The sequence below is a fragment of the Brassica napus genome, chromosome A5 (assembly GCF_020379485.1).
Source record: "Brassica napus cultivar Da-Ae chromosome A5, Da-Ae, whole genome shotgun sequence".
Lineage (NCBI taxonomy): Eukaryota > Viridiplantae > Streptophyta > Magnoliopsida > Brassicales > Brassicaceae > Brassica > Brassica napus.
This window is the reverse complement of record NC_063438.1, coordinates 1,830,037-2,093,579: the sequence shown is the minus strand read 5'-3', so window position 1 is coordinate 2,093,579 and position 263,543 is coordinate 1,830,037. Positions and strand designations below refer to the sequence as shown.

General features: G+C 36.2%; 53 protein-coding genes, 1 long non-coding RNA gene, 5 other non-coding genes and 2 pseudogenes across 101 annotated transcripts in view; 21 read left to right on the top strand and 40 right to left on the bottom strand.

Annotated features, from left to right (window-relative positions):
• Nucleotides 1-3,675, top strand: part of LOC106421095 (3beta-hydroxysteroid-dehydrogenase/decarboxylase) — a 5,070-nt gene extending 1,395 nt beyond the window's left edge. The window contains exons 6-12 of the mRNA XM_022719036.2: nucleotides 71-150; nucleotides 1,151-1,343; nucleotides 1,432-1,534; nucleotides 1,867-2,041; nucleotides 2,174-2,333; nucleotides 2,421-2,487; nucleotides 2,568-3,675. Of these exons, the coding sequence (XP_022574757.1) occupies nucleotides 71-150; nucleotides 1,151-1,343; nucleotides 1,432-1,534; nucleotides 1,867-2,041; nucleotides 2,174-2,333; nucleotides 2,421-2,487; nucleotides 2,568-2,728 (939 nt within the window). The 3' untranslated portion in view covers nucleotides 2,729-3,675. The remainder of the gene's footprint in view (nucleotides 1-70; nucleotides 151-1,150; nucleotides 1,344-1,431; nucleotides 1,535-1,866; nucleotides 2,042-2,173; nucleotides 2,334-2,420; nucleotides 2,488-2,567) is intronic.
• On the top strand, nucleotides 3,062-8,625 carry LOC106421165 (flowering time control protein FPA). Of its 3 annotated transcripts, XM_048780408.1 has the most exons (8): nucleotides 3,268-3,501; nucleotides 4,007-4,083; nucleotides 4,945-5,187; nucleotides 5,271-5,330; nucleotides 5,424-5,751; nucleotides 5,830-6,229; nucleotides 6,296-7,533; nucleotides 8,362-8,625. In XM_048780408.1, exons 3-7 carry the CDS (start codon nucleotides 5,119-5,121, stop codon nucleotides 7,497-7,499), a joined length of 2,061 nt encoding a protein of 686 aa, XP_048636365.1. In that variant the 5' UTR covers nucleotides 3,268-3,501; nucleotides 4,007-4,083; nucleotides 4,945-5,118; the 3' UTR covers nucleotides 7,500-7,533; nucleotides 8,362-8,625. The 3 variants fall into 3 exon arrangements, with proteins under 3 accessions (XP_048636364.1, XP_013717461.1, XP_048636365.1); XM_048780407.1 differs by lacking the exon at nucleotides 4,007-4,083 and having other exon boundaries at nucleotides 3,062-3,501; nucleotides 6,296-7,528; XM_013862007.3 differs by lacking the exon at nucleotides 4,007-4,083 and having other exon boundaries at nucleotides 3,062-3,501.
• A 72-nt stretch (nucleotides 8,626-8,697) lies between these two features.
• On the bottom strand, nucleotides 8,698-12,859 carry LOC106421164 (putative pentatricopeptide repeat-containing protein At5g09950). Its single transcript, XM_013862005.3, has 6 exons — nucleotides 12,563-12,859; nucleotides 12,418-12,476; nucleotides 9,392-12,318; nucleotides 9,233-9,316; nucleotides 9,075-9,157; nucleotides 8,698-8,915 (listed from the first exon to the last, which is right to left on the bottom strand). The coding sequence occupies exons 1-3, from the start codon at nucleotides 12,735-12,737 to the stop codon at nucleotides 9,409-9,411; spliced, it is 3,144 nt and encodes a 1,047-aa protein (XP_013717459.1). The 5' UTR covers nucleotides 12,738-12,859; the 3' UTR covers nucleotides 8,698-8,915; nucleotides 9,075-9,157; nucleotides 9,233-9,316; nucleotides 9,392-9,408.
• A 190-nt stretch (nucleotides 12,860-13,049) lies between these two features.
• LOC106421215 (electron transfer flavoprotein-ubiquinone oxidoreductase, mitochondrial) lies at nucleotides 13,050-16,685 on the bottom strand. Its single transcript, XM_013862067.3, has 18 exons — nucleotides 16,174-16,685; nucleotides 16,022-16,098; nucleotides 15,818-15,924; nucleotides 15,659-15,740; nucleotides 15,473-15,581; nucleotides 15,353-15,399; nucleotides 15,193-15,267; nucleotides 14,994-15,110; nucleotides 14,859-14,927; nucleotides 14,689-14,781; nucleotides 14,491-14,593; nucleotides 14,276-14,400; nucleotides 14,142-14,191; nucleotides 13,985-14,051; nucleotides 13,821-13,900; nucleotides 13,606-13,734; nucleotides 13,442-13,508; nucleotides 13,050-13,331 (listed from the first exon to the last, which is right to left on the bottom strand). The coding sequence occupies exons 1-18, from the start codon at nucleotides 16,631-16,633 to the stop codon at nucleotides 13,248-13,250; spliced, it is 1,941 nt and encodes a 646-aa protein (XP_013717521.1). The 5' UTR covers nucleotides 16,634-16,685; the 3' UTR covers nucleotides 13,050-13,247.
• Nucleotides 16,686-21,382: 4,697 nt separating this feature from the next.
• On the top strand, nucleotides 21,383-23,461 carry LOC106421211 (biotin synthase, mitochondrial). Its single transcript, XM_013862063.3, has 6 exons — nucleotides 21,383-21,692; nucleotides 21,939-22,118; nucleotides 22,299-22,405; nucleotides 22,553-22,758; nucleotides 22,872-23,011; nucleotides 23,082-23,461. The coding sequence occupies exons 1-6, from the start codon at nucleotides 21,495-21,497 to the stop codon at nucleotides 23,376-23,378; spliced, it is 1,128 nt and encodes a 375-aa protein (XP_013717517.1). The 5' UTR covers nucleotides 21,383-21,494; the 3' UTR covers nucleotides 23,379-23,461.
• A 383-nt stretch (nucleotides 23,462-23,844) lies between these two features.
• LOC106421090 lies at nucleotides 23,845-24,815 on the bottom strand. The gene is made up of 2 exons (XM_013861937.3): nucleotides 24,234-24,815; nucleotides 23,845-24,148 (listed from the first exon to the last, which is right to left on the bottom strand). The coding sequence occupies exons 1-2, from the start codon at nucleotides 24,697-24,699 to the stop codon at nucleotides 24,069-24,071; spliced, it is 546 nt and encodes a 181-aa protein (XP_013717391.1). The 5' UTR covers nucleotides 24,700-24,815; the 3' UTR covers nucleotides 23,845-24,068.
• Nucleotides 24,816-29,453: 4,638 nt separating this feature from the next.
• Nucleotides 29,454-31,834, bottom strand: LOC106421089 (inositol transporter 1-like). Its single transcript, XM_013861936.3, has 5 exons — nucleotides 31,514-31,834; nucleotides 31,279-31,349; nucleotides 30,857-31,192; nucleotides 30,446-30,739; nucleotides 29,454-30,369 (listed from the first exon to the last, which is right to left on the bottom strand). The coding sequence occupies exons 1-5, from the start codon at nucleotides 31,659-31,661 to the stop codon at nucleotides 29,707-29,709; spliced, it is 1,512 nt and encodes a 503-aa protein (XP_013717390.1). The 5' UTR covers nucleotides 31,662-31,834; the 3' UTR covers nucleotides 29,454-29,706.
• Nucleotides 31,835-35,505: 3,671 nt separating this feature from the next.
• LOC106421098 lies at nucleotides 35,506-36,679 on the bottom strand (annotated as a pseudogene).
• Nucleotides 36,609-39,276, bottom strand: LOC106421088. Its single transcript, XM_013861935.2, has one exon. It carries the CDS (start codon nucleotides 39,222-39,224, stop codon nucleotides 37,536-37,538), a length of 1,689 nt encoding a protein of 562 aa, XP_013717389.2. The 5' UTR covers nucleotides 39,225-39,276; the 3' UTR covers nucleotides 36,609-37,535.
• Nucleotides 39,277-39,880: 604 nt separating this feature from the next.
• On the bottom strand, nucleotides 39,881-42,063 carry LOC125574882. Its single transcript, XM_048780406.1, has one exon. It carries the CDS (start codon nucleotides 41,693-41,695, stop codon nucleotides 40,091-40,093), a length of 1,605 nt encoding a protein of 534 aa, XP_048636363.1. The 5' UTR covers nucleotides 41,696-42,063; the 3' UTR covers nucleotides 39,881-40,090.
• Nucleotides 42,064-42,557: 494 nt separating this feature from the next.
• On the bottom strand, nucleotides 42,558-45,280 carry LOC106421101 (PTI1-like tyrosine-protein kinase 3). The gene is made up of 5 exons (XM_013861946.3): nucleotides 44,835-45,280; nucleotides 44,364-44,553; nucleotides 43,220-44,007; nucleotides 43,056-43,142; nucleotides 42,558-42,972 (listed from the first exon to the last, which is right to left on the bottom strand). The coding sequence occupies exons 1-5, from the start codon at nucleotides 45,114-45,116 to the stop codon at nucleotides 42,832-42,834; spliced, it is 1,488 nt and encodes a 495-aa protein (XP_013717400.3). The 5' UTR covers nucleotides 45,117-45,280; the 3' UTR covers nucleotides 42,558-42,831.
• A 354-nt stretch (nucleotides 45,281-45,634) lies between these two features.
• On the bottom strand, nucleotides 45,635-47,756 carry LOC106421121 (ribonuclease MRP protein subunit POP4). 2 transcript variants are annotated; one of them, XM_013861965.3, is made up of 8 exons: nucleotides 47,563-47,756; nucleotides 47,010-47,254; nucleotides 46,861-46,940; nucleotides 46,504-46,778; nucleotides 46,362-46,430; nucleotides 46,189-46,247; nucleotides 45,982-46,083; nucleotides 45,635-45,894 (listed from the first exon to the last, which is right to left on the bottom strand). In XM_013861965.3, the coding sequence occupies exons 2-8, from the start codon at nucleotides 47,221-47,223 to the stop codon at nucleotides 45,791-45,793; spliced, it is 903 nt and encodes a 300-aa protein (XP_013717419.1). In that variant the 5' UTR covers nucleotides 47,224-47,254; nucleotides 47,563-47,756; the 3' UTR covers nucleotides 45,635-45,790. The 2 variants fall into 2 exon arrangements, with proteins under 2 accessions (XP_013717419.1, XP_013717420.1); XM_013861966.3 differs by having other exon boundaries at nucleotides 47,010-47,251; nucleotides 47,563-47,721.
• Nucleotides 47,757-47,846: 90 nt separating this feature from the next.
• On the bottom strand, nucleotides 47,847-64,976 carry LOC106421119 (clathrin interactor EPSIN 2). Its single transcript, XM_013861963.3, has 14 exons — nucleotides 64,752-64,976; nucleotides 64,236-64,352; nucleotides 64,075-64,126; nucleotides 63,752-63,831; nucleotides 63,590-63,668; nucleotides 63,400-63,483; nucleotides 63,171-63,316; nucleotides 62,583-62,897; nucleotides 62,378-62,419; nucleotides 62,168-62,266; nucleotides 61,851-62,095; nucleotides 61,445-61,659; nucleotides 48,834-49,731; nucleotides 47,847-48,745 (listed from the first exon to the last, which is right to left on the bottom strand). The coding sequence occupies exons 2-14, from the start codon at nucleotides 64,268-64,270 to the stop codon at nucleotides 48,240-48,242; spliced, it is 2,796 nt and encodes a 931-aa protein (XP_013717417.2). The 5' UTR covers nucleotides 64,271-64,352; nucleotides 64,752-64,976; the 3' UTR covers nucleotides 47,847-48,239.
• Nucleotides 64,977-66,123: 1,147 nt separating this feature from the next.
• Nucleotides 66,124-70,316, bottom strand: LOC106421142 (extensin-2). The gene is made up of 3 exons (XM_013861985.3): nucleotides 68,893-70,316; nucleotides 66,566-68,537; nucleotides 66,124-66,478 (listed from the first exon to the last, which is right to left on the bottom strand). Exons 1-2 carry the CDS (start codon nucleotides 70,172-70,174, stop codon nucleotides 67,477-67,479), a joined length of 2,343 nt encoding a protein of 780 aa, XP_013717439.2. The 5' UTR covers nucleotides 70,175-70,316; the 3' UTR covers nucleotides 66,124-66,478; nucleotides 66,566-67,476.
• Nucleotides 70,317-71,306: 990 nt separating this feature from the next.
• LOC125609238 lies at nucleotides 71,307-72,970 on the top strand. Of its 2 annotated transcripts, none has more exons than XR_007339643.1 (5): nucleotides 71,307-71,697; nucleotides 71,851-71,931; nucleotides 72,022-72,150; nucleotides 72,249-72,374; nucleotides 72,540-72,970. It is a non-coding gene; the product is annotated as an uncharacterized LOC125609238 (long non-coding RNA). The 2 variants fall into 2 exon arrangements; XR_007339644.1 differs by having other exon boundaries at nucleotides 71,330-71,697; nucleotides 72,537-72,970.
• A 13,876-nt stretch (nucleotides 72,971-86,846) lies between these two features.
• LOC106421039 (transcription factor bHLH129-like) lies at nucleotides 86,847-90,897 on the top strand. 2 transcript variants are annotated; one of them, XM_013861894.3, is made up of 6 exons: nucleotides 86,847-87,391; nucleotides 89,034-89,335; nucleotides 89,824-89,955; nucleotides 90,076-90,141; nucleotides 90,234-90,302; nucleotides 90,682-90,897. In XM_013861894.3, the coding sequence occupies exons 1-6, from the start codon at nucleotides 87,094-87,096 to the stop codon at nucleotides 90,733-90,735; spliced, it is 921 nt and encodes a 306-aa protein (XP_013717348.1). In that variant the 5' UTR covers nucleotides 86,847-87,093; the 3' UTR covers nucleotides 90,736-90,897. The 2 variants fall into 2 exon arrangements, with proteins under 2 accessions (XP_013717348.1, XP_048636361.1); XM_048780404.1 differs by lacking the exon at nucleotides 90,076-90,141 and having other exon boundaries at nucleotides 86,856-87,391.
• Nucleotides 90,898-91,789: 892 nt separating this feature from the next.
• LOC106421203 (ras-related protein RABA5c) lies at nucleotides 91,790-93,101 on the top strand. Its single transcript, XM_013862052.3, has 2 exons — nucleotides 91,790-92,304; nucleotides 92,583-93,101. The coding sequence occupies exons 1-2, from the start codon at nucleotides 91,974-91,976 to the stop codon at nucleotides 92,891-92,893; spliced, it is 642 nt and encodes a 213-aa protein (XP_013717506.1). The 5' UTR covers nucleotides 91,790-91,973; the 3' UTR covers nucleotides 92,894-93,101.
• Nucleotides 93,102-95,191: 2,090 nt separating this feature from the next.
• Nucleotides 95,192-96,915, bottom strand: LOC106421020 (pirin-like protein 2). The gene is made up of 7 exons (XM_013861867.3): nucleotides 96,649-96,915; nucleotides 96,507-96,556; nucleotides 96,366-96,404; nucleotides 96,230-96,258; nucleotides 96,071-96,133; nucleotides 95,877-95,977; nucleotides 95,192-95,788 (listed from the first exon to the last, which is right to left on the bottom strand). Exons 1-7 carry the CDS (start codon nucleotides 96,822-96,824, stop codon nucleotides 95,290-95,292), a joined length of 957 nt encoding a protein of 318 aa, XP_013717321.1. The 5' UTR covers nucleotides 96,825-96,915; the 3' UTR covers nucleotides 95,192-95,289.
• A 3,497-nt stretch (nucleotides 96,916-100,412) lies between these two features.
• LOC106421038 (protein CMSS1) lies at nucleotides 100,413-102,920 on the bottom strand. Its single transcript, XM_013861892.3, has 5 exons — nucleotides 102,580-102,920; nucleotides 102,315-102,510; nucleotides 102,151-102,223; nucleotides 100,896-101,059; nucleotides 100,413-100,797 (listed from the first exon to the last, which is right to left on the bottom strand). The coding sequence occupies exons 1-5, from the start codon at nucleotides 102,863-102,865 to the stop codon at nucleotides 100,659-100,661; spliced, it is 858 nt and encodes a 285-aa protein (XP_013717346.1). The 5' UTR covers nucleotides 102,866-102,920; the 3' UTR covers nucleotides 100,413-100,658.
• On the bottom strand, nucleotides 101,385-101,470 carry LOC125609697. Its single transcript, XR_007339848.1, has one exon. It is a non-coding gene; the product is annotated as a small nucleolar RNA Z122 (small nucleolar RNA).
• On the bottom strand, nucleotides 101,544-101,628 carry LOC125609696. The gene has a single exon (XR_007339847.1). It is a non-coding gene; the product is annotated as a small nucleolar RNA Z122 (small nucleolar RNA).
• Nucleotides 101,716-101,802, bottom strand: LOC125609694. Its single transcript, XR_007339845.1, has one exon. It is a non-coding gene; the product is annotated as a small nucleolar RNA Z122 (small nucleolar RNA).
• On the bottom strand, nucleotides 101,878-101,963 carry LOC125609695. The gene has a single exon (XR_007339846.1). It is a non-coding gene; the product is annotated as a small nucleolar RNA Z122 (small nucleolar RNA).
• A 4,835-nt stretch (nucleotides 102,921-107,755) lies between the features above and the next one.
• On the bottom strand, nucleotides 107,756-108,847 carry LOC106421092 (3-isopropylmalate dehydratase small subunit 2). Its single transcript, XM_013861938.3, has one exon. It carries the CDS (start codon nucleotides 108,782-108,784, stop codon nucleotides 108,008-108,010), a length of 777 nt encoding a protein of 258 aa, XP_013717392.1. The 5' UTR covers nucleotides 108,785-108,847; the 3' UTR covers nucleotides 107,756-108,007.
• Nucleotides 108,848-109,934: 1,087 nt separating this feature from the next.
• On the bottom strand, nucleotides 109,935-113,138 carry LOC106421017 (3-isopropylmalate dehydratase small subunit 1-like). 3 transcript variants are annotated; one of them, XR_002664416.2, is made up of 4 exons: nucleotides 112,318-113,138; nucleotides 111,954-111,991; nucleotides 111,308-111,408; nucleotides 109,935-111,204 (listed from the first exon to the last, which is right to left on the bottom strand). XR_002664416.2 is itself a non-coding variant. In XM_013861865.3 (2 exons), exon 1 carries the CDS (start codon nucleotides 113,079-113,081, stop codon nucleotides 112,335-112,337), a length of 747 nt encoding a protein of 248 aa, XP_013717319.1. In that variant the 5' UTR covers nucleotides 113,082-113,138; the 3' UTR covers nucleotides 111,682-111,991; nucleotides 112,318-112,334. The 3 variants fall into 3 exon arrangements, 1 of the variants encoding a protein (XP_013717319.1); XR_001284113.3 differs by having other exon boundaries at nucleotides 109,935-111,408; XM_013861865.3 differs by lacking the exons at nucleotides 109,935-111,204; nucleotides 111,308-111,408 and having other exon boundaries at nucleotides 111,682-111,991.
• A 1,906-nt stretch (nucleotides 113,139-115,044) lies between these two features.
• Nucleotides 115,045-117,907, bottom strand: LOC106421094 (prolyl 4-hydroxylase 1). Of its 2 annotated transcripts, XM_013861940.3 has the most exons (12): nucleotides 117,648-117,906; nucleotides 117,394-117,441; nucleotides 117,101-117,157; nucleotides 116,890-116,942; nucleotides 116,693-116,758; nucleotides 116,336-116,410; nucleotides 116,178-116,252; nucleotides 116,031-116,101; nucleotides 115,895-115,946; nucleotides 115,589-115,678; nucleotides 115,396-115,488; nucleotides 115,045-115,318 (listed from the first exon to the last, which is right to left on the bottom strand). In XM_013861940.3, exons 1-12 carry the CDS (start codon nucleotides 117,715-117,717, stop codon nucleotides 115,211-115,213), a joined length of 858 nt encoding a protein of 285 aa, XP_013717394.1. In that variant the 5' UTR covers nucleotides 117,718-117,906; the 3' UTR covers nucleotides 115,045-115,210. The 2 variants fall into 2 exon arrangements, with proteins under 2 accessions (XP_013717394.1, XP_022574756.1); XM_022719035.2 differs by lacking the exons at nucleotides 115,045-115,318; nucleotides 115,396-115,488; nucleotides 115,589-115,678 and having other exon boundaries at nucleotides 115,891-115,951; nucleotides 117,648-117,907.
• A 499-nt stretch (nucleotides 117,908-118,406) lies between these two features.
• Nucleotides 118,407-121,462, top strand: LOC106421187 (signal peptide peptidase-like 3). Its single transcript, XM_013862034.3, has 14 exons — nucleotides 118,407-118,665; nucleotides 118,742-118,903; nucleotides 119,003-119,114; nucleotides 119,190-119,309; nucleotides 119,394-119,548; nucleotides 119,636-119,815; nucleotides 119,898-119,932; nucleotides 120,032-120,188; nucleotides 120,303-120,356; nucleotides 120,433-120,525; nucleotides 120,615-120,757; nucleotides 120,831-120,901; nucleotides 120,980-121,063; nucleotides 121,158-121,462. Exons 1-14 carry the CDS (start codon nucleotides 118,516-118,518, stop codon nucleotides 121,265-121,267), a joined length of 1,626 nt encoding a protein of 541 aa, XP_013717488.1. The 5' UTR covers nucleotides 118,407-118,515; the 3' UTR covers nucleotides 121,268-121,462.
• Nucleotides 121,463-122,662: 1,200 nt separating this feature from the next.
• Nucleotides 122,663-123,717, bottom strand: LOC106421025 (transcription factor IBH1). The gene has a single exon (XM_013861871.3). It carries the CDS (start codon nucleotides 123,484-123,486, stop codon nucleotides 123,013-123,015), a length of 474 nt encoding a protein of 157 aa, XP_013717325.1. The 5' UTR covers nucleotides 123,487-123,717; the 3' UTR covers nucleotides 122,663-123,012.
• Nucleotides 123,718-131,899: 8,182 nt separating this feature from the next.
• Nucleotides 131,900-134,298, bottom strand: LOC106421113 (probable pectinesterase/pectinesterase inhibitor 16). Its single transcript, XM_013861956.3, has 2 exons — nucleotides 133,228-134,298; nucleotides 131,900-132,757 (listed from the first exon to the last, which is right to left on the bottom strand). The coding sequence occupies exons 1-2, from the start codon at nucleotides 134,126-134,128 to the stop codon at nucleotides 132,081-132,083; spliced, it is 1,578 nt and encodes a 525-aa protein (XP_013717410.1). The 5' UTR covers nucleotides 134,129-134,298; the 3' UTR covers nucleotides 131,900-132,080.
• A 1,980-nt stretch (nucleotides 134,299-136,278) lies between these two features.
• On the top strand, nucleotides 136,279-140,222 carry LOC106421033 (protein NPG1). 15 transcript variants are annotated; one of them, XM_013861884.2, is made up of 7 exons: nucleotides 136,279-136,401; nucleotides 136,500-136,595; nucleotides 137,089-137,333; nucleotides 137,412-137,670; nucleotides 137,870-139,080; nucleotides 139,523-139,670; nucleotides 139,754-140,222. In XM_013861884.2, exons 3-7 carry the CDS (start codon nucleotides 137,154-137,156, stop codon nucleotides 140,080-140,082), a joined length of 2,127 nt encoding a protein of 708 aa, XP_013717338.2. In that variant the 5' UTR covers nucleotides 136,279-136,401; nucleotides 136,500-136,595; nucleotides 137,089-137,153; the 3' UTR covers nucleotides 140,083-140,222. The 15 variants fall into 15 exon arrangements, with proteins under 15 accessions (XP_013717338.2, XP_048636358.1, XP_048636355.1 ...); XM_048780401.1 differs by having other exon boundaries at nucleotides 136,282-136,396; nucleotides 136,467-136,591; nucleotides 137,097-137,333; XM_048780398.1 differs by having other exon boundaries at nucleotides 136,284-136,401; nucleotides 137,097-137,333.
• Nucleotides 140,223-140,553: 331 nt separating this feature from the next.
• On the bottom strand, nucleotides 140,554-143,667 carry LOC106421166 (polyamine oxidase 2). Of its 2 annotated transcripts, none has more exons than XM_013862008.3 (7): nucleotides 143,230-143,667; nucleotides 142,747-142,862; nucleotides 142,562-142,650; nucleotides 142,383-142,496; nucleotides 142,210-142,297; nucleotides 141,832-142,118; nucleotides 140,554-141,499 (listed from the first exon to the last, which is right to left on the bottom strand). In XM_013862008.3, the coding sequence occupies exons 1-7, from the start codon at nucleotides 143,267-143,269 to the stop codon at nucleotides 140,761-140,763; spliced, it is 1,473 nt and encodes a 490-aa protein (XP_013717462.1). In that variant the 5' UTR covers nucleotides 143,270-143,667; the 3' UTR covers nucleotides 140,554-140,760. The 2 variants fall into 2 exon arrangements, with proteins under 2 accessions (XP_013717462.1, XP_022574752.1); XM_022719031.2 differs by having other exon boundaries at nucleotides 142,747-142,847.
• Nucleotides 143,668-150,482: 6,815 nt separating this feature from the next.
• LOC106375055 (transcription factor JUNGBRUNNEN 1) lies at nucleotides 150,483-153,699 on the top strand. The gene is made up of 3 exons (XM_013814957.3): nucleotides 150,483-150,729; nucleotides 151,329-151,603; nucleotides 153,213-153,699. Exons 1-3 carry the CDS (start codon nucleotides 150,543-150,545, stop codon nucleotides 153,588-153,590), a joined length of 840 nt encoding a protein of 279 aa, XP_013670411.1. The 5' UTR covers nucleotides 150,483-150,542; the 3' UTR covers nucleotides 153,591-153,699.
• Nucleotides 153,700-153,935: 236 nt separating this feature from the next.
• On the bottom strand, nucleotides 153,936-155,311 carry LOC106375054 (GDSL esterase/lipase At2g42990). The gene is made up of 2 exons (XM_013814956.3): nucleotides 154,796-155,311; nucleotides 153,936-154,705 (listed from the first exon to the last, which is right to left on the bottom strand). Exons 1-2 carry the CDS (start codon nucleotides 155,162-155,164, stop codon nucleotides 154,022-154,024), a joined length of 1,053 nt encoding a protein of 350 aa, XP_013670410.2. The 5' UTR covers nucleotides 155,165-155,311; the 3' UTR covers nucleotides 153,936-154,021.
• Nucleotides 155,312-156,953: 1,642 nt separating this feature from the next.
• Nucleotides 156,954-160,497, top strand: LOC106377422 (aspartic proteinase nepenthesin-2-like). Its single transcript, XM_013817659.3, has one exon. It carries the CDS (start codon nucleotides 158,091-158,093, stop codon nucleotides 159,657-159,659), a length of 1,569 nt encoding a protein of 522 aa, XP_013673113.2. The 5' UTR covers nucleotides 156,954-158,090; the 3' UTR covers nucleotides 159,660-160,497.
• On the bottom strand, nucleotides 159,919-159,991 carry TRNAR-ACG. Its single transcript has one exon. It is a non-coding gene; the product is annotated as a tRNA-Arg (tRNA).
• Nucleotides 160,498-161,045: 548 nt separating the features above from the next.
• LOC106377419 (probable receptor-like protein kinase At2g42960) lies at nucleotides 161,046-164,374 on the top strand. The gene is made up of 8 exons (XM_013817654.3): nucleotides 161,046-161,621; nucleotides 161,965-162,654; nucleotides 162,730-162,834; nucleotides 162,927-163,049; nucleotides 163,130-163,300; nucleotides 163,403-163,532; nucleotides 163,606-163,815; nucleotides 163,898-164,374. Exons 2-8 carry the CDS (start codon nucleotides 162,011-162,013, stop codon nucleotides 164,000-164,002), a joined length of 1,488 nt encoding a protein of 495 aa, XP_013673108.1. The 5' UTR covers nucleotides 161,046-161,621; nucleotides 161,965-162,010; the 3' UTR covers nucleotides 164,003-164,374.
• A 380-nt stretch (nucleotides 164,375-164,754) lies between these two features.
• On the bottom strand, nucleotides 164,755-167,611 carry LOC106377416 (pentatricopeptide repeat-containing protein At2g42920, chloroplastic). Of its 2 annotated transcripts, XR_007339642.1 has the most exons (3): nucleotides 165,925-167,611; nucleotides 165,764-165,832; nucleotides 165,492-165,680 (listed from the first exon to the last, which is right to left on the bottom strand). XR_007339642.1 is itself a non-coding variant. In XM_013817649.3 (2 exons), the coding sequence occupies exon 1, from the start codon at nucleotides 167,584-167,586 to the stop codon at nucleotides 165,925-165,927; it is 1,662 nt and encodes a 553-aa protein (XP_013673103.1). In that variant the 5' UTR covers nucleotides 167,587-167,611; the 3' UTR covers nucleotides 164,755-165,832. The 2 variants fall into 2 exon arrangements, 1 of the variants encoding a protein (XP_013673103.1); XM_013817649.3 differs by having other exon boundaries at nucleotides 164,755-165,832.
• LOC106377420 (AT-hook motif nuclear-localized protein 16) lies at nucleotides 164,927-165,882 on the top strand. The gene has a single exon (XM_013817657.3). It carries the CDS (start codon nucleotides 164,927-164,929, stop codon nucleotides 165,707-165,709), a length of 783 nt encoding a protein of 260 aa, XP_013673111.1. The 3' UTR covers nucleotides 165,710-165,882.
• Nucleotides 167,612-167,877: 266 nt separating the features above from the next.
• LOC106375053 (ribose-phosphate pyrophosphokinase 4-like) lies at nucleotides 167,878-169,543 on the bottom strand. The gene is made up of 5 exons (XM_013814955.3): nucleotides 169,248-169,543; nucleotides 168,521-168,836; nucleotides 168,351-168,446; nucleotides 168,199-168,267; nucleotides 167,878-168,119 (listed from the first exon to the last, which is right to left on the bottom strand). The coding sequence occupies exons 1-5, from the start codon at nucleotides 169,436-169,438 to the stop codon at nucleotides 167,985-167,987; spliced, it is 807 nt and encodes a 268-aa protein (XP_013670409.1). The 5' UTR covers nucleotides 169,439-169,543; the 3' UTR covers nucleotides 167,878-167,984.
• Nucleotides 169,544-170,456: 913 nt separating this feature from the next.
• LOC106377415 lies at nucleotides 170,457-171,394 on the bottom strand. Its single transcript, XM_013817647.3, has 2 exons — nucleotides 170,871-171,394; nucleotides 170,457-170,792 (listed from the first exon to the last, which is right to left on the bottom strand). Exons 1-2 carry the CDS (start codon nucleotides 171,392-171,394, stop codon nucleotides 170,603-170,605), a joined length of 714 nt encoding a protein of 237 aa, XP_013673101.1. The 3' UTR covers nucleotides 170,457-170,602.
• A 131-nt stretch (nucleotides 171,395-171,525) lies between these two features.
• On the bottom strand, nucleotides 171,526-176,119 carry LOC106377414 (protein MEI2-like 2). Of its 2 annotated transcripts, none has more exons than XM_013817644.3 (13): nucleotides 175,837-176,119; nucleotides 175,280-175,336; nucleotides 175,095-175,205; nucleotides 174,597-174,997; nucleotides 174,364-174,522; nucleotides 174,154-174,270; nucleotides 173,923-174,074; nucleotides 173,731-173,810; nucleotides 172,883-173,648; nucleotides 172,496-172,580; nucleotides 172,341-172,409; nucleotides 172,073-172,258; nucleotides 171,526-171,839 (listed from the first exon to the last, which is right to left on the bottom strand). In XM_013817644.3, the coding sequence occupies exons 1-13, from the start codon at nucleotides 175,853-175,855 to the stop codon at nucleotides 171,729-171,731; spliced, it is 2,313 nt and encodes a 770-aa protein (XP_013673098.1). In that variant the 5' UTR covers nucleotides 175,856-176,119; the 3' UTR covers nucleotides 171,526-171,728. The 2 variants fall into 2 exon arrangements, with proteins under 2 accessions (XP_013673098.1, XP_013673099.1); XM_013817645.3 differs by having other exon boundaries at nucleotides 172,883-173,645; nucleotides 175,837-176,118.
• Nucleotides 176,120-178,865: 2,746 nt separating this feature from the next.
• Nucleotides 178,866-183,458, top strand: LOC106377413 (mitogen-activated protein kinase 20-like). 2 transcript variants are annotated; one of them, XM_048780395.1, is made up of 11 exons: nucleotides 178,866-179,284; nucleotides 180,229-180,637; nucleotides 180,728-180,855; nucleotides 180,929-180,988; nucleotides 181,070-181,219; nucleotides 181,296-181,451; nucleotides 181,521-181,732; nucleotides 181,828-181,929; nucleotides 182,322-182,467; nucleotides 182,547-183,025; nucleotides 183,128-183,458. In XM_048780395.1, the coding sequence occupies exons 1-10, from the start codon at nucleotides 179,255-179,257 to the stop codon at nucleotides 183,005-183,007; spliced, it is 1,854 nt and encodes a 617-aa protein (XP_048636352.1). In that variant the 5' UTR covers nucleotides 178,866-179,254; the 3' UTR covers nucleotides 183,008-183,025; nucleotides 183,128-183,458. The 2 variants fall into 2 exon arrangements, with proteins under 2 accessions (XP_048636352.1, XP_048636351.1); XM_048780394.1 differs by having other exon boundaries at nucleotides 182,547-183,038.
• Nucleotides 183,459-183,504: 46 nt separating this feature from the next.
• On the top strand, nucleotides 183,505-184,732 carry LOC106374085 (annotated as a pseudogene).
• A 9-nt stretch (nucleotides 184,733-184,741) lies between these two features.
• Nucleotides 184,742-187,381, bottom strand: LOC106377412 (plant cysteine oxidase 4). The gene is made up of 6 exons (XM_013817642.3): nucleotides 187,252-187,381; nucleotides 186,615-186,884; nucleotides 186,243-186,379; nucleotides 185,536-185,695; nucleotides 185,248-185,451; nucleotides 184,742-185,121 (listed from the first exon to the last, which is right to left on the bottom strand). The coding sequence occupies exons 2-6, from the start codon at nucleotides 186,715-186,717 to the stop codon at nucleotides 185,003-185,005; spliced, it is 723 nt and encodes a 240-aa protein (XP_013673096.1). The 5' UTR covers nucleotides 186,718-186,884; nucleotides 187,252-187,381; the 3' UTR covers nucleotides 184,742-185,002.
• A 38-nt stretch (nucleotides 187,382-187,419) lies between these two features.
• LOC106377411 (multiprotein-bridging factor 1a) lies at nucleotides 187,420-188,538 on the top strand. Its single transcript, XM_013817641.3, has 4 exons — nucleotides 187,420-187,678; nucleotides 187,888-187,971; nucleotides 188,050-188,132; nucleotides 188,225-188,538. Exons 1-4 carry the CDS (start codon nucleotides 187,537-187,539, stop codon nucleotides 188,342-188,344), a joined length of 429 nt encoding a protein of 142 aa, XP_013673095.1. The 5' UTR covers nucleotides 187,420-187,536; the 3' UTR covers nucleotides 188,345-188,538.
• A 78-nt stretch (nucleotides 188,539-188,616) lies between these two features.
• On the bottom strand, nucleotides 188,617-190,907 carry LOC106374084 (phospholipase A1-IIdelta-like). Its single transcript, XM_013814183.1, has 3 exons — nucleotides 190,881-190,907; nucleotides 188,944-189,318; nucleotides 188,617-188,847 (listed from the first exon to the last, which is right to left on the bottom strand). Exons 1-3 carry the CDS (start codon nucleotides 190,905-190,907, stop codon nucleotides 188,617-188,619), a joined length of 633 nt encoding a protein of 210 aa, XP_013669637.1.
• A 925-nt stretch (nucleotides 190,908-191,832) lies between these two features.
• Nucleotides 191,833-195,627, top strand: LOC106377408 (sec1 family domain-containing protein MIP3). The gene is made up of 7 exons (XM_048780392.1): nucleotides 191,833-192,090; nucleotides 192,220-192,363; nucleotides 192,656-192,805; nucleotides 193,011-193,454; nucleotides 193,521-195,029; nucleotides 195,132-195,200; nucleotides 195,291-195,627. Exons 1-7 carry the CDS (start codon nucleotides 192,043-192,045, stop codon nucleotides 195,417-195,419), a joined length of 2,493 nt encoding a protein of 830 aa, XP_048636349.1. The 5' UTR covers nucleotides 191,833-192,042; the 3' UTR covers nucleotides 195,420-195,627.
• Nucleotides 195,628-196,511: 884 nt separating this feature from the next.
• Nucleotides 196,512-199,156, top strand: LOC106377407 (50S ribosomal protein L1). Its single transcript, XM_013817638.3, has 10 exons — nucleotides 196,512-197,063; nucleotides 197,563-197,640; nucleotides 197,727-197,768; nucleotides 197,859-197,961; nucleotides 198,060-198,124; nucleotides 198,217-198,261; nucleotides 198,358-198,465; nucleotides 198,546-198,633; nucleotides 198,710-198,756; nucleotides 198,840-199,156. Exons 1-10 carry the CDS (start codon nucleotides 196,551-196,553, stop codon nucleotides 198,915-198,917), a joined length of 1,167 nt encoding a protein of 388 aa, XP_013673092.1. The 5' UTR covers nucleotides 196,512-196,550; the 3' UTR covers nucleotides 198,918-199,156.
• A 966-nt stretch (nucleotides 199,157-200,122) lies between these two features.
• On the top strand, nucleotides 200,123-202,020 carry LOC106450606 (chaperone protein dnaJ C76, chloroplastic-like). Its single transcript, XM_013892292.3, has 9 exons — nucleotides 200,123-200,434; nucleotides 200,523-200,651; nucleotides 200,720-200,849; nucleotides 200,928-201,048; nucleotides 201,127-201,208; nucleotides 201,300-201,353; nucleotides 201,437-201,475; nucleotides 201,548-201,647; nucleotides 201,729-202,020. Exons 1-9 carry the CDS (start codon nucleotides 200,198-200,200, stop codon nucleotides 201,863-201,865), a joined length of 1,029 nt encoding a protein of 342 aa, XP_013747746.1. The 5' UTR covers nucleotides 200,123-200,197; the 3' UTR covers nucleotides 201,866-202,020.
• Nucleotides 202,021-202,050: 30 nt separating this feature from the next.
• On the bottom strand, nucleotides 202,051-205,194 carry LOC106377405 (citrate synthase 3, peroxisomal-like). The gene is made up of 11 exons (XM_013817636.3): nucleotides 204,895-205,194; nucleotides 204,612-204,792; nucleotides 204,377-204,462; nucleotides 203,797-203,901; nucleotides 203,509-203,681; nucleotides 203,299-203,418; nucleotides 203,154-203,229; nucleotides 203,013-203,086; nucleotides 202,715-202,933; nucleotides 202,522-202,645; nucleotides 202,051-202,441 (listed from the first exon to the last, which is right to left on the bottom strand). Exons 1-11 carry the CDS (start codon nucleotides 205,135-205,137, stop codon nucleotides 202,310-202,312), a joined length of 1,533 nt encoding a protein of 510 aa, XP_013673090.1. The 5' UTR covers nucleotides 205,138-205,194; the 3' UTR covers nucleotides 202,051-202,309.
• Nucleotides 205,195-211,592: 6,398 nt separating this feature from the next.
• LOC106377404 (receptor like protein 29) lies at nucleotides 211,593-213,450 on the bottom strand. The gene has a single exon (XM_013817635.3). It carries the CDS (start codon nucleotides 213,108-213,110, stop codon nucleotides 211,746-211,748), a length of 1,365 nt encoding a protein of 454 aa, XP_013673089.2. The 5' UTR covers nucleotides 213,111-213,450; the 3' UTR covers nucleotides 211,593-211,745.
• Nucleotides 213,451-216,201: 2,751 nt separating this feature from the next.
• Nucleotides 216,202-220,162, bottom strand: LOC106377403 (serine/threonine-protein phosphatase 5). 3 transcript variants are annotated; one of them, XM_013817632.3, is made up of 13 exons: nucleotides 219,936-220,162; nucleotides 219,296-219,427; nucleotides 219,014-219,183; nucleotides 218,864-218,935; nucleotides 218,424-218,574; nucleotides 218,132-218,240; nucleotides 217,922-218,039; nucleotides 217,595-217,742; nucleotides 217,267-217,515; nucleotides 217,066-217,191; nucleotides 216,886-216,986; nucleotides 216,728-216,802; nucleotides 216,202-216,640 (listed from the first exon to the last, which is right to left on the bottom strand). In XM_013817632.3, exons 2-13 carry the CDS (start codon nucleotides 219,369-219,371, stop codon nucleotides 216,581-216,583), a joined length of 1,455 nt encoding a protein of 484 aa, XP_013673086.1. In that variant the 5' UTR covers nucleotides 219,372-219,427; nucleotides 219,936-220,162; the 3' UTR covers nucleotides 216,202-216,580. The 3 variants fall into 3 exon arrangements, with proteins under 3 accessions (XP_013673086.1, XP_013673088.1, XP_013673087.1); XM_013817634.3 differs by having other exon boundaries at nucleotides 219,296-219,480; nucleotides 219,936-220,105; XM_013817633.3 differs by lacking the exon at nucleotides 219,936-220,162 and adding an exon at nucleotides 219,671-219,919.
• Nucleotides 220,163-221,130: 968 nt separating this feature from the next.
• On the bottom strand, nucleotides 221,131-222,410 carry LOC106375052 (HVA22-like protein f). Its single transcript, XM_013814954.3, has 5 exons — nucleotides 222,083-222,410; nucleotides 221,977-222,003; nucleotides 221,781-221,903; nucleotides 221,403-221,655; nucleotides 221,131-221,311 (listed from the first exon to the last, which is right to left on the bottom strand). The coding sequence occupies exons 1-5, from the start codon at nucleotides 222,127-222,129 to the stop codon at nucleotides 221,285-221,287; spliced, it is 477 nt and encodes a 158-aa protein (XP_013670408.1). The 5' UTR covers nucleotides 222,130-222,410; the 3' UTR covers nucleotides 221,131-221,284.
• Nucleotides 222,411-224,009: 1,599 nt separating this feature from the next.
• LOC125574771 (agamous-like MADS-box protein AGL5) lies at nucleotides 224,010-228,112 on the top strand. 12 transcript variants are annotated; one of them, XM_048780390.1, is made up of 7 exons: nucleotides 224,018-224,149; nucleotides 224,724-224,961; nucleotides 226,868-226,949; nucleotides 227,029-227,190; nucleotides 227,275-227,316; nucleotides 227,410-227,451; nucleotides 227,742-228,112. In XM_048780390.1, exons 2-7 carry the CDS (start codon nucleotides 224,735-224,737, stop codon nucleotides 227,919-227,921), a joined length of 735 nt encoding a protein of 244 aa, XP_048636347.1. In that variant the 5' UTR covers nucleotides 224,018-224,149; nucleotides 224,724-224,734; the 3' UTR covers nucleotides 227,922-228,112. The 12 variants fall into 12 exon arrangements, with proteins under 12 accessions (XP_022574675.2, XP_048636347.1, XP_022574673.2 ...); XM_013817626.3 differs by lacking the exon at nucleotides 224,018-224,149 and adding an exon at nucleotides 224,192-224,475; XM_013817627.3 differs by lacking the exon at nucleotides 224,018-224,149 and adding an exon at nucleotides 224,338-224,475 and having other exon boundaries at nucleotides 224,718-224,961.
• Nucleotides 228,113-230,335: 2,223 nt separating this feature from the next.
• On the bottom strand, nucleotides 230,336-232,093 carry LOC106377401 (protodermal factor 1). The gene is made up of 3 exons (XM_013817625.3): nucleotides 231,821-232,093; nucleotides 230,963-231,704; nucleotides 230,336-230,888 (listed from the first exon to the last, which is right to left on the bottom strand). Exons 1-3 carry the CDS (start codon nucleotides 231,966-231,968, stop codon nucleotides 230,546-230,548), a joined length of 1,233 nt encoding a protein of 410 aa, XP_013673079.2. The 5' UTR covers nucleotides 231,969-232,093; the 3' UTR covers nucleotides 230,336-230,545.
• A 4,612-nt stretch (nucleotides 232,094-236,705) lies between these two features.
• LOC106395387 (taxadiene 5-alpha hydroxylase-like) lies at nucleotides 236,706-238,372 on the top strand. Its single transcript, XM_013835859.3, has 3 exons — nucleotides 236,706-237,714; nucleotides 237,785-237,972; nucleotides 238,058-238,372. Exons 1-3 carry the CDS (start codon nucleotides 236,736-236,738, stop codon nucleotides 238,355-238,357), a joined length of 1,467 nt encoding a protein of 488 aa, XP_013691313.2. The 5' UTR covers nucleotides 236,706-236,735; the 3' UTR covers nucleotides 238,358-238,372.
• Nucleotides 238,373-238,674: 302 nt separating this feature from the next.
• Nucleotides 238,675-239,941, top strand: LOC106450612. Its single transcript, XM_013892306.3, has 3 exons — nucleotides 238,675-239,454; nucleotides 239,566-239,668; nucleotides 239,754-239,941. The coding sequence occupies exons 1-2, from the start codon at nucleotides 238,894-238,896 to the stop codon at nucleotides 239,659-239,661; spliced, it is 657 nt and encodes a 218-aa protein (XP_013747760.2). The 5' UTR covers nucleotides 238,675-238,893; the 3' UTR covers nucleotides 239,662-239,668; nucleotides 239,754-239,941.
• A 32-nt stretch (nucleotides 239,942-239,973) lies between these two features.
• LOC106377398 (peroxisomal and mitochondrial division factor 1-like) lies at nucleotides 239,974-241,132 on the bottom strand. The gene has a single exon (XM_013817623.3). The coding sequence runs from the start codon at nucleotides 241,084-241,086 to the stop codon at nucleotides 240,166-240,168; it is 921 nt and encodes a 306-aa protein (XP_013673077.2). The 5' UTR covers nucleotides 241,087-241,132; the 3' UTR covers nucleotides 239,974-240,165.
• A 1,721-nt stretch (nucleotides 241,133-242,853) lies between these two features.
• On the bottom strand, nucleotides 242,854-243,519 carry LOC106454482 (transcription factor PAR1-like). The gene has a single exon (XM_013896599.3). It carries the CDS (start codon nucleotides 243,381-243,383, stop codon nucleotides 243,033-243,035), a length of 351 nt encoding a protein of 116 aa, XP_013752053.1. The 5' UTR covers nucleotides 243,384-243,519; the 3' UTR covers nucleotides 242,854-243,032.
• A 5,068-nt stretch (nucleotides 243,520-248,587) lies between these two features.
• On the bottom strand, nucleotides 248,588-251,116 carry LOC106454483 (protein LIGHT-DEPENDENT SHORT HYPOCOTYLS 10-like). Of its 4 annotated transcripts, none has more exons than XM_022719027.2 (2): nucleotides 250,409-251,116; nucleotides 248,588-248,887 (listed from the first exon to the last, which is right to left on the bottom strand). In XM_022719027.2, the coding sequence occupies exon 1, from the start codon at nucleotides 250,972-250,974 to the stop codon at nucleotides 250,438-250,440; it is 537 nt and encodes a 178-aa protein (XP_022574748.1). In that variant the 5' UTR covers nucleotides 250,975-251,116; the 3' UTR covers nucleotides 248,588-248,887; nucleotides 250,409-250,437. The 4 variants fall into 4 exon arrangements, with proteins under 4 accessions (XP_022574748.1, XP_013752055.1, XP_013752057.1 ...); XM_013896601.3 differs by having other exon boundaries at nucleotides 250,422-251,116; XM_013896603.3 differs by having other exon boundaries at nucleotides 248,588-248,877; nucleotides 250,422-251,116.
• A 2,808-nt stretch (nucleotides 251,117-253,924) lies between these two features.
• LOC125609581 (glutathione S-transferase T3-like) lies at nucleotides 253,925-254,845 on the bottom strand. The gene has a single exon (XM_048781099.1). It carries the CDS (start codon nucleotides 254,843-254,845, stop codon nucleotides 253,925-253,927), a length of 921 nt encoding a protein of 306 aa, XP_048637056.1.
• Between the last annotated feature and the right edge of the window lie 8,698 nt (nucleotides 254,846-263,543).

Genomic DNA, 263,543 nt, shown 5'->3' with positions numbered 1-263,543 from the left:
AGTTGCCAAACCTTTTCTGAAAGCGCACAACTGTTATATATGATGAAGTTTTCTTGTTGATTATTTGCAGGAATTCTTTATCACTAACCTCAAGCCTGTCAAGTTCTGGGACTTTGTAAGCCACATCGTTGAAGGTTTGGGATACCCGAGGTAAATGAACATTTAAATAGTTGCTGATAAAAGAAAACCTGTTTAGAATTCCTTCTTTATGCTGTTTCCTGATTGTCCTGTGTCTGCTTCATGGCGAATAAAGATCTGTCAGAATTCTGAACCCACCGTTAACTTTTCCTCCTTAAAAGCATCTGCATTCTTATCATCTTTCTGTTGATAAATATCATGAACTACCTTATCTGGTGGGACTGCTTCTAGTGCTGGGAATATGAATCATTATCCGCGGGCCCCGCCCCATTTGACCCGCTGCGGGGCGGGTGCGGGTCGAGTAATTTGAAAATTTTGGTTCGCGGGTGCGGGTGCGGGTTGAGTGATTTTTATGCGGGGCGGGTGCGGGTCAGCCAAAATTCAGTGCGGGTATCCGCCAACCCGCAAAAACTTAAAAAAAAAAGATTTTTTTTGAAAATATTATTTTTAAATAGAAAATTTTTAAAAAATAATTTAATTTTAATTATAAATAGATTAATATTTATTATTTTTAATAAAAAATATTTAAAATATTAAATTTTATTGTTATTTTTAATAAAAAATATTTAAAATATTAAATTTTATTGTTATTTTAATAAAAAATATTTAAATTAATAATTTTTAATATTATTAATATTATCCGCGGGTCTAGCGGATCACCCGCGGGTTTTAGCGGGGCGGGTGCGGATTTCATATTTTCTTCTTGCGGGTTAAGCGGGTCAAATTTTTTAAGTAAAAAAAATCAGTTTACCCGCGGGTTGGCGGGTCAGCGGGGCGGGTTTGACCCGCAACCCAGCTCTAACTGCTTCGAGTAGGGCCGTATTTATTGTCATTTTTTCTAGCAGATATTTCAATGGTGTTTCCATGTGTTGTATTTACTATATTGTACATTGTCCTATATGTTTTAATTCTCTTATTTCCTTGGGTATTTTATCATTTTGAAAAACTTCAGATCCTTAAAGCCATGTTTCTGGTTTACGTAATTTGATGCTTTTCTTGTCTTTTATTGCAGACCATCCACTAAACTTCCTGTTCCACTGGTTTCGTTTGTCTTGTCACTTCTTAAATGGACACAAGAAAAGGAGGGCACTGGAGGTTATTATGACACAGCTCATCAGTTTGCTCTCTTAGCTTCCTCAACGAGAACTTTTAACTGCAATGCTGCTAAGAAGCATCTTGGTTACACACCTGTTGTGACACTTGAAGTGAGTTCAGTTTAGATAATATTTCGCTTCATCATATTCAGCTGCTTGGTAGTACCCTTGGTCACAATAGCTCTTGTTGAATTCGTAGGATGGCATTGCATCAACGGTTCAGTGGTTCTCTCGCGATCTTGAGAAATCTGATGATACGGCCATTCAATCTAAAGCAGATCAGCTTCTTGGTTGTGGAAAAGGTTAGAACCATCTCCCCAGTAACAGTTATAATGATTGATTGATATGTTCTTGGGTAAGTATCTCGCTACATTGCTTTAAGCCTGTTTCTTATTTAGCTACGGATATGATGCATATTTAATGCAAATAAGGCTTAACCTGGAAACAATCTGTCTCTACTCTTACTTAGATTCCTTGCTTCTAGAAATCTAAAACATGCTGATGCATCTGCTTGGTCCTTTTACATTCGCTTCTAGACCATATGATGTAATGCATAATTAAACTCTATGCACATCCTGTCTATGCAAGTATTAATCTCTTTAAATTGACCATTTTTTATTTTATGTATATGCAGTTGCAGACATCTTACTGTGGAGAAATGAGAAGAATACATTTGTTTCTTTTGTTGTCCTCAACTTGTTATATTACTGGTTCTTCTCTTCTGGAAGCACATTTACTTCATCTGCAGCCCAACTTCTGTTTGTACTTGCTGTTGCTCTCTATGGACTCTCTTTTGTGCCGTCAAAGATGTAAGTTCTGGTTCCAAATAGTGTCTTTCCCTTAACCACTCTAGAAAACAGTGAACGTGTTTTGTGATACTAGAATCATCCAACTCTGATGCATCCATTCTTATGAAATCAATTATTGTACTTTTTCGACAGCTTTGGGTTTCTTCAAGTCAAGAAAATACCTCCGTGGAGATTTGAGATCTCGGAGTCTGCAGTGAGAGATCTTAGCAGGGATATCGTAGTTGCATGGAACCACGGAGTTCGCAGTTTAAATTCATTAAGCAGAGGAGGAGACTGGATCAAGTTCTTCAAGGTACAATTTTACATACTACTCACTTCTCTAATGCTCACAAAACATGATAAAAACTCACTTCTCTCGTTTACTCGAATAAAAAAACAGATTGCAGGATCACTATATCTCATCAAACTGCTCGTATCCCGTTCCTTGGCAACATTTCTCTTCACAGGTACACAAAACTTTTGGTTTCTCTACATATCTTCCTTATCCATTACTGTTTTCCTGACCATAACATTGAATAATTTACAGCGATGTCATTCTCCTTCACTGCCTTCTTCGTCTATGAGCAATACGAGGTTGAGCTCTATCACATAGCCCGGATCTTCATCGAATGCTTAACAGTTGTTAAAGAAATGGCGCTGAAGAATCTGCCTCTACCTGATGCTTCATCTAAACCAATGTTCATGTGAAAGCTTCCAAGTCAAGGCGACAATCTCAGAGACTAACATCAGTTACTAAATGTCTATATACTTGCAAAGATGCTATTAAAAAGTTCTTATTTTCAGACTGTAATTTGGTGACAGACGATTGAACAATAATTTTTACGAATTTGCCATGATTAATTTACGAATTTGCCAAAATTACTATAAAACGCACCGTTTCGACCTACTTCGCAGAATCCAAAAAGAAAATAGTTATATACTTATTTTTTTAATTTGTTTATTTTATCCTTTAAAGAGCCGCCGCAAGGATTGGATCGCTCTTTATCTCTCTATCTTCAATCTCGACCTAGGGTTCTCTCTCTCGTCTTCTCTTTAGGTACAATTTGAAGACGAATCCATCTCTCTCTCTCTGATTGTTCTCTAGCTCAACGAACTATCGATTCATCGCTCAATTCCATCTCCTGGATATTCGAATCCCGAGCCTTAGCATCTCCGATTCAACCAAACCACACCTCTGTACGATGGCGGCAGCGATGAAGCCCTTCAGAGGACGCGAATCCGACGATTCCGGCTTCACATCGAACAATCTATGGGTGGGCAGCATCACGATGGATACGACGGAGTCAGATCTGACGGAATTATTCGGAAGGTTCGGCGACATCGACAGAATCACGGCCTATTCGTCCCGCGGATTCGCGTTTATATACTACCGACACGTGGAGGAAGCGGTGGCGGCGAAGGAGGCGCTACAGGGGACGAATCTGAACGGGGGACTGTTGAAGATCCAATACGCGCGACCGGTTTGTTCTAATCTCCTTGATTCGTTAGGATTATCAAATAATATTCGTTTGTTTGTTGACTTTGATTGTCTCGTATCGATGATTACACTGTTTTCGCGAATTCAAACTACTCTAGGTTTGTTTATTAACTTTGATTGTTTCTTATCAATGATTACAAAACTGTGCCCCGATTCATCCTATAGGTTTAGATAAGTTGATTGAGTCCTCGTACAAATCAAAATCACAAACCAAAATCTAGATCTATGTATTTTTTTTTTCTTGGGCTGATTTGCAATTTGACGTCGAAACGTAAAAGGAGAAGCGCAGGTCTCTGAATAATTTGCAACGATCTAATCAAACTCGTGCCAAGTAAACTTACACGATAACTAGTACTGAGTGAGCTGCAAAAGAATGCATCAACACACAAGTTTTAATTCGTTAGAGAGTTTTGCAGTAAAAGGTTGATTCAATAGTAGTCGTTGTTGATTCGGCCGCCGACAGTAGTCTGATTTCATGTTCGCTGCAGATGGGCGGCGACGTTAGCTTAATCTCACAAGACTTGAGTACGAATGAATTGCGTACCGTACCCGAAATTTCGCAAAGGTAAAAATTGGGAAGGTAAAGAAAATCAGAAATTGGAGTTTCAAGTGAAAACAAACTGGGTGAAGAAATTTGTATTAAGGCGCTGATATATTAGTACTCCAGATGTTTAAATTTTTACTGAACCGCTGACAATTTCGTATCAGCCGTTGGAGAGCTTTGGCTTTGTTTTGCAAGTCGATTTGCGTCGTGGTTACTCATCTTTCGTCAATCAGTCAGAAGTCATTGATGAAATACTTACAAACAGTAGAAGTGGCGTCTCCTGTAATGTCCATATCACCCTGGTTACCTCCTGCGTGTCTTGCCGTACATACAATCTCGTCGTTCCCAGCTCAGTTACTTTGCGAGTTGCTTTGTATATTCGGTCCCAGCCACTCTGCGGTGATCAAGACAAAGATTCCTTTTCCATACAGTGTTTAAGGTCTCCTCGGCTTTGAGCTTTTGACCGATGCCCACGGGATTTGTATAATTGTGACTCAGCCAAGTCTATATGGGTTTAGCATATTCAATCTGCAGTGATCAAGACAAAGATTCCTTCCCCTACAGTTTTAACGTCTCTTGGGACTCAGCCAAGTGTGCCATGATAAAGACAAGTATGCGTAGTCGACAGTGTTTATGTCTCCTGCAGACAGAACGTGTGTTTAGTCAGGAGAAACACTGATTAATAGATGACGAGTATTTGTTATCCTACCTTGCGTCTTTAGGATAGCAATTGATATGAATTGGTGACGTGTTCTTGAAATTATTGTTTGATGTGTGTTTAAGTTCCATGATTGTTTGATGCTTTGATATATTCGAAATTCTATGCTTGGTAATATATTATCGTATCGCCTTCTTATCGAAACCTTCTGTGTTGTCTTGCAGGCAAAGCCTTGTAAGAGTCTTTGGGTGGGAGGAATCAGCTCGAGTGTCTCAAAGGATGACCTGGAGGAAGAGTTCAGTAAATTTGGAAAAATCGAGGATCTTAGGTTCCTCAGGGAACGCAAGACAGCTTTCATTGATTACTACGACATTGACGCTGCCTTGCAGGCAAGGAACATGAACGGCCAGCGAATGGGTGGTAGCTACCTCCGCGTTGATTTTCTCCGCTCACAAGCCCCAAGAAAAGTAACCGTTCTTGTAACACTTTTTTACTTATGAAAACGCTCTACCAACAGTTCATATTCTGACTTTGTATTTTTTATCTTTAGGAACAATGGGCTGGCTCTTACGATAACAGGAATGGCAATGTGATGAATCACAAACCTCAGGTTCGTTTTAAAATGTTCAAAAAAATACAGTTTGTTTCTTGTTTCTGCTTATATGTGTATGATGTTAATTAGCTTTTGACGTTTTGTTAATAGTATCCTCACTCACATGAGGATCCCAGAGGAGACGACCAGCCAAGTAAAGTTCTGTGGATTGGATACCCTCCTTCTGTTCAGATAGATGAGCAAATGCTACACAACGCAATGATACTCTTCGGTGAGATCGAGAGGAAGAAAAGTTACCCGTCTAGGCATTTCTCACTTGTGGAGTTTAGGAGCGTGGACGAAGCTCGCCAAGCCAAGGAAGGGCTGCAGGGGAGGTTATTCAAAGATCCTAGAATCACAATCATGTACTCGAACGATGAGATACCTCCTGAGCAAGATGATAATAGTTTTTATTCTGGTGTGAAACGTTCAAGGCCAGGTATGTTCATTGTATTTTCTCCTCCCTATTCCACTGAAGCACTTTAGAGGTAGTAATGACGTTCTTGTAATGTTTCAGAATACAATGACGTTATTGGCATGGAGCCAAACTGGAGGAGGCCATCTCCTAATGGAACTGGGATACTTCCATCACCAGCAGGACATGGAATCCTCCCGTCTCCTGGACAAGGCATGAGGAACCACCCTATGAGGTCCAACCCCGGTTCTTGGGAAGGATATGATCCTACTCTGATGGACAGAGAAAACAAACGAACCAGAAGAGATGGATCGGAGGACGGTTTTACTCCAATGGGTGTAGTAGATGAGAGGTCGTTTGGGCGTGGCTCAGTTGCTGCTAGGCCGCCTATCCGTGGCTACGGTGATTCTGATTACATTTGGAGAGGAATGATTGCAAAGGGTGGGACTCCCGTCTGTTGTGCTCGTTGTGTACCTATTGGAAAAGGGATCGAGACTAAGCTGTAAGTATATGTTTTCTATTAGATATGTATGGGTGGTGCTGATGCATTTTTAATTGTTTTTTACAGCCCTGAGGTGGTGAATTGTTCAGCAAGAACTGGCTTGGACATGCTCGCCAAGCACTACACTGAAGCCATTGGATTTGAGATTGTTTACTTCTTACCAGACAGTGAAGAAGATTTTGCGTCTTACACTGAGTTTCTCCGCTACCTCGGTTCAAAAGATCGAGCGGGGGTTGCCAAATTAGACGACGGAACTACTTTGTTCTTGGTGCCTCCATCTGATTTCTTAACTGACGTACTCAAAGTGACCGGTCCTGAGCGGCTGTACGGCGTTGTTCTCAAGCTGCCCCCACCAGCCGCTCCTGTTGCAGCATCGTACAGACAAGAGTCTCAGTCGAATCCTCTGTCTTATATGGATCAGTCCCGGGATTCACCTGCCAATACCGGTCACAGCTTTTATCCTCCGAGGGGTGCTGCTGCACCAGAACAGTCGAGACCATCGGTTAGCGAGCCTCTCAGGTTACCTAACAATGCTGCGTCTCAAGCTGGGGTTAGTTTAACCCCGGAGCTTTTAGCTACTCTGGCGTCTTTTCTCCCTGCAACTTCTTCTCAATCTGCTGCTCCTGAGAGTCACCAAACTATGTCAGTTGCTTCCACTGTGCCTCACTACAATGGAGAAGCACCGTCTTCTCAAGCTTGGAATAGAGATCCGCAAAATTATGGAAATCAGTACAATCCAGCTGGACAACTACCTCCTCCTCCGCCTCCGCGTTACGCTCCGGCTTCAAACAACTCCAATCCCAACTACTCCAGTGGAATGGTCCATAGCAACATGCAGTACCAAGGCCAATCTGTTAACATGCCCCAGATGACTCATAATAACTACGCCATGTACAATCAGGGTTCCTCAAATCATCCTGTTTCTCAGCCTATGACGCAGCAGTACCAGCCAGAAGGTTCAGTACCAAGCCAAAACTATGGTCCGGTTCCAAGTTATCAGCAAGGTAACTATCATGGTGTAGCAACGAATCAGGCGCATAACTTAAATCATTCCCAATATCAAGCTGCCATGCAACCACCACCAGCCGACATGTCGAACTTAGAGCCACAAAGCCAACCTATGCTCTCTGGGGCTGGACAGGGTACAACAGATGGGGAGAAGGACGAAAGGTACCAGAAGACACTGCAGTTCGCAGCAAGCCTTCTCCAACAGATTAAACAGAATCAGCAGCAACCGCCTTCAGGTTCTCCGGCTGGACAGCGGCCTTGAAACTAAGCTCCACCTCGCTATCATAATCTGTAAGGTAATTATCTCAATCATCTATGCGTTACTTGATTATTGAGTTGAATGTGCATTATGCTTTACCAAAATATACTAGTCTGATCCTTGCTTGCTGGCATATGATGATACCTGTGCTTGCTCTCTGTCGTTTTTCTTGTAAGCTATTTGCATTTCTGATGAGTTTTTTAAACTAAAAAGTGGCGTTTTAGTCTGCATTTTTATTTATTTAGGGAATATGAAATTTTGTGAACAATAGCATAGGGCTGCTTTGTTGAATATACACGTCCTCTATTTGTTGGTATTCTTCCTGCATTTATTTTGTTAGTAGTATACCCACAACATCTAATCTAGTAGTGTACTTAAGAAATGTAGATCTTGCTTTTTCTTTAATTCCCTTTTGTTGTCTCGGAGCTGACAGCGTATTAACGGTTGCTTAGTAGCATTTCAGTTTGTAAATTCTGGCTTCGTAAATGCCATATGTACATACTTTGTGATTAGGATTTTTAATTGCTTGTATAGAATATAACAACCGTTGATTCAGCTTACAAAACTCTCCTCTAATGACAAGATAAATAATTTTATAGAAAGTTGTTCATCTTGCGTTGTTGCAACTTCTCTGTTGAGCCACATGAAAATGATCTGATCGCAATACTACAATTCGACTTAAAATGCTCTTCGAAAAAAGCGCAGATAAACAGTTTGACGGTACATATAATACAAGTACATTCCTAAGCTCGTAAAAAAACGGATTCACTTGTGATTTGTCTGCTTTATGAGTTGGAGAAAAGTGGAGGAAAGAAGCTTAAGAGAAGCCGTGTCGCTAACTCATACTTGTTGTGAAACTGTGTAGGTGGTGATTTGAAAAGCCCCCGTTGAGCATGCTACAACATACCCGAGCAAGAGAGAGTTTTTTTTGTAAGATGCTCAAGTGTCCAAGCCAGATTAGGTCCTGCTACCGCAACCAATCGCTCCTAGCTCGTCTTTGTTTTTTTCTTCATTGGTTTGTGATATTTGGAAGAAAAGGCTGTGTAAAATTAATGTGATTTTGGATCTTTTATATACTTTTTTCCGAATTAGTTTTCTGTTGTTTCAATAAAACAAATCTTCCGCATGATCTCCTTTTGTTTTGTTTGTTAAATCACTTGATAGTGTTACTACTACTTCCTGTCTAACCTTTAACGCCAAATGAAATTAACATATAACACCTTTATAACAAACGAACACACTATTGCTTACATACAGTTATATGATAAAAAAAAAGGTGAAAAATATGGTTTTGTTGACTACCATAAGTGAATCTTGGGGACTACATGAAGGAAGACGCAAAGCTTCCACCACTCTTATACTCTGCTGTGGATAGTCACATGCCTTCAAAATAGCTTACTTTCCTCATTTTCGACATACCTTATTTAATCGATTCACAAAGGAGTGTGAGTAATCATACTATCATGTTCAAGGAAAGTTAAATCTATAGAAAAATGCATGTGAAAATAGATGAAGCGAAGCTGCTACTCGTAATGCACGTGTTGGTGAGTAAAGTGACTGTGGTACGCGGAATATTACCTTTCCTGGAATGTTGGGATCCCACAAGCGCAAATGAGATGGTTGATCATGGATCATCATATGAGCTCCTTCCCACATCTTGCCTAACAAAATTTTAAGGCTATTATGAATATTCAACTCTTAACAGAACCGAAACGCACATATTTTATGTAACTCACTTATTTGATGCATCTCAACTTCGCTTTCCAGAAGCAGAAAGAACAATGGTTTAGTGAATAAGCGCTGAATCCAAGTAAAATCACCTGAAGATAAACAGAACACACATGAAACAAAACATTGGAAAGAATCTTTGATTTGAGGTTGAATGGTCTTCTTACCTTTGAGACTCACGCAATCACCAGAAATCTTTGCATGAACATTCACCGTCTTGAAAATGATGAAACCTGTTTGAATCTCTTAGGATTATCTGTCTCCCTTCGATCTTTGATATATACTTGAAAGCAGAGTGACAATCACCACACACTCTCAGATTCTTCATTATCCTGATGGGCAGCGTAGAGTTCCTCTGTGTCATGAGAACAAAAGCTACAGCGAGCTTCTCGCTATGATAACTCAGAATCTCTTCCTTGTTCTCTTGCTCTAGATCATACAAAGCGAATCCCGTCTGCGGCACGTAACCTGCATCCCTCATCTTCCTATTAAGCTCCTTGAGCTTCTCGTAGATCATATCAGCGTCTGGATGTGACTTATCCCCAGCTGCAAACATATGAACTCCATCTTTCATGGTCACCCAACTGTAACCAGCTTCCTTCTTCACTTCCGCATCTTTCATCTTCTTCCTCGCTTCTACTAAATCTTCCCATCTTCCTCCAGCAGCATACATGTTACCAAGCAGCACATAGTTTACAGCGTTCTCTGGCTCTAACTGAAACAGCATTTCTGCTGCTTTCCTCCCTAGCTCTGCTTTACGACCATTGGCTCTGCAACAAGCGCCCAGCACAGTTCTCCATATGAGAACATTAGGCTTCATCGGCATCTTATCGATGAACTCTTCCAACTTATCTAGCTCACCCGCACGGCCTAGCAAGTCAGCCATACACGAGAAGTGCTCAATCCTAGGAGCTAAGCCATAACAATCACTCATAGATTCGAAATGTTTAAACCCTTCTTTAACCAAACCGGCATGGCTACAAGCCGACAACACTCCCACGAAGGTAACATGATCAGGCGGTGTTTGTCCATCGAGCTTCATATCCTCAAAAAGCTTCAAAGCTTCTTCTCCTTCCCCATGTCGTGCGTAGCCAGAGATCATCGAGTTCCAAGAATATGAATTCTTCACAGGCATCGCGTTAAAGAACCTCAAAGCGTAATCTAGTCTACCACATTTTGAGTACATGTCGACGAGCGCACTCCCAACCACCACGTCAGATTCCAAACAAGCTCTCACCGAGCAGGCGTGCACTTCCATCCCACGCTCCAGCGTCGCAACCGAAGCAAACGCGCTGAGAACAGTCGCGTACATGAAGTTATCCAATCTCTGACCTCTCTGCAGCATAAAACAAACCAAGTCCAAGGCCTTGGGGAGGAGATCATTATGTATATAACCAGAGATCATCGAGTTCCAAGTCACATCATCTCTTCTCTCTGACATTCTAGAAAATAGCTTCTCGCACTCCTCCATCTCCTCGCACTTTCCATAGCAAGCTATCAGCGCGTTCTCAATGGTTGCTTCATCTGTGATACTGTACTTTAAAGCTAGCGCGTGTATCTGCTTGCCGAGCTCACCGAATGAGAGGGATGAGACAGCTGAGAGAACGCTTGAAAAGGTTATTCTGTTGAGTTTCTGTCCAGCTCGCAGCGCGTTCATGAAACATGACACTGCTTCGGGTACTGACCCTTCTGAGCTAGCTAAAGCGCCTATCATGGCATTCCAAGAGACCTGATCACGCTCTGGCATGAAGGAGAATATTCTACGACATTCTTTGACATAGCCTGTCTCTGCGTAGAGTGTGATAAGCGCATTTGAAACCGAAACATTGAAATCAAGCCCCAATCTGAGGCTTTCTCCATGAATCTGTTGTCCTGCTCTACCCCACTTCAAGCTAGCGCATGAGCTCAGTGAACTAATCAGTGCGAAACTTCCAGGCGAGATTCCATGTCGTCTCATGCTTTGGTAGCGCTCCAAAGCTTCTTGAAAACAGCCGTTTTGGTCAAGACCAGTGATCATGGAGTTCCAGGAGACAGAATCTTTCTCCATCATGAAACGGAACACACGTCTGGCATCATCTATTGACCCGCACTTAGCGTACATATTAACAAGTCCGTTTCCTATCCCGACCATGGAATCAACTAAGCCGGTTGTTATCACATGTCCATGAACCTCTCTGCCTTTTCTCAGACCTACTTCCTCAGCTAGATAATACTCAGGAAACGAGCTTAGGAGATTCACATATGACTCAGGATTCACATCAATCATGTTTTTCATATCCATAAAGAGCTTACTTGCTTCCTCTCCACGTTTCTGCCGCACAAGACCAACCATTAGACCGTTCAACGTCACCGCGTTTCTCGTTTCCATCTGATTAAAAACTTCCTTAGCGTAACTCAGTTCACCAGACTTTGCAAACGCACTCACCAATCCACTTCCAACGAATAGATCAGAAAGGAAACCAATTTTTTGGACAGCGCACATGATCTGTTTGAGCAAACTAACATCAGTGAGAGAACAAGCAGCAGTTACAAGAGTACCGAAAGTATACTCCGTTGGTCTAGAATCATCGCACTGCATGGTGGAGAACATCTTAAACGCAGATCTCAAATCCCCAGCCCCTGAATACACAGATATGACCGAGTTCCACGAAACAGAGTTTTTAACTCTTATGTCATCGAAAGCACGAAGAGCAGAACCAAGAGACCCTATGCATTTCCAGTACATTGATATGAGGACATTCGAAACTACTGCATTGAATGCGTAGGAGAGTTTGAACATTAGGCCGTGAAGCTGTCTCCCGAAAAGCTTCCCCACAGAATCTTCTAACTCCTGACAAGCTTTAAGCGCGCTAGCGAAAGCGTAGGGATTCGAGAAAACTCCTTCTCTAATCATGTTTCTTAAGAGCAATAAGGCTTCTTTATGTTGTCCGTTACGGTTATACCCTGAAACAACGCATGCCCATGTGACAGAGTTCCTCTGAGGCATTTCGTCGAACAGGTTACGCGCAGAGACTGAATCACCCTTCTCGAAATAAGCATTGATGTGACTGTTGCACAAGTAGACATCGTTATCTCCTCTATCTCCAACGCAGCTCTAAACAAACAAAAAGGAAGCAAATTTAACAAACAGGGCTTTAGGACAGTGAAGAGTAAGACTTAAGCTTTAGAAACGACAATGAGACAGAACACAAACCTGTTCTCGTCTCCAATGTGGGAGAATCTTATCAAGTGCCACGGGTATGATGTGTGATCCTACAAATGCGAAATTTGAGAGTTAAATTGCGAAGATAGAAACAGAGAGCAAGTAACTGAAAGATTAGTACTTTTGAGAAACAGACCTACTTCAGCTTCTTTCTCGACAACATCGTACTCTGTCGGCTCTCTTGCTGCTTCGTTGCTGACATATCTACTCCTGTTTACAGCTAAAGTCTTCGAATTTGCAGTTAAAGCTCGCGACTTTCGCAACAACTCGGTGGAATTAGGATACCCAGATCGAGGAACGAGCCTATGCATGATCTCACTGATTAAACTAAGAGACTCGCCCTGAAGAGCAAGCGAGTGCTCTGCTCCGGTGTGCCGAGAAAAAAAAAAGAAAATTAAATCGAAAAAGGTCTGTTAAGTCTTACACCAAGTTAACATGAGCTTAACCCACATGGGGTTTAATTTTATTTACTAACCTTTTTTGTCACTTAATTTTTTTACCATGGTAAGTGGGTGCAAGCAACACATTGCTTAACAAGCCTTAGGACAACATGAGGTAACAGAGGCGTGCATATGTTGAGGTTGATAAACAAATTAAGTAATGACATTTGGTTGAGTGGAGAGTTGATGCATGAATGTGATTTCTTTTTTCTTCACTTATTCTGATGAATTCTCATCAATGTCAAATGAAAGTTTACAACAAGCCAAGCAATGATGCTTTTACATACATTTTCTATCTTTAAAAAGCTACAAACATTATATGGTTTTGCTCGAGTCTTATTTATTTATGGGACGTGGTAAAGTGAGTGTTGATGAGGATTACTACATGATGGAATAAGCAGGGCCTCCACCACCTTCAGGCACTGTCCACTCTATGTTTTGCTTCGGATCTTTAATGTCACACGCCTGTTAGATAGAAACGCCAAAACAACGGTCTTAAGCTTTTCTCCGAATTCAATTGAGTGACATTAAATAAACATACTTAAACACACAATGAAGATAAAGTGATGCCATACCTTGCAGTGCAAACAGTTTTGAGCGTTGATCTGCAGTTTCGGCTTACCCTCTTCATCTTCAACATACCTTTATTAATTATTTTAATCAATACGCAAACGGCTATTAGTATCTTTGTTCAGGGATGTTAAATTGTATATGAAGAGGGAGAAAGAGAAGTTATTACTCGTATACACGGGCCGGGCAGTAACGTGACTCTGGTGCAGCATACTCTGGTAAGTTCACCTTTTCTGGAATCTTTGGATCCCTCAATCGCAAATGAGATGGCTGGTCATGATCATGATTGGTGTTACTCCTGTTTTACATCATCATTTCAAGAAGCAACCACTACTCAATACCATAGGAGGAATACATTTCACATTATAAAGATCTTGCACAAACCTGTATAAAGACGTTGGCACGTCAAAGGACAAAACACCATCTGGCTTTGGATACTCAATTGGCTTCCATTTCCGAGCAAGCTGCAATAAAGATAATATCCCCACTTCAGTTCTGTGTTTTTTTTGTCTGACTAAACAAGTCATTAAGTGCTTGTGTACACTTACATCAGTTGCTTCGTGGTCTGCTTTCCCGTGCTTCAACGTGAAAGGGACCTTTCCTCTCAGTACATAGCTGCAGTAATGAAACATAAACAGTTCACTCATAACAAAAGAGGAAATGATCTTATAGAACACCGGGAAAAAAAAAAAAAGAGAATCTTACTGTTCCATAGCACTTACGGCCAAGCCAGGGATTAGCCCATACTCAAATGCCTGAAATTATTTGAGATATTAACATCTTATCTACCAGGAAATTTCAATTAGATAGAAAACCATAAGAGCAATGATGTTACGAACAGGTCGGTAGTTTCGAGCTGAGTAGAGCTCCTTCCACACCCATGAACTTCTCAGGTTGTCCCAGTATGTGCTCATGTTTGAACCTTCATGAAGTGCACCAAATGCAGCCTCTGCTGCTAACATTCCTGTATAATATTTGATGAAATTTAAAATGAAAATTTTAATATGGGACAATATAAAAAAAACAGTAGTTCTTTTCAAAGATGTAGTGTAACCTGATTTCATTGCGGTATGTGTCCCTTTAATCTTGGGTACATTGAGAAAACCAGCTGAACATCCAATGATTGCTCCTCCAGGAAAAACTGGATAGGGAATGGACTGAAATTTTACTAGCATCAATATGTCATAACATGCCAGAACAAAATTATATCAACGTGCAGGTTATATCTTAAGGGAAAAGATTTTAAACTCACCTGAAAACCACCTTCATTTAAAGTGCGAGCTCCATACTGAAGCACAGTACCACCTTCCAAGATGCGTTTTATGGCTGGATGGTGTTTGAGTTTCTATTGGGAGAATAAAAAATGATTAATCCTTCATCAAACTTCTTAATTCGTTTTATTGTTGTGAGAAATTGACATACCTGAAACTCCTCATATGGATTCAAGAAAGGGTTTTTGTAATTCAAGGCAACAACCAAGCCAAGCGCAACCTGTTTGGTTCGACTGATTAAGACACCCGTAGAAGGAAAGCAGACAATATTTTCTCAATGTGTTACCTGTCTATTGTTCATGTGGTACAAGAAAGAACCTCCGTATGTCTTAGGATCCAAGGGCCAGCCCAAAGTGTGAACAACTTCTCCGGGGTTATGTTTGCTTTCATCTATCTCCCAAACCTGTTGAGCTCAAAGTATCAGCAAATTTAAAGGGGTCCTATGACCAATTGTTAAAACTAGAACAAAGGATAAAAGTGGTAACCTCTTTAATTCCCAAAGCGTATGTCTGATGTTGTGCATTAACCTCCTCTCTTAATTTATACTTTTTGATTATTTTCTGCACAAAGTTGAAGTAAGAAACTTAGTTAGCATCATGCACGCCGAATTAGAGTGTAGATTGTAACCAAAACGCTTCTTCTGACCTCGGACAATGATCCTCTGCATCCCTCAGCAAATAGAGTAACTCTCCCTGTGTATAGAAAAAATCACATATCTTATTAGCACAAGACACTTCCTATTAGTGATGAGAGAGAGAGAGAGACCTTTTATGTCTACGCCTGGCTGAAAAGTCTCCTTCTTAGAACCATCTTTGGATATTCCCATATCCTTGGTTGCAATCCCAACAACCTTATCACTTGCATCGTACAACACCTGAGTAAAAAAAAACCGTTCACTACGAAGAACATCAAAAGGTTTGAAGAATAGAGAGAGCCACGAGAGATTATTACCTCACTAGCTGAAAAGCCAGGATATATCTCTATTCCAAGCTCCTCAGCTTTGCCTCCTAACCAACGCACCAGTTGGCTCAAACTGTACATACAAGCACGACAATGAAACTTTAACCATGGACCTTACCAGTTATAACGATGTTCAGTCTAACACCTTACCTAATAACGTAGTTGCCCTTGTTATCAAAAGGAGAAGGAAGTGAGATCGCACGGTTCTTCGTCAGAAACCAGAACTTATCGGAAGAAGCAGCGACCTCAATTGGCGCCTAGTTACAGAACACACCAAGAAACAACAAAAAACATCGCCTTTAATGTTATTTTCCAAATAAAGATTTGTTTTTTTTTATGCCTAAAGCAACAAACCTGTTCTTGTCTCCAATGTGGGAGAAGTTCATCTAACGCCAAAGGCTCAAAAACATTTCCAGATATGACGTGTCCTCCTATAAGCATCATCACAAGCGAAATTCAAGAATCTAAGAGATACATAAAGAGAGAGAGAGAAGGAGGAAACTAACCAACTTCAGCTCCTTTCTCAACGACGCATACAGACAGATCAGCGTTCTTCTCCTGACAGAGCTGTTTCAATCGTATAGCAGCAGATAGACCAGCCGGTCCAGCTCCGATGATCAGAACATCGTACTCTATACTCTCTCTCCCCGCTTCACTGCTGATACATCTTACACCTAAAGCTCTCGACTTTGAGCTGAAAGCTTGCGACTTTCGAAACGAATCGGCCGAATAAGGATGCCCAGATCGAGAAATGAATCGATTAGAAGGGTGCGAGGTCCTTGGAGGAGGAGGAGACTCAGAGGCGGTGGTTGATGAAAGGAAACGAGGGAGAATCAAAGGCAGTTGATTCTTAGAGTTTCTCAATGGATTGGTGGAAGAAGATAGCTTTAGAAGGAATCTATGCATGATGGTGAAGCTAAGAGAAGAGGACGATGATGATCTAAACAAAGCCTTCATTTTTTTCATTCATATAAAAGCTCTCTCTGTGTTTAAAAAAACAAAAAAAGAAAAAAACTCTCTCTACACGACATGACTCGGCAGTGATGTGGCAACTTCATTCATAATCTCTCCTATCTATTAATCTCTGTTATCTAATTAAGTATACTACTCTTTCTCTTTTGTATTAATTGTCACTTTAACATTTTTTTTCTTATTAAAAAAAATTATTTTAGATTCCAATGCAACTTTCAGTTTAAAATTAATTACAAATGCATTGATTTTATAAATAATTTCATTTATCTTAAATACTATTGGTTGAATAAGTTTAATTAATAAGAATTTTAATGCATTTCAATCATTTTCTTAATCTGTATGAAAAATGTTAAAATAACATTTTTATGGAACGGATGGAATATTTGACTACTAAGTTATATTTTTTTTTTCCTATCAAAGAGATTGAACTGGCTCAGCATGTTGTTACATATCTGATTAATGTAATACTAAACCAAACTACATATCTGATTAATGTAATACAACGCAAACTACAGCTTCTTTATACACGACCACAATTTAAAACCGATCCATCTATTGTCTTCCAAAAAATATATTTACTTATACTATGTTGGGAAATGACAATAATATACAGAAATCAGAAATCATAAACCCACGAATTCAGTTCCTTCTGAGAACCAAACAGACAACCCAACGGACGCAAGCTATGAATCCCATGAACATGAGGAGGGCAGTGCCAACCGAAGAAAGAACTGTCAAAAATATAACCAACATGACACAAAACTTATGATATGTCCACAACAAATGACAAACTAGTATAATAGATGCTTACCAGTTGTAACAATGATGTGGTTTGATAGAAGTAACTGCAAGAATAGGACATCGACTATAGCTTAAAATGATATTGAATTTATAAAAACATGAAAAAATAAAATTCAAATATTAAAGCGTTATTATAAAAAGATTACATGAGCAATCATAGCTATAGAAGGTATGGGACTAATGGCCGTAAGTGTGTGTGCATTGAAGTGACTTCGTCGATGATACGGCAAAGCAAGATGCTAACAAGAAAGTACATGCCGAACAATATCATGTTGCTCCAAAGGCGACTGAAACGAGAAAAAAAAACATGAAATTAGAGAGATTTTTGTAAAGAGAGATAAATATTATGATAATCATAAGAATGATCTAGCATAAACATAAGTACGACATGTCAAGTTGTGTCTTGTGAAAACAAAGAAGATCAAATATATTCATTGGTGGTGGAAAAGTATATCAAAGACGTATGATGAATGAATGCGATGAAACCCAATTTTTTCTTAAAATACCTAGCATGTGTTATCCAATCTTATGTCACGTGTTAGCTATATAACGAGTTTTATATTATATCATTGTTTCTAATCTGATGGGCGGTAATAAGAATCAGACAACAAAAAAATATTTGTTTGTATTTAGAAAAACTGCACATATTATGTCTTTTATAGCAATAAAGATAATAATATTGTCTACTATAAATAGTTTCTAATGTGTAAGCTTTTAGTTGTGACAAAACAATGACATCTTCTGCTTTTTTTTAGTTGACAATTCGGAGATTTCATATTCGTTTTTCAATGTATCAAAGTAGATTAGTAAGAAGACAAGTTTTTCATATTTGTTGATTGATTATCTCTCACAATCTTTGATTCTTTATATGTTAATATATATTGTTTTTTGTTAAGATTATAAGGAAATTTTTTACTGGTTTGACAAAATATATTTTCCATTTCACCATCTTTTCAACTTTGTCTAAGGTAATTGCATACTTGTTCATTCTTATGACTATCATAGCTTATCTATATTTAAAAGCTCTATAAGTCTATAACTCTTTATTCCTTCTTGTATGAAAAGATAAACTAGTCAGAAATCGAGTTTTTTAGTAACTTTTGATTGACACTTTTATCATAAATTTTGATTCATTGTATAGTGATTTATAATGTCCTTTTGTTTGGTTAGGATTACATGAATTTTGTTTACTGATTTGATATCATATCTTCTCTATTTCACCATTAACATTGTCTAAGGTAATTGTGTTATCTTTCATTTTTATGGTTATCAATCTTCAGCATTATTTTAAAAGCTTTATAAATTCATATTCTCCTACTTGTAAAAAATATATTTATATTTAGAGCAACAAGATGATATTCTTGTATTGGTTTGATTGGATCATTTCTCCATTTAGCGATCTTGGTGTATAATTTATCTAAAATATTTATTGAGTCTTAAACTCTTAATCAAGTCAAAGAGTTGTTCTTACAATGCTAAACAATAACAACGGTAGGTTATACACCATAATATCCAAAGGTAGATATAAGCATTATACATAGTGTTATTGTTAATTATATGTTAATTTATATCGTATTTTGATTGCATTGTTCTTTTTGTATCATTGCATTGACTTAAGTTTTTATTGCAATTTTTATTAGTTATTAAATTGTAAACTTCAAAAGATTAATTATATTTTTTAAAATACTATTGATTGAGAATTATGTAAAATTGGAAAATATAAAAATAATTATATGATCAGAATTTATTATATATATTTTAATATGTGTAAAAAGTAAAAACACACAAACATGCATCTTTAGTAACAGATGGAGTAACAAGTATAGTACAAACCTACTATCTTTTAACGATTGTGCTAGTAGTTAGTATAAACTATTTTGTAGCATTTGAAACTATAATCATCTGGTTAAACCACCAGCAACCAAACAATATATGGGCCTTTATTTGGCCCATTAAAGAATTCGAAGTCCATATTTTATGAGCTAGGGTTTTTGCAGCTGCCCACTCTCATATATATAAAGACCATTCTCTCTCTTTTATCTCCCACTTCAGTTATGTTTTCTTGTTTGGTTTTGCTTTCTCAGATCAGTTAGTTTGTCTAATGTTTTATCCGTATGGTGTGAAAGAAAGAGGGCTCCATTTTTAAACGAGTCAACAGCAGGCGTCGCTTTAATGGCGACCTGACTGCCGCTTGGAGCCTAAATCAAATTGCCAGAGGAAGACCCATGAAAACTAATATCACAATGTTTTCATGATTCAATACTCTTGGATACAATTATAATACAATCTTATTGAGTTTTGGTTGGTTGGGTATTAATTATATTACAATCTTGTTAGAGTTTTTTTGTTTGTTGGGAATATTAATTGTTTGGATTGGCATTAAGTCAGACACGGGTGCTTGCTTGGTTTTAATAAGCAAACAGCAGAGCAACCCTTTGCATGGTGCCTATATTATGTAAGCTTCTCATCACGATTGGAGGCAGTCTTGATCTGATGTCTTCTCATGACTTCCTCCAAATTTAAAGTAGCTACATATCGCCTCTTGTAGACATTTTGGTTTGTTTTAAATCTGTATTTAATCTGATACTTATTGAAAGGTGTTATATAGTTCACCCTTTTAAATTTAGCATCGTGGCATGGCTATTATTTGATTCCCCTGTTCGTTAATGTCTGAGACTTGGCCGTGTCATGAGTTACCTTATATTCCAGTTCACCTGAGAATTATATTATAGTCAATAATAATCTTTGGACCATCGATTAAAGAATGATTCGCCTTTAGAACCACCGCAATAAGAATACACGCTTGTTTTCAGAAACAGCATATATATATGTGTGATTTCAATCACAGCTTTACAGAACAGACTGAGAGACTTAAAAAAAAAGCAAATTATCACAACCAACATGCTAAAGAAAGATGATAAATATGAATCATTTCCAAGATAAAATTAATTGGCTGTAAATAATGGATTCAATCTAAACTCCCAAAGCGCGAGTTAATAAAATTTTACGTTATGATTGATTGTTGTAGATGGTAGATTCGACCATCTCTAATGATCCGAAAGACAGATGGCCCAGCCCATATGAAGCGGAGCGACAACTCGGAGCGAAGCTTCGAACAGTCGAATTCCGAAGGAATGGTTCAGTGTAATGATATGGGCTTCTTGGCCCAGCGAGTTAAAAGTCTATTACTACGATGCAAACTAGGTTATGGGAAAGCGTGAGGTCAACTATAAAAGGGAGAGGAAAGGTAACGAAGAGAAGGATCCGAAATTACTGATACACATTGAGACAGCTAAATTAGGGTTTTCACCTTTGGTTGCTTTGTCTTGTTGTATTCTCTCCGGAAAAGCCCTCGAGGCTCCGGCACCTTTTCATTTACGCATTTTTTTTTCTTTGTAACCTACGAAACACTCTCCTGACCATTAATAAGACGTCTTTGCTTAAACCCACCTTAAAACTGAACGTTCTCTCGTTCCGTACCGTTTCCCGATCAAACAATTGTTAAACTAAAAAAGTGTTAAAAGTCCAATCGTGTAAACACAGCTCTTACCTCACTAAATCGCCAGACAGATGGATCATCTTCCAAATCAAATAAACAAAAGTTTGAAACAGCAATAAGAGAGAGTTAAGTGTTATAAAACAGAGTAGAGTTCGAGGCGAACTAGTTATATAGTCTCAATGTAATCAAGCTCCGAAAACTCAAAATAGCAAATCAGAATATCATAAAATTGGAGTGGCTAAAGCTGAGGAGATACAGTAAACGTCATCGTTTAAGTGAATTACTATTTTCGGCCCAGCAGAATATCTACATGAGGCGAGAGGAGATACAGTAAACGTCGTCGTTTAAGTGATGGAGATACAGTAAACGTCGTCGTTTAGGTACTATATTCGGCCCAATAGAATATCTAAACGAGGCCCAATATAACCCACTCGCGGCGGAAATTCCAACGGTGGTTAGTTTGTTGTTAGGTGGCTCTCTCTCTCACTCATGGATGACTGACTCTCAACTCCTCCAAGATTAACTCAGAACACAGCAAACCGAGGGTAAAAGAAAATGATGCTTGCTCGATTCGTATTTCGATCTCAACTGAGACCTTCTGTCTCAGCCAGACAATCTGCTTCTTACTCCTCTGCTTCCGCAGCCTCGGCTGAAGCCGAAAGAACGATCCGTGAAGGTCCGAGAAATGACTGGAGCAAAGATGAAATCAAAGCCGTCTATGACTCTCCTGTTCTTGACCTCCTCTTCCACGGAGTAAAGTTCCCTCCTTTCTCTCTCACTCTCTCACTCTTTGTTCTTCTAGCTCCTCTGATTCAGACATGTGTAGTATAAAGCTTCTGTCTTTATGTCGGAAAGTATTGGTTTTTTTTTTTGTTTTAGTTTGTCCGACAGATCTTGTCCGAGAGTTTTAGTGTCGGCATGTTGCAAAAATTGGTGTTCATTGTTTTTTTTTTTCTGTCTTTTACTAATTGGTAATGATATTGTGTTTTGGGTTTTCAGGCTCAGGTTCATAGGCATGTTCATAAGTTTAGGGAAGTGCAGCAATGTACTCTCCTCTCCATAAAGACTGGAGGGTGCAGTGAGGACTGTTCTTATTGTCCTCAGTCCTCCAGATATGACACTGGAGTCAAGGCCCAAAGACTCATGTCCAAGGACGCTGTCATTGTTGCTGCTAAGAAGGTTTCGCTCTTTCCTTGTTGACTTCTTTTACTCAATGCATGTTTGTTTCTGTAGCACAACATGAGGAATGTTCAAGTGAACAAGGAGCTTCTTAATATAGGATCATTGGATTGTGCTAATGAAGAATTTTTAGAATGTAATGAGCTAATTATGATTTGAATTTAATCAATGTGTTGTTAGGCAAAAGAAGCTGGAAGCACACGGTTTTGCATGGGTGCTGCGTGGCGAGATACAATAGGACGCAAAACCAATTTCAATCAGATACTTGAGTACATCAAAGAGATAAGGTAACCTATTTTGTTACATTGCTGGCAATATTTTGAGAACTTTTAATCCTTTTTTAAGTTGGAACTTCGTTTTGATGTTGAATATGGTCTCTTGTGCTGTAACATCTTTGTGATTATATATTTTGGGGGCTCTCACTTTTACAACAGAGGAATGGGGATGGAGGTTTGCTGCACATTGGGCATGATTGAGAAGCAGCAAGCGTTAGAGCTTAAGAAGGCTGGCCTCACTGCTTATAACCACAATCTTGATACTTCGAGAGAGTACTACCCCAACGTCATCACTACTAGAAGTTACGATGAACGCCTTGAAACTCTTGAGCATGTGCGTGATGCTGGAATCAACGTCTGTTCAGGTAACTTTGACTTTGATTTGTAACAATGAAACTTCTAAGTTTTTCTTTATTCTTTTGAAAGATCCAATTAGTAAAAACATGTTTTCAAGTGTTTTCTTTCTACTGATAAACAGGAGGAATAATTGGGCTTGGGGAGGCAGAAGAGGACAGAGTAGGATTATTACACACATTGGCAACACTTCCTTCTCACCCTGAGAGTGTTCCCATCAACGCTCTTCTTGCAGTGAAAGGCACTCCTCTTGAAGACCAGAAGGTAATCATAAAAGACATAACTACTTAAGTGGTAAAAAGACTTTGAAAAAACATTTTGTGTTTTTCTGCAGCCGGTTGAGATATGGGAGATGATCAGGATGATTGGAACAGCAAGAATCGTGATGCCAAAAGCAATGGTGAGGCTATCTGCTGGTAGAGTCCGGTTCTCGATGCCCGAGCAAGCCCTGTGTTTTCTCGCTGGTGCAAACTCTATCTTCACTGGAGAGAAGCTTTTGACAACGCCAAACAATGATTTTGACGCGGACCAGCTCATGTTCAAGACGCTGGGACTCACTCCTAAACCCCCAAGCTTCTCTGAAGATGATTCTGAATCAGAAAACTGCGAGAAAGTTGCTTCTTCTCATTAAAGTTTGGGATACTCTTTGAAAGTAGAGCTATCTTTTTTCACTATGTAGCATTATTGGATGATTTGTTGATACCACTTTTTTTTTTATTGTCATGTTATATTGAATTGAACTGGTCTCTTGGTTTCTGTCACACGTTGCCATAGTTTCGTAGTTGTTACTTGTTTTGATATTCATTTCCCTAACCACTAAAGAAACTAGCCTTAAAACTTCATTGTGCTAGTCCCCGAAGGTAGTCTCTCACTTTCTCTCTATGGACTAAGATAAGAAACTAACTCATGGGTTGAATGCAACTTATAGAGATTAGGTGAGTAATATGTAGGATGTGAACATATAACTGCAGATAGAAACTTGGGATGCAACTTTTTCCAAACTCTTAGGGACAGTTAGGTTTGTAATAACTACTCCAGGCTCATGGATGAAAATATGGAGGGACCATAATCTTCTAAACAAAGTGTTTTTTGTCCAATATGAAATTATTATTTATTATTTATTTTGCCCTTATAGAAATGTATTACAAGAAATTTCCTAGCAAAATCTTCATTGACCACTAAGCATTTTTTTATACATCCCTGAGCATAGCTTATACAACAATGGGTGTTTCAAGCAGGTCAATCTCAAAAAAGCTGAAACAGAACAGCTTATAGAGAGATATCACTCCTGCATCAATCATGTTGTTTCATCTTCATCTTCTCAAGTGCATAATCTCACGGTGCATGCCACAGCTTGTGCCCAGAACTTCAACCTTGCTTTGACATCATCAGGACTGTCCCCTGTTTTTTTTTCCACACATAACATATAATCAGAAAATCTGAAAAACAAACTGAAATGCAACAAAAGATTAAAACGAGCGCTTACCAGGGCTAGAGATCTTCCAGCTAGCTATCTGACTAAGGGGAGATTCAATCTTCTCAGGGGAAGAAGAAGAAGTATGGTGATGATGATGATGATCTTGATCCATGAACTTGTGACTCATAGAGTAACAAAGCTCTAGAGCAGGCAAAGTGTTACAAAGCTCAGGAATCTCCTCGTAGTTAAAACCAAAGCCTAAGTCTACACAACCCTTTAGCTCCTCTAGATCATCGTCCGTTAAACTCTTGGTCCTCTTCAAGTCATCTACAACGTAACCTTCAAGCAACACATTGCTCTTCTTCTTCTCTGACTTCTTGGTCTCTTTCATCGTCTCTCCAACAAAGCCATTGTCTGTCTCTTCGTCGGATTCACTGTAGGAGGAGTATGAGCTGGAGCTGGTGAAGATGTCGGAGTCTGAGTCAACGTCTGCCTCATATGAGGAACGGCTAGAAAGAAAAGCTGAGTCGCACATTGTGAATCTCTATGTGTTTTTTTATGGAGAGAAAGAAGGTGAAGAGGTGCTTATAAAGCTACCAACGGGCGGCAACTATGTCTTGTCTCTTTCTTAATCATGTGGTTACTAATCCATGTATGTTATAATGTATGGTATGTATATTATTATATGATGATCATTACCATCAACTCGAAACTGGTCCCCACCATGTGCGCCAAGGATCTTCGATGAACGGATCGTCGTCAGATAGCACATTTGGCCAATTATTCCAACAGTTTTTCTCTTAGAGCATCTCCAATGTATTACCCCATTTTTTACTCCAAAATGGTGTAACACTAAAATGGAGTAAGGTTTTACTCCAATGTATTACTCCATTTTCTACTACAAAAATAATATTTCTTAAATAATTTCATTTTTATTTTATTAATAATTGCAAATAAAATCTTATACTTATAAAAATTTACCAATTAACCCCAATTATTTTATGTTTACGATAATAATTAAAATATAAATTATTTGAATTAAATATTTATTATTAAAAAGTACAAGAAATCATTAAAAAAGACAACATATATATAGGTTCAACAATGAGCATTAGAATATTTTTCCCACAAATGATCAACTAATGCATTTCGTAATGAAAAATGAGCTTCTTTATTTTTGATATTCCTAAATCGAGCAAAAAAATTTTGAAATCGGACATTTTCATCTTCTGCAATTTCAATATCTGGAGGTGGAGCTTCTCTTTCAAGTTCAATTGGTGCATCAAGTTCACGCTCATTTTCATCTTCTGCAATTTCATGTTATTGTATCATTTTAAATATTATTTAAGTAAAAAATAGAAATATTAAAGATTCAAAGGATCATTTTATAAATAAAAAAAGTTCAACTCCAAAATGGAGTAATGGGTAAGATTACTCCATAAATGAAGTAACCCTAGCCATTACTCCATTTTTAACTCCAAAATGGAGTGGGGTTGGAGAAGATTTTACTCCATAATGATGTTTGGAGTTGAAAATGGAGTAGGGTTGGAGATGCCCTTAACCGTGTAATAAAGTATTCTATATTTGATTTGGTTGATTAAATCAATATTGATGTTTTGATTATATCTTCAACGAATCACAAATATATCTATTTATATAACATTTTAATTGTTGACCAAAAATATTTGAGAATCCTAAAATAATATTATACGTAATATTTTATGGCATTGTATATATATGCCATGACTGATCGTAAACATAATATTTTATAGAATGTATATAACTGAACGAACACACCTTTGTATATGAGATATTTTTCTCATTTTCAGATTATATAAGCTCATATCACCTTTTATAATTAATTTATATAACGAAACGAATCTCACGCTATAATTATCACAAATAAAATAGCTAATAGATAATGTCGAATGCCGTGAGCCTCTTGAGTCTTGAGCCTAGTCACAAAGAATCAAAGCCACAATATTTTTTCATTATAAATATGAAATTTATGTGGATAGTATTTACGCAATAACGAAATGATTTATATATAGGTTATGGGTCCATGGAAAATAAAGATAAAAAGAAAGAGTATCGAATGCATTTACCGGGTCCATATATATAGAGTCAAACTGCAAAATCATGTGGTGGGTAGTTATTGACTTATTATTGGACTAGTATTACTGTCCCGTGCTAAGGACGGGTATACTTTTTAGTGGCTTTTGAATTATTTAAAAAATAAAATTGTAATGTTTTAAATCAAAATTGAATTTATTTTAATTTTTTTTTTGCTGAAGCTAGGTAACACCTAGAAATATCGTATTTGCTATATTCAGTTTTATTTGTATTTGTTTTGTAAATAGTTCTTCTTTAAAATAAATTTATTGGAATTAATATTGAAAAATATAAAACTAACATGCATACAAAATAGTCAATATAATAGACTTATTTTTCAAGCAAAATTTTTGTAAGAATATGCTATGTCACATTAAAAAAAAGGATTTGTTAAATAGTCAAACTATAACAAACAAATTTGTAAATACCTAAATTGGATCATCATAGTTATTGATATTTTTTTTCCCTCGGTTAGACTCGCATCGCATCATTAGCCATGATATTTGATTTCAAAGTTACAAAAACAAAATAGAAATTCTTAAAGTGTTTTGTTAAAAAAAAAAAAAAAATTCTTAAAGTGTAACATAAGAGAGAGAGAGAGCCAGAGAATAACTAAAGATAGAAGATACCACTTGTTTACGGTTTTGCTTGTGTTTTATGTTTGCTGGGTTCTTTCGCTTGACTTTTTCTTCTTTCCTTTTCATTTTTCTGTTTATATCGGATGAAATAAATGTATGTAGTTTCACAAAGATAAGACATATAAAAGAGTTGAGATGATTATGGTTACCTTCGTTGCTGATAGAGCTTTAACTTTCAGTTAGGAGTAATCATAACTTGTATGGAATTATTTTGATCAGTGGGAGAACTGATTATCAACCGGAGAAGAAACAATGAAGAAGGAAGTAAAATTAAATAAGATAGAAAGGTAAAACAGAAAAACAGTTATAGAACGTGATCTTTATTTTGTAAGTGGGTGAGATAATTTAGGGATTTAGTTTTTTTTTTCAATTTTTCACGTGAAATTCCAAAATCATTATTAATCAATCTTATTTGTTTTGTAAATTTTTGTTTTGCCACATGTCTAATTATCATTTGTTAGGCGACTTGCGATTTAGTATATAAAGGATATAAACATGTAGAATCAAAAATAAGAAAATGATGTGTATATTATATTACATGTGTTAGTCACAGTATTTGTATATGCATACAATTTCATCTAACCTCTCGCGGCCGCAACAAGAAGTCATTGCTCCAAAATCGTTAGGTTGCTTCAGTTACTTTACTAAATTACATTTTGTACTCAACAACTATAAAACATATAAATATGTAGAAAACTGTGTAGGTAAAGACTAATCTATTAGATAGTCGAACTATTGCAAGTCTAAGGATTAACAATCCAACTTCGGCCTGCCAAAAGTCGTTGGCCTCGAGATGCGCCATGTCATTTTTGCATTTCAATACGACTAAACAATTTTTAATACAGGTAACTTTAGGTTCCACAACAACATTATGTTTTTATATCTTATTTTGTGGATATTGGCAAGCAAATAAAAAGTGTGATTCTTTGATAGTTTAATCGACAAATGTTAGTAAGAAGAAGCAAATCGCATATGGATACAAGATTCATAGACTTGATTAGTTATTCAACTCATAAGCTCCTAATATACATGGAAAAAATAATTTAAATGGTTAAAGAATATTGATAGGATTTCTCGAAACCGATCAATACAAAGTTAAAAACCAATAAAAATCATAGAGAAGAAAAATTAGGAAAGCCAAGACGAGAATGATTCTCGAAATTTCTAGTGAAAAATAAAATAAGAAATAAAGTGACTGTGGTCCAACTTTTGATGAGCTAATTGGCTTCATTGACAAATTTTTACATGACTTTGATATATGCTGCGCCGGCGTCAATGAAAACAAACGTGTCAGGTTGATATATCTGTCATGATGTTATCATGGTAATGGTGGGTGACATGGCATGGTATAGATGACATAACTCATTATGAATGTGGGTTATATTAATCACAACATTTCAAATCCGAACACCATGGATTGCAAGACGATACATAAGATCTAACGTCCAAACTAAGAGCACATAATAAAAGCATAAATGCTATTATTGCACATAATAAACGACGTTGATTTGAATTGGTAGAAAACTTTAATTCATCTAAACTGTAATTCAGATTAGTATTGTATAACTAAGTCTTGTTCCCTGATATTAAGCATCAAGCAAGCTTGCTACCATCAAATAATAACTAACAAGTAAGCTTGTTTGGATCAACAATCCATCAAATAATAACCATCAAGTTTTCTTGTTTGGATCAACAAACATTCAAATAAGTTTCCTTGCACCAAATCAAATAAGGTTTGTTCTTTTATTTTCTTATATTTTACTGTTTTTGTTGATGGAAACAACTAAACAAACGCATGTGTAAGGGTAAGGATTATAAATGTGGAAATGGAAGAGAAAGTGAATCTCACAGACATGTGAACTAGAGACATAAGGCAGGGAAGGTATCCGTGGACATTTACGATAAGAAATGAAAGGGCCAAGACTTTTAAAAGGGCCCCATTAAAGATAAAATACAAGAAAAGAACCAACTCACGTGTCCCCATTTTTCTTTTTCAGCTCAACTAATCTCTGGTCTGGTCTTCACGACCTTCATGTTCTCCCATCATTATCATTTGTCCATTTACCACATACACACTATTCTTCACATTTTCTAAGTTCACGGGGACGATACTATACTTCAAAATGTATAAAGAAATGATGAAGTTAATTAGCTTTTTTGAGAAAGTCTATTTATATCATATAAACATGGACAGCAAAAGTATAATGGAACTCATTACAGACTAGATAACCATATCTATATCATATATCAATATCAGATAAGTACAAAAAGAAACAAAAGTTTGAAGACTGATTATTAAAGTAATAAAGTTATTGAAATGCCAAATCACAAACCTACATTGTATAGTAACACATAAGACAACACAAAGGATACAATCCAATCATACATTATGGTGGCCCTAGTTTTATTGCCATGTCCAAATACATTAAATGTTTCTGTTTCATCTCCCTTATGCTTTCCTCAAATACAATTAATGTTGTGAAAATAGATAGAACACAGTTCCTATGACAAGTCTTATGTTTGTGATTCAACATTCATGTATTCAATGCCCTTGTCGACTTTTCTATGCTTAGACCTTAGACACATGCATCATACAGCGAGTTGTAGACAAGAAATCTCTAGAACATAAGACATAGACAAGACTGGATCCAAAGTGGACCCTAAACCGTATTTAATAACAAATACATTATAGCAATTCCAACATTACATACATCTCACTGAGCTAAACCGGAACTACTCTTGGTTTACTCTGGAGACTGTGATTCATACCACAATGTATGAGCATAAACCACTCAAGACCGAGACCCCTGCTCGAGTAACCCCTCCATGTTGTCGCCATCTCTGCTACTACCCCAAGCCCTCTCTTTCCAAATCTGCTCCACTTCCAAAAACGTTAGCCCCTGAGTCTCAGGGACAAACACAATCACAAAGACAACCGCCAAACCCGCGATTCCCGCCAAAATCAAGAAAGTAACTCCAGTACCAGCAGCTTCTGCGATTGACAAGAATGTTTGTGCCACAATCAAGTTGCTGATCCAGTTAACCGTTGCAGACATGCCTCCGCATATGCCTCGGTACTGTTGTGGGTATATCTCCGAGTTCACCGTCCACGGAACCGGTCCCATTCCCGGTGCAAAGAAGGCAATATACAGAGCCAAGCCAAGCACAGCGAGCCAACCGTAGAACCCTCCATCAGATGTTACATCAGATTGTTTCAAGAACGAGACTGAGAGGATAATGAGAGATACAATGACACCGCATAAACTCGAGAGAGCAAGCTTCTTCCGTCCACAATGGTCGATGAAGTAGATCCCCACGACTGTTCCAGCAGCGTTCATGCCAGCAACGATGAGAGAGAGTAACAGAGCGAGCTGGTTTGAATGGAAACCAGCCATCTGCACTATCGTAGGACTATAGTACATAACAGTATTGATCCCAGTGAATTGCTGAAACGCCTGCAGACATTTAATAAAGTCCCCTTTTAGATTTCTCAGACAAAGACAGCTAAACTTAACGTGACATTCACGTTACCTGAAGTCCTGCTCCTGCGAAGAATGCGAGTCTCATTTCTTTGGATTTAAAGACGTCCAAGTAGCTAATAGTGTCTTTCTGTAGCTTCTCTTCCTCCTCAGCTGCGGAAAGATGATTAATCTCGTCCTCTAAACGAGAGATGTCATACATTTTTGAAAGCAATTGGATAGCTTCCTCTTTACGGTTCTTCATGTAAAGCCATCGAGGAGATTCTGGCATGAACAGCATTAGACCGAACTGAACAACAGCAGGAACACCTGACACCCCAAGCATCCATCTCCATGTTCCTGGAACCTGCCAACAAATAATCATAATCATACCTAAAAGTTATTTTATTCGTTTCTTGTTAGACACGTAATATCAACCCTAACCCTAATTTCTGAGATCTATCAGTACGTCTAAGTTACTAACCTGTGTAAAAGCAGAGTTAACGAGATATGAAAGAAACTGTCCACCGGTGATCATCAACACATTGGTGCTGACAAGCCCACCTCTCACTTCAGATGGAGATGCTTCTGCTATATAAACGGGTGCAGTCACAGAAGCAACACCAACTCCTAAACCAACCAAGAGACGACCGGCGATTAAGACATAAGGATCAGGAGCAGCAGCCATAACGATAGCTCCAGCAGCAAAGACAACATCAGCGAACAAAGTCGCCTTTTTACGACCGTAGTAGTCATTGATCCAACCTCCTGAGGCAGCACCGATCATGGCACCAACTAAAGCCATGCTTACAATAGTTTCCTATACAACAAAAAAAATCTTCACATTCATTCACTGAAAGTTATCAAGAAATAAATCAATAAACATGTGTATATATATACAAGTACCTGTAAGAAACTGCTCTGTTTAACAATTTGGAAATCATCTTTAATGTACAAAAGGGCACCAGATATAACACCTTTCAAAAGGAGCAAAGAGACACAACTAAGTTCAATGAGATAGTCCTAAACATAAAACTATACCAATCCAATGAGACATAGAGGATTCCAGTTTCCATTCAAAGTAGAAAACCTATGGTTCAGAAAAGAACTCAAATCTAACAAGTAAAACAGAGAGAGAGACCTGTGTCATAGCCGAAGAGAAGGCCACCGATGCCGGCAGTGAGAGTCAAACCGAGAATGTAAGGATTACCAAAATAAGACATCCTTCTCTCTGGGTACATATCCAAGTACCCTGAGCTCCCTGGTGCTGAATGGATCGTCAATGCCATCTTCCAAATTATACTCTCTCTTTTTTGCTACCGGTGTGCTCACAGTCTACGAAGAGCACAACAACGCTTTTCAAAATGAAATTGTTTAATCGACAAAGCTCACGAAGAAGAAATAGACAGAATTATGATCTGGAGTTTACACGGCTATGACTACAAGACAATAAGTCAATAATAATGCTTACTGTTGTTTTTTTTGGTTTTAGCAACGTGGCGAGCTACTCTGGATCAGATTGTTTTATTAGACTATACGATTAACCCAGTTTTTTTAACTGAAAATTTTAACTCTGGTTAAGAACCGTTTACGTTTTTTTACTAAAAAATGTTAAAAAACAAAAAAAATTTAATTGTGAGTTAAGATCTCCGACTAAGAAACCAAAGTTAATCATGTTTTAACAAATGTAATAATTTATCCACACAATTTTCTTGTTTAATACAGTGTAGGTACACGTGTTATAAGCTTAAGTGATAACTGATAGCTAGTGGCTCTTGTTTAGTGTGTCTCCACGCTCTTCTCGAACCATCTATAGCTACAAAGACACATTTTACATATGAAACGGTGTTAACCGCGATTACTAGATTTACTTAGGGTAACTATCGATTACTTACTGCTGCATATAGATGATTACATATCAATTGGATGCATTGTTGAAATAGTGGATAATGTTTTTTTAACATTATTATCATAATATCTCATCTTAAAACAATAATAACAGTAATCTTACAAAATTTAATTGATAAATAGTAGTATAATTTAGCACGTCCATTTATATCCAAGGATTTATTGGTCCAGTGTATAAGGTTTTAAGCCACTGCATAGGTTAGTTATACGTTGATGTTTAGCCTGTATGGAGCTAGAGATACATATCATGGATACAGATCAAAAATGATGGAGCAGAGTATTTTTACATGAAACTAGAACTTAAAGTTGTAGCCTGGCCAATGCGGAAAAGGTGGTTCACGCGGTTTCTAAGAAAGGGAATCTTGTCTTCTATGACAATCAGAAAAGGCTGTTTATGTATTACCCATGGACAAATGAGATTCATTGTCTCTCCCTCGACACATGTGCTATATCTACATAAGTGGAGAATTTGGTCTCACTTCCTTTGAAACCGAGCCATATGTATCCTCTTGTAAGTGTTGAAACAAGGATGTCTAAATGTCACTTGTTTTCCAAGGAATCGAGTTCTTCTTGGATATACGAAGCTTTGTGACGTAATGAATATAAGATCCTAGAGATTGTGTTTACGTCTCTAGTAGTAGCTGGTTATATTTGCCCACCTCTCTAGGAATCACTTGTTCCCATTCTCTTTTGACTAAAAGGTAAATCAATATAAATGGATTTATTTCCCTCTTCCCTTCTATGCAAAGCACATATGATGTTTCAAATTTTCTACTTGTTTACGGATATTCATTAGGAGCAGTGCTTTATGTTATACCACTATCAAAACTATGGTTTAGCATAAGGGGATGTTCACTTTATTTCTGCATACAAGTTTCATTATCTTGCTCAAAAGTTATTTCCATAATCTTCTGGATGCTATTTATAAATGGTTAATGATGGATTCATCTTATGGATGTGATGACATTCTAAGGTCAATGTTTTGAACTTTACAAGTCCATTTGGTCAATTTTCTCGGTTTCCCTTTTTTTTTTACATGTCAAAACAATTATACACATGAGCATACATGTCTCAGTTTCGTTGTTTTTTTTTTTATTTTGTATACAGATTATATGTGTTGATGTCGCATTTGACTTTTCAATAAAAGATGTATACGTTCACAAGTCCATGCAATATTAATCTTTTTGACCATTGCCACCAAAGCAAAAAAACAACTTTTCTCCTTGTAATTCCATGCAGCTCTACCAATATATGATTAAAATAAACAATATCAAAACTATGATTCTTTATTACAACAAACTAATACACAAACGAGAGTTACCTAAAACAAATTTACCAATCATCCGGAGAAGAGTTAGAGCCTACACATTCAAATCATTAATGCTTAATTGGATAAGATCAATTAACCGTAATCTTAAATTGATCAACTAAATATTGTCAATGCAACATAAAATAAAAATAAACAATTGATGTTATTGCTCTATGGCAACATTCTAGAAATTCAATTTAATATAGACAATTAACAATTTTAATGCACATGTAATGTACTACTGTAATGAAAAGTTTAGGTATTCATTTGTATGTATGTGTATGTAGATTTTATCTGGATTTTCATGGATAATATGGAAGTATTAGTAAGAAAAGCATAGATATATAACACTAATGACAATTCATTCAATAGCGAATTCATTTTCGCTTTAACACTATAGTTTAATTTATTTATCCAATTCATCATAGATTGATCTAAATGAGAAGGACCAAATAAATGGTCCAATTTCAAATTAATCTCAGAACATTAATCCATGAAAACACATATACAAGTGTGAAATAATCATAAACTAATATATGAATTTTGATTAGTCATTTCTAAAAATAATTTGGGTCGTGCTTATCTGGTTTGTTTGCGCAGGAATCATGGATAACAATGGTAATTTGGGGGAAGTAGAGATTCATGTGATAGCGGCGGAACCTGAACAGCCCGTAGTGAGTGATGATTGTTTTTTATTGCATTTAATTGTTTGTATGCAGTAAACCAATAACAAGAATTTTAATTTGTAGGTGCTCACACCTCTGCAGAGGATTGGGAAGTTTGTTTTAGGTAACTCATATATTAGTTTGGTGTTATTGAATCATAATCTGATATTGATTTTTTTTAATTAGGCGTGGGGAGAGCGGCATGGAATCATAAGGAGAAGATTGCTGCTCTTGCCTTGCTGGCAGCGTCCAAAAGGGTTGATATCACATGGATGACCCTGAGGAAAAAATATTTCACCACGATCTTTTGAAAAACACATGTCAAATGAAGCACAATCAAAATATGATATTTCATCGAAGGGATCTTATCAATCCATTGTTCTTGTGAGTTAAAATATGATATAGTTAAACTATTACTTTAATAGTTTTTTGATTTTTCAGGATTTAACTTGGATTTTCAAAGTTTTTTTAAAAAAGTTTTTCAGCTTTAAATCTATACCAAATTCGAACCATTTCAGTTTAGTTTTTTTGGTATTTATAAATAAATAGAAATTCGATTCGAACTAAACATTACATGTACCGTTCGGATCAAAAAAAATTTGTTTCTAAATAGGTCATTGAGTCCAACTTCAAATAATTTATTTTCAACTATTCTTAATTATTTTTCTTTTCTTTTCTTAATATAATTTAAGCATTCATAAAAAAATTAAATTTTTTCATTGAAAAGTATAAATCTTTATTAAAACTATATAATTTTTTATTAAAATATTAACCACATAATAATATTAATTTATCAGAGTTATACCAACTTAATTTATTAAAGAAATAAAGTTTAATTTTTTAAACATAAATAATTATTTAAAATGAAACACGATAAAGAAAGATAAAAAGTTTAACTCTTTTATAAAATAAAACACAAATATATGAAATATGATATTTACTAAATATTTGTCAATTGAAAAAAAAAAAAAATAAACCCGCGCTTTGAAAGCGGGTTAAAATCTAGTTTAACTTTTAAAACTAAATACATTAATTATTTTTCAAAACATCATACATTTGTATACAAGACAAAAAGAACATCATACATATCCGGAGGGAGTAGCATCCAAAGTGAACATTCCCTTATGCTAAAAACCATAGTTCTGATAGTAGTATAACATAAGGCACTGCTCCTACAGAATATCGGTAAACAAGTAAAAAATTTGAAACATCGTATATGCTTGGTATATGCTTGCAAAGAACGGAAGAGAGAATATAAATTCACTTATATTGATTTAATTGCTACTCAAAAGAGAAGAGAAACAACCTAGCAAAATAAATATCAAATTAATAATAATAGTTGGACACAAACAAGTGAATCCTACTTTCGAGGTGAGCATATATAACCAGCTACTACTAAAGACGTGAACAAAATCTCTAGGATCCTAAATTCATTACGTTGCAATGCTTTGAATATCCAAGAACTCGACTCCTTGGAAAACAAGCGGCATCTGGACATCCTTGTTTCCACACTTACATGAGGATATGGATGACTCGGTTTCAAAGGAAGTGATACCAAATTCTCCATGTATGGAGATATAACACAAGTGTCCACGGAGAGACACCGAGTCTCATTTGTCCTTGGATAATACTTAAACAGTTTGTTCTGATTGTCATAGAAGACAAGATTCCCTTGCTTAGAAATTGCCACTGGCGTGAACCACCTTCTCCGCTTTGGCCAGGAAACAACATCAAGTTTTAAGTGTATGGAAAAAGTCTTGCTCCATCGTTTTTGATATGTATCCGTGCTCCATATCTCTATCCTCCATATAGGCAAAACATTTGTTTTGACAAACGCTAGACGTTCCTCAAGGTTCACTAACCGCGATTCCTTCGTAGCTCGTGTAGGCGGAACTGAGAATTTGTTGAACTCTTGTTTATGAAGATCCAGTGCAAGTATTTTATAATGTTTTTCAACGTAAACATCAACGTGTAACCAGTAGATGGATCCATTCACACAGACAGATTTGCTTCCGGGATTAACTACATGAGGAGGTGGACTCAGTTTACTCCATACACCAGTTTGAACATCAAGAACACCACATTCCAACACAGGTTCCTCTTGCCCAATTTCCCGAAAAGAAAAACACAACACAGTGAAGATATACGATCTCTTCGTCTCCTTCGAACCGTGACTCGGTGAGGAGACGCGGACGGTCGCCGCAGTCGCAATTGTAAGCAGCGAGGATCCTCCGATTCTTTTGAAGACGCATACGTTTCTCCGAGAACCTCCTCGACTCGAGGAGTGATCTACAATGTTTTGATACGGTTCTGAATCTGAGTATCGATTTCAATGGTAGTCTAATGAATATCTCTTTAGCTCGGGAAGTATGCACATGGAATTAGGGCTCTCTTCTTCTTCTTTCCCCATTCTTTCTTGTGTGCTGACAATTTTTTCTTTTTTTTTGTACCGACAGAACTCAAAAACTCTGTTTCAGTTTATGTCCGAGATTACGTCATCTAAAAAGCTGGGTTATGTTTGGGTGTTTTCAAGCCCATCATGATCCAGTGGAGCGTATTTTGTTTTATCATTAATGCACTTTTGTATGTTAAAGTTTTAACCGAAAAAAAACACTTGAAATAATTTATTCTATGAATTGATCTGAATTATCGGATTAAATCATTCTCAAAACCAAACCGAACAAACATACTTCGAAACAAATATTTTTAACTGGGTGAGACTTTTCTTAAACGACCAAACCGGATGGCCATGCCTGGTCTTGTTGAGGGCAATGGGATTTGGTAGAGACAAAGTTACGGGGTTGTATAAAGTGGTGAGGATGTGTTTTTATCCTGTGGAAGAAGAAGAGGACGACGAATGTGAGCTTCTTGACATCGCAACTGGTGAATGGCGAACACTAAGTTAAGAAAGAACTAAATTATAATTTTCTTTACTATAACATTAACTAAACTGACAAAAAATTTAATCTATATAAGGCAAATAATTCATAGCATAACTGAGTAAATATAAATAGATGTTGCAATTTGTACCAAAATTTTTTTTGGTGATTATTCTACTTGTAATTTCTATGATTTTAGTCAGTGTGATTCCTACTATTCAGATATTCACGACCAATAAACATGGGATTTTATTTAGGATAAGACTTAAAGGGAGAACAAATGAAGTTATCAAGGCATGTATTTAACAAAAATCAGTGTTGTAAAGATATCCCTTTCTTCGTTGTTAATGCCAATTAATATTTGTATTAATAAAAATATTAGACACAACGTTTATACATGGATTACGAACCAAATTTGGTTTTGAAATTTATAGTAAGTGTCAAGTTACTCAGCCTTTGAGTAAGACCATCCCTTGTGTTCTGTACCCTGTTGTTTCCTCTCCTTGTCACGTCCAGAGACGCCTCACGTAAGTTTTGAATCCCTCGACCAAGTTTTGCAATCGAAGACGCTGAAGGAAGAGTCAGAGCTGCACATTCAATCCCGTCTCCAAAGAGGTGCAATCCCGCATAAATTACAAGACTGGCTCCAAAGACCACCCTTGGTAAGGTACCGATAGGTTTCACTAGTCTTTTCCGCATCATCATCGTATAGAATGAAGCTCTCATGGCAGAGAAGCTAGTACGTCGAGCAGAAGATAAACCAAACATTGTTAATGCGCTGATATGTCTGGCGGATAAAGATGGTTTCCCCCAAGACAATGGTTGCGCTCCGGAACTAGCAAACCACGGGGCCATTAGGCTCATTACTGTTGAGGGGTACGCCACTTTGGTAAATGCAAATGGCATTGCCTTGTGAGTCAAGAAAGGGTTCACCGGGGTTCTAATAGTTGAAATCTTGAAGACAGGAGAAGCAAGAATGGCCTTGGATAGTGTTAAAGCACCCGAACCTGCACCTGAATCATTACTATCAAAACCCGTATGCTCAGTGGACATATCTTTGACTTGTTGAGGAACACGAGTCCTCCAGTGCCTCCTAAGACCTGCGAGGTTACCTGCATCTACTACCGCTACTATCTTCTTAAACTTTTTAGCCTGACTACGAAGCTCAACTGCCATAAGTGCATAAGATTTGTCCGTAAAGGAGAGCTTTGAGAACTGAACTTCGGTTCCTAGGTTCTCGATAGGTATCCGACCGGCATCGTTCGAAGCAACTCTAAGACTTTCAACTGCAGACCGGAATAGGTAAGCTTCCGTAAGAGCCTTTGTATCAATGGATTCCCCTTTATCTACATCAGAAAATATCTTTTTGGCACTCTGTAGAGCCTTTCTAATAGCTGGGAGGTCATCAAATAATGTGTTATGAATCTCAACAAGTAAGTAATAAGTGGAACGAGCAAATTTTGGAACCTTAACACGGCTTTTTCTTTTATCGATATGCGAAGAAGATAAGAGTCTATGCATCAGTGCTTGTTGATCAACATTGATCAAAGCAGAGCCATGGTAAGCTTGTGTTGTGAGAGATTTAGTTAGACCTTCCATGACAAAAGGAGAATCAAGTACCACAAACGTTGAACCAACCTCCCCAGCCACCTTCTCGACAGCCAACAGATGCTTATTAAAACCTGTCCCAAAAATCTCCTCCATAACCAAGTTCCCCGCAATACGTTGGTACTTTGCTTTGGTAAGACTTTCGTCTAAAACACAACGTGTAAGAACTTTAAAAACCGACGTTGGGATCGAACCGGTAGAGCCGTCTACTAACACAATCTCCTCCTCAGCTTCTCCAAAAGCTGAAGGGTTCACCTGAGTCACAACAGCGTCAGGACGGAGTTCACGTATGAGACACTCGGCGTCAGTAGCAGATCTCTGAGATAAGTTGTGGACAGAGAGTAAGTAGATGGTGGAATCATGCTCAGGGACTTTGATTGCAAACACAAAGTTCTTTGTACTCTCAGGCACGTCAAGTCTCTGAACAAGCGTCTTTGATTCCTTCAGGTCACTGCTGGATATTGTAAAAGGAAGTGCCACCATTATCGAGTTCGTACGAATATGGCAATAGATTTCGCAGACTATGTAAATATTATCCACAAAGAATTTCAAAACTCTAGTAAAAATTAATACTTCGTAATGATTTCTTGCGTAAATGGATTACGCTATATATATAGATCTTACGAGTTACCATATTTTTGCAAAACGAAAATAAGGAAATACCAAACATTTTCCTTTTTAAAAGAAAAAAAGAATCTGTATTGTAGTTTTTTGGCTTTAACAGTTTTGCTTTTATAAAAAAAAATATTTATTTTTGTTTAAGCTCAAAATCATTGAATTGTAAGAATATGATATACTCAGATTATTGGATACAAAAAAAGACATACTGTAATTGAAAAGATACCCCTTCTCATTGTTAATGCTAATTGATTTTGTTTTAATGGAAAAACTAGATTCTCAGAAAGCTCGAGTTTGTTTGTTTTTCATTTATTGATCGAAAACTTATTTACAAAGTACTATTATTTTTTGTTTCGAACCATAACAATTGAGTTTTTAAGTTTTTATCATTTGTTTCTTTTTCTCTTCAAAATATGGTTTTGTTCGAAATATGGTAATTGTTCTATAATAATGTCTGAGTTTTAAGATTTGTTTTTATATCCGACCTGTAGACCCGACACATTGTATATAATCCAGTTGAGATTTAATGAAAAAATTGTTAATTAAAAATCTGATATAACCCGGTAAAAACTCAAAAACTCACTATTAACATGCGATTTGATACTATTGATCCGATAAAACATAAAATATCTGATAATATTTTTTAAAAAAAATTGATACAACGTTTATGAGAAAAGTGCAATTTTCATTAAGTGTACAATTTGTGAATGATCATCTTTTAGTAGTATTGATTAGATACGACGTTTACAAATATAACGAACCAGATTTGGTTTGAAATTTAAATAATTAAGCGTCAAGTTCCTCACCCTCTGACTAAGACCCTGCATTGCGTTATGTACCCCGTTGTTTCCTCTCCTAGTCACTTCCAGAGACGCCTCACGCAAGTTCTGAACCCCTCGACCAAGTTTTGCGATCGAAGGAGCTGAAGGAAGAGTCACAGCTGCACATTCAATCCTCTCTTCACAGTAGATCAACCCGGAAAAACTTGCAAGACCGGCTCCAAACACAACCATCGGTAAGGCACCCATAGGTTTCGCTAGCCTCCTCCTATTCCGCATCATCATCGCGTAGAATGCAGCTCTCATGGACTCTAAGCTAGTTCCTTCAGCTGAAGTTAAAATATACTGTGTCACTCCTCTGATTCTCTCGGCGGATAACGCTGAGGGATACACCATTTTGGTAAATGCCGATGCCTTGCGTGTCAAGAAACGGTTCAAGAACCTGGAGGACTTGGATAGTGTTAAAGCTCCACCAACAGCCACCACCGGTTTTATCTTTGGATCACAGTCCTGCACCGTATGCTCGATCGACATAGCTAGAACTTCTTGAGGAACACGAGTCCTCCAGTGCCTCCTAAGGCCTGCGAGGTTACCCGCGTCTATGACCGCTACTATGTTCTTGAACTTCTTGGCCTGACTACGAAGATCATCTGCCATAAGGGCATAAGCTTTGTCATCAGAAGATAGCTTCGAAAACTGAACTTCGCCCCCTAGGTTCCTGATGTTGTTTAGCCGACCACCTTTGTTCAAAGCAATTCTAAGACCTTCAACCGCAAGCCTGAAGAGGTAAACTTCAGAGAGAGCCTCTGCATCAACGGCTTCGCCGTTATTCACATCAGACAACATCTTTGTGGCAGTGTCTAGAGCTTTCCTCATAGCTGGGAGATCGTTAAAGATGTTATGAAGCTCAACGAGTAAGTTATAAACGGAGAGAGCAAACGGTGGAACCTCAGATTCAATCTCATTACTGAGGTGAGTAATATGTGAAGATAAGAGTCGCTGCATCAGTGACCGTTGATCATTGCTTATCTGAAACCTTGTGGAGCCTAAAGGAGATTTAGTCAGACCATCCATAAGAAAAGGAGATTCAAGTACCATAAACGTCGAACCAACCTCCTCAGCAACCCTTTTAGCCGCCGTTAGATGTGCGCTAAAGCTTGTCCCAAAGATCTCCTTCATTACCAAGTTCCTTGCAACGCTTTGGTACTTTTCTTTGTTAAGACTTTCGTCTGAGAGACAACGTGCAAGAACTTTAAAAGCTGACGTTGGGATTGAGCCCTCCTCCTCATGATCATCTCCAAAAGCTGAAGGGCTCACCTGAGCCACAACAGCGTCAGGACGGAGTTCACGTATAAGACACTCGGCGTCGGTAGCAGATCTTTGAGATAGGTTCTGAACTGAGAGTAAGTAGATGGTGGAATCATGCTCAGGGACTTTGATTGCAAACACAAAGGCTTTGGTACTCTCAGGCACGTCAAGTCTCTGAACAAGCTCCTTTGATTCTCTCAGGTCACTACCAACCGTTGAAAAGGGCAATAGATTTCGCAGACTATCCATTGCAACAACCCTTTTGTCTTCTTCTTCTCTCGAACCTAGAGGTTGAGTAAAGAAACAGCACTTAGATGAAGTAACCAAAGAGTTTAAAGAAAAAAAATGGAAGAGACCAAAGAGTTTAGAAAAAAAGAAATGGAAGAGACCAAAGAGTTCTTGCCCAAACGGCTATTATACTATTTTAAGCTATGTTACATGGAAACGGAAGCGGGTACGTGGAAGCGGAAACGTAAAGAAGCGCAGAAGCGAGATTTTTTAAAATATTAGGAAGCGGGTACGTGTTGGAAGCGTATATCCATATAGCAAATAAATCATAAGGAGCATAACTTGAAGAAGAACAACAAAACAAAAGGTTGAACTTGGAGAAGAAGCATAACTTGAAGAAGACGCAAAACTATAAAGCAAATAAATCAACATAAGTTCATGGTCCAACATAAGTTTGACCAGAATAAAAAAAAAATCGTTTATGGGTTAACATCACATAAATAGTACATAACAATGTGCATTTTTTTAATGATTCACACAACTATCTTATGTTTTATGGCATCGGTAATACTATATGGAATAATATACTTCTCAATTGGTGATAATAGAATATGTGTTTCCAAAAAAAAATATATACTTCCCAATTAATTATAAGCTTTCGTAACCCGCATGACATGTCATCCTGACTAAAGCTTCATAACTTCATTGCCACTCATTCTCAAACCTTATTGGTTTGTCACAGTCACCACCAAGTGTCAGTGTAAGAAAGTACATAAATAAAAAAAATTCTTTTTCTTTATTAATTTTCTAAACAACCAGCTCTCAATGTCTTATATTTGCTTTGACACCAATTTTTCAATTTCTAGTGACAAAATAAAACAAATGTGGACAAATATGTGTCATAATCAAAACTTTAACAGGATGTTTGTTAATCAAACGACAGAGGTTACTGAAACATATTTACTCTTTAGTATAGTGTCTTGGATGATTCTTTTAAATGAACATAAAAGCTATGTATAATTATGATTTTGTATAAAGTCACTGAATCAGAAGTCTTAAGTCCATCTCCATCAACTTTTCTCACTATCTCCTCCTTCACATTCCGTCGGTAAACCCTGGGGCCATGAATGAATCAACTTGCATCAACCAAGAAAAACTCAAGTTTGAGCGGTTCGAGCAGCAGCAGAAGCTGTCCCTGAAGAAGACCTCAAGAGTGGTTGAAGAGCTTTTACTACAATGCTCATGTTTGGCCTAAACTCTGATTCGTATTGCACACACAAAGCTGCAACCGCCGCAAGCTGTTGTTTACCATCAAAACACACATACACATGTTAGCTTCAAGTAGTGTGTTCACTGTACTTATATAAAATGAATTAGTAACCTTTGCAACTGCTTTAGGAGGATACTCTCCTTTGAGTTTTGGATCAACACATTGCTTCACTTTGTCTTCACTCAGCCTTGGAGTTGCCTGAATATAATATTATAATTCACATTAAAAGTTGTATATAGCCAAGAATGGATTTAAGTAATTTAAAGTTAACTTACCCAAGTGACAAGACTTTGCTGACCACGTGGCATTGTATGATCAACCGGTTTTCTCCCGGTTAGTAGCTCCAATAGCACAACTCCAAAACTGTAAACATCACTCTTCTGTGTCAACTGCCCTGTCATTGCGTACTCTGGTGCGTGATAGCCAAACGTCCCCAAGACTCTAGTGGAATGAAGACGAGCAGCCATATCAGGAGCTTGGTTTGAAAGATTGAAATCAGCAACCTTGGCTTTGAAGTCTTCGAAAAGAAGCACGTTGCTTGAACGAATGTCTCTGTGTATAACAGGAGGCTGAACTTTCTCGTGTAAGTACTCTAACCCTTTAGCTGCATCAACCGCAACTCTGACTCGTTGCATCCACTCGAGTGTTGGACCTGGTTGTGCTCCTTGTACTCCCTTTCTTCCGTGTAAGACGTCGTGTAAGGATCCCATTGTGGCAAACTCATAGGCAAGGACACGAAGGTTTCCTTCAACACAGTAACCAAGAAGCTGAACAAAGTTGTCGTTCTTTAACCTCGAAACCTTTGAGACTTGAGTCAAGAACTCGACGTTTGTCTCTGGTTCAGATGAGTTGTCGAGCTTCTTCACAGCCACGGCCTTGCCATCATTGAAGTTTGCGTAGTACACTCTTCCATAGGATCCTTCTCCTATCAAAGCCTTTGATCCAAAGTTCTCAGTCTTTTCTTTGAGCTCAGACAATGACATTACAGGGACTTCAATGGTAGTAGGCTCCTTCAAGACGGAAGGAGGCTTCATAGGAGCTGGTGGTTTCTTATTGTTACGTCCTACACAAGCAAATAATATTAATAGGAGAGGGATTCCGTGGGAAGCAAGTAAGAACATCAAACAGAGGAAAGAATAAACAAAAGATACTTTAACTTGTGACACAAGAAATGATTAAAGGATGGCTAAGAATATCTAAATGAATAGGTTTCATCAATCACAAAAGTAGTTGAAGAAAAAGCTATTTAACAATATTAATAGGAGAGTGAGTTCTTAGACAGCAAGCAATAAGAATAACATGGACAAAAGCTACTTAACTTGTGCAACAAGCAAGGATTAAAGGAGGGCCAATAATACATAGTTTGAATAGGTTTCATCAATGATAATTGTAGTTGAAGAAAGAGAGATGATGATATACCGTAGTCTTGGTAGCGTGTAGGAGGGGTTTTGGATCGGTTATGTTCAGATGAAGGGTGGTTAGATTCTTGTACATGACATGAACAACAGAACCACCTTCGCATCTTACCTTTCTTTCCTATATCAAGATCGTCTACAGATCTTGGTTTATCTAACCGAACAAAACGGCTGGTCGGTGAACGATCATTGGCCTGCAAGTTACATCAAAAAACCACTCAATGTGATGCTATGAAATGTTAAAAAAGGAAAAGAAAACAAAGGACTCTGCCATCAAATCAAACAACATTTCAACGACAATAAAGATTCAAATTAGCTTTGTTTTATGTTTCTTGATCAACATTATGCAAACAACAAAACAAAAGCTGGTTTTATAATTGTTTTGAACAACATTGACCTAAACGTTAACATCTTTACATGATCACCCAAGAGATGGACATTTTTGGATGAATAAAAGCTGGTTTTGGCTATTTACCTTTTGGCCACGACGATGAAAATCACGATCCATGACGCAAAAAATGCAAATAGAAACACGAGCAGTAAACCAGAAAGGAAGAATTAAAATGAAAGGCAAGAGATGGAGAAATATAGGAACCCCAAAATAACTAAAGAAACAAAGAAAGAAGAAGAGAGAACACACAAAAGATAAGAAGGAATAGAGAAAGAGGGAAAGAAAGAAAAAAAAAACAGCTAAGAAAACGTCAAAAGGAAGCGACAGAGAGAGGCACATACACATGTTCAAGAATAGAACCAACATCCCAAATATGGGAGAATATTATATTATTGTAATAAAAGTAATAAGAAACTTTGAAGCAAAGTCTCTATGTCTTTTATTTATTCTTTTGATTTGAGCAGAGACGTAAATCTGTTAAGACATTCCTACAAAAAGATTTATTGTAAGAACAACAACATGAACACACAACAAGGGTCGTGCCAAGGCAAGCACTTGGTTAAATTCTTGGGAGTGATAGGGCGTGGAAGGTTTTTGAAGCTGTGGAGGATGGTGAGGTTATCGGGAAGAAGAGATGTTGATGGTTTTGAATAGTGGTGAGCATGTAGCAGAAAGACAAGAATGAGACTTCTTAGGACAGCGCTTTGGTAAGTGTTGGTGTGATGGATTCATGCTTTTTGGTCTAGACTTCTGTAGTTAAGTTTCAAGATTAGAGAAGACATTTCTTGTGGAGTTAAGTTATCATTTTTTAAGTTATGAAGTCAAAGACTCCCTCTCGGTTCTGAAATGGAATCTTCAATTGTGCTTTTGTCTTCCATTATCAGTCACCAAGATCGATTTCTCTGTTTTATAAATTCCTACTAATAAACATTAGCATATCAACATGAAACAGTATAATATATAGTAGCTAATGTTAGGTACATCAGGAAAGCTTTCAAGTAAAAATCTTGCTGAGACTAGGATGCTTCGTTTCAGCATCATCAACGTTGAAGAACGTTGTCTCTTGAAGTAAACTTGTCTCCATGTAATGTGATTTTCCAGCAGTCGAGTTGTATGATGAAGACAGAAGGCTTCTTTGGTACAACTGAATCCACATTGATTACAAATTACTAAGCTAAAGAGATTATGACAATTTTTCGCAAATAATGTGGTGAAAAGCTAATCAAGTTACCTCTAAGTTTATCATCTCTTGTGATTATTCCAAATGTTTGAGATGTCTCACGGATCATTATCCCTTGTACACCAGTGAATGATGCAATCTTGCATTCAGGAACTGTACCAAGTAAAACAGATTGCTCTAATTAGAAGAAACAACTAACAAACGTTATAGAGAAGTTGATTTCTGAAAGTGGGAGCTAAAAGAACATATGATTATTACCAAACATGAAGGCACCATGAAGATCTGCTGATAGAAGACTTGAGGTTAACTGAGCCTTCCTGCATAAAAAAACAAAGATAGATTGTCTAAGAATGGTCACAAACCTACATTACACCTAAAGGCTAAAGCACAATGCCTAAACGAATATGTAGGTAATCAGATAAGAAGCTTACCCGGTCACCTTGATGAGTTTCATCATGTAACTTTCCCACATACCATGCATTGGCTTATACAAATCAAACCTGCACTCCAAAACACAATCGTATCCGAGTCAGTTCAATCTCTCTATGGAAGCAATAAAATTATAGGACTCACTTTTGGAGATGTTGAGGTAAATTCAAAGCGCCAGATTTCTTGAGTCGCTTCATAGACATACGCGTTTTAGAACGTTTTGAGTTCATCAGCGATGCTTTTTTAGAACCGGAGGAGGATGAAGAGGAACGTGACTGTACGAAATTATCAAGGAGGATGTAGTTGTTCTCCTCCACCTTCTTCTCGTTTTTACCTTGCAAGTACTTTTGAGCAGAGTCACCGCTTCGGAGGAGAGTATGCAAGACCTTGTCAGCTATATTTTTCTTTCCACTAGACAACTAAAATCACAAAAACACAGAACTGAGCAACAACCATATCTCAAAACTCATACAGAAGAAGACAGTGGTTTGATCTCTCTACCTTAACATTGGTTGCCAGCAACTTCTCATCAACGGGATGAGAGAGTTTTGTATACGCAGCAAAACCATCATCCTGGGGATCTACAAAGCCAAACTTTCAATCAATATCACAGTCCATTATAAAGTGAATCGATCAATAAAAAAGCAAACCTTTTGTGATTGGTTTCTTAGTAGGAGGAGTAGGAAGTGAATGAGGTTTATGTGGTTCTTTAGAAGAGACATCAGAAGCTCTCTTGTCTTTCTCATTCTTTTGTTGTTGTTGTTGCTGCTGCTGTTGACGAAGCTGGTCTTTTTGAAGCCGTTGCTGGATGGCATCCATTGAACGTTTTCTCGGATCATGAACAACCGTCTCTGTAGCCGCCATTGCAAGCCAGATGAAAACACTAACCTAGCTTCTGTCAATAAACAAGAAAAGAAATTAGATTAATAATTATTATTCACTTTTCAAACTCTAAAGACAAGAACAGCATACGGAAAGCACAAATCTTTCTACAAAGTTCATCGCTTTGAGCTTGTGATGTTAAGAAAGCTCAGTTTTTTTGTGTGTGTGTGTATGTAATTACTAATCTAGAAAGCTCAATTAACTATCAACATTAGAAAGAGAAGAAGCTTAATGCAGAATCTGATCCAACACAAGTTCAGGTCTTAACAAAAGACTAGCAAACTAATGACGAACAAAAAAAAACACGAAACTGAAATTAACCTTAGTGATGGACGGAGAAAGTGAGACCGTCAATTCACGGCGAGCTAGTAACGTGAGTTTAAATCGGTCGGAAGAAAAGAGAGAGAAACGAAAACAAAGTTTTGTTTTGTTTTGTTTTTTATGATGTCGGCCGATGAACAAGAGATCTCTCTATTGAAGAAGGAAAGGAGATGATCACGTGAACCCTAATAAACTCACGTGACATGCTTTAACTGTCTTTTTGGTTGTGGTTTAAAAGATAAATTCGGATAAAAGCGTAAACCGAAATCTAATTGGAAAAAGAATACTGTCAATAAACATGTAATAATGAAAAAAACAGAGAAAATATTTTATTTGTCCCGTGCATGGATTACAAATATTCAATACGTGAAAAGCAAAAAAAAAATGTAATAAGAATTTTATATGCAAATAACAAAAAGGGCAGACCCGAGGGAGGTTTGCCACTATCTCACCGGTACAAGTTTCACAACAAAGCCCTCTCAAATTACGTTCATACTAAGAAAAAAAAGGAGAAAGAGAATGATGAGTGAAGAAGATCAAGGCAAAAGAACATTGTAGAACAATCCGAGTAACCTGGAGTACTTCCGTGAACCGGCTGGCCAATCCAACTAATATCTCATGTAAGGTTCTTGATTTTAAAAGTGGAGTCTAGTGTGGTTATGTTTGGCTTTTTGGTCTTACCGGTACCCACCACCATATTGTTGTTGTTGAGGATTGTAACCGCCTTGACCCATCATCGGATTATAGTTGTTGTTGTTGTTGCCTGGCATGATCTGACCAGGGACCATCCCTTGGTTTTGTGGTTGCATCTGATAGCCTTGGCCATATCCTCCTCCCATGTTCATCCCTGGTCCCATTCCCATACCCATGGGTTGGTTTTGGTTCATGTTCATGCCTGGTCCCATTCCCATACCCATAGGTTGGTTTTGGTTCATACCTCCATATCCACCAACACCCATCCCCACGCCGCCCATTGGCATGCCAGCGCCTACCATTGGATTTGGTGGAGGTCTCATAGAATTTGCACCAGCACGCCCTAAGCCAGTGCCGGATCCCATTGCTTTACCCATGTTGATAGTCGATGTTGTTGCTGCTGGTGCGTTTGTCGGTTTCTCTAGCCGTTTCTCCCTCCTGTTGATAGCCTCAAAGTCAACTCCTATGTCTGCCAATGGATTTGTTTTAGCTGCACATAAAAGGAAAAAGAAGATGTTAGAAAGTTTGCGTTTGCTCAAAAACTGGAGGAATTTCGTTGTGGCGGAGATCTATCTTACGTCCAGATATGTTGAAGTTAACAAGCCCCCTGCTCAACGTGTCTGCCCAGATTGATGATTTTGGCTCAAACTTTTTCTGAGGCTGAGGAACAACCTCAATCGCTCCTGTTAAAGGTGTGAGATCCGGTTGAGATGAAGATGACGACAAGGAGTTTGTTCGCGCAGGTTGTGAAAACATGTCTCCCATGAAATTGTTGTTCCCTTGCATAGTAACAGGTCCGGATTGAGTTCTTTGCGGACCATGGGAAGGCGGCATTCCATGACCTTGGTGTGCCACGAACTGACCAGCTGGTCCACTGGGGTTAGAGTAAGGAGTCTGGGAGCTCGATGAAGTTACTGCTCCAGGATTGTAATTAGCTGAGCCAGGCTGGTGCATGAAGCCTCCACTGTGATACGGCGTGGCTCCAGTCATATTTTGTGAATGAGGAGGAACCATGTTATATGGTTGTACAGCTTGTCCAAATGGAGTTTGTCCAGGCATGTTTGGAGCTGTCGTTACAGGCTGAGGGTGATATCCCTCGTACATGTTGTTTCCACTGGGAGGAAACTGAGATGTTGGTGCTGGGGCACCCGATTGTTGTGGGAGTGAAGCTGGAGGACCAGATGGTGGGAGAATGCCGGCAAGAATATCAATATCACTTGTAAACTGCTCTTGAGGAAAACTTGGTGAGTTTGATGGAGGTTGCACATTCTGAGCAGCAGTTTCAGGATTGGCAACAGCAGAAAATGAATCCTCAAAGCCAAAGTTATGAGCAGCAGTATCCGTATGTGAGGCCTCCGAGGTGAAGGCTGGTGGTGTTGGCTGGAAAGGAGCTCCAAAGCTTTGCTGCGGGTTTGAGTCGGTGTCCGTAGAAGTGAAGGCTTTGAAAGGAGACTCACCAAATGGGTCATCGAAGGGCTGTACATGGGAGAAGATTTTAGTCAACAATGTTAAAAAGAAAAAAGAGGTGTTTGATCGGAAAACGGTAATAAAAGGATGTGGGTTTAACGAAGACGTTTTATTATGGTCGGAGGAGACGTTCAATCGGTTACAAGAGATGTAAAGAGAATGCGACAGAAGAGAAGCCGGCAACTCGAAGAGCTACCGGAAAAGTACAAATAACGGCAAGATGAAGCAAAGGTGAAAACCCTAATCTAGCCGCCAAGTGTTAGTCAGATGATTTCGGATCCCCTTCTCGTTTCTCTTCCTTCCCCTTATATAGTCCTCTGATGTGTCGTTCTTGACCTAGCTTAAGTCGTCTTCGTGGGCCTTCCTTATTGGGCCGAGAGGCCCGCATCCATCCGAGCGGTCGCTGAGCCGGATGCCTCTTGGTCGGCGTCGCTCGACTCGAGATACTGTAGAGACAAGCCGAGTAACCAACCGAATTAAGCCGATTATTCGAGCCATCGCTTTCCTTGGTCTGGGCCAGGCCTTCTATTCTTTGGGCCTTGCGGGATGATTAAATCCATCCTCTACAGTAAGTCCCCCCAGTCCATCGGTGAGCGGAGAGTCGACAAGCTCATGATGGATTCTGGAACTCGAAGGTTCGAAAGAATAGTAGTCCTGTCGGGAGTTTGAAACGATGGGTTGACGAGTCGCGGGAAGGCTGCGGTAGTGCCTTCTCTCGGGGTCGTTGAGTCTCAGGCTCCCAGATTTTGATCGGCAAATCCCGGCTAATTCACCGGTTTAATCGATCTTAGGATAACCGTTTGGTTAATTAAGATAAGAAGCCGGAAAGTCGCGGGAGTCGATGGGGTTTTTTGGGGGAAATTCGAGGCCCGTTTAGGCCCATTTAGGTTTAATAATGACACCTCGAACCTTTCCTCTTTTTCCCTTCACGAGTGTCTCGGGGAGTTGAAACGCCGCGAGGGTCCGCTGGGTATTTAGGGGGAATTTCGAGGCCCATTTAGGCCCGAATAGACCTAATGATGATGCCTCGAACTCCTCCCTCTCTTCTCCTTATAAATACGTGGATCCCCTTTCATTTCTTCAAGTTTCCTCCGCGATCAAAGGTACTTTCTCTCTCCTTCCTTTATCTCTCTAAGTGTTGTAACCTTCATTCGACGCGATCTCCACTATGTCATCGGTTCCGAGATTATCGAGGCGACAAAAAGGGAAATCGGTCGCGGCGACATCGACGCCGGCAAGGAATCCCGACGGAGGTCGTCTCGGGGATCTGGAATCTGCCCACCATGCGGCGATGATGGACACCGCCAATTTATCTCGTTCCCAAAGGCTTCTGGTCGCAGATGCTACGAGGCTTGCGAGGGAAGGGAATGAGAACGTCGCTGTTAGCGACGCGACGGATTGCGCGAGAGACGGGCAGAGCGGGGCGACGCCTGTCGACTCGGTTACTTTGAGAGCTCGCCCTATGGAGGGCGATCCTCCTGAGAATGACGATCCCGAAGCTGAGTTAGTCCCAACGACCTTCTATCCTGACGGGATTTTCGAGGAGCTTCCGAGGCTTCTACCCAACTTGCTTCGCCCTGCCTTCGTGGCTGGTCAAGACTGGGAGGGTGTAGAAGAGACTAAATCTACCCCGAGGAGCGTGAAGAAGGTTCTTCGATCCAAGGGCGCTACGGGCGTAACTTTCCTTATCCCCACGAAAGAGCAGAGACCTTGGTCTCCTCCGATCGGATATCAGACGGTATACGAGTCTTACTTCCAGGAGGACACTCGCTGTTGGTTCCCGATCCCGCGACTGATCACTGCGTACGCTAGGCGGCGAGACATCGCGATTAGCCAACTGTTGAACGGCTCGTTGCGACTGGCCGTCACCTTATCGATTTTAGCGGAGCAGATCGATATGCCGATGAGCGTCAGATCTTTCGAGGAGATGACCTCGATAACCGATATGAAGGACGGAACCTACTCGGTGAAAATGCGACCAAACTGTAATGTATGCGCCGGTCATCCGAACAAGACGCAGAATTGGCAGCGCTCTTACTTCTTTCTTAAATCCGACGTCTCGGCTTTCGAGGAGCCTCCTCAGGAGGACTATCGGGTTCTTTGGAATCGATCCTGTGGTAGAGTACCTTGTCGCGAACTACGTCTGACTTTGTTGTTCCTAATGAGATTCTCCTTTTCTTTTGTTCGCAGTTGGCCATCCTACGTCTCCCGTCTATCCCGAAGATTTCTTGAAGAGCGTTCAAGCCGTCGCTTTGCTTAGAATCTACCGTTGGTCTGAGATCACCGTCGAGAAGACCTACGAGCTTAAAGATCGGATTGCTCGAAGTGCGTTCTCTCGCCGTTTCTTGTATATATATTTTTTTTGGCCGTATGGCTTGCTTGTCGCGTGCTAACCTCTCTGCCTTGTGTTTTCAGGAGGGTGGAGGTCAGATCTTCCAACAGTTCTTCCTATTCGCGCGAAGAGGCTGGAAATTTTTCCGAGAGATATCCAGAAACAAGTCAACGAGGCAAAGAGAATGGGAACTCTTCCAGACTTGAGCGCGATGCTTGCCGTTCAACTAGGACTGACTAGCGGGGGCGGGCCCTCGACGGCTGTCCCTCGCGCTAGCGAGGTTCCTCCTTCCGGTGCTGCGAGTGCGAAGAAAAGTAGGAAGAGGAAGAGGGGTGTCTCGGGAGCCGAGGAGAACGCCGAGGAGGCGAGCGGCGTCCCCCCTTCCGGTGATCTTCAGAAGAAGAAGAAGAAGAGGAAGAAGACCAAGAGGTCTGTTGAGGCTCAATCGGAGGGCCCCGAGGAGCCGACTGGTACTGAGGAGGAAGACGAAGAAACTCGGCCTGAAGAGGAGGTTTCTGAGGCCGAAGTCTCGAGAGAGCGAGATGATGCGAGGGAAGCAGATGGATCTGAGGCTTCCCTTAACGCCGCCATCCCGGATGGTTCCGACGAAGATAGTGGTGAGTCGCCGCTTTTGGTGAGAAGGCACAACGACGAGATCGACGATGACGTGCGATCTCCTGTTCTGACGCTTCCTAGCGAGGAGACTCCGGCTATCACTGGGGCGGGGGCCGTTCAGACCGGCACGTCTCCTCGCGGCTCTGCTATCTTAAGGAGGGCTCCCGGGATTAACTTTCCGGATAAGGTCTCTTTCCACTACGAAGGGCCGGCCCCTCTGGCGTACGTTCCCGAGAAGTGCGGGGAGCTTCTTCGTCAGCTTAGAGGGAGGGCAAAATCCCTTCCTGCCGTGAGGGACCTCATCTTCGGGGATGAATACGAGGAGGCTGCGAGGGCAAAGCTGCTGGTAAACACTTCGACCTCTTCCCCTTCTTGTTGCATTACTTGTTGTCTCTTTCTCTTTCTCTTATGATTTTCATCTTCTTGTTCGTCTAGGGAGACGGCGCGATGAACGTCGTGATTGATAAGTACGACACTGCCCTGAAAGGAGTCTCGACTGAACTTGAGCTGGCCAAGAAGGAACACGCGGAGAAGGAGGAAGCTTCTGCTCGTCAGCTGAGTACATCAAAGGCTAACGTCGAGAGGCTCAACGGGATGGTCACTCGTGCGATGGCTCGAAGGGACGAACTCAAGGCCGACTTGGTGGCATCTCGCGGGATTATCCATGAACTCGAGCAGAAGAACGCTGAGCTCGAGGGCGAGAAAGCTTCGCTCGCTGCATCTCATGAAAGAGAGATGAAGCGCCTTAGAGATTCCAGGATCTTGGAAGTGACAAAGGAACGAGGAAGGGTTGAGGCCGAGATGTCTGCAAAGGCTAACCGTCGCTTCGCCAGGATTCGCTCCCGAGAGGAACGTCGAAGCCTTTACGACAAGGCTCGGTTGCTTCATAGCCAAGCTTTTGGGACCAGAAAATGCCTCGAAGCCTTGAAGAGGGCTGGGAGCGACATCCTGCAAGCCACGATCGATCTTTTCGCGGAGCAAGAGAAAAAATACGAGCAGGAGGCCGAGGAGCTCAAGGTTGGTGAGATACCCGAGGTGGATCTCACGCTTTCTCCTCTTATATTGGATTCCCAGTTTGTGGATGCTCGTATTTTGGCGAGTCTTGATCCCTACGGGTCCAATGCCGGTCTGATCGACCCAGAGACCGCAGCAAATCTTGTTACTCCGCCCTCTGATCCAATCGACGGGCGCCGCGACGAGCCGACGCCTTTTGTAGAGGGTTCTTCGGCTGCGTTTGAGGGGGAGACGCCTAATCGGGGGACCAATGCTGCTGAAGACGGTGGTCCTGTCCTCGTGCTCTCGGATACTTCGGCTGAAGGGTCTCGTCGAGGTAATGAGGAGGTTGCTCGCGAGTCGAGTGTCAGGGCTTCGGAGCTTTCTGCCCTCAACGATCGTGAGAGCGACCGAGAGGATTAGCGTCTCTTGTATGTTGTTTTCTTTTGAGTCTTATATGACTCATTGTTGTAGTTTTTTTTTGAACCTTTGCCCTCGAGGCTTTTGTTTTGCTGTTTTCTCGCTATCTCGAACTCTTTTGGTGATTTGGACTGATTTACTTTAGATTTGTCTATCAAAATCGTGACTTCTCAAGATTTGAAGTGACTCTGCTTGTTCGGTGTAAATGTTGTTCGAGATGTCGAATCATTATAATTTTAAACTTGTTATGACTTTGTCTCGATTGACCTCTTTGAGTCGCGACCGTTTGCCATTTTGAGTTTAAATTGTTAATTAAGAGTTTTCGACTTTGACGGTTCCGAGTCGATCCCAATGTAATTTTCAAGCGTTTGGTTGGCCAGACCTTACTTAGTTAATTATAGGATGAATCGGAGTCATTGTCTCGGCCGTGTTGGTTTAGGTCGCAACGCGGTCGATCCCGTGAATACATGTCTGATCAGGACGTATTCAATCGTGGGATGCGAGTGCCGATACGTTTGTTCGAGGAGCCGGGGCGTGCTCGAGTAGGCATCGCTTAAGTGATCGTCTGCTTCGGAGATCGATTCCTCGGGGAGGGTTTTTATATTTTTTTTTTATTTCGGCTGGACCCTTTTTCTTTGGGCTGCCTACGTATCCCTTTGCGGGAATCAAGCCATTCGTAGTTCTTAGATTGCGAGTGAAAGTGGCCTTTGTGGCGCATTCACTCGATTTTTTTTTTTTTTTTTTTTTTTTTTTTTTTTTTGGGTAAAAGCGGCCTTTATGGCGCTTTTACTCGATTAGTAGATTGCGAGTGAAAGTGGCCTTTGTGGCGCATTCACTCGGGTTTGTGTTTCCAGGCTAAGGGTGGAAAAGGCGGAGATGTTTGGAGTTCCAGGCTCTCGGTACTGCTTCGCCTGTCGAAGTCTCGAGGCGGTATACTCCTGGCTTGATGACTTCGACTATCTTGTATGGTCCCTCCCAGTTGGCTCCGAGCTTGCCGGCCTTCCACTCCTTAGTGTTTTCGAAGACCTTTCTTAAGACGAGGTTGCCCATTTCGAGAGGGCGCGACTTGACCTTTTTGTTGTAATAGCTCTCGATTTGATGCTGGTAATTCTGGATGCGGAGTAGCGCTTGGTCGCGCTTTTCCTCGATATCGTCGAGTGCATCTAGGAGCATGTCGCGGTTGATTTCAGCGTTCTGTGGCATTCGCGACCGGCGTAGGCTCGTCACGTTCACTTCTGCGGGAGCCATCGCCTCGATGCCGTAGGCCATTGAGAAGGGCGTAGTTTTCGTCGCTCCGCGAGGAGTGGTTCTATGGGACCACAGGACACCATCTAGTTCGTCTGCCCAGCATCCTTTCTTTAAGTCGAGTCGTTTCTTCAGACCGTCGATGATGGTCTTGTTCGTCGATTCGGCTTGACCATTACTTTGCGGGTTTCTCGGCGTCGACATGTTGAGTCGTATGCGCCATCTGTCGCAGAAGCCCTTGAAGTGATGCGAGATGAATTGCGAACCATTGTCCGTGATTATCTCGTATGGGAGCCCGTGTCGGCAGATTATGTTCTTCCAGACGAAGTGTTGTACCTCCTTGTCGGTTATGCTGGCATAGGCTTCGGCTTCAACCCATTTGGTGAAGTAGTCAGTGAGGACCAGGATGAACTTCTTTTGTCGAGATGCCGGCATTGGACCAATGATGTCCATTCCCCATCTCATAAATGGATATGGAGCAGTCAAGGTGTGGAGAAACTCCGTTGGGCTGTGTATGGTTTTGGCGTGGCGCTGGCACTTATCGCACTTGCGCGCGTATGTCTCGCAATCGGCATTCATGGTTGGCCAGTAGAATCCGAGGTTTTTAACTTTTAGTGCGAGAGCTCGCCCGCCCGAGTGGTTGCCTGCTGCTCCTTCGTGTGTCTCGGCCATGACGAGTCTCGTCTCGTCGCCGGCGATACATTTGAGTAGTACCTTTGATGCAGTCCATCGGTGTAGTTCTCCGTCTAGGACGACGTAGTGCGTGCTGCGTCTTTTCAGTCGCCGGGCATCCCATTTTTCGACGGGCAGTAAACCCTCCGCGAGGTAATCGATGAGTTCCTTGCGCCAATCTGTTGAGTGATCATCTGGCGAGGGGGATTCTACTTCGTCAATGTCCATCGCGTCGTTGATCGCTGCTATAATCGCGGCCTGTTCTGCCTTCGTATCGATGCTCGGTTTCTCGATTTTATGGATCGGGATTGTCCTTTTGACCTGGTCGTGTAACTTGCTTCCCAGAGCGGCGAGGGCGTCGGCACAAACATTTTCTCCGCGAGGAACCTTCGTGAGTTCGAAGAACTCGAAGTCTCGCGTGAGGTCTTGGACGAGTTTGAGGTAGGCGTCCATCCTGTCGTTGCGGACGTCGTAATCACCGAGGTACTGGCTTACGACGAGTTGAGAATCGCAGTAAGCGCTGATTCGCTTTGCTTTCACCGCCTTGGCGAGACGGAGCCCCGCGATGAGGGATTCGTACTCAGCTTCGTTGTTTGATGCCGCGAAGCCGAAGCTGAACGACTGCCGGATTAGTTCTCCTGTTGGTGATTGCAATTGCACTCCTGCTCCTGATCCTTTACTCGTGGATGACCCGTCGACGTGGAGGATCCAGTTTACGTTTGGTAGGATGAGGTCTTGTTCCAGTTCTGGCGTCAATTCGATCAAGAAGTCGGCAAGGACTTGTGACTTTGCTGCTGTTCGATTTTTGTAAACGATATCATGTTCGCTTAGCTCCATCGCCCATTTGGTCAACCGTCCCGATTGGTTGGTATTCTGCAGAACCGTTCTGAGTGGTTGGTTGGACAGTACTTCGATCGTGTGCGACTGGAAGTAGGGTCGCAATTTTCTTGCCGAGGTGACGACGGCCAGGGCCATTTTTTCTAGTGTTGGATATCTCGTCTCGGGCTCCGTCATTCTTTTACTTGTGTAAAAGATTGGTTTTTGTTCTCCCCTGTCTTCTCGAATTAATACGCTGCTGACGGCGGAGGATGTAACGGCGATGTAGAGAGACAGTGTGTCGCCGGCTTCTGGCTTTGATAGAACGGGTGGGGTCGTGAGATAATGCTTGAGTTGATTGAACGCCTCCTCGCATTTTTCATCCCAGAGGAACCTTTTGTTTCCCCTTAGTAGCTCGTAGAAGGGAAGACACTTGTCGGTCGATCGCGAGATGAACCTGTTGAGAGCTGCGATGCGTCCCGTTAGTCGCTGCACTTCGCGGCTGTTTTTCGGGCTTGGAAGGTCGAGAATCGCTGAGATCTGCTTGGGGTTGGCTTCTATTCCTCGCTGAGTAACGATGTAGCCGAGGAATTCTCCGGAAGTGACACCGAAGGTACATTTGGCCGGGTTGAGCTTCATCCCATAGTCGTTCAAGATCTTGAAGCAGTCGCGCAAGTTATTGAGGTGGTCGTCGGCCTTGAGTGATTTGACTAGCATATCGTCGATATACACTTCCATGGTATTGCCAAGTTGGTCAGCGAACATTCGATTAACGAGTCGCTGGTAGGTCGCACCGGCGTTCTTTAGCCCGAAGGGCATCACCTTGTAGCAATAGGTCCCTCTGTCGGTGATGAATGCCGTCTTCTCGCGATCGTCGGGATGCATCAGGATCTGGTTGTAGCCTGAGAAAGCGTCCATGAAGGTTAAGAGTTCGTTGCCAGCGGTTGACTCGACGAGACGATCGATGTGAGGGAGTGGGTAACTATCCTTTGGGCACGCCTTGTTGAGGTCCGTGAAATCGACGCATATGCGCCATTTGCCGTTCTTCTTCTTGACGACGACCGGGTTGGCTAACCACTCGGGGTATCGGACTTCTGTAATAAAACCCGCGTCGAGGAGCCTGTCGACTTCGTCGTTCACTGCTTTAGATCTTTCCGGACCGAGTTTGCGTCGCTTCTGTCGGATGGGTTTGAACGTGGGGTCGACGTGCAGTTCATGGGATGTAACTGCGGGGTCGATCCCCTTCATGTCGGAGGTCTTCCAGGCGAACGTTGAAGCGTTGTCTTTGATGAAAGAGATGATCTTTGAACATAAGTCGTCGGACAGGTATACGCCCACTCGGATGATTTTTGTTGGGTCGGATTCATCAATTGCGACTTCTCGAACTTCCTCTTTCTGGGGGTATATCTTGTGGAGTGGTTTGCTGACGGAGTTGACGAGGGAAGCCTGTTGCTGCATCTTTACAGTTGCAATCAGCAGTTCTCTCGCGGCTTGTTGATCTCCCCGTATCGTCTGTGTTTTTCCGTCTTTGCCGGGAAACTTGACGCATTGATGGTACGTCGAGGGAACGGCTTTCATGGAATGCAACCATGGTGTTCCGAGGATGGCATTGTATGGTGCTTTGGCTCGGATGACGGAGAACTTGACGGTACGGGTTATACCACCTGCGTATACTGGGAGACGAATTGTTCCGATCATTTGCTCCGAGGCTCCGTTGAAGCCGGTGAGTGTGCGAGAGGAAGGCTTCATATCTCTTAAATCGACTCCCATTTTATCGAGTGTGTCGCGGAAGATGAGATCGACTGAGCTGCCTGTATCGATAAGTACTTTCGCGACTAGGCACTCTCCGATGTCGAGATCGACGAGGAGGGGGTCGTTGTGCGGCATGTGGATACCCTTGGTATCTAGTGCCGAAAAAGTGATCTGGTGATCATTTTCGACTGGAAGTGGCCACTTCTTGGAAGTGGTGGCTTGTCGCTTATAGTCTTTGACGGCTCGAACTGAATCGCCGCAAGGAGGCGATCCTCCCATTATGACGCTAATGTTTGGCGTGCGGGTAGCTCGCAATGATTCGAGTTGCTTCCTTAAATCGTCGGTTGTGTTCTCGAACTGAGGAGCTTCCGCGGGCTTTTTCTTTTTTGACTCGAGACGTCGTCGCAGATCGGACTTCTTCGAACGGTTTAGTTGGATTCGCAGGTCATCGGCCTTTGAATTGAGCTGGTCGCGAAGGTCGCCGTCTTCACCTATTCTCCTGGCGCTAAATTTTGAGATGGTTGTGCGGAGGTCGGCGCTTCCCACGTGTTCGTTTGTAGCGCTCTTTCGCTTCAATAGTGCGCGCAGGTCTTTATCTGTTGTCGGGGAAGTGAGAGATTGCTCGACTTTGCTGTTCAGTTTGTCGCGTAAATCTGATTGCATTGTCGAGGAGTCGTCGTCAGAAGAGTCACAAGGGCGAGAGAGTATGACTTCCACTCGTCGCCGGCGACGCGGATGTTCGTCTTCTGATGAGTCGTTGGCGGGGCCGACGTTGTTGACAGTAGTGCGCTCAGGGCTCGCTCTTTCCTCGCTAGGGGCCGTGTTCTGCTGAGACTTCTGTGCCTTCTTCTCCTTGTTCTTACTCCAACTTTTGGTGTTTTTCGGTGTCGTTGGAGAGGTGGGCATTTGAATTGTCCCGTTGGTAATTCCGTCGAAAAATTGCCCGATGAGGACTTTGCACTCTTTCGTATCATGGGAATCCCTTTTGTGGTAGAGGCACCATTTCTTTGGCTCCTCAGAGTTTGAACTCGCTGGTTCGGACGACTTTGTTTGCTTCGAGGCGGAGTCTCGATCCCAGTGGTTCCAGGCTTTCTCTCGCGTGACGGCTGCTGTCTTTGGCGATTCCTCGTCGTCGACCGAGCTAACGTAGCCTCGCTTCTGAGTGGTGTTTCCACCGGAGGAGTGCTGGCGGGGCTCAGGGCGGGTGTCGTTTGTTCGGGCGGGTCGCTGTTTCGCTGCTGCTTCTTTTGCAAACTTTGCTCTTGTGTCTTCTTCCATGCGGATGAAGTTGTTTGAGCGAGCGATGGCGTCAGACACAGATTTCGTCGGGTATCGGTAGAGATCCTGACGGAATGTGGAGTCAACGTGCAAGGTATTCATCAGAGACTCGACAGCGATAGGATCAGGAATATCAACTTTCGAGACGATAGCCTTGAACTTTTCCATGAAGTCGCGGAGGCTTTGGCCGCTGGTATGAGTGAGGTTCCACAGGTCGGACACGGTCGTTTCTTGGTTGGTGAACATGATATAATTCTTCAGGAAGGCCGTCGAGAGGTCGTGGAAACAATCGACGGAGTTTTCTCTGAGGCCTGTGAACCAAGTAAGGGCCGGTCCCTCTAGGGTTTCGACAAAGAGTTGGCAAAAGCCGGCGTCTTTGTCTTCGTCGGTCAGATTTGCGCGTCGCATCGCTATGTTGAAGGACGTAACATGAGTAGAAGGGTCGGAGAGACCCTTGAAGGTTGGAAGACGAAGTTTCTCCATCTTCTGGAGCCGTACGCCGGTGACCCTTTGCGTGAAGGGTGTGCGAAGAGATTCCGCGAGTACGTGCTCGATTTGGGGCGCCGAGGTCGTCACCTGGTGGATCTTTGAGTTGATGTCGAGGACCGACTGTTTCAACGCGGCTAGCTCGCTTGCGGTGTCTGCGTTGATGTCGTTACCGGCGCTCTGGTTGCTGTTACCGACGCTCTGGTAATTGTTATCCCGCGCAGGTGCTATGTTGGTGGTTCGTTCAGTGGCGAACAGGTGTCGACGGTACTGCGCCGTTGAAGCTTCGGCGTTTGCAGCGATAGGGGCGAGTATTTTTGCTATCGCTGTGATTTGGTCGACCGCCGCCTTCTGCGCCGCTTCTTGCAGGGCGAGGCGTGCCAGGATGGTTTCCATGGACGCAGGAGGGGGTAGCGGAGTTACTGGTGTAGGCGTAGGTGTTACCTCGGGAGCCGGCATCACCTCGAGGGCTTCGCGCTCCTCGCCAGACGAAGAACTGTCGTTGCTGACAACCATAGTACTAACGTTACTTTGCTAAAAATGCCCCACGGTGGGCGCCAACTGTTTGATCGGAAAACGGTAATAAAAGGATGTGGGTTTAACGAAGACGTTTTATTATGGTCGGAGGAGACGTTCAATCGGTTACAAGAGATGTAAAGAGAATGCGACAGAAGAGAAGCCGGCAACTCGAAGAGCTACCGGAAAAGTACAAATAACGGCAAGATGAAGCAAAGGTGAAAACCCTAATCTAGCCGCCAAGTGTTAGTCAGATGATTTCGGATCCCCTTCTCGTTTCTCTTCCTTCCCCTTATATAGTCCTCTGATGTGTCGTTCTTGACCTAGCTTAAGTCGTCTTCGTGGGCCTTCCTTATTGGGCCGAGAGGCCCGCATCCATCCGAGCGGTCGCTGAGCCGGATGCCTCTTGGTCGGCGTCGCTCGACTCGAGATACTGTAGAGACAAGCCGAGTAACCAACCGAATTAAGCCGATTATTCGAGCCATCGCTTTCCTTGGTCTGGGCCAGGCCTTCTATTCTTTGGGCCTTGCGGGATGATTAAATCCATCCTCTACAAGAGGCATCTCCGAGTACAACTGCTTAAGCTTGTGTCAATACCTGAGATGTAGAAAACGATGGAGCATTTGATTGTTCGTGGGTTTCAACAGATGCAGAATCAGCAGGTACAATGGCCAATGCATTTGATGAAAATACGTCTGCAAGGGAGTCAAGTAAGTCCATCTCGACACTGTTTGAGGTGGGAGGAGCAGATGTAGAAGCCACTGTCGGAGGAGCTGAAACACCGTCTGCAGATGCATATTCTGGAGGGGCAGCTGGAAAAGAAAAGAAACACAGCGTTCACCCTTAGAACAAGTAGAGTGGCTAATGTACATAACAAACCAAACTAACAATAAAAAATTAATCTCTATCGAGCAGAGGAGTTTAAAAGGCAAAGAAGCTAAGGAAATTCAAAAGATCTAACAAACTAGAAATTGAAGAACCGCAAACGTCGAGAACTCTGTACCTGTAAACCCACCGCGTGGATCAAATTCATCAAAAGCCTCAAATTTCTGCGGAGAAGATTCAGTAACAAAACCAGCAGAGTTATTGTCTGTGTTGCTTCCAGCAGGAGGAGAAGCAGCCCCTGGGGCAGCAACTTGTGGGGGCGGAGGAGAAGCAGCAGCTTGTGGGGCAGGAGGAGAAGCAGCTTGTGGTGCAAGAGGAGAAGCAGCTCCAGGAGCAGCAACTTGTGGGGTTTCTCCACCATCCCTGGAATAAGAAGATTCATCAGAACAAATAAAACCAAGGTAGCTCTGAATCTACATGGCAGAGAACTGGCACCTTTCACTATATACAGGGCTCCGTGATTCACTGACAGCTTCTTCATAACTAGGTGGAGCACCAATATTTTGCTCTGAAAACTTTCTCTGGAGCGACCCTCTATCATATATAGAATCCCGAAGGAATGTGATATGAGTTGACATAAATACAGAGAACTTAATACAATAAGAAAAAGGCTCAAACTTCAGCATAAAATACATCAGAAATTACCTCCCATCCTGAGAATTGTCATCAGCTCGAGCATTACTACCCCTACACGATAAAGAAGAATGTCTTATGTATATATGGAACTAGATTAAAAAGATGCTGGAAACATGCTTTTTGACATCAAGGACTGCTAAGTTACTAAATTGTGTTGATTGAATCTCAAAATAATTCCCTACGTCTAAAGGCAAGCTTAAACTTATCAACATACCGTGATGAAGAATGGCCATCATCCTCAAACGTCCGTTCCCTATCTGAACTCCTACCCCGTGATCCCTGTGGGAAGTTATCAACACTTCTGCTCCTTCCCCTGTAATCATCTTCCCTATTACCATCTCTCCCATACCGGTCTTCAGAGTCTCTGGAATGGCGATCTCCATCACGACTGTTTCTATCATCATCCCTGTAACCATATTCTCTTTCTCTCCCATAACTACTTCGCTCGTCATCCCGGGATCCGTAATCATATCTGTCCCCATATCCTCCTGAAGGCTTATACATCCCACCTGGCGCTGAGCTCCGATACCTGTTGTAAAAATAATGTCAGGTTGATAAGTTCGGCTCATAAAACATATTTTATTGAACCCAAAGACATATAATTTTCAATCTCTATGAACTAAAAACATTCAAAGTGAGAAATTAATAAGACTTTTAAATTCCATAAATTGATAGACTACTAGGAGACATAATAACAGTTGTAAGGCCACCAGCAACCAGAAAATAAACAAGTGCCCCGCAAGACCAACACAGAGAGGAAGCTCCAGCAATTCGAAAAAGATAAAAAATACAAGATACTTACTTATCTCTGTTAGCAGCAGCCTTCTCTCTGACCTCAGCGATTCTTTCTTTGTCATTAACCAACGCCACCAGGCTCTGTGATTTCTTCCTAACATTGCTTCCTTGGTCTCTACCACCGGAATCAATATACTGAAAATTGGACAGTGTCTACCAAATGGAAAATGGATGTCAGATAGTCAACTACTGAGATATAGCACAAAAAGATTTCAATGCTGAATACTGAGATATACCGAGATTTGATATGCACGCTCTCTAATCTCTTCTATAACACGTTCTGAACCATGGCCTACCATGTATTCCAAAACTGTCAAAGCCTGAAGTGGATAGAAGAGGTAAACCAACAGCAAATCGCTTCATTCACCGCTACAACAATATAAACAAGAAACTAGACAACAAGGGCAAGGCAATTATATTCTTTACCTTATAGACGTGCCGCCAGTTCTTTCCAGTGTCGCTAAGACGTTTCCATATGACCCCCATTATCAGTTGGTATTCATGGCTGCAAGAGAATCAACATTTCTGTCAACACTGTAATATCATAACTACAGCAAAATAGAACACATGGAAGGTGGTTTAAGTTACTAATTTCTTGAAGCTTGCGCAAGATCAGCAAGAAGAGATCCATGAGGACCCCATGGCTCATTGCTAGTAGCATCTAGAACCTGAAGAGGAAAAAGGATAGGTTAGAAACTATGTTATACATCTCGCTTTAAATTTTATATACTCGCTAGATGAAGAATGCTACAGAGATAAGCTTATCTATTTACAGTTTTTAACTTGTAGGAAAAATAAAGAAAGAAACTGATCTACACAACCAAAAAGATCAGAAAACAGCACCTAAAATCGCAGTTACAGAAGAATTTCAATTAAGACAAAAACAGAGAAGAAGCGAGTATCCTTTATACCTTCTGTTCTATTCCAGGGACTTTAAGAACTTTCTTGTTGACCTCTCTCTTGCTAAAAAAAAAGAAACAGAACATAGATTAATGAAAAAAAAAAGAACAAACCACACCAAGGATTGGCCTTGGGAAGATCAATTCAAAATTCCAGGCATTAGTATTCTTACAGGTCTCTGACAGTTTGCCCGAAGACTTTCTTCATCTTCGTATACGTGCTCCAGGAACAAACAATAATGCGTTAAACACCCTCTACCAAGTTTGTTGAAAAACTTGAATGATCAAACCTTTGTTTCAAACAAGACGTAGCAAAAATGTAAAACAAAAGTTCAATTCACAATGAATATACAAAAAAGGATGTTGATAAGAAGATGAATCCAATAAATAACACCACAGCCGTAAGAGATAACTACGAATCAATGAGCAAAAATGATCGATTGCTTAGATTCAAACCTAAACATTAATCAAAGGAAGCGAAAAAAAACGCCACCTGGCAATCAAATGATTAGAACAACTATTCAAAATCGATAATCCGGGATACTACATAGCCTCAATTCAAATCAGAATCGATCAGTTTACACGAAGATTGACATTCGGAAATGCACAGCTTCCACAGATCTTTCGCAAATTCAAAAAAGGGAAAACACAGATCTAACGAAATCGAAAAACAGCTGGATCGTACGTACGTTCGTAGAGAAATGTAATCGTGGACAAGGATCGGATCGCGGATCTGCGAGGCACGGAGAAGACGAAGACGAAGAAGAATCAACGCGTTGTGGCCTCTCTATCTCTATCGCTTTCTGAAGGTGGAGAGATGGTATCTTCTCTTCCTCCTCCTTCCTGCGTTTTTTAGCTTTTTTTTTTTTTAGCACTTTTGATTCTCTCTGAATTTTCGGCAGGGAGGAAAATTCAATATAAATAAATTAGAAGAAAAAAAAAAGTAAATACTGATTTGGAAAAGTAAAATAATAATAAGACAACACGGAGAATATCAAGGGCTATAATCACATTCACAGCTGTTTCTTCTTCATTTTCGTTGTTGTTTAATTTGAGATTAACACAATTATTACTTTTGTCTGTGCACGTTTTTTTAAGTGAAATTTCATGTATTAAAATAAAGTTTTTCTTTCTTTCTCGAAACTTCATTACATTTCGTTAGCTAATACATGTTTTGAATAATCAAAGGTTATGCTTATTTTTTTTTTGTAAGAAACAGTGATGACATTTTGTCTAGGATCAAGCTATTTAATAAGTTAAACCATGTCCATAATTTCATTACTGTTGATATCAAGAGCAAAATTAATATAACTGTGTTTAAAATATTTGAGATATGTTATTGGATTTAAAATCTGAATTTGAAAAATAGGATATCCAAAATTTCTAAATTTGAATAACTAGATTTTAAATATTATAGTATCTAATGCGAATTTATATATGCTTATATATATTAAAATATCACAAAATATAAATTTTATTATTTTAGGTAATTTCCTCATTTTCTTTATTTTTAACTATTTTGAGAAAGTTTGGACTGGATCCAAATTTTGATATATTTTTAAAAAATTATAATTATAGGATATAATATTGGATTAGTATGTAAATAAAAACATGTTCCCACACCAAAAAATGACGGTGACAAAAAAAACACGAACGCAAATACGTTTACTCAATGGGCCTCAAATAAGCTATTGCTATCCCAAAGCCCAAATTACAACCACTAATATTTGATATCAACTCATTTCAAAATTTTGTATTTAGTTTTATTGAAATGAACTTTTGAAATTTTCATCAGACTTAAATTGTTAATCCGGTGTTTGTTTCTCAATTATCAATATAGACAAAAACAGGTCGAAATTAGTTGAACGAAAGTGATTCTCTTACTAACTATATAACAAAATTAATTAATGAGCCAATAAGATTGCAAAGATGTTACTTCCACTTTCCAGCGTTTGAAGCAACGATAACTTTCTGCCCAGCTCAGAAGAATGTCTTTTAACTTTTGTCTTCCGAACTATGTTTCAAAAATAGAAAAATATCATTAAATCAAGCAAGCTTAAGAAAGAAGAAACTGAGCATTTTTTATTTGCTAACCACTCTCTCATTACATTAATGAAAAACATATATGTATAGAAAATGTATGCACAACAAATAAATTACGAAACCCGACTTAACAACAAAAACGGAACAAATAAGTGTATGATACGATCTAAAGGGGTCTTGGAAACAATTTGACTTGATGAAGACACGAAGATGATGCACAAGTGGAAGATGAGCGAAATTGAAGAAGAGGAAGTGATGTGGATCATTGTTAGAGATGTCTTGTTCCTGGTTTCCATGCAACGATCCTTATTTGGTTCACTTCTTCTCATCTTTGACTTTGACCCTTCCTTTATTTGATTTTTTAAAAGAAAACCTGTGAAGAAGAAACTGAGATTTTAGAATAAAGTCATATTGAAACGGATATGGAGCATACTTAGAATATTGGAGCCTTGGGACTTACTTGAATAATGGGGAAACTTGGTTGAATTTGACGAGCCTAGTAATGGGTAGGAGGTGGGGGAGAAGCGTAGATGTAGACGGGAGGTGGGGGAGATTTTACTGGTGGTGGTGGAGAGTTGTAGTAGTATGGTGGTGGTGGAGATTTCACTGGAGGAGGTGGTGAATGGTAGTAATATGGTGGTGGTGGGGATTTCACTGGAGGGGGAGGTGAATGGTAGTAATATGGTGGTGGTGGAGATTTGACTGGAGGGGGAGGTGAATGGTAGTAATATGGTGGTGGTGGAGATTTCACCGGAGGAGGAGGTGAGTGGTAATAATATGGTGGTGGTGGAGATTTCACCGGAGGAGGTGGTGAGTGGTAATAATATGGAGGTGGAGGAGATTTGACGGGTGGGGGTGGTGAGTGGTAATAATATGGTGGTGGTGGGGATTTCACCGGAGGAGGAGGTGAGTGGTAGTAATAAGGAGGTGGAGGTGACTTCACTGGAGGAGGTGGAGAGTGGTAATAGTACGGTGGCGGAGGAGATTTTACTGGTGGAGGAGGTGAGTGATAGTAGTATGGTGGAGGAGGAGATTTCACCGGAGGAGGTGGTGAATGGTAATAGTACGGTGGTGGTAGAGATTTCACCGGAGGAGGTGGGGAGTGGTAATAGTATGGTGGTGGCGGAGATTTTACCGGTGGGGGTGGAGAATGGTAGTAGTACGGTGGTGGTGGGGATTTCACTGGTGGAGGTGGGGAGTGATAGTAATATGGTGGTGGGGGTGATTTTACCGGAGGGGGTGGTGAGTGGTAGTAGTATGGAGGTGGGGGGGATTTCACGGGAGGAGGTGGAGAGTGGTAATAATATGGTGGTGGTGGTGATTTTACTGGAGGAGGTGGGGAGTGATAATAGTAAGGTGGCGGAGGAGACTTCACTGGAGGAGGTGGGGAGTGATAGTAGTATGGGGGGGAGGAGATTTTACTGGAGGTGGTGGTGAATGGTAATAGTATGGTGGTGGAGGAGACTTCACCAGAGGAGGTGGTGAATGATAGTAGTATGGTGGTGGTGGAGATTTAACCGGTGGTGGTGGTGAGTGGTAGTAATAAGGAGGTGGAGGGGATTTTACTGGTGGTGGTGGAGAATGGTAGTAGTATGGTGTAGGAGTGTGAGTTGGAGGTGGTGGTGACTTGTAGACGTAGGTCGGAGTGGGTGGAGGTGGTGACTTATAGACATATGTAGGGGTTGGTGGAGGTGGTGACTTGTAGACATAAGTCGGAGTAGGAGGTGGTGGAGACTTGTAAATGTATGTCGGAGTCGGAGGTGGTGGTGACTTGTAAACATAAGTCGGGGTTGGTGGCGGTGGAGATTTATAGACATAGGTTGGCGTAGGTGGAGGAGGCGACTTGTAGACGTAAGTTGGAGTCGGCGGTGGTGGTGATTTGTATACGTAAGTTGGAGTTGGTGGTGGAGGAGACTTGTATACGTATGTTGGGGTAGGAGGAGGAGGCGATTTGTAGACATATGTTGGGGTTGGAGGAGGCGGCGACTTGTAGACGTAAGTCGGAGTTGGTGGTGGTGGAGATTTGTAGACATAGGTTGGAGCCGGTGGTGGTGGTGACTTGTAGTAGTAAACCGGAGATGGTGGTGGTGGCGATTTGTAGTAGTAAGGAGGATGGTAAGGAGCTGGTTTGTGGCATTCTCCGTAAGGTTTCTTAGGTGCATAAGCAAAGGACTTGGCATAGAGCACAACCTCGTACTTTGTCTTTGATTTCACATGAAGCTTTGCACCTTTGTTACCCATATGGTAGCTTGTAGGAATGTTACACGGTGAGCCTTTAGGCGGCGCGTGAAGCTTGGCCGTGCAAACTTCGCCACCGTATTTACGGTAGTTGTATCCCTTAACGGTGATTGCATATTTACCGTTGATTTTGGTCTTTCCGTATGCCTTCACTATCTTGTCACCGGCCTTACAAGTCACTTCTACAACAGCACCTATATGACAAAAAAAAATCAAATTATTTAAATTTTAAATATCAGTTTATGTCCTTTTAGTTGGGTATCTACTAAATTGATTTTGCTTGTTCGATCTCATTGGATTGTATAAGTCAATAACAGATTCTTGTCTTTTTCTTGACTTTATCGTTTGCGTTTCTCCACTAATAAATAATATAGACTACATGCAATGCAAGTATGCAACTACCACTTTACAATACATATATGCTAGTTTTTTAAATCCTTTAAGCCTGTAATCATCCTATAATCATCAAGATAACAATTCTGTCTAAATAATTAATAAACCTGTTAAGATTAAGACATTAATTATTGAACACGTGGAAAACTTAAGTACCTTTGAGATGCTTCTTATCGTGGGACTTTTTGGGGTAAGTCCAGTCATAACATCTGTAACAATACACTTTACCTACAACTTTGAAGACAAGTGGATGTGGGTGTGGGTGTGGGTGAGGATGAGGGTACGACACAGGAGGTGGTGGTGATGAGTAGTAGTATGGTGGCGAGTACGACTTTGGTGGTGGTGGAGGAGATGAGTAGTGGTATGGTGGAGGGTAAGATTTTGGTGGTGGTGGGGATGAGTAATAGTAAGGTGGAGGTGGTGATTTCACTGGAGGAGGAGGAGAGTGATAATAATATGGTGGAGGTGGTGATTTTACCGGAGGAGGAGGAGAATGGTAATAATATGGTGGAGGTGGTGACTTTACCGGTGGTGGTGGAGAATGGTAATAATATGGTGGTGGTGGGGATTTGACCGGTGGTGGTGGAGAGTGATAGTAGTATGGTGGTGGTGGAGATTTAACCGGAGGAGGAGGAGAGTGGTAGTAATACGGTGGTGGTGGAGACTTCACCGGAGGAGGGGGAGAGTGGTAGTAGTATGGTGGTGGAGGAGACTTGACCGGAGGAGGTGGAGAGTGATAGTAGTACGGTGGTGGAGGAGACTTGACCGGAGGAGGCGGAGAGTGATAGTAGTACGGTGGTGGTGGAGACTTGACCGGAGGAGGTGGAGAGTGGTAGTAGTATGGTGGCGGTGGAGACTTGACCGGAGGAGGTGGAGAGTGGTAGTAGTATGGAGGTGGTGGAGATTTAACCGGTGGTGGTGGAGAATGGTAGTAATATGGTGGTGGTGGAGATTTAACCGGTGGTGGTGGAGAATGATAATAGTAAGGAGGAGGAGGCGATTTCACCGGTGGTGGTGGTGAGTGATAGTAGTACGGTGGTGGTGGAGACTTAATCGGAGGTGGAGGAGAGTGATATACATAAGGAGGGGGAGGAGATTTCACGGGTGGTGGTGGAGAGTGGTAATAATAAGGTGGTGGAGGAGACTTCACTGGAGGAGGAGGAGAGTGGTATACATAAGGAGGGGGAGGGGATTTCACCGGCGGCGGCGGTGAATGATAGTAATACGGTGGTGGAGGAGACTTAACCGGAGGGGGAGGAGATTTGTATTCATAAGGAGGTGGAGGAGATTTAACCGGAGGCGGTGGAGATTTATATTCATAGGGTGGTGGAGGAGAACTATAATAGTAAGGTTCGGTAGCTATTGCCGAGCCAACGAGTAATGCCAACATGGCAACTACCCATTGACCTCTGGCCTGACTCCATGCCGGAGTCGCCATTGTTTCACCGGATAAATTTCACCGGATGCTAAGGCTTTGTTCTCCAAATTATTAATGAAAGAAAATGTTGGAGAACTGTTTAACGTTTGAAGAATATGAAGAAGAAGAAGTGATTGATTGTGTTTCTGCATGGAGAAGATTGTTTTATAGTGAAAAATTAGTCATTAGGTGGGCTTTGTTAGGGGACCGATTCAATATCTTACGTCTCTTTTCTCCATATAGTTTTGTTATTTTAATTTCGCTATTAGCTGGCAATTATTGGTTTTGTTAGATGTATAATTTTTTTTAAATGATCAGGAAATTTCCACTGTCTTTATAACTAATCTCCAACCTCTTGATTGAAATAAGCCAAACTAATTCTAATAGATAATAGTAAATATTGGTAAGACATTCTTTAAATAAATGCTACTATTGGATGCGTGTTAAGCTATGTTAATCACAATGACATCTACACCAATATTCGATATTATATTTCATTTTCTATCGACATTTTGGACAATGTTAAAATTAAGTAAATTTTACAGAATGAAAAGAAAACTATAAAGTACGTAAAATATGATTACACGACAAACAGATTGAACTTGTTGGTCCGCGGAATTTATGGGAAGAGGACCACAAGTTTTCTGATCATGAGCATATTACAGTATGGTGCTAGAGCGTTCCTAACTTTTTCAAAGTCATACAAATGGAAGTTACAGAAAATACTGTTACGTGTTACACTTACACATATACAGAAAAAAAAACTTACTGCCACACCATGTATAGAAAAGGATGGTTATAAGCAAGTAAAGTCAAATGTCCTAAAATGGCTGACACAAGAATCCTTCAACATCAATAGGAAGACAACTGTTTTTGAAGATGAAACAGAGTTATGATACCAAGTTCAGTTAAACTAAACTACAATAGATAACAAACTAACAACAAAGACTTTGATTTGTGATATAAAAGAAATGTGATGCGAGGTCGCGTGTTGTGACTCGGTTCGTCGACTCGCTTCACAAATCACACTTCTCGATCGTGCTATCCTACTATATAAAAGAGACTAAATTGGAGTTCTCTAAACACTGCCATATGGTCACAAATATTCCTAGCCAATTAAATTGCCATATCATCAAGGACTCGTCTTGAAAAAAAAAATTAAGTTAGCTGCCCAGCCCATTTAAACCATTACATAGCCCAATATGTTAATATGATAAGAGACGGTTCAGGTTATATCCCTTTATCGATCCCGTGTCTCTGAAAATCACTCATCCTCCCTAACCCTAAGCGCCGTCTCAGACCCTTTGTCGATTCTCTTCCTCTCCCCCACCTTCCTAAACGCTCCCAGTTAATCTCCTTTATCAAGCGTACAAAGAATCTTCGTAACTGTCTTCAGATGCTGCTGTTGCGCAATGCCTTCGACGCTCTTCGCCTCGGTCGATCGTCGCAGTTCGTTATCGCTCGGCTTCTCCGTTTTTGGGACTCGGAAAGTATGAAGAACATGGTGAATTCATAGAATCACTCTACTTATCCTTGATGAGAAGGTATTGTAACACGAAGCATCTTATTTTATTTTTTATCTTAATTTTGTTTTCGAATAGCCCCAATGATTTAAATCGTCTAACTGTATCTGTTTGCCATGCTGCATAAAGTAAGATATGTAGCTTGAAATTTGAGGGAATGTTTTAGTATTACAGGACCTCCTATAGTCTCAAAGAGACTGATGTGGCTGTATTGGAATCTTGACCCATAAGGTGATGATTACTCTTTACGCACAGGTTTGTTTCAATTTTTGGGTTGGTTACGCATATTTGCCTTTGTGTAAGGTTGCGAATTTCTTCTAAATATTATTTTCTTATTGTTAACAGATGGTGATACCATGCATAGTTTGATCAAACTCCGTTTAGGTTTTCTTTAGGGAAACAAATGAAGGTAAAAAGCCAAGAGCAGAAACTAGCTGTGCCGGAACCAGCATTGATCAAGGACCTTGATTCAAGGTGTGTTAACACGAAACTCATAAAACTGAATTGGAATCAAGTAGAATTTATTTTGTACATATTAATTCACTTAGGTGCTGTAAATGGTTTTATTGTAGGAAGAGAGAATATCCTTTTTGAGCAATGGCTCGATTGATCAAGGAGAAACAGTGTTTTTCTAAAGCAATGGGTACTGAAAACCTCCCCTTAAGTTGCATTAAAGAAGCCATCATCATTGATGAAAGGTGTTGTGTTTTGCTTTAAAAGAGTCACATTTCTGTTCGAACAACATATCCAAGATTTAGTTGTACGCAAGTGTTGGTTATTTTTCTCTTTTAAAAAAACTCTAGGTTATAGTCTCTCTTTAAGCGCATTCTCTAAAGCATTTTTGATTTGTTGACTGTCAGCAGGAAAGAGCCTGCTATATTGATGACGATTGTGATCACAGAGAAAGACACAAAGAAATTTGAGCTTGGATTCAGCAGGTGGTGGTAGCCAACAAGATGATACAATCGTTGAGAGATGTAACCCATTGAGAGGAGAGATATAAGAAGCTCATGATTTGGTTTAAAAGATGAGATATAAGAAGCTCGTGATTTGGTTTAACAGATGACATATATAAGAGTTGAGGTTAAGTAGAAATGTTAACCTTTGTGTTACGGTCATTTGTTTGTCTTTTTCTGTCTCTGCAATACAAACAGCTTTTACTCTGTTGTTTTTCCTTTTGGTTTCAGTTTGAAGCAAAAGCTATGAATCTGTCATTTGTGTCATCTGAGATTAGACTTTTTGTTTGTAATTGATTATTGTTTCTTTGGCAGCAAACAAAGCCTTGGATTTTAAAGCTTCTCTTTGCAATTAAAAAGAAAGGTAAAAACCTGTTTAAACAAAAGTAAAGCCAAACATTGGCTAAGGTTGCTCTGTACTTGCCAAAGCCTGTTTTTAGCCATGGTCAATTATATGTGGCACTCTCAAGAGTGACCACACCAAAAGGACTAAATATTTTAGACATTACAACACCAAAAGGACTAAAGATATGGTAGCTTGGCAAACACCATCGCTAATATCGTCTACAGTGAAGTTTTCAATGGCTTGCCACAAACAACAGATATGTCACACGACCTTCACTTCTCTGTTCAACAAAACTATATACAATAAGCATTGTCTCAAACATTTAGCCCCCAGTTGACTTTCCTTATTGCAGGTTTAGAAGAATACCATGAGATTCCCGAATAATTCCTTACCTCAATTCAAAATTCCTAACCAGGCAAATCAAATTTTGCAACAGGAAGGGGCCTTCTCAGACGGTCGTCTCAAGCTCGAAGAGAACAAAGCTTTTCTATTTCAACACAAAACATGGCCCAATTTCTGAAAAAAATAATGGACTTAGATTTTATTTATTTCAACGTTAAACCTATATGGCCCAACTAAATATTGCATAAAATTGTGTTATCCTAAACCAAAAAAATATATTTTGGTGGTCCTTTTGCCAATGCATCTGATATATGATTTTTTCTACTTGACGATTTTGTAAAACAAGCAAAGCAATTTTATATGGCCCACCACTTCATATTCTGGACCACAACAACTATATTGTAAAAGAAGTTATGATCATTTATCAATTTTACCAAGCTAAGACGATCACGTTAAATACTATCCAAGCAAAACCTCTAAAATATAATAGTTGTGCTACAGAAATTCGTGCAAGTGCTCCAGCCTCTAATGCAGAAGATACTATCACCAAATACGAACTGCCCCAAAAGATAGCATCACCATTGGAATTACAAACCATCAATCCTGCATTGACGATATCCTCCACAACATTTCCTACAACATTTTAAAAGTATTATAACACATCTAATTATCAACAACCCCGCGCTTGCGCGGGGACTCCGCCCCTAGTATAATTAAAAAATAACAATTTACAGCGTCGTCTAATCCGTCGTAAACAAGTATCTATTACATTATCCACATATCAAATTCATTTTATTTTTGGACCGATGAAACTACTGTACATACTATTTATTCAACTCCAAACATCCATATATGTGTACATAACGACATATAAGTATAGAAGTGCATGTGAAATCTCAATTATGAGAATGATAGCATGTGAATTAAATTGAGTGGCATTGCAGCTTTTCTCTTGGTCGTGATTGGAATGCTAATATTTAGGGTAAATATTGTAAATTAACTAATAACATAAACACTGTGTTCAAGAAAAAAAAAACTAATAACATAAACAAAAGAATTTAATATTTTTTACTCATGCCTTTATGATGCATTATTTAGGGCTAGGATGGTAATAAGAAATAACTCAAACAAAATAATTATTTTGGCACATCCCATGTTAACTACACGAACTACCACCACATATGTGAAGAAATGAAAAGATTATCACATGAGAATTACATCTCCCTGTATATTTATTGCAGCTGGAAATTTGAGCTAAATCAAATTATTTTATTAGTTGGCAATCGGGATTTGAATTTTCTCAAAGTGATTTAAGTATAGTTGGTCACATGTAGACGTCTTAAATGGTAAAAGTTTTGAATTTTCACATGTCTCATAAACTAATATAGGTTTCAGTATGAAATTCTACTACTAACAAAAAAAAAATTATAACAAATTTTAAAATGCTGCTGTAACACACACACACATAGGTTTCTGTATATACAAGACAAGAAAAGATGTAGGCTATAAATATTAAATCGTGCAAAGAAACAATAATTTTATGTCGTGAAAAGGGTAGTATAATGATTTATGTTACCCAAAGAAGATGCAGAAAAATTGTACTTAATTTTTTTTATCCCGCTTCTTGAGTCGTTTACTACTATTTTAAACTTGTATTTTTGAAACTCTCAGATTTTGAACTGCCCATCAGTTATTATAAATTTCTCCTTGTAGAAATCATATTTTATATCATATGCTGCAAACTTTTTAAACAAAAATTCTATCGCCTGGTCAATTAGTTAGAGCTCATATAGCTAGATCCAATTAATGATTTTAGATAATATTTATTTGATGGTGCAATTTTAGATAAAAATTTGACCGCATCCGGCCTATGTTGGTGTTTTGAACAAATTACGTTATTGTTTTTTATCTACTGTACTTTCTTAACTTTTTTTTTTGTTTGATTTCTTAACTTTATAGAAAATTACTTTAAGCAAAAAAGAAATTATAGAGAATTACTACCCTGTAGTTTCTGCGACCAATTAACACTTAAAATAATTCTAGGACCCTAGTCATTAATCAAAGGCGTGCCACGACAGAACTCTAGTGGGACGTACTAAATCAAAAGTAGTTTTGGAATTTGGTAGTGTGTATCTAAAAACTATCTTTGCAATAACAATGGGTTTCTTTTTTCAAGAAAAATAAAAATAACAATGGGTTTAAATTACTTGAGTTTTATGTAGATGTATGTAAAAGTACCAGTTGCAAAAATCTTCAAAATTGGTTAATCCGTACTCGGAAATTTTTGTTTGTCGTAATTATATTGTGACAAGTTTTATGGAATTCAAGTTTGATGCCAAAATCGAATAAGTGTGAGGAATATATACTCGGTGGTAGTTGCCTTAGATATTGAATCGTTTAATGATGTGTTAACGTATCAATATGATAAAATTTAATTGAAGTTTATAGTTATTCTTTTTTTCTCAAAAAAAAAAGATTTTTTTTTTTGACAGCAAAATAAAGTGTGGCTGCTGGGATTACATTGATTTATTTTTTGCACAGAAAAAAATACTTTTATAACAGAAACATGAATATAATAATATTATTGCTTCAAGAACGAATACTACAACCAAAACCCTAAAAGACAAAGGAATCATTAAAATAAAATAAAACTAAGTAAGCACCACATGTATGTAACGTAATATTAATTCTCCTCTCGTTAGTGAGGGTTTCAATTAAAAAAGTTAAAACTATCTTATTCATATCAAATAGTGTCTGCTATACTTTTACAAAGCAATGATTAGCTTTAATTAGTTTTTATTTAAAATGACTATGAAGTCCATATACAATAATTACTATTATATAAAAGTGATAGGACAAGATAATTTTATGTCAATGTCCAAAGAAAAAAAGAGATAATTATAAGTCTTTAAATTTTCATTCAATAACATAAATTGAGGTGCTAATTAGAATGCATTTTGAAACTTAATAGGATGGAGACGTCTCCATGCCACTGTATAATCAAAATTTTGAAGCAGTTTATGGTTTTGTAAGGTAAATTGTTAAACGATACTTGTTGTCTATATTGGAATTTCAAAAACCATGCACTATATACATATATTCATACATACATTTTTGATAAACAGTTAAGATACTTACATCTTCACATATTTGTAAATAAAATTTCCCTAAGACACATATGGGTGTACAAATGCGGATATCTATTCAAGTTAGAAGATATAAAAACATGATTAAAACTATAAATTATAGACAGTACTATAAAATAGGAAATTGTCAAGGTTTTCATATGATTAAATTTGAAGTCGCCTCGTCTCTTAATCAGCGGCGGACACTTGACAATATTCTGTAATCAAAAACTAATTGACAATGAGTACTATTACTATAAAATTCATGCTGCAACAATTAGGTTTTAACAGTCGTTAATTAGTAAATAGTAATCAACATACTGATTTGCTAATTTTCCCCTGTTGATCTCCAACGCGAAATGATTCCAAACTATATATTTTGACGTACACGTAATGATGTTCAGCGCATAAATGATTCGATTATGTATGGATATGCCACTAGATTAGTTAATTAAACCAAATGTCACTTACGTACTTACCATTATCTATGTTATTCAAGCAATTTTAACTAGTCGTAAAACGCAACACAGACGATTCGGTTATCCAAAGAGATAAACAAAGAGAAAAAGTACATCTTATAAGTTAGCTAATTTTCACCAACACTTTCTGAGCTTGAATAAAATAAATCAACATCATAACAAACTTGAAAGTCGACCGATGATTACATTATATACATGCACGGACAGATTAACTAACAACATTATCTATATATAATTGTAATGTGTTGGCTTACCTTAGTCACATATTACAATGATATATATATATAATTCGCATTAGTAAACTACAGTAGAGTTATTGAGGTTTTTCGTGATAGACTTGTAGTCTTGTTTCTTGGTACTGTTAAGTTAATAGTTTAGTTAATATACTATCGTTTTAGTTGTAAATAATGCGATAAAACCAGAAAAGTTCTTTTAACTAGATTTCACCAAACATATTTTTACTACACGTTACCTCACAATTTTACATGTTTTTTTTTTTTTTTTTAAAGGGTTTTCAAAACAATTTTACATGTTGTAGAATTTGTTTTATATTTAGCTAAATTTTATTTAGGAAACGAACCCAAAAAATCATATTAGAGTAAACTTTATTCTGAGAAGTAAAGCTGAACTTATAAAGGAACCAAAACCGGAGATATATATGTGCACTAAGAAAAAAGAAAATTGGCCCCAGAACTTGAAAAAATCCTACAAGTTCAGATATTAAGCTTCTGTTGAAGCACGCAAAAATACGTTTTATATAATACTACGAGAAATAGAAAAACAAGACCTCACAAAGTCTACCCCCCCCCCCCCCCCCCCCCCCCCCCCCCCCCCCCCCCCCCCCCCCCCCCCCCCCCCCCCCTCCGAAGTCTTTTTCACTAGAATTTTTTAAATAAAATTAACAAATAGAATGCTATTTTAAAATGCAAAGGTGGCAAGTTGGCAACAAATATGTATCGACAATCAGTAAAAAAACAAATTGTTGGAATTTTTGTGGTCAACCACAACCAGTTTTGTGAAAGACAGGTACACTTTGATACTTACTTCCACATTGCTTAATTATAACATCACATGGCCGCATTTCGGTCAAGTCGTACTTGAGGCCACCGTCTTAACGGTAACGGGGTTACTTCCTTTGGCTGACTTGACTTTTTGTTGCCATAATCGCCAAGCAATCAACAGCCACCAATTATAAGTTTATTCAGGTTTCCAAATATCCTTTGATCACTTGTATCACTTAGATTTTTAACCCCATAAGCAGATTAATCTTAAATTTACATATTATGAAAGAATCAGTAATGGTAAACAATCATTTAGTAGAAGCTACTCCCAAAATCGAATAATTGTATAGAAAATTATAAGTTCAAAACGATTTGATTTCGTTTGACTGTTTTATTAAATATGTAATACTGGTTTGTGAGGATATTTAAACAGCCTGCATAGCCATTATTAAAATTTTGGGCACAAAATATGAGATTATTATCACTTATACATTAGTGTAATAAAATTGCAAAATTAAATTCTGGAGAGAAAAGGATTCTAGAAAACCTTTCATTTTATACATTATTGTAAAAAAACAAGAAAACAAACTAGCTCACTCATTTTGATTGTAACAGTAAGTCGGGGTTGACCCCACGGCGGCGTAATTCAGACAGCAGCCTCCAACAACTAACTAGCCTTCCTCAGGTCTCATCTCTTGGTCTCTATTTGTTTTATTCTTATATAGTTTATTCTATGTTTTCTTGCGAAAAGTATATAACAAAATCCTAATTATTTTTGTTATTCTAATTAAAATATTGAATACATGATAAGGTGGCATTAATTTATCATAAACTAAGTTGCTCCATCTTTGAATTGCTTCTAGTAAGATGCTCCTATGGATAGGTATCGACTTAATGAATATTCTTTGCAATAAAAAAAGAAGAAGTTTAATCTAATTGTGTCCGTTAGCTGACAAGTTCTAGAGATTAACCAGATGATGAGGTTAGATTGTCATGAATTTCTATAAATAAAGTACTTCACTAACCAGTAAAAATAGCAAATAGTTTGTTATTAGAAGCTTCAATGGAAGATAATATAGTTGTCATCATGAAGTTGAAAGTGATTGGATCAAATAACCAATGCCATATTTTACTGGAGGCAAGCACACACATATGTGAGTATGCATAGATAAACAAATGATTAATCACAATGCAAATATAAATTAAGAAATTATATAATAAGGTTAACCAACTTATACAATAAATATTTATCTATAATTTACAATTTGGTTGGATAGGCTCGGTTGAATAGATTTTTACGTTGGTAGTTATACTAGAATGTGGGTTCATGTAATTACTTTTCATTTAACCGTGCTTAGATATCTGGACCTTTGTTAAATTTACATATACACAAATTAAACAAATTATATTTACAAATTAAACAAATTATATTTACAAATTAAACAAATTATATTTATAAAAAGACTAAACCATAACATTCAACCTGAACTCAAACAAATTCCGAAACAATCATAAGAAAACCGAATGAGTCTTTTAGTAATTTTAATTATCATAGATTTCGTTTATGTAATTTTGCAGTTTAACTGGTTTGGTCATTCCCATAGAAAACGAACTGGTTTGTATTTTTATTATTCCAAAATATAAACCACAAGTAAGAAAACTAAGGTGGGGGTATTGGATTTAGAAATTTGATAGAATTAGAAGGAATTTAAGTTTCCATTAAATTCCACTGTTATTCAATTATTGATTTCATCAATTCTTTTAAATTCTTGTGTTATTGGATTAAGCATTTGTAATCATTCTTTTAATTACTTTAAATTCTATTGTTATTTAATATTTGAGAGATTTTGTAGTAATGTCATTTGATAAGAATTTAATGGAAAATGTCCTATAGAAATGTAAAGAAACAATTCTTTGCCTATATGGAGAGATTTGCTATGATCGTAGAAAATCACAACCTATCATTTCTCCCTCTACATTTTACAAACTCACGTAATAACAAAAGAAAAATAACATAATCCCTACAAAATAGCATTTATCATAAAATCTCAACAAAATAGTACGTAGCATTTTTAAAAACGTTTTTTTTAATTAGATCTATCTCTCATATAAATCCCTATAAAATAGTTCTTATATATTTCTAAAGAAACAAAACCTAGATCACTTCTCCTATATATATAGAGCACTGCATATCTATTCACAAAGCAAAAATTCCATCTAAAAAAAAAATATTTTTCCCAAACGTTAAAGTACTAGTTCATGGCGTATACTAGTTTTTTTATCATTAGTTCATGGCGTTTTTTCCAATAGTCTCCATTTATTATTTCATAAATCTTTGTATATCATGAGTTTTTATTTCTGTATTTATATGTTTAATCATTTACGTGTGTATATATCATATAATCTACTTTTATAAAATAAATATTTGCACGTATGTATGTGAAAGAACTAATAAAAGTATATTGTTACAACCAATAAACTAATGTAGTGCTAATTATTATTTTTCTTTCAGTTTTAAGATTAATAAATAATTTCGTGAACTTTTTAAATATACTTTAGAGGAATTTCATAGAATTTAGAGGAATTAGTATTCTATCAAATTAATGTATATTCCTTTAAAATCCATCATAAAAAGAATTGGATAAATGCATTAAAATCTCATTAAATCTTTTAAAATACTGCAAAAGTTCTTACTTAAGAATTCTTTCAAATTCAATTACATTCCTTGATTCAATACCACCCCCTAAATTCGAAATCATAAAACGATGTCATATTATTATTTATTTTTTCCCTGAAACTTTCCTTTCATGAAAATCCAAAAGAGATACATGTGTCCCGCAGGATTGTTATTTTTCATGTTTTCACCAGAAAGAAATATCAGAAAATCGTACTACATGACCAAACAGAATTTTCTCAGTTTGAGAAAAATAAATAAATTTGAGCACCAACTTTTTTTGGTTCGACCATGGTTTTCATTAAAACTAAATGCCCAAAAGGCCAAAACTAGCCCAACAAAATTGCTAAATCTACTAACCCACTTTTTTGTCAATCCCAAGTATTTTGGATTTTGTCATTTAGACATCTGGATCTCACCATCACTCTTATAACTGACCATTTCCACAAATGGTAAGAAAATAATAATATCAGTGAAATAAGTTAAGTAGCGTAGCAAAAAGCCCCAAATCCTTGATTATTTTACCAAAAAGAGAAATAGACATGAACGATAATCAAAATACTTGTTACAAATTCCATTCAAAATATAATAACAAAATTTATTGGCCAAATATATTTGAACTTGAGGGGAGAAACATATATTTGATTTAGATACAAATAATATCCAACCTAATAAGTATAGGAACTTTATCCACCTCCCTTAAGAGTTGGACTGATATGGCCTGTTTATTTTGGCACATCTAAATAAGAGTTGGACTGATACGGCCTGTTTATTTTGGCACGTCTAAACAAGGCAAAACTAAGTAATAACCCGCGTTTTCCACGGAATGTGATTATTATTTTCGTTATTTTTTAATAAAGAGACATAAATCTGTTTAATTTGGATATCGGTTCGGTTTTAGGTTGTTTTTTTTGTTTTTAATCTCCTAAAATATAACTATTATTTTAAATCAATATTTATTTGGTTTGTTCGGTTAAAATGTTTGATGTTTTTTTTCATGTGATAATCAAAAATTACTATTATTTATTTGTTTTCATGTTATGAATCTTAGATAGTCGTGATGTCGAACCGGTGGTTTCATATTATAGTTTCTAAACGAATAACAGTTATAAAAAAAATTATTAAGACAAATCATTTTACTACAATTTGGTCGATAGTGAAAAAACATTAAGAAAAAAGAATATTTTAACTTCCAAAAAAATTAGATATTCAGTTGTGGTAAATACTTAGTATAAAATGCTCACGCCAATATGCACATATATATGTATGTAAGAGTATATAAAGATGGTTGATAAATATATAAAGATACTGTTAATTAATATTAAATGATATTTTTTCAAAATAATACATGAAAAATAAAATTCTTAAAATAAAATTATTTAAAAACAAAAATATTGTAAAATTTATATAAACTATAATATATAACTTATATATAATTCTTTAAATATATGTATATATATATGCATATTACGGATCAAATTAGATATTTGTTTCTATAAATATTGATATTTGTGATTTACCTTTTTACGGACTTGCATTTTAGTATTTGATTATTGTGAATTTCAGCAGAAGATTAATGTTTGTGCCATTAATTATTACATTTTTAAATTATATAAATTAAATTGTTATTGGATATATATTTGTAGGTACTCTATAGCATCTTAATGAACAAACTATATGTATATATTTATCCAACATCACTAAGATTATCTTAACATTTAACAAAAATTAAATTATTTCAAATAGGTTTGATATAATACTTTTTATTCAATTCGCCAAGCTACTTTCAAATATTGAAAAACGATTATATGAAAATATGGTATTGATTTATGTGAGACCTACAACCAAAATCTTCTCCACTTTAAACATAAATATGGAACCCCAATCAAATGTTTAGAAAATAAATACAGTGGTCTGCCCTAATCTATGGGCGTTCACAATAGTATAATAAAAAGTACATATGTGTAATGTTTTATATAAACCAACTAGTTGTATATATGTATAAAATGGATGTTTTGTCATGGTCTTTGTCCCTCTTTTTTGTTGACATCCTTTGTCTTGGATCATATGTGGTGGTCGAGAACATGAACAATAATATGACTATTATCCAAATAATTTAAGTTTCGGACTATCTGTAAACCATAATATAGTACTAATTTATAGTACAATTAGAAAGTGTTTTCCCATTAATACAAAATGGAATCTTAACGACCCACTTGACGATAATTAACAAAATGCATATTTGTTTAAAGTTTAAGCCCCCAAAACTATGGGCTTCGATTATTTGCCAATGGATTCACCCAAACTGATATAATCCACAATCAATTTTTATATTATTTTCTTCTTTTAAAACTGACTTTACGAGCATATCATTTGAAACTTGTCGATGTTCTTACCTAAGCAAATGGTTCTAGGGTATTAATAATAACCCTATAAATAGTGTTCTGGATTCTTCATGTTCAATTTTGTATATACAATAATATATTTTTTTTCCTAACAAATTTAAGCTTTATATATAGATATATATATATATATCTATCTTATTAAAACTCAAGTACAAATTAGGTTTGTTTGGAAACATGTATAGCAATTTTTTAAAAAAGTTTGTTTGGAAATATAGATTGTAGTTTAAAAAAAAGTTTGTTTGGAAACATGGATTGCAGTTTTAAAAATAAGGTTTGATTGGAAACATAGATTGTAGTTTTAAAAAATAGGTTTGTTTGGAAACATGGATAGCACTATATTAAGAAGAAAAAAAGTAATGGGCTTATACTTTTAAGAAAATTTGGAAGTCCATTATATTGTGAGAAATTATCTATATGGTACATAATCGGGTTCGGTTCAGGTCTGTTTGAGTTTCGGGTTTCCGGGGTCAAAGATTTCAGCCTCATTCTAATATTTCTAAATTTATGTTTGGGTTCATTTAGGATTTTTGCGGGTTCGGTTCGACTTCAGATATAATTTTAAATTACTTTTAAAATTTTAAAACTCATTATATATTTATATACTTTAAATTTATCAAAACGTATAAACAAAATAATATATTAAATATAAATTTGAATAACATATGTCAGAATACCTAAAGGTAACATATAAATTACTTTAGTTCAAATATTTGGATAGAGAATCAATAATTATTTTAAGTATTTTTGGTGTTTTAAGTATACTTTTACTATTTTATATATTTACTATTGATTATTTGTATATGTTTTCAAGTATTTAAACCAACTTAAAAGTATCATATATATTCTAGATGTTTTTTATATATATAAAATCTAAAAATAATTAATATATATATAAGTATATAAATCTATTTCGTATACATTCGGATACCCGAAATACTTCGGTTCGGATCGGATTCGGTTTTGGTTCTCTAAAAACCAAAATTTTGAATAAGTTAGATATTTACTCAATTTCGGTTTGGGTTTGGTACTACTTTTTCGGATCGAGATCGGTTCGGTTCTTCAGATTCGGATATTTTGCATAGCCCTTATATTATTGACATGAAAAACAAATAGAAACATAATTTTGAAAAATATACCCGCGCGGACGCGCGGGTCAAAGTCTAGTATATATTAAGGCTGTTCAATATGGTAAAACCGAACCGTACCGAACCGAACCGAACCGAAATAGACAATATGGTTTGGTTTTGGTATATACCATATAAACCGAATGGATATAATTTTATAAAAACCGTAGGATTTGGATATGGTTTGGTATATAACCGATTAAACCGAATAAACCGAACAAAACCGATTAAAAGTAGAAACACGTAAATATGTATCTATTTTATAACAATACATGAAAATCTATTTGTTACATAAGTTAAATTTGTATTAATAACTATTACCATAATTTTATAGTAATAAAGAACCTTAATTTGTAAAAAACTTGAACTATAATTAAATAACAATACATCGCAATTCAGACATCTTATTTTCTAAGTCTTCTTTTGATCTTTTTGCTTTATTTTAGTCTTCACTAAATTAATATGAAGATTATAAATTTGATGGACAATAATTAATGGAAAATTTTCATAATTGTTTTTTATCTGTAAACAAACAGAGTTTTGTGTTTAATTGAAAAAGCATGACTTTAATGAACACTAAATAGGGAAGAGTGAAAAAAAATTTCTTTTATATTTCTGTTTTGTTTCATATTTTTATTTTTAAAATTTCAAGCTTTGATTTAGTTATAGATTTGATTATTTTATTTGATGGTAGAAGCATTTTTACTTTTTTGTTCATTTATTTGAACATGTAATATATTTTTAATAAATGACTGTGTTGACAATATGATTCTAAAATTCATATAATATGATCTCAACCTAAATAATTATGTTTTTTGGTATAAAACCGAATAAACCAAAAACCGACGGTATATAAACCGAACCGAACCGAAGTAAATATGGATTTAGAATGGTAGTTATATTTTACTAACCAAAATACCGAAAACCGAAAAAAACCGAACCTAAACCGAACCGATATCCGGATTGAACACCCCTAATATATATATATATATATATATATATATATATCCTGTGTTTTTTTTTGTCAAACCAATGCTTTCTTATAACCGATAAATTAATGTCTGGTACAAACAGAACCAAACATCTGCTTAGCTAGACCGTCTTCAAAGGATAGAGAAAGACGGTTACAATATCGAAAGGAAAAAAACTCAAACAATGAATAGAAAGGTGATATCGGAGACGATTCCGTGAATCTCAGAGAAGCAGACTCCATCGACAATAGTTGTCCCCAGGTCTTTAGAGTCCGATTCGAAATTTACTCGATTGAATCCCCGAGACAATCTCAGAGAAGCAGGCTCCATCGACAATATCCTGTGTTACTTTCTGTTAATAACCTACTTACGTACAACTCGTACAGCATGTATGATTTAATGCAAGTAAAGTATTTTGGCCAAAAAGTATTATATTTGTCATTTAACGATTGTGATTGTGGAATGAATCGCGCACACATAATAATGTTTGAAAATTCTGAATATACGTAATACAATATATAGTCTATAACTTAAATCTTCTTCATTACCATTTAGTTATTTACCAAATATAAAACCCAAAATCTTTCGGAAATTATATTTTAATACAGTATATTTGGTATCAAAATGTATCACTGAAATCATGGTTTGTTTGAGGTGGCAACATGAAATATTGAAGATATGCTCTCTTTGTTATTTGATGATATTCATACAACTGTTGAAAATTGGTATTTTTAATATGTATTTTTACGGTTGAATCAACACATTGGCCGAAGAATATATACATAGTAAAAACTCTATAAGTTAATATTCGATAAATTAATAAATTTTTCTGATCCCAAATTAGGCAAGTTCAAAATATAACCCAAATAAGAGAATAACTTTATAAAAAAAATTGTATAAATATATGGTCTCATTAAAATTATAAATTAATAATTTATATGAATAGAAATTTTATATAAGTACAAACTAACCATTATTATTATTATTATTATTATTTTTGTAACATCAAACTAACCATTATATTGTTTGTTTTAAATTCACAATAAAATTATCTTTAATAAAGTTTGATGAGATTTTGTAAAATTATATCTAAAATCCCATCTAAATTTTATGAAACATATTTTATGCACACCAAATAGTATAATAAAACTAATATAAATGTCGAATTTCAAAAAGTTAATTAATGTATATACAATAAAATCAAATATTTTCTTATTTTATTAAAATATAACTTAAAATAAAATAAATCTAAAAAGGAGTTTTTAATAAATTAATAATTCTATAAATTAATAAAATATCAAAATCTCAACATTATTAATTTATAAAAATTTACTGTGTATATATATATATATGTATCTAAATTCGATGCTTATAATGTGACAAAGATTTCAAGACTGCAAGAAAATTAATAGAGTGTATAACTATAGTAACAAAGACCTCTACAAAAATCATCTTCTCAAGCTATTTCATGTGCTCCGTGGTTTTATTTTTCATTTTATATGTGTTGTTTGTTGTGCTTTCATTATTATGCATGTATTTGTGTAATTTTTTTACAATCTAATTAATAAAAATTATGTTGTTAAAAAAACCCTAAATCTTTAAGTTACATCTCCAACCAACATCTTCACAACTTCCATAAATGACAAGTTATAAGAAAGATAACAATTAAATGAAATCTAAAGAACGTCAAAGCCACCATCTGTCGACCATATATGTGAGGTGCACGTGCATTGACGGACCGTGAATAAGAGACTCTCTCTTGGTCAAGCGGACAAGCACCACTCAGCACAGACCACACACAAGCCTTCTCTCTAACTTGGCCGCCTTTATTTTTAATTCATTACTTAACGATTCCTAACTATATTTAGTAACAACCCTCTTGCATTATAATATTATTAATTAGCTATTCCTAATCTCTCTCTCTCTTAAAGACATTTTTCTCTAAGTATCAGATTAACTTTTGTAGGGTTTTTCTTTTCCGGCAAAAACAATTTATGTACCCTCCTCCTCCTTCCTCCTCCAAGTCCACCGTTCCAGACGGCGGAGACGCCAACAACAATGGATATGACTCAGCCGCTGGAGCTACCCGTGATTTCTCCTCCCTCGGCTCTCAAAGCCACTATAATCCTCCGCGGCAGCAGCAGGATCCTAACGTCGTCGGTCTCGGTGATTGCTTCCCCGATGATCCATCTAACATTGGATTCGATCCCGGGGCTTCTTCTTCCTCTCCATTGTTCCGACACAGAAGCTCCCCGGCTGGATTCTATGACCAACATCTTCCCACTGTCAACGGTAACCTTTTGTGTGTCTGACATTTATAACTCACACAGACATAATAAATTTAGTACTCTTTAGTTAAATTAAATGGTTTAAGTTTTTAATTGTTTCATATATGCGTATATATGTATGTTCTTTTAAAATGTATATGTATTTTTTTAAGAATGTATACAAAATTAGTGTTTTTTGAAAAAAGTTAGTGTTCTTTTACTTGTACCAATTAGAACTAATATAACAACTTTTAACTAAATTGAACTAATACAAAACTAAATTGACAATTACTTAGATCTAGTATTGCAACAAGATTTTCAAAATATGCGAATAATCTTTAAACATTCGGTTTGAATGGAGTATGATATTTATTTCGTCTGAAGGAGTATGATATTTTATTGACAAACACGAGTAGGTATATTAATTAATCTTACAAGTAATTTTCACTTCCTTGAATCCAAACCTTTGAATTTATTTCGACGACTTTAATTTGTCAACTAGTTTTCCTCCACATATAAAAGGATACGACTTTTGTTTTCTAATTAATTATCAGATATAATATCGACCACTAAAATGAAAATGGAAATCACATTAGCTATCAAAATATCTACCTATATTTGTTTAGTTGATATGGTTATCTATCTATCAATAGATTTTGTTCACACATTTCTCTTTCATTTTCTCTATGGAGTCCCATGGTCCATATTATTTGTATATAAATATGCCTTGGCTAAAGCTTATAATACATTAGTTTCAAGTGCTAAATTTATATAAAATTTTTAAAACATCAAAATCTTGTAAGTATAATGGATTGGGGACAAATTTTTATTTTCATGCTTTAATCGTCCAACTACATAGGACCGAGCATATATATATTTACAAAATATACAACTTATAGATACACTATACATGCACGAATAATTAAACACGTATTTCCAGGAAGTGCAAGTTGTATATTTTGAAAATGCAATTTAATGCAAATAGCATGTATTATAAAACATGCACTTGCCAAAAGTATATGTTAAAAAACGAATCATTGCAAAAAACTAAATAAAAGTATAGTCCACTTGGCAATATTATACCCATCCCACTTGCTCTTTTTCTTCTGACAAAGCAGCCATGAGGCCAACCATGCTGACATGGCTTCATCATAGTCACTGTTTCTATTTTTGGATACGCCTACTTGTCATTATAAATAATTGATTTATTACTGTTTTGTTAGTTGCGAATAATAATCTATACTACTTTTGTGCAATTTGATCTTCTGTTCATTGCATCCGTCCGGTTTATTTTTCCACTGTAATCCATGTGCGAGTCCCAAGAAAACTTACCCCCTTGCATTATTATATACGCATATACAATACATAATAGTTTGTTTATAATAATATCTGGAATTCAAATAGTGAATTAATTTATAAGATTCTTTTCATGATTAATCGTTATTCTCTATAAAATATTGGATAAATAAAGAAAATCAAAGTAGAGACAAAGGAAGGGTTCCTCGAGTCTCGAACAAGACCCATTCTCTTCTATTTTGTGCATATATATGCATTTTAAAATCGTACTGGCTATTAAATACTGAGATCATTACAAGTTATAACCCTACGTTACATTACATCTCTTTGTTTCTCTTTGGATCTAAATTTGTTGATGGATGAGCGAACAGGTTTCTCTCTAGGGAGGCCAAACGGAGGATACGGAGGAGGAGAGCGAGGGCCGTCGGGGTTGAAGCCGGAGCTGAGATTCTCCGGCGGGAGTAGTAGTAGTAGTCATCAAGAACGTAACTCTCTACAGCGAATCTCGGAGGTCGAAGCAGCTGCGGCGGCTATAAAAGGTGTCCCATCGACGAGTATGACTTTTGGAAATGATCACAACAATTGGGACAACTCGTCTTCTCATATCAGTTTCACCATTGATGAACCCGGGAAACGGTCCAAGACCACCGACTTTTTCACCTTAGAAACACAGGTATCTCTATGATTTTGTGGTTATATGTGTCGTATGAATGTTGAGTACAATAACTTTCTATGCAATAAAGTTCCATAGTTGTTTGAATCTCTAACATAAAGGGGGAGAAAAGCATACACCAAAAGTTGAATGGTTTTGTTCTTTGGTGTATTATATATAGTATGTCGAAGTTAATAAAAGTTATTATACTGCGTTAAGTGCTTAGTTTAACACATGTAATATGAAATTTTTAAATTTAGATTAAAATTCATAAGGCCAAATCAATCCCAGTAGAAAGAAGGTATGTCACAAATTCATGTATGTTGAACGGTTTCTATGCTATACGTATAAATGGTTTAGAGAAAGATTTAGATTGGTTTATGTATATTTCTTCACAAGCTGTTCCTTTGCTAACAAAATGTTTATTCTGTAAGTCTATAATGTTAATTTTGTTTGGATATTATGTAATATTTTTATTTTCTTGGCATGTTATGGTTATGATTCTTTAGTTTAGTATGCCGCAAACGTCTCTGGAAATGGCGAGAATGGAGAGTATGATGAACATACCAGAGGATTCGGTGCCTTGTAGGACTAGGGCCAAGCGTGGCTGCGCTACTCACCCGCGCAGCATCGCTGAAAGGGTTAGTTGTATTCTATTGTTTGATATTATTATTACTACAGAAGAGTAAACATATAATCATACAAGAGAACTGTGTGTGATACCCAAAAAACACAAGAGTATGATCAAGTTTTATGTATAGGAGCGAAGAACGAGAATAAGCGGGAAGCTGAAGAAGCTACAAGAACTGGTGCCCAATATGGACAAAGTGAGGGATATGGATTAAAAGATCTATGTAGCTTAAATGTAGTTAAGAAGATTATATAACTAAAAATATTGATATTATTTCTGTTTATGCAGCAAACGAGCTATGCAGACATGTTGGATTTGGCGGTTGAGCATATCAAAGGTCTTCAACAACAAGTAGAGGTGCGTCCTTGTGTATATTTGGTATAGTTTTAATAACATATAGACTCCTCTGAATTAAGAATCATGCATAATCGCTCTACGTACACAAACAAATAAATGGTTATGTATATACCGTATGTTCTATCAGTTCTATCAACGCATTAGTATGTGCATGCATGTTTGAGGATAACCTTAGATTCTGAGGTCCCATGTACATAATATTCACATGTTATGGTCGTATTGACTTAGTCTATGAAGAGACACTCAGTTGAACTTATGTCTATATCATACAGTTGGAAAACGAGATATCAAAACATAGATAGAGCTTGTACAATATCACAAACATGTAAATATTTGCTGAGTAATGTTGTATTTCTCGTTGATTATATGTTATGTGTAGTCGCTGGAAAAGGGGATGGAGAGATGCACTTGTGGGGCATGCAAGAAGCGATGATGAAATGATATGATGTGTTTCCAAACATGAAGTATAGAAGAGAAGAAAAGGAGACTAAGGAATCAATTCAACAGCAACAAAAAGATTTTAATTATATACTTGTGATTTCGGAGGTCCAAAGAAAGTGACGGTGGTCTATTAATGAAGTCTTGTTTTGACACATTCTCGAAGTCGTCACCATAGTGACAACTGACAACTTATAACAACTTCAATTACTTAGATCAATCAAAATTTAACCAATAAAACAAATTTGGTTAATTTAACTTAGAACATAAACTACTGGTTTTAATGTGTGTGATATAGTATTCAATCCTACGTTTTCACCTGTAGTTTTCATTTTTCTTTCCTAACTCCAACATACTAGATAGCTCATTGTATATTATTAGGGAATCCTATAGTCATTAGGATTACCTATAGTTTCAATGTAATTAGGATTATTTTATCAAAAGTTTATGAAGCATAGGGTGTTATAATCAACCCGAGTTGGGCTAGTGGTACTTGGGCGACCATAGATTCGATATGGTCCCGGCTTCGATTGCCATTGGCTACTAGAAAATTAACATTTCGGCATCACCAAGAATAAGGGACCGACAACGTAGATCGATAACATAGGCTCAAACACGGAGTATAAAAATAAAACATAGGCTGTTATAAACCGCCTATTGAGTTGTAGTCTCTTCAATTTAATAACAAGTTTACAATTTATAATATTATCTCTACTTTACGTATATAGATTCATAACCGGTTATAACTTAGCTGTTAATCTCTCTCAATAATCTAATCTTAGCCTAACAGGAATACAATTGGCTAACACATCATTGCAACCAGAGCTGCCCTGCTCTATCGAGCCTTAAACTAGAAGGAAGGGTTGAAGAAACGGTCTATGCATAGATAGAATCGCAAGTATAAGGCTCATAATTAATAGCCTTGATCATTCTCAAATATATCACTCATGTATATTATCCAAACACAAGGCATGCATAGGCCCAAAACCATTGCAGTAACTTCTACTTATTACAAGCTTTCACATTAGCCTCCGACATGCTTTAGCGTCATACCAGCTCATAACTATGATGAAAATCTACTTCATGCGCAAAGTGAGACTTTAACATTTATTAGTGCGCCTCATAACCAGCCTACAATAAAGGCAAATCAAATCTCTCTCTCTCCTCTTTCTCTCTCTAAGCGTTATTACAGAACAGAGAGAGAGAGAGTAAAAGAGGAAACAAGTGGAAAACATGTCGGACGACGAGAGATGCGAAGAATACCTCTTCAAGATCGTCATCATCGGAGACTCCGCCGTCGGCAAATCGAACCTCCTCACCCGCTACGCACGCAACGAGTTCAACCCCAACTCCAAAGCCACCATCGGCGTCGAGTTCCAGACTCAGAGCATGCTCATCGACAACAAAGAAGTCAAAGCTCAGATTTGGGATACCGCCGGCCAAGAACGCTTCCGCGCCGTCACCTCCGCCTATTACCGCGGCGCCGTCGGAGCCCTCGTCGTCTACGACATCACTCGCACCTCGACGTTCGAGAACGTCGGTCGCTGGCTCGATGAGCTCAACAGTACGTGTTCCCTCCTCTGTTTTTCGATTCAAAGTTTCAATCTTTCGAGTGAGATCTGCAAAGTTTCGATCTTTGAGTGAGATCTGCAAAATTTCGATTCAAAGTTTCAATCTTTGAGTGAGATCTGCAAATCGAGTGTTGCTTTTGATTGAAAGATTCAATTTTTAGAAGAGTTATAGCTATGATGATGATGGTAATGATGATGATGATGATGATGATGACGACTTTGATTAAAGTTGAAGTCAAAAAGTGTGTTGCTTTGTTTTTTATTGTTGCAGCTCACTCTGATACAACAGTAGCGAAGATGCTAATAGGGAACAAGTGTGATCTCGAGAGCATAAGAGCGGTGAGCATTGAGGAAGGCAAGAGTCTTGCGGAGTCTCAAGGTTTGTTTTTCATGGAGACATCAGCTCTTGATTCGACCAATGTAAGCACGGCTTTCGAGATGGTTATCCGCGACATCTATGGCAACATCAGTCGGAAGCAGCTCAACTCTGATTCTTACAAGGAGGAAGTAACCGGGAACAGGGTTAGTTTGGTCAAGAACGAGAGTGAAGGGACAAAGTCATTTTCTTGCTGTTCGAGGTAATGTTTTTCTCTTGTCCTGAGGGGTTGGTTGGTTTCGCTGGGTATAATTTATAGTGAAGACAGATACATTCTTTTTGGTTCTCGATTGAAAGCTAAAGCTAAAGAGAGAAATGTGTGTGTGTTTTGAGTTTCTTTGTTACAAATACAGAAGAAATGTAAGCAAAATTGGACAAAGAATTTTTATCAATGTATAAGTTTATATTCTCATTTTTCTACTTATGTTCTTTGTAAACTTTGTGAGTGTAAAAAATCATTTTTGATATTTTCCAATTGCTGCTTCTGTTTTATAATCTAAGTTGTTTTAAAAGTTTTTTCTTCTAACATATAAATTGTTTTTACATTTTTTATATCTATTATACATTATAAATTTAATTATATCCTTCAACTTTTTCATAATTGTTCAAGTTGTAATGAAAATAATTTTTGCAACAAAAGGAAAAAAATTTCTTAGTACAGTATAACCTCTTTAGATTAATACTCTATAAATTAATATAAACTAAAAATCTCTATAAAATAATATAATTTTATAGTTTTAAATTAAGTTTTTTGTTCAATTAGTATATCAATAAATTAATATCTCTATAAATTAATTAAAAAATTATAGTTTTGGTGTAGTTTCAACATTATTAATTTATAGAGTTTTTACTGTATTTGCGCTTCAAAGATGTATCTCAACAAGTGAGATATCTAAAACAAAACGATTCAAAGATGTACATTTCATAATTCACTAGTATTACTGTCCCGTGCTAAGCACGGGTATACTTTTTGGTGGCTTTTGAATTATTTAAAAAATAAAATTGTAATGTTTTAAATCAAAATTGAATTTATTTTAAATTTTTTTTTGCTGAAGCTAGGTAACACCTAGAAATATCGTATTTGCTATATTCAGTTTTATTTGTATTTGTTTTGTAAATAGTTCTTCTTTAAAATAAATTTATTGGAATTAATATTGAAAAATATAAAACTAACATGCATACAAAATAGTCAATATAATAGACTTATTTTTCAAGCAAAATTTTTGTAAGAATATGCTATGTCACATTAAAAAAAGGATTTGTTAAATAGTCAAACTATAACAAACAAATTTGTAAATACCTAAATTGGATCATCATAGTTATTGATATTTTTTTCCCTCGGTTAGACTCGCATCGCATCATTAGCCATGAGATTTGATTTCAAAGTTACAAAAACAAAATAGAAATTCTTAAAGTGTTTTGTTCAAAAAAAAAAATTCTTAAAGTGTAACATAAGAGAGAGAGAGAGAGCCCGAGAATAACTAAAGATAGAAGATACCACTTGTTTACGGTTTTGCTTGTGTTTTATGTTTGCTGGGTTCTTTCGCTTGACTTTTTCTTCTTTCCTTTTCATTTGTGTTTATATCGGATGAAATAAATGTATGTAGTTTCACAAAGATAAGACATATAAAAGAGTTGAGATGATTATGGTTACCTTCGTTGCTGATAGAGCTTTAACTTTCAGTTAGGAGTAATCATAACTTGTATGGAATTATTTTGATCAGTGGGAGAACTGATTATCAACCGGAGAAGAAACAATGAAGAAGGAAGTAAAATTAAATAAGATAGAAAGGTAAAACAGAAAAACAGTTATAGAACGTGATCTTTATTTTGTAAGTGGGTGAGATAATTTAGGGATTTAGTTTTTTTTTTCAACTTTTCACGTGAAATTCCAAAATCATTATTAATCAATCTTATTTGTTTTGTAAATTTTTGTTTTGCCACATGTCTAATTATGATTTGGTAGGCGACTTGCGCTTTAGTATATAAGGGATTTGGAGAAATGTAGTTCGTATATTCGTTGCTTCCACTCTTTATCCATCCAACCGTAGTTAAATCAACATATTAAAGTTGAATAGAAAAATAATAGACTGTATTTGATGTTAATCATAAGAGCTGAAAGTTTGAAATAGTAGAAATATAATTTTCGATGGAGCAATGTAGTCGGTGTATTCATTGCGTTCACTCTGTATCACCATACGTTCGGAAGGCATTAACCGAAGTTGACAACCAAAGTTAGTAATAATTAGAAGTAATGACAATCATGTTAATGTCACTTCAACGTGTTAATACGCGTTTGGTATTTAACAATTGTTTCGTCTCATGTCTATTTCACACTAGAGAAAGTGTGGGATGCTTTCTTCATATGCCTTATATTATCATAGCATAAACGGTTAATTTAAACTAGATTGTGGAAAAACACAATAATGATCACTACGGTTTGAAGTAAAACAAAGTCAGCCTTGGATTTAATGGGTTCCCACCCACATACTTAGCAAAAGAAATTGAGTTTAAACTTTATTATTGTCCCATTCAAATCACACATAGGATAAAAAAAACAAGTATGAAAATAATAATTAAAACATTGATTATTGTGTCTCTATCATTGTGACCTCCAATACTTGGCCATTTCGAAGCCATTCTTACCATAGTGATAATCTTCAATGGTCATATCAATCTCAGCTTGAGTATTCATCACGAAAGGACCGTACTGAACCACCGGTTCACCTAATGGTTCTCCAGCAATTAACACAAACCGCAGTTTTTTCGAAGATGACTTGTTCCACACACTAACACCGTCATTTCCTTGTTCAAACACTACAACGTTGTGTGATGAAACAGGAGACGCGTTTGATGAGCCGAAAACAGCTCCGCCTTCACCGCTCTCAAGAACGTAAGCAAACGCGTTCCAAGATTCCGGAACGTTTTGGTGGAACTGAGCTCCTGGATCGAGAATGAAATCAAGGAACATTGTTGGTGTTCTTGTGTAAACAGGGGATTGGATTCCCATTGATTCTCCTGCTATGATTTTGACTTGGACACCGTTTTGTTCTGCTTTTGGTATGTCTGAACTCGACAGTTCTTGGTAGTTTGGCTCTATCCTGTCGGAACCAAAACTAGAGAGTTAATTATCCGGTTTAGAAACTCCTAATAAAAAATTCTAATTATAGCAAGTGCGTTTTGTGTTACATTTTTTCGTTGGATGAAAGATTGATCCAAAGTTGTAGACCTTTGTTGATTTCTTCTTCAGGCATTTCAGAATGAATGATTCCTCTTCCTGCAGTCATCCACTGAAAAATATACATATTTAGATTTTTTTTTAAGGTCTTTTAATTGTTGTTGGATTATGAATGGTTAAACATTTTATTCTGTTTTTTTTTTACCTGAACATCACCAGCATAGATTGTACCCTTATGGCCTTTGAAATCTTGATGAGTAATTCCTCCCTGAAAAAATGAAAAAAAAAATAGAAGAAGAAGATAATTAGACCAATTATTTCATACTCATATATGGAATAAGACCAATGTTTATGCGTGTTTTACCTCAAGTACGTACGTAACAGTTTCAAAACCTGTACATCAACATTTTCACACAAAAATGTTAAGATATGTATTACATAAAACCATTTTTAATATATCCATGTATGTAAAGTATAAAAGCATAGATGGTTTGACTGACCTCTGTGAGGGTGATCTGGGAATCCAGCTGGAGGTGAAACTGCTCCAAAGAAAAATTATAAAACATAATTAAAGAATTAATGATCAATAAATGACTGCTTTTGTTTAATAGATGAAATAAATAAACAAATAAGAAATGTACCAGAGAACTCATCTAGCATCAAGAACGGATCTAATAACTTCTGCTCACTCCTGAATTTATGCAAAAAAAAAAAAAAGATTTATAAGACTTAAACTGGGAATCATTAACTTTCCTTAAATAAGAAGAAAAATGATTAAAGAACCTGGAAATGCCACGTCTGACAACGGCTCCATCGCCTTCTTTCTGAAGCTTAGCGAAGACTTTCTTGATTACAGATCTTGATACGAAGTTTTGTGAAGAAGAAGACGACATAGATTTAATGTTTCTGAATGAAAACAACCCTCCAACAAAATTTGCTCTGTTTAGTGCAGCTCTCATATACTACTTGTGGTCTCTCTTTTTTTTTTTCTTTCTTAGCTTGTGTTCTCGTTGATAGATTGATGAATTTGGGTTGTGTTTTGGTATTGTGATTGTGTATGGCTATTTATAGAATGACGGCTTTGAAATGTTTGTGGGCCCTAATGGGCTTCAAAAAGCGTACACCGCCGCATTGTTTGGAACCATACCGTTGATTGCATTGTGTCATGCTCACGTCATTATGATCCATGCTCTGACGTCTTATGAGTCTTTGATAAGCTTTTGTATCGTCTATACCAGATCTTTTTTGGGTCAAATGTCTATACAAGTTTTTTTTTTCTTAATTCATATCTTGTTCCCAATTCGGCTTTTGAATTCTATTTTTTAGACAAACGAAATTGATGTTGGATCTTATGTTTTCAGTTTAAAATGTTTTTAAATTTGTTTTCGTACAAAAACGAAATTTTCGTGATGATTTTATTAATAAAAATCTAGATTTTGTTCAAAACTTTCGGTATATATGTATTGAGTTCGGTTTGCATTTCTGTACAAATTTTTATGTAGATTCAGAAGTACAGAAAGTAAAAAGTTCATTAGTTATAATAGGATGAAAAGTACTAGACTTTAGGCTACCGAATAAGACAACGTAGAGTAACTTTTAAAGTACATGAATTTACTTTAGCCAAAACTCATTTGACAATTTCAGATAATCCCAAAAACTAATACGTTTGTGAAAATATGGATTAACCTCGAAGACCAGTTCAAAAGTTAACGAAATGAAGATGGGCTCTAGACTTCTACTGCCAACGTGGAACTTAGGGACGTGACACGTGTCCTTGTTGCATACATAGACACATACGCAACGTTGACGTCATCAAAATTTTGCTGTAAACCATGTTATGTCTATCTGTATCAAAACTGGGTTCGCATTTAGAAAAATACTGTTGCTAATTGATATTTAATATATGACAGAAACATACTATAAATCAATTCAAGTGACTCATGCTTACATCACATATATGCGAATAGGTTGTGTCACTATCGATGTAAATCAAACGGAAATGATTTGGTCATCATCAGAATGACTGTTTTTAAAAGATAATCAGGAACAAAAAGGAAGATAATCGAATTGTTTTATCGTTTTTACATTTGTGGTAAGAAAAACCAACAAAAAGTTTTACTGAAAGATCAATAGACACCCAATCTTAAGTGTTTTATCACCTTGTCAAATCTAGCACTTAAATATGAGATTAGTGGTTATCATCTTTTCTTACCTTTCCTGTACTGCAAAGTTACATACTTCTCTTTTCTTTTGGACTATATAGTATATATACTATCTAGCTCATTTTTGTTTCATTACATACATTGTTTTTTTTTTGGTAAAACATTACATGTAGGGGTGGGCGTTCGGGTACCCGTTCGGGTTCGGGTCGGGTATTTCGGATTTTCGGGTATTTCGGTATAGAGGTGTAAAACCCATTCGGGTATTTCTGTACTTCGGGTCGGGTTCGGGTATTTTTAGTTCGGATTCGGTTATTTCGGATCGGGTTCGGATATTTAGATTTTGAAAAAAAAAATTAAATTTTTCTTTCTCAAGTTTCTTGTATTTAAAAATATAACTTTCTGTCAACTAATTTTTTATTTTTAATAGATTGAATGGTTAATAGATTTGGACATAACATTTTAAAATTAAAAATGCATAAACTTAGTTATTTTTTAAAAAAAAATTGGATGTAACTTTTTGTTAATTTTTGAAATAAAAAACTTGACATGCATTTTAAGTGAGTAGCAAATTATTTTTTCCGTAATTGTATGTATATCATATAAACTTAAAGTATGTATAGTGTCAATATAAATATTTTATATAAAATGAAAGATGTAACCTAGAAATATAGGGTTAATTATACATATGTTCGGTTATCTTCGGATATCCATTCGGGTTCGGGTATTATCCGTTCGGGTTCGGATATCCAATCTCTTCTTATTCAATACCCGTTCGGGTATTTTGCTACTTCGGTTCGGATTTCGGTTCGGGTTTTTCGGATCGGGTTCGGGTGCCACTTCGGATATTGGGTAAAGTGTCCACCCCTAATTACATGCATTGTCATTAAAACGATTTCAAGCGTTCCTCCACATTTATTTAGTATCCTAATTTTTTACTTACTAGGAAAATTTGAACAACATGATCATTTAAATGACCTAGGGGATCAACTGTATATTTTAGTCGTTCTATTATGCATTTTAGATGCACCAACTAATTTAGTAAATATTTAAACTATTTTCTTAACCATCGTTGATCGTATAGAAAAACTCATTGGAATCCTGAGAAAAAAAACTCATTCCCAATGAAAGTATATTTTTATAATTACATCATCAAACAACGTTTTTATACTATTATTATTTTTACAGTATGCATCTTTTTAGTAATATTTTAAAAGTAGACCATTATTTAAAATAATTGTTTATCTTTAAAAAATGTTTTGATGGGTTTTTAATGTGACTACTGGCTATTACTTTTTGTGGCATTCGTGTGTGATCATTAGTTAATTAATCAAGTAGAAATCTAAACGAAAAATGGAGTATATCACTTTCAGTTCCTACATAAATATTCAAGCTAATCCAAACAAATGTGACATATAATATGCCTAAGCAATACGTGTGCTTACACAAAATGGGCATTATTTTAAAGAAACGGAAACTAATTATCGACTTCAGAACAGCCAGATATTACACACTTGCTCGTTTCTGTTTGCTAGTTGGCTACCTAAAACTATGAAAGGGGCCTTCTTCTATATCTAATTGTATTGTATAATATAAAATTGTTCCTTTTTGGTTAAATGAGTGATTAATTAAAGAGATTTAGAGGTTTTCTATACATACTATCTTTTCGAATCGTGACACAAGCCATTAAATTACGAGTCCCGATTATTTTGTGGTTGTTAAATCATTATCTCCAGCTTTATAATGTTATTTTCTAATGAATGTTTTGTAACTGAAGCACGATAATAAGAAGTGTGAGGTGTAATCATATAGGATGTGATATCAAATTAAAATTTAATTAACAAAATATGTAATTACATGTCCCAAAAGTGTCATCCTCTCGTCATCATACCTTAAAACATTTAACGATAGACATAGATACGAAAGAAACCAAAGCCACATCCAATTCACAACCACGGTTTGACTATAAATGTATTGTCTTTTCACTATGAAATCATAGAGTTGACAAACAATAATAATCATTAGGATTATAAACCCCATTAATTTTGTTTAGTTGACATATTCAATCTATAATATTTTATTGATAATCCTAATAAAAATTTGGACTAATCATGAAATTTGGGTGCCACAAGCAACAAAGTTATCTCAGAACACTGTTCAAGCTTTAAAGACCAAACCATGAGAAATCTACATTATCTTAAAAGTATGTCATAATGGGATCATTATGCATCATCTTTTTTTGTTTAATGGAATGTTCTAAAAGTCAAACATCTAGAAGCTCTATGGGTGGTGAATCCACTATTTTCTGCATTTATGGGGATCTCTTCTTCCCCACCATCTATTGGAGAAACCCACAATCCCAACACACAAACATTTGAGAGATGGAAGTAGATGGAGTATAAAATATACACACTGTTAATCTGGATAGTGTTTTTCTATTGATCCTCTTTTCAGTGAATCTTACTTTATGCAAAAAGAACACTAATTAACAGAACACTGTATTTCTCACAAGCTGTTGTTAAAAGAACACTAATTAACAAAAGATTCACTCACTCTCTCTATAGTAAAGAAACAAATCAAACATAGCAAAACTAGAGCTAAATATATCAAAATTTGAGTAGAATCTGCTATAGCTCAATCCTGGTTTTGTCTCTGTTTCTTATTGTTCCTAAGCTTTGGAGCTGCTGGCATTGGACCATACAGACAGATACGCAGACTTCCTTCTAGGACTCTCTGGTGGAAGCATGTCTTATACAAATCCCAAAACTCATCTCTGCAAAATTTCAAGATATGTTTTATCAGAATTCTAACTCAAAAGTAATAAAGCAAAGTTAGATGATGATATGAAAGTAAAAGAGTGGAGAAACAAACCTGACTTGGGGCAATGTGAATAAGGAAAATCCCTTCACATCTGCGTGCATGTCAAGCACAATCATATCTAAACGTGAAAGCCCTAATGCCTCTATGTCGATCAGCTTTTTGATTCTACTCGGTGTGCCGCTCCCAATATTAACCCGTTTTTTCAACAGTGATACCTGCACCAACAAGTAATTTGATGTCAATACAACAATGACACCGAGTAAATTACAACAGAAACAAGAAGCCAAGCAATTATTATGAATAAGATAAACATAAGTAATTGCTCCCAAACACAACCAACAAGAAGAGTATGACGTTAGAGAGCCAGTGATGTTAAAGATAAAACATAAAGATATGTTTCAGCGGCAAAGGTGCCATCAACATCTTTCGTTCTTGTTATCATCATATACCAAAGGTAGAAAAGAAACATTCATAAAAAAAGAAATGCCAAGAATTAAAATGAAACGCTATGGATGCAGTAAAAAAAAAAAGAAATAAGAGCTGGGGGTCAGACTGACGTGCAAATATTTTGGTTCAGCATTGGCATATTCCTATGAAATATCGATATCTTTATCATCATTCCCCAGACTCTTAAGTCTTAACATGAAATAAATAGAGACAGATGAATGATTAACAATGAATATATGCATGATGCTTTATAATGGGATCAGACTGACGTGCAAATATTTGGTTCAGCAGTGCATGTGCCTATGACATATCGATATCTTTATCATCATTTCCCAGTCTTTTAACATGAAAGAAATATAGAAAAGAGGAATGATTAACATGAATAGATGCATTAAAGTTTATGCTACAACAAAAGTGATGGGGTATTGGGATCAGACTGACGTGCAAATATGTTTGTTCAGCATTGCATGTGCCTATGACATATTGATATAACTTATCATCACTTCCCCAGAGTATCAACAACATGAAATAAAAAAACAAAGGGATGAAAATGCATGAGTCTGCATTAACTCGTTATGTTATCTATAATGTGATCAGACTGACGTGCAAATACATTTTTATCTGCAGAGTATTAGCCTTAGAGATTTCGTATTTTTGTCATCATTTCACACAAAAAACAAGAAATATTCATCCACAATAGAAAATCAGAAAAATAATAGTGCTCACATCAGTTATAGCAAAAACTATCAAAAACACACATGATTCAGTTCTGTCTGAGATCTATTAACCTATGTTCTCTATATGAATTGCATTAAATTCACTTCTCTAAAGACAAATTATTGTAAGAACAGAACAGTACCTGTTCCTCAACCTTCAAATGCTTTGAGAACAGCTTCAAAGCTGGACATTGCTTAGTCAGTGAATTTAAACCCCTACACACATCAGAAAAAAGAACAAGTCTAAGCACCATTGTATTCAATCAAACAATAACATATACAAGAACAGAGAGTTTCACAACAATACCTTATAAGTTCCAAAGATCTCAAAGCAGAGGAGCTAACAACGAGAACAGCTGGGCTTCCCGGATCAACTTTCCCTTCAACAGCCTCTCCTTCACAAAGAGTCTCTCTCCACGAAGACCCATAACACATCTTAATATGCTCTCCCAAGTTGCTAACATTCTGATCCAACTTCTCAGATAACTCAACTACACACTTGTCTGCAATCAACAAGAACCTTTACTTAACCAGTGTGTATAGACATACTAAAAAACAATAAAAGGACAAACCTTTAATGGGATCGAGCTCTAAAGCAGAGACTCTGACACCAACGGCGGATTCGAGCTGCTTTAAGAAGAAGGTTAGCTGCTCAGAACCAGATGCTGGTTGTTGTTCCTCGCCGTCGTTTCTTTCGACGGTTTCATCAAAGGCGGGAGCTTTAGACTTCTTAGTCTTCTTCTTCTTATTCTTCTTCAAATCTTTCTTCGGAGCAAGTGATGGATTCCGAGCTTTCTTAGGGTTTTTAGAGGAGGAGGGTTTTACCTCTGTGGTTGCCATGTTTGTTTGAGTATTCATTCAGACAGTGTAGAAGAGTAGCGGCGTTATAAAGAGTTCAACTTTAGGTTTAGCTCTCTGTCTTGTTTTTGAAACCGGTCGCTTAACGGTTTGTTTCAATACCTATTTGTTAAACCGGTCAAGACTCGATAACCGATAACAAACCAAATTATTCAAATTACTAGAATAACCGGTTCCCATTAGAAATCTATACTAATAAAATGAACTATTTGAGGCTCCATGAAACGTCCATATTAACGCAATACTTTTTTCCAAAAGATGATAGATGACATGTTACCAAAAACAAAAAATAAATATACATATAAGAAAAAATATAATAATAAATAAATATACAGTATAAGAAAAAGAAAAACTACATTAAACTCAATATTTTCGTAGGAGTTAACACATAGATTTTAAGAAAAATTTCAAAAAATATAACAATATTGTTTTAATGCATAATTGCATCATGTACTAATATATGATGATGGTCGAAGAGGTTTGAAACATTTTTGTCTCTATTTCTCTAAAGAATAGCGATTTTATAATCTACTAATTTAGGGAGTATATGAAGTTTTACTAAATTGATTTATAAAAACAATTGAACGATGTTCATTTACCAAGAAAAAGAGCTTAGCATACATTAATAAAAATGTAGAATATGGTTAGAAATTTTAAAACTACACTAAAGATTTTAGGCTATCAAAAACTCAATATTTTCGTATTATTAGCACATAGATTTTGAGAAAATTTCAAAAAATACGACAATATTGTTTTAATGCATAATTGCATCTTGTACTAATATATGATGATGGTCAAAGAGGTTTGAAACATTTTTTTGTCTCCATTTCTCTAGAGAATAGCGTTTTATAATGGTTAGTCAACTAATTTAGGGAGTAAATGAAGTCGTACAAAATTAATTTATAAAAACAATTGAACGATGTTCATTTACCATGAAAAAGAGCTTAGCATACATTAATAAAAATTTAGAATATTGTTAGAAATTTTAAAACAACACTAAAGATTTTAGATTTCAGTATATAAAGTATTTACTAAAAACTTAATATTTTCGTAAGGGTTACACATAGATTTTGAGAAATTTTCAAAAAATACGACAATATTGTTTTAATGCATAATTTCATCATGTACTAATATATGATGATGGTCAAAGAGGTTTGAAACCTTTGTTGTCTCAATTTGTTTAAGAAAATAATGATTTTATAGTAGTTATTCCATCGATTTAAGGAGTATTATGAAGTTTTACTAAATTAATTTATAAAAACAATTGAACGATGCTCATTAATTTATAAAAACAATTGAACGATGCTCATTTACCATGAAATGGAGTTTAACATACATTAATAAAAATGTAGAATATGGTTAGAAATTAAAAAAAAAACACTAAAGATTTTAGGCTTCAGTATATAAAGTATTTACTAAAAACTCAATATTTTCGTAGGGGGTTAACACATAGATTTTGAAAAAATTTCAAAAAATGTGACAATAATGTTTTAATGCATAATTGCATCCTTTACTAATATATGATGATGGTCAATGAGGTTTGGAACATTTTTTGTCTCATTTCTCTAGAGAATAGCGATTTCATTATGGTTAGTCCACTAATTTATGAAGTATATATGAAATCTTACAAAATTTATTTATAAAAACAATTGAACGATGCTCATTTACCATGAAAGAGAGTTTAGCATACATTAATAAAAATATAGAATATGGTTAGAAATTTTAAAACAACACTAAAGATTGTAGGTTTCAGTATATAAAATATTTATCGAAAACTCAATATTTTTGTAGGGGTTAGCACATAGATTTTGAGAAAGTTTCAATAAATATGACAATATTGTTTTAATGCATAATTGCATCATGTACTAAAATATGATGATGGTCCAAGAGGCTTGGAACATTTTTTTGTCTCCATTTCTCTAGAGAATATCGATTTTATAATGGTTAGTCCACTAATTTAGGGAGTATATGAAATTTTACGAAATTATTTTATAAAAACAATTGAACGATGTTTATTTTCCAAGAAAAGAGCTTAGCATAAATTAATAAAAAATATAGAATATGGTTAGAAATTTTAAAACAACACTAAAGATTATAGGCTTCAATATATAAAGTATTTACCAAAACTCAACATTTTCGTAGGGGTTAACACATAGATTTTGAAAAAATTAAAAAAAATACTACAATATTGTTTTAATGCATAATTGAATCATATACTAATATATGATGATGGTCAAAAAGGTTTGAAACATTTTTGTCTCCATTTCTCTAGATAATAGCGATTTTATAACGGCTAGTCCACTAATTTAGGGGGTAGTTGAAGTTTTACTAAATTAATTTATAAAAACAATTGAACGATGTTTATTTACCAAGAAAAAAGAGCTTAGCATAGATTAATAAAAATGTAGAATATGGTTATAAATTTTAAAACAACACTAAAGATTTTAGGCTTCATTATATAAAATATTTACCAAAAACTCAATATTTTCGTAGGGTTAGCACATAAATTTTGAGAAAATTCCAAAAAATATGACAATATTATTTTAATGCATAATTACATTTTTTTTCTAATATATGATGATGGTCGAAGAGGTTTGGAACATTTTGTCTCTATTTCTCTTGAGAATAGTGATTTTATAACGGTTAGTCCACTAATTTAGGGACTAGTTGAAGTTCTACTAAATTAATTTATAAAAACAACGGAACGATGTTCATTTACTAAGAAAAAGAGCTTAGCATACATTAATGAAAATGTAGAATATGGTTAGGAATTTTAAAACAACACTAAAGATTTTAGGCTTCAATATATAAAGTATTTACTAAAAACTCAATATTTTCGTAGGAGTTAACACATAGATTTTGAGAAAATTTCAAAAAATATGACAATAATGTTTTAATGCATAGTTGCATCCTTTACTAATATATGATGATGGTCAATGAGGTTTGGAACATTTTTTGTCACCGTTTTTCAAGAAAATAGTGATTTTATAGTGGTTATTTCATCGATTTAGTGAGTATTATGAAGTTTTACTAAATTAATTTATAAAAACAATTGAACGATGCTCATTTACCATGAAAGAAATTTTAGCATACATTAATACAAATTTAGAATATGGTTAGAAATTTTAAACAACACAAAAGATTATAGGCTTCAGTATATAAAGTATTTACCAAAAACTCAATATTTTCGTAGGGGTTAACACATAGATTTTGAGAAAATTTCAATAAATACGACAATATTGTTTTAATGCATAATTGCATCATGTACTAATATATGACGATGGTCAAAGAGGTTTGGAACCTTTGTTGTCTCAATTTGTTTAAGAAAATAATGATTTTATAGTAGTTTTTCCATCGATTTATAGGGAGTATTATGAAGTTTTACTAAATTAATTTATAAAAGCAATTGAACGATGCTCATTTACCATGAAAGAGAGTTTAACATACATTAATAAAAATGTAGAATATGGTTAGAACATAAAAACACGAAATATTTTAGGCTTCAGTATATAAAGTATTTACTAAAAACTCAATATTTTCTTAGGGGGTTGACACATATATTTTGAGAAAATTTCAAAAAATGTGACAATAATGTTTTTATGCATAATTGCATCCTTAAATAATATATGATGATGGTCAATGAGGTTTGGAACATTTTTTGTCTCCGTTTTTCAAGAAAATAGTAATTTTATAGTGGTTATTCCACCGATTTAGGGAGTATTAAGAAGTTTTACTAAATTAATTTATAAAAACAATTGAACGATGCTCATTTACCATGAAAGAGTGTTTATCATACATTAATAAAAATGTAGAATATGATTAGAAATTTTAAAACAACACTAAAGATTATAGGCTTCAGTATATAAAGTAATTATCAAAAACTCAATATTTTCGTAGGGGTTAGCACATAGATTTTGAGAAAATTTCAAAAAATACAACAATATTGTTTTAATGCATAATTGCATCATGTACTAATATATGATGATGGTCAAAGAGGTTTGGAACATTTTTTGTCTCCATTTCTCTAGAGAATAGCGATTTTATAATGGTTAGTCTACTAATTTAGATAGTATATGAAGTTTTACTAAATTAATTGATTAAAAAATTATAACGATTCTCATATACCATGAAAAAGAAATGAAAATACATTAATACAAATGTAGAATGCGGTTAGAAATTTTAAAACAAAACTAAAGATTATAGGCTTCAGTATATAATTTTTTTACCAAAAACTCAATCTTTTCGTAGGGGTTAACACATAGATTTTGAGAAATTTTCAAAAAATACGAAAATAGTGTTTTAATGCATAATTGAATCATGTACTAATATATGATGATAGTCAAAGAGGTTTGAAACATTTTTTGTCTCATTTTCTCTAGAAAATAGCGATTTTATTATGGTTAGTCTACTAATTTAGAGAGTATATGAAATGTTAATAAATTAATTTATAAGAACAATTGTACGATCCTCATTTACCATGAAAGAGAGTTTAGAATACATTAATAAAAATGTAGAATATTGTTAGAAATTTTAAAGCAACACTAAAGATTATAGGCTTCGGCATATAAACCTTTTTACCAAAAACTTAATATTTTCGTAGAGGAACACATAGATTTTGAGAAATTTTTTAAAAATATGATAATAATGTTTTAATGCATAGTTGTATCCTTTACTAATATATGATGACGGACAAAGAGGTTTAGAACATTTTTTGTCTTCATTTCTCTAAAGAATAACGATTTTATAATGATTAGTCTATTTTACTAAATAAATTCATAAAAATAATTGAACAATGCTCATTTACCATGAAAGAGAGTTTAGCATATACAACTTACCATCCACTATATAAGTGTCAAAATGATTTTGTAAAAATAGCAATCATCAAAAAAATAATAAAACTTTGCTGATTCAGCCACATTCATATATCAAGCTAAAATAAGATTATACAAACACAAGGATAACTATCATATATCATTTTAAAAACAAATAACCCCATATTCGCATATTGGTAACTAATATGTGATCAAATGAAACACATTATTTGTAGATCATTTTCTTGGAACATGTTTTCTTATTCATTACATAAAACAACAACAACAAAGTGAAAGAGAATATAGAACTCTAACACACATGTGAAGAGAGTTAAGCTACTGATGGAGATGGGATCATTCCCACCTTCCTCGCATAAGCAAAGATACCACCAGCATCAATAACCGGTCCAGCATCACCAATCGCCTTCAGCTTATACTGCTTACCAGTCGTGTGATTAGTCAACAAACCACCACTATCTCTCAGCTCGATCGTCACCGTGTCTCCCGTCGTACACTCGTCGCAGACTCTAACCTCTGACTCGAGCGGAAACACCTCTCCAGTAGCCACCGAGTTACGGAAAAAGATCCTCGCGTAAGTCTGAGCAACAACGGCTTTAGCTCCAGCTGCTCCTAAACAAACGGGAGCGTGTTCACGTGAGGACCCGCAACCAAAGTTCTCACCGGCGATGATGATTGAGTATTTAGACTTGATCTCTCCCGGCACGACGAACCGGGTTGTGTGGGAGTCTGGTAGACCGGAGAGAGCGTAGGAAGCGATCTCGTCGCGTTCTTGCTGGTTGGAAGGGAAGATGGTGGCTTTGTCAGCTGGGATGATCTGGTCGGTGTCTATGTTGTCTTTCAATACGAAGCAGAGGCCGTGGAAGGTGGTTTTGGCTAGAGTTTCGGTAGAGCCAGATCCGTGGGAGGCGGGTGTTGCACGTGGGATGACGAAGGATGCGCCACGTGAGGAGATGGAGATGGAAGATGGAATGAAGGGAGTGGGAGTGGTGAATTTGAGGGAAGAAGATCTGAATGGAACTAAGGGAGAAGAAGGCTTGCTTGAGGAGGAAGGTAATGCTCGGGGAAGTGTAGGAAGAGAAGACGCCATTTTATGTGTGTTTGGATCTATGATCGAACTCGTTGTCGTAAGTGAGTGACATTAGAAGAAACACACAGAGCTTATAAAAGCAAACATGTTTGTATCCTTGTATTTACGGATGTGCCACTTGGGAATTCTAAACGTGCGTTTTGAGACACGTGAGTAGGTCGCCGTGAAACAAAAGGTGTTGTTTTTTTATTTTATTTTCCCAAAGGTTTACAGATCTATAATCTTTGGTTCCGTTATTGTTACACATATTTTCTAGACCAAGGTGTTATATTATATCTAGTATAACCTTCTGATAATATACTAGATTTAGATTAAGATAGAGAAAACTCATAGCTTATACTAGGTTGCTATGGAGTATTTTGTAACATCCAAATGTAATAGATACTAATATGTAAACTGAAACAGAAGAGTAAACCGATAGTCATATCTTATACAATAAAGTTGGCTTGTCTCTCTCCTTAGAGAGCCACATCACCATGTAGATGAGGGCTTTTTGCGACACGTGGCAGCACCTGGATTGTTCTGTTTTTTTTTTTCTTTCTGGTTTTGTTTCTTGCCGGGCGACTGAGCTGGGCTTAAATTGGTTGAGATACTGGCCCAAATATTTAAGGATGTTTATTATAAATACGGTTTTGGTTTATATATATGTTCTCTTTTTCGGTGGATCATATTATTGAGAAACATAATATATAGTGGATTAAGGGGGTTATCCATAACACCCGACCCAACAACAAATTATATTGGAAAACATATTTATGCAGAAGATGACAAAATTAAAAATCGTCTCTTACTTTTCTTTATTCTAAGTCACAGAAACTACAGAATCTTCCCACTCAATGAAAGCATACCAACAAATAATATAAAAAGACTTTAAAGAAAAACAATAAAATAAGATGAAATATAAGAGCTGATCTTTTTTTTCTTTTTCATACAACATAATAAAAATTGATGGACTATAAAAACGTTATACAAACTTTCATTTCTCTTAATGAGAAGTCCATATATTCTCTGCTTAGCCATTTCCTTTATAATTCAAGCAGCTTTCAATATGCAATTTTTTTTAAACACGATATAACATTTAGTTTACGGTGAAAAACTATATCTCATGTAGACTTATAAATTGTTAATTACATTAATTAAGTACTTAAAATGGCTTGGAATATACTTTTAAAAAAACTAAGCTCATAAACTAGAGTTAGGAGTGTTCACAGAATTGGAAAAATAGCCTGTTGTAATCAGCCCCTTCAGATTACATAAAACATTCACACAAAAGCTTTACCAATCAACATAATAGATATTAATGTCGAATAATTACAGCAACATGCGTTACCTTCCACTAACACAGTAAAAACTAAACAGTCACCGCTGCTCTTAGTTCCTTCATAAATAGACGTGTGAACCAAGCACCTTACCGAAACATCTTCCCATACAAACACAACTCACAAATCTCACACCAGTCCCATGGATCAGAAAAGAGCAAAGAAGCAGACTCTTGACACCATGCCAGAAGACCTGCGCATGGTCATTGTTTCTAAGGTGGGGGCTAGCTCTGCATTGGACTACTTCAATGCGATCGTCGCGTCCAAAAGCCTCTACTTTCATTTTGACAATCACTTTATTGCTAAGGTTCTCAACCTCTCGCCATTGGTCAAGAAACCAGCCCTAGCAAAGAGATACAGATCGTTGATGAACAGCTGCTTCAGCGCCAATAACGTTGATGCTAACTTTGTGACAGGTATGCTTCAGGTTGACTACTTTGTTTTGTTATCATGTGTGGCATTTAATGTACCTTCCTTACAGGTGTGCTCAAGTACTTCTGACTCTCGAAATCAATTCTTGGGTATGCATCACCTCCGCATAGCATCAAAGGCTGGTCACCTCCAAGGAAGGTACGTTAATGGAGTTCTCCTCATGGCCATCGGCCAAACTGAGAAAGGAGTAAGAATCATCAACAAATTGACCGATGAGAAGGGTATTAAAGCAGTGGAAAACTGCATCAAAGAATTCCCGCTCTCTCTGGACCGCCTGGACCACAACGTGAAGGATATCTACGTAACATCCTTTACCAAGATGAAGCCAGATCATCAGTGCCATCCTCCAGAGATCAACACAGCATGCTCAGAATGTTACCACTTCTTTTTGATGACCGAGTTCTTTGAGATGATGATAGGTCTCAACTCTCCAGATCTCCGTGATTCTTCATCTCAACAAGGTTCTAAGGACGTTTCCATTACTTTGGAATCCGAGCCGGAGATCAAACAAAGCGACGATACATCAGATGGAGACAGTTCGGACGCAGAACCTGCATCCTATTTCTGCAACCTAAGCCTAAAGTATTTTGCATCTGAACCACTCCGGATGGAGGAACAACACACGTACTTAATGAGGTCGTGCTTAGAACACAACAATCCGGAGGCACACTATATTGAGGGGATCAATCAGTTTTTCTTCCGTAAACGGCGAGTCAAAGGCCTCAGACACCTATGCCGCTCGGCCAAAGGAAAATATGACAAAGGCACGTACCTTTGTGCTATATTGATGTTGTGCACAGGGAAAATCAAAGAGGGGAAAAGGGTGCTTGATACACTTGACTGGGAACACACACTTTCGACTTCTGAACGTAGCTGGAGAAAAATAAAAAAAAACGCTTAGTGTTTATCGTATTGATCCAGAGGACACGTACCTACATAATATGGCCAGACTCAAACCCCCTAGAAGCTGTGACCTTCAAAACAATAATCATCAATACAAGGATTGCTACTACTTTTTAAGAGTGGAGAAATTTGTACAATACGTACATCATAGATAAATTGTTTCGTTGTTCATTTTTTCTTTCAGTTTGGTTTCTTCAAACTTTATTTAGGCAAAAATGGCTTTTAAAAAATAAATACACTCTATTGTATTCATCCCTACATTAAAGTTTATTATAAACCAAAAACAAATAAAATGGGACAGCAACTTCACTATTAAGCATACAACCATGTCATCATTTGTGGCACATAACATATCCAACACTTTCACACATCAAGATATACGAACCCGGCGCGCAGCGCCGGAAGGCTTCTAGTACATCCATAAAGCATAAGATTAGGTTCACAAATTCTTGAAACAGACATACTTATTGTTCTCTTTATTGGAATGGAAGAGGGGAAGCTGAGAATTACTTAACCTTAAGATCAACTCTCATCGACATGCATGGTCCGGTCCCTGCATAACAATAGAGAAGTGTCTTAAAAGTAAAAAAAAAAGAAAGAAAGAAAGAAGAATAGTGTTGTTCTACTATTGGACACTCAGGTCTTAATGGATGTTAAAAACATGAAAAGGATCAGCCAAAGACAAAACTACGCAAGTCCAATAGATCCTCAAAGACAACTAAACGCCAAAAGTTTCAATTTTTTCGCAATCTAATTGAACATCTTAATAGTACTATCAAGTCTAGAACTTGTCACTATCATCCTTTAAAAATAAAACAATCTTTATCACTCACACACCATTTATTACATGATGAAGCAGTTTGGTTCTAACACTCATACCTGTCGGAGAAATCAAATCAAGCAGCTGCAGAAGGAATCATCCCAGCCTTCCTCGCATACGCAAAGATACCACCAGCATCAATCACAGGCCCAGCGTCACCAATAGCCTTAAGCTTATACTCCTTCCCCGTCGTATGATTAATCAAAACACTATCCCCTTCCCTCAGCTCCACCGTCGCGACATCCCCCGTACTACACTCATCACACACCCTAACCTCCGAGTCCAGCGGATAAATCTCCCCGGTCGCCACCGAGTTCCTGAAAAAGATCCTCGCGTACGACTGCGCCACCACCGCCTTCGCCCCCGCCGCTCCCAAGCACACCGGCGCGTGCTCCCTCGACGACCCGCACCCGAAGTTCTCCCCGCCGATGATGATCGAGTACTTCGTCTTCGTCTCCCCCGGCTCCACGAACCGGTCCTTGTACGAAGCTGGGAGGCCGACCAAGGCGTGGGAGCCGAGCTTTTGGTATTCCTCCGGGTTGGAGGGGACGAGGGTGAGAAACTCAGCCGGGATGATCTGGTCGGTGTCGATGTTGTCGCCGACGACGTAGCAGAGGCCGTGGAAGGTCTTTCTCTCTTGCGGCGAGGCTGCGGCGGAGCGGGTCACGAAGGGTGAGGGGGGAGTGACGAGGGGTTTGAGGTTGAAGGAGGTGGAGGTTGGAGCGAATCTGAGGAATGGTGATTGGAAGGGAGGAGACCTTGTGGGAGAAGGTAGGGTTCGGGGTAATGTAGGGTTTACAGATCGGAGAGACGCCGCCGCCATGGTTTGTTGTTTTGATGTGGCCGAAGACAGAGTCAAAATGGTCAGTGAGTGAAATGTGATTATAAGTGGAGTTATATAAGTATTTTAATTTCTTATATTTACGGACATACCCTTATGTCGGAACGTTTTTTAAACTTTTCAGACAAATGTTAGAGCATCTCCAATGGTACTCTATTTTTTCCTCTATAATTTACACTAAAATGAGCAACTCTATTATAGAGTTAAATTTGCTACAATGATTCACTTTATAATAGATTTACTCTATAATAGAGTGAAATATAGAGTAATCTTATTTTTTTACTCCAAATATAGAGTGAAAAAACAAGAATACTCTATATTTCACTCTATTATACAGTAACTCTATTATAAAATGAACCATTGGAGCAAATCCAACTCTATAATAGAATTACTCTATTATAGAGTGAAATATAGAGAAAATTATAAAGTACCATTAGAGATGGTCTTAGGGACCTCCTTGGTTATTATCATTACATGGCATCCGTTTGTAATTTAAATAATTTTGTGAAACTTTCATGAATATTATTTTTATTAAGATAGAGAAATAAATTTAATTTAAGACTTGAAATGATGTAATTTTTTAATGGAGGTTTAGATGATTTTAGGTGAATAAAAATTTATTATGATTTTAGTTAAAATATTTAGAATCTCATCTAAAATATTTTATAATTCGATTTTTATATTTTAGCTTATAAATTTCTATAAAAAAATTTACAATCAGTGTAAATCTCTTAAAATATTACAACAATAATAAATTTTAGAACATAAAATTAATCTTATTTTATTAAAAAAATCATGTTTAAATAATAGCAATTTCTGTCATCTATACTATTATTTGCGAAGTAAATTTTTGGAATCGAGCTCTCACGTTAAAAGTTATAGTGGTTAATAACGTTTATACCCTTAATGAATAAAATGTATAACTAATTTAAAAAATAAAAACGAAATTTTAATTTATTTGATTAGATAATTGATTAAAATTAATAATAGTAAGATTATCCAAAATCTGAAAATATAATTTAAAAAAGAGTTAATTTATGTATATATTGTATTGTTATCTGAAAAAATCTTTTAGTAAAAAGTTAAAAACATGAATTATATAACTAAATATTAATCAAATAAAATGTATAACTAAATAAAAAAATAAAAAAAGAAATGTTAATTTATTTTATTAGATAATTGATTAAAATTAATAATAGTAAGAATTATCCAAAATCTGAAATATAATTTAAAAAATAGATAATTTCTGTATATATTGTATTGTTATCTGAAAAAGTCTTTTAATAAAAAGTTCAAAACATGAATTATATAACTAAATATTAATCAAATAAAATTTATAACTAAATTAAAAAAATAAAAACGAAATTTTAATTTATTTGATTAGATAATTGATTAAAATTAATAATAGTAATAATTATCCAAAATCTGAAAATATAATTTAGAAAAGAGATAATTTTTGTATATATTGTATTGTTATCTGAAAAAGTCTTTTAGTAAAAAGTTAAAAATATAAATTATATAATTAAATATTAATCAAATAAAATTCCTGATTATATAATTAAAAATATAATATTGAATTATCCAAAATCTAAAAATATAATTAAAAAAAAGAAGATAATTTCTATATATATATATATTGTATTGTTATCTGAAAAAAATATTTTAGTAAAAAATTAAAAACATAAATTACGTAATTAAATATTAATCAAATAAGTTTTTTTAATTATATAATTAAAAATATAATATTAAGTTATTCTAAGATTTACTTTAGTATAATGAATATAGTGTACAAAGAAGTTTTCAAAAATTATGAAAATGTTTAAGCCCGCATCGCGGGCAAAACACCTAGTTTTATTATAAATCAGTTGAGTTTTTAGATTTAGATTGAATAAAAACTTCCAACAATGCAGGGGTAACATCTATGCTATTTATAGTCAACCAAGGATTTGTTGTTGGGGGTGAAGAGTGAAAACACCCCATATCTATAAATATGTATATGATAGCTTTTAAAATTCAAGGGCAAAAAAAGAGAATACATCAAAATTCTGAGTTTCTATGACAATTTTCAGTATAAGTCCATGTGGTTCCTTTGTTTTAAGTTTCCAGTCCCTTTAAGAGGTAGCTTTTTGCCTCATCCATTTAGTAGCCGACCACTTCTCTCCAGACAGAACTTCACATCCCCCATGTATGCTATTCGGATCTGACTGTCCATCAAGTCCCTGAATAACACAAGACACCAAATGAACAACAAAGAAGTTTGGAGCAAGAGAGACAGAGAGAGGTTGAAGAAACAGACCATGCTCCAGAAGAGAACTGCGTCTCCTTTGGTGGGTTTCACAGAGATGCCTTTCATGATTTTGCCACCACAAGTGCATTCACCGTCACCAGCCTGCATTTCAAAGAGTGAGAGAAAGAGAGATATAAACACACTGGTTTCTTTCTAAAGATATATAACAATTTGCAGAGTTAAAAGAGAAATAAAACTATACCAAAGGGAAATAAGTTTCTCCTCCTTCTACGTCATCCGTTAAGTACATCAGCATCGTTGCTACACGCTGACCACCACGCTTCAAATTGAACTGTGGGAAAGATACAAAGGATATATGATGAACACACTAAGTTTAGTCCTCAAAAAGACCAAACTAAATGTTCAAAGATCATAATAAAGAAGAAGATTAAGTAACTATCCAACTAAACATTACTGATCGAAACCAAAAACTCTTTACACGATTTTTGACCAAAGGTAAAGAGCTTCCTCCATCAATCTACTAATGAAAATAATACCAGAGGCTTACAGTGTCACCAAAGTAATCGTGATGCGGTCTGTAAAACTGATTCGGCTCGTATCTGCACTGCTAACAGCTTTTAGATTCATCAAACCAAGAAAACAACTTTAATAAGAGTAGTAAAGGGTTGCAATTGCGCACGCACCTTAGGACTTGAATGAGCTCTCCATTCTCCGCTGGTACTTGAGAGAAGACTGCAATTCTCTTTTCAATTGCCTGATAGCAAAATGTCAAGTTCATCAAACTGAAACGACACCACCTTATATGAATGCTAGAAGAGTCAGTGACATACCTGTATTATTGGATAACTTCTTTCTACGTGATTTAGAAACATTCCAGAGCTTGTCCTCACATCACTTTTAACTCCCTAAGCAAGATGATATTAATAATAAATAAGTCTCCAAGGCATAAGCTATAGCATTTGTAGTAGCGACCAAAATTGGCAAATACCTTTCCGGTTTTTATATCAACAACAGTGGAAACCTGAAGGCGAGGCCGGGCGATTGCTTTTAAGTATTCACATTCCTGCCGATTATACAAATCAGGAGAACAAAACCAAAGTTGTTTAAAGGCAAGACAAATAAGGATAATAGCCATTTTTAATAACTCTTATGAAAAATATTATTAGAACTGAGTCTAAGGTTTGGTTTCTCCTTCAAATCTGTATCTTTTCCGAACATGATAAAAAAAAAATGTTAAGGATACTTAGTAATATGCTACTCTAGAAATACGATAAAAAGTAACAGATCATTCTATAATTAGTTAACACATCCCCACCATGTTTAACACAATGAACTAAACACTAACCTCTGAGCTAAGAAAGTTATGAAGCACAATAATTCGAGGGGACCAACTAACTACTTCAGGCTTGACCTGCACCAAAGCAAGTAAACATTCATCAGCTTGAAGCAAACAGAACTTGACCTCGATCTCTTTTTAAACAGTAGAGGTGTAAAAATGAAAATTTTGAGGGAAAAAAAAAAACTAAGGATGAATAGAATTACATAGCCAAGACGTAACAGTTCTGCATCTTTGTCATTTGCCCACCGGGAAACATCTGAAAAAAGTATAAACGACGTTTGTATTTATAATTATCATAGTACATCCATAAATTATCATAGAAGAGTCTGGTCCTGAAGCTAGATTCAGATTAGTCAGAATGGAACCTATTGTGTCAACACCTATATGTAATAATTAATCACAATTTTGTCTAACCTCGAAGATAACGGGCCTTCTGTCCTCGAAGCCCCCTTATGGATGGGAATCCAGTTCCTGAAATGGAAACAAGAAGTGACTGAGAAACCAAAGGAAACCACGACATAACAAGCAACAGAACATCACCCACTAAGCATAGACTACAGCTGATTTAGTGTTCTAAATTACACAAAAAATCTCTGCCAAGAATCAAATACGTTCAGACAACAAAAAAAACATCTATCTCCAAAGAGACATCTACAAACAGAAACATAAACGTACAAAAGCATAGGGGAGGAAAGAGGAGAGGTTACCGTACGAATCTTCCAATCTATTAATAAACGCCAATTGTAACAAGGCACCTGCAGATTCATTCAGGGAACACAATCTCCATGAGTTAACCAAAAAAGCCGTTACAAAATTCTCATTAAAGTTAGTTTCATAGTTCTCCCCCGAACTAAAAATTCATTGTAATGACAAAAACACTTTCAGCTTGGCCGAGGTAATCAAATGTTTCGAGAATAATCAAATGTGTACAAGGGTCGACTATAAATTGAGAGAGTAGTACCTATGATCATTCCGACAGTGACAAATGTCAATAGACCGAACACGATCCTCATGGCAGGTGCAGCAGCCATGTCTCCTCGTTTTTTTTTGATCTCCGACCAGAAAATAAAAAGTTTTGGGAGAGATTTATCAACAGTTTTTGCAGGAGGAAAAGAGAAAAGTGAGAGGAGCTTTGATTGAGATTTTTGAGTGTGGAGAAACGTCAGAGGAGGAAAGGAGTTTCTTGTGAAGGGATCTGAGCTCTTTTTTTTTTTTTAACTCTCTTTCTTTTTATTTTATTTTATTGCGTTTCCTTCCTTCTCTTCTTTGCTTTTCTGTTTGTGTTTTATTATTTTTGAATGGACTGTTTATCTCTTTTACTTTCATCTTTTTGAACAAAACTATTCATCAAATTATCTAAACTCCAATTATACATAATATTCTTTGTTAATGATTTCTGCTGAACTGTTCTAATGGTATTGGTCTGACAAATGACAACCATCGTGGGGGATCTTAAAACAATTTTTTTCAAGTATAGCTGGAAATTACTAATATTTTTCCTTACTCGAAATAATAATTGATGGATATTTGTTTTTGGTAATCAATAATTGAGTGAATGTTTGCTAAATAATTTAGGTTAGTAACGCCACCAAAACAACAACACAAATCCGTCCCATTTTGTATTTAAACAGAAAAAAATTTGGCTTATACTTTAATTAACTAACTAACAACTACTAATAATAATTAGATTATATATTTAATTACAAAAATCGAAAAAGAAAAAAAAAAGACAAGTTATATAATAATAATCGACCGTCTGACTCCCGATATCTCCTAAACGCTTTTAACCGCAACTCTCTTCTTCCCCGATTCATTCCGTCGGTTGCGTCATGCCTTCGTCTGATCCGCCGCGCCACCGATGCTCCACCGCACTACTCTTCCTCCTCCTGCTAGGCTTCTCCTTTGCGGCGGCAGACGATGCCTCGTGGACCGAAGACTCAACCCTCGAGTCTCCCGGCTGTACCAATAAGTTCCAAATGGTAACCAAAAAAAAAAGATTCTTTCTTTGCTGAGTTGATGATTCTCATTATCTGGAATCCTCTGCTTATTACACAGGTTAAGATCTTGAACTGGGTTGATGGTGTTGAAAGCAACGACTTCTTAACCGGCTTAACCGCTCAATTCGGAGAGTCGTTGCCGTCTGATGCTGGTCAGGGCGTTAGATCTCCGGTTGCTTTTGTGCGTCCTTTGGACTCGTGCTCCAATCTCTCTTCCAGGGTAAGTCGAAAGTGTGATCCTTTCTCAAAAAGTCAATGCCTTTTTCACAGATTCATGTAGCTTTGCTCTGTTTTTACTCTGTTTTTTGCTCTGTTTCAGTTAGATGGAAGTATTGCCTTGTCGATCCGTGGGAACTGTGCTTTCACTGAGAAGGCAAAGCATGCTGAGGCAGCTGGCGCTTCTGCTCTGCTTGTTATTAATGACAAAGAAGGTTTCTGTTTTTTTTTGAAGTTTTGGTCTTTTAGTAGATGTCTTTGTATCATCTAATTTAATGATCTTTTGTCAGATCTTGATGAGATGGGATGTATGGAAAAGGACACTTCTTTGAATGTGAGCATACCTGTGTTAATGATCTCTAAGTCTAGCGGAGATGCTCTCAACAAGTCTATGGTGGATAACAAGAGTGGTGAGTGAGCCCCTTGTGATGTCCCACTTCAGTTTTTTTATTTTTAATCTCTCACAGCCATTAAATAGCCTTATTCTCTTGTAGTTGAGCTTCTGTTGTATGCGCCAAGTCGTCCTGCTGTGGACCTCACGGCAGGTTTGTTGTTGCTCATGGCTGTTGGAACTGTTGTCGTTGCATCTCTGTGGTCAGATCTTACTGATCCTGACCAAGCTAATGAATCTTACAGCATATTAGCAAAGGTTTACACTTCAATGTATATTTAGTAGGTTGAGTTATCAATGTCTTATCAATGAAGGAAGATTGACTTGAAACTTATTTTTTCCCAGGAATTTACTGGTGTTGGAACCAGGAAAGATGATCCAGAGAAGGAGATCCTTGATATAAGTGTCACTGGTGCTGTGTTTTTTATAGTAACAGCCTCTATTTTTCTGCTGCTCCTTTTCTACTTTATGTCATCATGGTTTGTGTGGGTGCTCACTATATTCTTCTGCATCGGTGGCATGCAGGTAACAAGTTGTAGAATATTGAGATTGAATCTATGTTTGAGTTTTCCCATTAGTTTAACAAAGTGTGGCTGTTGTTTTTCAGGGTATGCATAACATCATTACGGCAGTTTTATTGAGGTATTCTAAATTCTTCCTAAACATCTCACTTCTCTCTTCTTTTTTTTTCTTTTTCGGGTTAGCAATTCTTGATGGATATATATTGTGAACCGCCTGCAGAAAGTGGAGACACCTTGGTCGGAGATCTGTGAAGCTCCCTTTGCTTGGGACAATGTCATGGATGTCACTTCTGGTGAATATCTTTTGTCTGGCGTTTGCTGTCTTCTGGTTTGTGAAACGGCACACATCGTATGCTTGGGCTGGACAAGACATCTTGGTAAAGCTCCCCTTTCTTCATGCAGTGAATGCTTTTAGAAGCCATTCCTCTCAGTGTCTTATGATTGCTTTATATTTCTCTCTTTGGAATATTCATTTTGCACATTGTTGGCAGGGCATCTGTTTGATGATCACAGCCTTGCAAGTGGTTCGATTACCTAACATCAAGGTAGGTAGCCTGGCTTGTTACGTATTGATACATGGTGGTTCTACGTTTTTTGTTCTGATAGTTATCTGTACTCCAGGTTGCTACTGTTCTTCTCTGCTGCGCGTTTGTCTATGACATCTTCTGGGTCTTCATATCACCTTTGATATTCCACGAGAGTGTTATGATTGTGGTGAGTATCTGATTCTGATAGCTGAGTAGTCTTGTAGAGCATGGCAAGTTATCTAGTTGATAGTCTTACTTGAGATCCCTTCTTTGTAGGTTGCACAAGGAGACAGCAGCAGCGGGGAGTCCATTCCTATGTTACTAAGGATTCCTCGGTTTTTCGATCCTTGGGGTGGCTATGATATGATTGGTTTTGGAGACATCCTCTTCCCCGGTCTGCTCATTTCCTTTGCTTCCAGGTACTGCAAAAGATTACTATGTTCAATTCTTTCTGACTTTAGTGCTTACTTACTCTTCTCTTTGGTCTCACAGATATGACAAGATCAAGAAGAGAGTAATCTCAAGTGGATACTTCCTTTGGTTGACTATTGGCTATGGAGTTGGTAAAGTTTAATTCTGCAAACATAACATAAATTGATTTTCTAGTAAATCCTTAAAACACATTTGGTTCTGTTGTGTAGGTCTGTTACTAACATATCTAGGTCTGTATCTAATGGACGGACATGGTCAGCCTGCGCTACTCTACATCGTACCATGCACACTCGGTAATAATACCAGAAGCTCGAGTTTCTCTTCCTCTTATCTGATCTTGTCCATGGGTTTGAAACAAAAACTTGATGTGTTTTTTTCTTTCTCTAGGTTTGGCTGTCATTCTAGGGTTGGTAAGAGGAGAGCTTAAAGAGCTATGGAACTACGGTATTGAAGAATCAGAGTCTAACACGCCGGAGGATACTCTGCCTGTGGCATAAGAAAATGATTCAACAAAGCTAATGGTGTGTTATCAATCAAACCAGATCAGCTTAAAAAAAGAGAGGTTATGTAGTAAGAAGACTCATGACATGTTGTACAGAGTCCATATGATATTCTCTTCTCCTTGAATTCAGACTCACACAGTAACCATCATTTCGTAATATTTCAAGTTATTCAAATTCCCTTTTTGTTTATTCTTGTATCTGATACATAGCCAGTTCCATAAAACTTACGAGTTTGTCATGTTAAATGAAAAATGGAAAAATGTAATGTAATTCCGATGAAAGTTTAATGCACGATCAGTTTTTGATGTGAAATTGTGGAATTGACCAACCAGTGACCAGTCTATTTTATATGCACGTATATAATTATTGATAAAGTAGGACAACCGTATGAAATATATGTATGACCAACTGCACTATATGACTTGTAAATAATTCAGTTCCCACTAAACATGCGATTAGATAGAAAAAAAATGTAATTTAGTAGTCTCTTTGTTAATTATGTGATAGTCTGATGGAGTTATATAACTTGTATCCGGCATGAATTCTGTAGCTAGTGTGTGTGAGAGTTATAGAAGGGAGGTAAAAAAATTTTGATGAGTTTCTTTAACCATTTTACTCTAATAAATTTCTGCAAACTGAACTTTTTTAAGAATAGATATGAAGACTGCGACACTTGTCAGATATAACAAAGGCAATTCTCTCAAATAGTCATTTTAAGTTTTTATTATAAAAATAGCATTCAATAAAAAAATAACTAAAATAACTTTTTTTTATTTTGAAAATTTTAATTTTAATTTTTTATTTTTTAAAATATGAAACTTTATCTTAAAAACCTCACATCTTAACTCTAAGCTCTAGGTTTAGATTAGTTAACCCTAAGATATAAATGCATTTCTACTCTTTAATAAAAAAATTGGTATATTTCTCAATTAATGTTATTTTTGTGATAAATTTTTTTAAAAAACTATCCTATAGAATTTCTCAAATAAATCACTAAATACTATAATAATAGTTTTAACTAGCTATAGTATATTTTAAAAACATTTTTTAAAAAAAATGTTAAATTAATTCAAACAAAAGAAAATATTGCTTACAACCAAGGTTGCTTTTTTTAAGTTCAAAAGAAATTGAAACTTTGGATAAGATCATCTAAAGGAGAACAAAGTTTCCATAGCTCCTTGATAAGCTGAGTTGTGAAGATAATATGTATAAGCTTTACAAATTAGACTAAAAGTCTAAAAGTGTGAATTTTCTAATAGTTATTATGGGTACTATAATTTATTTTGTAAGTTAGTCGATATAATATATATATATATATATATATCCATCCATAGAAACATGATTCATGATTTACAATCAAGACGAGCCAAGCAGATAATAGCTAAAAAATGGAAAACGAAAGCACTGCGTAGCTCCAACGGCAAGTTCCCAAACCCTAATGTTTACATTATTTTGTTATGACAAAAAACAATACCAAATTAAGCATGCTAATATATAACATACCCTTTTATCAAAATTCAAGAAAATAAACAAAAAAAGAAGAAAATTCTTTCTTTCCTTAACTAATACATATCCACACATTTAGTATGTATATATCCTATCTTACACGTATGTATACATAATACATATAAGAATATATGTACACATATATAGATATGCGTCATGATCACTCCATTCCAATACTATGTGTGTTGGAGATAAGCCAATATTATATGCATCATTAATGATGATGATGATGATCATTTCGGAGCTAAGCCATCAACGAGACACTGCATAACCTTAACCTGCATACTAAGGCACTTGATGTAATGAGCCGTCTCTTCCATCAGCTTTGATGTCTCCATGCCACCGCCTCCCGGGACAAGATTCCTCAGCCTCTCCGCTTCCTCCTCCTCCACTGGATCTCTCCGGTTACTCCTCCTCCTCCTCAGACACGTCACCCTCTTCTTCCTCCTAGGAAACCTGACGACTTTACTGTTTTCTTTGGCGGCTCGGCGCAAGAGGGCTCTGCTCCACAGCCGGTTAGTCCCTCCGGCTGCTCTGGCCATGGATACATACGCAGCCTTCTTGATTTTCTTAACACGATCGTTTGTTTTTTCAGGAGAATTGAAAGTGTTTTGTCTTCTGAGATTTGAGAGGGATTGGAGGAAGTGGAGGGTAAAAACATCCTTTTCAGGGACGTCTGTGTTTATGGGTTTGTCTGCAGAAGCCATTGTTTGTGTTCTTAGAGAAAAAGAAGAACTTGAGTTGAGAACCTTTATAAAAAAATTGTGAGAACAGCACAATGTTAGGGTTAATAAATAAAGGAGATGAGAGAGACTGGAGAGAGAGGGGAAAGTTGTTTATTTTTCCTTACACTTAACTTTTGTTTTACAAATATGGTTTTTTATGTCACAAGACACAACTATTCAAAACCCTGTATAAAGTTATAACTATATATATATATATGTCGACCTAAAAGTTTTTTTTAGATAGTTGTTAATTCATGTTCTAAATATAACTAGAGTTGAAAGAAAAACATTAAGAGATGACGAAAAGTAGATGAGCTATATTGGCTTTTGATAGATTGAGTTTTGGAGCTGAACTGACCCATCAAATTTAGTTGGATTGAAGTATGAGGATAGAAGTTTTAACTGGCAGTTTATTTATCAATGGTGACATGAACAAAATAAATAATACTTAACAAAAAACAAAATAAATAAGAAGTTTTGTATTGGGGGTTTAATATCAAAATATAAAATGAAAATTGTATAGTATTACTTCAAATTTTGAAGACTCGTCTGCTGTGAATTTAGTATACTTTTAGAATGTTTACTGGTGAATAATAGATGTGTTAAACCATTAGATATTATAATTTAAAATGAAATATGAAGTTAGTATAGCAAAACATATGTATTTAGATAAGTATAACATGCACCTAGGGTTATAAAGTCTTGAATAAATAAATAGACATTTAGTGGAAAACGATGTTTTGGCTTAAAGAAAAAGGGTGATGCGAATAGATTAACAGAACTTGGCTATTTTCTGACCAATTTGAAATATATTACATAGATAGATATTAATATATAACAATAAGGTTAGTATTATACTAAAAAAAATAATAATTCGGATGATGTTTACGTAAATGCAAAATAATTAAAGCCCTTTGGCTCATAGCTTTAAGAATAAACGGAAAAGGGAGCAATTAGGAGCAGGCATCAGATTACGGAATAAGATTTCAGCCTCATATTTGTGTTTATTTGTTTGGTTTTATAAGAGGTTAAGTTTAGTGACGAATGCGTATGGGTTAATTAACGTGAACAGCTAATAGAGACGTTTATGATTATATATTAGGTAAGCTATATATCTTTATCTAATGTGTATGTATTTATGTCAACATTAGTTGACAATTAAATGATGACTGGTATGGAATGATTCTAGATACTCATTTTCATTGCAAAATTATTAACTAAAAAAATCTCCCAAAAATTTCAATTTATTGAATAATATTTACTTGATCAATATCTTACAAACAAAAGCACAACACAACGCTACCACTGGTTTATGTTTTCAATTCCAACATGATCGAGTTGAAGTTTGAACTATGCGTTAGCTCGGAAAGTAACCCAACTGAGAAAAACAACTATGATTTTTATTAGAGGGAAGAGTGTTAATAAACGTAGTACCCGCTCGCATCATCAAACATAAAACGTGACAAAAGGTGATCAACTACATATAAAATATTCACCAAATCACCATGCAAGAGCAACAACAAAATATAAATGATATCTTCTTCACCTTTTCTTATTATATGAGATAATTCAATTGGTTTGACCTAAAGGTGACACCAGCATTATATGTAAACTATATAATAAACAAATTTAAGAAACGACAGCCCACAGAATAAATAAAAGATGGAGAAGAGAGACTTGAAGAATACGATTTGTGTTTGGTTAAGGCTATAATTTAGCATTAGTCCCATCTCTTTTGTGTTAATCACTCTCTCCCTACCGCTTTGCCGCCGGGCGTATTTTTCACGCCATTAATTATTTTGTATATTATGATTATCATATATATCCCACTCTAAAATTCAACTCCAAAATTAATTAATTCCCTTAATCAAACCCAAAGTTTTTCTGTAAGTTTCAAATTATACATCTATATCATAGAAGACATATTTTGAAGTTCAAATGGTAATTAAGTTTATTTAAGAGTCAAACTAAATGAATAATAAGATTTGTATTAAATAAGAGATAAAAGAAGGAGTTAAAGAAGTGGTAGAGTGGACCCAGGAATGGGCCAACCACCACATGAAGGCACATGGCTATGGCCTTTACCCACCCTCCACTTTCCTTTCTCTCTTATCTTTATCTTTTAATTTATGCTTTAATTATTTGATTAATATTAACCACACCATTCGTTTTATTTGATTCCCCTTCTCATTTTCTGTAATTGATAGTTTTAGTCGTTGGGGCTAACTTAAATATTCAACTAATAATGTAAACACAAAATAGAAAAGAACAAACAGTAATAATAGTGACTTGACAACTATGAAACAGAAGAAAATAAATTTATATCGTATTCACGTTTATAAACGAAACGTGTGAAAAAATCACGTCATTACTGACGTCTTCTTTCTATTGTCAGTTGTTTTATTATTACGTTTGTAAGAAAGAAGACGGCTGATTAAACTTGACGTTACAACTGTCGGCGAATCTGTTCCCGTAATGGCTGATGTGGCTCCGTTGTTACTTTCTCCGGTGGATAACATGACGGCGCTATACTTTTCTTTCATTTTTGTTTTTGTTTTTCCTCATAAGTAGTGCCGTGCGAAGAGTTTAAGGGGGCATAAGGCAAGTTCTAAAAATAAACTTATTTATAACTGTAATGAAAATAATTTTCTAATATGATATATTATTTTCACCAAATAAACAAGTCTAATACTGTAAAAAATAAGTTTATAACGTAAATATGTTATATTATGTTATATAAAAAAATATGAATTCAGAAAATGAGTTAATTAATTTTCGTAGAAATGTTTTTTTTTAATAAGTCTAAACCAATAGACTAGAAATTATTTTAAATTTTGGGGCCCTAAAAATAATCATATTAATCGGGGGCCTGAGGCGAATGTCTTTTTCAATACACTGTAGACACGCCTCTGGTTATAAGACAGGCCAAAACCAATGAGATGAGGCCGTGACTCAAGAATAGTGTACCAGTAAAATATAAACACAGTAATATATGTTTATTTAATATAGTGAAATATTTATATCCACAAAATTATGTCTATTATATAAGGAACAGTTTTTAAGAGTTTTTTAAGAGACCAAAATAGAAAGAAAAATAATGGAAATATGGTGAAAAATGAAAATTAACCAATCCACAATGTGAATCACCTGTCGCAAGAAAACCAGATTGTATATGAGATTTCAAAAGCCTTTATGATAGATTAAGGATGATGTCCTTAAAGCACCTGTCGATCTGCTTGAAGACTTTATATGAAGTATCTGTGACCCTTTTCTATCCCCGCGAGTAGTTTTCAGTTTGGGAGATGTTCTAGATAACCAATACATAAAGTGAGGCCAGTCATTTAAAAGCATAGTCAGAAGATAGTCATCTGAGAACCTTTTACCAAATGAGATTGCCCAAGTCGCGGGGAAACATCAAATGTTGCTTGTCTCAGGTTGAATATTGCAAATGCAGAAAGATAAAGGACCGTTCACCCCCCTCATGCAACAAGACGAACCCGCAAAGAAAGTCTATAAAGATGAGAAGGTGAAAACATGTGTTGGTCATTTTGGAACAAGACTTATAAACTAAGCTGTATATCCGCAAATATTCGCTTAAACATGTTTAACTGATTTGAGAGAAGTTAAAAAAAGGCGTAATATAATTGTAGGTTTCACTTTCGTTTCTTTTAGATTAATTTTAGATATTCATATTGTATACACAATGCACTCGTTAAAAAATACTACACTGCCAGGACTGGTTGTAACGTATTCTTATAATTAAGAATCAACAAAGAGAAGTTCATATACAACGAATAGAAGATTAGAGATGAGATCACGTTATGTTAAGTTTGAAACTCGACAATGTGAACGATATTACTAGTTAAGCATTGCATGTTTGGACTAGTTTTGTTGGTTACTAGATTACAAAGACTTAAATAAGCGGACATAAACAAAGGGTTTGCACGTGGGTTTGGCCACACCCACACATATACAATATATACATGTAATTCATTATTTGATTATTTGAGTTGAAAAACAGAACCGTGGAAAATGAAAAGGTGGGCCAATCTTGCCTATTGTTAGAGAGGCAAGATTTTAATACTCGGAACGAAGACTACTTCCTAATTAACTCTTTTATTTTCATTTAAACTTTTTAATCATCGTTTATCATTTTCTTCGATTAAGGTTAGGAGGCTCTGGGTCTCACTCTCACATAAAATAAAATTATACTATATTTTTCTATCGTTTACAAGTTACAATTAGCAAGTTTAAACGTGTTATTACATATCCAGAAGTTCATTTTGTGAGAAACTAATTGAAAAAATCTCAAAAATGCAACACTGAGTATATTTATTTACACTTTTCATCTTACATGTCCACAAGATGAAAACATACGAATTTAATTAAATACTCATAATTTTATTAATTACCTAACTACTTTCAGTTCAACAAATATTTGGTTGTAACATGTGCACATGAAATATCTCCCAAAAAAAACTCAAAACCATCGCATGTCGTCGCATCTTAACAGTGTATACTGATGTAGACATTCTTTATTAATAGACCGACCGACCGTACCAAAAGTATTCAGTAAAAAAAATGCTTATAACCAATAAAGATCACAATTTATTATTTCGTTCTACCAATAGACTAGTAGCAACTAGCAGCAAGCCAGATAACGATAAAGTTGGATAATCGAACCATTTTCAAGGCTGTGATCATCACAGTCATTCATATGACAACAAACTTTTCACAAAGTTCAACAACCAAAACTTCTCTACACGGCCTCTTACTTTAGGAGGAGATGGATCAATACAAAACTAGATATTGACAGATAAATTAAAGTGATTTCTGTTTATAAAACTAAATTGATAGATCAAATTACGAGGGGGGGGGGGGTGGGGGGGGGGGGGGCGAAATATATTTCTGTTCATAAAAGTATTATTAGAAACAAAAGTACAAATCCAATCAGATGTTTATAGGGAGAGCAGAAAAACCCCAAGATACATAAATAATTCTTCTACCATCGTGTATAGGCTCCAAGTTTAGAACTGGACGGGCTTAGGCCTTATCAATAGGTAGAAATTTCGGTCCAACAGTTTGACACTTTACTTACTACAATAGTTTTCCAATTCCTTTGGCAAAATTATAAATGTACTAGAATTCTTGTCCGCGCTACGCGCGGATTGTATCTTTTTTTTTTTTTGTCATCAACTTTACAGACTCATATAGACTCTGTGAACCAAACTGGGAGATCTTGATCCATGTGAACTACAAAAGACGTTTCCTTCCTAGCGCTACGGGCTAAGCTATCCGCCTTCTTGTTATGCGTTCTTGGTACATAGATAATCTCTGCGTGGGAAAAACTCTCTTTCAAGCTGTTTATATCCTCCAAATAACTTGCAAATGCTGGCCATTCCTCTGGTGCTGAAACGCGCGGATTGTATCTTATAAACTTATTTTACATCTTTATTATTATTATTTTTGAAGCTCATTTTACATCTTTATATATTTGAATATTTTATACCATTTTACTTTTCAAAAAATTAAAATATATAAGGTAATGTGTAATTATATGGTGATGGATTTGAGTTTTCGTTGTGATTTTTTGAACTGATAAATTTCACTTTGTTTTTTATTTTACATTTATGTAATTTCTCAGCTGTTATTTTTTTGATCGGGTGTTAATTATAAATCTATTAACTATTTTAAAATAGGAGAAATAGTATATAATAGTGTTTGGTAAATGTTTCATCCAAAAAATTGTATATCCATCAAATATAAAATATTTAAATTTTTGTTTTAATCCAAATTTTTAATGCTCTTATACTTTGAAAAATAAACTGTTTTAACTTAATAGTTTGACTTTTTTTTTTAAATTATTCATATTACCAAACTACTGGAAAAAATATATAAATTTAGTTTTATTATATATTTTAAGTTATCTCTCAGCTAAAATTTCACTATTTATTTTATAACATTTTTGGAATAAATTATTTGAATATGTTTATAGATTATTTTATTTTAAAAACTATTTGTTTCATCATTTTTTTGTGCCAATTTGAATTAATGATTCATTTAACTTTCTTAATTATATAGTATAGATGTAACAAAATTATGTGAAAGTCGAACATATTTTTAAAATGATAGGGTAGACATATTTTTTTTAAGGAAGTTGTGTTGGAGATGAGAGAATCATCAAGGAGGTGTGGTAGTTAGCTTCGGTCACTGTTGTTTAGAGTCAAGTTTGAGAAACTGGTGTTCATGTTATTACCATATTTCTTTTTCTTGCCTGATTTTATTATTTGCCCAATCAATGTGCTTCTAAAACAGATTTTGCATTCAAACGAAACTTTATTGGTTTGTTCAAGCGTGCTCACATTACTTTTCAAGTATGCTAAATCATTTTAAGATCTTAGTAACTATGACCATTCTAAATCTTTTGAAGATCTTAGTAACTTTGACCATCTGGAGCCAGGACTTTGGGATGCAACTTATTGGGAATGCTTGCTCGAGCTGAATTACTTGACTTTCGTTTGATGTAAAACTCTTTCGATATATTAAGATACATGAAAAATACACCCTTCAATATTAACCTTTAGGACATTCTACTTACATTGAATAAACTATCCTATCATGTGCTGCTCCTTTCCAATGTTGCAAGTTCTCAATGGTCTACTTAGTAGAAGCACTCCCTATGAGATTGGAGTGTCATAAGCTCCGGTAATCCTGCCGGAGCTTCATCTTCTCCAGCTTCTCATGCTCAAGGAAACAGTTCACGAATGTACACATTAGACTATATGCAATAAGATTTTTAGGCAGGTGATAACCGATTTTACTTAAAGCTAATACATCAATTAAATTTAAAGCTAAAGCTACAAAATCTACAGGTTAAACTTAAAAAAAAAAACAAAAGATCCAAAGCTACATCCTATACCATTCAACCCCATCATATAGAGATGAAGAACGAAAGAAGAGAAAAAATAATAGAAAGAACCTCAAAGAATTCACTTTTCTTTGTCATCGGCATGGAGTACGGAAACGTTGGATACACAGCTTCTAAACTCTGAACTTTCTGGTTTGCGTAATTTCTGGAATTCATGAACACTCTCGGCTCTGGCTGAAACCAAAAGCTGGGATTTAGACAACTCACTAATAGTTTTTGGAACCATGTCATGTGGCAGTTGAGGAAGAGTGACTTCTGCGAAAAGACATATGTTATCCTTAAATTGAGTCTCCTAAGTATCACAATCTTTCTTCAAGTTATTTTTAAAATGTATCACAAAGTCTTTTGCCATGTACACACTCTCTGGCTCAAATTTGTCGAATCCAACCTTCTTCAAAACCACTATCTTCCAAGTTTCAACCTTCTTCATCCATTTTCAAATCTTTAACATCTCCAAAAAGAAAAGAAAAACAGAGCTAATAATTTTCCATTAACTGCAAAAAGTTCAGACGCTAGCACATTCAAATGTATTCATAACATAACATAATGAAAAATAAATGAGCTAAAAATGCAAAATATTGTACTTGATTGAGTTGTCGAGCTCTTGCGCAGTTGCGCAATCACAGCTCCATGGAAATAAACGTGTTACCATGGTGGTAATCGTTCCCTTCACCATTTTCTCTTGATTTCAGATATGAAACCAATCAAAGCTCAATGGAAATGAAAATCTCATAGAGAATTTTTGTAACTATAAATGTCGTAACCTTGTTATTTTTTCAAAAGCATCAGATCGAAACTGGACCCGGCTGTAGATAGCTTCGCCAGAAAAGTTGCTTAGCCAGAAAAGTTGCTTAGCCACGCATGCATGGAAGCCGGTGGCGACCAACTGTGAGAGAAATTCTGGCTGCAGAAGGATACATCGGCATATTTATATGGAGCTAGTAGAATTAGTGGAAGATGGCAGTTATAGATCTAGGTAACTAAGGAAATTATAAGATTTATGATGACTATTGATTTTTCTTTAAACTGTAGAGAACATATAGAGAAAAGGCATGGGACAGTGAGGAAAAAGATTAGCTGATCTGGGTCATATTTAATCTCTTGAAAATTTGTTGTTTAAAGAAAATGGGATTCATTGTAATATGATTAGGGAACGGGCTTCGATTAAGGTTGGATTTTATTTAGGCTTGTTAAACTAAAAGTGATGTATAATTTTGATTGGATAGGAATATTTTTGCTGATGTGGCATACCATAGAAATCTCTAAATTAGTTCCTTTTATATAGTAGAGATTAGTTAGCGGTTAGCACAAGTTGTAAAATTCTTATTTCCTGATAGTGTTATTAGCTACAAAGATAACTATGTCTATTTATTTGCAGTTACCACCTAAACAAAAAAAAAAATACTGAAATGAGTCTCGACAATTAAGTTTATAAATAGAGATATTGTGAAATGTATAACATTTTAGTAGTAACAATCCATCCAAATTTTATTAGCCAACATTTCTTTACATTTTCACAAACAAATAATAGAAAGAAAATAGGATTATTTAACACACAGTATGAATTAATTAAGAAAGTGTTAATCACAATTAAACTAAGACGATTACAAAACACTTTAGATAATAATTGTCACACCCCAGCTTAAGCTCACTTCACAAGACCAGAGTCGAAACTAACGCCCGTTGACGGCAACCACATCGTCCCGCCAATGAAACCAGCAACAGTAAATCCTTCCGCTTCCTTCACCGTTAAAGACGGATGATACCCGGCCCATTTAACCCGACCCGAAACCGATGATCCAGGACCCGTATTCTCAAACTCCCCGTAAAACAGTGTCTTGAGACCGAAACTACCCGAACCCGACCAAGGAGACCAACCCGACGGGTGGATCGACCCGTCGAGAAAAGACTGCATCACCACCGTCCTCGAGTACTCTTTCCACGGCCGGCCAAGAAAAGTCATCGACTGCGCCGTGATCTTGCAGTTCTGAATGGAGATTCCCGTGTTCTGCTCCGGGTGGCTCCGCCCTTGCGCCGTCACGAAGTTTCTCTGACCCGGTAAGGGCTTCCGGGCGACGATGTTGCATGACTGGAACACGACGACAGAGTTTCCGAATATGAAGTCGACGGTTCCGGTGATGTCTGTGTCTCGGTAGAACTGTCTTTTGGAGTGTGTGTAGAGTGAGTCTTGGTATCCTTCGACGGAGCATCGATACACGACGGATTTATCTGCTCCGACGCGGAGAGCCACCGCTTGCTCCGATTTGGGTCCGGCACTGTTCACGAACGTTATGTCGCGCGCTATAAACCCCTCTCCCATAGCAGCTTCAATATTATAAAAAGAAACATTTTGTTAACCAAATCAAAACCGTACCAAACCGAACCAGGAGGAACATATATTAATTCAAACTCCTTTAGATTAAATAAATTCTTTTATTTTGTAAAAAGACTGAAACCAAACCGGTACTGAAGCTATTTTATAGAAGATTAATGTTTAGGCAGATGATTATAGGCATCACCTAGACCGATTATTAGAAATTCACATCAGAAAAGTTCGTTTATATTATAAAAAAGTTCGTTTATATCCGTTCTACCTAGTTCTACCCACTGATTTTTAGAAAAATGTTTTAATTTCATTAATTTCTATATTTTTTAAAACCAAAAAAAAAAAAAATTAAAATCGAAACTGAATATACATTCAATTGGTTTTGGTAAAGAATATTAGTTTTCCAGTTTTTATTCATTTTCGGATAATTTTTTTACTCGTTGAATTATTAATTTATATTGTATCTTACCGACGGTGGCAGATTGATATGTAGTCCAGCCGCCTCTATTGCTTCGGCTACCGACAATGATCGTTTTACCCTTACCATCACCAACTAACATAACGTTCTTTTGCTTTGTCGGAATCTTGATGTTTTCATGATAGGTTCCAGCTTTCAGGTGAATTACGGTTCTGCCACCACTACTCGCCAACGACGCAGCCAACGCTTCTCCTACGGTTTTGTGAGTCCCACTACCGTCTGCAGCCACCACCGCATCAATCTTCAGTTCCTCCACCGAAGCTTCTAAAAGCCTCCGCTCTTTTAGCCAAGTAACAAACCTCGGATAGTGCGCCTGTTCTGACAAGAGTCTTCGGCCTTTTGACTTCACGGATACGAACAACTCAAGCGAGTTGGTTAACAAACCGGTGAGGTTTCTTGCGGCGAAATCCATCGCGATTCCGTGTTTGTAAGAGTTTGATTTTTCTTGGAGACTTTGCTGACAAGTGTCTTGGTTCGTGAGGGCTGCGCTTAGCCATGTATGAACGTCTTCATAGTCATCATCACTTGAAGCTTTGTCTCGCATCATGGTGATGCGAGATAACATATCAAGTGTGTCGTCGAGCAGCTCAAGGCAGTCGTGGATGGGATCGACCATGTGGACTTGTGTGGTTCGATGAGAAAGAGTGAGATTGAAAGCGAGAGAACGAGCCAAGATAGCATGGTTCATACTCGCTTGGACCGATGCTAGAAACCCTTGTTTGGTTCTCGATGATGAGCTTCCATGTCTCGAGAATCTTGAGAAGTGGGAGTTGGAATTGGAGTTGGTCACAGCTGAGGTGGTTTGAATTAGGTTTACGAAATTTATAATAAGTAAAATCATCAGTGTTTTTGAACTCTTATGATGTAATAATGTTGATGATGATGAAGCCATTATAGTTATGAAACTTAATGATTTACAAGTTGTAGTAGTAGCAGCTTAATGGTGCATGTGTATATATAGTAGCATGCATTGTAAAGTTCGTTATTATTTAAAAAATTTTGTTCTTTTGTTTCTTAATACCACACGACTCTTAAGTGTCGAGCAAGATGATATACCACAATGAATAACACGCACAAAACCTTGTGATTTATATCCAAAATATTAAACTATAATGCATCCATATTAACCTTTAATATTGTATAATAAGACAGTACCTAATATAGTCTTTTCCATATGATGTAATGAATGAATATTTCAGAACATTTGATGTTTTACGAAGCTTAATCTTTATCAATCTATTGGTGTAAAATAGGATTTAGAGGAAGTCATCACAAGTACCTTATTTTTACGTTATTGACAAAAAGAGAGAAACCATATATATATATATGCATCGATGCAATCAAGTTAACATTTTACAATAATTATGATTGAATTGACATTAGTGTTTATGAAGTTAGTTCTTTAAACGCAAACCTTAAGAGTGAAGCAACGATGTATAAGGGCTTTAAAATTGCCAGTCTGTGCGTAATATTCACAATCATTTGCTGCTTTTTAATCATAGAGCTACTACGTATAATGTATGTGCTTTCTTTTATTGCGAATATAAACATATTAGTATATTCTATGTCTAGTTATGTATGATATAGTTGATCTATAACATGCAAAGTGTAACATTTAAGTGAAATTCATTTAAATATGTTTTTGGCTAACATTCATTAACTTAATGACCAAAATAAAGTGTGAACATTCTAAAGCAAACCGCGTCTATTTGGTTCATACCCTTTTACAAACAACTCATCATAAAGTATTTAGATGTTATGAAGGCACAATTAATACGAATAGGAAATACAATATAGTATATTCCTATTCACAGTATCGGTCACCGTCTTGAAATATTTTCTACCTCGACAGTTCTACGCTGGTTAATTACAATGAACATAACCGTATTTGTTCTACATGAATCACACCGTTTATCCCACTATGCCTACATATATACGTATTCGACTCTTAATATTAAGTATTATATTAACCAATCTTATAGCATGGATAAGAATGCCACTAAACTCATGGAGTATATGCCTCCAATAGAGCTTACGAGTGATTTCAGAAATCGTCTATCTATATAGTATTTGACAACAAAATTGTCTATATTAATAATTGCTAAATCTGTGGTCTTGTCTAATAAATGCATGCATAACTAATTCACGCAATAATGTGCATATATAATACTACAAATTAATTCAATTAATATACACTGAAGAACAAAAATAAAGTAGTATAGTTCGGATTTTGTCTTATATTATATGTATAAATAGGTATATGTTTTTTTTGTAACTTTAAATAGGTATATAGTTGCTTTGGTAAATATACGTAGTATTTTGATAAAGTGTTTCTTAATGCCAAAGGAGCGTGATGATTAATTTCTTTGAATAGCAAAATTCCAGCTTGTAATTCTAAAGCCCTCGATAGTTATGTGATTACAAGGAGGATAATACTCCAATATAATTTTCATCCAAAAGGAATATTTAAAGCTTGCAAATTATTCGAATGATAGACTGGTCCTCACGCCTTTGTAACAATACATTCTCCGTGGATGTGAGCTCTACTTTTCAATCATTTTTCTACTAGATTGAGACTGTTGCAGTAAGTTAGAACTTGTGTTATGATGTAATAATGGTTTGAAATTGATTGATTTTAATCGTTTAGAAGTGTGTAAATACTACCTAACGCTTTTGTCCTATATATTTTAGAAGGAAATGCATATGGCTTTAATGTTCTTAAATATATTTTCGGATAACTTTTAGCGATAGAGAATTACTAATGGTGAGTGGTGACTAGCTTTCATATGGGATAAATTTAACACTTGAACCAGAAAAAAAAAAAACTTTCATACGAACTGTCCTTTGTTTTTCTTATTTCTTTACGCGCGGGATTAGGCTCTAATTAACCTTTCTAATGGGTTGGGCTATATAGAAGCAGACAGCCCAATTATAGCATCTCTACCTCTTACAGAACTAACCGACGAAAGGACACATGTACCCCTAATGAACAAACGGAATTGCACAAAAATAATAAGTTTTTTTAAAGACAGAACAGGGTGTCCGTCTCTCTCCGTTCACGTTCTGCAAACAACGGAACCACGTACGGCTCCCAAAGACTCCGTTCGTTTGGACACACAAACAGTCTTTGTAATAATAACAATTTAATAAAGATCAAAACGTACGGTGAGAAAAAAAAGTTTCCTCTCTTTCTCTCATTTTTTTTTTAATTGTTTCGTCTCCTTCGTCAGACAGATTCACATTTCATAACTAACGGTGCTCAGATCCGATTCCTCGCTCGCGAGTGTACCAGCTTCTTCTCCTTTTGCACCATTGATTCGATCTGCTTTCCTCTAGAACATGAAGCGAATGATCCGTAGGTACTGTAGATTTTTTTTTAATATCCTCGAAATTGGCTTTGTGTTCTGATTGAAACGATTTGAATTATCTGCGAGATTCATTTCGTCATTGGCGTTGACAAATTTGTTTCTTTCTGAGAACCTGCATTGCAATTTTCTTGATACAATTTGGCACCGACATTGCTCTTTGATTTCAAATGTGAATTTGAAAATTTCATTTTGCATATATATATATATATCTAGCTGATGTGAAGGATGACAGATCAAAGTAATGTAGTATGAACTGTGTATGGTAATGATTCTTTAGTTAAAATATCAAACCAAAAACAAAAGTCAGAAAGATGACAAAGCTAAAGACTTTTTGTTTGTTTGTTTGTTTGTTTTGTCTTTGAAGTTTCCATTTTGGTGGGTCCTTTCGAGATCACAAAAAATGTTGACTCAAATCAATGATAATGTTAGATCTTCTTTAGCTTTGATTACTGTGGAATGAGTTTGTTTATTTTGTTTTTCCAAGTTATGCAGCTGCTAGTTACAATGGATAAGTACTAAAAGGATAAATAGAGAGTGACAAAGTGAACAATGCTTGGTGATCAATCTTCAGAGCTTAGCGAGAACAACGGCGAAAGTGAGAGTCCTACTCTGCGGCTTTGCGCAAATGGAGCCTGTATGAAAACAACCGAAGTCGAAGCAAAGCTTGATGAAGGAAACATCCAAGACGCTGAATCTTCTTTGAGAGAAGGCTTATCACTCAACTCCGAGGTTTGTTTCTCTTTCTCATCTTCCAAACATTCATCAATCCAAGAAAAGAACTCTCAATCTTTTCACTTGGTTAAATAGGAAGCAAGAGCACTTCTGGGAAGACTAGAGTACCAAAGAGGCAATGTAGAAGGCGCGCTTCGCGTCTTTGAAGGTATTGACCTTCAAGCAGCCATCCAGCGGCTACAGGTCTCTGCTCCTCCCCCTGAGAAACCGTCTACTAAGAAGAAAGTTCCTCGTGAACAGCCGCAGCAATCGGCTTCACAGCATGCTGCTAACTTAGTTCTTGAAGCTATCTACTTGAAAGCCAAATCCCTTCAAAAGCTTGGGAGAACAACAGGTAAAAAAAACACCTCTTGATCTTGGTAACATTTTGTAAAATTTTAAATCTTACCGGAGGTCATTAGCTCAACTGGAAAGGACTCAGAGGTCTCTACTCCCAGTTCGAGTGACCGTTGGGACGAAACTAATATTACATGTTGTGGTTTTGGGCCCAAGTATTCAAAAAATAATAATCTGAATATTTCTTTTATGTGCAGAGGCTGCACAAGAATGCAAAAGTGTTCTTGATTCAGTTGAGAAGATCTTTCAGCAAGGGATACCAGATGCTCAAGTAGACACAAGGCTTCAAGAAACCGTCAGCCACGCCGTGGAGCTGCTTCCAGCGCTATGGAAAGAGTCTGGTGACTACCAAGAAGCGATATCAGCTTACAGACGCGCGCTCTTAAGCCAATGGAGTCTAGATAACGACTCTTGCGCAAGGGTTCAGAAAGACTTCGCAGTCTTTCTTCTCCACTCAGGAGTCGAAGCGAGTCCACCGAGTCTAGGCTCTCAGGTGGAAGGCTCCTACGTGCCTAGAAACAACTTGGAAGAAGCCATTCTCCTTCTGATGATCCTTCTCAAGAAGTTCAACCAAGGGAAAGCCAAATGGGACCCGTCTGTGATCGAACACTTAACCTTTGGATTATCTTTATGTAGCCAAACATCAGTTCTCGCTAAACAGCTTGAAGAAGTGATGCCTGGTGTGTTCAGCCGCGTTGAGCGTTGGAACAGTTTAGCTCTTTGTTACAGCGCGGCGGGTCAAACCAGCGCGGCGGTTAACCTTCTCAGAAAGTCTCTCCATAAGCACGAGCAGCCTGATGACCTCGTGGCGCTTTTGTTAGCTTCTAAGCTTTGCAGCGAAGAGCCTTCTTTAGCTGGTGAAGGCGCCGGCTACGCGCAGAGAGCTGTGAACAATGCTCAAGGGATGGATGAGCATTTGAAAGGAGTTGGTTTCAGGATGTTGGGGCTTTGCCTTGGGAAGCAAGCGAAAGTCCCCACGTCGGATTTCGAAAGGTCTCGGCTTCAGTCAGAGTCTTTGAAGGCGTTAGATGGAGCTATAGCGTTTGAGCATAACAATCCTGATTTGATATTTGAGTTAGGTGTTCAGTACGCTGAGCAAAGGAACTTGAAAGCTGCGTCAAGGTACGCTAAAGAGTTTATAGATGCAACGGGAGGGTCGGTGTTGAAAGGATGGAGGTTTTTGGCGCTTGTTTTGTCTGCTCAGCAACGGTTCTCTGAAGCTGAGGTTGTGACTGATGCTGCGTTGGATGAAACGGCAAAGTGGGATCAAGGTCCTTTGTTGAGACTTAAGGCAAAGCTGAAGATCTCTCAGTCGAATCCGACAGAAGCTGTTGAGACTTACCGTTACCTTCTAGCTTTGGTTCAAGCGCAGAGGAAGTCCTTCGGACCACTCAGAACTCTTTCTCAGGTTTGTTAAATATCTTTTGTTTCATGTTCTTTTGAGATCTTCATTGCCTAAGGATTTGAACCGAACCAGCCGAACAGAACCAAAATTTTCGGTTTTTGGTAGGTTTTGAGTTCGGTTTAGTTTGGTTGGATTTTAAAAATGATTCGGTATCCAAAATCAACCAAACTAAATTAACCGAACTAACCAAATTTAAACAAAAATATCCGTGTTTTATAGAAAAATAAATCAAAAACTAACCAAAACTTTTGTTTTAAAAATTAGAAAACCAAAATTAACCAAAAATAACCGAACTGAACCAAATTTTTTTGGTTTACTTTGATGGAATTGTTGCCGAACTGAACTAACCGAAACCACCAATTTACCCGACCCGAATAAACCGAAATATCTGAAACTGCAGGGCTAATCAAAACCTTTTCTTTAACGCCTTGTAAACCAATAACAGATGGAAGAAGACAAAGTCAACGAGTTTGAAGTGTGGCATGGCTTAGCTTATCTTTACTCAAGCCTTTCACACTGGAACGACGTAGAAGTCTGTCTTAAGAAAGCTGGCGAGCTGAAACAGTACTCTGCTTCAATGCTGCATACAGAAGGCAAGAACAAGAATCAGCAGACACTTTTTAACTAATCTCTTAACATCCCTTTGTATTAATATGCTCATTTTGGTAATGATCAGGTCGAATGTGGGAAGGAAGAAAGGAGTTTAAACCAGCGTTAGCAGCTTTCTTGGACGGTTTATTACTAGACGAATCATCGGTTCCTTGCAAAGTAGCTGTTGGAGCTTTATTGTCTGAAAGAGGGAAAGAGCATCAACCAACACTTCCTGTGGCGAGAAGCTTGCTGTCTGATGCGTTGAGGATTGATCCGACTAACAGAAAAGCTTGGTATTACTTAGGTCTGGTTCATAAGTACGATGGACGTATAGCTGATGCTACTGATTGCTTTCAAGCTGCTTCCATGCTTGAAGAATCTGATCCTATTGAAAGCTTCTCAACCATTCTTTAATATCCCACAAACCCCATTGTTATAAATATTTTATATTTATATGCTCAGTTTTGTTTCTTTCATCTTATGTAAAAAGAAAATACATCTTAATTTCTTCAAACATATATGATTTTGAGTTTTGTAAAATAATACTTCCTCCATTTCTTTTTATTTGATGTTTTAGATTTATGCACATAAATTAAATGTTTGTATATTTTTAAACAAAAATAGCAATAACTATATATGTAAACCATATTTCAACCACTAGAAAATAGATTAAAAATATAAAAAGTTATATAATATGTGAAATTGATAAATACTGCATTGAAATTTGAAAATATCATCTAATTAAAAAAAATCTGAAACATCATCTAACGAAGAAGTATCGATTTTCCGATTTTAAGTCGTGTATCTTACATCATTTAAAGTTGTGTTTATGACATCAAACTTTTGTAATACTAGCGCAAATATACTTTTTATGTCAAAAGAAAATAGGTTCATCCTCAAAGAGGAGCTTAATATAAATATATAGTGTTCAAATTATAGAATAAAACACAGAAAGAAGTTTTAAGACAATCCAACACTAGAAGAGTTACTGTTTTCTCTCAGCAAGACAACACATCACTTCAGGTTTGTATTAGTAATCAATAGGAATAAAGCACAACAGGTTGCAGAGACTGATGATGGTAATAGATGGATTTAGAGACGAGATATAAGAAGAGGAACAGAGGCAGGTCCTTCTTCACCCATCACAGGCTGAAACAGATCCAACTCCCCATACCTCTCCAACACACGCATCCTACAATCCTCCCCCGCCATCAAACCCGTCGAATACGCCCCGTGAACCGAGCCAGGGAAGCTCGAGCTCGTCGCTTCACCGGCAAAGAATAAGTTATCCACCGGCACCCTAAGCCTCTCATACAAATCATGAGGCTTCCCCACGATATCATAGCTATAAGACCCCAACGAGTTCACATCAGACCCCCACCTCGAGACCAGACACTGCACCGGAGGTAACGCGTCAGGAAGAATCCTCTGGAGCTGCAAGAAGGCGAAATTCGCAGCCGCTTCATCAGACATCTTCTCGATGTCCTTGGCGAGCTGACCGGCCGGCATGTAGACAAGAACGGGGTGTCCTGTGGCCTTGTGGAGGTTGAGAAAATAGCTGCAGCCGTAGGAGGTTTCTGCGACTACGCCTAGAAACTCTACTTTGGGCCAGAAGACTTTTTCGAAGTGGAGGATGATCTTGTTCTCGATGCCTACTCCGAGGTCGTTGATTGCTTCTTGTTTCCACTCTGGTAGCTTTGGTTCGAACGTTATGGTTCCGGATTTTAAGACACCGAGAGGAACAGCGATCACTGCTGCATCTGCAACGAATGTTTCACCGTTCTCTGTTGTTACTTTAACTCCATTGTACCGTCTAACGATCTTAGTAACCCTGAGAAGGAAGAAAAAACAAATGTTATGACTACTAACAATGTTCTAAAAATTGAACTTAGCCGAAACGATTTTCTTAAAATTTGATTTATGCGACTCAAATCGATTTAAACCATTTCAAATTGGATAAATCGAATTAAATTGAGCGATAATATCAGTGCAAGTCCACAAACTTGTCTAGTTTTTTTTTGTATATATAACATTTTTTAATTCATCAAAATAATTTTATAATTAAACCCAAAAACTAAAATATCTAATGTAAAGAGGCTAAGATTTTCTGAACATTGACTACTTATAAAGACCTAATACAAATGCTAAAACACTTAAGCTTACCTATGGCCTAGACGAATGTCAATCCCTTTGGCTAAAGTGTTGATGACAGGACGGTAACCTCTGACCATAAGACCGTGTCCACCAGGAAGCAACTCCTCCTGGTCCCAACACTTTGCAGAGATGGTGTCAGCATCTGCTGCAAACCAGCCTTCCATGCGGCATAAGTACCACTGAAGTACATTGTGTGCAAGCCCCTCTAACCTCAACTCAGGTTTCCTTGAAAACACAATTGAGAAAGCCTGAGAGATCGACATGTCTGCGTCCTGCTCATCCCTCACTTTATTGATCTGCATTTGCAAAATAAGAGAATCTAGTTAAGAGTGTACAACAAAAGACTAACACAACAATCAGAAGCAAATGAATGTGAAGGAGACATACCTCTTCTAGAATCTGCTCAAAAGTTATGCCAACATTTGTTACTAACTCTTGAGGGACTTGATTGCCCTCCATATCAAACAGAGCATAGCTGCAGAAACGAAGAGTTAAATAAGAGAAAAGAAAAAAGAAAGAGAGGGTTAAGATTACAAAATGGCAAACTGTTGTACACACACCTCTCGAGATCATGATCATACAAGACCGAGTTGTCACCACTAGTACGATACAAGGGCAATCCTAGTCTCCCAATTACAGGTGCCAGAGGATTCTCTTTGCACACTCCGTGCAGCCTGTGAGAAGCGTTAGCAAAGGAAATTCTCAAACATGAACCAACAAGAAGATGAAAGACATTTACCATGATGCACCAAGATCAACAGGAAAACCAAATGAGTAATCAGTGTGAACTCGTCCACCAATCCTATCACGAGACTCCAGCACCATAACCTACAAAAACACAACACAATCGTGAGAAAGTGATGATGATCATAAACTGCAATATAGCACTCAAGGAGATTCATAAGAAGATCACTATACACAAACCTGAAAGGAAGCATCTTGAAGAGTGCGAGCAGCTGAGATTCCAGCAAAACCACCACCGATCACTATAACAGAAGGTGACCTTGTCTTCATTCTCCCACCAGCTGAAAAGCAATTGGCTGTGATAAAAGTAAGAAAAAATTTAACCAAAGAATAACACTAGTGACAATTCCTCTCTCCTTCTCCTAAGTTTTCATGTCTTTAGGAAACATATAGCTATTGAGGTAACACCTAAAGATGCCCAGAGAATAAAACTAAACGATTTATTTAGCCCACACAAAAAAAACTAAAGAACCCTTTGTGACAAATACAGCCAAACAATAAGACGCCAGAATCAAATCACCGACAGAGAAATCACCACGAGGGCAAAATTAAGACCAAACCCAAAAAAAAAAAACATAATTTTTATTACAGAACCAAACTACCCAGTTCATAATCCAACAATAAAAAACAGAATTTCCGACAAAAGGTGAAAGAATGAAATACCTCTACGCATTTGACGATCAGAGTTTTTCCTCGACTCCATGATTTTTTTTATTTTCAATTGATCAAACAATTACGATTACTATTATTATTATTATTATTATTACTATTAGAAGGAAGCTGAGGAGAAAAATGAAGGATGAAGATGAGGAGACAAGTCGTAAAGTGGCTCGAAATCAATGACGATGAAAAGATCAGGCCTCCAAACAAATTCATGCGACTTCTTTTATTGTTTTCACTTTTTTGCCTACTGTATCCAACGTTTGATCTACGACGATCGGATGCGCGTAATCTCAAGCGAAACAATAGAGAAATCCCAGAAACTTGAATGAGAGAGATGAGGTTTGGTAAATTGGTAAGAGAGAGAGAAAAGAGAGAGTTCTAGAGAGAGAAGATAAACAGAGTCCAGGGGAATTGTCGGCTTCGAATCTCTTAAAGTCAGGAAAAAGTAGGTTGGGTTTGCTTTATATAACAACAACAAAAAAAACCTTGCTTTTAATTTATTTTAAAATGTCACTTATAAAATTTAATATTTATCAAAAATCTATCCTAATATACTTTTAATGAATTTTTTTTCCTTTATTACTGATTGTTTTTTTTTTTTTTCCATCTGAATTTATTAATTAAAAGGGGTAAAAAACCCAAAAGGGCAGAGCCCAAACCATACAAAGAAAAACTACAAAAGCCCAAATACATTAAAAAACACAACTGCCATAATGGCCCAACAGGCCCAAATTCCGAAAACCCTAGCTAGGGCAACGCCGCTCGATCCGCGCGAAGCGCGCGCCTCCCTATCTTCTTCCTGCGGCTCCAGCTTCCGCGATACGACGCCTAACCACTGCGCCGTCATCGGAATTGAGCCGAGACCATTCAAACCCACCTTTCCACCACAACTCGAATGCAACCAACGCACACCGAGACTCATAACTAACCGGATCTACGATTTTAATAGAGAATAAACCCGGCTACAATCGCTCATCATCTCCGACATACATGCATGCGGAACCAGATTCAGAGACGAGAGCCAGATGAACAAGAGAGGCTCGGATTCGTAGATCGCGGTGAGGTAACTCGAGAAACTAGCCGGCGCTAGCGGTGCTAAGAGAGCCACCGCCTCCCGGAACCAAAACCGGCGATCTCGGTGCTGACGAAGCCACCGACTCCCGGAAACAGAAACCGGCGAAGAAGATGCTGAGAAAGCCATCACCTCCCGGGACAAAATCGGACGGCCACCGTAGATAGGTGCGCCGCCGAGACTAAACCCAACAGATCCACAAACTAAAGATCTAAACACCTAAATCCCCGTTTAAAAACTTGAAAAACATAACCGGACCGACGGTGGCTAAAGGAGCCTCGCCGTCGGCCGGGAACCCTCTCTCTTTTCTCTCTTTTCTCTCTCAATTCAAAGTACTGATTGTTATCTATTAAAATATAAAATTATTTAACAAAACTTTAATTTTTTTCTATTGAATATTTAACTAAATTAATGTTTAAATATTAAACAAAACAATTGCTAACTAGTGCTACTATAATTAGTCATGATATGTATAAAGTATTGATAATGATAGATTGTTGACATCTCTGCTAAAGTTTTATAATATTTCATAATGTTTTAAATTAGTCAAATTAGCCGAAATATGTAATAGATAAATAAGTGTGCATATGTAAATTATCTGGTTATTTTCATAACTAAAGTGCACACCGGCCAATATTACTGAATTACAGCCGCTAACAATTGATTTTTTTTTGTGTGTAAGTTATGAAGTTGAATATATAATATTGTTGTTAATTCTGCACGTTTTATAAGTTACCAACTTATCAATCAAAGTGGTCCAGAAGAGAGCCTGTCTTGTGCAAGCATACATTCAAAATCACAAACAAATAATAAGCATTTTTATACTGTTCGAAAATATAACACACAAAATAAAATTTCGAGATGTTTCTAGCTAATTATAGCTATGACCTATGAGTTTGGTTAGAAAAATGAATACAAAACCTTTATACAGTAATCTAGCCACTGTTGAATGTTTCAAAACTTCAAACATGATAATACAAAAAAACATATCAAAATAGTTTGCCATATACAAAGTATTAAGTATCAATGGTATAGTTGAGGTCTATAAGATGGCAGCGGAGGCTTAGATCGTTTTAAGTTTTTAAGACTTGTGTCTATGAAACTTGATACAAGTTTGTCTTGTAAACTTTGTGGGAGAAACGAGTTAAGCGATTTCTAAACATATCAAATCATATGATTTATTCAGCTAACATATTTCAAATAGACGAAAATATCTAAGATATTTCACTCAATTATTGTTAGAATGGATTCTGACGGGTGAAGCATATAACTAAAAACTTAAAAATGTCCACATTTTGACAAATAACAGATGACTTTTCATTGGAAAATTGCTCCTTCACATGTGTCTTGCCTTTTCCATCTCTATATAATTGACCAAACAAACAATATAACTCTGACATCATAGAAGATTAATAATTTATCAACTCCAGCCATATCTCTATTAATATGTACTTCTTCGAGCTAGTCTGCTAGATAATGATCTTGTGTTTCTTAGGGGAACACAGAACAAAATTAATGGAATCCTAGGTTCTTTGATTGAAATTGAAATGTAAGAATGATAATGAGGGTAATCAAGACGATAATTCAAGTTTAAAAATATTTTCATCTAGCTTCTTAGACAAATTCGTATTTACGATTTATTTCTCAAATGTATTAGATAATAAACCGCATACCAAACATGTATTGTACCTTTTAGGCATACCAAACAGAAAATAACGTTTTAGTTATGCTCATAACGTTATATAAATACAGAAAAGGAAGTGGCCCATCGGCAACAACTAGAAAATACATGTGCTTCATTTCAAATGCATCTGCCCCAAGTGTTTTAGAAAATACATTCAGATGAATGTGTGTTTTAAGTAGGACTATTAGCTTGTACATTATTTTTTGAATGGAAATAATTACATATCATCTGCTGTGTTCTCCTATTTCTGGCAACTGGTGATCACTGTCTAGTCTCTCTACTAGTTTGTCATCAATATTTAAGAAAGGCTGAGTACTGATTTTTATAATGTGTTGAGGCAGTAGGGGCCCAAGTGATGTGTTTAACGAAGGGCCCAACAAAAGAAACAAGACTCGACCACACTTTAGTAGGCAGTGTGAAACCTTGAGGCAGTGGCGGCTGCCTGTTCGACTGTTACTCTTTAGGTTGCACCGATCTATTCAAATATGTATACACCAATTACCAACGTTTCTTAGTTTTAGTTGCCGTCTTTCTAGTTTTGATTGTTGATTACTTTTTCTTTTGTCGAGTATGAACATACCTTTTATAGAAACCTGATTACTGACAGATCCCATTCAATGTTTCTCTTCTTTACATGTGGAAGAAATTCAAAAAAGTTATGGAGTTGAAAATTTGGATATTATGTTCCTTTGACTTCTTTCTCATATGAAAAGTTCTAATTTATTTTTATTATCCCGAGAAGATTGGACTCGTAGCAATATTGTTGTAGGCAACTTTTATTTACTTGTATTTATTGAACTTTCATTATAATATTCAACAGTCAAATGTGGACTTTGAATGTTATATTAGATCAAATGTTGTCACTTGCCCATTTGGCGGCACAAGAGCTAAGTTACGGCCTCTCCTTTACTTTGATAACTTAGAACGAACGAAACAATCTGTTCAACGCATCACTACATGTACAAACCAATCCTTCGTATTCGTAACTTCAATGTCCTTACAGGCCCTTCCCTGCCATAAAGCAGATGAAACATTTGCTTGAGGCCACATTATATATAGTAAAAATAAGGCCCCATATTTCATATAATTTTTTGGACAAATTGTTACCTCGTTTGATTTTATGTTATCACATCCTGATTCCATTTTATCTTATTCAACATACTTCCTATGCTAACTATATTTATTATTATTTTAAGCTTTTTGTATTGTTTGTGGTACTATTTACTGTTCGTATCTTACGTAAAAAGCCGCACAATTTTTTTTTTGCTTTAGGCCACTCTCTATTACGGGACGGCACTGTGTCCTTATCTGTGGTTAGAATCTTTGAGAACTATACGGCATCATTATATATTGACATCTACTTTTATAAGGAATGTCCAATACGCAAATATATTTTTTAATGATATAAATATACTGTATCTAATTAAATCTCGAAATAACATTATTGTTTTCGCTCAGTTAGCTATTATTGATGTAAGAATAAGTAAATTAGCTTTTTGATATAAGAAAATGCATCGTGTCGTACTGCATTTTGGACTATTTTACGTACTCGTAAGCTAATGATGAAAAATGAGACCATGTATACGTCATCTTTACGCCATGCATGCTCTACTACATATATGTTCTACCAGTTTCTGAACTACCATTGAGTTATTTAGTTTTTTTAGGTCTAAAGAGTTATTTAGTTATGACTAATAAATAGCGTAGGTAGAAAATACAAACGTAATAATCATTAAAAACATCGGGTGTACGTGGCAAAAATTATGTGATAAACTATTTTACTATGTGTTATTTGGGGCGGTGATATTAATAACCTTGGGTTTTAAACATAGGAAATTGAATTGGGCGGTTAAACGTTCATTGTTTATTGCACTAGTACTTATTTTTGTTATCTTGTTTGGATTGAAAGTTCTACAAAAGAATCGTATGGTTAATGTCCACAAAATAACTATTAAATATTCTGAATTGTAACAAAATGTAGTTTCCTTTAACTAAGTGTAAGTGTGTTGTAACTAACACTTTAGAATGCAGTTGAAGGGGATATGATATGAGAATGGTTATTGTTAATAGATTTGGTCTACCATCGACGTTTGTGTTTGGCTCCTCGGCTATCAAAATAGTCCACTGTGGAGGCATTTTTTTTTTTCGGTCAAACCTGTGGAGGCATGTTTAAAAGTTATCTTCTGGTTCTTAATTATGAGAATATTATTACCATTTTAAATATTTTCAATATTTTGGAAATCTATTATATGGTCAAACCACGTGAATTTACCTATATAAGTATATAGAACTAGTTTATTGATAATTTAATATAATTACTGTGTATATTCGTAGCAGCTATGTGTAACGACATGTTTGAATTTTGAAAATATTACATCATGCATAGATTTTCTTTTTTGCCGGCAATAATATACTGTATATATATATATATTAGTTGCAATCAATGATCTTTGTTTTCCATTTTCTTGGACTTTTCTTCTTACTAAAGGACAGGGTCGGACCTGAGATTTTCGGGGCTCTATTCGAAACAAAAGAAATAAAGATGAACTTATCATAGCTTTGATAATAAAAAGCAACATCGAAAAAACTATAGAACAAAAAAAAATCTCTGGTTTTCTTAGGAACTTGTTTGCTTTTACAGAGTAAAGAGAAGAGGAGAATTTGAAAAGACTATCTCTTGTAAGTTTCTTCTATTGAGTTAAAAATGATGTTTTTTACTTATTTAAATTTATTATAATATTTACAATTATTTAAATAAAAATAAAGTACAGAAATTCGAATAACTTACCGTAAGTTACTTGCGCTAATGTTAATAACTTATACTCCCTTCGTTTCTAAATAGATGATGTTTTACGGAGTTTTTCATGTTTCAAAATAGATGATGTTTTCATATACCAAAGTATTTTTTAACTTTTTAAAAAATGTGTAACCAATGATATTTTGTAATCTATTTTGTGATTAGTTAAAAAATTTTAATTTATATTTTAATGATATTTGTAAGATAGAAGACAAGCTTCTTAATAGTTGTGCATAATCCTAAAATTTTATGTATTTTAAAAAAAAGAAGTACAAACCAAAACTTTGTATTTTAGTTGGACTTTGCATATAAAATTAATATATTAACATTACATATCTACAAAGTGAAAAGTTGGAAATGGGGGCCCCATTAGGTGGGGGCCCTACACGGATGTTTCGTGAGACTCTGCTCAAGCCCGGCTCTGCTAAAGGACACCGATATCTAAGCTATAAAATACTACATACACTCATTATATATTTTCGTCATTGAATTAAAAATGATTTTAAGACTTTGTATGCTTTTTGAGAGACATCTTTTAGTATAACATATGAGTTTTAGTTCTGAAAATGCCTAATAAGAAATTTCGAAAATTATCACAAACTTTAATTAGGTTTGGAAATTGTTAAGGATCATTATTGTAAAAAGTTGTCGCAATTAAAAGAAAATATATTGTTTAATCACAAAGACCAATAGATAAATCAGGTTTCATTATTTTGTAAAAAAAGAACTGTCAGTCAAATAACTTTTTTATGAAAGAATATTAAAAATTGTTTACCAAAAAAAAAAGAATATTAAATTTATTCGAACAAAAAACATAGGTACAATGAAAGTATCTTCCAACCATAGTGTTAATAGCATGTATCATACTAGAACGTTTCTGAGCGGCTTTATCTTGTGGTTAACCAAAGACGCTAGCATCGAACACTAATGTAAAATGAATACTTGGTTGAGTTATATAATACTCGTTCCCAGTGCCGTTCGAAGGTTTTTGGAGGCTCGACGTAAGTTCAAAAATATATTTTACATGTTATATTTTTAATAATATATATGTATATAACACTCAAAAGTTTTGAATTATTGCATAAACGTTTTTTAAATTTTCTTCACCAAAATTTTATAAAATAAAATTTTTAAATCATGAACAAAAAGTATGAATTGTAATATAAATACAAATATATAAATTTTTGGTTGAAATGTTGGTAGCTGTCAAAAATATAAACCTTAGCATTTAAACTAACTATAATAAACTATATATTGAAAATATTATATTTTCTTTATCAAATTCTCATAAATATAGAAAATAAATCTAACTCATAGCATATAAAAGAAAAGACCAATGTGATCAAATATTTACAGTTTTTTAGAAGTAGAATCTTTATAGTTTTATTTAAAATATAACAAAAATGATCACAAATCTAGTTACTTTAAACAGAAGTCCAATTTAAATTCAAATAAAAATAAAAATCTAACTAAGAGAATATGTTAACTACCTTGTAAAAGTATTTTTTTTCTAAAAAATAGATCTATAATGAACAGAGGGAATAGTAAATGCTATTAAATTGGTATGGGCTTTCATTAAGATATTTTCATTAAGATATTATGTGTCTAATAATAGTCAAAGTCATTCGTCATTGACCCAGCAACAAAGAAACGGCATAAAAATTATCATGAAATTGATAGACATTTACCTATATATATACAGAGATGTTAATATTCAGAGAAACTTGACTGGGTGATATAAAGATATCGATGTAGCGAAGATGAGTGGTGAAGGTAGTAAGGATCATCAAGACGAAGATGAAACAACACTTCCTGGATTCAGATTTCATCCTACGGACGAAGAACTTTTAGAGTATTATCTTCGAAGAAAAGTAGAGAACAAACCCATCAAACTCGAGCTTATTAAACAGGTCGATATCTATAAGTACGATCCTTGGGATCTTCCGAGTAAGTTTTTGTATTCCTTTTTCTCATATCTTTCTCAAAACAGTTAGTATTAATTACTAATTAGGGCTCTTAAATATGACCCCCAGAAGGATCAAAACGATACCAAAAATTCCACCTGAAAATAAATATCAGTTTCTTTGTCAATATCTAAACACCATCTAAACAAAAAAGAGAGACATCTGATTAAGATGAATTTTCTTATGAAGTCAAAATATTCTGGTTAATAATCGAATCTAAACTTTACCAATCCAAACCAGCGAAACATCTATTTGGTTTGAACACTTCAAAAACCAAAATCTGAATTGAACACCTATTTTAGTAGTACTCAGTTGAACACTATATATATATATATATATATTTGTTTAAAAATCAATCTGGCGGTCAGTTTTTTTTAAAACTATGCTGTCGTATATTAAAAATATGCACGGGATCAATCATATGAATAAAATGCATGTCTTTATAATATGCATATATACCCTATTAGGTGCCTTTATCTGGAATCAATGTTTTTTTCTATGCCAAGAGGTTTTTAGTTTCCTTTTTAACATATTTTTTTCATAAAACCAATTAATATAAATATTTACTGTAAATTTTATTAGGAGTGAGCAGCGTCGGGGAAAAGGAATGGTACTTCTTCTGCATGAGAGGCAGAAAATACAGAAATAGCGTTAGGCCAAACCGAGTCACCAGTTCAGGTTTCTGGAAAGCCACCGGTATTGACAAACCGGTTTACTCCAGTCTTGACTGTGTCGGTCTAAAGAAATCTCTGGTTTACTATCTTGGTTCAGCCGGTAAAGGGACTAAAACCGATTGGATGATGCATGAATTCCGCCTCCCCTCCACCACAAAAACCGACTCGCCAGTTCAACAAGCAGTGAGTTCAATTACTTTTAAACATATATGAGGCTTTCTGTTAATTTTCTTATAAACAAACAAACCGGTTTTGTTTAACCAAGAAAAGTATGCATCAGGCTAAACCATCTTGCCCATTTCTAGTGAGACAATTTTCTTGTATTCGTGGTGTTAAATGCTTTAAAAAGTCAGTCACAAATGCACATTTCCATACGAGCATTGATCACATATTTATTTTTTTCCTGAAAATGGGACCAAGCTTTTGCGAGAAAGTTAAAACTAGACAGGGCTCCAGACTAAGATTTCTTTATTATTTTACAATCCCCTATATATTATTTGAGAAGCATTACAATTTCTTTTTGTAGCCACATGTCATCACTAGAATGATTCTTAGAATTATTAGAGAAATATGTTGGTCCATCTAATTATAAAATAAGCTTTTTATTAAACTAACAATAAATTCATTATTAATATACTTCATTATTTTCTTAAAAATAAAATTTATGGAATTGCCTAATATGGTTAAAGTATATATGGAAATTAATGATTTTGAATAATAAAGATTTGATAAAAATTAGTGTATCTTCTATCATATTTGTTTAATTTTAAACTATTAAATAAATTAAACAACCGCAATAACCATATAATAAAAAAATTAGATTTTTCTGTATATGTTATATTTTGAATTTTGAAAAACGACTATAAATTACTAAAACTGTTAAAAGTCTCACTTTCAAATGATTACAAAATTATATAAGTAAAAAGTATAATTTAATTAATTATTAAGATTAATATATATATCGTTTTAAATTAAACTATAAACCATATAAAATACATAAATCTTTTAGTTTCAAAATTTACTTTGAATATTTTTTTGGTAAAAGTTTTGAACGAACATTGACAACTTATTTTTTAAAAATTATAAATTATTAAAACTATTAATCCCACAATGAAAATTTTGTTATCAGTAATTTAAATGTTTTCTATAAAAGATACAAATGATCAAAAAAACTATATGAGTAGAAATCATTATTTAATAGATATTAATATTAAAAATATACTAAAATATACTATGTATGTTAGTATCATTTAAATTTAATTACATATCCTATCAAATATTAAAAAAGAAATTTGGATTAATAAAATTGATTTATATGTTCACACCAATTTAATTATATATTTAATAGTTACTGACTTTTAATTATTCAATATATATTTATTATTTCATAATATGTAAAAATATTTAATACATAAAATAAGTTTTATATATAATGTTCATCTCGCGCAAGGCGCGGATCTTAACCTAGTAGAATATAATGTATCATCCATTAAAATTAGATATTTAGTTTTCATTCAACAAAATATAATTACTAGAAAACATCCATTAGTTTAAAACTACTACTTATATTTTTTCTTTGAACCAAAAGACATTCAAGTAGCTTTTGTGTGTCAAATTGGATTATCTTAATTAGTTAAATATTGACTGAATCAATGACGACACTAGAAAATTATGGTTATCTTTATAAAACTTAAAACCATAATATAGAAAAGTATCACACAATCAAAATTAAATTCAAATTTTCCTTAGGTAAAAAAAAAACAATTAACAAGTCCGTCTTGTTTTCTTGCAGGAGGTCTGGACACTATGCAGAATCTTCAAACGAGTAACACACCAGAGAAACCCAACCATCGTACAATCAAACCGTAAACCGGTTATTACCTTAGCCGATTCGTGTTCTAAGACAAGCAGCTTAGACTCCGATCACACCAGCCACCGCGTTGTAGATTCCTTGTCACACAAGCTACACGAGCCACATCTACAGCTTCAGTCACCAACGCAGAATCCTTACTGGAACCAACTTACTAGGTTTGGTTTCAACCAACCGACGTATACTTGTCATGATAACAGCCTCCTGAGTTTCGAGAACATCAACGGTGGAGATTTCATCGGGGACTCAGCAAGTTGGGATGAACTTAGGTCTGTTATAGATGGCAACACTAAACACTAAGAATAATTTGCCTTTTGGGAGCTATGTGCCTATGTATAAAGGATAAAGCAAAACCATTGTTTTTTGTTTTATAAAATAATAATATACGTATGAGATTACTCCTTGAGAACTACACATTTAGGATCATATTCATGAGGCTTAAAATAATTAGTTAATTACTAAACATATCTCTTAATCATTTGGGGACGAATGATATATGCATATTAACCACTAGTATTTTGAGGGTTATAGGCGAATGAAACAGACTATTCGTTACTCATTGAGTCAATATTGTCCAACAATTGTTTTGCAATTTCGTTTTGTTTATATCAGATATGTTTTCAGGTCATGTTCATATAGTTAGTCTTGTCTTTTGATTCTGTTGAGCTTTTATTATATTGGGCAAAAAAACCATTCTCTAATATTTGAAAATGAAGCTAGATTAATAAGGATCAATGAAAGAGATTCTTGAGATGTTTAAAGAAGTAATCAGACACAATCTGATTAGTCCTCTCGGTCGGATGAAAAGCGTCCCAGAAGACGAACTTATTTGCATCACTGCAAGTTAACGGATTGTCCTGGCCGCAAAGAAACCCCATCTCGAACAATCCAGTTCCACAACACGCAGAACTAGACACCTCTAGACCGTAACGTGATGGTTTTGTAACAATATCCCAAATGATATCATAAGGATTAGCAAAATATATCTTCATTCCACTGAGTTCTTGATTCAGCTTCCTCACTAATCTCCTCAACCTCCCGTTAAAATCGACCGCCAAGTCGTTGTAATTCGTAGCACAGCTGAAAGGGTCGTCAAGATTCGCCACTCTTTCTAGTGGAAGACATCCCATAGGAGATATTCCGGTGAAAGACATTTTCCGAGCACCAAGTTTGTAAAGATCCTTTAGAAACACCTCGGCGATCCCTATGAGGAAGTCTTGGTACTGACTGATGCTGAACTGAGATCTCCTGTCCGGTAATGTGTAATAATTCTCTAAGAAGTCGTTGGTTCCTATGCTGACTAGGTACAGCGACTCTCTGATGATGTTTGCTGCTTTTCGGCGGCCGAGATATGCGGTAAGTTTGTGTTGGTATTCCTTGTAGTACTCGACTTCTTTCCATAACGGAATCACGCCCTAAAAGATAAAACAAGTTAATCATTTTCGTGTTTCTTGTCACGCAAGAAAAAACGATACTAGGTCGTTTGAAGTGCAATGTGGACTTACTAGCACACCAGCGGTGGAATTATCATAACCGGTGCCGGCGGAGGCGAAGCAAACTCCGGTGGCGAAATCGGAGATATTGTAGGAGGGATCAAGATAGGCCGGGACAGTCGGTTTAAGACCGTAAGCCTCGGAGGTGAAATCGGAGGAGAGACGGCCGTTGCAAAAACGGCCGGTGGGGCGGCCACCGGGGAAGTCGCGGCCATAAGGTTCGAAGTTGGCTCTGGCCATGGTTTGTATGAAGTTGTTATTGCCGGAGTCTACGGAAGAGTCGCCGAAGACAATGATCGCCGGGACTTTTGCTCCGGCGAGGGAGACAAGAGCGGTCAACATAATGCATAGTATTGATGGTGACAAATAATGTTCTGCCATACCAACAAGTTGCTTAGTTAGACGGCGATGCTACCTATGAATTTCATTCAATATATACACATTATATTTACTATCTAATATAACTATTGTTAAATAGATATATGTACGAATTCTTATATATATATAGGTTGGGTTAATTTCTGTGTACTATAAGTTGTTCGATTCGGTGGTATATATAGAATCAAATAGAGTTTTTTTTTTTAATTAAGAACGGAAGATTTAAAAAATTGTCATTATGTGAATATTCTTTTTTTTTTTATTATAGTTCAGTATGCGTTGCTTAACTCTATATCTTTGATTAAAGAACCAAAAAGAAAGAAAGAAAACAGAGACAGAGTTGGAAGTATTTATTGAATTAGAAGTTTGGTAGGTGTATGATAAAATGAGTCATGAGTGCATGCTCACTGCGCTCATTAACAGTTATCTACCTAAAACAGCCATGCATATATAAAAAATTAGATAATACATTTATATTGGTAAGAAAATAACACACCATTCTTTTACAATCCTAATTACAAGACACCAAATTAGGTTGAATTCTAGTAGTGACTAGTGAGACGGTAATATACTAGTCAAAAAGAAAAGCTTGCAAAATGAATAATAGACAAAAACAATTTTTACTCCTTGATCTTATGTATCTAATTCGAACATTGTCAAATAAATGCAGTAATGTATTTGTGAAGGTGGGAGTTATGTTATACCATAGGTAGATTAAGAAACACAAATAAGGGAATATGGAGAAGGTAACAAAAGAAAGAGAGTAGAAATAGTGTGGAACTACTGGTCGGTCTAAAATGGGATATTAAATTTTGGAGATAGACAAGGGTGAGAAAAGTGGATGGTGAGGTGATAAATGAAACGGCACATGTAGAAGATATGTTGTCCTCTTATAATTATTACAATTACAATAATGTAGTTCCGGTGGTTGCACCTCCACAATTATAGTTTCGTCCGACCCCCGTGACCCGCATGATGATTCCTAACACTCATATCATATAGCTTCATGTTTTCGTCATTTTCATTTATCAAAAGTTTCAGGTAGCTGTATACAATTAGCTTTCATTGTCAAGATTAGAGTTTAAGGTCTTCTAAATTTCTGAACAACGTATCAAACACTACGAGTAAAATGGAGTCTTTACTATATCTTCGTTGAAAGCTAAGCCATGTATCTTGCAGACTGTTTTGTCTGTTTGTTCGGTTTGTTCCCAATAGATTTCATGCATACACATAAGGCCATAATCCATTCATAATGCTTTCACATTAGGGAAAAAATGTGGCTACTATTTGCCATTGTTTAATGTCAAACAAATCGGCTATGCTATTACACACCGATAACACTGTTTTTTTTTTTGTTTAAGATGAAAATACTTATCAAACACACACGTACCATTTTGAGACTACGAAAGGTAGATTTCAGCGATAAGCATGGAAATATATTGGAATTACGTGCACACTTAGAAATGAATGTGTTTGGTGTGGACTGATTGAATGTTAATCTGTTGGTTCATCACAGTCTGGTTAGGAACACGTTACACTAAAACACAACTCTCTCAAAGTCAAATTCGGATCTTTTGCTTTATTTACTAAACTTGTATAGTTGTATCAGGTTGATATAAAATAGTATTCCACATCAATATATATATGCAAGTAAAAACTAATTGGATTCTAACACTACGTACTTTAAAAAAAATCAAATATAAATAATAAAAAGGTTAGCACTAACTAAGTCGTCTACTAAATAAGCAGATAAAATATGGTCTCCCGCAATCTTATATAATTAGTAGATAATTTGTTCATTATTAACATTTTCATTATATATCTACACTGTATATTGTTTACAGTACACGAATAGTGTTGCAAGGAAAAGTATGACTTTTTTTGTTTTCGAGTTTTCAAAAGATTTGGTGCATTTCCAACATAGGCTCAACATTTTGTTTATTAGAATAAAGAATTTGAATGAATGTTTACATTTCGTTAGTCATGGTCAAAGACACTTAGAAAGACTCTTCTACAGTCAATTAAAGTATGATACTCTATTTGATCTCAAAAGAGAGATCTTATTAAATATTTTCTCATATTAGCAAGTCGCATTGTGGATGTGACTTTGATCTAATATACACCATAGAATCGAGTCAAATCTAAAACTATACAACTTCAACTAAATGTGAGCTTCCTAAGGCATTAAAAATCAAAAGCATTACCGAACTTGAAAACCATTGTGTGTACTACTTTCGATTCTTTGTTGTACATTTTACATTATGTAGATTAGTAAACAAGATTTCAACAATTAAATATTTTTCTATAAAAATAAAAGTATTGCAAATACAAAAAAATATTATTATAGTCTCTCTGTTATCAATAAAATTATATTTGTCCGCTTTGTGTTGAATGATTCTCATATAAATCTTGTTGATCACATCATCAACAACAATATCGATCACTCGCAACATAATATTTGTGATGAAAAATTGACCTCTGAATTGTAAATATCAAAGATTTGTAAACATAGAAGTTAGTAATTCAAAGAAAAAAACCCAATATTGAAAAAATGGGTTTAAAATTCCATTTATTTGAACCGGTCTTACTGAAAGACCACCTATAATATTCTCCTTAACTCGATTGCTAAACTATTTTCCGCAATTTTTATCTTACCTTTTGGTACGTAGGATATATCGGATTGACTATTTACTTTATTATACCTAATTAATTTTAATTTCTTTGACTTCCACCAAATTTTTTACTTCCCTTGCTTTCTTTCATGTTACCTCCTCTTCGAGGCTATAACTCATAGGTCTCCCCCTAGATATTACTAAGCCTTTCTATATCATTCCGAGCTCCATAGTTGCTGGAGATCTCTCTCTCTCTGACCCTCACTTTTTCTATATCTTTGATCTTTAATGGTTTTATTCATAATCTCAGCAGCTTAATGTCAATCAAACTAAGTATAGTTCTTTGCCTGATTATTTTTACCGTCACGTCATTTTATGGCGACGGTAGAACTCTTTCAGGGAAACATGATCATAACTCATCATCCCTTTCCGGTTTTAGCTTCCAAGATTCTATGCACGTTTCTTCTTCCACAAGCAACAATTGTGGCTTCTCCTCCACTGAACATGATCCTGCCAAGGATCATCCCAAAGAATCCATGAAGTTTCAGCTACGGCGCCGGGAGATTAAACAAGAATCAACGAGAACAACACATTCAGTTGTCGATCTCAAAATACAAGACCTCACAAGAATCCAGACGCTTCATGCAAGAGCTAAGAAAGCAAAGAACCAGACACACAAAAAGACCAAGAAGACGATAACATCGGTTATTGCTCCAGAGGCTTCACCAGGGCAGCTTGTAGCGACACTTGAGTCCGGTATGACGCTTGGTTCTGGTGAATACTTCATGGACGTGCTTGTGGGGACACCACCAAAACACTTCTCACTGATTCTTGACACAGGAAGTGACCTAAACTGGCTCCAATGCCTTCCTTGCCACGACTGTTTCCACCAACACGGTCCATTTTATGACCCGGATACGTCTTCTTCATTCAAGAACATAACATGCAAAGACCCTAGATGCAGCCTCATCTCATCGCCTGACCCTTCAGTACCGTGTGAGTCAAGTAACCAATCCTGCCCTTATTTCTACTGGTATGGAGACAGATCAAACACAACTGGAGACTTCGCGGTTGAGACATTCACAGTTAACCTCACGGATGCTAAAGGAGGAAGCTCAGAGTACAAGGTGGAAGACATGATGTTTGGGTGTGGACATTGGAACAGAGGTCTCTTCAACGGTGCTTCAGGTCTGCTAGGGTTAGGAAGAGGACCACTTTCTTTTTCTTCTCAGCTTCAGTCTCTCTACGGTCACTCCTTTTCTTACTGCCTTGTAGACAGAAACAGCGACACTAACGTGAGCAGCAAGTTAACCTTCGGAGAAGACAAGGGTTTGCTAAACAACCCTAATCTGAACTTCACATCTTTCGTGCACAACAAGGAAACTTCCGTTGAGACGTTTTACTATCTACAAATCAAATCCATTCTAGTCAATGGCCAAGCTCTTGACATACCTGAAGAAACATGGAACATCTCATCAGATGGAGCTGGTGGAACCATCATTGATTCAGGTACAACCTTAAGCTACTTCGCCGAGCCAGCATACATGATCATCAAGAACAAGATTACAGAGAAGGTGAAAGAGAAGTACCATGTGTTTGAAGACTTCCCGATCCTAGATCCTTGCTTCAACGTGTCTGGTGTAGAGGAGAGCAACATGGAGCTGCCTGAGCTCGGGATTGCTTTCGCAGATGGAGCAGTTTGGAACTTCCCTGCAGAGAATGTCTTCATTTGGTTGAGTGAGGAAGTGGTTTGCTTGGCGATACGAGGAACTGCTGAATCTGCCATGTCGATCATTGGGAACTACCAGCAACAGAATTTTCATATACTATATGATACAAAGAGGTCTAGGTTAGGTTTTGCACCCACAAAATGTGCAGATTTATAAACCTAAGTTCTTGTGGATTGATCTAATACACATAAAGAAACTGTACACAAAGGTAACATATGAAGATCCTATTGTATTTCATTCATATTCAAATAACAAAGATCCTATTGTATTTCATTCATATTCAAATAACAAAGTAACACATTAAAGTAGAACCAAGACTTTATTTTCATGTGCGATTACAAGCAAATCCTGCTGCTTTATATAGTTTTGTTGATTATAGTATATGCATTTTATAGTATAAAAAATTAAATTAAACCGACTCCACTGGGGATCGAACCCAGAATCTCTGGTTTCGTAGACCAGCGCCTTATCCATTGGGCCATGGAGTCATATTTGTGATAATGCATTGTTACTAAGAATTTATCTCCAATGTAACATCACTTACATATTTGCCACAGTGAAGATCAATACACAATCAGTACATAACTGTCTCGTTCAGCACATTTTTTTGTATGTCAAATTCCAACAACTAGGACAGAAATGAAGACAAATGATTCAGTTGATCAACTATTTAGAATGGCTGAAGAGAGTTGTCTTCTTATCTTATATTAGATTTGGAGTATTTTGATTTTCTGATCAAATTCAAATGACACTTGTCAACTTACAACAACCCATATGAATTCATTATGTATATCACCAATGGTTGGGGAAGAATGTTAACAAATGAGGATCAATAATAGCATAAGTTGCACACATGGGAAAACTATATGTTGAATGTATTTTTAATTGATCAAGTAATCATTGTCTTTTCACTTTCCATCACAATCCCTTAAGAAAGTCACAAGTAATGCAATAGATCATTATGAATCACAAAACTTGGGAGAATAATACTGAGCAAGAATCTAACACAAAGGAGGTGTAAGACACGTGAAGAGAACGTGCATGATCACATGGCGGCAACAACAATACTCTCAGGAAACCGGCCATTCTTCCTCTGCAAATAACCTGGCCATTGCCTGTAAACCCCACCCACCATCGACCAATGAGACCTCGACCACAATGCAAGTGCAACTTTTAAAATAATACTTAGGATCTAACGGTAAGTCACCATATCACAAACATCCTTTTTAAAATAATTATATAATCATTTAAAAAGGTGATAAGATTTATTTTAATTTGGCAAAGGAGAAATATAAACTTTATCCAAAAGTTATGCTTCAAATAAAGCCTCCATCACAGGCTTTTCCTTTAATCTATTACCACTGCTCATGGATTCATGATCTCCAAGAAAGGCACATTGGTTTCTTTACTTATGAGTTGTAACATTCCCCATAAATAAAATATATTCCATCACAATATAATTTCCTAAAATACGTGTTCATATTACACTTTAGTAAAGTAACTATTTTCTGAAACATTATTGAAATAAAAAGTATAATTTTTTTTAAGAAAACAAAGTAATAATAATATTGAACATACATAGATAGAATCCAAAATTGAAATGTGAAAGGAAGAAAAAACAGGTAGACATATTGAAGAGTGAGAATAATATTTGACCTTAAAATTCCAAAGCCTGTGTTTGGGAATTCCCTCTTCTGTGTTTTGCCCCCTATCTCTATGAATTTTTAAATGATTATTTCAGAATTGTAAAAATATCTTTTTTGTTAATATATTTCAACCAGCTATAAATGTCACAGTTGACAAGTCCAGTATCTTTCCTTCACCTTCACTGCTCACACTACACTCTCTCTCTTGTTTCCTCCATTGCAAACAAAGCTTTCTCTCCAGCTTTACTACAGACCCACCAACCTTATTCACCAAACTTTTTTTTCTCCATTAAACCCATTACTCTGTTTATTTTATATATACACTTCTTTGACATACTCTGTTTTTTTCTTTTGGATTTTGCTCTGTTTACTTCCCTTTCTCTCTGTTTTGCTTCAAAAAGGGAAATAAAAATGGAGCCTTTTTGTTGTTACTGCCATTGTTTAACTCAAAAGAGAAACCCCACATTCTAAGGTAAGGTTTATTCTCTCTTCTTTGTTTCTTGAGAAAAAAAAGTTTCTTTTTTTTTTTAACCTGAATGTTTTTATTTGATAACATTATCTGTTTGATTCTCTGCAAATTTGTCTCTTGCTTCAAACTTAAGTGATGCTTTTTCTCTGGTTTAAAAAAGCTCCCATCTTTGGTGGGGACACGTCATGCCCATAACATGTTTGTTGATATGCCGCAAATTCAATTAATGAACTTACCATGAAAGTTTGCATTTTTATCAACTGTTTCTGTAAAAGTGTGAGAGTCTGATAGTCTTTATTATGATGTATGAAAGTGTTTAAATCTGTTGTCTTGGTTGTTATTACAGTGAACTTGTAAGAGAAGCAAAAAAAGACTGTTTTGGCAAGTGGGAGATGGCATCTGAGAGTTCCTTAAACGCTGAGATGTCCAAGAAGATATCATTTTTTGGTCTGAAGGGTTTGAAGTTATGGGTATGGGTCTGTTTAGTAGTTGGAGTGTTCATGGTGATGATCCTCTGCATCTTATCTCTCTGGATCACGTTCCGCCGCAAGTCTAGAAGACCTTTCAGCCAAATACCACACGTGTCTAAAGACATAAGAGTCGACAGGGCGGCAGGGTTTCAGAGCCACAGCAATCCTCAGCCTGAGAGTTTATATATAGCAATGAATGACAACAAGTCAACGATGATGTCTCACTTGGCGAGAACCAAGTCTAGTGATAATGATACTTTAAGTCATTGTAGCTCTGTGAATAATCACCATGAGAGAGCTTGTAGTTCTCATTCCGGTGATGAAGCTGGCTTTGGAAGCGTTGGGAGACAGTATGGAGGAGGGCTTGTGACAGCGTCTCCTTTGGTTGGTTTACCGGAGATATCTCATCTTGGTTGGGGACATTGGTTTACTCTTAGGGATCTTGAGCTTGCCACGGACCGTTTCTCTGCTGAGAATGTGATTGGAGAGGGTGGTTATGGAGTTGTTTATAAGGGTAAACTCGCTAATGGTACTGAGGTTGCTGTGAAGAAGCTTTTTAACAATCTGTAAGTGAATGAAAAATGCTTATGAATCCTATGCTTCTTTTTTTTCATAATCTCATTCTCTATTTTGGCCTGTAGAGGGCAAGCTGAGAAGGAGTTCAGGGTAGAAGTTGAGGCTATTGGTCATGTACGACACAAGAATCTCGTTAGGCTTTTAGGATATTGCATAGAGGGAGTTCATCGGTAAGTCTCACTTGTCTTTTACCATTATGAAAGGTACTTCTATTGATCTTACTGTATTATAATGATGATGATGATGATGATGATGAACGCAGGATGCTTGTTTATGAGTATGTGAATAGTGGTAACTTAGAGCAATGGTTACATGGAGCTATGAGGCAACATGGAACCCTCACTTGGGAGGCACGGATGAAGATCCTTGTCGGTACTGCACAAGCGTAAGTGGTTTTGAATCTGTATAACCTTTTTATTGAATTTGCTTAATTAAAGTGGTCTGCAATTTTGTACAACTTTACAGGCTTGCTTACTTACATGAAGCAATAGAACCAAAAGTGGTCCATAGAGATATAAAAGCAAGCAATATATTAATTGATGATGAGTTTAATGCAAAGCTCTCTGACTTTGGGTTAGCCAAGCTCTTGGACTCTGGTGAGAGTCACATCACTACCAGAGTCATGGGAACCTTTGGGTAATGTCCAAAAAGCTTTGTACTCTATTGAGGCCATAATGGTTAATTATTAATGTCCTTACAGAAGAAATCATTGCTTTATTTTTTGATTATTTTTTTCAGATATGTAGCGCCAGAATATGCTAACTCAGGGTTGTTAAATGAAAAGAGTGATATATATAGCTTTGGTGTTTTGCTTCTTGAAGCTGTAACTGGACGAGATCCGGTTGATTATGGACGTCCTGCTAATGAGGTTAGGCTTACATAATTGGTTTTGCTTTTGTTGTTTTTGTAAAAGATATTGATTTGAGTCTGTGTATTGGCAGGTGAATCTGGTTGAATGGCTGAAGATGATGGTTGGAACAAGAAGAGCTGAAGAAGTTGTTGATCCAAGACTTGAACCTAGACCGAGTAAGAGTGCTCTGAAACGTGCACTTTTGGTTTCTCTAAGATGTGTTGATCCTGAAGCAGAGAAACGTCCTAGGATGAGTCAAGTTGTGCGGATGCTTGAATCCGAAGAACACCCTTTTGGACAGGTATGATGATCCAAAGATGCAACAAATAGTTTATATGTTTCCGCATTTGTAATAATCAAACAATATCTTCATGTGTTGTCAGGAGAGGAGGAACAGAAAGAGTAGAACCGCAAGCATAGAGATTGTTGAGACTAAAGATGGATCTCTTTCTCCTAGTGGCATAGAGACTCACATTACAAAAGCCTGAGAAGACTTTGTGGATAAGAAATAGCTATTACACTCGGTTCTAAAGAAGCTTCTTCAAGTCTTGAAATGCTCTGTGTCTCCTTAGCATAAGTGATTGAATGATCGACATAACGTTTGGTGCTTGTGGAGAGATGGCAATGATTAAATTAAACCCTCTCTGATAATGATCAAAAAGGAGCCTGTCGAGTGTGTAGTTGCTGCAATCTCTGGAGGCGTTTTGTTGTTTTGTTTGATAAAAGTATTCATGTCTTGTTTGTACGGATCTTTTTGTCAGTCAAAAGACATGTGTTCAAATGTTTCTGTGATGAGAACCGTGACGTAAGCGAGCAAGAGAGATAAACATAAAACTATCAATTCATAGATTTTGTATGGACTGATGACGCAGGCCGAGACAGAGCAAAGTGACAAAACTAAGTTCAAGATTAGTGGCTAGCTTACTTTAAGCCCTCAATACAATACTAGTTTTAGTCTAACGTCCACAGAGACCACTTAGCTTTTGTTGCATTATTATTCTGTCAAATGTTGCGTCTTCTTTGTCGTATTGCTTTTATGATTCTCACTTTCATCAATAATCATTATAAAAAGTTGAAATTGACTCTTTGACACGTTCCTCTCACGTGGCCCAAGTTGAAGCTACAGAGAAAAATATCTATAAACTCTGCATACCCTATCAAAGTAGGTTGTAAATAGTTAAAAACATTATTGCTCTGTTCAAGAAGACAATTGTCATGAATCATCTGTTTAGAAGTAGGCTGCCAGAAACTTAATTTGTTAATTATTAATCACAATTTTGATGACAACTTAACAATCTCCTACTCTTCACAATCATTCTTTTGGTGTCTCTACCATATAATAATTCACCATAATCTCCTTACTTAACACCCATAAACTCCTCACAAAATCTCAGTTGAAATTTGATAAAACAATGGCTGGAGGTGCAGCTTTGACTCCAACCTCTGTAGGATCCAAGTCACTACTCCCATTGAGGAACCATGAAGCAGTACCAGAGAGAGGCACTAACAACAACAATAACATGAAAGCATTACCCAAAGCGGTCCAACCAGTTTCATCAATCGAAGGAGAGATGGCTAAGAGGCCACGAGGTAGACCAGCTGGCTCCAAGAACAAACCCAAACCACCAATCATTGTCACTCACGACAGTCCCAATTCCCTCAGAGCTCACGCCGTTGAGATCAGCTCAGGTAATGACATCTGCGAGACTTTATCGGATTACGCAAGAAGGAAACAGAGAGGTCTCTGCATACTAAGTGCCAACGGCTGCGTCAACAATGTGACGTTAAGGCAGCCAGCTTCATCAGGAGGTATTGTGACGTTACACGGACGTTTCGAGATCCTCTCGTTGCTTGGATCAATCTTGCCTCCACCGGCACCGCTTGGGATCACTGGTTTGACCATTTACTTAGCCGGCCCTCAAGGACAGGTTGTTGGTGGAGGAGTGGTTGGTGGGCTGATCGCATCTGGTCCTGTTGTTCTCATGGCTGCGTCTTTCATGAACGCTGTGTTTGATCGTCTTCCTCTGGATGATGATGAAGCTGCTTCTATGCACAACCAGCAATACTACCAGAACGGAAGATCCCGTCCCTTAGATGACATTCATGGACTGCCTCAGAACCTGCTCACTAATGGAAACTCGGGCTCTGATATCTACTCCTGGGGGGCTGCGCAGCGTGCCATGTCCAAACCTTAATCATAACCCTATCTCCATGGTTCATCATATCAACGTACCATATAGTTAATTTACCTTGGAATCAAAGATCAAACCATGAGTTTGGTGAAAGAACAGAGAGTAATCTTCCTCTGTAGTTTATACCTGCAACAGTAAAAAAGAAAAAACTTATAAAAACATAATGATTATCTAAATGATAACTGATTGCATTATGGTAAATCAGTAATAACCATTACCTAAGTATCTTTTAATGACAAAAGTTGTTTGCCAACTTCTGAGTTTAACGCAGAGGCGTCCCAGTTCAAAACACCAAGTAAACTGTAAATCTCTGAGGATTTAGGGTGTCTTTTCCCGCAAGAAACAAACTCATGAACTTCGAAATCTACTTCAATCGAACTGCACCCTATTTCCTTCTCCATTTGTCTTTCCTTCATCAAAACCCTCTGCTCAACCGCCTCTTCGAACAGCCCATACGAAGCATAAGCATTAGACATGAGCACATAACCACAAGTTTCGTCTGGATCCAGCATCTTCAAACGTTTCGCTGCTCGCTCAGCCATCTCAACGTTACCGTTTCTCCTGCACGCAGAAAGCAAAGAAGTCCATATAATAGCGTCTTCTTCCACCGGCATGTTCTTTATCATCGCTTCTGCTTCCTCTAGCAGCCCCGCTCCACCCAGCACGTTAACCATGCAAGTGTAGTGTTTAACCGACGGCTCAATAAAATACGTCTCTCCCATCAATCTGAAAAACTCGCCAGCTTTATCGACTTTCCCGGAGTGAGCACAAGCTGTTAAAACACCAATGAAGCTAACCGAATCTGGCTCCAACCCAGAACGCTCTAACTCCAAGAACAAATCAATAGCTCTTTCCACGTACCCATTATTAGCTAAACCAAGAATCATCGAGTTCCAACACGATAACTGCTTCTCATGAGCCTCCTCAAACACCTTCAAACCATCCTCAACACAACCGGACTTACAGTACATATCTATAAGCGCAGTAACAACTACACCATTCAACCAAAACCCATTCTTCACTATATACTCATGTACCCATCTCCCTTGCTCACTTCCCCCAAGGCAACCACAAGCATTCAACAGACTCACCATCGTAAACCCATCAGGCCTCACACCTCTCTCCTGCATCTCTCCAAACACCTCCAACGCATCCTTAAACCTACCGTTCCTCACAAACCCGCTAATCATCGAATTCCAAGAAACCTCACTCCTCTGCGGCATTTCATCGAACAGCTTCCGCGCGTCATCAACCAACCCGAATCTAGCTAAACCCATGATCATCGAGTTCCAAGCGACGACATCGAACTCCACCATCCCCTCGAAAACCCTCCAAGCTTCATAAAAACACCCACACGTCGCGTACATATGCAACACCGTGTTCCGTATAAAGGCGTCATCTTTAAGCCCTTCTTTAATAACCCTCCCGTGCAATCCCCTCCCGTCACGTGCCTTCCCGAGATTCGCGTAGGCCTTGAACACCGAAGGGTAAGTCAATCTCTCCGGCTTCACGGAATCAGAACACGACAACATTTCGACGAGAAGCGAAATCGCCTTCTCGGGAAACGAGCTCTTGGAGAAGGCGCGGATGATAGTGTTCCACACGAATTGGTTCTTGGGGTTGATCCTTGTGAAGAGAAGGTAAGCGTGGCTGATGTCTGGTGACGTGGCGGCGCAGGAGAAGGCGAGGACGCGGCTCGCGGCGAGGGTGTCGGAGATTAATCCGGTTTTGATGAGGTTGGCGTGGATTTGCTTGAGTTCTCTCATCGTGGTGCATTGTGTGTCTATCAATCGGAGGTAAGAGGAGGAGCCGGAGATGGAAGGTGTTGACGGAATCGCCGGCGCTGTCGCGCCGGAGTAGCGTAAGATGGTTGGAATCATTTTAAAGGTGGGAACTTTGTGGAGAGAAAAAAACTTATCCTTTTAAAAGAGATTACACACGTGTGTAACAAGTAACCTCACACGTGTGCTTGTCTCATTTTTAAAGAACTTTACAGTCAACAATTTTGTTGCAAAACTTGATTGACTCAACAAGAAGTCAATAATTTTAATTTTTTAAAACTATTTAATTTTTTTTTTACATTCACTATTTAATGTATTTTATTTTTATTTTTTTGTCAGCTAATATATTTTATTTATAATTTTTAAATTGTAAGCTTTTCAACAGAAAAAAATAACAATTTAAATTTTTGATAAATTTCATCTTTTATTATTACTTTTAATTCATTATCGAAAAACTTTTAGAAAAACCTAGTTATTGTAAACTTAACAGTTCATGACTATACCTGGCACTCAATGAGTGTACCACCAGACTGCACAAGATCATCCACAATAACAACGTGGCAACCAGCAGGGTTACCTTCCTTCAGCCTAACTATTCTCTTATCACCTTCACGAACCTTTGTGCACACCACCTGAATCATTGATTCAACTTTAAGTCTCACTCACTATCAAGCTTGAAGACTGATAAAAAAAACATCAGAGCATACAAACCGTGGGGTACTGATCCAACAGCTTGTGGAAACGCTTCCAAGCTCCATCATCCGGAAACGCAACTATGACCTGCAAACAAACAAACAAAAAAGGAATCAAAATCAAAACTTTTCTAACTTTCATCATTCATCATCTCAGCTAATGAAACTAACTTTCTCAGTCTCAGGAATCTGCTGAAGACGCTTCGTCAGCAAAGGGATCCCAGTCTCAAACAAAGGTAGCACCTGATCAGCAAAGTAAAACCTTTCCTGCACACACAAGAAACATTATTACACGTCACCAGACAACTACTATCAGTCACTAACAGGCTAAACCATCATACCTGAAGAGCGTGAATGTCATAGATGACTACACTAGTCGGACCACCACGCGAAATGGGGATGTTAGAGACAATCCTAGCCATGGTGAAAGCAGTTGCCACATCACCTTCCTCCTCCATCCTCTCAAATGAGCCGGTGGGGAAGAAAGGCAGCACCAAAGTGAAGGAAGCGACGAACAAGCGAGGGAGCAAGTAGATGACTGAGATCTGCTCGAAGATAACAGCAGGAGAGCTGAAGGAGGCAAGGAACGCCACGTGTTGGCCTCTGATTTGGTGTGCGTTGTTGATAAACAGATTTGGGAATCCATCAGCAAAGCTCCTGAAACCAAAACATCAGACCAATGAACAAACTCAACCCCAAAGATGAAGGCTTTGAATATATAAAGCCTCTCCACACAATAAAGTTATGATTTTTTTGGTAGAGTGTTTCAAAATTTCACATAAAGTTATGATTTTTGGCAGAGTGATTCAAAATTTCACATAAAGTTACGTTTTTTTTGGCAGAGTGATTCAAAATTTTACATAAAGTTATGTTTTTTTGGCAGTGATTCAAAATTTCACATAAAGTTATGAATTTTTTGAATACATAAAGCCTTTCAACACAATAAAGTTACGATTTTTTGGCAGAGTGAATCAAATTTTCACATAAAGTTATGATTTTTACTTAATCTAAGGTCAGAGAAAGCTATGAACTTTATTGAATGGGGTGAAAGAGGGAGACTTTTATTACCTCCAGTTGATGGATTGGAGAGTGATGTGGTCAGATTCGGCGGCGATGTTGCGAGCGAGTTCTTCACACTCTAAGCAGTAAAAGAGATGAACTTTCTTCTTCTGGAGTTCAGACACGATGGCTTCTTTAACAATCTGGTTCTTCTCCATTATGTTGTTGTTGTTGTTGTTGGTGGCTGCGTTTTCAGACATTGAGGAGAAGAAGAAGAGCCTGAATGTCTTTTTGTTACGGAATCTGATACACACCAAAAAAGGGTTTAAGCTTTAAGGGTCCAAGATATCTTTTTTTGTTGGTCCAATGTATCCAGGTAATACGCCACTTGACTTACCAAATTAAAAAAAAAAAATCAGTAAAACCTTTATTTTCATATAATTTCATTATTTTTGTTTGTTGCTTCATTTTTATCACTTGTATTTATAAGTAAAAAAACGTTCATTAGTGTTTCAATAGGATACAGTAGAACTTGTTAAACGGGCATGAACCACACTTAGGGGGAAAGTTATTTTATTTTGTTGATACATTTGAAAAAGAAAGAAAGTTGACTAGAGAATTGATGATTCTAACTTATAAATTGGTGTAGGAAGAATATATGAACCGAAGAATTTGGGTAACTTATTAAGTAACAAGGAAATAAAATCCAAGTTTTGACATTGTTCATGCTGCTTAAAAATTGATTATATAGCAGTTTCAAATTATAATTTGATTAGTTTGAATGTGGAAGTAACTTATTCTGCCATTTAAAATTAGACTTGTGTGATTGTGATAGTGTTGATGGAAACCAATGATGTAGTAGTTAATAATTTATTGACATTTTTTGCACTAATGCATCTCCAACCATGACATTTTTATTCCCATTAAAAGGTTTAAATCTAAAAATATGATTTAGTAGATATAGTTAAATAATTGATTGTAACCGTTAATCAAAAACAATAATTAAATAATTGATTGTATCTTAATAAATATAATCTATATAAGTAATTTTTTCTTAGTAAAACAATTTAATATGGTCAAAACATAACCATCAAATAATAAGATTGATAAAATTATCAATTAGAATATTAATATAATAATTTTATAATTTCAGTAATAAATAAATTAACGTTTAAAAAGAAACTCTAAAAAGTATTTTTTTTGCTGGACAAGGCCTTGGCCCATTTTAGCAAAATAGTAAATCAAAAGTATCCAGTCACCAAAACTGGACTCTGATAATTAACAAACCAAACTTATAAATCCTTTATTTATCCGAGAAAATAAAGAAATCATTTCCACACAAAAAAATGGTTGAATTATATACACTGAATCATTTAATTACACGTGGAGCCATGTGTGCTCCAACAAGACAGCACGAGAACCAATCATGTTCGTGTCTCAATCATCAAATCCATTGTCATCTTCACCTTTTTTAGCTCACGCAACGCATCCTGACGTGAACCACACGCACCATTCGAAGCGAGATCCACCGTCTGATCATCCCACCCAAGTCTCATCCCATGGTTCAACCGTCTGATGTAACCCTCGCTACGTCTTTCACAGTAATCCAACCACCTAGCCACATTCACATACTCCTTATCCTTCCAATAATACTCATCAAAACGACGACGTACGGCTAAATACTCCACTAACCCGGCTACAAGCTCCGGCGAAGCCCCTGACTCGTCGTTGTCTCCCCATAGCCAAACCTTAACCATAGATCGTCGCAATGCTGCTTCCACGGCGTCACGAAACTCACTTGTTTTCATTAGAGATGAGCTTAAACCGATCACATACTCTCCATTACTTGCGTTAGAAGCAACCGAGAACTTATCGCTTCTGTTTCCATTGAACCGTACGGTGACGTGGTTTACAGGCTTCCGGAGACGACGAGGAACACCGTCGTAGAGAAACCTCTCCACGAAGAAGCTCGTCTCGAGCAAGAGCCTCACCGCGGTATCATCAGACTCGAAGAAAAGAGAGAATCTCTTCCCTGGAGGAGATTCTTTAGCTTCGTTGATGATGGTTATGGAGAAACCTTTTGACGCCTCGTGGTTTGCCCACAAGGAGATTGCTCCCACGAGAAGTACAGAGAAGATCCGTAGAAAGATACCTGAACCTGAGTCTTTGGTGGTGGGTTTGGCTAGGAAAGGTTGAACAAGAGTCTGATCCGCCATTGAAGCTATAGAGAGAGAGAGAGGTGTAACGGTTTTGTAATGGAAAGTAATTGAGACAGAGAACTTATAACGAGTTTGTTGTAGTGACACAACTTAAAAATGATCATGTCGTTCACATGGACAGGAAGATGTACACGCAAGAGGATAATATATATATACACATTAGTCACAAAGAGAAGGTTCCAAAATAAAAGTAATTAAATAATAATAACGTGGAGGAAGAAGCAAGTCTTGATACTGTACATTATGTTTCTTCCATATCATCGCTCGATATGTACACTTACCTTTGAAGGTTGGTTAGAGTTTCCAGCTACTGGCTGGTTTTAGTTGAGGTTTAAGTAGACTCGTCTTCTACAATGTTCTTGGAGTTAACATTCTTATCCGCAGTGTAAGACCAATCTGGATCAGGCGCGGTTAAGTTCCAAATGCTTGAAAGAAGTCGTTCCTGTAAGATTCATAGATAAGAGGTTAAATAAGTGGACTCAACTGCATATGGAAGGCATTGGCCGCCACTGAGATTTTGGTAAGAGTTCATATAATATTTTTTAATAAGTCTGGGGGCTATATGTATGTAACTTTTTCCAAAAAAATTATGGGCTATAGGCGAATGCTTCACCAGCCTATGCTCAGGGCCGACCCTTGTGGAAGGCAGCTAAGATTCTGCATTTAATAGACTACCTGATCATTAGAGTCTTGACCATCACCATTGTGGTGGGAGACTTCTGGAAACAAATGCTTCTCGTCCTTCATAGGACTTGGATTCTGCATGTATGAAGCAAGCGCAGACTTTCCTTGGATCTCTGCATATGCCAATGAAGCAACTTTCCCACTGTTGAAGTTCTCCCATACTTTACCATTGAAAGTCTGCAGAAACAGGCAGAAACACATTAGGCGCAAAACTCAAGAGCAGTGTCCTAAAGCAGTATTGAAGAGAAAAGTTAATAACCTGTTGGAAGGGAACAATGTGCAATGGAGAGACCATGTTGACAAAAGCATAACCCATGTTACACTTATTCTGTATCAAGAATAAATGTAAGATCGTCAGTACGTTCTCAAGTGATTACAAGAGTACCATGAGTGATGATGAGTTAACTCTTTTACCCTAAACTCTATAGGTAAGCAAAGAAAGTCATAGTCTCCCTTGTGCTTCTCGTCAATCTCAGCCACCAGCATCATGTAAGTATACCTTACAAAACAAAGCACTTGAGAGTTAAAATCAATGTTCAAGAAATCGATAAGCTGTATAACTAACCGCTTTGTAAATAACTAGCTGGATTGTTTAGGGCCTAGGCGGAGACAAATTTTAGAATTGTACTAACATTATTGCTTGATTTAACACTCAGACCGATTTAAATTGATTTTGATCAGTTTTAACCGATTTAGAACGGATTTTAACAATAGTGTTTCGGCTATAACCACCGCTTTGCCGTCTAGACTTGGTTAAAACATTGCGCAGAGATTTTAGATTGAGATAAATAAAAGGCTTACTTGTTTGGGATGTTTTTAATGATTAATGTAGTCCGAGTATCATCTCCAGTAGCAATTCTATCCAAGTCAATATGATACCGCCCATCATCTGTGAGCTGAGTCTCAAAGTGTGTGATCCTACGTTCCTCAGCAAAAGGTTCATGTCTTACTGATTGTAATCCTCTACTCCCACCAAAAGGAACTGTTGGTAACAAAGACATGCCGGAGCCAGTGAAGTTCACACCAACGTTGGCTTGTCCATGAGCATTGGGATAGCTTTTGTTGACTCCCATATCCCCAAATCCAAATGGTATCATATGGTTATTAAAATGACTGCTTGAAGGAGCAGAGCCAACATGATGCTGGTACTTCCCAAGTAATGAACCTTGCCTCTCAGAAAATGGAAAACCATGCTTAGATGATGATGATGACGCACCACCTGTGTAACCAGGATAGTTCATATGCTGAGGAGGGCTTCCCCACCGATAACGGTTATCAGATGAAGTCCCAAAACCTGAAGAGTGTGGTGGAGCTATAAACCTCATGGAGTTTGAAATTCCACCTCCTATATGCTCTGGCAACGAGTGAGGCTGCCCATAGGCAACGTTGTGCATCAATCCCTTATTAAGAATCGTTTGGTTTGGATGGTTTAATAGCCCTTGGTAGCGAGAAGGCTGGTGGACAGGGAGAATTGAAGCCAATCCAGGCATATTACCTAGACCGTGTGGCCTTGGAAAGGCATGAGAAGGAGAGCCCTTCACAGGACTGCCTACTTGCCAGTTACCTACTAAACAGATTGAATTACTCACTAACCAGTGGAGAGAAAGACAAAAAAATGTTATAAAGAAATGATTAATATGAGATTTTACCAGGTGGAGAATTAGCTACTTGGTTGAAGAAATTTGCAACTTCGTTTCTGTCCAAATCTTGACTTGTGGACGGCACCGAGCTGCATGCAAATAGTATTCAGTTCATTGTTGTGTACGATGTTTTTATTTAGAAAATATACAAAATTAGTGTGCACAGATCTAAAACGACACTTAAAATAAAAACAAACTCACACTCGACGAGCACCTCCAGGACGGCTAAGTTCGAGCTTTATACATTTACCACCAATCTCGCTTCTGTCAAGTGCTTTTAGAGCTGACTCTGCATCTCTAACATCATAGTACTCAATGAACCTGTGGAAACTCCTGTTTGGGGTTTCTCTAATCTGCTTTTTACAAGTCAAGTATTAATAAGTAGATAGTTTGGTTTGCACATTTGAAGCCACAAGTAAACAAAAAAATTACCTCTCTTATTTCACCATGGGCACCAAACAGCTTAAGGAGCTCATCGTTTGATACTGTTGTGTCCACATTAAATATCACAAGCGTTCCTTGGTTCATGTCCTTCTCTGACGGATTCTCCTATCATGTGGTTAGTAAAGTGATGATTACAAAAGTGGTTATGTAAAGAAAAATGAAAAACTTTAAATTAAGAATAGTTTTCTCAGCTCATACTTTAGGAATGGAGAAGTGAATGTCCAGTGTCCTTTTTCTTAAGAGCGTGTTCTGTAATGCACGCATTGCAGCATGAGAAGCTCGGATGTCATAGTAAGATATCATTACAAACCCTCTGCTTTTGCATGCAGTGTACAAACTCCTGATCTCCCCAAACGGCTGGTGACACAAATAGAAATCACATTAGCAAAGAGCAAAGCAAGACTTGATACACCCTAACAAGTTCCACATACCTCAAAGAGAGCGGTTAACTCTGAATCCTCGACACTGCTGTTGATGTTCCTTACAAAGAGTGTCCTTGAAGGATGCTCACCGTTTGGATGTTCTACTGAAACTCTACCAGATGTATTGGGGCGTTTACGAGAAGCAAATGCATTTGCAGCATGGTTATCTTGGGATTCAACATCCAACTCCATACCTCCTCCAGTGCAAAAAACATCACAGTCTTCGAGTTCATCAGGGAGTCCATTAAAATTAAGCTCATCAATAAGGCCGGGAAGGAGCTCATTTTCATCCTCAGGAAGCAAAGTTTCTAAAGAATCAGGTTCAACATCTTCCAAAGAATCATTCTCTGAGTTTCCTATGCCAAGTTTATCATCAAGTGAGAGCCAGCTATCTGAATCAGTCATGTTCACTGCGAGTTTCTCAAAAGAAAAGAGAAATATATTAGCAAGTGTATTCAAGTAAGTTAATAGTTTAAAAAATGATCACTAACATAAGCGAGGACATACGCTTTTCATGAAGAAGTGTGGGCAGTGAGCTTGAGAACATGCTCAGATCACTTGCACTGCCTCCATTAAAAGTTTCAGATGATTTACTCTCTAAAGATGGCATGTCTAAATCTAGCATAGCCAAAAGATTAGATATATTAAAACAAAAAATATAAGAGACAGCAAAATAATGTATGTTTAGGTACCAGCAGCAGAGAGTGATTCCTTTGGTTCTAACTCCATCTTTTTGGCGTCACCACCAACTGCAGAAAAATAAAAATAAAACAAGAAATAACTGTATGTTGAGTTCTGATGTTTGCATCATAAAAGCTACTTGTTAGTAGGATCATTATTCATTAGCTCGTTCAGACATAAACAAAAGCTAAAAAAACAGACAGATGGAATATTCCAAACAGGATATATAATTCAAGGAGGCGACCATATGACTTCTCAGTTGGTCAACTCGATGAACAACAACATAGAATTTTTTTTACTTGTGGAGACAAAACATGATTAAAGACAGGAATCATCTGTGTAATAAACTCAAAATTCAAAAAAGTTAAAACTTCATAATACCCCAAAAAAGCTTGGAAGTTTTTAAACATAGACTCAAGGACTACATGAGAATCAAGTTGTTGTTCTATCTAAGATCATCATCAGTAAGAAAGAAAAAAAAAACAGAACAATCACAATCAACTACATATAGCAAAAAAACAGAACAATCACAACCAACCGATTGTGGAATAAGAGAAAGCAGAAGTACCTGAGATGGAGGAAACCATGAACAAACAAAAAAAAAGAAGAAAGATTTGGAGAAGAAGTCGATCAAAGTAAACAGGAAGAGAATCGGAGAAGCAAAGAAGAGAGAGAGGGTATGTTTCTGTTTCGTAGAAGAAGGGGAGTTTATTGCTTACACTCTTCCTCCTCCTCCTTCCGTTGCCGGGAAAATTACACAAACGACCGAGAAAGAAACCGAATTTATTTTAATTTTTATTTAACTTTTTTTATTTTTCTCAGAATGAAGCAGAGAGAGAGAGAGACCAAACAGGGTATTTGTGAAGTTAATGACAACAATTAAGACTGCTAATTACTTAATTAGAGTCTATACTTAATAGTTCGTCGTCACGCCAAGTGGGCAACCGTTGACACGAACATAAACCAGTTACTTGACATTTACTTTGTTTATTAAATCTCTAAATTTTATTTTCAAGAAATATTGATATGCTAAATATTTATTACACAAAAAGAAGAATATTTATTACACGAAAATAAATTGTGGTCATATGTTTTTGATTTTCTAAACAAATACTCAAATTGGTCTTTTAACCCATGTGGTCATATGTTCTGACACGACATTTTTCATCGAGTACATCAAAATTCATTCAAAGCTGACAATCATCTACAAAATATTTATATTACATGTGGCATGAATGAAATTCATATTCTTACTCTCTAGTAAAATATCAGATTAACCAGGTTAATATCATACTATCATTATATGGTAAGAATTTCAGAATTTTGTTCGGTTGTACTCTTGTACTTTAAGGGTTTTTAGTTTCGTGAAACGTTTTAGGCTTATATGAATAATAAGTACAAAATAAAACATATTACAGTATATCCCATCAACATCTTGTATAGTGTAATGGGCTTTGTGTATTTAATAATAGGCTCTCTAATTATGTGTTGGGATACTTAGCCCAAAAAAGACTAAGCCTACAGTATTTGGGATATGTAAATTTTTAGTTTCTCCTGCAATTTCTTTCCACAATTGATCTGTACTTAACATCTGTTTACATGTATGTCTATCGTACATGTTTCTGAGAGATTGAAAAAGATAGAATTGTAATCTTAACGTACATGATTTTGTTAATGAGTAGTGATTAAGCCTACAAAATCTTTTAAATGCATTTCCCAATGTGTGGCAATGTAATTTAGAAGAGAAACAAATTCTAGAATCAAAGGCCAATGGGCCATGCCATGCTATTACACGCACACAAACGCAGGGAGTATGGTGTCAGAACGTGTCTCTTCACTTCTCTGCTGATATTTGACGCTACGTCACTTCTTATACGTGTGTACTTACAAAGAGACTACTTGTCAAAAAAAAATGTGAAAACCAGCTAATAGTAATAATTAGCGTGCCTACTTCTTTTGGATCCTCTATAGTAATCATCCTCTTTTTTTTTGAACCACCTTTGTAGTAAATCCAAAGTCAAACCAGCTCGGATAGTATAACTATGTTCACTCAAATTTATTATATTGAAAAAGCTGATGCTGTTGATTAGCCATTATTAATCCACTTGACAATTGAACCAATCTATAATTTAGCTTAGGCGACTAAATTAAAAGATCAATATACAACTATTTATTTCATTGTGCCTATTTGGGCATGACATTTGTCATCTTGGACTAACAGCTTGATATGAGAGACAAAAATACCCAAAAGCGTAATAGTAAAAAAATCATCAAATTCACATTTCAAAGTAGATTCCTGACCATGACTTCCTAAGATGGCAATCTATGTGATTCCATATTCAATGTGATTTAAACAAATAACTCAACATTTTGGTCACAACAATGATATATATTGATTACAATACTTTTGATTAGTGGCATAAAATTAAAGTAGGTGGAAGATATTCGGGCATGCACCGCTTATTTTTTTTTTTTTTTTTGTCGTCTATCCATTTAAGCTAGATCAAGTGGAGAGCAGACGAGTTGATTCTCCGAGGAGCATCTCCATCTGTCCGGGTCTGATCTATATGGGAGAAGATAAAACCTCTGGTCCTTGCATCTTTTGCTAATCCATCTGCCCGGCCATTTCGGCTTCGAGGAATATGAGACAGTCTCACATCCTCGAAGTCTTCCTGTAACCTCTGGAACACCTCGATCTCTGTCGCGAAAGCTGGCCAATCCATCGGGTTTGTAGTCATATCCACTAAGTCCATGCAGTCCGTCTCAAACCGTACTGCAGTGATCCCTTTGTCTCTCATACATGAGGCATGCACCGCTTATTATGTTTACCAATTAAATAGCAGATGAAGTGAGCAATTATAACAAAAGTTTCGAACAAGTGACAAAATTCACAATTAGATATTGAAAGAAGGTGGTTTGTATAAGAAAATAGATGGTTCACAACCTTATGTTTGCCAAACGATTTGTTGATATATCTATAGCTTTTATCAAATTTTATTTTGTTCTAGCGGATTATACATCTTTTACCAACCAAAGATTCCGTGACCATTTTGGTAACTTACAGTTTTGTGTAACTAGTCATCTATATATGATCATTTGAGATACAATTTAAATGAAACAGACTAAATAGTACTCTGTGGAAAAGATAAACAAGCTTAATTTGAGAAATTATCCAAATTTGTAACTGGATCAAAAAAAAAATTAATCAAATTAACATAATATTTAAGCTTAATTTAAAGTTCTGTAATCATTTGCTCTGTAAATTTTTATAATAAAAATTGTTTAGCAACTAAAATTGCATAGTTTTAAAAATAAATCACATGTTTAACACTATATTTACCAGATACGTCAAAACGCAGTTTTTTGATAAAAACGAAATGAATGAATGGAAATAAAAGATCAAATAATAAAGATCCTAAACTAATAATGATTTGGTCAATAATATGCTAATTGATACCCATAATCATAAGTTAATACTAACACATTGATAAATAAATAGTTTTTTTTTTTTTTTTTTTTTGGTGGGAGAAAAGCAGCAGCTCACCAAACCATTAAAACTCGTATAATAACTTCTCTATATATAACCAACTCTAGATTCCATCCTCTTATCTCTCTCTCTCCTCCTTCCTTCCTCCCTTCTTCTCTCTCTATCCCCCTTGTGTGTCGGTGATCAGATCTCCCCTCTCGATTCTCTCCCCCTGCCGACGAAAACGTGCGTTCAAAGCAAAGGCCTTCGCACTCAGCTTTTTTTCAGCAATTGCTTGTTAAAGCTCGGATCTTTCGTGGTGGGTTTGGAGAAATCGAGAGAGAGAGAGAGAGAGAGAGGTGAATGAGAAATTGGCCTGCGATTGTGTCTCTGTCGGTGAAGGGTTCCCTGAGCAGAAGCCTCGCGATTTGGAGCTGTGCTCGCTGGGGCCAATGCGGCTGATCTGATTCGTATTCATCCTCGTCAATTTCGTATTTTTTCGATCAAATCTGATACGATCATGATGCAGGCAGATCCTCAGCGTAAAAAGGTGAAGACTTTACTTCCTTTCCCTTGTAAAGATCTTTCCTTTATTCCATATTTGTTTGTATGTGTTTCGGTTAATCTTTGTTTGTTTGTTGTCTTAAAGTTGCCGTTTTGGGAAATTCTGATCTCTGTGTTTATGAGTTGTTTCTTTTGGTGCGATGAATTTTTTTGGGGGCAAAAGTCTCAAACTTTATCTTGTTAATGACCACCTGGCATTGTAGTTTCAGAAGTTTTATGTCAGCCGCAGATGCTTTATTACATTGTTATTTTTATTTAATTCTGTCACTTGTCTGAGTCTTTAAGCCGTGTCTGCAAGTTGGTTCTTGTCTTTGTAGCTCATATGGCATTGTAGTTCAAAAGGTGAATACTTTTTTTTCTCTTAATCCTTGTAAAAGTCTCCCCATTTATTTAGATATTTATGTTCGTGTTTCGTTTAATCTTGTTTGTTTGTTGTCTTAAAGTTGCCGTTTTGGGGTGTTTATGTGTTGATGGTTTGATGCGTTGATGAACGTTACAAGTGTCAAACAGACAACGCATCATGTCATATAATTCAGTTCAACATGTGTTGTGTTGTAGAGCGATTTTGATTTCTTTGCATTTGGCTTGATCCTTTCATTAGCATCAGCTTCTCTCTGCTTTGATTACCTGAACCTTCTGCATCAGATTCTATCTCTTTATCACCAACGGCAGCGCTCTACTGTTATATTACAAAGTCTTAAACTTCATTCTGTTAACCAGTGCTTTACGTTGCTATGTCTGGTTCTTTTCTTCTGTCACGTGTCTGAGTCTTTTAACCGGTGCCTGCAACTTCATTGTGGTTGTCTTTGTTTCTCATATGGCATTCTAGTTCAAAAGGTTTTGGAAGTATTGTAGCAATCAATGTGTTATGTGTCCTAGTTTCTACTGTTGAGTGTGTATTCTGAATTAGAATTGCTATCTGTGTAACAGAACAATCTAGAGATGGAGTTCTTTTCAGACTACGGGGACGCCAGCAGGTTCAAAATCCAAGAAGTAATCGGAAAAGGCAGCTACGGAGTCGTCTGCTCAGCCATAGACACCCTTACCGGCGAGAAAGTCGCCATCAAGAAAATACACGACATCTTCGAGCATATATCAGACGCCGCGAGGATCCTCCGGGAGATTAAACTCCTCAGGCTCCTGAGGCATCCGGACATAGTCGAAATCAAGCACATTATGCTCCCCCCTTCGCGGAGAGAGTTCAAAGACATCTACGTTGTGTTTGAGCTCATGGAGTCTGATCTTCACCAAGTTATTAAAGCCAATGATGATTTGACCAAAGAGCATTACCAGTTTTTCCTTTATCAGTTGTTGCGTGCGCTCAAGTACATTCACACAGGTAGTAGTATCCATTGACTTTGTTTTTTTTGTTTTTTTTCTGGAGGTTTTAGTTTGTGTAGTAATATCTTATGTACCTCGGTTGTTGCAGCTAATGTCTACCATAGAGATCTGAAGCCAAAGAATATATTGGCAAATGCAAATTGTAAACTCAAGATTTGTGATTTTGGATTGGCTAGAGTTGCATTCAATGATACCCCCACAACAATCTTTTGGACAGTAAGTTTGAACAAGATGTCTCTATAATAGTCTTCCTCTTCTCTTAAACCTTATTCTCTATTTAAATTTACAGGACTATGTTGCTACAAGATGGTATAGAGCTCCTGAGCTTTGTGGATCTTTTTACTCAAAGGTGTGTTTCATTTGTTCTCTATATAAACAACTTTTAATTTTCTGTATTACTATGAGCTAACTTTTGGTGGATTTTTTGTAGTATACACCAGCAATTGATATCTGGAGTATAGGCTGCATTTTTGCTGAAGTATTGATGGGGAAACCACTTTTCCCTGGAAAGAATGTGGTTCACCAGCTGGATCTTATGACTGATCTGCTTGGGACACCTTCCATGGACACCATCTCCCGGGTACTGATCTTCTTCTTCTTAGTAGACATAAGTGTACTGAGTTTTCTGTAAAATCTTAAAAGCAAGGACTATACAGGTGAGGAATGAGAAGGCAAGGAGGTACTTAACAAGCATGAGGAAAAAGCCACCTATTCCGTTTACTCAGAAGTTTCCAAACGCAGATCCTTTGTCTTTGAAGTTGCTTGAGAGGCTTCTCGCTTTTGATCCTAAAGACCGACCAACCGCTGAAGAGGTTTCTTTTCAACTTACATTATTGACTTAACACCTCAATGCTTTTGTGCTAATACTTTGCTTTCATTAGGCACTTGCGGATCCATATTTCAAGGGACTTGCCAAAGTAGAGAGAGAGCCATCGTGTCAGCCCATTACGAAGATGGAGTTTGAGTTCGAGAGAAGAAAAGTCACTAAAGAGGATATCAGAGAGTTAATATCTAGGGAGATACTTGAGTACCATCCTCAGCTGCTTAAAGATCACATGAGCGGTGCTGATAAAACCAATTTTCTCTATCCAAGGTCTCACTTAATTAATATCTATGGTTGCATTTCTGAGCAAGCATTGTGTTAGTTATATCCAAATTTCTAACGTTGGTTTGTCAATACTGTTGCAGTGCTGTTGATCAATTTAGAAGACAGTTTGCACATCTTGAAGAAAACAGTGGGAAGACTGGCCCTGTGGCACCTCTAGAAAGGAAACATGCCTCTCTTCCCAGGTAGATCCTTATTTTTTTCTTTCTTTCTATGCCAACTTATTTTATAATTGAGAAATTGCTTAAAATACTCTAAATTGTCTACCATTTTACAAAAATATATTCCATCAAAAATACCATAACATTTTAGTTAAGAGTTTAGTGATTATTGTTTACGGTTTAGTATTTAGGGGGTGAAGTTGGGTTTAAAAACTTTTATAAATTATTCTTAAAGATTTATAAGTGATTTATGAGAGTTAATTTAATCTTTTTTATCACAATCTTAATGTATCTATTAAAATGATTATTGTAAATTTGGTAAATTTGAAATTCCGTATTTATATTTTATGTTAGTTGTTAAGTGGAAGAAATCATATATCTTTCAGAGTTCTGACATTGTGTTTGTATGCTTTCAGATCAACGGTTATACACTCAACGGCAGTTGCAAGAGGAGGTCAACCGAAACTTATGAACAACACAAACACATTGAACCCTGAAACTACTCAAAACATTCCTTTGAATCATCATGCAACGTTACAAGCACAACAAAGAAACCTCTCAGGTACTTATCATCAACACTCATCCCAATGTTTCTAAAACCAAACTCTATAAACCGAAACCATCTCTTTCTATTCAATCAGCTGCCAAACCAAGCGCATTCATGGGCCCTGTGGCGCCTTTTGACAACGGTAGAACCAGTAGAGATGCATACGACCCGAGATCATTCATCCGCAGCACTACTACTTCTCTCCCCTTTCAACAACAGTCTGCATCAACAGCCGCCATGGGGAAGCAACAAGAGAGGAGAACAACAACAACAACAACCATGGAGTCTGAGAGGCAGGCAAGGCAGATATCTCAATACAATAGATACGCACAACCAGACGTGGCAATCAACATAGATAACAACCCGTTTATCATGGCTAGAACGGGGATGCACAAGGCGGAAAACATGAGTGATCACCGGATCATAATAGATACAAATCTGTTGCAAGCAACAGCAGGAATAGGAGTTGCAGCGGCGGCTGCAGCTGCTGCTCCCGGTGGTTCTGCTCACCGGAAAGTTGGAGGTGTTCGGTACGGCATGTCAAAGATGTACTAGTCTTCCACTTAAAGCAGGGTTTGTTCACACAGTATGTTTCAACTTTTGTCATAAAAGAATATTGTCTTTTGACACAAACTATAAATATGAAATTGTTTCCTTTTTTATTATTCTCTACAGATAAATAAATGGATGTAATATTCTTGGCATATAGAGCCGACAGGGAAGGTTCTGATTTTTCTCACGTTTAAAAAGAACCGACGGCTGCAGAGGATGTATCAGCGTGGACTGTGGATGCTAATGATGATGAATGTTTCATGGCAACAACCGATGCATGTGGTAGTGGGAGCCCATTTCATCACAGACACTACTTTGTTCCTCCGAAGTCAAAAAAAGCTGCTTTGTTACTTGATTACATCTGTAACCAAACAATTGGTGTGTAACTGTGTATATATTTTGTTGTATAAAAATCTGAGTTGGCTTATTTTCTTATGAAACATGTTTCTCCTTACATCCGAGTATGAATTAGTATTAATAAACTAATAAATAAAGCTAAAATGCGTATTAGATATGTATTATCCGTTTCTTATATCATATATGCACTCTACAAGACACTCATCACAAAATCAGAGTGGCGGCTAGACGGTGTAGCTTTATGCGGAGGGTTAGTCTTTGTCGATTAAAAACTCGGGGGACTTGAGTGATATGGGTTTGGTGGCTATAGGGAGAGGATGTTGTAAGCTGAGTAAGTTTGAGATTCAAGGGTGTGAGAATGTGACGGTGAAGGGAGTAAGAACAATGGTTACTCTTCTGAGGAAGACTTTGACTGCTGTTAGGATCTCTTGCTGTAAGAACTTAGATGCAGCAACAGCTTCGTTGAAGGCGGTTGAACCGATCTATGATCGGATCAAGAAACTGCATATTGATTGCGTGTGGTCTAGTTTAGAGGAGGAAGGAGGTGTGGAGGAGACAAGCGAGACTAACCATGATGATTGTGAGAGGAGTTAGAAGAGGTGCAAGTATTCATCAGATGAATCGTTGAATGGGTTCTGTTCTGAAGAGAGTGTGGGAGAAGCTAGAGTATCTGTCTTTATGGATCAATGTTGGTGAGTTTCTAACACCATTACCAATGACAGGACTAGATGACTGTCCAAACTTGGAAGAGATTAGGATCAAGATAGAAGGAGACTGCAGAGGCAAACACAAGCCAGCTGAGCCAGAGCTAGGCCTAAGCTGCCTTGCTCTTTATCCAAAGCTCTCCAAGATGCAACTAGATTGCGGTGACACAATCGGTTACGCATTGACCGCACCTCCCATGCAGATGGATTTGAGCTTGTGGGAGAGATTCTTCTTGACTGGAATTGGTAACTTGAGCTTGAGTGAGCTAAGATTATTGGCCACCACAAGATAGAGATGTGAACCAGAGGAGTCTTTCTCTTCCAGGTGCAGGTTTGTTACAAGAATGTTTAACTCTGAGGAAGCTTTTCATCCATGGAACGGCTCATGAGCATTTCATGAATTTTTTGTTGAGGATCCCGAACTTAAGGGATGTGCAGCTTAGAGAAGACTATTACCCAGCGACTGAGAATGATATGAGTACAGAGATGAGAGTTGGCTCTTGTAGTAGATTCGAAGACCAGTTGAACAGCCGCAACATCATTGACTGATACTAAACACTGACCCCATTATTACATATGTATTGACTTCAGCTTCAGTTCACTCTAAATGTTATGTTTGTAAAAGGAAAGATCAGAGATGATATACACAATTTGCAATGATGAATGATTTCAGAAATGAAAAAAAACAATTTTTACATTATAACTCAATGAAGATTCCCACATATTCAGAGAAGAGAACCCTTGGCTCAAATCAACTAAACATAAAATATATTGCAACATTATGAAACCGGAGACATGGTAAATCAGTATGTACAATCCTGTTTGCAGTAATATAAAAAAAAGTCCCAAATCTAAGAATAGTGTGATATTAAATAAAAATCCGAACCTGCTTCACCAATAATGTAGAGGAATCAAAGAGAGATATAACACGTAGAAATTAAGTTCTAATAACAGGACCCCTGTACTGAACTCTTCGTATCACAAAGTCATCAGGCGGTTGATATTCCTCAAGCCAAGTCACGTCTGCTACGACTTCCCCATCCACTTCTACTTCACCTGCTCCATTTCACATCGCAAAGTAAATACAAGTCACTGTATAGCATGAATTGTTGTGTTCTGTACTGATTAAAGTTGAAACAACCTGACTATATTAACATGATAACTGTGAGCTTAGAGTATTACCGGGTAAGTCTTCCCTTCTGGATTTACGGAAGTAAGTACAATGCCGATCATGGTCTGAAGAGTAAGGTGGAGCTAAGATATCAATAATAGCACAATGGGTGATAGCTTTAAAACAATGAATGTTGCCACCGCTTCTCGGGTATAACGTGGTTGCTGGGGTTGGAGCCGTCATCTCAGTATCCTTGACCAGTTTAGCGGGTCTTCCTGCTTATGAATCAAAAGTTTACAATTTAGACAACAAGAGTGATTCGTTAGAACTTGAGAGCTAGAGAAGAACAACAGTAATACCTTGTGATGGATCTGGATCTTCTGGTTCGGTCAGGTCAGGCTCTATCCAGTCATATGACTTCACATGCATTGAACCATATATGAGCTTGCTGACCACAGTCATGCCCGGATGGTTATGAAGTGGTATCATAGATGAAGGTGGCATACAGAAAATTCCAATCTGTTTTGACAGAAAAAGATGAACCAAGGTGAGAGATAGTGATAGTAGAAGTACAATGAGGACAAGACATCAGCGAGAGAGACACTCGGAATATGACTCAAACTGTGGTTACTCATACTTTCTAGATCATTTGTCATAGGCATTTTTTTGGCAGACTTCAGATTCATAGCTTGAATGGTTGGTTCCTGAGATTCTCTCAAGGAGTATGGATGCCCCCCTATTCCCCTAACTTTGAATATGCCGAAGAAGAGAACATTAAATGTCAACTAAAACGTCTCAGGATTGGCTATAGAACATTTTTGACTTCTTATCTCTACTAGTCTACTGAGAGTTTGGTTTTGGCACATAATTTCAAGCACATAAGCATTCCTATTTAAACCTAGGAATAAGAATGGGGCTCCTATGCTATGTTAAGTTAGATCACAAAATACACACTTTTCTTAAGACTTTCTAAACCCCACATTTGACTATGTAGTAGTAGTAGCCATCCATAACCTTAAGCACCATTTAATACGTCAGCCATAGAGTTGATAATGAGTATGCTTACAGAGAAACTGTCACACTCATGCAAATGAAGATACTTTATTGCTGGGGGAGACTGGTTACTTCCATTGAGAGGACCAGACCTGGTACGTGCCAATTGAGCTTCCTGCTCGATTCCAACATCAGAGGGCTTGATTTTCTCTGGAACATAAAATAAAAATGAGACTCTAAGTGCAACAGGGGACCACTGGCATATAAGACAAGAAAACGTAAAGTGACATACACGATTACTGCCACTAACAACAACCTTAACTAAAACAATCATATAAGGTAATTGGAAAACAATCAGATAAAAATGTTTTCACATGTTGGGGACCATAATAAATCATTAACAATGATGAGACAAATAAGAGAGTGGAGAAAGATGTAGATATACCCAAGACATTGCGAACTTTCTGGAGAGCCTCCTCAGGGATTGGCCCGTCTGAAGAGAATGAGGCCTTGCAAGTATTGTAAAGCCTCTGAGCAAAGTAAGGCATGATCTGAAAAATCAATTTCCCCTTAATTCTCAGGCTCACCAGTTATCTCCCAAACCAGAGGAACAGAGCTTCTTCTTCTTCTTCTTCAAAAACACAAGCGATGATGATACTAAAACTTGATGGAAGATATCATATCCACTTGATCTACATCATACAATCATCTCTCCCTGAAAACAAAGAAGAGAGCATTATCTCAAAACTCTCATCTCATCTCTCTCTCTCTCTCAATTAAAAATAATAAAAACAGAAACTTTCTAACTAAAGATGAGCATAACACACAGAACCACATTGAATCAAGGGAACCTAATCGCATCATATGGCTCTCTCATAAGCTCTCAACAATAGAAAGTTGAGAACACAAGAATGCTCGAATTGAGCTAAACTGATGATTCAATAAGACATTGTGATCCGATTCTCAATACAGATTAAGATCATCAAATCGGAGATTCGTTTTCTCAGGTAAGCATTTAAGAGTCGAATCTGAGTTAAATCGGCAGCCACAAAGCAGATAAGTTTGTTGTGAAGAAGAAGAACCTGAAACAGAGGCCGTCGCGTAAGATCCGGAAGGAATCGGGTGCAAGTTGAAGACGAAGAAGAAGAGATTGCAGAGTAATAATTTATTTATTTTTAGCTATAAATAATTAAACAATAAGGTTGTTGGCCCAGATATTTATTTTTATTTATTTATTCTTCAAGTGGGAGATAAGATTACGAAACTACCCCTTAACATTCACCTAATTTAACATCTTCTCTCTCAGCTCTCGAAAGAACGAAAGGAACCCTAAGATTGAGTTTGATTGCACAAAGGAGAACGAAAGCATGGCAGGAACTGGACCGATGACTCAGGACTGGGAGCCCGTGGTGATCCGCAAGAGAGCCCCTAACTCCGCCGCCAAGCGCGACGAGAAAACTGTCAACGCCGCTCGTCGCGCCGGCGCCGATATCGAAACCGTCCGAAAATGTTCGTTCTCAATCTACTTTGCTGATTCTGATTCCTAGTTATAATCATAGGCTCTCTCTGGAATCAAATTAGATTAGATTAGATTTGGTATTTGGATTGCGATTTTGATTCTCGATTTGAGATTTAGGGTTGATGTTCTTTATCAATTGAAAAAGTTATGGATTCCATATAACTTGGGGATCGTTCTTTCTTTTGTGTGTTGTGTTTAGATAATGCTGGAACGAACAAGGCAGCATCAAGCAGCACTTCTCTCAACACAAAGACGCTCGATGACGACACTGAGAACCTTACTCGTAATCTCTCTTGAGACTCTTATGGCCTGTGATGGTTATAGTGTATTGATGTGTTTGTTTGTCTACGTTTGATTCCAGATGAGCGTGTGCCTACTGAGCTAAAGAAAGCTATTATGCAAGCCCGCACTGAGAAGAAGCTAACCCAGTCCCAACTTGCTCAAGTATTTTTTTAACCCCTTCTCTGTCTCTCTTGTTATTTACTTTAACTCAGGTAGATGACGTAAAGAACTTGTTTGTTTGTTTGTTTATGTAGCTCATCAATGAGAAGCCACAAGTGATCCAAGAGTACGAGTCTGGTAAAGCTATCCCCAACCAGCAGATCCTTTCTAAGCTCGAGAGAGCTCTTGGTGCTAAACTCCGTGGTAAGAAGTGATGATCATCAAGTCCTCATGAAGATTAACAAAAATCTTAATCGCTCTTTCACTTTTCTTAATGACTATGTGGTAAACAACAATCTGTGCTTTCATGTAATGTCGTCAACTCTTTGCCAAGAGTAACCGTTTGAAAGTTTCGTTTATGTTTTCACTCTTATAATCTTTGGGAGTATTATTATTAGCAATTATAGTAGTCTCACAATTTACAAACTTCCAGGCATTTACAAACCATACATCAAGAAAAAAATGAAATTACACCAAATCAAGATAATTAGTCAAACTCAACCATAGGCATGTCTTCATCGTCGGGAGTAGCCATGACCCAGTCACCATCTTCATTCTTGAGCATACCTTTGTTTTTCTCCACCCACCAACACTCAGGAACCAAACACTCCTCTTTCAACAGGGCACACGATTTGTTAACCAACGCTATGTTTCTGTTCACTTTCATCTCGTACTTCTGGTTCTTCCCATTCCATCCCGCTACTACATGTAACATCGCCTACATCCATTCAAATCGTTAAGACCAACCAGTGTCAGTATTGTTTTAATTAAAATGTCAATCTATGTGTGTTTGAGTTTATAGATAATGACTTGCCTGAAGGTTATGCCAGCCACCAGGATGATGGGTTTCTTTAAGAAAAGGAGAAACTCTATTATCGATTTTGAGTTTGGTCCCAATGTTGACGTACCCCATTATCTTAGCTGGATAACGTGTGATAAGATCAATTTCGTTTTTCACGTGCAATATCCTCACGTTATCATGTCTGTTGATTCTGTTTAAGAATTCTCTGTTGCCAACTCTCGGAGAACCAAACACAATAGCTGTCACCGGGGTCACGTCGCTAGAGCCGCTTGTAAAGTTTTCTGCCAGGTCCAGTGCTGCGAGAGTCGCTATAGTTGCACCTAGACTGTGTCCCGTCAGGACTATGCTAGGCTTCTCGTCCTTGTATAGCTCTAGCAGCTCTCTTATCTATGTAGTTACAAGCCGGGTTTGACTCATATCAAGTAATCAAACAAAATTCGTGTCTTATGAATATGTGGCTTATATAAAAGAAAACTAGCTTTTGAACATGTTTTTACATTTTGTAATTGAAATCATTTATGATTGATCAACATTTCTTTTTTTTTTTAATTATTGGTTGATCCTATTGTTTTTGGATGTTCAAGCAATCAAAATGATAAGTTACGTAAGTTATTTGTCATTTGATCATTTTTCACTAAATGAACTATTTTCTATTTCATTTATTAATAAATCTCACTATTTAGCATGCTTGTGTATATTAATACATATTTCATAACAAAATGATAACATATCTTATCAAATTTAAATGGATCAAAATTTGCTTTATATGCCAAATATTCATCCCAATTTAAATGAACTTATTTTCCTTAAATCGATGGTTCAAATCTATTTATCTCCGAATTAATAGTTCAAAACTTAATTACATGTAGACGATGGTTTAGTCGGTTTATTGTTAACCAAACAATTTTTAAAACCAAACAAAAATTCAATTTTTATTAATTTTACCTTTTGATTTTGAAATATGATTAGGACATGAAAACTTGGTTTATCAATTTTAATTATAAAGTTGTTGACCTAGTGTGATATGAGATAAAGTGTGGAAGCCATTTTGGTCAAATAGTTTGATTTAGGTTCACTAATTGATGGATCTATTCTAATCCAAAAAATAAGATTTATTATCAATTATGTAGCATGAATAAAAAACTTCCAAGATCATATTAACATTATTGTTTAGGGTTTCTCTGTTACAATCATAAAGTTATTGACTCAATTTTATAAAAAAAAATGTATTTTTCAACATTCATACGACACCGTTTTATTGTCCTTTTCTATGAGCTCAAGAGGTATAAAGGCTCAAACTCAAAATAAAATGACAAAGCCCAACTAGAATGATATCAAAAGCTCAACTATGGTGATTGAGATTTCTAGACAAAGCAAATTGTTGTTTCTCCAGTGATTCCAGAAAACGAATCTCATTTTATGTGGCGATTTCAACCGAATCTCGACTCCAATGTATACATCTCTTGTACCTGGAATCAACTAATAGCTTAGCTAGGGGGTATGGCTCCGATATGAGATAAAAAGATCTAGAAAATAGCAGCAGATGGTGGCCCAGATGAAGAGAATCCGCGAGTCATCATGCCTTTGCCTGCAAAGTGAAAAAAGATGATCATAAGAACATATATTTAAAAAAAAAATTATTTTAGATGATATCAAAATAGCTTGCTTACTTATACGACATAATTATTATAATATGATTAAGTAAAATGAGAATACTGATTTATTTATTGGTTTTACAACCGAAAATTTAATTTGTTATGATAAAGATTTACATATGATGGTTCTATTTTTACTACATATTGATTCATATTATATACTTACATGACCATTATGTTTGTATAATACTGAATATCACATGTAAAGTATTATTCACTTATCAGCATAATTGATTTGATGATAAATTGTAGTTTCTAAGATTTGAATCCATGTTTACTAGTGTAGAACATTACTTGGTTTATCAAACATTTAAACGACATCGTTTTTCAATATGACTAGGACATGAAAGCTTGGTTTATCAATTCCAATCTATTGATTGAATTTCATAAGAATGTAATTGACCTATAATATTACACTTCACATTCTTTTCTAAAAACAAAGATTGATTTCAAACATTTAAACGACATCGTTTTTCAAGACTCTCTTCCCTTGTTCTAAAACTCGGCCGAGTTGCCGATTACTCGTCCGATTAAATGTACATCGGAAGGTCACCGTGGCGAAATGGAGGTGATCGGTATGTCTAGGCGCTGAGCTGTATAGTGAACGCGTTAGCTGGAGAAAAGGAGAAATCGCCGCGTAATTTTGTAAAAACGATTTGTCCAAATCTGATTAAGTATGAAAATATCAAAGTTTTTAGCAAGAAATCAGATTATATCTTATATATCTTCTATACAAAGTTGAATCCGACAAGAATAACTTCTTAAAATGGTGAAATCGTGGAAAACTTGGCGGCTGCGTGTTAGATCTGGAAAATCGCAGAAGAATGTTGAATACGAGGGTGAATTGGTCATTTTACTTTCATTAAACCTAAAAATAATAAAATGCCAACAGAGCAGCCGCCGCGATTCGAACATGTCACATGCAGGAGCTACACGGAAAACACCAACCACCAAACGAGGCTAAACCAATTGTTATTAGATAGAAATTTACTTTATATATACGTGTTTACTTTGAATTTTAGTATCAAATTATCAAATATCTTTCATAAACATGTATTATACAAAAAAAGTTGTATTATATTTATTTAAAAAGTGATATTATACATATAAAAATATAAAAAATTACGTTTGTACTTTTCGATTTTTTCCACTTTTTCAAAAAATCGTTAGGTCCGTGTGTAGCGCCTAGCGAGTTTCTGAAGAAGGCTCTCTTCTTTGATCTCAAGAGGTAAAGAGGCCTAATCGCAACTGAAAAAGGCCCGTAGAGGAGTAAAAGCCCAATAGAGTGGTTTGATCATCGTAACGATACGAAAGCTAAGCTACGGATGCTCGTCGTCGGCGAAGCGAAACTGGTGTTGCTCCGGTGACTCATACATGGTATTTGCATCTGCTGACGATCTCAACCCGTCTCGATCCATTTAGCGAAATTCATTAGCTGAGAGAGAGAGAGAGAGCTATGGCTCTGATCGATGTAGCTATCGCTTGTCTCAATTCGATCCGCGAAGTAAGTGTTGAATCATCCTTTTCCTTTGATCCGCTGCACCTAAATATTCCTGGGAAATTTTAAATGCCTTTGATCATGAGAGAGTAATTGGGAATTTCAAGTTTTCAATTTGTGTTTGTGTTTTGGCAGATAGAAGAGGATGTGAAAGATGCAATTGTGTATATTGATGCTGGTTGCACTGAAAGTTTCCAGCTTGCAGGAGCCTTCCCTTTGTTCTTGGAGCTAGGTGCCCGTTCCGTCTGTAGCCTTGAGAACATGACTTCCCTCGACGCTGTAAGCTTGTGTAGATTCTGGTTTCACAATGCTGATTTGAGGATGGGAAGATTGTTATCAAAGTCAGTTTATTTTTCATTGTTACCAAAATGTCAATATCAAGACTGAACTCAATCATACTATTGTGGCACTGGAGTTTGAATAGCTTAAACACCACTTAGATTGTCCTTTCCCAAGTTATTTTTCTTTTTATTTGTTTCTTGTAATTGGTCTGTTTGGTTGGGTAGATTCTATATTCTGAGCTAATGTCAAAGGATGTGACTGTTGATGTCTCTTTGCTATATATATATAGGTGGCTGATTGGAATTCAAAGTTGGATTGTGCAAACAGAATTGTGATTATGACATCTCGGCTTCTCAATGATGCTCATCGATATATGCTACGGTGTCTAAGCACCCATGCAGGCGTTCACCGCTGCTCAGTATTCACCTCTATTTCTGAGGTGCAACTCTATCCTTGATCTCATTTTTCTTATAATTTATTTCTGAAACAGAAGAGTAGTAACTTGTATATTCCTACTTTTATTTCGACTATTTGGCTTATGCAACGTGTTGTATCTCACGAACCATCTCTAGTGATTACTCTTAACTATAGTCGTAGTGAAATTTAGTAACTTATCTAATCACTTTACTAATTTTAAATGTTAGGGATCTCATTCAGCCTGCCCTGATTCACCACTTGGTCCAGACGCGTATAGAGAGTACGAAACCTTACTTGTTCAGGATTACAACGAACATACCAAGAAGAGCGACAAAATATCTAAAGACAAAGGGGTTCCTAAGTTCTCTTCCGCACTTGAATCCCTCACGATGGAGCCTATTACAAGTCAAAATGTAGATGATCCATCAGGTGATGCAGAAGGTTTGGTAGTCTCGGTGCACCACTTCCCCTTGATTATTTGCCCTTTTACTCCCAGAGCGTTTGTCTTACCTTCCCAAGGATCAGTTGCCGAAGCTTCCCTGTCCCGTCAACATGAGGATTCTCTTAGTTTTGGACTGCCTCCAATAAGCACTGGATCTATGTCTGATACTGATGATGTTCCTCCTGGTGCAACTCTTACCGCACATTTTCTTTACCACCTGGCTCTTAAGGTAAGTAACAACACTAGATGATTTCTTCTGTTTATTTATCTGAAGTTTGTGACCACGTCATTGTAGATGGAGTTGAAGTTGGAGATATTTTCACTTGGTGATGTATCAAAGAACGTTGGGAAGATTATGACAGACATGTCAAGTCTTTATGATGTAGGGCGTCGAAAAAGAACTGCCGGCTTGTTACTTGTTGACCGTACGCTTGATCTTATCACTCCCTGCTGCCATGGTGATTCACTTTTCGATCGAATCTTTTCATCATTGCCTCGTGGAGAGAGATTTTCTACACAAGCTCAGCTTAAGCAAGGGGTTCCAAGCATCGACCGTCCTTCTCTCGATGTTCAAGTACCTCTTGGGGAACTGTTAAGCGAAGAGCCCAGCAAGATTAAGGAGTCTGGTCTTCCTGAAGGAGTTGAAGCCTTTTTACGTGGCTGGGATTCATACACTTCTGATCCACAAAATGAATGCGACCACAAGAAATCTACTGAGCTACTAAATGGATCTCTTGTAGCCACTGAATGTTTTAGAGGGACGCCTTACTTAGAGGCCATGATCGAAAGGAGAACGAAGGATGGAAGTGTACTGGTGAAGAAATGGCTTCAAGAGGCTCTGCGTCGTGAAAACATCTCTGTTAACGTGAGGGCACGGCCTGGCTACGCCACGAAACCTGAGCTCCAGGCCATGGTGAAGGCGTTGTCGCAAAGCCAGTCGTCTTTGTTGAGAAACAAAGGGATTATTCAGTTAGCGGCAGCTACAGCCGCTGCGCTTGATGAATCCCAAAGCGCCAAATGGGATGCTTTCAGCAGTGCGGAGATGATGTTAAACGTAAGCGCTGGTGATACGAGCCAAGGTCTGGCTGCTCAAATCAGCGACCTGATCAACAAGAGCGCTTTGGCTGAACTTCAAGCGAAGAAGAACGAGAAACCAGATTCATCATCATCAAGAGGGCTTCTGTCTTTCCGAGACGCATTGCTTCTTACAGTAGTTGGTTACATTCTTGCTGGAGAGAATTTTCCTACAGCCGGCTCAGGGGGACCGTTCTCTTGGCAAGAAGAGCATTTTCTCAAAGAAGCCATTGTCGATGCTGTTCTCGAGAATCCTTCAGCAGGGGATCTCAAGTTTCTAGATGGGTTGACAGAAGAGCTGGAGAGCAGGTTGAACCGCTTAAAGTCAGAGGACACCAAAGAGACTCCTTCTGATGATCAGTTAGACATTGATGCGCTTGATGATGATCCATGGGGAAAATGGGGAGATGAGGAAGATGAAGAAGACACTAGTAAAGCAGACGAGTCTTATGACGATATGCAGCTAAAACTTGATTTGCGTGATAGAGTAGACAGCTTCTTTAAGTTTCTCCACAAGCTGTCGAGTCTAAGAACAAGGAATGTACCATTAAGAGAAGGCTCATTGGCTTCGGAGAGCAGCTTCCCGGGAGATCCATCTGGAAACAAAGGGCTACTGTACAGGCTTATAACAAAGGTGTTGAGCAAAGAGGAGATACCAGGTTTAGAATATCATTCCTCAACTGTAGGAAGGCTTTTCAAAAGCGGGTTTGGAAGGTTTGGTCTTGGTCAGGTTAGTTCTCTCTCTCTCTCTCTCTCTCTGTATTTCTTCCCTTTTCCCTCATCTCCATGAGAAATTGAGAATACACATTGATGTTTCTCAAAACTATTGCAGGCAAAACCAAGCCTTGCAGACCAGAGTGTCATTCTTGTCTTTGTCATTGGAGGAATCAATGGTCGAGAGGTGGGTTACTTCACCACAAAGTCACTCAATATCTCTGGTTTTAGACCTTATATTTTTTGGTAACAGTCTCTGTTTCCTCCATTGTTAAAGGTTATGGAAGCTCAAGAGGCTGTGGGGGAGAGTGGAAGACCAGACATTGGCTTGGTTACTGGAGGAACAACTCTCCTTACTCCTGAAGACATGTTCGAGCTATTGTTAGGACAGTTCAGCCACTTTTGATTTTTTTTTTTTCAAAAACAAACTCGCTCTCTCTCATTGCCTCTCTTGTTAAGCTATGTATTAGAAAACACAGTGAATCTTAGCGAGTGTTTAACCTACAAAACTACCATTCCTCTCTCTTTGTAGTTTTAACTCATCCCGCATGACAATACACATTGATTGTATTTAGCAAATGTTCCCTCCTCCTTAGTCATAGTTTTTTCTTGTAGTTTTGTGATCTATGAATTTGTTTTGTAGTATCTTTTTTTTTTTTGGCAACTGTTTTGATAATTCAAATATTTGAGTTTGGTTTTTAGATATCCAATTGAATTTGGTATGAAGTTTAGATGATACTCTAACCGAAATACTGTTAGCACAATTTCACCAATGCATATGATAATTATCAAGTAGCACACTACTAAACACACTTGCGTATAAATTTCCTTAGTAGTTTAGCGTTTGCTTCATGTGATAGCTTGCTTGCCTGGTCCTACAAGGTTACAGCAAGAACTACTGTTCAGTTGTCTCTTTGGCGATAACAGAAAAAAAAAAAAGAAAAAGAACCCACCAAGGGTGTGCCATTGACATTTCCAGCTCACGGACCATCCTTCGGTTTCCAAGCTTAAGCAACATCAATCCCAACCACCGCCTTTACATTCATACGCTTTCAGACAAGAGACACCAACCGAGGTTTCTTTGTTTGTTCTGTCTGAAAGCTTTGAGCCGATATTACAGTATAAGCTATTGTTACGACAGTTCATAAGCTATGTATTAAAAAACACACAGTGAATCTAATATGCGAATGTGTAGTGTAACTTAGAGCATCATTATCCCAAAGGGTCTCTTAATTAATTTTTAATAGTTTTTAAAGTGTAAAAGTGAGTTGAGACTTAGAAATAAATTTGAACATTTAAGTGGTTTATTGCAAGTTTCTTAATTATGGGATCTTAAAAAAAAATTATAAAACACTTTCATTACAACAAAACTTCAGGTCCGTTTTCGAAATAAAACAAGAGACGCGGGTATTAAGCGTATTTACATAATGGTCCCTGAGGTTTTGTAATTTCATACAAAAAACATTAATTAAGATAGAAATCTCAAATCCCCCCTTTAAACCTCAGAAGAATCACACTTCACACGAACAACCTCACAATGGCAGCAATGAAGCTCCTCCTCTCTCAAGCTCGCCGCCAAGCTCTCACCAGACCCTTCTCATCTCCATTTCCACAAATCCACAGACTCTTCTCATCCTCTCCATCATCAGATCCGAATCCAAACCCTCCGCCGCCGAATGAATCCCCAAAAAAGCTCGAGCCGGTGTCGTACGCCGCCAAACCCTCGGAAGATCTTTCTCGCTTGACGCGAGAAGAGATCCGATACACGAAAGACTCTCCTTCGCTAACTCCCGTCTCCTACGCGCAGCGCGTGGCTCCTCTCCCGGAGGATCGCGTCGTGAGCGAGGAGGACAGAGAGAGGACGCCGGAGGAGGTGGAGGCGGAGAGGAAGAGGATCGAATCGGAGAATCGAGCTAGGAGAAGGTTCTTGAGAGCTACCGCTGTGGAGGAGGATACCTCTTCGCTTCCTTTGCCGACGCTGCTTAAACCGGAGCTGAGGCACGGAAAGAAACCTATTTTCGATCTCATGGAGGCCATTAGAGAGATAAAGGTCAATGCTTGTGTGTGTTTTGATATCAAAGGCTTAAACTTTTGCTTGTTTCGTAGCTATGTAATGTGAACGTAGCGGTAGACACTGTGGTTGTGTTTAGAAGTTGCTAAGCTCTCACTGGTTGTGTTTTTATCCACGTGGTTCGTTTTGTGTGTGCATTATATCAAAGGCTTAACTTTTGTTTGTTTGATGTTTCGTGTTAGTTGATTTTCGTTATTGTTATAATGTGAACATAGAAGGCTCTCAAAGGAGGCTAGGAAGCTGTGTTTGTGTTTAGAAGTTGCTAAGGCATCTCTTGTTTCACGTAGGGAAGTCTTTAAGCCAGTAATAGATCGTTGAAAGTTTTGTTTAATGGTAGTACTGTGAGAGTTTTGGATTCTATGAACTTGTAATTGGTGTTGTTGAGTGAGGAGAGAATGATCAGGACTCATCAATTTGTGCATCCCTTATATGTTTATATCTTTGTTCTTACGCTGTTTCCATTTTTTTGATGGTTCAGGGCAATGCTAAGGCCAAGTTTGATGAAACTCTTGAGGCTCATGTGAGGTTAGGCATCGAAAAAGGACGATCTGAGCTGGTAATATTCTCATTCTTATCCTGTTTTTCGAATCATTTTCCTTGTTTCTATGTTTGGACCGACTGTGATCACTGTTTAAACTGTAGATTGTGCGTGGGACTTTGGCTCTACCACACTCTGTGAAAAAGGTAGAAGAAATGTCTCTTTAATCCTTCATGTGACGTTTTATATATATCAGCCGTGTAGTAAATAGAAAGAGATGATCTTTCCTTGTTCAGGATGTGAGAGTGGCATTCTTTGCCGAGGGTTCGGATGCAGAGGATGCGAAGGCTGCAGGAGCTGATGTTGTCGGTGGTCTTGAGCTCATTGAGGAAATCTTGAGTAATGAAACCAATTTCATTTTACTTCATCCTCCTTCCATAAATCGCTTCTGATATCTAATTGGTAGATGATTATTTTTGCTTAAAATCTATCTGCAGAAAGTGGCAAGATCGACTTTGATAGATGCCTTGCAACTCCCAAAATGATGCCCCGTGTTTACAAGGTTCTTAGAATTTAAGCACTTATTTAAAATTCATCTAGAACATGATGAAGGTGATATTTTCTCACTAAAATTGTTTGTGTGGTTATTTGCAGATATCAAGGATTCTTAACAATCATGGTCTGATGCCTAACCCCAAAGTAAGTTGGTTTATTCACTCACTCAACATCTTACTCTAATGTATCAGTCACTATACTTACGTTGAACTAATTCAACATATGTTATATTTGTTGTAGCAAGGGAGTGTGACCAAGGATGTGATGAAAGCAGTGAAAGACGCAAAAGCAGGACATACCAAATTCAGAATGGATAAAACTTCCATTCTTCATGTGCCACTTGGAAAGGTTACATCTCCCTCCCCCCAAAAGACTTTATAAAGTTCATTATCTATATATATTCATGACAAGAACACTTTCCTAACCAGATGAGCTTTCCTGAGGATGCTTTGAGGGAGAACGTTGGTGCATTCATGAACGCCCTTTTGCTTGCTAAGCCTGCCGGATTGAAAAAGAGTAATAAATCCATACCCCAAGCTTATAGTATGGTATGGAGATCTTTGTTTTGCTGATTTGAGTGTGTTTTATGCAGCTTCGAAATATGCTGGTTATGTGAATGCATTCCACTTGTGTAGCACGGTAAGCTTGTGAACCAGTTCCATGTTTTAGACTCTTAAGTAAGCGTTGAAATAAACTGATGTTGATGCTGGTTGTATATGCAGATGGGAAAGGGTTATCCGGTATCGATACAGTCGCTATCTAGAGCAGCAGATCACTATACCAAATTGCAGCTCAAGTGAGTGAGCAAGTAGACTCCAAAAGATAAAAGCTTTGTTGTTGCAGGCGTTTTTGTTTTTTTTTTTCCCGGTGGAAGTTTAATTACTTGTTTCCCAATGCTGAATCTGTGAAACAATATTTTGATTTTGTTGTTTACTAGGGGTTGTTAGTCTTTTCATAGTTAAATGGATTGAATTGCTTGATAAAGTCAAGTCAAAATTCATGTCTTAATAATGATATGACAATGTTTAAATTGCTACAATGCATCATGGATCAATAATGGCAGTGTCAGTGGCTTAGGGTGGAGTCTTAAGGATCAGATGGGATTAGAATACTTCGGATTACGGGCGTGTAACAGGAACCTCTCAGCTTTGCACGCTGAGATGGAAGGGCTACTTTGGGCAGCCTCATGTATGAGAGACAAAGGGATCACTGCAGTACGGTTTGAGACGGACTGCATGGACTTAGTGGATATGACTACAAACCCGATGGACTGGCCAGCTTTCGCGACAGAGATCGAGGTGTTCCAGAGGTTACAGGAAGACTTCGAGGATGTGAGACTGTCTCATATTCCTCGAAGCCGAAATGGCCGGGCAGATGGATTAGCAAAAGATGCAAGGACCAGAGGTTTTATCTTCTCCCATATAGATCAGACCCGGACAGATGGAGATGCTCCTCGGAGAATCAACTCGTCTGCTCTCCACTTGATCTAGCTTAAATGGATAGACGACAAAAAAAAAAAAAAAAAAAGATATGACTTGGAACTTGCATTCTTATGAAGCTCTTGGAAGCATCGTAAGAGTTATTACATTGGTTTACCGCAAAAAAATTTTTTACCAACTCAAGACAAGCCAACTTCTTCAAAAACTCTTGTTCTCAGTTTAGTTTTCTTTACTTGTCTGAATCTTATGATTCTTATCTACTTACAGTTACGTAATGGACATATATCTGATTTCATGTGTGAGAGATCTCAAGCAAAACCGATTGAAAAGAAGAAAAAAACTTGGCGGGTAGTTGAAAGCGTGAAGACACACCTCACTCCACTACCTGACACGTGCCACCATCAGTTAAGCACGCTTTCGCCGGTTGCCGTTAGATTCATCTCAGATTCCAAACAAACCTTCCCATGGTTCTTATCCCGCCACGTCAGCAACGTCACCCTCGTACCCCCTTTAACTTCTTCTCCCTTCTCTTCACAAAAAAAAAAATAGATTTTTAAATATTATTTCAAAAAATATCGACTTGGTTTATTGATCGGAAACGAATCTGATCAGTTCGGATCAGACCCTTGTGAGGTTCTTCAATGGCGCAGCTACTCTCCCCTGTTTGCACTGATCTCTTAAAGTTTCAGAGCTCTGTTCTTAGCTCCAGATCAAGTACCTCGCGATTCTCGGCGAAGACTAGCGGCGCTGCTTCGTCGTGGTGCTTACGAAAGAGACGAAGCAGCAGCTCCATCGGAAGATTGAGAGTTGCAACGGAAGACGCTTCTTCTCTCTCCACCGGCGACGTCGCCGATGACTACTACGCCGTTCTCGGATTGGTAAAGTTTGTAACTTTGTATTACATCCATCCAAAAAGGTTCCGACTTTATATCTCTCTCTCTGTTTTGGTTCTGTTTTTTTCAACAGCTTCCAGATGCGACACCAGAGGAGATTAAGAAAGCTTATTATAACTGTATGAAGTCTTGTCATCCTGACTTGAGTGGGAACGACCCTGAAACCACAAACTTCTGCATGTTCATTAACGATGTTTACGAGGTGAAAGCTTTGACTTTTGAATAACTTTTTTGGTCTCAGTGGTGTTTAAGGTGTTTTGTGTTTTGCAGATTCTTAGTGACCCTGTGCAGAGAATGGTTTACGATGAGATCCATGGGTACGCAGTGACTGCTACCAATCCTTTTCTTGATGACTCTACCCCGAAAGATCATGTCTTTGTTGATGAGTTTGCTTGTATAGGTAAGTTTCTTTAAGATTCAGTTTCATTTGAGGGAAGGGTAAGGCTGATGATGATAATGGGTTTATTGTTTTTGATAGGGTGCAAGAACTGTGCCAATGTGGCTCCGGATATATTTCAGATTGAGGAAGACTTTGGGAGAGCAAGGGCGTGTAACCAGCGTGGCAACCCTGATTTGCTTCAGCAAGCAGTTGAAACATGGTTAGCCTCTTGTGTTCTGTTAGATGCTGCAAGTGATTGTCGAGTATAATACTGATTATGCCTTCTTTTTGGTTGCAGCCCGGTTGATTGTATCTACCAGACTTCTGCGGCGCAGTTGTCGTTGCTTGAAGATGAGATGCGTAGGGTTGAGAGAGTGAATGTAAGACTGAGCATTTTCTCTTTGTAGCTCTCTCTTATTGTTAGGAGGTTTCTTGATTTATATTGGTTGGGATTGTCATTGATGGGTTCAGGTTGCTCTGATGCTTTCTGGAATGGGGTCAGGAGCTGTTGATGTTTTCAGAATGGTAAGAAGCTCATCTATAGTGACACAACGGTTCTTCACCTTTCATATAACTGATGATCATCAATCTTTAAAAATCTATGACAGGCGAGATCTCGATGGGAAAAGAGGCAAGCAAAAGTCTTGGTATGAACTATCCATCACATGCATTTCATGTGACATGTAACATCACTTCATGCATTGCTTTATGTTTTTCAGAATCAAGCTAGAAGTAGAATGATGAAGCGGAAAAGCACAGACGAAGAACCTTCCTATTGGGATAACCTCTGGGGGAAAGATAATCAATACCAGAAAAGCGGTAACACATTGATACTAAACTCCTCTCATCCTCTTTGTCCAATGATCATATAATAACACATTGACTCTATGTCTGTGACAGAGGAAGAAGTACAAGAACGGGCACAGCGAGCCGCCGCAGCAGCCAGGAGATGGAGGGAATATTCACGAAGAGGCGTGGATAAGAGGCCCACCTTCAAACTCCCTGACTCCTCCTCTTCCTCCAGAGGAGACAACTGAAACCACCACCACCTCCAGACATGATTGTAAAGTATATATGTAATAACTTCACTGTTCTAGAAGACTTGTATAGCTTTCTTCCCACTTCGATTTGTGGAAGAAGAAAAACAAGTGTATAAAACATTTTCACTTTTATATATTATACTCTTTATGTATGTATATAAGTCTCCAACGCCTAGATAAAATAGTGGACACTCTAATGTTTTCAATAATTTTAGTTAATTCATAAACAACAACAAACAGTGATCTGATATATTTGTTTATTGAATGTTCTAAAGAGCTTTGCCTTAACCATCAGTTAAGGACAATTATTCTGTGGAACACAAAAAAAAAAGAAAATTCTAAATTTATATTGGAATATGACTCTCTTTGCGTTTGGGTAGAGAACCCAATCTCTCTTATTCTTTGTGGTGCAGTGTGTTTGTAAGGTATATGATAATGGACCTAAACTGAAGATCCAGCCAAACGTCTTCTTGATGCATTAGAAGTAGAGACTTGACTCAACTTGTCTGACTCCTTTGGCTCATCCCTCTCTTTAACTGGTGTGTAATGCCTAAGCCACACTCCGGTGTACACCTATTCAAAAAATCCCAAATCAGACAATCCAAGTTTCAAAACATCTTATCTCTGCATGTGAGCTACTAACTATATATTACCTGTTGTGGCCTCATGATCTTGGTGTCAGGATCATCCAACGACTCTTTCCAATGAGACAAGTATCCAGCCATGCGAGGAATAGCAAACAAGACGGTAAAGAACTCTGGTGGAAACCCCATTGCCCTATATTCAACAGGTCCAGAGTTAGATTAAGTTGTTGAGTGAAAATGAACATGAAAACATTTTTTTTACCTGTAGATTAAACCAGAGTAGAAATCAACATTTGGATAAAGCTTCCTCTTAACAAAGTAATCATCAGAAAGAGCTGCCTTCTCCAGAGCAACGGCTACTTCAATTAGAGGATCTCTTCCAACAATGGAGAACACTTCATCTGCTAGCTTCTTGATGACTTTAGCTCTTGGGTCATAGTTTTTGTACACACGGTGTCCAAAACCAGACATCTTCCTCTTCCTAAACAGTCAAAAGAGATGAAAAACATTGATGGAAAGTCTCCTTAATTAGCATATAGTTTCAAGCATTTGAGTTTTACCTGTTCTTCACACCCTCTATGAACTCTGGAATGTTATCAACACTCCCAATCTCTGACAACATCTTAAGCACAGCCTAATGGAACCAAAGCCATGAGCATACAAATATATCAGAAGAATGTACATATGAATAGATAGCACACCTCGTTTGCACCGCCATGAAGTGGACCGTAAAGCGCACCCACGGCTCCAGCAACAGCAGTGTACACATCAACACCACTACAATGAACACATATCTTAGTCAATATCTCTCTCATCAAGACTCAAAAAATCAAAGAGGTGTTGTACCTAGAGGCAAGATGCCGAGCAGCAGCGGTGGAGCAGTTCATTTCATGCTCAGCATGTAGTATGAAGAGGATGTCTAACACCCGAGCTAGCCGAGGGTTAGGTTTATAGGATCGGTTTCCCCTGTGAGAAGATACAAGTTCATGTCAAGTCTACAATGACTAATCTTCCCATTGCATGCGATGTAATGAGATGATGGTGAGGGACATATACATGGAATCGAGCATATAGAGGAAGTTCTCAGCATAAGAAAGGCTTCCTGAAGGAAGAACAGGAGGCCTCCCTGCCATCCTCAAGTAAGCAGCTGCTGCAATAGTTGGTGCCTTTCCAATAATGCGAATAATTTGTTTATCTCTAACTTGCTTTGAGTCGTAAATATCCTGTCCCTGCACCCAATAGATTAATTCTAGTTAAAATGTTTATAAGTAAAAAAATCTAATAGTGAGCTTAGAAAGGCGGCCTGACATGATTATTAGTGGAAGAGTGTAATCTTTAACTTACCCTGAGAGCAGGATTAGCATCAGGATGGAAGATGGAAAGAGCACTCATTGCACTCACAAGAACTCCCATGGGGTGTGCATCATGAGGCATAGACTGTATTATATCCTGCCCGGAAAAGTTACCAAGCAAACTCCAGTCAAGGTATGAGAGACATCTTGCGTAATTACTTGGATGGACCAGGATCATCAGAGGTTGCAAGCACAGAAAGTACTATTCTAAAGTCTAGTTTTGGTGTATGTTAATTCTGGAAATGTTTTAAATCTTAAGCGCTAGGAAGATGACTCATTAATCAAGATGGACATATAGGGTATACAGTGCCTAGTATGCCTTTTAAGATTAGGAAAATAACATTTATTGGGATAAATATGTTTTGCTAAAGGAAAAAGTAAATCGAGTTTTGAGGCTGGTATAAATACGAGTCTAAGATATTGTACATTTGTTCAATATACAAACTCTACCTAAATAGTATTTGCCTCAGTTCGTTTTGCTCTCTTAAGTTTCTTTGCTAACTTAAATTCGCGTTTGTTCACAATAATATCAAAATTAAAAGTTCATATGGAACAAAGGAGTAGGAACTCACTAGAACTCCTTGTGGCACAGCTGAATGCTGAGAAACAGCAAACTCCCAATCAGATAGCTGACTTTCAGAGGGTAGATTCCCATACACTGCCCAAGGACCAAAAAAATTCATCAATACAGTTTGATCCTAGCAACCAAAAATACAAAAAATATTTATACATCCAAAACTTCCAGACAATAAGCTATACTAGCTAGTTCAACAACATCAAGAAGCTGCAACATGATCCAGTACTTACTGAGAAGATATGCGACCTCAAGAAAAGTACTGTTCTCAGCCATTTCCTCTATCGGATACCCACGATAACGTAGGATCCCTTCATCTCCGTCGATGTAAGAGATCGAGGACCGAACAGGAGCCGTGTTCAAGTAACCAGGATCATATAGTTTAATCCCTTTGTCCTCCTTCCCCATCGAAATCTACAAAACCAGTTCAGATCTCAGTTAAACTAACAATCAGTTACTTGTCCCTTACGCATAAGCTCTCATCAAACCTAACAATAACAAGATTCTACTACATACCTTCTTGAGATCAACGGCTTTAACGGTACCATCATCTGAGACTGGAACCTGATACTTCTTCCCTGTGCGCTCGTCGACGACCGTCAAGGCTCCCTTCAAGGATCCATGCGGTGGAGGATTGATATCCGCCGACGTGGTCCACCGCTCGATGGCTGGAGATCCTGATTCCAAGGGATCAGCTGACGTCAAATGCGCCGAGATAACAGCTAATCGAGCTTTAACTCTCTCTGATATCTCCTCCATCTTTCAACACAAGAAAAGATTATTACACAACAAAGAAATGTTGTTGAAGAAGAAGGAAAGGGAGGCTTAAGCAAGCTATATAACACGTGTTTCTTTCGCATGCGGACAAGAGTATTGACTGGGACCTACATATCCAGTTTTGCGGCCTATCTCTTTAAGTTAACCTACTCTAGGTGATTGAAGAGTAGAGTATACGCACTTCTAAGGATATGACACGTGTTACTTAGCTCCATGTTGGTTGCTTTCAACGCTTGGAAAAGCAAGTAGAAGTCCTCGATTTGCTAAATTTGATCCTTTGAATTAAAAAAGAAAACAAAACACAATAATTGGCAAAGTTGATGGGCCAATTTTTGAATGTGGGCTTATGGATGAATAAATGGGCCATTTGATAGCACGTTCGCTATATTTTATTAGCTTCACTAATTTTTTTGTTACAATTGCAAGTTTGGAACCAAACCAACATTGATGTTCTGTATTTAGAAACAAAAAAATAACTAAAAGGTTTTGGGTTCTAAGTAAATCTTCTTGGATAGAAACTCATATCATTTAATTTACACTTGAAACATAATTTTGAATAAGATTTGAATTTTATCATGTTAGATAATCCAGAAGTTTTTTTTTGAACTTTTAATTGAAGAAGCGAGAAAGTTTTAACCATTAAATCAATATATTGTGGGTCATGTTATGTATAATGATGGCATATATGATGTCTTATTATCCGATAAAGCATATCTACTAATAATAGCAATCTCAATTAATTCTAAAGGTTGTGAATCTACTTATGTTGAAAGGTTGTGTCTTTTGAAAAAAAAAGTGTAAAGGGTTGTGTCTTGTCAAAAAGTTATATGTTGTAAGGTTGTGTCTTTTCAAATTAATTCCTAAGGTTGTGAACATCAGTTATGTTGAAAGGTTGTGTCTTTTGAAAAATATGTGTAGAGGGTTGTGTATTTTCTAAAAGTTCTATGTTGTAAGGTTGTGTCTTTCTAAAAATTTTTTAAAAGTTGTGACTATTCATAAGTATTTTTAAAAAAATGAGAAGTTGTGAATATTAAAAGAATGTGACTATTCAGATTGAAGGGTTGTGACTATTTAAATAGGCTTTAAAAAATTTATAAATAGTCTCTCCCATGCATATAAATAGACTATTCAGTAGATTCACAACCTTTCAACTTTCAAATATTCCTGCTCATCGTTTTAAACAAGGGACCTCCTCTGTTTTAATACTAATTTTCTCAAAGCCATCACGTACTTATATTGAGCAAATCCATTTCTCTAAAAGAATTATTAAAAAAAAAACCTTTCTCCTAGAGTTGTGTCCGTTCAACCGGGTGCATCTTTCTAATTTTTAAATCAAAAGTTGCACCTTTTAGCACTCGTGACTTTTCAAATGTATTTGTATGTTATGTGTATGCTGTGAACTGTTGCGAATGTCTATGATTGTATCTTTTTGATATTTTATCATGCCTCTCCGACTCTGAGTAACCGCTTTTTAATTAATGGCTATTTCTTTTATATTAGTGACCATTCAGAAATACCTTTTTTTGTAGTATCCATTCAGTTTTACTTATTTAATGTGCCTTTTCTCATAGTTTCTTTTTATATATGTTTTCCATTTAAATCATAAATAGCCTAAAAAATAAAAAAATACATTGTTTAAAATTAAAAGATACGAGAAGGAAGCAAAAGCAAGTATTGTAGAGAAGTGATTTTTACAAACGAAACTATGATGAGGATTAACATAAAAGGATAGATGACGAGAGAAAAATTGAGAGCGCGGTGGTGGTGAAAACAGACATATTGATCATCAAAGAGCAGTTGGTATTGTTGTAGAAGAAGGCATATTGGTCGCAGTATTAAAAATATATGTGTATCATTTTAATAAATATTTATTTTATTTCACCTATTAGACATCACTTATATTTTCTTTTGTTCTTAAAATTGTATTATCTATTTTCATATATATAATTTTATGTTAAAGATTTAAATGAACCATTGCAACCATTTCAACGAATCTTTGCAATTTTTGGGATGAACATTTACAATTGTTGGGATGAACATTTGCAATTTTTTAAATGAATCATTACAACTTTTGGTGATCAACCATTGTAATCTTTGGTGGTTAACCATTGCAATATTTGATCTATATATATAGTTGTGAGGAATTAAAAAAGTAATAACAAGAAACATCTAAAGAAAAGAAAAGAAACAGATAAAATCAGAGAGGGAGAGAGAGATTCACTATCCCAAAGGATCATAAACAATCTTTGGAAAAACATGTATAAACCTTGAAAACTCTATTTGTATTTTTTTTTTTGGATTTGGTTATCTTATCCTGCAAATACTCTTGTGTAACTCAAAGTTTGACAAGGTTCAAAATACTCTTTAAAAAAAATTGATCTTCAAATGCTAAACAATTATGTGGACAACTCTGAAAGTTATGAAGATATTTTGATGGCAAATTTACGGTTCTTTTAGAAGCATGTGTTGCAAAATATTTATTAGAAGGAGATGAAGAGTGGCAAGATACAATGAAAATGCATCATTTTGGAAGACACCATATCAATTGTTAATTTATCAATCATTATATTAGTTCACTGAAAAATAAGTTTTTTTAAAGAAAATCTGTGAGCAAACAGAACAACACACATAGTTCATTTTCAAAAACCGCATCAATTAACCTATTTTATCTCATTTAATGATTAGATAATTTTTAAATTTCTCAAATTTACTCATTTTATTTTAAAAATAAAATAAAATAAAAACACACAGATTAGTAGTTTTTCCCATATATTTTTGGTAGTATCTTGCATGCTTAATTAAAAAATTTTAAGTAATCTAATTTTTTTTAAATAATCTAATAATATATATTCTTCAATTTTTTTTTTGTATTATACTGTTTTCTACAATTCAACATTTCAAAAAATGTTTTGAAGAGTTATACCATTTTTGTAAAAAAAAATTCGTTTGCCAATATATATATATATACTATTAGGAATATTAAGCCAAAATAGATTTAATATATTTATTCTTCTTAAAACAACTTTGTATATAATTATTTTAATAAATTAAAAATATTTTTAAAAAATCATAGTTTTATTTTTAAGTATATTAATTATAGAAATATTTGTAAATGTTAATTTCTATATACTATTATTTTATATTCTAAACATTTATATATATAATTATTATTGATTTCCTCCGCGACATCGCGGGGGTTCCATTCCTAGTACTGACAAGAGATTAGTCGCTAAAATCTAACGCAAAATTGCATAGTAGTAGAGCCATAAAATAGTCAGTCATGAATGAGTAAACTAATTATAGTTAAATGACTCGAACTACAATCTAGACCTACATGACTCGAACTACAATTATAGACCTACATGGTGAGCTATGATATACTGTGTCTGCGTACCAGCATATGTATAGTTATCAAATACATGACAATTGATTCTCTAATGTTTATTTATTAATTTGTATGGAGAGTGATAGGTCTCTAATAAATGAAATGTTAAAAGCGACATGTCGTATATAGTTTCACTTGTACCTAAAATTGGAATTCTGAGTTCCCCCACGTGAGGCTCTGAATATATGAGAGTGATAGCTATTTCTTTCAATTCATACGTCTTATACTAAACGAATGATCTCCTTTTGTCTTGCTAACCCGTTATAAATCAAAACTCATGAATTATTATCTTATATATTAAAACAGAAGTCAGGACTTCTTTTCATGTGTGATTTTTTTTAGTTTGGACCATTCCTAGAAAATATCATATTTAACATAAGTTCATTATTATATCTTTTAATATCTTTATCTTTTTATTTGAAATACAAATGAATATATTTAAAATATTCTAACAAAATCTTTTTAAAATCTTCTTATAATCTTTTTAAATTTACTTTCAAAAATTAGTTAGTTTTAATTTAAATTATCATAAAATATAATTAGAAATTAAAATAGAATATAGTTTTGCCAAATTTAACGAAACTAAAAAGATTCTAATTTAACGAATTAAACCAAACAGTTTTGGTTTATAAACGAAAATTTAAATAAAATGAAATTAATTAATTTCACAAATACATTTACTAATAATTTTTAAAGATTTTGTTAGAAATAAATATTTATTTTTATTTTATTTTTTCAAATTTGTTTTCTAATAAAATAAAAATCATGATTTTTTGATGAATGATATTTTTATTTGGACCATCATTAAAATTTTATATTAAATGTATATCAGTAATGCTAATATACATAATATTTTTAACTACTTTAATCATAATATCTTTTATATCTTTTAATTTTTTTTAAAAAAAATTCTAACAAATCTCTTGAAAACGATTATAATTAGATCTTAATTGTCATAAATTGAATATAAATATTTTCAACTAATTTTGCAATTAGTAATGAAATATTACTAAAAGAATAAGATTATATCATATTTTATCAATTTTATAATAATATCTATCATTTTAAAATAAATGTTATATTGAAAAAATATGATAAAATTATTTTAAATTGATAAGTTAACATATTTTATTTTCATTAATATAAAATATTTATGCTAAAAATATAATATGTTGGTAGAACGGGTTAATATTAGTAAACAATATAATACATGTATAAAAATTTAACTTATCTTAAACTTTTTAATATACAGTAATTTACTATATAAAATTAATAAACATTACTTAAAAATATTGCGATTTGAATTACGGATCATGATTATAATAAATTAAATACAAAATTGTTTTCATATGTGTTGTTTCATGTATTAAAAAATTTAGTTTAGTAATCAAACGCAAACTCAATAAGAAAAATATATAATAAGCAACATATATATGTGATGATTTTAATTTACAGCATGAAAACTATAAAATTATTATATTTGGCATAATTATACAAACATTTAAATATGTGAGTAACATTAAAAATATATATAATAATTATGTAAAACAAATATCTATATATATAAATGTGAAAATATATACCCGCACGGTTGTGCGAGTGGAAATCTAGTTTATAATTAAAAGATAAGTTGCACTGGTGATTAACTATGTATTTTTCATGCATGAATTTAAGCCTGTTACACGTCTAGGAAATTACTAGTATTTATTTTACAATAACACATTATACATCAAGCAAGGCTATATAGTAATTGTTAAAATTAACAGCAAGAAAGTACGTGAAAAATAGATATTACATACTATTGTATAAAAAGGTTTTTCATATTAATGGAATTTCATCCCTAAAAACAACAATGAAAAGAGAAATGTGTGAAAGCGGCAAAGGAAAGGCTATTTTTGCAGGAAGAAAGCATGCGAAAGAGTAGTTGGATTTAGACAGATGACTGACGAAATATTATTATTTTCTAGTTTCTCCTTTTTTTGGTGTTTTCAGTGATTATCATTAAAATATAGAATCATTAAATATACTTAACCTCTCAATAGTCACAATCACATCCACAATATAAGATGATGATTATATACTAAAATTTGTTTACTCAATCATTTGAGGGTGTCATCGCGCCAAGAGTACGTAGTATGACAGCATGACGCAAACTTTCATATTGGTCTAAACCATGCATGTAAGTTTGATTCTCGTAAAATTGAGGTCAATAACACCAAAAAAAAAAAGATAATTTACTACTCTTTCCATTTTTTTTCTTTAAAATGAAAATTTTGGTGTTTTCACACATATTAAGAAAACATATTAATCATGCATTATTTTTAAAAATTATCAAATTTTAATGTTTTTTAACCAATAATTTTAAATTTTATTGAAATTTGCAATTTTTGTATATGAAAATTGAAAACATAAAAAATAAAATTTTACGATTTTTTTTTAAAACTTCTATTTTAGTGAAACAGAGGAAGTATCTAACTAAAATTCCATCTTTTTTCCTTCTTTCTCTTCCTATCTCTCTCTTCTACTCTCTCTCTCTAAAAACTGAATTTTCCTCTCTTTTTTGGTTATTCTACCGATAAGCCCTTGATTCTTTGATAATTATGAAAAAATTCTCACATACACACATTTATTTGATAAAACCAAAACATACATGTATAACACACTAATCACACATATCTGGATGTAATTAGCTTTTATTCACCTGAAATTTTACATATACTTCCATAAATCAATACTACTATTTTGTAACTCTTCAATATTTTTGTATGGTCAGACTGAAATTCAGGTTGTGTCGTTTCGTTTATATCAGTACACTGCACCACTCTTCCTCCGAACAGCTCTCCCTTATTTTTTTTGTTCATTACACTCTATCTATTAAATATTTATATATTATTCTAAAACAAATTTCTTGAATTTTTTAAATTATTATCCAATAGTAGAAAACAAAAAACGTCGTTTCATCTGTTATTTTCCTTTTCTATGCACACACATTTATATACACACTGCTATGAACTTGTTCAGGACCCATATATAAACAAACCTAAACCCATAATGACTTGAACATTTTATTAATAATCTGAAAATATTTAAACTAAAAAACAACATTAACTACATTGAAACCATCGTCTACTTTGGGAACAAACACAAATCTCCTCTCTTTTTCAGGGACCTAAGATTTAAATTGTCTTTATTCTGTTTCTTTTTATTACCGATGATGACGTAATCCCAGAAACAGAACCACCTGAAACAGAGCATTAGCCAACAAGCAAGATCCGTAACAACACCGAGAAGTAGACGCTTGAGATATCTTCGGCGACGGACCACTAGTAACATTCCTCCCGCAGACACCAACTCCTGTCTTAACGACACTAAACTCATCCTCCGGATTCAGACACAACCCTCTGTTCCCGCTCAAATCCAAATTCTTACCCAACCGTCTCAAAAAACTCGAATCAAACGGAACCACACCGATCAGCGAGTTCCTGCTGAGATTCAGATGGAAAACGTGAGGCAAAGAATCAAACCCTGGTGGGATCTCTCCCGTTAACTTGTTGTTGGCCAGAGACAACGAGCTGAGATTCATCAGCCTCGTGTAACTCTCCGGGATCACGCCGGAGTAACCAGAGTTCTCGAGCTGGATCTCTTGAAGCTTCGGGAGGAGCCCCAGATCGACGGGGAGGGGCGCGTGCATCGGGTTGTTATCCATTATGAAGTACTGTAAGCTCTCGAGCTTCGAGAGTCCTTTCGGGAAAGCTCCTCTGAGTCTGTTGTTGCTCAGCGCTATAAACGATAAAGACCGAAGCTTTTCGAGGCCTTGCGGGATGGCTCCGGAGAGAGCGTTCGAGCTCAAGTCGAGTTTTTGAAGCGTGCCCAGTTGGGAGATTGTGTGGGGGATGAGGCCCGTTAAGGAGTTGTAGCTTAGGTCTAGCCCGAGGAGGCTGTTGAGGTTACCTAGTTGGAGTGGGATGGTGCCTGTGAGCTTGTTGTAGCTGAGGTCGAGGTGGAGGAGGTTTTTTAAGGAGAAGAGAACGGGAGGGATGGCTCCGGTTAGTTTGTTCTGTGAGAGGGTGAGGATTTGTAAGGATGTGAGGGATGAGATGAGAGGAGGGATTTGACCTGAGAGGGAAGGGTTTGATCTGAGGCTGAGCTGTTGGAGAGAGGAGTTAGGGAGGAGCTTGATGGGGAAGATGATTGTGGTTGGGAGGTGAGTGAAGCAGTTGAAGAAGAAGACTGATTGGAGAAAAGGGAGGGAGAAGATTAGGTGAGGGAACGAAGCTGAGGATTTACAAGATGGGTTAGGAGCTGAGCCGAAATCGAGTCTTGAGACGTGAGGTAACCGGTCTGGACCGGTTTTGCATTCGATACCCGGCCAGGACGAGCCAGGTGCGCAGGGGTTTGGGTGAGAGCGACGCCATTGTTGATCTGATGACATTGAGTCCATGATTGTGAAGAGAGTCTCTGACTCAGAAGGAGGCATTGAGACTGTGTTGGCTTCGCAGAGGAAGAGAGGTGTTATCAGGAGATGGAAGAGGAGTGAGGTAGGAGAGGGTAAAGCTCTTTTAGTCTTCATTGTGTAATAGAGACAGAGAGGAAAGAGTTTTTGGTGATATTATTATACTGAGAATTTTTTAGTATTTTGTAATGATGTTAATTAGAATTTGTTAAGTGTGTTGAGTGAAGGGTTTAAGGATTATGGGACAAGACAAGACAGAGACACGTGAACAAATCAGAAGCTAAACAAGGTATGATAAAAGAGTGAAGAGTTAGAAGAAGAAAGCTAGTAAAGAATACAAAATAGGTTTTGAGTGAGTGAGTGTGTGTGAGATGCAATTATAAATGGAAGTGACTGAAAGTGACACGTGTGGGGTCGTGAGAGACAAAGAGGTAGGGACTCTCAGGAACATGAGATTGGTAAGAGAAGAGTAGACACAGATTAGAAAAAGAGTACTTGATGGGTTTTGTAAGGCCATACACACATGTTTCTTCTTTATTCAAGCACTTTTTGTTTGAACCGATTTTGAAGGACTTGTCTGTGTTGGTGTTAATCTCGTGAATACATTAGCTCCTTGAATCTCTCAGTCTCAGGTTATGTGGAGTGAGTCTCTCTCTCTCTTTCTAACCATGTGATAATTATAAATGATCTCTATACAAACAAACAAAAACTGACACTGCATTAACAACACACTCTATTCATTAAAAGATTTGTTAAAAATCACAAATAGAAAACAAAATGAGGCTTAAGAAAATATGTAAAGAACATTGACCATGAAACAAAATGAGGCTTAAGAACATTAATAAACACATGTTCGCTCCAAAACTAACTGGATACAAGCATCAACTTTGAAGAAAACAACACATGGTAAGAATTTTATGTAAGAGGTCAAAAGGCAGCACACCAGATGACATTCACAATGTGTAGTTAGTCCAGGCTGTCTCGACTATAACTCACAATATTTCTTGACTGTTCACTCAATAGTTCATGAATTTTACCTATCAAGTACTTCAAATCATTTTCCTCTTTAGATATATTGTTTAATAAAAAGCTTATAAGGAAAGACTATTCAAAAGTAGTGGGCATAGTATGTCTCACTATTCATTGTCTTCAATTATTCATGTCTCTTTTTCTTTCTAAATTTCTCTGATCAGATTCCATCATCCATTGTTTGAATTGTAACCCAAACAAATCATATATATAATAGGAAAAAAGTTTCCTAACTACACGAAGTTTACACTAATATGGTGGAAACCATCCAATATATGAAAATGTGTTAACAATTACACAAAGTTTATGTTAATACATGACACATGTACGAAATAAATAATAATATGGTGGCAACATCACAATCGGATTTAATTGATTTTAAGCAAAGTTAATGGGGTCAATCCGTAATTTACTAAACTTAATAAACTTAATGATTTATTAAGTTTAATAAACTTAATTGATTTTATTAATAAACTTAGTAAAATTAATAAATTTATTAAACTTAATAAACTTAAACTTAATAAACTTAATAAGTTTATTAAACTTAATAAGTTTATTAAACTTAATAAACTTAATAAACTTAATAAACTTAATAAATTTATTAAACTTAATAAATTGAACAAATTTATTAAGTTTATTAAATGATTAAGTTTATTAATAAATGACTAAGTTTATTAAGTTTATTAATAAATGATTAAGTTTATTAAGTTTATTAATTAATGATTAATTTTATTAAGTTTAATAAATTTATTAATTTTAATAAGTTTAATAAATTTATTAAGTTTATTAAGTAAGTTTAATAAATTATTAAGTTTATTAACAAAATCAATTAAGTTTATTAAAACTAATAAATCATTAAGTTTATTAAGTTTAATAAATTACGGATTGACCCCATTAACTTAGTTTAAAATCAATTAAATCCGATTGTGATGTTGCCACCATATTATTATTTACTTCGTACATGTGACATGTATTAATATAAACTTCATGTAGTTATTGACACATTTTCATATATTGGATGGTTTCCACCATATTAGTGTAAACTTCGTGTAGCTAGGAAACTTTTTTCCTATATAATATTACTTGTAGCTTAATGCAATACAAGGGCAACAACCATTTAGCAACAACATATACACTCTTTTTAATTATAAACCAAATTAACTCAAGAGGTTGTTAAATATCAATACAAAGATATTTTCAGTTATTGTAAGTTACTATTAGAAAATGTCAGAAACATGCTAATTAGAAGAAGAAAAACGTAGAGAAGAAAAGAAAAAAGGTCAAAATTTCAAACGTTAAGTGATTGTACTACACTTGGCAATAATGTAGCAGATTCTTTTTTTTGTAAGTAAGGTACATGTATGTGTTGTATATGTAGTGAATGATCTAATCTCTAGCCTTGACTCACTTGAGTGGTAAAATCATATATGGCCTACAACGAATTGATCAAACAAACGGTCATAAAAGTACCTGAAATAGTAGTACAAAGACTCTTAATCTAATACTTCTTTCACATTTCTTCTTCCCTTAAACTGTTACGTTTTTTATGCATCAAGAAAGCAAAAATAAAACTCTCTCTATGTCATTTTTGTTATTTTTAATTTAATCCAAAGTAATGCTTTCTGGATCTCTCATTCATCTTCTTTTCAGTGCTTTTCGATTTGACACCACTTCCAATTCTATTATCTCCTTTTGCTTTGTCCAGAGTTTCCTACATGCATCTTCAAGATGTTCTCTATTATATAATCAATAGTTACAGTCTGAACACTGGATAATGATTCCTCGGATTATCAAATGCTATATGTTTATCTACCTACAAAAGAGGGTTTATAATTCTGTTATTCAGTAGCAGTTGATTGATAAACATGGAAGAATATCTGCAGGTATCTTCTTACAAAGATATATTTAATCTGAAACAGCTCATGTGGGTGAGGGTAAATCAATAGTGCTAATAGCTTACAATAGTGTTCATAGCTTTCTCTCTTAGACCATGTGAATTAAACAGGTTACCTGTGGTACAAAACGCAAACAAGAGAGGGAAAACAAATTTGAATCTACATGAGAAAAACTGTTGGAAGAAATTACACACTGTTGTTACATCTGTCTGTCCTTATTTGTTGTTTTTGTCTGAATATGTGAATCAAATCCTACTTCAAAAAGAATCTCAAGGTGTATAATATAAGAAGCAAACAAGAGGCTTTTAAAAAACATGTTTGTACATAGTTTTTTTGGGGTCATTTGGTCACTCTTTTGTTGTGCACCAAGATTTTCATCTAAAAATAAGAATGCTCCATTAACCCCTCTAAGAAGACAATACAAAAGTTACTGTAGAAGCTTTAGAGCAAGAGGGAACATCTTTATCAAAAAGAAGAAAACCGATTAAATCTGGATACTGTACCTTTTAATTATATCATGGGCTCCCTTTTCTGAAACAACATGAAAAAAACTGCAGAAGATGATAGAAAAAGCAAAAAAAAAACTTATACGATTATGTTTCTGAAACACTTTTGGTCTGGAGTCTGCTTTAGCATTTGCGTTGAAGAAGCTTTTCTGCTCAGTTAGTTGAACATCCTCATAAAATTGCTTGCATAGGCCATTGGCTTCACATCCGGATGAGGCTGTGAAATCACAAAAAAAAATCAGAATATCAGAAGAATCTTCAAACGAATCTAAAACAATGATGCAAAAGCTAATACTAGACTCACCACTGCTGTGAATGTAACAATGTTTGGCTTCATATCTGGAGCTTCAAAGCGAATGAAGGCTCCCTTGTTACCCATCTGCAACAATACATAAGTTGATGTCTAAGTAAGAATCAAGTATGCAAGTTGGTATTGTTACAAAGAGGAGTTTCAGATGTTACCTGATCACAGTAGTTTGGTGCAGAGAAGACAGTGATGAGTTTACCATCATGATCAACCTCGTATCCTTCATCCTTTACTTCATGTGACCGCACCACCAAATCTTCCACATTATAAAAATATTAGTCAATATCAGAATCAATTGGTGAAAACCATCTATAACACAGGGAAGCTACACTGACCTAGATTGTTGTCTTCCAAAAACCTTTTCGTTACATCTCCACCAAATGAGAGACCAACTCCTCTCTTGCTTGGGCCTCTTCCAGGGAGAGGTTGAGGATCACTCCACAACAGCTCACACATCAATCCTGAGAAATTCTTATAAAAAATTAGATGATTCACATAAACAACCTTACAAAAAGATGTGTATGATGGAAACATACCTTCCTCAGGAGGCTCACAGAATCGATCAATGGCTCTGATGTCCGAGAGCTTAACGCCATCGACACTGAAGAGGCCTCCATGCACCACAAATATCTTCTCGTTGATCACGTGAGCCAAAGGAAGATAACAGAAGACCTCGGCAAAGAGTTCAACGAACTTCTCACTCAACTTGGACCGAACCTCACCCTCAAAGCCATATATCTTGTTCATGCTCTTGCTCTCGTGATTCCCTCTAGCTAGATAAATGGCTGCAATTTCACAAATAACAATATGGTTAAAGCAAGAGAAGTAATACAACAAGTATTCAGAGTACTTTAAAGAACTTACATGAGGGACTCATGCACTTAAAGGCAAACAGAGTCAGGATTATCTCCACAGAAAAGGATCCTCTGTCCACAAAGTCACCATTGAACAAGTATGGATTCTCCTCGGAAGGGAGGCCGTTAAGCTCAAAGATGTTTAAGAGATCGTAGAACTGCGAAAATAAAATAACGTGTCAGAAGCAGAACCAATACAGGTAAACAACACACTACACAGTCCTTGATAAAACCAGTTAGTATGTGCAGCGTTTAATGCAATTTCAAACATGTACAGTCAAAGAGAACTGAAGATTATGGAGGCTCTCAGATTCATTTGAGAGAAACGAAAGCCCACCTGACCATGAACATCACCGCAGACCGTGAAATGCTTGCCGTTAGGTACACTGATATCAACCAGGGAAGGCAGTGCTTGCAAGATTTTCCTTGTCTGTAAGACAATTTGATATGCATACCTACAAATATTAAGAAGAATATTAAGCAGTTAGCCTACAAACAAATGAACAATGTGTTAATTAAGTTCAACACTACACCAAACTAAACAAACCGTTTATGCAATGTCTTTTGGTTCTTGAACTCTTCCAGCATCTGTTTCACAAAATCCAAGGTGACTTCCTCTCCCTCGATTCTAGCACCAGAGTATTGTGATTCAACCTCTACAATGAAATTGCAAAAAAGAATATCAGTAGAATTGATAAGGGGATACAACCTCTATTATGTGACAATAGGTAGAAGATTGATTACTAGTCTAAAGCTACAACTACTGAATCAAAGACATGTCATAACAAACTGCAAGCCATAAGACAACAGAAGGATAAGCAAGTAAGATGGAGAGATACCAATTGTGTGGAAGTCAATGGACTCAGCCACCGAGATCCTTTCAGACACAGGTACAGAGATTGCTTCTTCAAATTTCAGTTTCTTCACTGCTTTCTCACACTCCCTTAGCTTTCTTGTCGCATCAGGGTCATTAGGACATATCCTTTTAACCTAAAAATATAAAATAGTAGACCATGTCAGCTATACCGGAGACAGACACACAAATCTCTCTTAACAGATAAAGTGATTCCATCACCAAACTCTTCACACATATTATTATTTATCATTTGATCAAATCAAAACAATCAAGTTATGACCTTTTTGGGTTAATTCAAGCTACATGCCTACAACATTTCATCTTAACTATTTTTTGACATTGCTCAAAAAGTTTAGGACAAGAACTATCAGACGGACAGCTACCAAACAATAGAGAATATAAATGGCTGCTACAAAACATTACTTGTTGGAAGTCTTTCAAGGCATCCTTAAATTTTCCCATGGCAAGATAAGCAGCACCGCGTCTGTAATAGCCCTGTGGTTCATTTTATATAATCAGCAAACCAACAAGGCTGAACCTAAGTGATAACAAGAGTAGGCAAACAATGTTTACCTTTGAGTATTTTGGATCAATTTCAATGGCCTTTGATGCGTCCTGTATTGCACTGCCATATTCCTCCAACTTTGTGTGAGCAAATGCACGGTTTGCCCAATACACAGCGTTGTTGCCGTTGAGTTCTATAGCTTGTGTATAAAGATCAATAGCCTGGGAGAATTTGTGACCTGTAAGCAACTAATAATAATTAGATTCCAATAAAAAAGTGTTGAAAATTGAAATCAAAACTGGTTCTGAAAGGTTCTGTTAATGTTTTTTTAAGGCAAAAGTACAACAGACCTTTAAAAGCTTCGTTGGCCTGATTCTTCATCTCCTCGGCCCGTGAAACATCAGAGTTTTCATTCTTAGTCTCCATGTTGTTATCAGAACAGACTTATCTCGTACTGTCTTAGTTATCCAGTGAAGCCAGAACTGATTGAACACAAGAGTAATAACCACAATCAGCTGGCCAATTCCATGAGCATCTACTCAAAAATTCAATTAAGTAATTAATTTCTACTTAAAAATGAGTAATTTAAGAGCTTTAAAGACTGCAATGATACTCAACCCCTAAGTAAAGTTTAAATCTTTATTCATCATAATACATCAAATTGACTTTAGACACATGTAACGAGATTCAGAACTCAATTCACAAACAAAATAAATCATTCGTACACAATCAGTTAAGTTGAAACATGAACAGAGAACATAAAGTTGTGAGCTTTATCATATTGTGCATCGTTTGGACATCATCTAAGGCAAATTCATGGACGTAAGAAGTGGATAAGGTCAGTTACAGACAAATTCAATGAAAGGATCTATTGAAAAAACTCAGATAAGATATACAAAAAGCAAAACAGGACAAACAATAGAAGGAAGACATGTGTTTTGTCTGAAAATTAGCAGAAGACCAATTAATTAACGAAGGTAGATTTAATACCCTTGGCTGGCGACAGAGGAAGAGGTAAGAGAGGTTGACGAGTGTGAGGCAGGCAGGTTTTAAGAGAAGGCCAACAAAACCTATGTTGGTCAATAGATTTTATGCGCTTTGAATCTATGGCAAGGGTTTTTGGAAAAAAAGAAAAAAGTATTTAACTTTCTCACTAAATTAATTTACCAGTAGCAAGAGGGAAGTCGAATATAAAAAAAAACTATAATTTCATATATGGAAAATAAGATAAAACAGTTCGTACGTAAATATATCTCGTGTGCTATGGGGCTTTTGGGCCTAGTAGTCACGGGTTTATAAGTCAAGAGACGAAGACCGGTTAATTCCATTAGTAAACATGTTAGACTTTATACTGAACGGTTTAGTTATCAACTTCTACAATGGATGCCAAAAAAAAAAAAAACTTCTATTACAAAAACTCAATATACAATAATTTTTCGGTTTTGAATTAACTCCAGTTTATAATATGATATAATTCAATAGTAATAAATTTATAAAACTCTTATGTAAATATAAATTAATAATTTATATATATACATAAATTTTATATAAGTATAAACAAAATATTGTATTAATTTTTTTAGAATATAATTCATTTCTATTTTTCTTAACACTTCAATATATTTTGATATGTTTAGTAAAATTGTATCTAAATTCAGATTTAAATTTTAAGAAACATACTTTATATACACTAAATAATATAATAAAATAACTAAAATTTTAATTTCTAAAAAATAATTAGAGTTGATACTGTAAAATAACTATTTTATTTTATAAAAATATATTCTAAATACATAAATTGTAGTTTTAGAAATTAATAAAATATTATAGTCTCAATATTAATAATTTTTAGAGTTTTTACTGTATATAAGTATATAAGTGTACTTAAGTATTGCACTTTATAACTGGATTACACGGTTTAGTTAAACTAAAATAAACCATTCAATATAAAGTCTAATAAAATAAAAACTTACTTTCAGCTTGTTATAAAGATGCGCTTCTCGATTATTTGGGTTAAGGCACAAGAGTATTAGATTCTTATGTTAATTCGAAACGTCTCCTGATGTTTGTTTAATCAAACCAAGAGTCATCGAAAATGAATCCGATTAGTGTTTTTTTTTTTGGTAAAACCGATTAGTGTTTTTTGAAAGACAGATGGCTTCTCTATTAGTATCTTTGCTCATAGTGAAGAACACAATTTTTTTACCGTTCATTTTCAACCATATCATTTTTTTTACCATCGAAGTTTTACGCTATACAATCTATAACACATGAACATACAAACACTTTCGAAATCAAGAAAACAAAGAGCAATGTTTCTTGATTCTTAATCTTCCATCTCAATGCTTTTTCGTTTCTCGTTCAGCCTAAAATTAAACACAGAATAATAAAGTTAAAATCCAAAACATGTATTGGACTATATATTTGTAAGAAAAAATAACAAAAAAAGAATCATACCGCTTTGATTGCTTTCTCAACAGAATCCCATCCAAACCGGTCAACATAATCTTGAACCGATTTTCTAGCATCAAGACTCATCATCTGTAAAACTCTTCTCTGTTCATCTGTATAACTCGTTCCTTCTCCAACATGCATTCCAAACTGAACGTATTTTCTCACAAAATTGGAGTAGATGTACGCTGCACCACTGAACATTGGTAACACCAACCACATGCAGAACAAAAGTTTCAAGTATGGCCAAAACGGTAGCCTGCAAAATACCAAAGACAACAATTAATATTTTATATTAGTCTTTAATTCTTTATGTACATATTATAGTAGTACTTGTATATCTGAATCGTAATAGAATTTTAAGAGGAGTGTCATTATTATTACCAGGCAAGGACTCTCCAAACGGATAATTCGAATATTGTAGTTAAGGAGTAAATGATCCAATATGTAAGCCATTGTTGATCATCTAACATCGTTGGACTCTCTATTGCTCGTAACGATGCATACCTATTCATTCATTGAGTTAATAATTATTTATTTTTATATATAAACCATGAAGTTTAAAAATTGATTCACTTACAAAGGGTAGAGAAGCATAACTCCCGGCCTGCATGTACCAAGAACATGAAGATGTTAAATAAACTTAAAAAAATCTTACGAGACAAAGATTTGAATGAAAAACATACCCAATCAGAGCATCAAAACGTTTTGCAATTACAATAAGTACACCCATTTTTTAGCGTTTACTCTGTCTGTCTTAAAAGATTTTGTTCTTTTTGTTTATCTCTTTGAACAAACGTCTTTAGCACTACGGCGTTGGATATATACACAAAAGTTAAAGTTTTCTTCAAGCAAGAATCTTTTGTGAATAAGGTAACAAGCAAGGTAAAGGATCTGCAACCCGTTGATACATTTCATGAACTTAGATATTTCTTCTATGTTCAAGGAAAATAAAAAATATGGAGTAATTGTGGGTGAAAATTTCATATGAAGGGAAAACTAAAGTATTAGGTTTAGTATAACTCTCTTCAGTTAATATTTTAAACGAGATTCTTTTCTTTGTGCACAAGAGTGAGTCATCAATAACTCGTGCATTAATTACCGATATTGGACGTATTACACAAGTTGATAATGATCATTTAGTCCGCGGCTTTGTGCAATTTGGGTAATTTACTTGTCTAATCTGAGTCTTTAACTGATTTTTCTTACCCATGTACATGTGTACTTGTCTTTATTAAATTAAGTTTATTAGTGATCATTTTATGTGAGAAAGATTAATATTTTTTTGTCACTGAGCTGGTAAAAGTAACATTTATGTTGCCTCTCTTTCTACGCAACTATATACTTTTCTTTTCATTATTATCTTATTTGATGAGAAGTTTTTTTGTCACTGGGCTAGTAAACAATCAACCTAATATGAAATTATGGTTTCTTCACACGCTAACTATCAAGGATGGAGAATCAGAGCATTCAAATTTCAAACCACGTGAAGAAAATTTACAAAGAAAGTAAATAAAGCCCTACCAGATCTCAAGTTCCTTCCTGAAATTATGTTTACACAATCTAAAGCTTAATTTGTAATGAAGGTGGATATGTAGATGTTGCTCGTGAAGAAAATTGAATAGAAAGTAAGTACAAGGAAAATGATGGGGTATGGGCAAAACCAAAAGGAGTTATATAGTTGCCTTTTGTAACTAAAATTAATTAATGCAAATCTATGATAGGGTTTATGGATAATGACTACACATGTGATAAGTAATCCTCCCTGGGCTCTCTTCTCTCATTTACTAGATTAGTTTCATCTTCCCTAATTATACTGTCCCCTGCATGATGCAATTTCTTGCTTAAATTAATATGTGGATGATATTACGGCAAAACAATAAACCTCTAATATTCAAGATGCCGTTGGACTAACCAATTTTCCAAGAATAAGACTCTCAAACATAAGATTTCGAAAAGACAAAACCAATTAAACTATTTATCGAGCAATTGTTCTTAAATCTTAACCCAAACCATTATTATTTTTCTTAAGTTCTGCGTTTGATTTTACATTTTAGTCTAAGAACACTAATATTTTATGTTTTTTTTTAATTTAACTTGAAATATCTTTCTTTTTTTTTTGAATGAATATTAAATTTATTCATGCAAAAACATATTTACATCATGTGCAACTGTTTATGAATCAAAGAATCAGCTCATGAAACTAATAACAAAATTCCGAAGTTAAGGATCCACTCTAAATTCCTAACTTGAAATATCGCACTTAGTATCCAAACGTAAACACAAATTCAAAATGTATAAAAGGGCAATTAATTAAACCTGAATTATCTCATTCATTGGCTCTCATGATACATGATAAGTTGTAAAACTTCATGTCAGTTGGGTTAAGTTTTGTTTAATTGGAATACAATAATTCAAAAATATAATAGCATTAATACTATACCAGCTTCATATTAATGTAGGAGTAGGGCAATAAAAAGAAAAGAAGAAATAAAAAAAAAAGATTTACCCAAAAAGGAGAATTTCCAAAAGTTGATTCTGATGAGAAACAGAGCCCATACCTCTCTTTTTTTCCATAGACATGAAAGAAAAATTGGATGGTCCTCCTTCAATGCTCTCTCCCACCCAATCCAAACCCAACTCTCTTCGTCTTCTTTATTTTTCTATTTTGTTATTTTCTACTCCTTAATTCCCATCAATTTTCAGATTGCGATCTAAATGTATATATATACATAGAGAATTAAAAGAATTAGGTATGAGATTTTTGTTTTAGAGTAATGGTCCATTTTCTTTCTTTATTTTTCTTTTATAACATTTCAGTTTGAATAAAACTACCAAACCTTCTGTTTTCTGCAAGTGGGTTTTTAAATACTTTCAAGGAAATATTCCTTTAAGAGAAATTGTAAACCAAAACAGAAATCGAAACAAAAATAAAGTGGGAAGCAGCAGTTAAGTGGTACTGAATTAATTAATAAGAATAGTATCTTTAGCCAAGAACATTTTAATTCTCTTAGCTAGATTTCATCTTCCCTTCTCACTTCTCCTTCTTTTATTTCTGATCACAGTCATACAAACCCAGGTATAACAATTACACTAAGTTAACCTAAAAACTCAAGTTTTATAATCAGAGGTTCTTCCTTTTTTTCTTCATCCAATCCTTGAATCTTGGAGTGTTTTTCATTTCATCTCTTGCTTTTCTCCCTTGAGATCGATCTTAGAACCTAGATAGTAGCTAGCTATAGTAGATGGAGTCCAAAAAGATTTTATTTGATCTCTCTCAGCGTGTGTGTAGTGTTTGACTGTGTTTGGTTTATCTTTAAGCTATAGGGTTGATATAAATGGAGGGTGGTGCGAGTGATGAAGTAGCAGAGAGCAGCAAGAAGATAGGGAGAGGGAAGATAGAGATAAAGAGGATAGAGAACACCACGAATCGCCAAGTCACTTTCTGCAAAAGACGCAATGGTCTGCTCAAGAAAGCTTATGAGCTCTCTGTCTTGTGTGACGCTGAGGTTGCTCTTGTCATCTTCTCCACTCGCGGTCGTCTCTACGAGTACGCCAACAACAGGTAAGATAAGCATCTATTAACTTCTTTTAGATCTTGATTGTTTGTTTTCTCTGGGTTTTGAATCTTTATGGGTTTTCTCTTTGTGGTTTCTTTTCTCTTCTTTTAAAGTTTCTCTGAGTCTCAACTCTTTGCTGAAAACTTTGATTTATATGTGTGTACCAAAATTAGGGTTTGTACCCAAGAACCCTAGTTTTGCTTTAGGGAAAACTCTAATCTATTTGCTTCTCTCTCTTGAAAAAGCTGTGAGGTCTTCTATGATAATAATTAATTAGCATCTCCATACCTTGTACCAGTCACTTTTTTTTTTCTTTTACTAGATCTTTATAGTACAGCCTATCTGTATGTATCTACGTATGTCAGTTCTACATGACATTTCGATAAATTTGATGACCCATCAGGTTTATTTCTGCAGATTGATCATAATTAGGATTCCATCATAGTAGTGAAAAAAGTAGGGTTCTTGACAAAATATAATATTATATTTCATATAATGGCTATATAAAGCTAAGTAGATTCCTTAAAAAATTGATACACTAGCTAGGGGGAGACGGGTGTTTTGTCTTCTGACACTTCTCTATAAAACCAGTCATTTGATCTGTTAAATCAAGAAATGTTTAGGGGACAAAGCTTGTGGTTGTGTCACTAATTAATTAATCATCAATCAATCAAAAAATAAAAATAAACAGAAAATTTGACTTTTGATTATTATTTTCCCCACTCCAAGTTGGGGACTAGTCATTTCCATTTCTATCAAAGTTTCCAGCTATTAACAGCTCATGTTCTTTTCTACATTTTGATTGTTTTAGAAAAGATTAATCTGTTGATTTTTGGTTGGTTGATACCACAGATAAGTTGAGGATCTATAATCTAATTTTCTTAAAGTCAAGTCTCATATCATGGATTTAAGACTTAACTAGAAAATTTGTAGTTACAATATAGACTTCACACGACTAAAGAAAATTTTCATTATTTACCAACGTGTAAAGATTCTACATATAGTAAATGTGTATGTGACATCACGATTTTATAAAAGTAGGTTTAGTTGAATACCCAACTAATCTGATTAACAAAAGAGGAATGCATTTGGTCTAGTAGGTAGGTATGTAGAAATTTGTAATTTCTAGGTTTCTATTTTCAAATGCGTAGCTAAAATTTACACTATCTTTCTTATTTCGAACGTCCTCATGCTTTAATGCCTTTTGACATTTCTCAACCTCAACTTGTCATCATACATCACAAATTAAATAGTGAAAATGATAACGTTATATACAAATATGTCTAGCTTTTTTCTCAAATTTAAGGATCTAGGAATTTCACTTCCTTGGTTAAAACAGTAATCGCTCCCAATTAATTCTATTCATTTACACATGTTGTAGTACTAACTAAAACTCTAATTCAGGTATGATATGTATTATATATATCTTTTTTTTATTTTATTTTGAAACACTTTTATTATAGCCAAAAATACATGTTATAAGGGAAATCTCAAGTCTAGTAGTGTTTTCGAACCTATAAGGAAATTTGAATTTTGTATTATATGAAAGTTTGGACACATTGTTAGAAAATTTCCATTCTTAAGAAGCTTATAATAAGGTTTCATATTGATGTATTTTTATTTTTACCTACCACAAAAATAAATCAACAAAATGAAATTAGACATCTATACATTAGTACCCATACAGTAATGTCACTCTTAATGAACTTGGTTATAACATATCAAACGATTCATAATGAAATATTTTTGGTCAAATCGATCACTGAATAGATTAACCATGCGTAGAAGTCGATAAAGATGTAATTTATATATAGGATATGTACAATATGTCTTTGCTTATAAACTTCTAATTTACTAACTCTTGTATTTTATTTTTGTGGATGTTGGCGAAATCGTACAATTAATCAAAAGTGTAAGAGGAACGATCGAAAGGTACAAGAAAGCTTGCTCCGACGCTGTTAATCCTCCTTCCGTCACTGAAGCTAATACTCAAGTAAGCTTCCGTAATTAGTTACTTTACCACTACGTTTCTTCTTGTTTCAGTTTCTGACTTTACTGAACACTTGATGAAGTACTATCAGCAAGAGTCATCTAAGCTACGGAGACAGATCCGGGACATTCAGAATCTGAACAGACACATTCTTGGTGAATCTCTCGGTTCCTTGAACCTCAAGGAACTCAAGAACCTCGAAGGTAGGCTTGAAAAAGGCATCGGTCGTGTCCGCTCCAAGAAGGTTAATAACTTTCACTTCCTTCAATCCCTTTATATGCTTCGACTTGATCTGATTCTTGACCCTTACGTTTTATTCTTCGCCCAGCATGAGATGCTAGTTGCAGAGATAGAGTACATGCAAAAAAGGGTAATTAAAAGTCATGTCTTCCTCAACAAGTAACCCTACTTTCTATAACAATCTTCTCTTTCGTAACATTAGCTCCCTTTTATGTTCATGTAGGAGATCGAGCTTCAAAACGATAACATGTATCTCCGATCCAAGGTCTTATCAATACTCTCTCTCTCTCTTTCAGAAATATAAATATTTTTTATAATACATTTATTTATTAAAATACTATTGGTATAAAATTATTGGAAGTTGATAAATACGAAAATAATACATTTATTTATTAAAATTTAATATATTTTTAATACGTATCAAAGCATAGACATATATCTTTTACAAACATAGCTAGGGAGTATATGCTTTTTGTTTGCATTTTGATTTTTTTTTTTCAATATATATACAATTTATCTCTTCGATGAGCAAGTTAATTTTATATAATTCTACAGATAAACGAAAGAGCGGGAATGCAGCAGCAGGAAGCGAGTGTGATACATCAACAAGGGACGGTTTACGAGTCATCTTCTCATCAGTCGGAGCAGTACAACCGGAACTATATTCCGGTTAACCTTCTTGAACCAAATCAGAACTCCTCCGACCAAAACCAACCACCTCTCCAACTTGTTTAAGTAAAGTCTAATCAACAAAATAAGCTCCTTATGCATTTGTCTATTCATGTTACAATTATGGTTAAACAACTTAAAATAAAGACGGGTAACGATTTGAGAGGGACCTAAGTTACATATGTACCTTGATTATTTATATGTAATGTATTGTGTACGTTCCAGCTAGTAACTTTAAGACAAGAGACTTAACTAAATTTCTAGTTTCTAATAAAGCTAATACATAATTTACACCAGAGAGAACGTAGATAGTACCTCATGATTACTAATTGTAGACAAGACCACTGAAACACAAAAGGGTTTGTGGATTTCTCGAGTCTTGCACGCCAAGTAACTTCAGTGAAACAGGATCTTAAATCGAGCGACATGTCATCAAGGAACAAAAGGATGCGTTAAGGTCTTTGACAGCGAGTTACTAAAGCTGGTGGTAGAAGCTAGCAATCCTCAGATTAACACTGTGCAGTATATGAGAATCTGTTAGTTCAATGAGACTTAGAAAGGTCTCTTGAATTAGTGAGGAGTATATATAGCAGGGGAATGAGATTGATACTCACGGTGCTTGAAGAAATGTATACCTGAAAATTAAAGCGCAGCGATGAGGAAAGAAGCTTGAAATGAGAAACTGATGATATTACAAATGATGCATCTCTCACACCATGGTTTTATATAGTAAACCAAGATTCCACTGTTACAAAGCAAGGACACATGAAAGACCTAACTTTTACTGCAGCAGAGCAGCCAAAAGGAGCGACATGTCTTATCAAGAGCAGTCAAATGAGAATGAAAGCCTCTTATAGCTAAACTGTTGTCTGTTTCTTCTATACATGTGTTTTGGCATCTGTCTTAGTCTGTGGATATTGTTTTCTATAATAATTTAGCTCTCTCAACGCAGCAGGATGTGATTAATTAGGTTAAAAGGCATGATACTTTTTCTATCAACATGATAAGAAACCTCTTAGTGAGCACTCTTTTTAAAAAATTGCGCATGCTAGTAACACAAATCAAGCCTAAATTATCAACGCATCCCATTTGCAAAAGGGTGAAATTCGTGAAGAAAAGTAATCACAGAGCTACAAAACCATAGCAAATCTCCTTTAATGTACTTATAAAACCTTAAGAAAATCTCATCAATTCTGTTGTAACTTGTAAGTAATAGAAAATTACATTACTTAGAGCATCAGCATTGGTTTGGTTTCTTAAATCTAATTTCTCACTTTATTATTCTTATATAACTTTATTTTACACTTAAGTTTTGTCATTGTCAAAAAGTGTATACCATTAAAAAAAGAAGACAAGTGGAGAAAGTCTCTACAATAAACAAAAAAGTCTCTTCTCCTCTATCTTGTTTTTTACTTTATCTTTTGGACTTTCTGAATTTTTTATATGTTTTAGTTGTAGAGAAGCGGTGCTAGAGACTTCAGCTGCGCTTGCCCTTATTCTCTGTTCATGCAGAGATCAAAGTGAAAGTTCACAGTCTTAATCCTCCAGGAAGATGCACATTTATCTTTACAAGCTGCAGATCTCCCATAAACAATTAGAAGTCTCTATGTTCCATATACATATCAACACTCTATTTATGTTGAAGGCATGAGAGAGGGAGCATCTCTTTTAACACAAGGCTGATAAATGATAATGACAAGGAGAATGATTTCAAAACAAGCAGGTAGTTGCTTACACTCTGCTACTTGTAGTTTTCATATGCAGCTTAAAACTGATTTCTCATATCCTTAGAAATGCAGAGATCATTAATTATTATCAGTTTTTCTTTCATATGGATTGTGTTGGGAGATTATTAATAAGTTAGCATCAGCCAATAAGTATGAAGAGCCTTGAACAAAGAAAAGCTTGGGATTAGAGATATTCCAAAACATGCTTACTCCTCATAACCATGAACACTAACTCAATATCATTAATGCAATTTCTTACTACATTAGTAGCGAGATATTTATTCATTGGTTTGGTAGAACTTGGGGTTTGTAACTTGAATGCATGGAGGAACCAGCTTGCAAAATTTACTCCACGAGTTTATTACAGCAACAGCACATCTCTGATGTACTACTGCCCTTCTTTAATGCTACTATATCTTAATGTCTCATGGACTTGTTTGCGAGACAAATCTCTTAGGCCTGATTAAAAATATAAATGCTCATGAAGAACTTAATGGAGCGAGTATGACATGTGTTGCTCTGTAGGCATTTCAGTCTATATATATTTTGACTTTTTGACTTTTTCTTGTACCTTTGTTTATGTATGAAGTATGATGAGTTTCTCTTTTCTACCAGTCTCTTTTGATATTAATGTTTGTGATCCTATTTATAGTTTCTTCTTCGTGTTAGTATCTTTCAAAAATGAAATGTTTATGTCTTTTTCAGGTTTATTTGCATGGGATACATTTCTCTGGACGTTCTTGAACAGTGGTTGAGAAACAGGGGAACTACTACATTATTATTCAAGATCAAGGAAAAAAATAAAACAGCAACATCATCAAATATAAAGTAGTATCCATCATAAAGACTACTAGAAGCTATAGGACACTTAAAACTATACTGAGCACACACTGCATAGGATAATTAACTAAGATTGTTTTAATGCAAACCAAGAAACAACTGAGAAATGAAACTCTCTTCTTTTCAGATTCTAGGCTTAAGACGACCTTCATTGGCAAGCTTGAAGGTCTGGGCCTGTTTTGTGGCTGCCTTGGTTGAGGAAAGTCCTGCCAGAAACTGGTCTCTGACTTGAGAGGTTGTGAAAGGGAACTGATTGTTGACCATTGAGTTTAACCAAGACGCTGTGCCTTCACGGTAGAGAGATCCAATGGCATCTGTGCGGGTGTTGGAAAGAGCCTGAAGAAGGTTCATGTGAGGATCAAACCCTGGAATGCTACTGGGAATACTGACTGCACCAAAAGCTCCTCCAACAGTTCCCCACCAGCCAAGAAGACCCCAAATCAACGTAGGGTGGTTTCTCCAGTAACTGCACAAAGATAACAAAACTCAAATGTGAAACCATATTGTATTGTATTTTAGAGAGGAATGTTTGTTACTTACTCGCATGTTCCAGTGATTGGTGGAAAAGGAGCAGGAAGGAAGGGGGTTCCAGGAGTGCCAGGGTCAATAAAAGGAGTTGGTGGGGTTCCTCCAATGATGGGTGTGCCTGGGTCAACAATGGGTGTTGGTGGAGTCTCAATGACTGGAGTACTTGGTGGAGGAGATGAGTAATATCCACCAGAAGAAGGAGTTGGTGGGGTTTCTCCAACGATGGGTGTGCCTGGGTCAACAATAGGTGTTGGTGGAGTCTCAACGACTGGAGTACTTGGTGGAGGAGATGAGTAATATCCACCAGAAGAAGGAGGGGTTCCTCCAGTACTGGGTGTGCCTGGGTCAACAATGGGTGTTGGTGGAGTCACAACGACAGGAGTACTTGGTGGAGGAGATGAGTAGTATCCACCAGAAGGAGGATTTGAAGGCGTGGAAGGGCGTGAAGGCCTGGATGGGTGTGAAGGCCTTGAAGGCCGTGAAGGTGTGGAAGGGTGTGAAGGTGGAGTTCCACAGTGGCAAGGAGGACTAGTGTGTGATGGAGTTGGTGTGTGAGATGGAGTCGAAGGAGTTGGAGTATGAGAAGGAGTTGAGGGAGTGTGAGATGGAGTTGAAGGAGTGTGAGATGGAGTAGAAGGAGTTGGAGTGTGAGATGGAGGACTTGGGTCGTAAGGTGGACTTCCACAGTTAGAAGGAGGGGTATGTGATGGAGTTGAAGGGGTTGGAGTGTATCCTCCGTGTGATGGAGGAGTTCCTGCATGTCACACAATAACAATGATCAGTCAAGTAAAAATACTAAAATCAAGATTCTTATCAATGCATACAAATTTGGGAGTGCATGTGTCTCTGTGTTCTTTTCTTTTTGCTTACCAGAGGGAGGAGATCCTGCATTTGGGTCAGGAGGAGAGTAGTATGTTTTCTCATCCTCAAACTTTATGGAAGCAACAGAAGCAAAGAGCTGCTGGGAGAGTACAGCAGCAAAGATAGCCCAAATGGTAAGACTCTTCATCCCTCTCATTTTAAAAACAAAGAGAAAGCAGAAGTGTTTGTGCAAATGGTGTTGTGTGGTAGAATGAAACCGGAAACTAGGATTTATAATTAGAGGGAAGCCAAGGGTTTTTTAAAAAAAAAATGCAAAGGGTTTTTGAATTACTTATCAAAAAAGGGTTTTTGGATGTTTTTGAAGTAAATACAAACAGGTGGAGTTGTGTGTGGTTAGTTGATATGTTGCAGGTGCATTTATACTATCCCATTTATTACCCCTGGTGATTGCAATAACACTTGGAATTCTGAATCGTAATTAAAACAAGAAAACAAAAAAATACTAGAAAGAAGAGTCAAAATTAATTTTTCATGCAAAGGCATGGACGCGTATGAGAAGCTGTCTCCCATATGAATGATTTAACTCGCTATCCGTATTACTGTTTACGTTTTCATTTCATTAAACTCAGTACGTTGCTTATGTTTTCTTTTTTTTTGCACATTTGCTTATGTTTTATTGCATGACACCTTTCACATTTGTATCTGAAAATGCAAGCTAGCTCTGGTATCATGTGAAGCTAATTAATCCCAAGTAAGTTTCCACTCTTATGAGTGATTACAATGTAGGGCAAGCCTCTAATCAAGAATCTAGGTAGACTTAACGTAGACCCTTTGTCTTTGTGCTTCTCTAAGATTTAGTTAAGGAGATACTTAAATTAGTAGTCGCCTGACGTTAAAAGAGAAGTCAAGCTAAGGTCACTTGACTCTTCTCGACTTGTGGACAGGACATAAATCATTGGTGTGCTTAGTGGTTTTTTATTGCTATTTGATTTGGTTTTCACCTAAATATATAGTTTGCATTTAAGTGACATTTAAGTTTGAGTAACAATAAGAGTGGTAACAGTAGATACAGCAAAGCTATTAGTAAAACGTGGAGATGCACAGAGGTCACTGGTCAGGGAGAAGAGGACCCACAAGAAGAAATAAGAGGAGATGAAAAAAAATTGATTAGAGACTGAAAAATATGAAAAACAAAAGAAAAACGAAAGATAAAAATTGTAGTAAAAATGTGTAGGTTTAGGTGGGTCTGAGAATTATAACCATTTATGTTGATGCTTCACAAAATAATTCACTTCTCTTACTGTATAGGCTCGCTGGCTTCTGCATTTTCTTTTACTATTGTGATCTGATTAATTTGTTAGGACTTGTTTTTATATTTGAAGTTATTTGGAGTTTGCATTTGGGATTATTTTCTTATTATTATGGTGGTGAACTCATAAAACTCTACTCAACCACTTTTCCACCATTTCAGTTCAAACCCATCTACAACATCGATTGTTTTTTTCTTCTATTCACTTTAGATTAACAAACGACAAACTGTTTTTCCGCTAATGCCATTTGATATTTAAATTAGTGATTGCTTTTCTAATTACCTACATATATTTATTTTGAAATTTATTGGTTGAATGCTCTTCTTTCATGACTGAATTGAATTTAGGAGCTAGTTCCCAAAGCAAATGGCTTAACTAAGGACCCGGACACAATATATATTGTCGCGTCCGACATATTTTGATTAGGGCCATGGGAATTACGGGTTTGTTAGTAAAACTCATGATTAGCGTCCTTCACCCACTTAAACACTAGACACCACGTGAATAAACATTATCCCATTGTGATGTTACGGTATGACATGTGTAACTTTGAAAATAAACTAAAATAAAATCATCATTTACATTTCCAATACTAACTAAATATTCCGGTTTTGAGAAATATACGCAAGAGCCAAGAAGTGACATTTGAAAGTCTGTTAGTTGGTATATCATTTCAAGTCCGTTGACACTTAGAGATGTCTTATACGGTAGATGATTTGTTTCTTTATTAGGATAAATACAGAATATACTCGCATACTTATCTTCTTCTCTTATTGTATTAGGCTTAGAAGACTTCAGACTTGTAATGTGTATGCATTAGTTGACTCATAGGCCAAAGCAATAGAAATGTAACTGAGTTATTGTGCGAAACAAGCATCTCCCCGTATGTCGATGTAGTTAAAGCGGTGTAATCCATCAGAAATGGCAAATGGTAAAATCAACTTTGATAGGATACAGTTTGGTGATTTCCACTAATGGTTAGAACGGTTCAATCTGAATCACTCCAAAAACTAGGGCAGCAACACACATACAGACCAGTTTAACTCGAAGCGTTCAAAGCGATCCAACTAACCAAACGTACTAAATACTAAATTAAATCCCCGACCATTCAAGGAATCAAAGTCTATATACTTATAATATACACATGCAAATAATATATTGTGTTTGTGCCTACCTGTATGCTGAAGTTATAATTGCATTTTTCGAGTAAAACGTTTTGAAATATTAAATATGTAATTTTAGTAGGGTTTGCTAACTGATCATAGATATAACAATACCGTTGATGATGATTGTCGACCATCATAACGTTGTATAATTGTTGTTGTCAATGTCAACCATCATCATCATCATCACCTTTTCTTGCGGCTCCTACTCTTCTAATAATAGTTTACAAGACAAATCACAGCTTAAGATAATCGCCTAATGTGAATAATTCAACTAAGACTCTTTCTTATTTAGTTTTTTTTTTAATGTTAATTACTTTGTTCTGCAAACCGACGACGTAAAGTAGCATCATATACAGTGCTGTGCCTACCATTTGAGGGGCCTAAGTCAAGAATAACTCTTTACAAAAATCAAAATAAAATAATTATAGAAAGGTTAAAATTTTAGCAAAATTCATTTTCTATAATTATTTTCTGATTTTTGGTGTTTAAAAATACTATTATAAATATTTATTATCATATTTCATTTTTTTGTTTTATACTGAACTTTCAGATTTTAAGTATATTTTGTAAATTTCTCAATCCTACTGTAACTCATATAAATCATATAATTATATTTATAAAAATATGAACTAAATTTTAAATTAATGAATTAAGAACAAAATGCAGAAAATCATAAAAATGCATTCAACAAAATCGATAAATGAAATCTAAGATATTTTTTTTGTAAAGGAACATATATTTATATGGAATATATACATGAACATAATCACCTCTAACAATATTTCATAAAATTTGTAGTTATGCATTCCATAAAAACCTAAGTGAATGTATATTTAGTAAAAATGAAGCCCTAAATTTTAAATGAAAAATGGGTGTCCAAGGCAGTTGCTTTTTTTCAACAAGGGTGAGCACGGCTCTGATTATATATGCTTAGTGCCGCTACAAGGTTAGGAAACCCTTTTAAATTCTTTTGATATTGCTCATACATGCACTATATATTAAGAAGGAATCTCTTAAAAGCGACTTCCTAACCAGTTATTCGTTATTTACTTATTCTAAACTATCCTTTCTCCTATCAAACATATAATTTTATCTTAGATGCATGAACAATGCCAAGAAAAATTAAGTGCTTAAATTTCAAGAATCAACCAATAATGTACATACAGTTTATCAGTTTGAGAATAATGTAACGTTCGAGCGTGATAAACTCCCTAAAGTGTACACAAAGAACTAATCTTATGCACGTACTAGAAACCTTAAAATGTGATGAATAATTCGATTAACCCGCGCAGTTTGCAACGTAACTTGGACATAACAGAAGCAGCCGGCCACAGCAGATCTTTAGGGATTCGCGTATAATCTCATTTTCCCAGTAATGCTATAAATCTAATGGAACATTTCGTCAGCAAGTGTGTTTAAACTATACTGTGCTATTATTATGAACACATGAATATAAAATATTATGAAATTATTTAAGAGGGAGATTATGCGGATCAGATTCATATGTTATACATTCATTCACAGTCTTGGTTATAGCATATTCCAACTCCCAAGCACATGCAACTGTCTCTCTTTCTGTCTCTCTTTCTGTCTCACTCAAAATTCAATAAAAACAAGAAAATACATTAAAAAGTCAACCTATAGTTGTTTAGTTGTTAAGAAATAATTTTGTAAGTTGTATTGTAAATTTAACTAATATATTTAGATCTAAATTATTTGTAGATAGATAATACACATATATAGTAGATCTACAAAGATGAATTGCTAAATTTTTAGAGATGCGAAGATACATTATTTCCATATGGCATAGACCAATAAATCTAGCAATGTTTTAGCAATAATTTTTTTTCCCACCAACTAGCCGTTCTTTGATACTGTCAGTATATAACATTTTCTCTTCTATTTTCTTTTTTCTTTTTTTTTGCTCAGGAAAAGTATTGGATTTATTTATCAAAATTTTCTGTTTAATGTAAGAACATACTACATGCTATGGAAATACTAGTTTCTTTGAAGATTTACTACTTTGGTCTATAGAGAAAATGAGCCAGACCAATTTCGATAGGGTAACTATTACTTCAATTTGAAAGCCTCAGTTACAAAAAAAAAACTATTACTTCAATAATGATTTCTATTATATAATGAAACAGGAGTTATATTCATATTTAATTCCATAATCACCTTAATACATGTGTATATGCAGCTGCATAACATGTTTAGTGTCACCGTCTGTTGTATTAAAAATGAAAAAGATAGTGCAGCCTGAGCGCTTAAGGAACTGTATCTTGAAGATCAATCATGTGTCAGAGCCACCCCCAAAGAAGAATAAAAAGTCTAAAAACAAAGAGAAAAAAAATAGAATAATATCACTTGGTTTGACCTTAATATTCACAAAAAAAATCTTCACTTATAAATACTCAGCTCATAATCCAGATTTTTGCAAAACTTGATTATTAACAATTGGTTAATTAAGTAACCAACGAAAACAAAATGGCTCTAGAACCAAACTTCCTTCTCTCATGGATCTTCCTATGCATAGCTGCAACAATCTCCAGCACACTTTTCTTCTTCCGCAAGAAACAGCACAAGTTCAGATCAAAGAAGCTGCAGCAGCCCAAGAAGAAGCTTCCCCCCGGAGAAATGGGGCTTCCATGGATAGGTGAAACAATGGAGTTCTACAAAGCTCAGAAAAACAACAGAGTGTTTGAAGATTTCGTGAATCCAAGAATCATCAAACATGGCAACCTCTTCAAGACAAAAATCATGGGATCACCAACAATAGTAGTCAATGGAGCTGAAGCCAACAGGCTAATACTATCTAACGAGTTTAGCTTAGTGGTGAGCTCATGGCCTTCTTCTTCTGTTCAGCTAATGGGTATGAACTGCATCATGGCTAAGCAAGGCGAGAAGCATAGAGTCCTTAGAGGGATTGTAGCTAATAGCCTTAGCTACAATGGGTTAGAGTCCTTATTACCTAACCTATGTGACACTGTCCGGTCTCATCTTGACACCCAATGGCGAGGCAAGGAAGAGATTAGTCTCTACCGCTCAACAAAGGCTCTAACCTTTACTGTGGTCTTTGAGTGTTTGTATGGGATCAAAGTAGAGCTTGGGATGTTAGAGATATTTGAGAGGGTTCTAGAAGGAGTTTTCGCTTTGCCTGTTGAGTTTCCTTGTTCTAGGTTTGCTAGAGCGAAGAAAGCTAGGGTAGAGATTGAGACATTGCTAGTTGAGAAGGTTAGAGAGAAGAGAAGAGAAATGGAACAAGAAGAAGGTGGTGAGAGACCAAACACAACACTCTTCTCAAGGCTAGTACAAGGGCTGATCAAAGGCGAGATAACAGAAGAAGAGGTTGTAGATAACATGGTTTTGCTAGTGTTTGCAGCTCATGACACAACCTCTTACGCCATGGCTATGACTTTCAAGATGTTGGCTCAGCATCCAACTTGCCTTCACACTCTCCTTAAAGGTAACAAACAAAACATAATTCAGCAACAAAAAAAAAAAACTCATACTCAACTCTCTTGATTTCATCTCAGAACATGTTCAAATAAAAGCAAACAAAGGGGAAGGAGAGTACCTTACGGTTGAAGATGTGAAGAAGATGAAGTATAGCTGGCAAGTTGTTCGTGAAACAATGCGCTTATCTCCTCCAATCTTTGGTTCTTTCAGAAAAGCAGTTGTTGATATCAACTATGGAGGATTCACAATCCCAAAAGGCTGGAAGGTGAAGCAGCATCATCTCTATAGATCATTTTCAGTTTTTAAATCAATAAATAAATACTAATGTAATACTTTGTTTTCGAGTGCAGGTACTTTGGACAACTTATGGAACTCATTACAATCCTGAGATTTTTGAAGATCCAATGAGTTTTAATCCTTCAAGGTTTGATAAGGCGGTACAAGCATATACATATCTTCCATTTGGAGGAGGGCCAAGGCTTTGTGCAGGTCACCAGCTAGCAAAAGTCAGCATCCTCGTTTTCTTGCATTTTGTTGTGACAAGTTATGATTGGTCCTTGGTCTATCCTGATGAGACAATCAGCATGGATCCTCTTCCGTTACCATCACTAGGAATGCCAATAAAAATCTCTCCCAAGGTGTCATTATGATATAATGAATAGAAAAGAAAATGAATGAGACTACATGCTTTTCATAACATTTCCTTGTAACTCGCAAAAGTACCACATGTGTAAATGCTAACCTGCAAAATTTATCCACAGATCATTTCTATCTACCTTCCTAACCTGCAAAATTTTATTCCAATTTATTGTCTAGACCGATATGATCATAGTGAAAAGAGATGTCCTCTGATGTGTTTTCTCTTGTGCTCTGTTTCTAAAAGTTGATGTCTGCCTTTGAACCAACTAGTCAAAACAAGTGTGTGAACATCTGCTACTTTATTCCATCAGCCATTCCTTTTGTCCTCTCACCTACTCTTCAAACTTCCCCAATATTTTTTTACTTTTTTTATCTTGTTTATCTTCTTCTTTGGTTTTAGTCTGTGTTTGGTACTTTGCATTCGTTGTTTGAACGATGACGTTGCAACTAAACATATGAAGCGACCTTCTAGATAGCTTGAGTTTGTGAACGCAGAAACAGAACAAAGAAGGAAAGAGAGAGAGAGCTGAAGCATACCAGAAGAGAGATGGAAAAAGTAGGTGAAGACGAGAAGACCATTGGAGAAGCAAGCAACTCAACTGAGGAGACGAGGAATGTTAAGGAAGATGAAAGGATCACAGAAGAAGGCTCCACGGATCCATCTAACTCACAGACGGCTAACTTTGAAGATCATGATGTCAGTGAGTATGAAATGGAAGACGAGGAGGTTCTAGAGCTTTTTAGACGTAGTAGCAGCCTGAGACCAAAGGTAGCCAAGACTAACAACTTTCCATATCCGAACAAATCTGAAGAGATGGTACTACAGTTCCCTGAAGACACTCCTGCTGAAACAGAACAAACAAACGTAGAGTTTCATAGTATGACTGATACCAGCGAGATCGCCGGTCCAGGCGCAGAGGATTTGGATATTTCTGTAATACTTGAAGGAGTAAGGTCATCATCAGATTCAAAAGAGGATAGTGTTGACTCATCCAGTGACTCTGACCTTTCCAGTTATTACTTTGACGGGTCCTTACCTGTTTCAGCTCATGTGGAAGAACCAGAAACCCATCAAGATGAATCTCATCTACCTAAAGATGAAAACCAGGTTAACTCAACCCTAAACAAGCAAATAACACATCTCTCTCTATATACGCAACAATCAGTTAGCTATTCTCGTTTGTTTACTAAGACACTAGCCATTTATATTGTTTTGCAGATGCCTCTACTGCGCCTTAACCAACCCGTGCAGCAACTAACTTCGTGGAGGAGCTGCTGCGGACTCCTTGAGCTTCTCCGGGCTGATGATCCATAGAATACAGGTACGACAAAAAAAAGTTGACCTAGAGAAAACCAAGATTGTGATCTGGTACCTAATCCTAATCTGCAATGAATATATATTTACAGAAAATAAGGAATAGAAACATAAGCACTATGCACTACACCCAGAGCTCAGAGCCACATGTTCATAGAAATTAGACACGTGACATGTTCTAGTAACCATCACATGATCACATCATGGTTTATAATAGTATGTTGTTCATGTTCTGTACTGTCAAACAATCTATTAGCAACAAGTCTATCTTTGTAATTCAGTTAACAATAAGAAAAAAACAGCTAGTTGTGATGACAAAGCGATATCAAATGCATTCATAGCCTAAAAGCCAAAGATTAATCAATCATCTCAAACAAACAAAAAATATCAAGTAAACAAAAACATCACAAACTCAGAGACCAAAAAGTTATGGGGCACCTATATGAATGCAGAACTGCAAAAAAAGTTATGGTCTTCACTCTTCAGCTCCTCAATATTACTGAATCAAGTCCGTTTTGAGTAGCATACAACAAACACTGTCGCTGCTACCAAACCCAAAGCTCCCACCGAACCAGCAGCAACCACTGGCCACTGCAACTGTAAACATTCTTGGTCACAATCCTTTATGTCTCTAACTCCATTAGTAGTAGGCTCCTCCATGATCCTCTCGTTCAACACAAGCAGCGTCTTCTCACCTTCTCCAACCTTCTTCAACAACTCCTCCTTCCTCACCTCCAACTCCATCTCCCTCTTCTTTAATTCACTCAAAGCTTCCTCCGCCCGCTTCTTCTCGAACTCGCAACTCTCCATCTCCAGCACACCCTTCACCAAACCCATCTCAAAGTCGGAGACTTTCCTCTTCAACCCCTCGATCTCCCCCTCTTTCTGATTACCCTTCTCCCTCATCTCCTCCTCTGCTCTAACCTTCTTGCTCCTCTCCTCCATCAACCTCACTTCCAAAACCCCAACTTTCCTCTCCAAGTCCCTCCCTTTCTTCTCACCCTCGCCTCTCGCTTTCCTCAAACCCTCCGCTTCCTTCTCAAACCTCTCAAAGCTCTCAACTTTCTCCATAAACTCCTTCTTCAGCTCCGCCGCCGCTACCTCCCTCTCGTCTCCGTCTCTCAACGCGTTGACGAGATCTTCGTGGATCTTCGCCACCTCGCCCTCGAGCTCCACGGCTCGGGCCGATATAGATTCTAACCCCTTCTTCTCTTCCTCTAACTGCTCGATCTCCGTCTCCATCTCTTCGAAGCTCTGCTTCATCTCCGCCTCCACGGCTCTCATCTCCTCGATTTCTCCGGTCAATCTCTCAGCCTTCTCCTTCAATTCCAGATTCTCCCGTTTCAATTCGTGATTCTTCTTCTCCAGCTCATCGATTCCGTGATCAGCGTTGACCATCTCCTTCTCAGCCCGATCGTCCGCCATTGACACTGATCTGTGAACAATGTTCGCGCAATGGAGGAGTATTGAGTAATATCGATGATCTACTATGGGCCCAGGCCCATATGTATTAAGCCCATTAAGACATGGCTAAAGCAAGTCGTAGCCTTATTAATGATAGTTTTAGTAGTAAATGATTAAAAGTTAAAATTCATGATTTACAACTTTTTGTGTAGTTTTATACTAGTATGATTTATTATTATAACTTACTTTAAATATCCGTGAACTATAGTAGGACATGGCTAAAGCAAATCGTATGGAGTCGTAGCCTTCTAGTCTTGTAGGATGGGGATTATAAACTAGAGAATGACGTCAATGACTTTTTAGTAGAGGATTAAAATGTACCATTAATGATTTACAACTTAATTTTTTGTGATTTTATACTCCATTTGTTCCTAAAGATGTTTTGGGTAGTACACACTTATTAAAAAAATTATTTTTTACCTAAAAATATCATTAAAATTATATAAACTAAAAACTATTCAACCAATTAGAAAATAAAACTATTAAATTTGATTGGGTACAAAGTTTTTGATAAACTGAAAATTACCTAAAAAGATGAGAACATCTTATATATTGAAACATAAAAATTATTTTAAATATTTTACATTTCAGAACAGAACAGAGTGATATGATTTACTACAAGTTACTTTAAATATCCATTAAGTAAGTGAGTTTAAGGAGTTTGAAGAATATAGTTACATTAATATATGTAACAGCTTCATTTAATGTCAGCTATATGTTTTTTTCTTCTTCAAAATAATGACTACTAAACGGCTTTTTTATTTTAAGGGACGCGGTTGATTTTATGAATTGTGTGTAGATGGTAGCTCTAGTGAGTAGTGACTACTTAGACGAATAAATAGATTTGTCTTGTATTGTGTAAAATGAATATAACACATGAACTCGGTCCTTTGACAGTTGGACTATTTGTATTATGGATCTCGAATGCAATGTGTTCATCTTAAACTTAAACAAATATCTACCGACGTTGGAAATGGTTCTCTTTGTTATATAGCATGTGACCATGGAGCTCACCCGAAATTAAAAATTGGGCCAGAGGTATGCCATTACTTGCTCAATATCATTAATGTCAAATCTCAAATGCAAGTGCTACCTCGTGATTCAATTTAATATCTATATGGCCTCCAAGTAAATATCCCCTATATATTAAAGGAGAAGCATTTTTAAAACTTACCTTAAAAGTTATGGTAAGGATTGCGACGTGGTGACGTGGCTTCACGAGAAACTTTTATTTAGTAAAACGTTTAGGTGTCACGCAGAGAACGTTTCTCACCAAAATAATGAATTTAATGCGTTCACACTAACATTCCTTTAAAAGAACTTCATACCATCTACACGTTTCTCAACGAACACTTTTATGTTATTTGTTAAATCCCTAAGTCCGTAACTACTATAACGTGATAGACGAAATATAAAAAAAAATTATTTTTCAAAGCTTCTTCTGAAACTTGCAAACACCATATATCAAATTTTAATATTAGTACAACCATTATAAAAAGTCTCTCGCTTCATCCCTGATAACAATCATACCTTTAGTTCTATCGCTTAAAATATACCTGATGTTATACATAATCATAATATATAATTTTAACATTAATATAGACATCTTATTCCGCGCAAAACGCGGGTTACTATCTAGTTAGTAAGTTATATAACTATACACACTACATTAATAGTAACTTTCTTATATATATCGCAATTAGTAGTCTTTCATAACTGCGAACCGGCTTAAATAAATCAGAACTTTGATTTTAAGTCTTCATAAAGAAAAAGATTTCAAAGAAAAAAAATGCTGAGATCTCTTTTCCCATATATAGATAGAAGCTAAAAGAGTTAAAATGAAACTAAATAATAAAAAACACTTTTTAATCGAAAGGAAGAACAATCTTTGGGTGTCATCATTATCTTCAACCTCCGAACTTCATATCTTGTTTATCTAAGCGTTGGAGAAATGAAGTGAGGACTTTAATGGTCTTGATCTGACATTGTAGAGACATTATGTAACCAGCTGTCTCTTCGAAGAGCGCGTCCACACCAAGCGCCGTTCCTCCTGGAATAATCCTCTGCAACGCCTCAATCTTCTCTTTTACCTCTTCCTCATCTTCATCTTCTTCACCGGACACACAGACGCTTGCCTTAGTCTGCGAAAGTCTCCGTTTGGTTCTGCGCTCAAAACCAGCGGCAGGTGATTCAACGGCCACTGAGCATGACGGTGAAAGAGATCTAGTAGTGTCAGGAGTTGCTAGAGTTTTCTCCATTGTAAGTTGTAACTCGTAAGAGAGAGAGAGAGAGAGAGAGAGGAATGATGTTGTTGAGAGATGGAAAGTGTACGTGTGTATGTTTGATATATATAAGAGTAATGATGGAGTTATTGGATAAAATGGTAACTGTAATAAAGTGTGGCCGGTTCAATCTCGCTTTACTCTGGTTTACCATGAATCGATTGGATTTTAAAGTAGTAAATGAGTTAAGTTTAGAGATAATACTATTTTGGTTGAATTTCTTACGCTCCATGTTCCATTCTTTTTTTTCTTACTTTAGTGTAACGTTCGGTTATGAATGAGTTTCGGTTTGGTTGGTCTAGAAATACGATGTAAAACTGAAATTCGATTTAAGAACTCTATATTTAGTAAATGAGAAATGGTAAATGTTACCATCAAAGCTGGTCCAGTTGTATTTTTTTTAGTACTATATATTATCCTCGTGTTTCGGATTGTGGGGGTTATTTTTTTTTCTTACTTGGGTTATACATAGATTTGGATCTTGCAAAAGAGACTTGGTTTTTCACGCGCCATGTCGACAAATTTAGACGTTAGTGGCCATGTCACTCACTTAAGTGGATCATGTTCACAGCTAAATTGGATTTTGTTTGTTTGATAACTGCGTATCTTGTTTAGAGCTAGAAGTATTAACTTTGTATCTAGTAAATCCTCAAGCATTAACTTTCTATTGTATAGGATTATGTATTGCTGCTTACAGACCGGTAAAGTTGCAGTAAAGTGGCATTTTATCATATACCAACCATAAAAGATGGAGTATTAGTTTATAAAGTGGCATTTTTGTGTATACCATAACTTATTTCTCACCTTTTCTGAACTCTTAACAAAATTTTAGGGTTATAATTATGTAAACTTGAATCGAGAAAACTATTATAAATTGTCCAGAAAGTAAGTCAGACGAGGACAAATCCTAATCCTAGCAAGTTGTAGTAGTAGTAACTACGCAGGGTAGTACGGACGAGACCATTATAAGATTAGAAGAAAGACCACGCGCGAGAAGGCAGTGGGTGAGGGGGAGGGGATAAGAAGGAGAATGACCCGTTTCGGCATGTGCATAAGAACAAGGGAGTGAAGAATAGGGGACCTACACAGAAAGCCCAAAGAGAAGGCAAATTAGAGAGAGAGAGAAAGAAGCACATGACATGTGCTCTCACATGAAAATCTCCATCTTTCAATGTCCCATTCCCATGTGCCCCTCTCTACATGCATACACCGATGATGATATGTATAGATACATCGATGATGGATGAGATCGATCGTGATCAAATAGATACTCTAATACTCTAGTAAGAGATAGTGAAGTGGTTCGTACAATGCAGGATCTAATCTACTACTTGCTCATAAGATCTACATGCATATCTATCAGGCATGGTGTCCACGTGGCACTTTTGTAGGTCCCCACTCCTTATAAAAAATACAAGCAAAAGTAAAAGAAACAATATCTAAGATCATCTCCATCGCTGGTTTATAAGGAGTTCATAAGCAAGCCTCTTACCCACTTTTGATTTAATAAATAATATAATTAAGTGAGATGGTTAGAGGTGCCTCTTAAATAACAATTTTAAGGGGTGAGCTCTAAAGTACGTGGCAACTACTTTTCCCCTAGTTTCGTTGAGAGAAGAAAAAAAATAGTTATTCGACGCGATTGAAAAAATCAGCAACATTATCAGAGCATGTATCATATTACACAATATGATAGTGGAAGAAGAACGAGATGGATACATTCGATACGATATATCTGAATTCGTAGAAGGAGAAACAAGCAAAAGTTCAGAGGTAGATTTCTCGTTCTCTACAAACATGCCTTCAAATCTTGGTAATATACTTGCCATTCGGAGTGAACTTCGCGACCAAAGGAAACATCAACGATTGAAGACCGATTTAATTGAGAATATATTTGCAAAATTTGGTAACCAACAATCATAATTATTGTATGTTTTATATTTTTTTCAATAAACATAACTTTTTTTTTCATAAATTAAATAATATTAATTTATTCCTAAGAACCTCACTTTGGAGTTCACCAATAGACACCCAAAAAATTGGAAATCCTTAACTTTACAAAATTAATTAAAAAAAAATAAAAATTGCTAAGAACCTCTCTTAAGAGGTTCACCAATGGAGTTGCTCTAACTTTAATGAATTGGAGACTTGATTCCTTTTTTTTAGTAGTAGCAAAACTAGAGGCAATTATTTGGTGGATTGAGGAAATGAATTAACATTTGTGAATGTTTTAAGAGATGTCGCTGAGAAAGCGTTGAAAATGAATTAACAAAATTAGAGGCAATTATTTGGTGGCTTATAAGGGATTTGTGAATGTTTTAAAAGATGTACTAATAAGCAAAGAAAAGAGACGTAGATAACATGTTTCCAAGGAGGGGACGAAGAGGGTGTTTGGTTTCTTGGGATTGAGATTTACAACAACAAAATCGGGTGTCTTTGGCATTTCACCATCTATCGAACTGACACTTACCCCATTTCTAGTGTACCTATTTATTTATGTATATCAGTTTACATTAAATATGCTACAAAAATACTACTCTATACATTATTCAATTTCAGCTTTCACATTCGTCTTGGAATAATCAAGTCCATGTCATTTTTATATCTCTTTTTTCTTCCTCTTTTGTTATTTCCAGATGTCTTGGAATATTCATATTTAGGAGAGTTTGACGTTTATTACTAGAACCATTTTTGTTGTTGTTACAAAGTAAAACGGATAATTTTTTTTTTTTGGGTCTAAATGTTAAAAGAGAAACGGATATTGTAATGGGTTGTGGTTAAGACAGGACATGATATGTTTTTTTAAGCGGAAAAGGGAAGAACCAAGAAGTGATTATTTGCGACTTATAAATAATAGCTTCCTTTAAGCAAAAAAAAGAAGTGATTGTTTTTTATTGAGAAGGGAAGTATTTCTATAACGCTGGAGAAATTGGCCAAACAGCTGGGTCCATCATGGTGGGTGCTCTCTGGGACAACGTTTACAGTGGTTGTGGTCCCACCGCAAGCGTTATTTGTCTCCTTTCTCCGCTTCATTTGGTTGCAGTCGGAGTGGTTATACAGTTTTGAAACTTACTTCCATTTTGCTGTAAAAGATTTACATTATAAAAAAAATTAATTAGAGATTCTAAAGAAGGAACAAAAAAAACAAAGCTCTCATAGATCAGAAGCAATCACCCCCATCGCTCCAATATCTTAAATGGGGTTCTAAACAAATAAAAATAGTATTTTAGTATAATTTAATAAAGGAAATTGGCCCTAATAACAAAAAAAAAAACACAAATTCACTAGGAGTGGATTATGGATTATGCAGTTGTGAACAAACAAAAAATGCATTACCCCATAAATGCAGTAACATTTTTTTTTTGTTCACAACTGCATAATCCACTCCATTTTACTGTAAATTTTGAAGTGGAGTTGAAAATGTTCTAACTACTCAAAACTACTCGTTCTCTCTTACTTCTCTTCTTGTCTCTTTTTATCCTCTCTATAGAATCTAATTTCCATTTTTTGTTATTTGGAAAATAAACCCAATTTAATAATTTAATTAATAAAAATAATTTAAGTGGTCTATTAAAAGCATCTCCAACCATTAGAAACTAGGTGAGATTCTAAAAAAATAAAAAATAATATTTTTAACTGAATAACTACATTTTTTACTTTTTTAATTCTAAAATGTGTTTGTGGCCATATAATACATTTTGACAAATTAAATCCTTACAACTTGTATAAATGTCTAATTAAGTTGATCTACACCATATCAATCAAGCAACATAGACTAATACTGACACACTCTACTGAACAGGAACGAGCTTGCATCCTGGTGGTTTTGGAGGTATAATCTTCAACCTCAAGGGTCTATGAGAACTTTTCTTAACAATGTGTTTTTAGTTTGTTCTTTAACAAAATTTATTTACTTTGAATAGACTTTAATTTGATATCAAAGCACATGTTTTTAGATAACACTTGGTGATTCTATTAGTGGGACTTATCAGTGTGAAGAACTATAGCAAATACGGAACTATCCACAGATTACTGACCTATCTAGCGATCTGTGAGGATTCTCTTCATTGAATCTGTGATATCTTCATCTAGTTATAATGTACTGGTTTTTTCCATTTATGAATTCATTCATCATTGCAAATTGTATACATCATCTTTGATCTTTTCTTTTACAAACATAACATTCAGAGTAAACAGAAACTGAAGTCAATACATATGTAAAAATGGTGTGGAAGTAACTCAATGTTAGTCTCAATCAATGATGTTTCGGCTGTTCAAATGGTCCTAGAATCTACTACAAGAACCAACTCATATCTCTGTGCTCATATCATTCTCAGGCGCTGGATAACAGTCTTCTCTAAGCTACATGTCCCTTAAGTTAGGGATCCTCAAAAATTCATGAAATGCTCATGAGCCGTTCCAATGTATGAAAAGCTTCCTCAGAGTTAAGCATTTTTGTAACAAACCTTCACCAGGAAGCGAAAGACTCCTCTGGTTAACATCTCTATCCTGTGGTGGCAAAAAAAATGAACAACAGCAAAAGACCTAAACAATGAATCAAAACCATGATTGCAAGACAGTCAAAATACTAATTTAGACAGACATATACTGACCTATCTAAGAAACCTAAGAAAATTATCTTCTCTGAATATGTGATATCTTAACTGAGTTTAGACTAACACTTCATTTCATCACATGCAAATTGTATACATCATCTTTGATCATCGCTTTTATAAGCAAAACATTCAAAGTATAACAAACCTATCAATACTTCTTTCGAGTTCAATGCCTCTAAAGCTACACCACTCTGCTTCACGTTCTTCCCTACGTCAAGGACAAGCCCCTCAAGACATGGTAAAGCTAAGAAGACCTCTATCAACGTCCCCACAGTGACAGCTGAATTGTCTTTTAGAATATAAATTTTTTGTATAGTTTGTATTAATATTCGCTTTCCTTTGATTTAAACTTAAATCACAATAATATTAGTCGATTTATTCATCTTAACTTCTTCGTATCATATTTGAGGTTTGCATGTATTAAAAACTAAATTTGTTTCTTTATATGAGCAATGCTATTGAGTCCTATTGGCTTAAATGTGAGTACTATTAACAAAAGGTTTGTAGAAAATTTAATTTATCTTAGCATGGGGATCTAAGCTACTTATACACATTCAAATCAAATATTAGTCCTCTATTCAAAATAACAAATTTAAGAAACTCTTTTTAAAACAAACTTGTCTTAAGTATATAAAATCTATACACTTCCTTATATAAAAAGAGTTTAATAAGAGAATATAGAGATGATGAAGCTATATAACCGGTCGATTGCTACGGAAATGTAGGAGTAGATGAAGATCGGTTAAAATAAGCCGAAATTATGCTGAAAATAACATTTTACTTTGACTTCTTGATCGCCAGTAGGTATATTTGAGGCCTCTTTTACATTTGATCCTTCTATGAGACTGTTGATCCTGCAAATATCTATGTTGTTTCAGCATCAACTAATTGTTAAAAACACATTTAATATGCGTTTAGCTAGATACCAGATCATGTGACATATTTGTGCCGTATAAATGAAAATTAACCTAAATATAAACTCATACTGCTATGTCAATTCAAGATATATGAACTTAAGTTTTGTGTGACGTATCACATATGTTATATTGCATCATCGAACAAAGTCTATAAAGCTTTGCGAGGGACAAAACAAACTTTCAGGCTTTTCCAAAGTATAGTGGTGACAAAGATCATAAATATGAATTTTATATTTATAGCTATGATGAAAGTATATCTGATATTAAAGAAAATAAATAATGATTTGCGTTGATTCAGTGAGAACTTACTGTCCCACAAAATCTAATACTATATTATATCTCAGAAAATACCAATGCATAACTAGGTACTCTAATGTTTGTGCAGTTTAACAGCCTTTATAAAAGCTCTAGTTGATATCTCATAGTTGAAGCTCTAAAATCTGAGATCTTATTTACAATTGGTTGAATTGTGATTACTGATTAGCATTCGGTTAAACTGAAAATGTTAAGATATAATTGGGTTGTTCATGTTGAGATAATTACCCTAAGACACACATAGCAATAATTAAAGCATGATCAAGAAAGTATTATATGTGTATTAACTTCTATTCTGAGATAACCTTTATTAACCTTTAAGAACAATCATGAACTCTTAATTATTAATCGATTTCTTTAGGTTATAAAATGAGGGGGAAAAGAAGATTCAATCAATTTCTCCCTTGATATCCAAGGGGAACAAAATCTTCACAAATCTTTTAAAAGAATGCATTGTAAGAGCCAATCATTACTTCCTTGAACTACTGTTTATATAAACAACAGTGGTAAAACATTGTATCTCTCTCTACATATGTGTATGTGGGGTTGATGACGAAACAATCCATCTTTGGAGAATCAAATGTTTTTTTCCAAAATTTGAAGTGAGTAATTCTCTAGGATAACTTAGAGAATCTTCAAATTCCAAACACATATAGAGTAAAAAAATATATGATGCATTTACAAGGTTTAGAGAATAGTTTTTCGTTTCTGGAACTAGAAAACTCAATATATCATCCATTCAATATTTGATATGCTAGAAACTTGAAAACTTGTTTTCATGTATTTAATTACCATTCCAAAACTAAAATGATTGATCATTAAAAAAAATCTAGCTGCTTCCATTCAAAACTATAATCTAATCACGATCCGGTCCCCTGATCTGAACCCAACATCAATACAATATATATATATATCTAATCAAGATTTTCTCAAAAATCAAAAGCCTAACTATTTCTCCACTTAGGGTTTTGATACATGGAGCATTCTACGATATAAACATATATATTTGCGGTATGTAGCTAGTTAATGAAACCACAGATTCATAAGTCTCTAGTAAAGAGATCAAGACACAAAGTTAAATGCATATATTTAATTGAATGCAAATGCATATATTCAATCAAACAAAAGCATAGTTAATGGAGAAATGTATTACCACAAGGTCTCACCAAGATCATGAGAATCTTAAGAGAAGCCGAAGGGAGAGGCGGATGAAGAAGAAGAGTCCTCTCTTCCACCACCCATCTCCGTCGTCGTTGGCTTCTTCTTCTTCTTTTTGAAAGGAATCCCTCTAGCTTTGGCCTGACACTCCCTAACCTCCCTGAGATAAACCCTTATTGCTCCACTAGCGAAAGGGTTTGTTTCCGGAGATCCACCGTTCTCCTCGTAAGCCGCTCTCAGCCGTCCGATCAAAGCGTCGAGACTTCCCCAAGCTTGTCTGAGAGGACATGTGCAAGGAGCTGGTGGCTCAGGCTGACCGTAGAACATACAGCCAGGCACGTGCACTTTTGTCTTACCGAACTGGTCTAAGTACCTGAGGAAATCAAGCACGTGGTTGCAGTTGCAGTGAGACATTGGCAGTGGCGGTCTTTGGTTCCTCAAGTACTGTCCGAAAGTGTTCCAGTCGCGTCTCTTCTGTGACTCGTAACGGCTTGGTGTCACCGGTGGCTCTGATCCTGATGATTCCATCGAGCTCTTTCCTCTATCTCTAGGAGATGACATGGTATGATCTTGTTGATTGTAGAGATAGAGAGATGTTGTTGAGGTTTCAGGGGTCTTTTTATATTTTATACATGGATCTGGTGATTTAGGTAATAAGAAGAACGAAAGGTTTGAGTGAGTTTGATGAGAGAGTGAAAGTAATAGTAATAATGGAGGATAATGTTGACGTTAGAGGACATGTCATGGGGCCCGTTTCAAACTTTGCTTTCTTTTTCCCCTCTCTTTCTCACATTTTTGGATTATCTCTCACTTTTCTATTCATATGAAATAACTATTTTCTCTTCCTAAGGAGTAATTATTAATAAATTCATGATATTGTAGCTTTGCAATAATCACTGTGTAAAGAGGATTGTAGAGTTTAGACCCTTCGGGTTATTTAATTGTAATTTTAATGACTGTGCGGTGTTCTTAGGTTTTCATATCGTTTGTTAATCATGCATGTAGGTAATAGTGTGTTGTACTTGTATGTTCACATTTTTATAGTCTTAAATACACATGTATATACCATGTATATATAATTGGCAGATAATGTGTGTCTACATTCGTCGGACCAACGGATGTGGAATCCGCATGTTGTTCGTAACAAATATATAAATGGGTATTGTGTTATAAAGTCAGGTTGATTTGTCAACGAGTCAGAATTAGGATGGATCACGTTTAGTATAATGAATATTATAATAATACATAAGATCATCTTTATCCCATATACTCTAATGGGTCTCTTATTATTTTTTTAATAATACTTTAGGAGGTAATTTTGGTAAGAGACATGGTTAAGAACTTTGAGTTTTTTCCCCCTCCATTGCAAGTCTCTTATTAAGGGTTTCTTTAAAATAAAATTTAAATTTTTTTATTAATAGAAATTTTATAATTAAAACATAAAAACAAAGATTACTAAATTAAACAAGAATTATTTAAAAGAAGCTTCCAAGCTCAGTTGTTGTCTTCACCAGGTCCAAATTTATGCCATAAATGTTGAACCAAATCATTTTTCAGTTGTTGATGCATTTGTTTATCACGAATTCTTATCCGAACCCCCATCTGGTTTGCGATATTTGAAGGGATATCCGTAGAATACGTGAGATCGACATGTGAATTTCTGTTGTCTTCTCCTTGCTGAAATTCTGAAACATCATTTTGAGAGTATCCATCTCTTTCGTTTTCTACTATCATATTATGGAGTATGATACATGCTCTCATAATCTTACCAATTTTGACTTTATCCCAAAACAACGCTGGATTTTTAACAATGGCAAAGCGAGCTTGCAGGACTCCAAAAGCCCGCTCGACATCTTTTCGGGCTGCTTCTTGATGTTGAGCAAATAAGACCGCTTGTGGCCCTTGTGGTAGAGGAATAGATTGAATAAAAGTTGCCCATTTCGGATAAATACCATCCGTAAGATAGTAAGCCATATGATACTCTCTTCCATTGACAGAGAAAGTGACATTCGGAGCTTCACCTTTTATTATGTCATCAAAAACAGGTGAACGATCAAGAACGTTGATATCATTTAATGTACCTGGAGGTCCGAAAAATGCATGCCATATCCAGAGATCGTATGAAGCAACCGCCTCTAAAACGATTGTTGGTTTACCCGAACCACGAGAATATTGCCCTTTCCAAGCGGTTGGACAATTCTTCCACTCCCAATGCATACAATCGATGCTTCCTATCATCCCGGGAAATCCACGATATTCTCCAACATCAAGTAGACGTTGAAGATCAGCTGGTGTTGGTCTTCTTAAGTACTCATTACCGAACAAATATATTATTCCTTCCACAAAATTTTCCACACATAAGCGAGTGGTTGTTTCACCGAGCCGGAGGTATTCGTCGACCGCATCAGCTGCAGAACCATACGCCAAGACACGAATGGCTGCGGTACACTTTTGAAGAGGAGAGAGACTAATCCTTCCGAGACCATCTTTTGTTTCCCGAAAATAGGGAACTTCGTTGGAGAGTCGATCAACAATGTACAAGAACAATGGCTTGTTCATTCGAAAACGTCGTCGGAATAAATTATCAGGATATGTTGGATTATCACTGAAATAATCATTCCATAAACGAATATGCCCTTCTTCACGATTTCTCTCGATATAAACTTTCGGTTTTCTTTTTTTTTTTGGAGCCTCTCGAGTAGTTAAATTCTCAAACGCTTGCTCAAAAAATTGATCAAATTTTTCATCAAATTTTTCATCAAATTTTTGATCAAAGAAGTCATCAAATGTATCATCACATGATTCATCGAAAGTGTTTGGATTTGAAGAAGAAGCCATAGAAGTGATTTAAGAGTTTTTTTTTAAATTGTGTTCAAAGTGAGAAACATGGGAAAGAGAGGAAATAGAGAGAATAGAGAGACTGTGCGTTTGGTAGTGTTAGCAAAAGAGAGGAAATAGAGAGTAGATGAGTTTGCGTGATGTTGGAAGTAGAGAGACATTGATATATATATAAAAAATGAGGCTGTGTGATGCACATGAAAATACAAAGTATATGATTCACTGAACAACCCGTGACACACTGATACAGAAGATTAAAACCGTGACACACTGATACAAAAGCTGAAACTGAAACCCGTGACACACTGATACAAAAGATTAAAACCGTGACATCCTACAAAGCCGAGACAACACACGCCGAGACAACACTCTGAACTGATAGTATGCAACCCGTGACATGATCCAATGTAGCTTCTTATTTACTGTTACCTGAAACAAATAAAACAATTGTCCACATCAAGAGATAACTCAACAAAACACCAAAACATTAAGTTGCTTATAAAATAAGAGAGCAAAGCATTACAAATTAGATTCTAAAGCCGAGAACATGAAACTAGAAACAACTACATTCTAAAGCCGATAACATGAAACATGAAACATAAGGAAGACATAAAATGAAACAACTACAAGCCAAGAACATGAAACATACATAAGGTTAACATTATTCCAAGAGTTACATTAACTCTAAACTGATCTTTTTCTTGAGATCTTCTTCATAATCCTCTAGATTTTCCTTGGCAAGAAGCTTCTCAAGTACTCTCATCTTGGAGAGCTGTTGCTTCATTGCCAAGTCATCCTTCTTGATGCTCCACATGAGCTGATAATCACACACATCCTCCCCCGCGACATGTGGCTTCTTTCCTCCAGCTTTTGCAGCCTTAACACCAGGGGGACGAGATGTTCCTTCTCCACCAGCATTGCATTCATTGACGTGAGAGCATGCTCCTGAATGTGAACCATCCGCGAACTTCCTCCTTTTGGAGCTTGTTTCAGTTTTAGATGTAGCGAGATCACACCACTTCTGGTCGTTGCGAAGCTCGTTCCACGCATGCTCAAGGACAAACTTCTTTTGGTGGTTGTTGAAGTAGATTTCGTGGGCACGTTTTAGGACGTCGTTGTCATTCATGCCACTGGTTTTCTCTCTTGTGGCTGCCTCATACGCCCCAGAAAACTTGCAAACGGCTTCATTCAGCTTGTGCCAACGTTGCTTGCACTGATTCCCGTCGCGTTTTTCACATCCAGCAAGTTTTGGACTCGCCGAGAAGTATGCTGCAACTCTTGTCCAGAAAGTTGCTGACTTCTGCTCATTCCCTACGACAGGGTCTTTGCTCGTGTTGAGCCAGCTGCTAATAAGCACTATGTCCTCTGTGACTATCCACGTCCTTCTTTCCTTACGCTCTGCTGGAAGCTCTGCGGCTTGAGTGCCAAAAGGCGGCACTTGCGTTGAAGAGAGTGGAACACGTCCTTGACTGCCAGAAGGCGGCACTTGCGTTGAAGAGAGTGGAACACGTCCTTGACTGCCAAAGACAACATTTTGTTGACTATGGAGTAGATCAACAAAATTAGCCGAGTCCTGAAATGGATTGAAATCCATCCTCGAAGTCAAGGAGAGAGGAGACAGAGGAGACAGAGGAGAGAGTGGAGACAGAGGAGAAAGAGGAGAAAGAGGAGAAAGAGGAGAAAGAGGAGAGAGAGGAGAAAGAGGAGAAAGAGGAGAGAGTGGAGACAGAGGAGAAAGAGGAGAGAGTGGAGACACAGAAGACAGAGGAGAAAGAGGAGACAGAGGAGAATGCGAAAGAGGAGAAGGAACGAGAATGCGCATTCATCTGTTGGAGAAGGCACTAACGACACAGCTTATAAAAAGATCAAGCAAATGGATGAAAGATCTTTTTAAAAAAGCTGGAAAGAACACTTCAATTGCAATGACTAGACATATATCTAACAACAAACAACTAACAACTAACAACAATTCAATTCAATTTCAAAGAACTCAAACTACACCATTAATTCTATTTATTACAGTGACACAACCGTAACCAAACACTAAAGCAACCATTAATTATCCTAACAACCATTCTGACCGAAGCTACACAATCTCATTACACACCAAAAGCTTAGCCACCACATTTCGGACCAGAGGAAAGAGAGAAAGACTAACCTGTGATGCTGCGTATTCCTCTGTAAAATGACCCTTGCTTAAGCACACTTGATACAGCCATCTAAACACAGAAAGATCGAACATATCAAGATGTATTTCATCTAACACAGAAGAGGATTAAGAAACAAAGACTACGAAGCAATTTCTTTTCAGTACACATTACATAAACTATTTTATCTAAGACAGAAGAGGATTAAGAAACAAACACTAACCTCAAACGCGATTTGATCCCGTCATCTCAGCACGCACAAGACATTGACAAAAGACAGAAACAAAAAAAAAATTATTCACCACAAAGAAGCTAAATCAAAAGCAACAAACAAAACGAGATTGAAAGAAAATATTTTAAACTACGAAATGTATGATTGAAGAACATGAAACATAAGCTTTACCTGAGCGATTTGCAGAGAGCCATCGACAGAGAGCTCCGTCAGCCGTCGAGGAGAGCCACCGCCACACAGAGAGCTCCATCAGCCGTCGCGGAGAGCAACCGAGAGACATAGAGCTCCGTCAGCGGTCGAGGAGAGCCACCGCGAGGCAGAATTGAACCTACAAACAAACACAACTCGCAATCAGAACAAGAACAAGTCTAATCTAAACATGCATGATTGAAAAACACATAAATACATTTACCTTCTGATTCCAATAGAATCACGGCGAGAGAGGGAGATTCGCCTTCTCGGACGAGCCACAGAGACAGAGGATTCCGTTAGGAGGTGTGGAGAGAGGTAGTATCGCCGGTATGTCGACGATCGACGGAGAGAGTACGAGAATCGTCTTCTCCGACCTCCGATACGATTTCTAGCTGATTCAGTTTCGACAGAGAGAGAAATGACAAAACAAATACACGCTCCCCCTCTCTCCTCTCATTTTGCCTACACGTGTTAAGAAAATACGTATCTTCTTAAGCCCAAATAAGAGACGTCTTTGCCTTTTAATTGTCTTTTTGATTTTCTTTTAATCATAAGAAACCACCTATATACGACCGATAATCATGCTCTAACCCGCCTAGCTAATCCACTAACTTTCTGGACAAGCGGAAGACCAATTTTGCAAGTTTGATATATCCTATGTAGGTATTCAAATATATTTATCGTATTTTAGAATAAACACTAGAAATAGTGTTTTCGAACCTCTAAAAATTGGCTATTCTCTAGAAAAACAGAGACAACAAAGGTTCCAAACCACTTTCACATTCATCATATTTTAGTGAAAGATGCAATTATGCATTAAATTAATATTTTCATATTTTTTTGAATTGTTCTCAAAATCTATGTGTTAACCCCTACGAAAATATTAAAATTTTCAGTAAATGCTCTATATACAGAAGCCTATGATCTTTAGTGTTGTTTTAAAATTTCTAAACATATTCTACATTTGTATTAATTTATATTAAACTCTCTTTCATGGTACATGGGCATCATTTTAATTTGTTTTCAATTAATTTAGTAAAACTTCATAATACTCCCTAAATTGGTGGAGTAACCACTATAAAATCGCTATTTTCTAGAGAAACGGAGACAACAAAAGTTCCAAAATTCGTTGACCTTCATCATAACTTAGTGAAGGATGAAACTATGCATTAAAACAATATTTTTATATTTTTGAATTTTTCTCAAAATCTATGAGTTATAACCCATACGAAAATATTGAGTTTTTTGGTAAATGCTTTGTATACTGAAAATTATGATCTCTAGTGTTGTTTTAAAATTTCTAAAATAATTCTACATTTGTATTAATATATATATAAATCTCTTTCATGGTGGGCATCATTTTATTTTTTGTCAATTAATTTAGTAAAACTTCATAGTACTCCCTAAATTGGTGGACTAACCACTACAAAATCGCTATTCTCTAGAAAAAATGGAGACAACAAAGGTTCCAAACATATTTCACATTCATCATATTTTAGTGAAGGATGAAACTATGCATTAAAACTGTATTTTCATATTTTTGAATTTTCTCAAAATCTATGTGTTAACGCGTACGAAAATATTAAATTTTCGGTAAATGCTATATATACTGAAGCATATGATCTGTGTTGTTTTAAAATTTCTAAAAACATTCTACATTTGTATTAATGTATATTAAACTCTTTTTCATGGTACATGGGCATCATTTTAATTTTTTGTCAATTAATTTAGTAAAACTTCATAATACTCTCTAAATTGGTGGACTAACCACTACAAAATAGTTATTCTCTAGAAAAACAAAGACAACAAAGGTTTCAAACCTTTTTGACATTCATCATATTTTAGTGAATGATGCAACTATGCATTAAAACAGTATTTTCGTATTTTTGGAATTTTCTCAAAAGCTATGTGTTAACCCTACGAAAATATTAAATTTTTCAGTAAATGCTTTATATACTGAAGCCTATGATCTTTAGTGTTGTTTTAAAATCTCTAAACACATTCTACATTTGTATTAATGTATATTAAACTCTCTTTCACTGTACATGGACATTGTTTTAATTTTTTGTCAATTAATTTAATAAAACTTCATAATACTAAAAAATCGCTATTTAAAAAAAAAACGGAGACAACAAAAGGTTGTTATTTTGTGTATTGCATAATTTTACAAATGCTGGATTACATTTTTTTCGTCTATATCTCATACAATAACATTGCAGTGATGATACTAATAAAAAAACCACTATATAACAAATTAACTTCGCCACAAATCTAAGTGTCTCTATGTTTGTTAAATCGAATGCCCAAGTTGCTTGTTTTTATGAAAGAAAAAACAACAACTAGAAAATGAAATAAACATTTAATATCATTTTTTTTTCGTTAGTTCATCAGTAAATTTCCATGTTGTATGATACCGCAACACCACACTACTACTCAACTGTTGAAATAGTTACCTAATAGTTCTGGTTTCCAATATGTACATGAAAAATCACATATAAAGCTATTAACCATGTTCTAATCAGTGTCTCGAGTTTTGTCTTCGATCAATAGACAACCATCTTACTATATGTGGATCACCACTTGGTTTGAAAACGTTACTTTGATACACTCAAAAAACGAGAACCCTAAACATATAGATACATATGTAAAATCATGGTCAAAGAAGAAACATCTTCACGCATGAGTTGCCAAAAATGTCAGTCTCAAAGGCACACTGTAATGCATTCGTCCGTTGCCCCCACAAATCTTTTCTCTGCTTCTCCTTTTGTTGATAGTGATTTCCCTGTCTTCCCACCCACCCCCATTTTTTCCCCATTGTTCCTTTCCCCTTTTGTCAATTCATCAACCTAACCGGAATCCACTTCGGTTTTAGATTCGGTTAAGAAGTTATTAAGTGGGTGATGTACTATACGTTCACATGACAGCAGGTGTTTGATTTGGCCGATGATTGAAGTTAGAGGTTGTATAGGCGTGAGAAAGTTTGTTAAATCAGTGGAAGACACACATGAAAGTTCATTTATTCGTCTTTTTTGCAATATAAAATGTTGACTACGTACACACTCAAGAGTCAAGTCTATGTCACGAAAAAAAGAACAGTTTACACATTCGTCACATGACACGACAATAAGAAATAATTGTACTTTTGAGCGATTATGGGTCCGAATAGTAAAATAGATTGAGTTAAACGGTTTGAGTAAAACTGAAACGGATAAAGCAGACCAAATAGAACACAAACGGATTGATCGGTCTAAATATTTATATTATTTATTTAATTGAATTACATATTATTTTATATATTTTATCATTTAACTTCTACAATGATAATGTTAAATTTTGTATAAGTAATTTACTATTATACTTTTCTTATGATTTTTAAAATCTAAGCTTTAAATATTTATTGGAGTAAAGATGATTAGGATATCATAGTTACTACATAAATAGTACTATAATATAATTTTTTTAGAAAGAGAAAATAAAGATAAAGAAACAAAATAAATGTTGATACACATTCAAACAATAGAAACACCTAATAATCTTTGCGTTCCGAATACTCATTCGCATTATACAATTGAGGAGGGATTGCTGACGTACGAAGATGAATTGTGATTAATACATACGTTCTTTATTCGGATAAATGTTCAAGTGACAAGTCTGAAAAAATTAAAATACTAAAGATTTGGCAGAAGATCTCAAAATAGTAGTTCTAAAAAAAACATTTCAAATAGTAAAAGTAACTCTAATTATTAACATTATCGTAAATATATTATAAGTTACTTTTTTAGTTTCTGAACAATCGATCTTTCTGCAGACGTATATAATCATCTACAAGTGGAAGTTTTTACTAGCATCATATAAAATGAAAATTGAACGGACATACCATTGAACCAAAGGAAGCATCCTGATCTTTCGCCATTTTCAGATGCTAGCCTTTCTCCGCATTTAATACATTCTGTACATATATTTTACAAATAAATCATTTATAGACAGGTTTTTTAAATGCTAGATTTTTGGACAAGTATGGTTTTGACCAAAATTTTTTTTGATAGGCCAAAACATGAACATATTTTACAGACGTGTACTTTGTAAAGGTGGTTGATCCACAAGATTTTATATTGTTATTTTTCTTAAGAGTAGAAATGTATAATGAGAAAAGAAAGTCATAATTATTTGTGCGAAAGGAAAATACTCACGTTAAAAAAGCTCAAACCGGCCTTGTTCATTTCTATCCAACCTGTCTACTTAACCCAATCTGCTTTTTACATTGAGATTTGATTGGAGGTAATGTAGGAAAATCGGTCAATTCCTACATCAACAAAGGTTAACAGTCCCGATCAGTACATAAACATGTCACCTGTGCGAAAACATACATCAACTAGTATAAAATTTAATTTTCATACATGAATTTTCAAAATTTTGGTTTTATCATACATTGACCTAGTTTTTGTTAGTCAAACGTTGAGTTGTCGTTAATCGGTAATAGAAAATCGACTAATTCCTACATCAACAGGGACTAATGGTACGGATCAAACATAAGCATGCGCCTGTCTCACACTGAAATAATTGGGCCTAACCTTGCAATATCTTTTTTATATTGATAAAAACAAAAATCGTATTGTTTTGTTTTCAGACGTCTGTATGTATGAAGCAAAAACTGATACGTACGTATATCCAAAACCAATATACATCTGTAAATTTATTCAGGTATATCTCTAAATAATATCTTTAGGAATAGGAAGCTTCGTGCCAACAGACCTCTATGTCTCTCTCACACTCGTTAACCAGGACCACTCGATATCGAGTTTTGAGCACATATCACGATTTTGACCTTTTGGGCATGTCATAGGACATTTTATTTGGTCGGCCCGATCGTAATCTCAAAAATGTATCACTTTTGTTACACTTGTTTTTCTTTTCTGGCATTCTGCAATTTTACCATATATGTTATATGTGAAAGTTGGTTCATCATCATATAGAGCATATACAACTATACTTTAGTTAATTAACTGTTAACTCGTGTGCGTAAATTACTAAATGGGAATATATTTCTTTATCATATAACACGGTCTAGCGCCGGCTCAACTTTCGCCCTTGGGAAAATACTTAGTTACTTACTCTTATGATTAACTATCTTCTAAAATATTACAGGAAAAATGATAATATATTGATGGGAAAATCCCTAAAATAGTAGAATTGGCTATGGACCTAGGGAGAGCGCACCCCTTGCCCCATATAATTAGCCAGACCTCCACGGTCTTTTAATAGCACAGAATCTAGGCTTATGTCTGGATACATAAATACCCAAAGAATGTCCGTAGAACAGTTGGCATATATTCCCACCACTTCCTCATATTTCATTTTTTCGATGAAAAAATTGTAACTTTATGCTTTTATTCGAAGTAGAGCAACTGAGCTATATATTATTATCATGACACTATTGAGTAGTGCATAATAGCAATAGTTAATATATATTATGATTCGAAGAACATAGAACATGTGGTTAGAGTTCATCTAGAAGATGTGATTGATATCATGCAAAATAATATATGCGTACGTACGAATCTTTCTTGCTTTGTTTCTTTTGTCTCACTGATTATAAAGTAACACTTCAAAATACAAATATACAATGTTAGAGAATCTGAGGAAATTTATTTGATATATACATCATATTAGAGATAAAATTAATATTGGTCTATTTATTTCTTCGTCCGTCTCTTGAAGAAATTAAAAGGTTATAAACAAATATTGAAATGCCCTTTCACATCTTCTAAAGCTCAAATAACCTTTACTAAGATCGTTTGATTACTTGGTTATACATTATATATATAATCGGAAAACTTATTATTCGATAAAATGTAAGATATAAAAATATTATAGAAGATAATATATACAATGTTAGACCATCTCCAATGTATTTCTCTATTTTTACCTATAAAATAGAGGAACTCTATAATAGAGGTGGGTTTTACTCCAATGTATTTCTCTAAAATAGTAATCTCTACATATAGAGCAAAATATAGAGGAATGCTATTTCTTCCTCTATAAATAGAGGAGAAAATAGCAATCTCTATTTTAGAGGCAAAAATAGAAATGAGTTGGAGTGATTTTGCCTCTAAATGCTATTATAGAGGTAGAAATAGAGATGGGTTGGAGATGTTCTTATAGAACTAAAATAAAAATATATCAATTGTAATAAATAAGCTAAAAATGGCAAAATGCCATCAAACTTTTGCATATATAGATATAAATTCTATAAAATGTTGTGTACTATTTTGATTCGCACTTCAAAACATAATTTTCTTAGGGTAATTAGTGATGTAGCTACAGTGACACATGATTTTAAAGCTACCACCATAATCAGGTAGATATCCAAAATTTGAGTATAGATTGGCAAAAATGCTTATGAACACCAGTTTAGGACTAGGCAAATTTGACATAAAATAGACATAATAGATTCTAAAACTCAAAATAGAGTTCTAATTATTAGACTTTGATTGGTAATTATAAAATAGTAATACAATAAATAAAAATAAATAAATAAAGAAAAATGATTAAATTTTTTGATGTATCAATTTATTTATAATGGATCAAATAAAGTAACATATATATCTCAGTAGGGTACTGATTTAATCTGATACGATAAGATCATTGACAAAAATAAATTGATATGATAAGGTCTTTAAATGATTCAGTTTCTACCATGGACATCTTTGGTTGGCCATTTGTTCTTAGATTCAAGAATCAAATAAAAAGAATAAATAAAAGTATAAATACTGGAATAAAAGCATATGATAAGACCGTAATAGTCTAGGTACGTTTAAAGCCAAAGGTTCAAAAAGCTGTGTTATTTCTAGCTCCTTCCACAATTCTTGGGGAGTTTTCTTCTTTTCACCAGAAACTTTTGTTTTCGATAACTCACTAATATATAATTTTCTAAGGCTAGTTGCTAAACAATAGTGTTTACTTTGAATCCATTTGCAGAAAAGTCTCCTACTTGCTTGGATATCTCAAGAAAAATGTTTTCTCCCCTACGGTAATTATACTGTTTTTATTATTAGAATTCCCCGTGTTTTGATTTATTTAAAGACAATTCTCTCAAATAAGTCTTTTAAGTTTTTGTCACAAAAATAGCTTTAAAAAAAAATGACCAAAATAGTTTTTTTTTAATTTTTAATATTTATTTTTTGGTTTTTTTTTTTAATTTGAAACTCTATCTCCAAATTCACACCCATTAACTTTAAATCTTAAGTCTAGATTAGTTAATCCTAGGATAAAATTTTTAATAAAACTTATTTTAGTCATTTTCTTCGTTGAAATTTTTTTGTGACAAATTAAAAAAAAAGACTATACTAGAGAATTTATTTTTATTTAGTCTCAAATTGTTTGTATCTTACAAGTGTAAACTAAAGGAGAAGAGAAACTATACGTATATATGAAGCTAATCAGCATATCCGTTGGCATATTCCGTATATGCCTGTAATTAGTTATGAAGTTCACATTTTCTTAGATGCTTATGAAATAAAAGGTAGAAAAAAACAATGTGAGATATTGGTCTCGTGATATATTAAAAAGAAGCCAAATCAGGAAAAGGGAAAAGTCGAATTGGTGACTGACTCATCAGTCCACTCTAAAGTCACCATGGCGACCGTACACATGCAGCTTGGTCCGTTCCTGATTTCGTATGACGACGTACGACACTCAAAATTTAATTATTTATTCTCTTT

Bases quoted from the DNA above. Each gene is read 5' to 3' on its own strand.
- LOC106421165 (XM_048780407.1), top strand. From the start codon at position 3,223: ATGGCGGCAGCGATGAAGCCCTTCAGAGGACGCGAATCCGACGATTCC. The intron at 5,752-5,829 runs GTATGTTCATTG...GTAATGTTTCAG, and splicing joins TGTGAAACGTTCAAGGCCAG to AATACAATGACGTTATTGGC. The intron at 6,230-6,295 runs GTAAGTATATGT...TGTTTTTTACAG, and splicing joins AAAGGGATCGAGACTAAGCT to CCCTGAGGTGGTGAATTGTT.
- LOC106421164 (XM_013862005.3), bottom strand. From the start codon at position 12,737: ATGCATAGGCTCGTTCCTCGATCTGGGTATCCTAATTCCACCGAGTTG. The intron at 12,477-12,562 runs GTCTGTTTCTCA...TCGCATTTGTAG, and splicing joins CGAGAAAGAAGCTGAAGTAG to GATCACACATCATACCCGTG. The intron at 12,319-12,417 runs GTTTGTGTTCTG...TTGTTTGTTTAG, and splicing joins CACATTGGAGACGAGAACAG to AGCTGCGTTGGAGATAGAGG.
- LOC106421215 (XM_013862067.3), bottom strand. From the start codon at position 16,633: ATGAAAAAAATGAAGGCTTTGTTTAGATCATCATCGTCCTCTTCTCTT. The intron at 15,741-15,817 runs GTAAGGTGTTAG...TTGTATGTACAG, and splicing joins AAGGGCAACTACGTTATTAG to TTTGAGCCAACTGGTGCGTT. The intron at 13,332-13,441 runs GTATGGCATCAC...TCTATCTAACAG, and splicing joins AAAACTGTTTGCACTGCAAG to GCGTGTGACATTAAAGATCC.
- LOC106421211 (XM_013862063.3), top strand. From the start codon at position 21,495: ATGATGCTTGCTCGATTCGTATTTCGATCTCAACTGAGACCTTCTGTC. The intron at 21,693-21,938 runs GTAAAGTTCCCT...TTGGGTTTTCAG, and splicing joins TTGACCTCCTCTTCCACGGA to GCTCAGGTTCATAGGCATGT. The intron at 22,119-22,298 runs GTTTCGCTCTTT...ATGTGTTGTTAG, and splicing joins TCATTGTTGCTGCTAAGAAG to GCAAAAGAAGCTGGAAGCAC.
- LOC106421090 (XM_013861937.3), bottom strand. From the start codon at position 24,699: ATGTGCGACTCAGCTTTTCTTTCTAGCCGTTCCTCATATGAGGCAGAC. The intron at 24,149-24,233 runs GTAAGCGCTCGT...AAAAAAAAACAG, and splicing joins CTGGAAGATCTCTAGCCCTG to GGGACAGTCCTGATGATGTC.
- LOC106421089 (XM_013861936.3), bottom strand. From the start codon at position 31,661: ATGGCATTGACGATCCATTCAGCACCAGGGAGCTCAGGGTACTTGGAT. The intron at 30,740-30,856 runs GTTAGTAACTTA...ATTTGTTGGCAG, and splicing joins TTAACTCTGCTTTTACACAG to GTTCCAGGAACATGGAGATG. The intron at 30,370-30,445 runs GTAACGTGAATG...AAATGTCTGCAG, and splicing joins TCGCAGGAGCAGGACTTCAG to GCGTTTCAGCAATTCACTGG.
- LOC106421088 (XM_013861935.2), bottom strand. From the start codon at position 39,224: ATGGTGGCACTTCCTTTTACAATATCCAGCAGTGACCTGAAGGAATCA.
- LOC125574882 (XM_048780406.1), bottom strand. From the start codon at position 41,695: ATGGATAGTCTGCGAAATCTATTGCCCTTTTCAACGGTTGGTAGTGAC.
- LOC106421101 (XM_013861946.3), bottom strand. From the start codon at position 45,116: ATGTTGGTTCTATTCTTGAACATGTGTATGTGCCTCTCTCTGTCGCTT. The intron at 44,554-44,834 runs GTAAATAGCCAA...TGTAACTTGCAG, and splicing joins TTCATCGTCGTGGCCAAAAG to GCCAATGATCGTTCACCGAC. The intron at 43,143-43,219 runs GTAAGTTAACTT...TATTATATTCAG, and splicing joins AGCAAAGTCTTGTCACTTGG to GCAACTCCAAGGCTGAGTGA.
- LOC106421121 (XM_013861965.3), bottom strand. From the start codon at position 47,223: ATGGCGGCTACAGAGACGGTTGTTCATGATCCGAGAAAACGTTCAATG. The intron at 46,084-46,188 runs GTAATAATCATA...TACTTGGTACAG, and splicing joins TCATGGTGCCTTCATGTTTG to TTCCTGAATGCAAGATTGCA. The intron at 45,895-45,981 runs GTAACTTGATTA...ATGTGGATTCAG, and splicing joins AAGAGATGATAAACTTAGAG to TTGTACCAAAGAAGCCTTCT.
- LOC106421119 (XM_013861963.3), bottom strand. From the start codon at position 64,270: ATGAAGAAAGTCTTCGGGCAAACTGTCAGAGACCT. The intron at 64,127-64,235 runs GTAAGAATACTA...CTTTTTTTTTAG, and splicing joins GGGCAAACTGTCAGAGACCT to CAAGAGAGAGGTCAACAAGA. The intron at 49,732-61,444 runs GTATTGACACAA...TCCCATGTACAG, and splicing joins CATCGTTTTCTACATCTCAG to CCCTTCGATGACCCATTTGG.
- LOC106421142 (XM_013861985.3), bottom strand. From the start codon at position 70,174: ATGGCGACTCCGGCATGGAGTCAGGCCAGAGGTCAATGGGTAGTTGCC. The intron at 68,538-68,892 runs GTACTTAAGTTT...TTTGTCATATAG, and splicing joins CGATAAGAAGCATCTCAAAG to GTGCTGTTGTAGAAGTGACT.
- LOC106421039 (XM_013861894.3), top strand. From the start codon at position 87,094: ATGTACCCTCCTCCTCCTTCCTCCTCCAAGTCCACCGTTCCAGACGGC. The intron at 89,336-89,823 runs GTATCTCTATGA...ATGATTCTTTAG, and splicing joins TTTTCACCTTAGAAACACAG to TTTAGTATGCCGCAAACGTC. The intron at 90,303-90,681 runs GTGCGTCCTTGT...TGTTATGTGTAG, and splicing joins GTCTTCAACAACAAGTAGAG to TCGCTGGAAAAGGGGATGGA.
- LOC106421203 (XM_013862052.3), top strand. From the start codon at position 91,974: ATGTCGGACGACGAGAGATGCGAAGAATACCTCTTCAAGATCGTCATC. The intron at 92,305-92,582 runs GTACGTGTTCCC...TTATTGTTGCAG, and splicing joins CTGGCTCGATGAGCTCAACA to CTCACTCTGATACAACAGTA.
- LOC106421020 (XM_013861867.3), bottom strand. From the start codon at position 96,824: ATGAGAGCTGCACTAAACAGAGCAAATTTTGTTGGAGGGTTGTTTTCA. The intron at 96,134-96,229 runs GTAAAACACGCA...TCATTTTTTCAG, and splicing joins CTGTTACGTACGTACTTGAG to GGAGGAATTACTCATCAAGA. The intron at 95,978-96,070 runs GTAAAAAAAAAA...TATATTTTTCAG, and splicing joins TCTATGCTGGTGATGTTCAG to TGGATGACTGCAGGAAGAGG.
- LOC106421038 (XM_013861892.3), bottom strand. From the start codon at position 102,865: ATGAATACTCAAACAAACATGGCAACCACAGAGGTAAAACCCTCCTCC. The intron at 102,511-102,579 runs GTTTGTCCTTTT...TGTTGATTGCAG, and splicing joins AGAGCTCGATCCCATTAAAG to ACAAGTGTGTAGTTGAGTTA. The intron at 101,060-102,150 runs GTACTGTTCTGT...TTGTTGGTGCAG, and splicing joins ATTTGAAGGTTGAGGAACAG to GTATCACTGTTGAAAAAACG.
- LOC106421092 (XM_013861938.3), bottom strand. From the start codon at position 108,784: ATGGCGTCTTCTCTTCCTACACTTCCCCGAGCATTACCTTCCTCCTCA.
- LOC106421017 (XM_013861865.3), bottom strand. From the start codon at position 113,081: ATGGCGGCGGCGTCTCTCCGATCTGTAAACCCTACATTACCCCGAACC.
- LOC106421094 (XM_013861940.3), bottom strand. From the start codon at position 117,717: ATGGCTGCTGCACCTGCCATGAGGATCGTGTTCGGTCTATTGACATTT. The intron at 116,102-116,177 runs GTATGTCACTGA...TTTTGCTATCAG, and splicing joins GAAGTTATCCAATAATACAG to GCAATTGAAAAGAGAATTGC. The intron at 115,489-115,588 runs GTATAGTTTTAT...TTTGAAATGCAG, and splicing joins GAGAAACTTATTTCCCTTTG to GCTGGTGACGGTGAATGCAC.
- LOC106421187 (XM_013862034.3), top strand. From the start codon at position 118,516: ATGCCTTCGTCTGATCCGCCGCGCCACCGATGCTCCACCGCACTACTC. The intron at 119,310-119,393 runs GTGAGTGAGCCC...ATTCTCTTGTAG, and splicing joins TATGGTGGATAACAAGAGTG to TTGAGCTTCTGTTGTATGCG. The intron at 120,758-120,830 runs GTACTGCAAAAG...TTGGTCTCACAG, and splicing joins CTCATTTCCTTTGCTTCCAG to ATATGACAAGATCAAGAAGA.
- LOC106421025 (XM_013861871.3), bottom strand. From the start codon at position 123,486: ATGGCTTCTGCAGACAAACCCATAAACACAGACGTCCCTGAAAAGGAT.
- LOC106421113 (XM_013861956.3), bottom strand. From the start codon at position 134,128: ATGGCTTCATCATCATCAACATTATTACATCATAAGAGTTCAAAAACA. The intron at 132,758-133,227 runs GTAAGATACAAT...ATAATATTGAAG, and splicing joins ATATCAATCTGCCACCGTCG to CTGCTATGGGAGAGGGGTTT.
- LOC106421033 (XM_013861884.2), top strand. From the start codon at position 137,154: ATGCTTGGTGATCAATCTTCAGAGCTTAGCGAGAACAACGGCGAAAGT. The intron at 139,081-139,522 runs GTTTGTTAAATA...AACCAATAACAG, and splicing joins CACTCAGAACTCTTTCTCAG to ATGGAAGAAGACAAAGTCAA. The intron at 139,671-139,753 runs GCAAGAACAAGA...GGTAATGATCAG, and splicing joins TTCAATGCTGCATACAGAAG to GTCGAATGTGGGAAGGAAGA.
- LOC106421166 (XM_013862008.3), bottom strand. From the start codon at position 143,269: ATGGAGTCGAGGAAAAACTCTGATCGTCAAATGCGTAGAG. The intron at 142,497-142,561 runs GTAAATGTCTTT...CGCTTCTCACAG, and splicing joins GTTGATCTTGGTGCATCATG to GCTGCACGGAGTGTGCAAAG. The intron at 142,298-142,382 runs GTGTGTGTACAA...TCGTTTCTGCAG, and splicing joins TATGATCATGATCTCGAGAG to CTATGCTCTGTTTGATATGG.
- LOC106375055 (XM_013814957.3), top strand. From the start codon at position 150,543: ATGAGTGGTGAAGGTAGTAAGGATCATCAAGACGAAGATGAAACAACA. The intron at 150,730-151,328 runs GTAAGTTTTTGT...AAATTTTATTAG, and splicing joins CGATCCTTGGGATCTTCCGA to GAGTGAGCAGCGTCGGGGAA. The intron at 151,604-153,212 runs GTGAGTTCAATT...GTTTTCTTGCAG, and splicing joins ACTCGCCAGTTCAACAAGCA to GAGGTCTGGACACTATGCAG.
- LOC106375054 (XM_013814956.3), bottom strand. From the start codon at position 155,164: ATGGCAGAACATTATTTGTCACCATCAATACTATGCATTATGTTGACC. The intron at 154,706-154,795 runs GTAAGTCCACAT...TTTATCTTTTAG, and splicing joins ATTCCACCGCTGGTGTGCTA to GGCGTGATTCCGTTATGGAA.
- LOC106377422 (XM_013817659.3), top strand. From the start codon at position 158,091: ATGTCAATCAAACTAAGTATAGTTCTTTGCCTGATTATTTTTACCGTC.
- LOC106377419 (XM_013817654.3), top strand. From the start codon at position 162,011: ATGGCATCTGAGAGTTCCTTAAACGCTGAGATGTCCAAGAAGATATCA. The intron at 163,050-163,129 runs GTAAGTGGTTTT...ACAACTTTACAG, and splicing joins CTTGTCGGTACTGCACAAGC to GCTTGCTTACTTACATGAAG. The intron at 163,301-163,402 runs GTAATGTCCAAA...TATTTTTTTCAG, and splicing joins AGAGTCATGGGAACCTTTGG to ATATGTAGCGCCAGAATATG.
- LOC106377420 (XM_013817657.3), top strand. From the start codon at position 164,927: ATGGCTGGAGGTGCAGCTTTGACTCCAACCTCTGTAGGATCCAAGTCA.
- LOC106377416 (XM_013817649.3), bottom strand. From the start codon at position 167,586: ATGATTCCAACCATCTTACGCTACTCCGGCGCGACAGCGCCGGCGATT.
- LOC106375053 (XM_013814955.3), bottom strand. From the start codon at position 169,438: ATGTCTGAAAACGCAGCCACCAACAACAACAACAACAACATAATGGAG. The intron at 168,447-168,520 runs GTATGATGGTTT...TTGTGTGTGCAG, and splicing joins ATGACATTCACGCTCTTCAG to GAAAGGTTTTACTTTGCTGA. The intron at 168,120-168,198 runs GTTTGTATGCTC...TCAATGATTCAG, and splicing joins TGTTGGATCAGTACCCCACG to GTGGTGTGCACAAAGGTTCG.
- LOC106377415 (XM_013817647.3), bottom strand. From the start codon at position 171,394: ATGGCGGATCAGACTCTTGTTCAACCTTTCCTAGCCAAACCCACCACC. The intron at 170,793-170,870 runs GTTAGTGGAGTA...GAATGTGGCTAG, and splicing joins TCGCCGGAGCTTGTAGCCGG to GTGGTTGGATTACTGTGAAA.
- LOC106377414 (XM_013817644.3), bottom strand. The intron at 174,075-174,153 runs GTAATTTTTTTG...TGTAAAAAGCAG, and splicing joins CCCATGGTGAAATAAGAGAG to ATTAGAGAAACCCCAAACAG. The intron at 172,259-172,340 runs GTTATTAACTTT...CTGTTTCTGCAG, and splicing joins ACATTGTTCCCTTCCAACAG to ACTTTCAATGGTAAAGTATG.
- LOC106377413 (XM_048780395.1), top strand. From the start codon at position 179,255: ATGATGCAGGCAGATCCTCAGCGTAAAAAG. The intron at 180,856-180,928 runs GTAAGTTTGAAC...TTAAATTTACAG, and splicing joins CCACAACAATCTTTTGGACA to GACTATGTTGCTACAAGATG. The intron at 181,452-181,520 runs GTTTCTTTTCAA...TGCTTTCATTAG, and splicing joins ACCGACCAACCGCTGAAGAG to GCACTTGCGGATCCATATTT.
- LOC106377412 (XM_013817642.3), bottom strand. From the start codon at position 186,717: ATGCCTTACTTTGCTCAGAGGCTTTACAATACTTGCAAGGCCTCATTC. The intron at 186,380-186,614 runs GTATATCTACAT...TTTATGTTCCAG, and splicing joins GAAAGTTCGCAATGTCTTGG to AGAAAATCAAGCCCTCTGAT. The intron at 185,696-186,242 runs GTAAGCATACTC...CTGTCAAAACAG, and splicing joins ATGAGTGTGACAGTTTCTCT to ATTGGAATTTTCTGTATGCC.
- LOC106377411 (XM_013817641.3), top strand. From the start codon at position 187,537: ATGGCAGGAACTGGACCGATGACTCAGGACTGGGAGCCCGTGGTGATC. The intron at 187,972-188,049 runs GTAATCTCTCTT...GTTTGATTCCAG, and splicing joins CGACACTGAGAACCTTACTC to ATGAGCGTGTGCCTACTGAG. The intron at 188,133-188,224 runs GTATTTTTTTAA...TTGTTTATGTAG, and splicing joins CCCAGTCCCAACTTGCTCAA to CTCATCAATGAGAAGCCACA.
- LOC106374084 (XM_013814183.1), bottom strand. From the start codon at position 190,907: ATGTCGTTTAAATGTTTGATAAACCAA. The intron at 189,319-190,880 runs GTAATGTTCTAC...GTAACTACATAG, and splicing joins TTAAATGTTTGATAAACCAA to ATAAGAGAGCTGCTAGAGCT. The intron at 188,848-188,943 runs GCAAGTCATTAT...GAATGGATGTAG, and splicing joins GTGGCTGGCATAACCTTCAG to GCGATGTTACATGTAGTAGC.
- LOC106377408 (XM_048780392.1), top strand. From the start codon at position 192,043: ATGGCTCTGATCGATGTAGCTATCGCTTGTCTCAATTCGATCCGCGAA. The intron at 193,455-193,520 runs GTAAGTAACAAC...ACGTCATTGTAG, and splicing joins TTTACCACCTGGCTCTTAAG to ATGGAGTTGAAGTTGGAGAT. The intron at 195,201-195,290 runs GTGGGTTACTTC...CCATTGTTAAAG, and splicing joins GAGGAATCAATGGTCGAGAG to GTTATGGAAGCTCAAGAGGC.
- LOC106377407 (XM_013817638.3), top strand. From the start codon at position 196,551: ATGGCAGCAATGAAGCTCCTCCTCTCTCAAGCTCGCCGCCAAGCTCTC. The intron at 197,769-197,858 runs GTAGAAGAAATG...TTCCTTGTTCAG, and splicing joins TACCACACTCTGTGAAAAAG to GATGTGAGAGTGGCATTCTT. The intron at 198,262-198,357 runs GTAAGTTGGTTT...TATTTGTTGTAG, and splicing joins GTCTGATGCCTAACCCCAAA to CAAGGGAGTGTGACCAAGGA.
- LOC106450606 (XM_013892292.3), top strand. From the start codon at position 200,198: ATGGCGCAGCTACTCTCCCCTGTTTGCACTGATCTCTTAAAGTTTCAG. The intron at 200,652-200,719 runs GTGAAAGCTTTG...TGTGTTTTGCAG, and splicing joins TCATTAACGATGTTTACGAG to ATTCTTAGTGACCCTGTGCA. The intron at 200,850-200,927 runs GTAAGTTTCTTT...TGTTTTTGATAG, and splicing joins TGATGAGTTTGCTTGTATAG to GGTGCAAGAACTGTGCCAAT.
- LOC106377405 (XM_013817636.3), bottom strand. From the start codon at position 205,137: ATGGAGGAGATATCAGAGAGAGTTAAAGCTCGATTAGCTGTTATCTCG. The intron at 204,463-204,611 runs GTAAGTACTGGA...GTCCTTGGGCAG, and splicing joins TGAGGTCGCATATCTTCTCA to TGTATGGGAATCTACCCTCT. The intron at 203,902-204,376 runs GTGAGTTCCTAC...TTTTCCGGGCAG, and splicing joins CTGTGCCACAAGGAGTTCTA to GATATAATACAGTCTATGCC.
- LOC106377404 (XM_013817635.3), bottom strand. From the start codon at position 213,110: ATGAAGACTAAAAGAGCTTTACCCTCTCCTACCTCACTCCTCTTCCAT.
- LOC106377403 (XM_013817632.3), bottom strand. From the start codon at position 219,371: ATGGAGACTAAGAATGAAAACTCTGATGTTTCACGGGCCGAGGAGATG. The intron at 219,184-219,295 runs GTCTGTTGTACT...AGTTGCTTACAG, and splicing joins GGCCAACGAAGCTTTTAAAG to GTCACAAATTCTCCCAGGCT. The intron at 217,192-217,266 runs GTATGTTTCCAT...AGAATTTCTCAG, and splicing joins CTGTGAGCCTCCTGAGGAAG to GATTGATGTGTGAGCTGTTG.
- LOC106375052 (XM_013814954.3), bottom strand. From the start codon at position 222,129: ATGGGTGTACTTATTGTAATTGCAAAACGTTTTGATGCTCTGATTGG. The intron at 221,904-221,976 runs GTAAGTGAATCA...ATGAATGAATAG, and splicing joins GTTATGCTTCTCTACCCTTT to GTATGCATCGTTACGAGCAA. The intron at 221,656-221,780 runs GTAATAATAATG...GGTATTTTGCAG, and splicing joins GTTTGGAGAGTCCTTGCCTG to GCTACCGTTTTGGCCATACT.
- LOC125574771 (XM_022718954.2), top strand. From the start codon at position 224,735: ATGGAGGGTGGTGCGAGTGATGAAGTAGCAGAGAGCAGCAAGAAGATA. The intron at 224,962-226,867 runs GTAAGATAAGCA...ATTAATCAAAAG, and splicing joins TACGAGTACGCCAACAACAG to TGTAAGAGGAACGATCGAAA. The intron at 226,950-227,028 runs GTAAGCTTCCGT...CACTTGATGAAG, and splicing joins TCACTGAAGCTAATACTCAA to TACTATCAGCAAGAGTCATC.
- LOC106377401 (XM_013817625.3), bottom strand. From the start codon at position 231,968: ATGAGAGGGATGAAGAGTCTTACCATTTGGGCTATCTTTGCTGCTGTA. The intron at 231,705-231,820 runs GTAAGCAAAAAG...TGTGACATGCAG, and splicing joins TGCAGGATCTCCTCCCTCTG to GAACTCCTCCATCACACGGA. The intron at 230,889-230,962 runs GTAAGTAACAAA...ATCTTTGTGCAG, and splicing joins CCAATCACTGGAACATGCGA to TTACTGGAGAAACCACCCTA.
- LOC106395387 (XM_013835859.3), top strand. From the start codon at position 236,736: ATGGCTCTAGAACCAAACTTCCTTCTCTCATGGATCTTCCTATGCATA. The intron at 237,715-237,784 runs GTAACAAACAAA...ATTTCATCTCAG, and splicing joins CCTTCACACTCTCCTTAAAG to AACATGTTCAAATAAAAGCA. The intron at 237,973-238,057 runs GTGAAGCAGCAT...TTTCGAGTGCAG, and splicing joins CAATCCCAAAAGGCTGGAAG to GTACTTTGGACAACTTATGG.
- LOC106450612 (XM_013892306.3), top strand. From the start codon at position 238,894: ATGGAAAAAGTAGGTGAAGACGAGAAGACCATTGGAGAAGCAAGCAAC. The intron at 239,455-239,565 runs GTTAACTCAACC...ATTGTTTTGCAG, and splicing joins TACCTAAAGATGAAAACCAG to ATGCCTCTACTGCGCCTTAA.
- LOC106377398 (XM_013817623.3), bottom strand. From the start codon at position 241,086: ATGGCGGACGATCGGGCTGAGAAGGAGATGGTCAACGCTGATCACGGA.
- LOC106454482 (XM_013896599.3), bottom strand. From the start codon at position 243,383: ATGGAGAAAACTCTAGCAACTCCTGACACTACTAGATCTCTTTCACCG.
- LOC106454483 (XM_022719027.2), bottom strand. From the start codon at position 250,974: ATGTCATCTCCTAGAGATAGAGGAAAGAGCTCGATGGAATCATCAGGA.
- LOC125609581 (XM_048781099.1), bottom strand. From the start codon at position 254,845: ATGGATTTCAATCCATTTCAGGACTCGGCTAATTTTGTTGATCTACTC.